At 55.0% G+C, this 233,749-nt stretch overlaps 6 protein-coding genes and 2 long non-coding RNA genes across 12 annotated transcripts; 4 read left to right on the top strand and 4 right to left on the bottom strand.

The window, feature by feature from the left end:
* Positions 1-6,513: 6,513 nt before the first annotated feature.
* On the top strand, positions 6,514-54,288 carry SBF1 (SET binding factor 1). The gene is made up of 43 exons (XM_051625404.1): positions 6,514-6,526; positions 13,541-13,626; positions 17,277-17,414; positions 17,580-17,717; positions 21,937-22,047; positions 24,914-24,937; positions 26,103-26,208; positions 27,123-27,255; positions 28,123-28,231; positions 28,789-28,902; positions 29,484-29,561; positions 30,656-30,769; positions 32,308-32,436; positions 32,550-32,648; positions 33,267-33,471; positions 33,822-33,934; positions 35,327-35,476; positions 35,580-35,648; positions 35,932-36,090; positions 36,293-36,552; positions 37,509-37,681; positions 38,132-38,205; positions 38,497-38,692; positions 39,114-39,241; positions 40,371-40,546; positions 43,314-43,453; positions 44,149-44,356; positions 44,798-44,994; positions 45,079-45,216; positions 46,297-46,389; positions 46,651-46,728; positions 47,815-47,996; positions 48,599-48,775; positions 49,351-49,452; positions 49,533-49,718; positions 50,241-50,367; positions 50,444-50,574; positions 51,512-51,745; positions 52,137-52,247; positions 52,545-52,756; positions 52,989-53,076; positions 53,204-53,335; positions 53,443-54,288. The coding sequence occupies exons 1-43, from the start codon at positions 6,514-6,516 to the stop codon at positions 53,539-53,541; spliced, it is 5,730 nt and encodes a 1,909-aa protein (XP_051481364.1). The 3' UTR covers positions 53,542-54,288.
* Positions 54,289-70,085: 15,797 nt separating this feature from the next.
* Positions 70,086-168,501, bottom strand: PPP6R2 (protein phosphatase 6 regulatory subunit 2). 3 transcript variants are annotated; one of them, XM_051612181.1, is made up of 24 exons: positions 168,314-168,501; positions 140,204-140,336; positions 123,539-123,784; positions 117,426-117,612; positions 116,548-116,685; positions 109,727-109,792; positions 108,333-108,445; positions 103,905-104,018; positions 102,133-102,259; positions 101,118-101,270; positions 100,226-100,429; positions 99,522-99,586; positions 97,168-97,283; positions 95,526-95,611; positions 95,095-95,175; positions 92,691-92,788; positions 89,594-89,651; positions 88,442-88,569; positions 87,356-87,531; positions 85,703-85,865; positions 85,015-85,103; positions 84,027-84,234; positions 72,055-72,201; positions 70,086-70,667 (listed from the first exon to the last, which is right to left on the bottom strand). In XM_051612181.1, exons 3-24 carry the CDS (start codon positions 123,763-123,765, stop codon positions 70,616-70,618), a joined length of 2,796 nt encoding a protein of 931 aa, XP_051468141.1. In that variant the 5' UTR covers positions 123,766-123,784; positions 140,204-140,336; positions 168,314-168,501; the 3' UTR covers positions 70,086-70,615. The 3 variants fall into 3 exon arrangements, with proteins under 3 accessions (XP_051468141.1, XP_051468149.1, XP_051468158.1); XM_051612189.1 differs by lacking the exon at positions 168,314-168,501 and adding an exon at positions 140,427-140,581; XM_051612198.1 differs by lacking the exons at positions 70,086-70,667; positions 72,055-72,201 and adding an exon at positions 80,885-80,999.
* Positions 168,502-176,201: 7,700 nt separating this feature from the next.
* On the bottom strand, positions 176,202-177,739 carry LOC127381901 (uncharacterized). Its single transcript, XR_007888820.1, has 2 exons — positions 176,435-177,739; positions 176,202-176,341 (listed from the first exon to the last, which is right to left on the bottom strand). It is a non-coding gene; the product is annotated as an uncharacterized LOC127381901 (long non-coding RNA).
* Positions 177,740-177,814: 75 nt separating this feature from the next.
* DENND6B (DENN domain containing 6B) lies at positions 177,815-207,045 on the top strand. Its single transcript, XM_051612340.1, has 20 exons — positions 177,815-177,982; positions 186,115-186,153; positions 186,248-186,290; positions 187,499-187,614; positions 188,584-188,664; positions 190,739-190,844; positions 191,704-191,783; positions 192,041-192,103; positions 192,849-192,904; positions 193,488-193,610; positions 194,775-194,870; positions 194,968-195,062; positions 196,374-196,439; positions 197,382-197,446; positions 197,853-197,942; positions 199,386-199,439; positions 199,993-200,102; positions 203,456-203,558; positions 204,618-204,692; positions 205,243-207,045. The coding sequence occupies exons 1-20, from the start codon at positions 177,836-177,838 to the stop codon at positions 205,363-205,365; spliced, it is 1,731 nt and encodes a 576-aa protein (XP_051468300.1). The 5' UTR covers positions 177,815-177,835; the 3' UTR covers positions 205,366-207,045.
* A 2,781-nt stretch (positions 207,046-209,826) lies between these two features.
* On the bottom strand, positions 209,827-214,418 carry LOC127387201 (uncharacterized). Its single transcript, XM_051625264.1, has 9 exons — positions 214,339-214,418; positions 213,459-213,522; positions 213,060-213,200; positions 212,308-212,406; positions 212,045-212,100; positions 211,813-211,953; positions 211,028-211,070; positions 210,821-210,901; positions 209,827-210,078 (listed from the first exon to the last, which is right to left on the bottom strand). The coding sequence occupies exons 3-9, from the start codon at positions 213,069-213,071 to the stop codon at positions 209,827-209,829; spliced, it is 684 nt and encodes a 227-aa protein (XP_051481224.1). The 5' UTR covers positions 213,072-213,200; positions 213,459-213,522; positions 214,339-214,418.
* A 5,066-nt stretch (positions 214,419-219,484) lies between these two features.
* On the bottom strand, positions 219,485-223,071 carry GCC1 (GRIP and coiled-coil domain containing 1). Its single transcript, XM_051612263.1, has 2 exons — positions 222,046-223,071; positions 219,485-221,057 (listed from the first exon to the last, which is right to left on the bottom strand). The coding sequence occupies exons 1-2, from the start codon at positions 223,069-223,071 to the stop codon at positions 219,753-219,755; spliced, it is 2,331 nt and encodes a 776-aa protein (XP_051468223.1). The 3' UTR covers positions 219,485-219,752.
* Positions 222,901-229,270, top strand: LOC127381867 (ADP-ribosylation factor 5). Of its 3 annotated transcripts, none has more exons than XM_051612783.1 (7): positions 222,901-222,978; positions 224,019-224,040; positions 224,135-224,215; positions 225,746-225,855; positions 226,176-226,247; positions 226,990-227,115; positions 228,753-229,270. In XM_051612783.1, exons 2-7 carry the CDS (start codon positions 224,025-224,027, stop codon positions 228,837-228,839), a joined length of 492 nt encoding a protein of 163 aa, XP_051468743.1. In that variant the 5' UTR covers positions 222,901-222,978; positions 224,019-224,024; the 3' UTR covers positions 228,840-229,270. The 3 variants fall into 3 exon arrangements, with proteins under 3 accessions (XP_051468743.1, XP_051468733.1, XP_051468724.1); XM_051612773.1 differs by lacking the exon at positions 222,901-222,978 and adding an exon at positions 223,024-223,108; XM_051612764.1 differs by lacking the exon at positions 222,901-222,978 and having other exon boundaries at positions 223,901-224,040.
* LOC127381904 (uncharacterized) lies at positions 227,917-228,257 on the top strand. Its single transcript, XR_007888821.1, has 3 exons — positions 227,917-227,970; positions 228,002-228,094; positions 228,188-228,257. It is a non-coding gene; the product is annotated as an uncharacterized LOC127381904 (long non-coding RNA).
* Positions 229,271-233,749: the final 4,479 nt, after the last annotated feature.

The raw sequence follows: 233,749 nt of genomic DNA, 5'->3' as shown, positions 1-233,749 counted from the left end.
TGGTGCTTGGTGCAGTTTGAGTTACTCTTCCACATCCCTGTTCTGATTCTTTTCTCCAAATCCTGGCCATGGAAGTTGCTTCAACATCACGTTCCTGTAGAGGATGGGAATGTTGGTTCCCTTCTTCTGACCTTATGTTTTCTTGACAACTCGTGTTTTGTGGAAGTACCTTTAAAAAATGTTGCTTCTCTTGGAAATTCCACCAAGGACGTCAGGGTTTTGTCCATCTTTTAAAGTGCTGGTGCAGGAGCTGGAGGTTTGGCATGTGTTTTGGGCTTGGGTCTCACCAGAACAGACTGCTGGAGGAGCAGCTCCAACAGGTGCTGGAGGTGCTGTGTTTGGAGAGCTTCATGGAATCAGGGAATGGTTTGGATTGGAAGGGACCTACTGGCAGTGGAGGGACCTGGCCCTTCCTGCTGTGCCCCGGGGCTGGGGACACGTTGGGCTGGGTGGCTGCTCCTCCTGGCCCTGCTCTGGTTCTGGGGAGGTCTGTCCCTGGGATGGTTCACAGTTGTCACTGAAATAAAACCCAAAAAGTCCCGTTTGTGGGTGGAAGGGGCAGAAGGGGAAGCTGGGCTGGCTGAGCCTGCCCTTATATAGACACAGGCTGGTGCTCACCTGGGCTGTGGGGAGGGGGGATGGGAGGGAGCAGGGCCAGGGTGGCTGTCCCCAGAGGAACAGTGACAGTGGCCCTGGCTGTCACCCCCCTGGGGGCAGGCACCCCAGCTCTGCCCTCTGCCTGGGGACACGTGTCTGCAGAGGTGTCCTCCAGCATCCCACATCTTGGGAGCTGAGCAGCTGGTCTGGGCACAGCTGGGCACTGGGGAGGGGACACCTGGAATCCTGGGGTCAGGGCTGGGCCCCTCAGGACAAGAAGGACATGGAGGGGCTGGAGCGTGTCCAGGGAAGGGCCCCGGAGCTGGGGAAGGGGCTGGAGCTGAAGGAGAAGGGGCTGGAGAACTTGTGAGGAGCAGCTGAGGGAGCTGGGGGTGTTGAGCCTGCAGCAAAGGAGGCTGAGGGGAGACCTGCTGGCTCTGCAGCTGCCTGAGAGGAGGTTGGAGCCAGGGGGGTCGGGCTCTGCTCCCCAGGAACAAGCGACAGGACCAGAGGGAACGGCCTCAAGTTGTGCCAGGGGAGGCTGAGGTTGGATCTGGGGAACAATTCCTTCCTGGCAAGGGTTGTCAGGGCCTGGCCCAGGCTGCCCAGGGCAGGGGGGAGTCCCCATCCCTAGAGGGGTTTCCAAGCCCTGGAGATGGTGCTGAGGGACATGGCTGTTGATGGGATCCACTTGTGATGTGCATCCCTCATTGCTGCCAACTCGCATGCCTGGGTCTCCTGGGCTGGCAGCTCAGTTGTCCCCTGAGCTCAGGGAGGCTCCAGGAGCTCTGCTGGCACATGGACACATGGAGACTGCTGGTGGCCTCATCCCTGGGGGAGCACAGTGTCCTCCTGCCCAGCCTGGCCAGGGAGCATGGCCTGTGACAGCTTTCCCTTTCCCTGGAATAATTTCCAGCAGGACTGTCTGGCTTGGCTGTGCTGCCTCAGCTCAGCCCATCAGGGATTTGGGGTTCATGGAATTCCCAGGCACTGGGGGGGCTGGGAAGGAGCTCCCTGACCCCACGGCAGCTGCAAACAGGGGATGAGCCCCCACCAGCCTGGCATGGGGAGTGTCACTGGACACCACCCTGAGAGCCAAGTCTGGTGTTACGGGCAAAGGATGAGGAGGGGGCTCTGGAGGGAGGGGCACAGAGGTTGCTGCTGGGGATTGGAACACCTCCCAGAAATGCTGGCTGCAAGACGTGCAGTCCACTTCCTGGACTCATCCCAGCTCCTGCTCTGGGCTGGGTGGGGATGGGGGACAGGACGTGGTGGGCTCATCCCAGGGCAGCTCCTGCCCTGTCATGTGGGGATGGGAATTGAGGGCAGGGGGGCTCCCCCCAGCTCCTGCTCCTGCCGTGCCTGGGTGGGCTGCACGTGGGGTCCAAGTGTCCTCGGGGTTGGGTTGGCCCAAGGGCTTTCCTGCTGGGACTAAAGACTGGTGGATTCAATCAGGTTCCCAGAGAAGTGGAGCTTTTCTCTTAAACCTCCCCTCTCCTTATCCCTGTCCTGCTGCTCCCAGGGGTGGGTGCTGGGGGATGTGGAGCTGCAGACCCAGGTTCTGGTGCAGGTGGCCTGGGGCTGTCACGGTCCCTTCACATCTCACATTGACAGGACATGGGGCTCTGGTTTGACAGGGGAGAGCAGGGAGCTTGGGTTGGACATGGAGATTTCTGCTTTGCTGGAGCAGTTTCATGGAATCATGGAATTACTTGGGTTGGAAGGGACCTCAAAGCCCACCCAGTCCCACCCCTGCCACGGGCAGGGACACCTCCCACCATTCCAGGCTGCTCCAAGCCCCATCCAACCTGCCCTTCAACACTGCCAGGGATGGGGCAGCCACAGCTTCCCTGGGCAACCTGGGCCAGGCTCTCCCCACCCTCACAGCCCAGAATTTCTCCCTCACATCTCAGCTCCAGCTCCCCTCTTCCAGCTGGAAACCCTTCCCCCTGCTCCCATCCCTCCCTGCCCTTGTCCCAAGCCCCTCCCCAGCTTTCCTGGAGCCCCTTCAGGCCCTGGAAGGTGCTCTCAGGTCTCCCTGGAGCCTTCTCTTCTCCAGGCTGAACACCCCAACTCTCCCAGCCTGGCTCCAGAGCAGAGCTGCTCCAGCCCTCCCAGCATCTCCGTGGCTCCTCTGGACTCTCTCCAGCAGCTCCGTGTCCTTCTGTGCTCTGCTCCTGCCAGGGCCTCTGTTGCAAACCCCTCTGCGTGGAAACTCCCCTTTGCCCAGGAGCCCCCAGCCCTGCCCAAGGGGCAGGCTCAGCCCTGCCTGCACCCCAGGGCTGTTTCTGTCCCTGCAGAATGAATCTTGAGGCCCCGCTGGGCAGGGGATGGAGGCAGTGACAGGGCAGAGGAGCTGGTTCTAGGAGCTGCTGTAGGAGGTTTTCCTCCCCTGGAAGTTCCTCTGCTTCATCTCTTGTTTTAGACAGGTTCAGCTTTGATCTTGGGCCTTTCCCCCCCTGGTGACTTCCCCAGTGGGTGCAGATTCCCTCTGTCCTGGGGCACTGGGCCCTGCAGGGTCAGAGTGTCCGTGTGAACAGCCAGGACGTTCCAGGGTTCTGGAACTTTGGTTCTGCCCTGAGCTAAACCCCTCTGGGGCCTCCCAGACCACAGGCATCTTGGGGACCGTTCTGTTTTCCTCAAATCCTTTGGGATCATTGTGACATGGAATTTAGGGGAGCAAATATGCTGAGTCATCAGGGCCGACTGGGAGTGGGGCAGTTCAGCTGGCAGCCTTGCCCCTTCCTGGGGTTTTTCACACCAACTTTCCTCCTGATTTGGAGTCACTCAGTGGGTGGGGAAGCCAGGGCTGGTGTCAGGGTGTGGGGCCGTGTGGTCTGGGCAGGCTCCTGCACTGGTGCCAGGGGGGGTGAGCAGCAGGGGTGGGCAGAGCATCCTTGGGCTCCTTGGAAGCTGCCAGCATGGATTAAGAAGGCTGGGGAGGGGCTTGGGACAAGGGCAGGGAGGGATGGGAGCAGGGGGAAGGGTTTCCAGCTGGCAGAGGGAGCTGGAGCTGAGATGTGAGGGAGAAATTCTGGGCTGTGAGGGTGAGGAGAGCCTGGCCCAGGTTGCCCAGGGAAGCTGTGGCTGCCCCATCCCTGGCAGTGTTGAAGGGCAGGTTGGATGGGGCTTGGAGCAGCCTGGGCTGCTGGGAGGTGTCCCTGCCCATGGCAGGGCTGGGATTGCATGGGCTTCGAGGTCCCTCCCAATCCAAACCCTTCCATGATTCCATGGTGATCCTGAGCACAGCTGGGTAGCCTGGATCAAGGAGCAAGTGCTGTCACTTGTCACTCTCACGTGTCCCTCCAGCCAGGGACCAGCAGTGCAGGGCTGGGTGCCCACAGCTCTCCAGGTCCCACTGGCTCTCAGGGTTTGTCACTGTGACCTAAAGCTACCCATGTCTCCCAAAACTGGTGTCCCAGTGCCTGAGGGAGGGGTCCTGCCCAGGAGCTGAGGCTATCCATGAAAATTCCTGGCAAAACTGCAGTGACTTCCCAGCTTGCCATGAACCGTTTCTGTCAATCCAGGCTGTGCTTGTGCAGCTCTGGGATCTGCTTTTTCCTTTGCTGAAAATCATTTCGGTTTGGGCAGAGCAGAACCTAAGAAGGGCTTCACAAACAGGTCAGAAAGTCCTTAACTAACAGCTGGTGACGTGCCTGGTGCTCCTGGAGGCAGGACAGGGACTCTGTCCTCAAGTGTCCGCAGCAGTTTCTGAAGCCTGGGTGAAAGGGGAGCTGGGAGGATGTTGGGGCTTTGTTCTGCCCGTGGTGACCCCTGGGGGAGCCATTGTCTTGAGGGGCGGGACAGGTTTAGGGAAGGGAAATGAAAGATTTGTGTGACATGGGGACATGCAGAGGGACGGGTGGGAGCAGAGGTGACAGGTTCTGCAGCTGCTGGGAAGGTCGGTGGCCTTGGCGTGAGGTGGGAGGTGTGGATCAGGGCCCAAGGTCTGGCCTGGCCAGGGTGGTCACAGCACCTTTGGGTGCTGAGGAACCCTGAGAGTCGAGGAGGCTGCTTGGTGTCCTGAGCCAGCTGTTCATAGCCCAGATGTGGGTCATGGTTCTGTCTCAGCTGTAGGACACACCAGGGGAAGCCCGTTGGGACCTCCATCCATCCCCTACACCCCTGCAGGGATCTCCTCCCTGGTGGCTGGAGGCACAGAGCAGGGGCCGTGGTGACCAGCACTTTGCTCTGGCTGTTTTCCTGCTCTGCTCCTGACAGGATGGGGGTCCTCTCTGCCAGAGCCCTCACCTCTCCAAGCAGGGTTTGGTTTCCCTGTTCCTCAGGGTTGATCTCTGCTGCAGGTAGAGAATGTGATGGGCCAAGGGGCAATGGGCAAGGGTTGCCAGCTGGGAGAGGGAGCTGGAGCTGAGATGTGAGGGAGAAATTCTGGGCTGTGAGGGTGGGGAGAGCCTGGCCCAGGTTGCCCAGGGAAGCTGTGGCTGCCCCATCCCTGGCAGTGTTGAAGGGCAGGTTGGATGGGGCTTGGAGCAGCCTGGGCTGGTGGGAGGTGTCCCTGCCCATGCAGGGGGTTGGATCTAGATGATCTTTAAGGTCCTTTCCAACCCAAACCATTCCATGATTCCGTGGTTCTGTGCAACAGAAGGTGGGTTTGGGAGGACCCAGGACGAGCCCTGGTGGAGTCCATAGGTGTCCAGTAGCAGAAGCTCCAGGGACAAGTTGATCCCAGTGATCCCCCTGGTGGGGCTCAGCACTGCCCACGTCACAGCCTCTACCCCTCCTCTTTTGTCTGCTAATTACTGACTGCCCCTCATTGTCTGCTAATTACTGGCTGCTCCCCCCCCATGTCTGCTCCTTACCGAGGGGTTAACAGCACGAGTTGTGCCCTCCCTAAGCTGGAGCTGCCCAGACCTGAGGTTCCTGCTCAGGGTGTGTGTCTGTCCCTGGGGGTCCTGACCCTGCATGGGGGTCTATGGGGTGGCAGGGCAGGTGGGAGGAGGGTTTCCCTCCCAGGTCAGCCTGGCTCAGGGGTCCAGAGGGGCTGCCCAGTGCCCCATGGGCCAGAGCTGCTGCCCCAGGAGGGCTCTGCTGGCCTCTGAAAGTGGTTCCCTGGGGAACTGAGGATGCAGAAGCTGAAGGCCAGGGGGTAGCATTGGTTCCCCATCTTGGAGCAGTCTGGAAGTGATGGAGTTCTCAATTCCCCATTCCATCATCTGCCCCTTCCTCCTCTGGGGGGTTTGAAGCGAGCAGTTCCCACAGGATCCACACTGCTTCCCTTCTCCTGAGCCCCTCCCACCCCAGTTCTGCTCCCTCCTTCCTGCTGCCCAGCCAGCTCTGGGCAGCCTCTGGGTGCTCCACTTCCCTGGGTTGGGTGCTCCAGCCCCCTGAGGTGTGTGTTTCCACCCTGGTGGACAGCAGGAGTCGTGTCCTTTTCCGTCGTGGTCCCTTGGCACGGCGTCCTGCCCTCCCAGCTCGTGCAGGTCTCCCTGTGGGAAGGGCAGGAAGGGATGGGGTGTGCTCCTCATTACCAGGACAGGGGGAGAACGGATCAATCCGATTCCAGTTCAGGGAACACCACAGTCTGTGGTTGCTCTGGGCTGGGCTGCCTGGAGGCAGGTGGGCTCCTTCCTGCTGCTCCTGCAGCAGGTGCCTTGGGACAGTGTTTCCCTTCCCTTCTCCAGCGAGGCAGGGGATCCCTGGCACCCCAGGCTGCTGTGAGCACTGTGCAGTTCCCTGCCTGCAACTCCTCCAACTCCAGACACGGCTCCTGCAGCCATCCCAGCTCGTGCTGGCTGGGATTGGGATGGTTCTCCACCTGCCCAGCCCTGCAGAGCTGCAGCCAAGCCCTTCCCACCCCAAAACAAGGTGCTGCTCCCGCCAGGCACCGAGACTTAGCTGGAAAGGAAAATTACCAGGAAGGAAATTGGTTCTGTCCTGGCTCAAACCAGGACACACATGGAGGACTCTGGTGAGAGGCTGGGTCTGACTCGTGGGGATTGTGGCTGCTTGAGAGCTCCCCTTGGAGGAGTTAGTTTCTTGCTTGGGTCCTTCTGGTTGGAGTTGGAGAGGCAGTGGAGCCATCTCTGCTCTGGTGCTGTGGGTTGGACTGAGCATGGTGGCCCCTGAAGAGCTTTTCCAGCTGCTCCGTGGAGCTGCCTGTGCCCAGAGGCTGTGGCTGCCCCATCCCTGGCAGTGCTGAAGGGCAGGTTGGATGGGGCTTGGAGCAACCTGGAATGGTGGGAGGTGTCCCTGCCCATGCAGGGGGTGGCACTGGATGGGCTCTAAGGTCTCTCCCACCCCAAACCATGATTCCATGACTTCTGGGAGGTGCATTCTTCCTTCCCTCCTTTCCCACACGGATGAGGCAGGAGCAGGGCTCGGGCTCGGGCAGTGCCAGCCCCTGAGCACACCAGTGTCCAGGGGTTACTGTGCACAACCCAACGCCATCCCTGCACATCCACAGCAACACGTCCACGTGTCCAGAGAAGCACGAGACTCCACAAGTATCCCCAGGTTTTCCTGAGGGACTGAGGTGGTGTTTGGAGTCACCCCAGGGCTTGGGCTGGGCCGGGCAGCAGCTCCAGCTGCCACCACATCCAGGGGCAGGGACAGAGCTGCATCCCAGCCCCGGGGTCACTGGCCTTGGTTGGGTTGGGAGGGACCATAAAGCCCCTCTGGATCCAACCCTAGTGTGGGACAGCCCAGCACACCCGGGGAGCTGCTCCAGGCCTCTCAGGGAGGAGCTGCTTCTATTTATACCAGATGCCAAATCCCAGCCTCCCAGGGGAGCCCTTAGCCAGCCCCGCCGGCACCTTGGCCTGATAATTACAGGGCCAGGCCACAAACCCAGGCCTAAAAACAGCATGTGCTGCACCACCAGCTCCTCCAGACCCACCACGGCCCCAGGGACCCACCGGTCCATCTGGACACCTGCTGTGGCCATGGGGATGGGACAGGGCAGCTGGGCAGAGCCTGGCCCCTGGAGCAGCCCTGGGGACATGAGGCACCTCCATGACCCACCATCGTCTTCAGCCTTAAGCTTTGGGACCTCAGGCAGTGTGGGATCTAGAGTGCTCCAGCCCAGAGGGAACAGGGGCCTGTGGGGACACAGAGCTGCTGGAGAGAGTCCAGAGGAGCCACGGAGATGACGGGAGGGCTGGAGCAGCTCTGCTCTGGAGACAGGCTGGGAGAGTTGGGGTGTTGAGCCTGGAGAAGAGAAGGCTCCAGGGAGACCTGAGAGCACCTTCCAGTGCCTGAAGGGGCTCCAGGAAAGCTGGGGAGGGGCTTGGGCCAAGGGCAGGGAGGGATGGGAGCAGGGGGAAGGGTTTCCAGCTGGCAGAGGGAGCTGGAGCTGAGATGTGAGGGAGAAATTCTGGGCTGTGAGGGTGGGGAGAGCCTGGCCCAGGTTGCCCAGGGAAGCTGTGGCTGCCCCATCCCTGGCAGTGTTGAAGGGCAGGTTGGATGGGGCTTGGAGCAGCCTGGGCTGCTGGGAGGTGTCCCTGCCCGTGGCAGGGGTGGGACTGGGTGGGCTTTGAGGTCCCTCCAACCCAAGCCGTTCTATGATTCCATGATTTTGCAACATGTTTGTGCCCTGGAGCAGCTCCTGAGCTGTGGTGCTGTGGGACCATCCTGATGAAGAGCTGGAGACACCGGGGCTGTGGCCAGCCTGGCAGGGGGGTCTCTGGTTAGGCTGTGGTGCTGGGGCTGGGGGCAGTTTGGGGGAGCCAGGGGCCCCACGTTTGCACTGGGGGCTCCTCCAGCAGGTCCCTCCTGCTGGGCTCTGGCAGGGAGCGTGTCCAGCAGCTGTGGGACCCTCATCTCTGTCTCCCTGCCAGGAGCCCTTGGGCCCCGTTGATGATTTCCTGGGACCAGCTCTTGGAAACAGGGATTTTTATTTTTATTTCATGACTTCCTCTGACGCCTTTAATGTTCCCAAGGATCATTCCAGCTCTCCCAGCCTGTGCCCTGGGAGCAGCGTGGCGTTACCCTGGAGCCCTGCTCCTCAGCAGCCCTGCCCCAACCATGGGCAGCTGTAGAACCATGGAAGGGTTTGGGTGGGAAGGGACCTTCAAGATCATCCAGTGCCACCCCCTGCCATGGGCAGGGACACCTCCCACCAGCCCAGGCTGCACAAGCTTCATTCAACCTGCCCTTGGACACCTCCAGGGAGGGGGCAGCCACAGCTTCTCTGGGCAACCTGTTCCAGCACCTTTCAGGTTCCTGCAGCAGATCTTTCTCTCCAGCTCCTTGCCCAGCACGATTTATTTCATGCTGGTCCCTCCTCCACCAGTCCCAGATCCTAGAATCTTTGCTCTCTGGTCCCTCCTGCACTGGTTCCAGATCCCGGGATCTTTGCCTAAGGTCTTTCCTGATCCTGTTCACTCCAGGGCACGTGTTGAGGCAGGTTAGTGTCATCCCAAGAGCACTGTGCTTGGGCAGGAGCAGCAGCACCCACCCTGTGGGAGATCCAAGGAGACCTTTCCACAGGGAGTCAGGCTGGGCAAGCCCTGGGACAGGCTGCTCAGGGAGGCTGTGAAGTCTCCTCTGGAGACATCCCAAACCCATCCAGACGTGTTCCTGGGGGATCTACTGTAGGTGACCCTGCTCTGGCAGCGGGGGTGGACTAGATAATCCTCAGAGGTCCCTTCCAGCCCCCCATCCAGTGAGTGACCCAGGAGAAGGGTGTTTTCCTGGGTTTTCCCTCCTTCCCGAGGGCCTTTCCCAGCAGCTGGAGGGTTGCTGGGGCTGGGTGGCCACTGTTTGCTTCACCACCTGGTTGTCCATTTGGTCCCATCCCCAACTGTCCTTCTTTGGGGTTGGACTAGATGATCTTTCGAGGTCCCTTCCAACCCCTAGGATTCTGTGATTCTATGATCCATATCATCTCGTGTTTACAGAGGGTCCAACATCTCAAGCATCACCAGGGAGAGCATGAAACACTGAGTGGGCTCATTTGTTCCTTTTTTGTTTTTTAGTATCATGAAATCATGAAATGGTTTGGGTTGGAAGGGACCTTAAAGATCACCTAGCTCCAACCCCCTGCCATGGGCAGGGACACCTCCCACCAGCCCAGGCTGCTCCAAGCCCCATCCAACCTGCCCTTCAGCACTGCCAGGGATGGGGCAGCCACAGCTTCCCTGGCCAACCTGGGCCAGGCTCTCCCCACCCTCACAGCCCAGAATTTCCTCCTCATGTCAAGTCTAGTCTAGTCTAGTCTAGTCTAATCTAATCTAATCTAATCTCAGGTATCCCCAGGACAGGAACTGGGTTCCAGGTGCAGCGTGGTCACTCTGTAGAACCTTTTGCCATGAATTCCACCAGAGCAGCCCAGTGACAGCCCAGGCTCTGGGGGCCACCCTGCTCGTGCCCTGCAGACCTGCTGCCAGGCTCCCCCCTGCTTGGCTTCAGCTCAGAGGAGGGGCCAGGGTGGCTGGGGCTGGGTGGGCTTCCCCCAGGGGGTGGTGGGGAGGAGGGGGCCATCCCCCAGCCCCCCACACAGCCCTTTTGTTCCCCCCACAGCAAAGCCATTCTTCCTGCTCCTGTGATAAATATGGGACAGGGGAACAGTGGTGGCATTGTCCTCCCTGCAGACACTGCCGTGTTGTTTGGGGGCTGTGGTGGCTTCAGTGGGATGGGGGGGACCTCCGTGTCTGGGACAAGGGTGGCTCTCCAGGCTGCCTTCTGCATCCCTGCCTGGGCCTGTGCTTTATGAATCCCCTGGAGCTTGTCCCTGTGGGAAGGAGGAGCTTCAAGGGCAGGTTGGACAGGGCTTGGAGCAGCCTGGAATGGTGGGAGGTGTCCCTGCCCATGCAGGGGGTTGGAACTGGATGGGCTTTAAGGTCCCTTTCCACCCAAACCAGTCTGTGATTCTCTCAACCTCTGGCACGGGGCAGCACCCTTCCCTCCCCACACAGTGCCTGGTCTGTCCCTGCCCAGCCCTGGCAGCTCGTGCTTGGTGCCAGGACCAGCAGCCCTGGGCAGTGCCCGGGAACTGGAGGTTCCTGCTGCCCTTGGTTGAGCTCCAGTGCTGGTTGATGCAACAGCTCCTGCCTCTTGCAGGGTGGCTACCCCAGCAGGGTGTGACACTAGCCACAGCCCTGCCGGGGTCACAGGAGTGCTCCTTGCTCCAGGAACACCCTGAGTGACCTGCTCCCTCTTCCAGGGCTGCCCCTGGCTTGGATCTGCTGGAGCACCCATGGTCTGGGGGTGCCTTCCCACAGATGTCAGCAGTGGGAGCTACCCGGGCCCCTCGCATGTTGTGTTTCATGGCTTCGTGTCTCGTGGGCTCATTCTGTCCTGCAGGAGCCACCTCTGTGGCTGTGGTCGGGGCTTGGTGGCATCAACTGGTCTGTGATGCTTTAAAACAGCTGAACTTGTAAAATAATTCCCACTTTGAGATCTGAGCAGCTCCTGGAAGCCTCTGCTGCCAGCCCTGCAAGGCCAGGCTGGAGCTGGGCTCTGTCTCCCTGCTCCAGGGATGAGCTCCAGAACCTTGCTGTGTTGGAAGTGACCCCCCTGCCAGGGGAGGGAACAAGCCCCGGGCTCTGAGCTGGAAGCCAGGGCTGAGGGGAGGCTGGAGCACCCCCAGCTCAGGGGCACCTGTGAGCTTGTGTTCCCCTGGGCTGTGTCACATGGAATTTTGGGAGTTTGGGGTTGTGGGAGGCGTGTCTGGGCCTGCAGGAGGGCTGAGTTCCAGAGCGTCCTCAGGTGATTCCTTGGTGAAACATCCTCCCCTCTTTCAGTCACCTGAGAGCAGAGGGCTTCAGGTGTGAGCTGGAAAAGGACGTGATCTAAACAGGATCCTTTGCCTGAAAAACGTGAACATTAGAATCATGGAATGCCAGACTGGTTTGGGTTGGAGGGACCTTAAATCCTATCCAGTCCCATCTGCCATGGGCAGGGACACCTCCCAGCAGCCCAGGCTGCTCCAAGCCCCATCCAACCTGCCCTTCAACACTGCCAGGGATGGGGCAGCCACAGCTTCCCTGGCCAACCTGGGCCAGGCTCTCCCCACCCTCACAGCCCAGAATTTCTCCCTCACATCTCAGCTCCAGCTCCCTCTGCCAGCTGGAAACCCTTCCCCCTCGTCCTGTTGCTACAAAAATCCATAACTCAGGTTGACAAGTTGCTACAGTCAGGATGTGCTGAGCCCAGGGGTCACTAAATCACTCGGCAGCTCTTGGCTTGGAGAAAGCCCAGGGGGTCAAGTTCCTGTGCTCTTAAAATCTCCTGGTGGGCCTTTCCCAGCTGTGCTGGGGCTGATGGGCACCTCCAGCTGTGGGAACAGATGTGCTCAGCCTGGAGGCTGTGTTGTCCCAGCCTGGTGCCCACCTTTCCTGGTCCTGGGGCTCTAAGTGGCACCACATCTGCTGCCTCATCCTGCTAAATCCAGCTGTGGCTGCCGTGGTGAGCAGGGTGGTAGGAGCAGGTCTGGGTGCCAAGAATAGCCCCGTGGTGCCTTCTGGGGAGGCTCCTCCTGGCCCCAGCTGGTGCTGGTGCTCCCAGTGGCAGCAGAGTGACAGGAAGGGACAGGAGGGGTGGCTGTCCCTGGGATGTGGCAGTGGATGTGGTGACCCCTCAGCAGCTCCCCATGGGACTGAGCGGGTGCTGCTTTGCTGGAGCTGCTTCCTGTGCCCAGCCTGGGGGAGGAGCAGAATCCTCCTCTGGATTTTGGATTCCCAGAGTCCAGCTTGACCCGCAGGATCAGGGTTTCACAGTGAGCAGCTTTGGTGCTGCAGCTTCAGGCTTGGGGCAGGGAGGCTCAAAAAAGAGCCTGGGGGAAAAGGACCTGGGGGGTTTGGTCACCAGGGGCTGGAGATGAGCCAGAGTGCCCAGGTGGCCAAGGAGGCCACCAGCATCCTGGCTTGTGTCAGCACTGGGGTGGCCAGCAGGAGCAGGGCAGGGATTGTCCCCCTGTGCTGGGCACTGGGGAGGGGACTCCTCAAATCCTGGGGCCAGGGCTGGGCCCCTCAGGACAAGAAGGACATGGAGGGGCTGGAGCGTGTCCAGGGAAGGGCCACGGAGCTGGGGAAGGGGCTGGAGCTCAAGGAGAAGGGGCTGGAGAACTTGTGAGGAGCAGCTGAGGGAGCTGGGGGTGTTGAGCCTGCAGCAAAGGAGGCTGAGGGGAGACCTGCTGGCTCTGCAGCTGCCTGAGAGGAGGTTGGAGCCAGGGGGGTCGGGCTCTGCTCCCCAGGAACAGGTGATGGGACCAGAGGGAACGGCCTCAAGTTGTGCCAGGGGAGGCTGAGGTTGGATCTGGGGAACAATTCCTTCCTGGCAAGGGTTGTCAGGCCCTGGCCCAGGCTGCCCAGGGCAGGGGGGGAGTCCCCATCCCTGGAGGGGTTTCCAAGCCCTGGAGATGGTGCTGAGGGACACGGGGCAGGGGTGGCCTCGGCAGGGCTGGAGGCACAGTTGGACTGGGGGATCTTAGAGGTCTCTTCAATCCAGGATGGTTCTGTGGTTCCATGACTCTGCAGGACGTGGCCAGGGCAGCAGCTCCTCCCATCTTGGCAGCTCTGGGAGCAGCAGGAGCTTTGCAGGCTCAGGGGCTGGTTCAGCCCTTCAGGGCAGCCCAGGGGCTGGTGCTGCCAGCAGAGCTGTCCCCTCCCTGCTGTCCCCTGTCCCTCTCCACTGTTCCCTGTCCCCTGCCCACCCTGGCCCAGCCCCAGCAGCCGGGTGGCACTGTCTGGGGACAGTGTTGGGTGCCCGTAGAGCAGGGCCCGTGTGTGTCCCTGAGCCAGCAGGACAGGGAGGGGAAGTGCCCGGGGCTGCAGACCCGCAGGTGTGCCCAGAGATCAGGGCTTTGGGAGCTGTTGGCTCGTGGTGGCTCCAGTGAAATCCCAGCTTTTCCCTCCGGCAGGGGCACTGCTGCCTCCAGCTGTTTGTGGAAGGGGTCACTGCCCGCGTCCCCACAGGCCTGGCACAGCCCTGGAGCGTCCTGGAGGTGCCACCAGCCCCCCTGACCCCCCTCTTGTCTCCGCAGGGAGCGGGGATGGGCAGGGGCAGATCCTGCAGCGCTTCCCGGAGAAGGACTGGGAGGACAACCCCTTCCCCCAGGGCATCGAGCTGGTGAGTGTGTGTCCCTGGGGCCGGTGGCGCTGCGGGGTGGGTGACACCAGGGCGCTGGGTGCAGGTCTCACTGGGTGCTGAGCCCTGCAGGCAGGGTTCCCCTCTCCCCCCTCCCTGGCACAGCTGCAGCTCTGGAAAACCACAGGAACCAGCCGGGCTGGGGCAGAGCTGCCCAGGGGTGGTGGCTGCTGTGGCTGTTCTGGGGCTGGCTCTTCTGGCCACTGCTCCTGCTCCTCCTCTGGGAACAAGGAATCATGGAATGGAGGGACCCCAAAGCCCACCCAGTCCCACCCCTGCCATGGGCAGGGACACCTCCCGGCATTCCAGGCTGCTCCAAGCCCCATCCAACCTGCCCTTCAACACTGCCAGGGATGGGGCAGCCACAGCTTCCCTGGGCAACCTGGGCCAGGCTCTCCCCACCCTCACAGCCCAGAATTTCTCCCTCACATCTCAGCTCCAGCTCCCTCTGCCAGCTGGAAACCCTTCCCCCTGCTCCCATCCCTCCCTGCCCTTGGCCCAAGCCCCTCCCCAGCTTTCCTGGAGCCCCTTCAGGCCCTGGAAGGTGCTCTCAGGTCTCCCTGGAGCCTTCTCTTCTCCAGGCTCAACACCCCAACTCTCCCAGCCTGGCTCCAGAGCGGAGCTGGAACGCTCCCCAGAGGCGCAGCCCGGCAGGAGGAGCAGCCCAGGGCCCGTCCCAGCCCCCTGGCCCATCCCACCGCCCCCAGCCCGGCCCTGCGGAGCCGCTCCCGCTCCTGGTCGCGTCCCGGTGCCCGGGGCAGCCCCGCGGCCGCGACCTCCTGCTGCTGCGGGGCTGCTGGGCCGGAGCCCTGGAGGGAGGGACACGCCCGGGCTGGGGGGCTCCCCACAAACCAGCTCGGAGCTGGTGCACGGAGATGGGATTGTGCTCCAGCGGCTTCACTGCAGTGGAGGTTCCCAAAGCCTGCCCTGCTGCGCAGGGGCTGTGAGGGAGGAGCTGCAGCTCTGCTGCTGGGTCGGGCTGCTGGTTCTCCAGACCCTTTTCACCCCGAAACTGAGGCTCCCTCTCCGCTGCTCCCCTCCTGCCCCTGCAGTTCTTCCCGGTTTCCAGCTGCAGTCCAGTGGGGAAAGAAGCCCAGAGACAGACGGGGCTTTAGAGGTTCCCTGATGGTGCTGGGACTGTCCTCACCCTGCTCCTCCTGCTAGGACCTTTGCTGTGCCAGGAGGTGTCATGGAACCACAGAACCTCTCTGGGTGGGAAAGACCTTTGAGATCACCCAGTCCAACCCTTCCCCAGCCCTGCCCAGGCCACCCCTGCCCCACGTCCCTCAGCACCATCTCCAGGGCTTGGAAACCCCTCCAGGGATGGGGACTCCCCCCTGCCCTGGGCAGCCTGGGCCAGGCCCTGACAACCCTTGCCAGGAAGGAATTGTTCCCCAGATCCAACCTCAGCCTCCCCTGGCACAACTTGAGGCCGTTCCCTCTGGTCCTGTCGCTTGTTCCTGGGGAGCAGAGCCCGACTCCCCTTCACTAGTGCTGGTGCCAGTCAGGCTGGTGTGTGGTGGTGGCTGCAGGGACACGGGCCACCCAAGAGGTCCCATCCCCCCTCCTGGAACAGCTGAACCCCTTGGTCCCTGTCGGCCTGTGCAGGGCAGGGGTTCGGGAAGGCCTGGCTGGAGACACCAGCCAGCAGGACCTGCCCAGGGGGTTGGGACATGCCTGAGGAGGGATGTTTTGGACAAGGGAGTCGGCTCCATGGGCATCCAGATCCCCTCCACGGGCACCCAGCTCTGCTCCATGGGCACCCAGATCCCCTCCATGGCACCCAGCTCTGCTCCATGGGCACCCAGTTCCCCTCCATGGCACCCAGATCCCCTCCGTGGCACCCAGCTCTGCTCCATGGCACTGAGGTTGGTTGGGACTGGATGAGCTTTGCAGACCCTCCCAACCCATTCCATGGTTCTGTGCTCCACGACACCCCTGTCCTGTGTCCCCCAGACTCTGGTGTCAGGCTCACCCACAGGGTGGGCTCTGCTGCCCCCCCCCGAGGCTGGTGGCTCCTCCCCCTGTGCTCACCGGGTTCCAGCACATTTCCAGACATTTCATCTCCTGACAGGCAGGGTCTGTGTTATTTGCTGTGTGTTTCCTGGTTGTCTGCAGGGGACTTGGGAACCATCCCAAGAAAGAGGGAAGCTGCTTTTTTTCCCAAGGGTCAAACTGTCCAGCCAAAAACATCCCTGGAATTTAAACAATTGGAGCCCTGTCCTGGTGGGAGCTGGGGGGGCTCTGGGGCTTCCCACAGGCTCTGGGGGTGTCTGGGGTGCTCAGGGCGTGGGGTGAAGCCACAGCAGCTCCCCAGATCCAGTGGAGCCCTGGGGGGTGGGCAGCACCTTCCCCTGCAGCCTCTGCTGGGTGGCTTTTTTGGGAGGTTTCCTGGTGTGTGGCGGGATCAGGGATTTGCAGCTTCTGCCCTTGGGGCATCTGGCAACATTTCCACACCAAACTGTCTGATCTTGATGGATGGAAGTTCCTCTGGAGAGGGACACAGGATGTGGACGTGTCTCCTCTGCTGCAGCATCCTGCAACATCCTCATCCCTGGAGGGGTTTCCAGGCCCTGGAGATGGTGCTGAGGGACATGGGGCAGTGGTGGCCTTGGCAGGGCTGGGGGAACAGTTGGACTGGGTGATCTTAGAGGGATTTTCCAACCAGAACAATCCCCCTTGGTTCTCTCCTCCTCTCCCAGGCTGGAGCTGTCTCCCCTGGCAGCCCTGGAGCCCATGGTGGGTCACACTAGTTGTCCTCACCAGCACGATGTGAGGAGAGCAGGGTTGGGGTCTCCAGGCCCTGGAGCAAGTGGGAGAAAGGGGATAATGCCATGGGTGAAACTGGGCATCTCACAAACCCACAGCAAGGGAGGAACCTGCCCTGTGAGCAGCAAGTGCCTGAGCATCCCCTGGAGACCCCTCGCCCAGCCCCATGGATCTGCCTCAGCAACCCCAGATGGGGCCAGGACACTGTTCTCCTGCAGGCACCTCTGCCCAAGGGAGCAGACCTGGTGCCAACCTGTGCCCACCTTCACCAAACATGGAGGCTGGAGCTCAGACATGCAGGCAACTCCCTGCTGGGTGGGAAACAAAAGGACCTCCCTGGTTTATCCCTTCAACTCCCTGCAGGGCTGGGGCCACCTCTGGGGTCCCCAGCACAGGAAGGACATGGAGCTGTTGGAGAGAGGCCAGAGGAGCCACAGAGATGCTGGGAGGGCTGGAGCAGCTCTGCTCTGGAGCCAGGCTGGGAGAGTTGGGGTGTTCAGCCTGGAGAAGAGAAGGCTCCAGGGAGACCTGAGAGCACCTTCCAGTGCCTGAAGGGGCTCCAGGAAAGCTGGGGAGGGGCTTGGGACAAGGGCAGGGAGGGATGGGAGCAGGGGGAAGGGTTTCCAGCTGGCAGAGGGAGCTGGAGATGAGGTCTGAGGCTCTGGGCAGTGCTGCCCCCCTGCCTGGACCATGGTGGCCACAGCCCCATTTCCCTGCCATGCTCTGCGGGCACTGGGGTTCCCCAGCAGGCTCCTGCTGCTGGGGGGCTGGTCCCTGCTGGTTTCCTTCACCACCATCCATCACCGGGGGGGAGCTGGGGCAGGTGTTCCTCCCCTGACCACTCTCCTTGCCCTGTCCCACAGTTCTGCCAGCCCAGTGGGTGGCAGCTCTTCCCAGAGAGGAACCCACCCACCTTCTTCGTGGCCGTGCTGACCGACATCAACTCGGAGCGTCACTACTGCGCCTGCTTCACCTTCTGGGAGCCTGTGGAGACCCCGCAGGTACCAGGGGCTGGGGGTGGGGGGGACAGGGGCAGCCAGGGACCACCCCCCTTCCCTTGGTGCTGGCCAGTGGTCCCTGCTGTCCTCTTCCGAGGCCAGAGCCTTGGGAGAGGGAAGAGGCTCCTGCCTCTCACCCCGGGGCTGGGCTGCTCCGTGTCTCCGTAGCCCCAGAGCCACCCCAGGAATGGTGAGGGGGAGGAGGAGGAGGAAGAGGAGCCATCGTCCCCTGTTCAACCCGCCCAGCTCTTCGCTCCCAAGAGTTTGGTGCTGGTGTCACGACTGGACCACCCCGAGGTGTTCAGGGTAAGGCTGGAACGTGGCTGGGGGAGCAGGGTCCTGCTTGGGGGCACAGGAGAGCAACGGTGGGAAAGATCCCCTGGCCCTGGGAGCAGCCAGGAGCTGTGGAGTCACTGCCAGGAGCTGTGGAGTCACTGCCAGGAGCAGGAGCTGCAGGAGGGCTCTGGCACCCTGTCCCGTGGGAGGGTGGGTCTGTGTCCCAGCCCCGGGAGCTGGGACAGCAGCTGAACCCCAAGAGCTGCTGTGGGAAGCTGGGGGGCATAGCCAGGCAGCTGGGGGCCCCCTCCCACCTTTGTTCATGGAAACTGAACCCGTGAGGAACAGCCTGTTCCCTGGGGAGCACTGGTCTTGGCCACCTGGGGTGCTGGAAGGTGCTGGGGAGGTGGGGCAGGACATTGACAGAGCTGGGCTGGGAGGGGTGCTGGGAGCTGGGAGCTGGGCTGGGAACTGATCTGGGAGCTGGGATTGGAGCTGAGAGCTGGGCTGGGAACTGGAAGCTGGGCTGGGAGTTGGGAGCTGGGATGGGAGCTGAGAGGGGGCTGAGAACTGGGAACTGGGCTGGGAGCTGGGCTGGGCATTGGGCTGGGCACTGGCCTCTGTGCCAAAGGCTGCCAGGTTCCTGTGTCTGCCAGGGCTGGATTGGGGGGGCAGAGGTGGGATGGGGGCAGGAACAAGGGGGTGGGCAGGGGGTGGGCAGCCCCTCCAGACTCAGCAGCCAGCGTCCTGCTGCTCCCTGGCTCCACAGGAGGAGCCCACCTGCTGTCACACTGGAGCAGGGGCTTGCAGGGACAGTCCTGCTTGACCAGGACAGGCTCTGTCCTTCCTTTTGTCCTCCTGCTGTGAGGGCTGGAGCAGCTCTGCTCTGGAGCCAGGCTGGGAGAGTTGGGGTGTTCAGCCTGGAGAAGAGAAGGCTCCAGGGAGACCTGAGAGCACCTTCCAGTGCCTGAAGGGGCTCCAGGAAAGCTGGGGAGGGGCTTGGGCCAAGGGCAGGGAGGGATGGGAGCAGGGGGAAGGGTTTCCAGCTGGCAGAGGGAGCTGGAGATGAGATCTTAGGAAAAAATGAGGTGTTGAGACCCTGAAAGAGGATTCCTGGGTAAGTTGTTAATGTTGGCAGTGTTGAAGGGCAGGTTGGATGGGGCTTGGAGCAGCCTGGGCTGGTGGGAGGTGTCCCTGCCCATGGAGGGGGTGGCACTGGATGAGCTTTAAGATCCCAACCCAAACCAGTCTGGGATTCCATGAACAAGGGCACTGGACTGATGATCTAGACTCCCTCCTGTGTGACAGACTAGCCCTGTTCTAGCCCCAGAAAGCTGTGTCTGAGTGTCACACAACTCTCCCAGTAAACCCACCCACATGGACCTTCTTCACTGCAAGGCTGGTCTGACACTGGCACAGGTGGCCCCGAGAACTTGTGGAGTCTCCATCCTCAGAGAGAATTCAAACCCCAGCTAGACATACCCTGGAGAATCTGCTCCAGCTGATCCTGCTCCAGCCAGGGTGGGACCAGAGACCTCCAGAGGTGCCACCAACCTTGGTTAGATGGGCTGGGGCTGTGAGTCTGCAAAGCCCAACATTTCTGCTGCTTGAAGCAGCTTCAAGAGGGACTGGAGAGATTTCCTCCTCCCCCATCAGCAGCTCATGAGCAGTGAGCACCCTGAGGGAACATCATGTGCTCCCAGTCACAGGGCTGTGAACACCAGGTTCCAGAACAGGGCACAGCCCAGAAATAGAATCCCAGACTGGTTTGGATTGGGAGGGACCTCAAAGCTCATTGCATCCCACCCCTGCATGGGCAGGGACACCTCCCACCATTCCAGGCTGCTCCAAGCCCCATCCAACCTGCCCTTCAACACTGCCAGGGATGGGGCAGCCACAGCTTCCCTGGGCAACCTGGGCCAGGCTCTCCCCACCCTCACAGCCCAGAATTTCTCCCTCACATCTCAGCTCCAGCTCCCTCTGCCAGCTGGAAACCCTTCCCCCTGCTCCCATCCCTCCCTGCCCTTGGCCCAAGCCCCTCCCCAGCTTTCCTGGAGACCCTGCAGGTCCTGGAATGCTGCAGTGACAGTTGCATGGGACAGTTGTGCTCCCACCTGGGCTGGAGTGTCCAGGACACCAGGACTGATGTTCCCTGGAGCTGGAATTGCTGCTCCTGGTCCCAGGCCTGGGGGAGCAGAGCCAGGCCAGCTGGGCCTCCTGCTTGGCCAGAGCTGGTCCTGCCTGGGGAGGACTCTGGAAGAACATGGGTCAGCTCAGGGCTCCAGAAGGTGTTTCCTGCCAGAGCTTCTCTCCTGGGGGCTGTGCTGAAGTGGTTCCCAGCCCCTCCAGGTCCCTGGGCACCTGCTGCTCGGCCCCCTGGCCAGGCTTCTCAGGAGGCCCCACAGTGTTTGCTCTGGGCCCTTGGCTGCCTGATTTCATGCCTCAGGCGCTTGAATTACCCACCTCGGTGGGTTCTGAGGAACAGAGGAGTGACAAGAGCACTGCAGTCCTGTTTTTTTGGCACACTCAGCTGTGACACAAACCCAGAAATGTCTCTGAGCATCCCCAGAAGGTCTCTTGGTTGCTCCCAAAAGGTCTGTAAGGATCCCCAGGTCCCTGAGGATCTCCAGAAGGTCTCTGACCATCTCTAGAAGGTCTGTGAGCATCCGCAGAAGGTCTCTGAGTGTCCCTAGAAGGTCTGTAGGCATTCCCAGAACAACTCTGAACAACCCCAGAAGGTCTCTGAGCGTCCCCATGTCTCTGAATGTCCCCAGAAGGTCCATGTGCATCCCCAGGAGTTGGCTCTTGCACTGGCTGAACATGAAGTGCAGCCTCTGACGTCCCCAGCCCAGGGGTCAGGTTGTTGTGGCTCCTTCTCTCATCAGGTCTCTCTGTAGGCCAAGACCTGGACCTGGTGGTCCTCTTGGTGGACACGGTGCTGGATCAAGGGCCTGCCACTAGCCTGGGACAAGGTCAGGCTGTCCCCATGTCACAGCAGGAACCTTTGCTGCTGGGTACAGCTGTGGGGCTGAGCTCCAACCCCCTGGAGCTGGGCTGGGCTCCATCCCTCAGCATCGAGGGGCAGGAGATCCTACCTCTCCCTCTGGCAGGAGGTGCCTGTTCCCACATCTCTGGCCGTGTCCTCCATGGAGCCTCCAGCAGAGCAGCCTGAGCTCAGGGACGTGTGTCCAGGGACGTGTGTTTGGGAACGTGTGTCCAGGGACGTGCAGGATCTCACTCCAGGCTGGGTTGTTCCTCTCTCTGGCCCCAGTGTTTGTGTTTTCTCTTCCCCTCCCTGACACGAGGAGATGGTTCGAGATTAAAAAAACCCACCCAGAGGGTGCCCTGGAGACAGATTCCTCGAATTCCTGATTCCTCCACACTTGGAGCTTGTGCTGAACCTGCCCAGTTCCCCCACCTGCTGTGCTGGAGCTGCTTTCACTCCCCAGTAGGACAGACTGGACCAGTTCAGCTGGAAGGGAACCACAACCATGACCTGGTCCAACTGTCTCACCACGGTGGGGCTGGCCAAGCCAAAGCACGTTGTTGAGGGCACTGGCCAGATGGTGGAGCAGGGCCTGGCTGGGCATCTCAGCCAGCCCTGGGTGGAGAACTGTGTCTCCTTCTCCTCTTGGTGAGACACTTGGTGGGGAGAGCCTGGCCCAGGTTGCCCAGGGAAGCTGTGGCTGCCCCATCCCTGGCAGTGCTGAAGGGCAGGTTGGATGGGGCTTGGAGCAGCCTGGAATGGGGGGAGGTGTCCCTGCCCATGCAGGGGGTTTTGGAAGTAGATGCTCTTCAAGGTCCTTCCCAACCCAGACCAGTCTGGGATTCCATGATTTTCTGATTGTTCTGGGTCTTGATGCAAGTTCTCAGGGACCGGGCATGTGTGGGGAGGTGGTGAAGTCCAGCTGGTTTCAGTCACCTCTGCCCTTGGAGCTTCTGGACCCACTCTGTGCTGCTCCCACTGGGCTCTAGCCCAGGCACACATCTGGGGATGGTGCTGGGTGGGGTTGGTGCTGGATGGGGAGGTGCTGCCAGCTGGAATCCAGCTGAGCACCTGCTGAACACCCTGTCCCTGCTGGTGAGGACTCACTGAGGGGTCTGAGGGGTCAGACCTGGAGCTCTGCACCCAAGAGCTGCCAGTCAGTCTGGTGACCATCCCTGGGAGCCCCTCCCCGTGAGGCAGCCTCAAGCTGGAGCCCCCCCAGCTGCTCCCCCGTGCTCAGCCAGGCTGTGCTTCCCTCTCCAGAACAGCCTGGGCCTCATCTACACCATCTACGTGGACGGGCTGAGCGTGTCCCTGGAGAACGTCATCGGGAACCTCCTGACCTGCACCATCCCCATCACCGGGGGAGCTCAGGTGGGTGTCCCAGCCCTTCCCTGCCTCTTCTCCCTTCCCTCTCCCTGCTCCTGTCCCAGCAACTCTGGCAGGAGCACCAGGGTGTTCCTCTCAGCTGTGTTGGGGTTTTGCTGAGCTGGGCGGGGCTGGTGGGACCCGTGGGCAGGGTCCACCTTGGTGTGCTGGCTGTTGAGGAGCTGCCACCAAGCCCAGCTGCTGGCAGGTGCTTGGCTGGGGCAGGTGGTGCCTTCCCTGGTGCTTCAGAGTAGAAAGAACCAAGCTCTGTGATCTGGGGCTGCTCAGCTCCTGGAGCAGCTTGGGAAGATGACAGTCACTGAAGGGTTTGGCTTGGAAGGGTCCCTTAAAGGCCATCTGGTCCAACCCCCTGCCATGATCAGGGACATCTTCAACCAGACCAGGTTGCTCCAAGCCCCATCCAACCTGACCTGGAATGTTTCCAAGGATGGGGCATCTCCCACCTCTCTGGGCAGCCTGTATCTCACCACCCTCGTGGTAAAACATTTCTCCCTAATATCTCCTCTTTCAGTTGAGAACCATCAGCCCTTGTCACACAGAATCCCAGAATTATTGAGGCTGGAAAAGACCTCTGAGCTCATCAAGTCCAGCCTCTCACCTAACACCACCACATCAGCTAGACCAGGGCACTAAGTGCCACATCCAGCCTTTCCTTGAACACCTTCCTTGAACACCTTCAGGGATGGTGCCTCCACCAGCCCCCTGGGCAGCCCATTGTCCTGCCACTGCAGGCCCTGCTGAACAGTTTGTCCCCATCCCAGTGCTCCACTCAGCTCCAGTTGCTGTGACCTGCTCCTGGCTCTCTCCAGGGGGGAGCTCTGGGTGGCCCCACCACCAGCTCACCCATGGGTCTGTGCAGGCAGTTGCCACAGTCTGTGGTCATTCCAGCTCCCGGGAGGTCTTGCTCCTCCATCCAGGCCAGATGAGCAGCTTGGAGCTCCCTCCTCCACCCTGTGCCCTGTGCCTGGAGGCCTCCCCTTCTCTCCCAGCCATGTGCTCCCTCCACTCCTCCTCCTCCTCCTCCTGGAGGAAGGCAGCTGGGCCCCATCTTAGCAGGTGGGGAAGGAAGGGCTGACCAAAGCTGACTTTGGAGGTGACAGAAGTGGAGAGAGCCCAGCTGGACCCTCTGGTTGGAGGCCTTGGGAGGCAGGAGAGTCATGGATTAGTTTGGGTTGGAAGGGACCTGAAAGCTCATCCAGTCCCACCCCTGCATGGGCAGGGACACCTCCCACCATACCAGGCTGCTCCAAGCCCCATCCAACCTGCCCTTCAGCACTGCCAGGGATGGGGCAGCCACATAGATCAAAAGAGATGATAGACCTGCCCCTGCCTCCTGCAGAGCCTTCACTTCAGGTGAGCTCTGCTTCCCCAGCACAAAGCACATCTCATCCCTTGCAGCCAGGGCAGGGAGCTCTGGGTGCTCCATCCAGGTCCTTGGTGCCGGGAGCCTTTGATGTTTTGGTCTCCAGGTCCCTGGTGCCTGGAGGAACCCTCCACCACTGCAGCCCTTGGCCCCAGGGAAGCTGCTGCCTTCATCCCTGGGTCTGTGCAGGCTCCTCGGGGGGGCAGTGTCTTCTGGGCACACCTAGGGCCCCTTGTGCCACTGTCATGACCTGCCACGGGTTTGGTGCTTCCTCTGGTAGCCCAGAGGGGTTCTGGGGAAGCCCAGCAGTGGTCCTGGTGTTGCCAGCAGAGGGAGGGATGCCAGAGATGTCACAGGATCATGGAATCAAGGTTGGAAAAGACCTGCAAGATCATCAAGTCCAACCATCAACCCACCACCCCCATGCCCGCTAACCCATGTCCCCGGCTGCCACTTCTGCATGTTTCTTGAAACCCCCCCAGGGATGGGGACTCCCCCCTGCCCTGGGCAGCCTGGGCCAGGCCCTGACAACCCTTGCCAGGAAGGAATTGTTCCCCAGATCCAACCTCAGCCTCCCCTGGCACAACTTGAGGCTGTTTCTACCGGCTCCTCCGGGAGAGGAAGGCGGTGCTGCCCCGGGGGGGCTGTGCCGGCCCCGCTCTGCCCGGGGAGCAGCGGGATCCCGCAGGATCTGCCCGGAGCTGCCCCGCTCCAGCCCCTGCTCCCCGGGCTGCCAGGACCGGCAGCTCCAGCCCGGCCCTTTCTGGCACCGCCCGCACCTGCCGGGGCTGCGGGAGGGAAGGTCCCTGCGGCTCCTGCCTCCCCTCCCGCCCGGGCCGCTCCGCGCTGCGCTCGCCCTTGCGTTGGCTTCGTATCCCTGTGTGTCCCAGTCCCCTGGGGGCTGCTCCCTGCTTGTCCCTGGTTCTGGCCATCTCCTGTCCCTGGTTCTGTCCATCTCCTGTCCCTTGTCCCTGGTTCTGTCCATCTCCTGTCCCTGGTTCTGTCCATCTCCTGTCCCTGGTTTTGTCCATCTCCTGTCCCTTGTCCCTGGTTCTGTCCATCTCCTGTCCCTTGTCCCTGGTTCTGTCCATCTCCTGTCCCTGGTTCTGTCCATCTCCTGTCCCTTGTCCCTGGTTCTGTCCATCTCCTGTCCCTGGTTCTGTCCATCTCCTGTCCCTGGTTTTGTCCATCTCCTGTCCCTTGTCCCTGGTTCTGTCCATCTCCTGTCCCTTGTCCCTGGTTCTGTCCATCTCCTGTCCCTGGTTCTGTCCATCTCCTGTCCCTTGTCTCTGGTTCTGTCCATCTTCTGGCCTTGGCTCTGCCTGTGCTCTGTCCCTGGCGCTGCTGGTGTCCTGTCCCTTGTCCCTGGTTCTGTCCATCTCCTGTCCCTGTCCCTGGCTGTGCTGGTGTCCTGTCCCTGCCCGTGTCCTGTCCCCACCTCAGCGTGTCTCTAACTGACCGTGCTGTCTCTGTCTGTCCCCACCTCAGCCGGACGCGGAGGACGAAGCCTCGGTACGCACACACCTTCTCTTCCCGCGGGTCTGTCCCCTCGTTAGTGGCCTCTCCCTGATTGCTGGGGGGGCACAGGCTGCAGGGGGCACGGGACACCCCGGAGGAACCACGGGTGGGGGGTGGCTGTGGGGGTTGTGCTGGTGGGTGGCAGGGAATGTTGTGCCAGGGCTTGGGATGGATTCCTGCCCCACACATCAGGTGGGAGCTGTTTGTGTCCTCCTGGGAGCTGTTAAGTTGGGTGAGTCCAGAGGAGCTCCAGAGATGCTGGGAGGGCTGGAGCAGCTCTGCTCTGGAGCCAGGCTGGGAGAGTTGGGGTGTTCAGCCTGGAGAAGAGAAGGCTCCAGGGAGACCTGAGAGCACCTTCCAGTGCCTGAAGGGGCTCCAGGAAAGCTGGGGAGGGGCTTGGGACAAGGGCAGGGAGGGATGGGAGCAGGGGGAAGGGTTTCCAGCTGGGAGAGGGGAGCTGGAGATGAGATGTGAGGGTGGTGAGACCCTGGCAGATGTTTCCTAGAGAAGTTGTGGATGCTGGCAGTGTTGAAGGGCAGGTTGGATGGGGCCTGGAGCAGCCTGGGCTGATAGGAGGTGTCCCTGCCCATGGCAGAGTGTTGGAACTGGGTGATCTTTAAGGTCCCTTCCAACCCAACCATTTGATTATAGAATGTGGTGTCCTGGTGTGGAAGGGCAGCCAAGGGGGTTGGTTCTGCTCTGCCAGGACAGCAGTGTCAGCAGCAGGTTCCTGGGCTGTTGTGTGAGCTCCTGCAGGGGCTGCGCGAGGAGGCAGGTTGTGGTGAAACCTCCTGCTGCAGAGGAGAGATTTCCCTGGAGAAGTGTAGAAAGAGGAGAAGAGGGTTGGTGACCTGGTCCTGCTCCAGCCCCTGCAGCCTGGAGAGGCTTCCCTGTGCCGTGGGGAATGAGGTCTGGGAAAGAGATGGTACTTGGAGAAGGAACCACGTGTCCGGGACAGTGTCCGGCGGGAGCGGCTGTGGCGCCGGGGCTGCTCCTGTGCCAGGGAACCTGCTCCCCCCTCGCCAGGTCCTGAGCACCCCTGATGTGGGGTCTGGGGGCTCCCTGCCCCCTCTGCCAGCCCCTCCCGAGCTGGGGCTGTGCTGTGGGGCCCTGGTGGCTCTGCCAGGGGGCCCTGGTGACCCGTCTGCTCTCCTTGCAGAGGACGATCTCGCTGGGCGCGGGGGACAGGCAGGTGATCCAGACGCCCCTCAACGACTCGCTCCCTGTCAGCAGCTGCAGCGTGGCCCTGCTCTTCAGGCAGCTGGGTGAGACCCCTCGTGCTGCTCCCACAGCCCCCCGGGCTGCTCCTCAGCCCCTCAGCCTGGCTCGTCCCCTCGGGCTCTGCTCCTGCTGCAGCCACCCCAGCCCCAGCCCTGCCAGCCCCGCGCGGCCTCGCCCAGAGCTGCAGCTCCTGGGTCTGATGAGAAACAGTCCGGGTGGCAGAGAAGGGAGCCCAGAGCTGGGCTGCCCTTGGCTGTGCCTCTGCTGAGAGCATCTCAGCTCACAGAGTGGGTTGGAAAAGACCCTGAAGATCATCCAGTCCAACCCTTCCCCAGCCCTGCTGAGGCCACCACTGCCCCATGTCCCTCAGCACCATCTCCAGGGCTTGGAAACCCCTCCAGGGATGGGGACTCCTCCCTGCCCTGGGCAGCCTGGGCCAGGCCCTGACAACCCTTGCCAGGAAGGAATTGTTCCCCAGATCCAACCTCAGCCTCCCCTGGCACAACTTGAGGCCGTTCCCTCTGGTCCTGTCGCTTGTTCCTGGGGAGCAGAGCCCGACCCCCCTGGCTCCAACCTCCTCTCAGGCAGCTGCAGAGCCAGCAGGTCTCCCCTCAGCCTCCTTTGCTGCAGGCTCAACACCCCCAGCTCCCTCAGCTGCTCCTCACAAGTTCTCCAGCCCCTTCTCCTTGAGCTCCAGCCCCTTCCCCAGCTCCGGGGCCCTTCCCTGGACATGCTCCAGCCCCCTGTGCAGGCACCTCAGCATCCCCAGGAGAGGAGCTTCCTTGGGCAGCCCTGAGCAGTGTGACCCATTCGTGGCCCTTTGGGAGGATGTTGAGCTCTGTTGTGCAGAATGTGGAGCTGGGCAGGAGAATCCATCTGGGTGGGGTTCTGTGGTCTCTGGGGGGGGGGGTGTGAGAGGGGACCCCCGGTTCCTGAGCACTTCTCCCTCTCTCCCCAGGCATCACCAACGTGCTCTATCTCTTCTGTGCTGCGCTCACCGAGCACAAGATCCTGTTCCTCTCCAGCAGTTACCAGCGGCTCACTGACGCCTGCCGTGCCCTCCTGGCCCTCATGTTCCCCCTCAAGTACAGGTGAGGGAGGTGAGGGCAGCTCTCTGCTCCCCCCAGCCCCACGGCCAGGGGGCACAGGGCCTGCCAACCCCCTGCCTCTCACTTCTGTAACCAGTATGACCAGTAACGAGCTGTTGTTTGGGCACTGCCAGCGAGGGGGCAGGGGAATGCCCATGGGATCTTGGCTGGGCTGGAAGCTCCTTTCCTGTAGCCTTTGGCACATGCAGCAATGAAATGCAGAGTGTGCCCAGAGCAGGGAAGGGGTGAGAACCTCCTATCCTGGCTCCCACTGCTCCAGAGCAACACCAGGGGAAGCAGGGAGTGAGGCATTCATGGAAACATGTACTGGTTTGGGTTGGGAGGGACCTTAAAACCCACCCAGTCCCACCTCCTGCCATGGGCAGGGACACCTCCCACCAGCCCAGGCTGCTCCCAGCCCCATCCAACCTGCCCTTCAACACTGCCAGGGATGGGGCAGCCACAGCTTCCCTGGGCAACCTGGGCCAGGCTCTCCCCACCCTCACAGCCCAGAATTTCTCCCTCCCATCTCAGCTCCAGCTCCCTCTGCCAGCTGGAAACCCTTCCCCCTGCTCCCATCCCTCCCTGCTCTTGTCCCAAGCCCCTCCCCAGCTTTCCTGGAGCCCCTTCAGGCACTGGAAGGTGCTCTCAGGTCTCCCTGGAGCCTTCTCTTCTCCAGACAGTATGATCATGGTCAGTGTCCAGGAGCCCTCAGAAGCCCTGGGCAGCTGATGGGCACACATTGCCTGAGAGTGCCAGGGGAAAACTGCCATCCTGGGGACTGGCACTCCCCACCACCAGAGGAGGGATCATCTCCTGGGAGGGGAGCAGGCTCCACTGGCTTCAGCCATGCTCTGCTTTTGATTGCAGCTTCACCTACGTGCCCATCTTGCCCGCGCAGCTCCTGGAGGTCCTGAGCACCCCCACACCCTTCATCATTGGTGTCCACTCCATCTTCCAGTCGGAGACACAGGAGCTGGTGAGATTCCATGTCCCCCTCCCTGGCACCAGGAGCAGACAGGCCCAGGGAGGAAGCTGGGGAGGAGGTGGTGGCCGCAGTCTCAGATGGCAGCAAACACTGTCCCCAGGGCAGCAGGCTGAGCCCCCGGGCTCGCCCAGGCTCAGCTCCTTCAGGAATTTGCCAGTGGAAGCTCCATGAGCCTGGGCTGGAAGGAGCCCCCTGAGCTGCAGCGCGTGGTGGGGCTGGGGTCAGTGTTTGTCCCCCCACCCACTGAGGGGCTGATGGCACCGAGTCACAGCAGGTCCCTGCTGAGCAAAGCCAGGTTGTCCTCCCCTGCTGCCTTGGTGGCACGATGGGATCCCATCTCAGCTTGTGCCTTGGCTTGTGTGCGCAGCTCGGGTTTGGTGGCAGCGCTGAGGAGGGAATGGCCACCAGGGCTGGGGGCCTGGCAGGAGGTGGAGGGGTCCAGCCTGGGGGCTCCCAGGCCCTTCTCCAGAGCTGGGCTCCCCCTTCGGGAGGTGGTGGAGGGTGCTGGGAAGCCCAGCCCTGCCTGACCCCTCTCCTGCTGCTTGCAGCTGGATGTTGTCATCGCAGACCTGGACGGCGGGACAGTGAATGTCCCCGAGTGTGTCCACATCTCCCTGCTCCCTGAGCCCCTGCTCCAGCAAACCCGGGAAGCCCTCTCCATGGTAAGTGCTGCGGCCCTTCCCCCATCCCAGGCTGTGAGCACCTGGGGAATGACACACCTTTCCCAGGGGAGCTGGGACCGGGGCAACAGGGACTTGTCCCAGAGCAGAGCTCCCTGTCTGGGGGTCCTGTTGTCCATGTCCCAGCAGACCTGTCCCCACCCTGATGGCCCCTGGTATGTGGCAGTGCTGGGAGGGGGTTTCTCTTTGCCAAAGGTTTCTGGGAATCAGGCAGCTGGATCCCAGCCCACGGGCAGGAAGCAGCTGCTGGAGTTTTCCTGGCTCCTGTTGTGTTCCTGGGGAGCATTTCCAGGGCAGCTCCTGCTCCCAGCCCCCCGTGGGGTCAGCCCCCCAAGCAGGCTGCCCCTCCCCACCCAGCTGTCCCCAGGGTCCTCACTTTGGACCAGGGGCTACACCAGGATTGAGGTTTCCCTGACCAAGTGTTTTCCAATTCCAGGTGGTTCCAGCCCTGTAGGATTCTTTCCAAGCCCCTCAGACTCCTTCCATTGGGTCCCTGGGGTGCTGCTTGGCTTTCCCAGCTGGGGAGCAGGATCCCCTCTGAGCTCTGTGCCTTTTCCCTGCAGGTCTTGGACCCGGAGCTGGAGGTGGCAGATCTCGCGTTCCCCCCTTCAACTGTTGCTGCCTCTTCTCTCAAAATGCAGGTGAGTGGAGCTGGGGCCAAGGGGGGACCCTCCAGTGGGGTGTCCATCCTAGAGTCATGGAATCACAGGTTGGGTTTGGTTGGAAAAGACGTTTGAGGGCACCCAGTCCAACCCTTCCCCCAGCCCTGCCAAGGCCACCCCTGCCCCATGTCCCTCAGCACCATCTCCAGGGCTTGGAAACCCCTCCAGGGATGGGGACTCCCCCCCTGCCCTGGGCAGCCTGTCCCTGCCCCCATGGAGAGGACAGGCACAGTGTCGGTGTTGCTGGGGTTGAGGCACAGCTCAGTGTGACCAGGACACTGTTGTCCACACCATGGTGCCTCCAGCCTGGTGGGACAACCCAGGGAGGGTCAGAGAGGACCCCTTGGCTCTCAGACCCTTCTCAGAGAGGAGCCCAGTGCAGGTGGAGCCAATCTCAGCCTCAGCCCTGGCCCTTCAGGAAGGGGGATCAGGATGTCCCAGTCCCTGGGAATGCTCAGCACTGGGATCCCCTGGGCCAGGCTGAGGTGGAACCAGAGCCAGGGGCTGCATTTGGTCATCAGTGCTAATTGAAACTAATGAAGGGAGACCTGGTGCTGCCAGTGCTGTGTGTGCCCGGGCTGCCCACGGGGACAGCAGGGAGGCACAGCACACGTGTGCTGGGGTCGTGGGTCGTGTGTGCTCAGGTCACAGCTCATGTGTGCTCAGGTCACAGCTCATGTGTGTTCAGGTCACAGCTCATGTGTGCTCAGGAGTGGGGACAGCACGGAGGATCCTACTGCTGGATCCTGGTGGTTGATCCTGCCTGATGGTGGATCCTGCCAATGGATCCTGCTGGTGGATCCTGCCAGCTTGTGGATGCTGCTGGTGGATCCTGCTGGTAGTTCCCACCTGCTGTGTCCCTTTTTCCCTGGGATCTCTGCTGGGTTCCCTGCCCTGCTGGGCAGAAGCTGCACCTGACGCGTGGTTTGATCCCCTCACCTGTGTGATGGCTGGAAACTGCCCCAGGCTGGCTCCTCTGCTCCCTGTTCCTGACCACGCCCTGGCCACGCCCTGGCCACGCCCTGGCCACGCCCTGACCACACCCTGGCCACGCTGTCCTTCCCTCTCCACAGGACAAGGAGATCCGGGCCGTTTTCCTGCGCCTGTTTGCGCAGCTGCTCCAGGGCTACCGCTGGTGTCTGCACATCATCCGCATCCACCCCGAGCCCGTCATCCGCTTCCACAAGGTGAGGGAGCTGCCCCACAGGGTGAGGGAGCTGCCCCACAGGGTGAGGGAGGTGCCCCACAGGGTGAGGGAGCTGCCCCACGAGGTGAGGGAGGTGTCCCCCCAGTACACACACGGGGGTGAAAGGCCCCGGGGCTGCAGCCCAGCTCCCCACTAGGGCTGGGGACAACTGGTCCCTGGACAGGTTTGCACAACTGCAGCTCTGTCTGGAAGACACGTCTGTGTTCCCAGCAAGTGACCTCTCCCACATCACCCCCGGGCCCACCTGCATCCCCTGTTTGTCCTTGGCCATGCCGAGGTCCTGCAGGTCAAGCCACACTTCCCTGTTTATCCCTCTGTGTGGTCAGACAGGCTGCAGCTGGTGGCCCCTGTGTCTGCTGTCAAGTGGCCTTGGAGCCTCACCAAGGGTGTCCCTCACATCCTGGCCTGGAGCTGGGAATTTTCTTAAGAGCTGGGGAGAGGGTGGAGGCAGGACCTGCCCTGAGATCATGGATTCACGGGATCCTTTTGGTTGGAAAAGACCTTTGAGGTTATGGAGTCCAGCTGTTCACCCAGCACTGCCAAGGTCACCACTGACCCGTGTCCCTCAGCACCACATCTACAGGGCTTGGAAATCCCACTGGGGCCGTGGGAGGGGTCCTGCCACCCCGGGGGGCACAGGCAGAGCTGGGCCCTGCAGGGGAGTGGGGGACATAGGGGTGCAGAGGGGAGATCCTGAGCTGGAGCTGCCAGGGCCTCCTGGGACAAGCTGGGAATGTTCCCTGGGCAGAGGCAGTGGCAGGTTGGGGTGTGTGGCCCTGGTGGGTCAGGGGGCTGCTCTGTGCCAACGTGGCCGAGCTGCTCTGAGCTCCCCCGTGGCCTGGGCTCCATCTGGGCCAACACTGGGAGCAGCTCTGCTGTTCCCAGCCCAGCCTTGTCTTTCCTGACCAGCCCCACGGCCTTCCAGCCTCTGCTGCCTCTCATGGAATCATGGAATGGTTTGGGTTGGAAGGGACCTTAAATCCCATCCAGTCCCACCCCTGCCATGGGCAGGGACACCTCCCAGCAGCCCAGGCTGCTCCAAGCCCCATCCAACCTGCCCTTCAACACTGCCAGGGATGGGGCAGCCACAGCTTCCCTGGGCAACCTGGGCCAGGCTCTCCCCACCCTCACAGCCCAGAATTTCTCCCTCCCATCTCAGCTCCAGCTCCCTCTGCCAGCTGGAAACCCTTCCCCCTGCTCCCATCCATCCCTCCCTGCCCTTGTCCCAAGCCCCTCCCCAGCTTTCCTGGAGCCCCTTCAGGCACTGGAAGGTGCTCTCAGGTCTCCCTGGAGCCTTCTCTTCTCCAGGCTGAACACCCCAACTCTCCCAGCCTGTCTCCAGAGCAGAGCTGCTCCAGCCCTCCCAGCATCTCTGTGGCTCCTCTGGCCTCTCTCCAACAGCTCCGTGTCCTTTTCATGTTGGGGACTCCAGAGCTGGCCACCCAGGTGTCACCCCAGCTGCCAGGTCAGCCCCCACTGGTGCCTGGCCCGTGCTGACCGTCTCTCTCCCCATTCCAGGCTGCCTTCCTGGGCCAGCGTGGGCTGACAGAAGATGACTTCCTCACCAAGGTTCTGGAGGGCATGGCCTTCGCTGGCTTCGTCACCGAGCGGGGCGCCCCGCACCGCCCCATCGACCTGTTTGATGAGGTGTGCCAGGAGAGCCCCCCTCCCCTGCCCTCCCACATCCCCTCGTGGGATCCCCTGGCTGATGGGGAGGGGTGGGATCCTGCCCCTCTCACCCCCCTCTCCTCCTGCCCCAGCTGGTGGCCTACGAGGTGAAGCGCATGCGGGCGGAGGAGGGGAACAAGCAGAAGATCCTGCGGCACATCAAGGAGCTGGCGGAGAAGCTTTACAAAAACGTGAGTCCTGGGCAGGGGAGAAGCTGCTGGGAGCAGGGAACGGGGCAGGGGGACCCAGTAGGGCCTGTCCTCCCTCCACAAGCCCTTTCTGGAGCATCACCCTGGCCCATCATGGCAGGGCTCCTGCTCGTGGGCTCTGAAGGGTCTGCCTTGCCAGGAGTTGGGTATCAGGTTGGATATCAGGAAGCACTTCCTCATGGAGAGGGTGACCAGACATTGGGATGGACTGCCCAGGCTTGGTGCCATGGTCTGGCTGATGTGGTGGTGTTGGTCATAGGCTGGACTCGATGAGCTCAGAGGTCTTTTCCAGCCTCAATAATTCTGGGATTCTATGAGTGGGATTCCTGGGGTTCAGGTGCTCTGGGCCCCAGGCACTCCGTGGCTTTGGAGCCGCCACTGTGCTCATTGTCTGGTCCTAGATGGGCCAGCAAAGGTCTTCTGAGAGCAGAGCAGAGTCTGTGGGACCCTCAGGGGATTGTGGGGCCCTGTGGGTTGTAGGAGGCTGGAGGTGCCATCTGGGAGAGCGTTTGTCCTCGGAGCAGAAGAAGCTGCTGCAGGTCTCCTCAGTGCCCTGGGGGAGGACACGGGCCTGAAGAGAAACTGTCTTTGCTGTGCCAGGAGAACCCCTACCCTGCAGTCACCATGCACAAGGTGCAGAAGCCCACGGAGGGCTGTCACCTGCGGCTGCACCAGAAGCCTTTTCCCCACCTGGATGAGGGGACAGTGCAGTGGATCATCGACCAGGCCACGGCCAAGCTGCAGACAGCCCCTCCAGCTGTGAGGGCAGAGAAGAAGTGCATGGTGCCCTCAGGACCCCCCATCGGTACGTGTGCCCCCCGGGCCCTGCCTGCCCTGGGAGACCCTGCCCAGGAGGAGCTTGGCCCTGCTGTTGCTGCTCCTTTTCACACTGTGGTGTGTCCGAGGGTCCCACCTGAGCAAAGTGGAGAAGCAGGAGCACTGTCCTCATCCGCGTCTGCCCCTCTGGGGGCCTTAGAGCTCCCTGGAGCCTGTCAGCCAGCATGAGGGGATGCTGGAGACCTGTAGTGTTCTTCCAGCATCAGCTCCTGGGGCCTGGACCCACCCAACGTGGGGCAGGGGAGGGAGCACCCCTCTTTCTCCAGCCAGGGGTGAAGGTCCTGCCCAGGTGGAACTAAGGGGCAGTTCTCTCCCCAGCTGCCATCATGGAGCGCAACGGCAACGCCCTGGCCAACAGCGCCCGGCGCCTGGAGGTGGTCAGGAACTGCATCTCCTACGTCTTCGAGAACAAGATGTTGGAAGCCAAAAAGGTGAGAGGGGATCCTGAGGAGCTGGTGGCTGAGGGAGGAGAGGGGGGGTCACTCTGCCTCTCCCCTCTGGCAGGCTGGAGAGGATGTTCCCTGCCTGTCTCCAGGGCTCTGCTGACCAGCTCTGGTCTCCTGTGTTCCCCTCTCTGCACCATTTCCACTCGTTGTGTCCCGGGGCTTTTGCCTGATCCTCCCTGCACCATTTCTGCATCTCCTGGTGTCCCCGGGGCCTGTCCTGTGGAGACCTCCCAATGCTGGGGAGCTCTTAGAGAAGGGGACCTCCTGAGGCTGGAGACCTCCCGGGGCTGGGCTCCAGACGTGGGTTCTGCCCTTTGCCTCCGTGTGGACACGCTGGTGTCTGCCAGCCCAGCCCCCTGTGCAGCCCTTGTGGGCTGCCCTTGGCCTGGTGCTGCCAGCAGAGCTCCTGGGCCCTGTGTCCCCAAGTGTGACCTGCCCTGTCCCCAAGTGTGACCTGCCCTGTCCCCAACCTGTGACCTGCCTAGTCCCCAAGTGTGACCTGTCCCCGAGTGTGACCTGACCTGTCCCCAAGTCTGACCTGTCCCCACGCCATGACCTGTCCTGTCCCCACGCTGTGACCTGCTCTGTCCTCAACCTGTGACCTGCCTTGTCCCCAAGCTGTGACCTGCCCTGTCCCCAAGTGTGACCTGCCCTCTCCCCACACCATGACCTGCCCTGTCCCCACACTGTGACCTGCTCTGTCCCCACACTGTGACCTGACCTGTCCCCAAGTGTGACCTGTTCCCACGCTGTGACCTGTCCTGTCCCCACGCTGTGACCTGCTCTGTCCTCAACCTGTGACCTGCCTTGTCCCCAAGCTGTGACATGCCCTGTCCCCAAGTGTGACCTGCCCCAAGCTGTGACCTACCCCCACGCCATGACCTGCCCTGTCCCCACACTGTGACCTGTTCCCACGCTGTGACCTGTCCTGTCCCCAGGCTGTGACCTGCCCTGTCCCCAAGTGTGCCCTGTCCCCAAGTGTGACCTGACCTGTCCCCAAGTGTGACCTGCCCTGTCCCCAAGCCATGACCTGCCCTGTCCCCAAGTGTGACCTGTCCCCAAGTGTGACCTGCCCTGTCCCCAAGTGTGACCTGTCCCCAGGCTGTGACCTGCCCTGTCCCCAAGCCATGACCTGCCCTGTCCCCAAGTGTGACCTGTTCCCACGCTGTGACCTGCCCTGTCCCCAAGTGTGACCTGTCCCCAAGTGTGACCTGCCCTGTCCCCACGCTGTGACCTGTCCCCAGGCTGTGACCTGCCCTGTCCCCAAGCCATGACCTGCCCTGTCCCCAAGTGTGACCTGTTCCCACGCTGTGACCTGTCCTGTCCCCAGGCTGTGACCTGCCCTGTCCCCATGCCATGACCTGCCTGTCCCCACAGCTGTTCCCCGCGGTGCTGCGGGCCATGAAGGGCCGCGCCGCCCGGCACTGCCTGACCCAGGAGCTGCACCTGCACGTGCAGCAGAACCGGGCGGTGCTGGATCACCAGCAGTTCGACTTCATCGTGCGCATGATGAACTGCTGCCTGCAGGTAGGGGCTGGGACAGCCCTGGGGAGGGGCTTGTCCCCCGGGTGGGACACGGCGGGGGCTGGGGGCTGCCAGGGATGCTCTGCTCACCCGGGCTCTCCCCCAGGACTGCACGGCCATGGACGAGCACGGGATCGCGGCCGCGCTCCTGCCGCTGGTCACTGCCTTCTGCCGGGTGAGTCCCACCCTGTCCCCACCTGGAACTGCCCCCTGGGCTTCAGGTGGGGTGGGAGGAGAAAGTCCTTTGCTGACAGAGAGGTCAGGGCCTGGCCCAGGCTGCCCAGGGCAGGGAGGAGTCCCCATCCCTGGAGGGGTTTCTAAGCCCTGGAGATGGTGCTGAGGGACACGGGGCAGGGGTGGCCTTGGCAGGGCTGGGGGGACAGTTGGACTGGAGGATCTTCAAGGCCTTTTCTGACCAAAACCATTCTGTGATTTTCTTCCACCTTCTGCTCCCTCAGAAACTGAGCCCAGGCATCACTCAGTTTGCCTATAGCTGCGTGCAGGAGCACGTGGTGTGGACCAACATCCAGTTCTGGGAGGCCATGTTCTACTGCGACGTGCAGAACCACATCCGGGCCTTGTACCTGGACAACAACGAGGAGAACCACACGGATGAGGTGAGGAGATGGTGAGGTTCCAGTGTTCCTGGAGGAGCAGCTCTCCCTGGAGGTCCACAGGCTGATAAAGATGCTGAACCATCCTGAGGGGCTGAGCCCTGGTGCTGGGAGATCCCTGTGGCAGCAGAGGGGTGAAGGCTGGCGGGTCTCCTGCCCGTGCAGATGCCCGACGAGATGTCCCATCTCCTTCCATCTCCTCCAGGAGAGCACGGAGGGGCCGCAGGAAGCCAAGTCTGCCCTGGAGATAGCCTCAGAGCAGCTGAGGCTGTGGCCCACCATGAGCCGGGAGAAGCAGCAGGAGCTGATCCAGAAGGAGGAGAGCACAGTGTTCAGCCAGGCCATCCACTACGCCAACCGCATGAGCTACCTGCTCCTCCCCCTGGACACCAGCAGGAGCCGCCTGCTGCGCGCCTCGGGGCTGGGCGACCTGGAGAGCATCAGCAACAGCTTCCTCACCAACAGGTGGGTCAGCCTGGGGCCTGGTGGGGCCGTGCTGGGGGGGCACCAGAGCCACCTGAGCTGGGGATGGGACCTGCTTGGGGGGGCACTGCGGGCGTCTGGGTCACTCAGCCACCCTCGGGATTGGTGCAGGGCGCAGTGCCCAGGGGTGTTCCAGAGCAAGAGTGAAGGTTCCCCTGGGGTTGTGTCAGGAGTGGAGGTTCTCCCGGGATTGTGTCAGGAGTGGAGGTTCTCCTGGGGTCATAGCAAGAGTGGAAGTTCCCCTGGGTTCATACCAAGAGTGGAGGTTCTCCTGGGTTCATACCACAAATGGAAGCTCTCTTGGGATCACACCAAGAGTGGAAGATCTCTTGGGTTCATACCAAGAGTGGAGGTTCTCCTGGGGTCACACCAAGAGTGGAAGCTCTCCTGCGTTCATACCAAGAGTGGAAGAACTCTTGGAGGCATAGCAAGAGTGGAGGTTCTCCTGAGGTCATAGCAGGAGTGGAGGTTCCCCTGGGGTCATAGCAAGAGTGGAGGTTCTTCTGGGGTCATACCAAGAGTGGAGGTTCTTCTGGGTTCATACCACAAGTGGAAGCTCTCCTGGGGTCACACCAAGAGTGGAAGATCTCTTGGGTTCATACCAAGAGTGGAGGTTCTCCTGGGGTCACACTAGGAGTGGAGGTTCCCCTGGGGTCACACCAAGAGTGGAGGTTCCCCTGGGGTCACACCAAGAGTGGAAGCTCTCCTGCGTTCATACCAAGAGTGGAAGAACTCTTGGAGGCATACCAAGAGTGGAGGTTCCCTTGGGTTTGTACCAAGAGCAGAGCTTCTCCTGAATTCATACCAAGAGTGGAAGCTCTCCTGGGGTCACACCAAGAATGGGGGCTCTCCTGGGGTCACAGCAGGAGGAGGATCTCCCCTGGGCTGTGCCTGCCATGGGCTGCAGCAGGGAGATGTTCTGGGTGACCTCCCCGCAGCATCGCCGGCAGTGTGGCCGAGAGCTACGACACAGAGAGCGGGTTTGAGGACGCCGAGAGCTCGGACGTGGCCAATTACGTGGTGAGGTTCATCAACCGCTTCGTGGACAAGGTCTGCACTGAGAGTGGGGTCACCAACGAGCACCTGAAGGGGCTGCACGTCATGATCCCTGGTGAGGGTCTGGGACCAGGGCAGGGAGGGATGGGAGCAGGGGGAAGGGTTTCCAGCTGGCAGAGGGAGCTGGAGCTGAGATGTGAGGGAGAAATTCTGGGCTGTGAGGGTGGGGAGAGCCTGGCCCAGGTTGCCCAGGGAAGCTGTGGCTGCCCCATCCCTGGCAGTGTTGAAGGGCAGGTTGGATGGGGCTTGGAGCAGCCTGGAATGGTGGGAGGTGTCCCTGCCCATGGCCGGGGTGGGACTGGGTGGGTTTAAGGTCCCTTCCCATCCAGACCATTCCATGATTCCATGATCCTTGCAGATCAGCTCGGGGGCTGCTCAGGAGCTGCTCTGCAGTGGGCAGGCCAGGAGAAGGCACATGTGGTGCTGTGGGCAGGCAGCCCTGGGGGGTTGGCAGGTCCTGGGACAGGACTTTCCTTGTGGTCACTGAAGTCATGTTTGTTCCCAGACATTGTCCAGATGCACATCGAGACGCTGGATGCTGTGCACAGGGAGAGCAAGAGGCTGCCCCCCATCCAGAAGGTGTGGGCTTGGCTGCTGCCCTGGGGGAGGTTCTGCTGCCCTGGGGGGAGGTTCTGCTGCCCTGGGGGAGGTTCTGCTGCAGTGGGGGAGGTTCTGCTGCAGTGAGGGAGCTTCTGCTGCCCTGGGGGAGGTTCTGCTGCCCTGGGGGACATTCTGCTGCTGGAGGAGGAGGTTCTGCTGCCCTGGAGGGAGGTTCTGCTGCCCTGGGGGATGTTCTGCTGCTGGCAGGTCCTGTCAGGTCCCCTTCCATGACCTGCATGGGCCTGAACTCCCCTCTCTCCATCCCTGCAGCCAAAGCTGCTGCGCCCCAACCTGCTGGTGGGAGAGGAGTGTGTGATGGAGGGGCTCCGTGTGTACCTCATGCCTGACGGCCGGGAAGCAGCTGCAGGAGGGACCATTGGGGGTCCCCCCCTCCTCCCCGCCGAGGGGGCCATCTTCCTCACCACCTACCGCATCATCTTCAAGGGCACTCCCACCGACCAGCTGGGTGAGGGCTCCCTGCACCTCCTTCTGTCCTCAGGGGTTGGGATTCCCTGGGGAGAGGGTGGCTGGGGGGCTCTCCTGGAGCAGCAGCTGCAGGAGGTGCTGGTGGGGGCCATGGGTGACTGACCAGTCAGCACTGGGCCTTGCTGGGGGCTGCTGCAACCACCACAAGCTTGATGGTTGCTCCCAGTGCTAGAAAGGAGGTGGGTGCTCTTGCTCTCCACCTTTGGTCGTTGTTCAGTTCCCCATGGTCACCCTGGGTATCATCTGCCAGCCACAGGCTGGCTGAAGGACAACTGGCCTGTTCCTGGTGGCTTTATCCCATGGGGCTCCCTGTGGTGGTGGCCAGCAAGGGTGGTGCAGCCTGGCCCCGTGCTGGGGAATGTGCCATGGGCTGTGGTGACCTGGTCCCATCCCTGTCCCAGTGGGGGAGCAGGTGGTGATCCGGTCCTTCCCCATCGCCTCGCTGACCAAAGAGAAGAAGATCATCATCCAGGGCCAGGTGGATCAGTTCATCCAGGAGGGCTTGCAGCTGCGCTCCTGCACATTCCAGGTGAGGCCCCCTGGGGCTCTGGGCTGCTCCTGGCTCAGCTGAGGAGCACGTTGCTGGTGAGACCCAGCAGGGACATGTCCATGGCTGGCACTATCCCTTGGGATGAGGCACTGCCCGGGCTGATGTGGTTTGGTGGTGGTTGTCCTGAGGGGACCAGAGATGACAACTGTAGCAGATGATGATACAGATGGACAGAGCTGGGGGCCCCAGGCAGAGGAGGGAGTAGGCTGTGGTCCAGAGAGTCATGGGATGGTTTGGCTTGGAAGGATCTCAAAGCCCACCCAGTCCCACCCCTGCCTGGGCAGGGACACCTCCCCCCATTCCAGGCTGCTCCAAGCCCCATCCAACCTGCCCTTCAACACTGCCAGGGATGGGGCAGCCACAGCTTCCCTGGGCAACCTGGGCCAGGCTCTCCCCACCCTCACAGCCCAGAATTTCTCCCTCACATCTCAGCTCCAGCTCCCTCTTCCAGCTGGAAACCCTTCCCTCTGCTCCCATCCCTCCCTGCCCTTGTCCCAAGCACCTCCCCAGCTTTCCTGGAGCCCCTTCAGGCCCTGGAAGGTGCTCTCAGGTCTCCCTGGAGCCTTCTCTTCTCCAGGCTGAACACCCCAACTCTCCCAGCCTGTCTCCAGAGCAGAGCTGCCTCAGCCCTGTTATACAAAGGAGCAGCTTCTTGCACCTTAGCTCAGGGCTCCTTTCCAGCTGCTCCAGTGGCTGCTGGAGTCCTGAGAAGGTGGGAGATGTCTCCACATGACACCCTGGGAGGTGGTTCTTCAAAACCTTGTGGCAAGTCTTGGGGGAGAGGAAGCAGAGCAGGGAGAGAAATGACAAGATGAGTAGTTAGTGTTGTGCATCTGAGAGACCTGAGGAGCTGGAGCAGTGCTGGGAGGAGAGGGCCTCAAGCACTGCCTGCTCCCTCCTGCCCACCTCACCTGCTCCAGGCCCTGGGACACCCAGGAGCAGGGGTGCTGGGTGTGGACCAGTCTCCAGCAGGAAGGGCTGTGGGGTAGCCAGGACAGCCCCCCAGCCTGGCCAGTCCCCATTGTGGTCCCTGCTCCCAGCTGGGATCTGAGCTGTGCCCTGTGCAGTGGGAAGAGCCCTCCCCAGCCCCCTCACCCCCTGTTCCCAGCTCCTGAAGATTGCCTTTGATGAGGAGGTGGCTTCTGACAGCGCCGAGATCTTCAGGAAGCACCTGCACAAGCTGCGCTACCCCCAGCACGTGCGGGGCACCTTCGCCTTCACCGTGGGACAGTCCCCCAAGCAGGCCATGCAGCCCAAGCCCAAGGAGAAGAACCCCTCACTCAGGTACCCCTGGGGGCGGGGGGGGCAGCCCCTGGGATGAGCTTCATCCCCCACCCTGGGCACTTGAGGGCTTCTCTCCCTCTTCTGGCCCACCCTGCAGGCTGTGGAGCAGGGCCTGGGGCACAGGCTGCTGAGCTGGGGTCCCTGCTGCTCCTCTGGCCTCTCACATCTCTGCTTGGGTTTGTTGGTTTTTTTTTTGGGGGGGAGGAGATGCTTCATGCCCTGCAGCTGCCCCCCCAGCCCCAGGCAGAGGTGCAGTCACTTGGGAAGCACCGTGTTTGCTTCCATGGCATTCCCACAGGATCACAGAATGGGTGGGAAGGGCTGTGAGACCACCCAGTCCAAGTGTTCCCCCAGCCCTGCCAAGGCCACCCCTGCCCCATGTCCCTCAGCACCATCTCCAGGGCTTGGAAACCCCTCCAGGGATGGGGACTCCCCCCCTGCCCTGGGCAGCCTGGGCCAGGCCCTGACAACCCTTGCCAGGAAGGAATTGTTCCCCAGATCCAACCTCAGCCTCCCCTGGCACAACTTGAGGCCGTTCCCTCTGGTCCTGTCGCTTGTTCCTGGGGAGCAGAGCCCGACCCCCCTGGCTCCAACCTCCTCTCAGGCAGCTGCAGAGCCAGCAGGTCTCCCCTCAGCCTCCTTTGCTGCAGGCTCAACACCCCCAGCTCCCTCAGCTGCTCCTCACAAGTTCTCCAGCCCCTTCTCCTTGAGCTCCAGCCCCTTCCCCAGCTCCGGGGCCCTTCTCCATGTCCCTTTTGTCCTGGTGTCCCCACAGCAGTGGTGGGGCTCCCTGCTTGGTGCTGCCCCCTCCCGAGCTGGGGCTGTCCCTGCTGTCCCCAGGGGTGGCCGCTGCTGCCGGCGGTGCTCGCTGTCCCCTCTGTCCCCTGTGCCCCTGCAGTCTAAGTGTCTCTCCGGTGTGTTTGTGACTCAGCTCCCAGCAGGTGACCGATATGTTCCAGGGCCTGACAGTGGGGGTCTTGTCCCTTGGGCACCTTGGCCACTCAACCACGTAAGATGCCTTCACCCTGGGCTTGCCAGGTGGCCTTGGCTGAGGCTTCTCCCGGGTTCTGCTCTCCTGCTCTGCATGTCCTGGGCTCTGGGCTGCTCTCCTGGGATCACCCTGTCCAGGCTGATGGGACAACCCTCAGGTTGGGGGTCGTGTTCTCCCCAAGGCAGCGCCGCACCCTCCGGAGCCGGGGGTCATTCCCTGCTCCATGGCTCCCTGCTGGGTCCCAGGAGGGAGCTGTGATTGTCCCACCAACCTCCAGGGACCTGCTGGGCCCAGCTCCAGGCCTGGGCTGCCCTCAGATGTGTGTGAACTTGGGACATCTGCTTTGTCACCCTCCAAAATCTGCTCCCAGTGCCCTGCAGGAGCTGTACATGCTGTCCCTCTGGTTAGAAAGCCCTCCTGTTCCTGGCCTCCATTCCTGAGGGTTTGTTCCTGTTCCTCAGTCCCAAGGCCTTCCCTCCCTTGGGAAGTGTCAGGAGCAGTTGGATTCCCTCCCCCTCTGCTGTGCAAAGCACAATGAGGCGTCTCTTGCTCCCACATGGGTCCCTACCCTGAAAAGGTGAATTTCTTGGAATGTCTGGATCAGCGTAGCGGTTCTCCTGGGTTGGACCTGGCTCCTTCCTGGGCTGCTGCCTGTCCCACATCTCCTGCATTTGTCCCCCTTGGAGCCCAGGGCCTCTCACAGATGGTGATGAGCTTGAGGTTCTGTGTGTGGGCAGACCATTCCTGCCTCCAGGAATTTCTGCCTTCTGGAGCTCCACCTGTTTGGACTCTGCAGCCCAAGGGTTTTAGTAGGTGTCACAGAATCATGGAGTGGTTTGGGTGGGAAGGGATCTCAAAGCCCATCCAGTCCCACCCCTGCCATGGGCAAGGACACCTCCCACCAGCCCAGGCTGCTCCCAGCCCCATCCAACCTGCCCTTCAACACTGCCATGGATGGGGCAGCCACAGCTTCCCTGGGCAACCTGGGCCAGGCTCTCCCCACCCTCACAGCCCAGAATTTCTCCCTCCCATCTCAGCTCCAGCTCCCTCTGCCAGCTGGAAACCCTTCCCCCTGCTCCCATCCCTCCCTGCCCTTGTCCCAAGCCCCTCCCCAGCTTTCCTGGAGCCCCTTCAGGCACTGGAAGGTGCTCTTAGGTCTCCCTGGATCCATCTCCAGGCTGAACACCACCAGCGCTCTCAGTGTCCCATCCCTGCATTTCCCAGGCTGCCCTCAGGACTGGCCCAGCTGCCCTGTCCCTGTCCCTGGCACTGAGTAGGTCACCCTCCAGAAGGTGCCTCCCCTCTTCCCTGTGTCCAGGACAATGTCCCTGCAGTAGATCCCTTGGCCCCTGCCATGAGCTGGAGCCCAACATTCTGGGGACCAGCCTGATCCCTGCCTGTGGAAGCTCTGGTGAGGAGGTGATGGTGTTAGAGCTGGGGACAAGGCTGGTGTCTGCTCAGGTTGAGAGGCTGGGGCACCTGCTCAGCCTGGCTGTCCCATCCAGTCACACCCGGGGAAGATGTAGGCTCTGCTCCAGCTTGGTGCCCTCCGAGGACCTAGCTCCTGGGGAGCTGGCAGGTGACATCTCCCCCCCCTCCTGTGGTGACAGTGACTCTGAGCCTGTGGCTGGCGGTGAGGGATGCTCCTGTCTCTGCTTTGCTCTGGGTGTGACTCAGTGTCGGTGTCTCTAACCCTCAGGGGCTGCTCTTCTGGGCTGGGGTCGTGCACCTGCAGGGGATGGTGGCACTTGGCTTCAACCTCTTCTCTTGTTCCAGGACACTCTCCAAAAACCTAGTGAAAAATGCCAAGAAAACCATCAACCGCCAGTATGTGACACGGAAGAAGTACACCCCCCCAGCCTGGGAGCAGCGGGGCAGCCAGCACCTCCCGGAGGACAACGAGGATGAGATCTCAGGTGGGCAGCACCTGGAGCAGGGAAGGGATCCATGGGGAGCAGGGTGTGTGCTGGAATGAGCAGGAGCTTCTTCCACCTGGGAGAGGAGGTCTCAGCCGTTGCTCTGCTGGGGAGCAGGCATGGGAGCTTCCCTGGTGCAGAAGGGTTGCCACCATGGTCACCTCTCCCAGTTCTGGATGGTGGGGGTGACAAGTCAGCACCTCAACATGCTGCCAGTACCTAGTGAGCCCCGTGGAGAGGAGAGTCCCACCCTGGCCATGGGCAGGGACACCTCCCACCAGCCCAGGCTGCTCTAAGCCCCATCCAACCTGCCCTTCAACACTGCCAGGGATGGGGCAGCCACAGCTTCCCAGGGCAACCTGGGCCAGGCTCTCCCCACCCTCACAGCCCAGAATTTCTCCCTCACATCTCAGCTCCAGCTCCCTCTGCCAGCTGGAAACCCTTCCCCCTGCTCCCATCCCTCCCTGCCCTTGTCCCAAGCCCCTCCCCAGCTTTCCTGGAGCCCCTTCAGGCACTGGAAGGTGCTCTCAGGTCTCCCTGGAGCCTTCTCTTCTCCAGGCTGAACACCCCAACTCTCCCAGCCTGTCTCCAGAGCAGAGCTGCTCCAGCCCTCCCATCATCTCCATGGCTCCTCTGGCCTCTCTCCAGCAGCTCCGTGTCCTTCTTACACTGGGGACTCCCCTTTGTCTCCGCAGTGTCTGAAGAGATGGACAGAAGCACTTTGACCCCCACCACCACCATCAGACCTTCAGACAAGATGACCATCAACCACCTGGTGGAGCGCGCCTGCTGCCGGGACTACCAGCGGCTGGGGCTGGGCACGCTGAGCAGCAGCCTGACCCGCTCCAAGAACGAGCCCTTCCGCATCTCCACTGTCAACCGCATGTACGCCATCTGCAGGAGGTGAGCCTGGGCTGGGGGCTTCAGGGAGTGGTTTGGGTTGGAGGGACCTCAGAGCCCACCCAGTCCCACCCCTGCCATGGGCAGGGACACCTCCCCCCATTCCAGGCTGCTCCAAGCCCCATCCAACCTGCCCTTCAACACTGCCAGGGATGGGGCAGCCACAGCTTCTCTGGGCAACCTGGGCCAGGCTCTCCCCACCCTCACAGCCCAGAATTTCTCCCTCACATCTCAGCTCCAGCTCCCTCTGCCAGCTGGAAACCCTTCCCCCTGCTCCCATCCCTCCCTGCCCTTGTCCCAAGCCCCTCCCCAGCTTTCCTGGAGCCCACAGCCTTTCCAGACAAGTTTATCGGGGGTTCTTCCCTGTTTTGTGGGAGCTCAGGGCTGGGGGCGTTTGGTGCTGTGCCCTGCTGGGCTCTGCAGCCCCTCCCCACTCTCCTGCAGCTACCCCGGGCTGCTGATCGTGCCCCAGAGCATCCAGGACAACACGATCCAGAGGATCTCCCGCTGCTACCGGCAGAACCGGTTCCCGGTGGTCTGCTGGAGGAGCTCCCGCACCAAGGCCGTGCTGCTGCGCTCGGGGGGGCTGCACAGCAAGGGCGTCGTCGGCCTCTTCAAGTCCCAGAACGCTCCCACCACAGGTGCCCCGTCCCCACCTCCCCCTCCCCGTCGGGCTGTGGGCTCCTCCCGGGGCCGGTGCTGATGCCCTGGGGTCCCCCTGCCAGGCCCCTCGCAGACCGACTCCACCAGCCTGGAGCAGGAGAAGTACCTGCAGGCCGTGGTCAACTCCATGCCGCACTTCGCCGACGCCGGCGGCCGCAACACGCTCAGCGGCTTCACCTCGGCCCACATGAGCAGCTCAGGTGAGAGCTCAGCCTGGGGCCATCCCAGGGCTGCCATCCCTGGGCTCCAGCACCGGAGGAATCACTGAGTCATGGAATGGTTTGGGTTGGAAGGGACCTTAAAGATCATCCAGCCCCATGGGCAGGGACACCTCCCACCATTCCAGGCTGCTCCAAGCCCCATCCAACCTGCCCTTCAACACTGCCAGGGATGGGGCAGCCACAGCTTCCCTGGGCAACCTGGGCCAGGCTCTCCCCACCCTCACAGCCCAGAATTTCTCCCTCACATCTCAGCTCCACCTTCCAGTTTCATGCCATTCCCCCTCATCCCATCGCTCCATGCCCCTCTAAAAAGCCCCTCCTCTGGTGGCAGCAGAGCCATCCCAGTGCTCTGCAGAGCTCTCAGTGCCAGCTGGGACTCTGTGGCTGGTGGTGGGGATGGCTTCAGGGAAACCCAGTGGTCCTGGACAAGTGTGCTTGATGCAGGTGCTCCCTGGGGAGGGGGCACAGACCCCCTGGCCAAGGTCCCAGCACTGCTCATGTCCCAGCGGGGCTCGGGGTGATCACGGCAAACCTGGGTGAGTCTGTGCCTCCCTGGCCCTGCTGGGCTGAGCTGCCCCAGCACCAGTCCTCCTCTGTCCCATCACAGAGGTGACAGGGACCAGAGGGACCGTGAGGGGACCAGCCCAGGGCTCCCTGCAGCCTGGGGAGGACTTGACAAGATCCCCCCCGAGGCCTTTCCCCAGCGCTGGGGGAGGTGCCTGGAGCTGCGGCTGGAAGAGGGAGGCTCAGCCCGGCAGTGGGGTGGCAGTGGGGTGCCCTGGCCTGGTGACAGGGCCTGGATGGTCCCCCCAGGGAGCTGCAGGAGGGTCCAGCCCCCCCTCAGGCCGCTGCCCCAAGGACCTTTTTGCTGTGGTGGCTTTGGGGAAGGGGCTTTGCTGCTGGGCTCCCTGGTGGCTTTGGTGCCGCTGCCCTCCCGGTCCCTTCCCCTCCCTCCTTCCTTCCCTCCCTCCCGAGCAGCTGAGGGGATCAGAGCAGGCAGGAGGACCCTCCGGGGCAGCCCGGGAGGCCGAGAGCTCTGACCTTCTGTTGGTGCTGCAGATTTCTCCGACAAGAGGCAGCCCAAGCTGGGATCGCTCATGAAGCAGGTGATGGGAGGGAAGGACGATGGGCCCGGGCCCGTCAGCCGCGGAGGTGAGGACCTGAGCGCTGCCTCGGGGGGCCTGGGCAAGGCCCCCAGCCTCGGGCAGCTCGTGTAGAGTAGATGCTTCCCCACAGCCCCCCCCCTGAGCCCCCCGCCCTGGGGCGGCTGCAGGGAGGGCAGGAGGGACCCCCGGCAGCTCCCCAGAGCTGGCTCCTTCCTCCTGCTGGTGGCTCCATCGATCCCTCCCGCTCCCCGGGCGCCTCCTGAGCCTGGAGCCACCTGCTGAGGTGGGTTTCATCCTGTGCTGCCAGGGCTGGGGCACAGAGCCAGGGTCATCACTCTGTCCACCCCCAAGTGCGCGTCGGTGAAGGGCCGCGAGTCGCCCCGAGGTACGAGCCAGCCTGGCCTGTGCTAACCAACCACCCACCAGGTGCTAACCAACCACCCACCGGGTGCTAACCACCACCCACTGGCTGCTAACCAACCACCACCCACCCACCGGGTGCTAACCAACCACCCACTGGCTGCTAACCACCCACCACCCACCAGGTGCTAACCAACCACCACCCACAGGGTGCTGACGTGCCCCCCTTGTTCCCCACATTCACTCCCACCCCTCACACCACTAATGTCCCCGTGTCACCTGCTCGTGTCCCCCCGAGTGTCTCCAGGCACAGGCCAGTCCTGGTGCCAGTGGTAAGTACGGAGCCTGTCCCAGCTGCTCCCCCTCACCTGCCTCCAGGGTTGCTTTGGTCTTGTGCAGCTGCTGGTGCTTGGAGGGTGGTGGCCAGGGCTGGGTGGTGGTGGCCAGGGGCAGATGGTGGTGGCCAGGACTGGGTGGTGATGGCCAGGGCTGGGTGGTGGTGGCCAGGGCTGGGTGATGGTGGCCAGGGCTGGGTGGTGGTGGCCAGGGCTGGGTGATGGTGGTCAGGGGCAGATGGTGGTGGTCAGGGGCAGATGGTGGTGGCCAGGGCTGGGTGGTGATGGCCAGGGCTGGGTGGTGGTGGCCAGGGCTGGGTGGCTGTGGCCAGGGCTGGGTGGTGGTGGCCAGGGCTGGGTGGTGGTGGCCAGGGCTGGATAGCTGTGGCCAGGGCTGAGTGGTGGTGTTCTGGGACAGGTGGTGATGAGATGGTGGTGGCCAGGACCGGGTGGTGGCGGCCAGGACTGGGTAGTGGTGGTGGCCCAAGCTGGGTGGTGGTGGCCAGGGCCAGGGTCTGGCTGGCAGGGAAGGGGTCCTCGGGGTCAGGGGAGGGGTCCTGGGGGCAGGTACAGGCCTGGGCCTGGGGCCGGGCCGTGGAGCCGCCGGGGCAGCTCCTGGAGTCCAGCAGGCAGGAATTCCTGCAGCGCCCAGCACGGAGCAGGAGCCAAAGCAGCCCTGGTTCCCAGCCCCTTCCCGGCACCGGCTGGGGGGGACACGGGAGTCACCCCAGCCCAGGGGACAGCAGGGACCCCCCTGAGTGCCGGGTCTCCTGCAGGGAAGTGGGGCAGCATCCGGGCCAGCGGGCGGGCGAGCAGCTACGGCCTGAACGTGGAGATCGGGTCCCGGCTGGCGGGGAAGGAGCTGCTGGGACCCCAGCACAACGGCAGCCCCGAGACCCCCTTCCTGCGCCCGCACCGCGCCGCGCTCTACATCCTGGGGGACAAGTCCCAGCTGAAGGTAACTGCTCTGTGCCCACCACGGGGTGGTGGCTCTCAGGGACACGGTGTGGTTTGGGCTGGGAGGGACCTCAGAGCCCACCCAGTCCCACCCCTGCATGGGCAGGGACACCTCCCACCATTCCAGGCTGCTCCAAGCCCCATCCAACCTGCCCTTCAACACTGCCAGGGATGGGGCAGCCACAGCTTCCCTGGCCAACCTGGGCCAGGCTCTCCCCACCCTCACAGCCCAGAATTTCTCCCTCACATCTCAGCTCCAGCTCCCTCTGCCAGCTGGAAACCCTTCCCCCTGCTCCCATCCCTCCCTGCCCTTGTCCCAAGCCCCTCCCCAGCTTTCCTGGAGCCCCTTCAGGCACTGGAAGGTGCTCTCAGGTCTCCCTGGAGCCTTCTCTTCTCCAGGCTGAACACCCCAACTCTCCCAGCCTGGCTCCAGAGCAGAGCTGCTCCAGCCCTCCCAGCATCTCCACTAGACCAGGCTGCCCCAAGCCCCATCCACCCTGGTCTTGAGCACTTCCAGGGAAGGGACAGCCACAGCTTCTCTGGGGCTGTTGGGGGGACACTCAGGGGGTCTCTGGGGGTGGTGCTGAGTGTCTCCTCCCTCAGGGGCTGAAGCCAGACCCGCTGCAGCACTGGGAGCTGGTGCCCATCGAGGTGTTCGACGTGCGGCAGGTCAAGGCCAGCTTCAAGAAGCTGATGAAGGCCTGTGTGCCCGGGTGCCCCTCCAGCGACCTCAGCCTCACCTACCTGCGGTCCCTGGAGGAGTCTGAGTGGCTGTCCCAGGTCAGTGTCACCCAAAGCCTGGGGGGTCCTGGTCTGTCCCTACAGGAAGACAGGAGGAGTCTTTGCTGGTGGCTGTCATCAGATCACAGACTGGGTTAGGTGGAAGTGAGCTAAAGCTCATCCAGTGCCACCCCTGCATGGGCAGGGACACCTCCCCCCATTCCAGGCTGCTCCAAGCCCCATCCAACCTGCCCTTCAACACTGCCAGGGATGGGGCAGCCACAGCTTCTCTGGGCAACCTGGGCCAGGGTCTCCCCTTTAGACCTTTAAGATCATCCAGTCCAACCATGAAACCAACTCTGCCGAGTTGGGTGCTACCCCATGTCCCTCAGCACCACACCTGCCAGGCTTTTAAACCCATTCAGGACTGGGGATTCATCCACCTCCTTGGGCAGCCTGGGCCAGGCCTAGACAACCCTCCCAGTGAAGGAGTTTCTTCCATGCTTCTGTCCTACTGTCATATAAACATTATATGATCAACTAGATGGTGAAATTCAGAGCTGAAAATGGAACCAGTAGTGAAAAAAGGGTCACACTTCCTGCTCCCTGGTAACTCTTGGTCTTTACGTTGGCAGATCCATAAGATCCTGCAGATTTCAGTGTTGGTGGTGGAGCTCCTGGACACGGGTTCCTCGGTGCTGGTCAGCCTGGAGGATGGCTGGGACATCACCACGCAGGTAGGACCCTGTGACCACCCAGTGCTGCCCCCTGCCCAGCTCTTTCTTGGCGTCCGAAGCCTCTCTGTCCCCCCACCCAGGTGGTCTCCCTGGTGCAGCTGCTGTCGGATCCCTACTACCGGACGCTGGAGGGTTTCCGCCTGCTGGTGGAGAAGGAGTGGTTGTCCTTTGGACACCGCTTCAGCCACCGGGGGGCGCAGACCCTGGCCGGCCAGAGCAGCGGCTTCGCCCCCATCTTCCTGCAGTTCCTGGACTGTGTCCACCAGGTGAGCGCTGGGAAGGGCCACGGGGCTGGGGAAGGGGCTGGAGCTCAAGGAGAAGGGGCTGGAGAACTTGTGAGGAGCAGCTGAGGGAGCTGGGGGTGTTGAGCCTGCAGCAAAGGAGGCTGAGGGGAGACCTGCTGGCTCTGCAGCTGCCTGAGAGGAGGTTGGAGCCAGGGGGGTCGGGCTCTGCTCCCCAGGAACAAGCGACAGGACCAGAGGGAACGGCCTCAAGTTGTGCCAGGGGAGGCTGAGGTTGGATCTGGGGAACAATTCCTTCCTGGCAAGGGTTGTCAGGGCCTGGCTCAGGCTGCCCAGGGCAGGGGGGAGTCCCCATCCCTGGGGGGGTTTCCAAGGCCTGGAGATGGTGCTGAGGGACATGGGGCAGGGGTGGCCTTGGCAGGGCTGGGGAAGGGATGGACTTGACCTTCAAGGTCCTTTCCAATCCAAACAATTCCATGATTCTGCGAGTGAGTCCAGAGCCCTTGGTGGGTCCTGGGAGGTCTCACCCGAGCTGCTCCTTTGCAGATCCACCTGCAGTTCCCCATGGAGTTCGAGTTCAGCCAGTACTACCTGAAGTTCCTCAGCTACCACTACATTTCCAACCGCTTCCGGACCTTCCTGCTGGACTCCGACTACGAGCGCATCGAGCTGGGTGAGGGGAGCGCGGGGAGCGTGGGGGGCAGAGCCCAGAGCCCTGCCCCAGGTAATGACCCCTCCCTGCCCCTCAGGTGTCCTGTACGAGGAGAAGGGGGAGAGGAAGAGCCAGCAGGTCTACAAATCCATCTGGGATTACATCGACCGGCTCAACAAGAAGGCTCCAGTTTTCTTCAACTACATGTACGCGCCCGAGGATGGGGAGGTGAGAGCAGAGCTGGGCCCTGGCCAGGCCCCTGTGCCCCCCGGGAGCCAGGGGGAGCTGGGATGGGGCTTTCCAGGGGTACCCCCAGGGCTCCTCGCCCACCTGGAGCAGAGTGAGCAGCCCCTGCTGGGCTGGACCACAGGGTGTGCCCTGGGGCCATGGGAGGGGTCCTGCCACCCCGGGGGGCACAGGCAGAGCTGGGCCCTGCAGGGGAGTGGGGGACATGGGGGTGCAGAGGGGAGATCCTGAGCTGGAGCTGCCAGGGCCTCCTGGGACAAGCTGGGAATGTTGTTCCCTGGGCAGAGGCAGTGGCAGGTTGGGGTGTGTGGCCCCGGTGGGTCAGGGGGCTGCTCTGTGCCAACGAGGCTGAGCTGCTCTGAGCTCCCCCGTGGCCTGGGCTCCATCTGGGCCAACACTGGGAGCAGCTCTGCTGTTCCCAGCCCAGCCTTGTCTTTCCTGACCAGCCCCACAGCCTTCCAGCCTCTGCTGCCTCTCATGGAATCATGGAATGGTTTGGGTTGGAGGGACCTTAAGTCCCACCCCTGCCATGGGCAGGGACACCTCCCAGCAGCCCAGGCTGCTCCAAGCCCCATCCAACCTGCCCTTCAACACTGCCAGGGATGGGGCAGCCACAGCTTCTCTGGGCAACCTGGGCCAGGCTCTCCCCACCCTCACAGCACAGAATTTCTCCCTCACATCTCATGTTCATCTCCCCTCTTCCAGCTGGAAACCCTTCCCCCTGCTCCCATCCCTCCCTGCCCTTGTCCCAAGTTCCTCCCCAGCTTTCCTGCAGCCCCTTCCTTCCTGCTTGGGAATCCTCACCCTTGGGGAAACGCTCCCAGGTCCCGTCTGGACAGGTTGTCGTGCAGTGTGGCCGGGGACCTGTCCTGCCTGGACCCCTCTGCCCTTCTTGAGTGTCTCCCCGCTGGTCCCACAGGTGCTCAGGCCCTACAGCAACATTTCCAACCTGAAGGTCTGGGAATACTACACGGAGGAGACGCTCTCCGAGGGCCCGTCCTACGACTGGGAGCTGGCGCAGGGGCAGCCCGAGGCGGTGGAGGAGGCGGAGCGCCAGGACACCGGCGCCCCCCAGACCAAGCGCAAGATCATCTGGCCCTGCTACGACAACCGCAGCCGCCTGGAGCCCGACGCCATCTCCAGGCTGCTGGAGGTGAGAGCCCGGGCCTGCCGGCTGGGCTGGGAACCACGGATCCGTGGGATGGGTTGGCTTGGAAGGGACCTCAGAGCTCATCCAGTCACTTCTGCCGTGGGCAGGGACACCTCCCACCATTCCAGGCTGCTCCAAGCCCCATCCAACCTGCCCTTCAACACCTCCAGGGATGGGGCAGCCACAGCTTCCCTGGGCAACCTGGGCCAGGCTCTCCCCACCCTCATTTGGTCCCAGCCTGGACTCCCTGTGGTGTCCCCAGGGGTGGGACACTGCCCTGGCACACAGAGGGGCAGGGTTGGCGTCAGTTGAGGCCCCCCCAGGACAGAGACAGTGGTTCCAGGGGGTCTTGTCGCCACCTGGGCTGATACCTGAATCCCCACCACCACCCCAGGAGCTGCACAACCTGGAGATGGAGCTGGGGCAGGTCCCGGAGCGCTGGAAGGAGACGTGGGACAAGGTCAAAGCTTCTCAGCGCCCCGAGGCCAGGCAGGAGGGCAGCCGGGTAGGTGGGGGGCTGCCAGGGGCCTGGGGGGCTGCCAGGGGGTGGGGGGCTGCCAGGGGGTGGGGGGCTGCCAGGAGGTGGGGGGCTGCCAGGGGGTGGGGGCTGTGGGACACGGGTGTGATGGGAGGGGCTGGGGGGTGGTGTGATGGGGGGGGCAGAGGGAGGGGGGTGTGTGTGGGGGTGTTTCTGCCCAGGAATGCCCCAGCACAGAGGGTGTTTGTGCCCAGGGGTGGGTGGGGGGCGTTGCTGGTGCTTTCACCCCCTCCTCCCTCACGCCGTACCCTCTGCTCCCCGCAGACCCCCAGCTCCCTCCTGATGTCCTCCGGCCTGTCCCACCACCGCCGCTCGCTCGGTGTTTACCTGCAGGAGAGCGGGGTGGGCTCCACGCTCAACCTCAGCCTGGACAGCGACACCAGCAGCACCTCCACGCCCTCCAGCGGGCGGCCGGGCGGGCGCCGCAGCACCAGCACCCTCTACAGCCAGTTCCAGATGTCGGAGAGCGAGAACAGGCAGGCGGGGGGCTCGGGGTGCGGGGGGGGCTCTGCGGTGGGGACCCCTCTCCAGGGAGGGGGGAGGGCCTGGGGGTTCTGCAGAGCACGGACCCCCGTCCTGTCTCACCCGCCGTCCTGTCTCACCCCCCATCCTCTCTCGTCCCCGCTGACCCTGGGCTGTCACAGCCCACCCTGCCCCTCATCCCCCCCCACTTCCTCCCCCCCCTGACATGCTGCCTGGCCCCGGCAGGTCCTACGAGGGGTCCCTGTACAAGAAAGGAGCCTTCATGAAGCCCTGGAAGCCTCGCTGGTTTGTGCTGGATAAAACCAAACATCAGGTACTGAGGGGCAGGGGAGCCCCAGGGGGTCTGTGCTTCTGTCCCTCCCGGGAGCTCTGGGGTCTGTCCCTCCCTCCCTCCCTCCCTCCCTCCCTCCGGGGAGCTCTGACCCTGCTGCCCCCCCCAGCTCCGTTACTACGACAGCCGGATGGACACGGAGTGCAAAGGGGTGATCGACCTGGCCGAGGTGGAGTCCATCACCCCGGGAACCCCCACCATGGGGGCCCCCAAGACGGTGGATGAGAAGGCCTTCTTTGATGTGAGCGCAGCCCCAAGGGGGTCCCGGGGAGGGGTCCCGAGGTGGGGGGGGGTTGCCGTGTCCCCTCTCACCTCCCCTCCCCTTCTCCTCCTCCCCCCCCCCCGCAGCTGAAGACGACAAAACGAGTTTACAATTTCTGCGCCCAGGACGTGCAGTTGGCCCAGCAGTGGATCGACCGCATCCAGAGCTGCTTGTCGGACGCCTGAGCAGCCGCGGAGCCGCGTGTCCCGGCGCTGCCCGCGGGGCCCCGCACGGGGAGCAGGGGCCGGGGGCTGCGGGGCCGGGGGCTGCGGGGCCGGGCGGGGGGCGCTGCCCCTGCTCCCAGCGCCCGGGACCCCCCCCGGCCGCGCCCCCGGGCGGGACCAGCCCGGGACATGAGGTCGGACTGTGGAGGATTCTTCGCGTTGCAGCAGGTCGGGGGGTGCGGGCTGGGGGGGCCCGGCCTGCTCTGACCCCCCCCCAAGGCCTGTCTGAGCCCTGTAATTACTGTGTCCCCTGTGCCCCCCCAGCCCCGCTCCAGCTCAGCCGGCTGGAGGGGCAACTGTGCTTCCCCCCCCCGGGTTTAGAGAAAGCAGGAGCTGCCCCCCCACCCTCCCCACCGCCTGCATGGCCACCCAGCCTTCCCGGGGGGACCCCAGCCCTTTTCCCCCCCCCCCCTTTCCAGACCCCCCTGCCCCGCAGTGCAGCCGCTGCCTGAGACACCCCCCCCCACCGCGGCTTTGCCCCATCCCGCTGGAACCCGAGACCTGCAGCTCAGGGGGCCGGTACCTCCCCCAACCCCCCCCCCCGGGACTCAGCACCGCGCTGGGACCATCCTGCCCCCCCCCTCCGGCAGCCCCCGGTGGTCCCAGCCCCGCGATCTGCCCGGGGCTGGAGCTGCAGGCGCCGGGATCCGTGTCCCGGGATGCGGCCGCGGGGAGGGGGCTGCGAGGGCCGGGCCGGGCCGGGGGGCGGGGGCTCCGTCCTGGTGGGGGCTCCGGCTCAACCTCCGCGGCCGGTTCCCTGGCGGGGGCGGGGGGGGAAGCGGGGACGGACACACGTTCCGCACCGGAGGTGCCAAAGGCTGCGGCCTCGGCAGCGCCCTGGGGTGACCCCTTAGTGTGTTGTGGGGGGGTTGGAGGGTTACACCACCCCGACCCTCCCAGAACCTCTGGGCAAGGGACATGGGTGGGCAGAGCGGAGCCCCCCGGTGTGTTTGCACAGGTCACACCCCCCGGGAAGGAGGGGGCAGCTCCGGGGGGCACCGCACGGGGCTGACCCCCCCCCGCAACCTCGGGGCGCCCCCTCCCCGAGAGCCCCCTCCCCACGCTTCTGCCCTGCCCTGCCAGCAGAGGGGCCTGGGGGGACCCTGGGGGGCTGCACCTCCCTCCCCCCCCCACTGCCACTTCCCTGCTTCTTGTGTCCGTGCAAAGGGGGAACATTCGGTACAGACCCAGCTCCTGCAGCAGCACCTCATCCCCCTGCACTGGTGTGAGCACGGGGCGGGGGGGGTTGGCCCCCCCCTTACCCACCCCCCCCAGGGTCGCTTGTTGGGGAGCCCGACGTGGTGCTGGGGGTGGCTCAGGACCCTCTGGGGGGCAGGGTCCGGCCTCCCCAGCCCTCCCTGCTCCCCTGCCCATCTGGTTTTTAAAGGAGAACAAGGTTTTATTTCAGTGCAGAGATCTTTGTACAGTCTTACCCCCCCACGCCCTCCCCCGGGCACTGCCCCACGCCGGCTGGGCAGCCGGTGGCACATGGAGGCTGTTGGTTGTTTTTTTTGTTTTGTTTTGTTTTTGTTTTTTGTTTTTTGTAACTTACCTGAGCAGTTGTAGATTATTGAAGTTTCTGTACATTGTGTCAAACATACAGAGTCCTTGTATTGTATTGTGCCTAGAGGAAAAAGGTTATTATATAAAGAGAAAAACTAACTGAATTTAATAAAAAAATTAATATGACACGTGTCCTTTTGCCTCTGGCACAGGCTGCCCAGGGAGGTGGTGGAGTCACCATCCCTGGGAGTGTTTGGAAGAAAAGACAGATGTGGTGCTTGGGAACAGGATTTAAGCACCAAACGGGTGGATTAGGTTCTGGTTGGTGGGTTTAGGTTCTGGTTGGACTTGAATGATCTTCAAGGCCCTTTCCAGCCAGGATGATTCTGTGGTTCTGTGATTCTGGGACCCTGGGCCAGTGCTGGGGGACCCACAGGACCAGCTCCTGTCCCAGGGGGCTGGAGGGGGGACAGAGCCCCATGGGAGATGCTGTCACAGCCCCAGGAATTTGTCCCAGTGGCACCTGCACTGGTCCCTGTGGTCCCCTCAGCCAACGAGGACCCTTCTGTGCTGCCCTCCTGCTCCTCCTGGTGGGAAAGCCCATCAGCTTGGACTCTTCCCCGAGGGGTGATGAGCCCAGTGTCACTGTCACCAAGACTCTGCTGGCTTCTCTGGGCTGTCAGTCCCTGCCTGGGCTCTGGGCTTGCAGCAGGACCTCTGTCCTGGGAAAAAGGGGGATGTGGGGGCTGCACCTGGAGGTGGCCCCTTTGCCCCAGGCCCACCACGCGTGTCCCTGCCCCGAGCCCAGCAGGATGAGATGGGGATGGGATCAGAGGGCAGCAGCTCCATGGAGCTGCTGCTCCAACATAGGAACCTGCCTTGCTCTGCAGCAGGGAAAGCTAGAGAGACCCAAACCCAACGGTGACAGCTCCCAATGCTCCCCCTCTCTGGCCAGGACCCTGGGACCAAAGAGGGACCAGGACAGGAGGCACCTGGTACCAAACCTGCCACTGGTTCCCCTTGACCAGCCAACCTAAACACTTCACTAAATGCAGGAACAGCAGCTGCAGCTCAAACCTGCTCTGGCTGCAGCCACCAAGACAGTTCCCCTTGAGAACCCTCAGGGCACCAGAGGAGGCTCCACCACAAAGTCCTGAACCGTGGTCACCACGGACCAAGCCTGAGCAGATACCATCAGGGTGATGCCTTCAAGCCTGCCCACAGCTGGAGGCCAGCCCTGCTCCACCTGGGTGCTGTGGCAGCCTCACCTGCCCCACCAGCAGCTTTCTCCAAGGGTGAAGACTGCAGGATTTGGGCACAAGAAACCCTGGGGCAGGTTCCCTTTCAATGCAGCTGACAGGGCTCAGCAGGAGGGGACGAGTCACAAGGAGGGAACATCTGGCCAAGTCGCTCATGGCCACCACATTGTCCTGCAGGATGGAGGAACCCACCACTGGCACGTGAATTTTGAGCTTTTATTGATAGTTGGAATTTACAGCCTAAAACTGACAACACAGAGAGATGCAGACTTTTTTTTCCTTTTTTTTTTCTTTTTTTTTTTTTCCTTCTTTTTTACAAAAAAAACCCAAAACCAAAAATAACCAAAAGCCACCAGCATCAGATTTACAATATAAAAGTTTTGACAGTAGAGAGACTAAAGTACATCTGGAATTACTCAGAAAAATAAACAGGGAAAAAAAAGGCAGTAATTTAAAATTTGTCCCCCATATATACACATAGATACACAGACATTGCTTACAAAGACCCGGGTTCCACACTTAAGGGCAGGAGGCATCACAAGATAAAAAGGCTCCCCTGTCATTGCACTCAATTAATTAATTACCCCCCGTTGGGCGCCCCCTTCGCCACCCCTTCCTGGCTTAGAGGAAAGGCCACGTGAAGCTCCAATGGGATTTCTGCACTCCCGGGGGTCCCAGGGACCCTCCCCCCACCCCAGGTGGGGTCTCCCCCGCCCACTGTCACCATTGTCACCGTTGTCACCACCCCCGGACACGGGCGGTGCAGGCCAAGTGCTGCTTATTGCTATCCAGGGGGCACCTCGCCCACCAGCCAACCCCTGGCAGGGGCTTCATGGAAAGGCATCGATCCCCCCCCTCACCCTCTGCTGCTCCAGCCCCACCCTGAGCCCCCCCGCAGGGCTCCCAGGGCCACCGGCAGCTCCCCAGGGAAACTGGGCTCTGGGGACACTGGGACAGACCCCCTGGACTTCCAGCAGAGCAAAAGGGTGATGCCAAAACCTGGGCTGAAGTTTGGGCCCCAGAGCTGCCACATCCAGCTCCCCAGGGCGTTCCAGCCCCATCCCAGGGCTGCCTGAGCCTCCCCCCAGCCTGGAGGGGGGATCTGAAGGATCCTCCCACTCCCGGGGGCCCCGGGAGGTTTCACCTCACACCCCAAGACCTGGGCTTCGGCCTCCCTTGGCTGTGCCTCAGGGACTGCAGGGGGGTCTCTCCACGGCTCCTCCTGCAAGGAGCCAACCCCTGGAGCAGGACCCAGCCTTGGGCACCCCGGGATGTGCCCACACCCCCCTGCCTGGAGCTCTACTCCCCTGGGAGACACTGGGATGAAGCCAGCAGCCCCAGGCTCTGACCAGCATCACTGCAGCCTCCCAGCTCTCCTGGGGAGAAGTCATTATTCTTTTTCTTTTTTTCTTTTTTTTTTTTTTTTAAAAAAAAAAGAAAACCCAAGTTGGTTTGGTTTTCTTTTTAGTTTAAATAATAAGGATTTTTTTGGGTCCTTCCACCCTAAGGTGGCAACTGGTGGGTTTTCTGGGTGGCCAGGCCAAGAAGAAATGGTTTGTGCTAACAGTCAAACAGCCAAACCCCTCCCACCACCCGCCTGCACCGCCTGATGCCAGGGACAGGGGGAACCCAGGAGGTTCTGGAACAGCTCTGGAGAAGCAGCTCCAGAGGCTCCAGCTCAACAGACTGTGGGCCAAGATACAAGGTGGCAAAGAATATTTAATATTCTGATTGCTTTAAATATGTTAAGTGCAAATTAACTGGTGAAAGGGGGGTGTCCTGTCAGGCAGGAAAATCTGAGCCTGAAGAGGAAGTTTGTGAGTCTGAGCAGACAGACCCTCTGGTAAAAAGCATCATGAGACCCTGGGGTGTTTCCACGTGCAATGAGAGACACTGACCCTCTCCAGGTGTGCCCAGCTCCGTGTGCAGGGACACAGGGACACCCCCAGCTGAGTGGAGCACCCAGCACTGCCAGGCTGACCCCGCGCTTGGGCTGTGCTAAAGAAAAGGGTCACAAAAGAGCAGATCAGCAAAAAGGGCCCTATAAAACTTGGTATTTCCCCTGAGGCTGCTCCTCTAAACCAGGAACACCATCAGGTACCAGGGCTGGGTACCAAGGGCAGGGACAGAAGAAGCAGGACCAGAAGCCACAAACCAAGAACCTTCTTTCCCATGAGAAAAATGCCAAAATGACACACACCCCCTCCCCCCTCCCTGAGCACTTTTCCTTTTTCTCAGTCTGAAACTGCAGCTTCACCTGCCCAGGAACGTGACAAGTGGAAAACACTGTTTTATCTTAAACTGAAGGAACCCAAACAAGTCACCTCAGTGCCAGCCCAGAGGAGCCCCAGAGGGTCCAGCCCCTCTCCCTGTGCCAGGACCCCGGGATTTTGTGACCTGTCCCAAGGGTGATGCTGTGCAGAAAGTGCAAACCTACTGAGCCACAAGTTCAATGCAACCCCAAGTGCTCCGAGAAGAACAGGATTAAGGTGAGTTTAGCAATAGATATATATGTATAAATAGTCCCTATATACATGAAGAACTGAGGATGGAGAGTGGAGGAAGGGAAGAAGAGCCCAGGACACACTAATCCAGCAGCTCCTGCCACCAAGTCCTGGTCCTGCCCAGACCTGCTCCTGCCTGTCCTGCCAGCACAGCCCCCAGCCCAGCAACCTGCACCTCACAAACAAACCCCTTTTCTTCTGTTTGGCACAACCTTCTGCAAGCAAAGAGCTGATGCTTCGAGGAGAATCTAGAAAAATCCACACCAGAAAGGACTCCAGGCCCAGCCAGGAAACGGAATTCTGCTCCTCACTCCTAAAGCTGCTCTTCAAACGACCAACCAGGCTGGTAAAAGAAATGGTTTATCTCTTGAAATCCAAATCATTTTTTTAATCCCAAGGTCTCTTCTGTTCTCTTCTCACGGACTCGTTTTGGTTGGAAAAGACCTTTGAGATCACCAAGTCCAACCACTAAACCCATCCTGACCAACTCAGCCGTGTCCCCCAAATTCTGTCTCATGGGCCAGGCCCCCAAACTCTGGGTTAGGGACCGACAGGGAACACAGGGATGTCTCCCAGCTGCTCCCACATCCCTGCAGCATTCCCAACGTGGTGGTGCCTTTCCCGTGCATCTCCTTGGACCACCCCCAGCCCAGGAGCCCCTGCACCCCCCACAGAGCCCGACCCCCCCCTGCCCTGTTTCCCCATTTCACGGGTGGCTCCCAGACCAGTTTTAACCTGCAATTCCGTCCCTGCTGCTTCTCCCCACAGGCACCAGCAGCCCCAGGGCCCAGAGCTGCTCCAGTGCCCAGCAGGGCTGGAAACACCTCAGGAAAGGGAACTTCTCCTCTCTGCCAGGGCTGCCCTCAGCCACCACGTTACTAAACCATCAGAAACTGCAACTCATGGCACTGCAGCTCAGGACTGACCCGTCTCCATCCACACGGAGCTGCAGGATCCCACCCAAGGACCAGGACCCACCCCAGCCCCAAATCACCCCCTGCCCAAACCCCACGGCCAGAGCAAGGTCCAGGCTCCTGGCACATCAGTTGGACACAGAATGTGCTCATGTTTCCTCCCCTTCACCCCCCGAGCTGCTCCTCAGGGCAGGGATGTTACCAGAGGGAAAAGCTGAGCAGCAGCTTGTCAGGGCTTGCTCAGTGACTCTGGGACAGAAAATCTGCCCTTTCATTAAAAATTTAAAAAAAAATAATAAAAAAATCAGATGAGGAATAGTTTCTATTTGATAAGAGGGGACTATTTACAGGCCCATAATGACAAGTGAGGTTTTCATTTAAATTACACATTAAATAATAAAATATCTAGTATTAAATATTAGTTCTACTTAAACACTAAATGATGGAGCCTCAAACTCTGAGGCACTTTTGAGCAGTTTCTCCAACACCTGGAGGACAAACCCCATGTCCATGTTCTAGATGGATCTCAGTAAAACATTCTGCCCCAGCCACAATCACCCTCTAGGAATGATCCACCTGGTTCCTGCACAGCCCCATCCTGAAAGGTCCCATGGACCTTTTGCATGGAGAGAACAATCCCACCCAACAACCTTCTCTTCTGGGAAACCGAGGAATGTCCCCTGGCTCCCCAGGCACCACACATGCTCTGCTGCTCCTCAAATCCTCTTCCCAGCACGATTCCCTGGAAACGTTTTTGGGAGGAAAGGAGGGGCCCTTATGGCAGACCCCGGGGGAGGTGACATCCCTGGAGTCACCAAGAAGCAGGTGCACACCAGGAGTGGATCTGTGGGCTTAGGGAGGGGTTGGAAGAGCAGCACGAGGACCAGGAAAAGGTTTTGTCAGGATGGGATGGACAATAAGGCACTTGGAATGGGGGGGGATGGAGAATCATCAGCATGGGAACCTGCTGGTTCCCATTCCACTGCCCCCCTTCCTGGCTACCTGGAGGTGAAACATGGACTTGGTTCCAAAGCTGGAATGAGAAGATATGACTCCTCCTGAACTCAACCAAGGGCACTGGGGTCTCTGTAGCTGGAATGCTTCCATCTGGGAGGGGATGGTCCCCTCTGCTCTGCTGAGACCCCCCTGAAGGGCTGGGGCCACCTCTGGGGTCCCCAACACAAGAAGGACACGGAGCTGTTGGAGAGAGGCCAGAGGAGCCACAGAGATGGTGGGAGGGCTGGAGCAGCTCTGCTCTGGAGACAGGCTGGGAGAGTTGGGGTGTTGAGCCTGGAGAAGAGAAGGCTCCAGGGAGACCTGAGAGCACCTTCCAGTACTGAAGGGGCTCCAGGAAAGCTGGGGAGGGGCTTGGGCCAAGGGCAGGGAGGGATGGGAGCAGGGGGAAGGGTTTCCAGCTGGCAGAGGGAGCTGGAGCTGAGATGTGAGGGAGAAATTCTGGGCTGTGAGGGTGGGGAGAGCCTGGCCCAGGTTGCCCAGGGAAGCTGTGGCTGCCCCATCCCTGGCAGTGTTGAAGGGCAGGTTGGATGGGGCTTGGAGCAGCCTGGCATGGTGGGAGGTGTCCCTACCCATGGCAGGGGTGGGACTGGGTGGGCTTTAAGGTCCCTTCCCACCCAAACCCTCCTGTGATTCCATGATCTTCACTGCTGGCCCTGGCTTTTCCCTGCAGACACTTCACTCCATGGCCATCAGCTGGAGCCAGGATGGGATCCAGGGCGGGAATGGGGGAGACAAAGCTGAGCTGGTCATGGTGACCCTGACCCCCAGGCCCCAGGAGGGTCAGTCAGGGCAGCCCCTCTGGGGGCCACGGACACATCCCGGGGCAAGAGAGACAACACAGGGACTGGAGAGATGAGGCAATTCCAGCCCGGATCCCCAGGATAGGGAGTTTCAGGGGTGGCCAGAGAAAGATCCTGTGGATTTGCCCCATATTGGGTGAAGTTTCCAAGCGTGGGAAAGGAGAGAGGCTGAAGTCAGGGAATGGCCCAAGCCAGGCCCTGTCCCAGCTGGGAGCACTGGGCCAGCAGGAATGTCTTGGGGAAGGGTCAGCAGCTCCAGGGGCAGAGGGGCTGGGCAGGGAGCTCCTGGGGTGATGGGGTGTCATCATGGGAGTTAACCACAAATGGACAGGACAGCTCAGGTCAGAGGAGAAGTTTCTGAAAGGAGACAGAGGAGCCCCCAGTGCCCTGACCCCAACCCCAAAGCTCTGACTGGTTTAACTTAACAGCCCAAGTCTGTTGATGCCCCTGGGCCACAGGAGGGTGCACAAAGGGCTGAGGATGTTCTTCACAAAGACAACGTTCAAACCAAGTCCAGGAGCCAAACACTGAACCAACTCAGGTTCTTGTCTCAGCTGCTAATGAAGCTACTTCATTTTTTTTTTTACTTCTAACATTTCCCCATGACTTGTGTGTGTCCTCCTGTGACCTGTGTCCTCCTGTGACCTGTGTCCTCCTGTGACCTGTGTGTGTCCTCCTGTGACCCGTGTGTGCCCTCCCATGACCTCTGTGTCACAGCCCACAGCTGCACCAATTTATGGTCCAAGGCAACTCATGGGTTGGTTATTTGGTTGTGGAAGAGTAAGGAAGCAGAACTTTCAGTTCCACCTGAAGGCAAGGGGAGAGCTCCTGTGACCCCAACCAGCACTGGTGTGTCCCAGGGCACCAGCACATCCCCCAGGAAGGGTCTGTCGTGCTCCCTAGGGTGCCATGGAGAGCAACCAGGGTTGTGTGTGCCCCTGCAATGGTTGGAGCAGACACTTCAGGGACGTGGGGACACGCAGAGAGAGCCTGGCCAGGGGACACACACTGTGGAGCAGATGGACATGGCCTGGCCTTGGGGAGAGAAGGGGTGATTTGCTTCATGAAGCCACTTTTCCAGATTGTCCTGGCAAGTTGGTCACCAGTTGGTGCTGGAACCTTAGTCTGAAGATGAGATGGGCAGGGAAAGTGTCCGTGCAAAGTCACTGCCAGGTGGTGAGGACCACCCAGCACAAGGACCACTGAAGGTGAAGACCACCAAAAGTGAGGAACACTAAAGGTGTCAAGGACTATCAGAGGCAAGGACCATCGCGTGCAAGGACCACTGGAAGTGAGGACCACCAAATGCAAGGACTACAGAAGATGAGGACCACTGGATTCAAGGACCACTGAAGGTGAGAAACACTGGATGCAAGGACCACTGGACACAAGGCCCACCAAACATGTCCCTATGGTGCCAGCTCAGGGCAGCAGAGAAGCCCAGCCCTCCTCCCACCCAGCACCCAGTGCAGGCAGGTACCACAGGTGGTCTCTCAACACCCATTCTGCAGCTCAGAGCCCACAGGGACACAGCACCCATGGCCACCAGACCCCTCAGAGGGCACCTGAACGGGGACAGAGCAGAGCAGGACCTCACTGCTGGTGACCCAACACCCAGCATTTTGGCAAAGGGTTTCCATGGGGTCACCAAGGAGTGAGGAACACGCTGCCCACCATGAGGGGTTTCAATTAACATCTGCTGTGCCTGTAGTTAATGACAGTCCAAGTTTAGCCCCATTAACCATCTAGCTGAGGTGACACTTCCGTGGTGCCCGCGCGGGCCGAGGACGAGCTGACTCAAAACCCACCAACACTGGGGGAGTCTCCACAGCATTTTCTAGGAAGTTCTGAGAAAAGAAAACCAACTAGCTCTGAGCATCAAAAATTACACACGAGAAGGTTTTTTTAATAGTTTACATCTCTCCAAACCCCTGAGGGGAATAAAAAATAGATGGGGAAGGATCTGTCCTTTAGAAAAGCCCCCCAACTTCTGGCAGAGAAGAAGGCTTCTTCTCTCCTGGTCAGCATCAAATATAAAAATACATTTTTACATAGAGGCAAATTCCACTAACATGTTTATACTTCTGCTGTGAACAGGGAACTGTCCCCAGAAATACAGGTAATTCTTGTACAACAAGGAAGAGGGAGGTGGGACTGGTCACCTTGATGCCCCACAGGGCCCTTCCAGCCACGAGGTAAGTGGGTGTTAGATGAGAGAAGCAAACACAGGAGCCAAACTGCCCACTGGCTGCACCCAGTTCTGCCAGAAAGTCCACCTGGAAATGCCTGCTCAGGTTCACTGGAGAATTCCCCCCAGCTGGCACCTGGCAGCAGCCACCACGGGGAGAAACCCTCCTCAAAACCCCCTTTCTCACCCCAAAGACAACAGCCCTAAGAAGGTGGAAACTTCAGCAGCAGGAACTGCAGCAACCCCAAGAAGCTGAACCTTTCACTGAACTGAGTCTTAGCACTGGGCTGAAACACCAAGGTGTCCATTTCTGCTGGCCAGGAGCTACAGGACCAAGCTAAGGCACATCCCTCAACTCCAGCCCCACGTTCCCCTGACCAGAAGGATCATTTTTTGCACATTGTCACACCAAGAGAAATTGTTACTTCCCACTTCACCCCGAGTTATTTTACAATTGAGTAATGATGGAAACCACGTGCCCAGGGCTCCCAACACCCACTGGGAGACCCAGCCCTTGGTCCCATCCTGGGAACACACTCCTGCTACCTCACCAAGAAATGGTATTTCTAAGACTGAATGAGCTACAAGAGGGTTGGGGCTGTTCTCAAGTTTGGGACTCTTTTTTTTTTTTTTTTTTGCTTAAAAGATGTTTCTGGTTTTGATGGAGAAATGAAATTTAGGTGTTTTCTATCCACAAAACAACTGCCAAGATGACCCATCCGTTGATGGGGAAACCCCAAGCCAGTCTCAGCCCGTGTCACAGAGGTTGTCCCAACCCTTCCTGGAGCACAGACTCTGTCCCCTCCTGTGCCACGTGCCCCCAGCAAGGTCTCCTGCTCCACTGGAGCTCCCTGTGCTCCACTGGAGCTCCAGCTGCTGCACACACAGGCTGCAGGGGGCTGCTCTGAAGGGAAGAGGTGCCTGTCACAAGTGCAAAGTGCCACCCGCTCAGATCTCATCTCAGCAAAGCAATCCCGGTGCCACCCGCTTGGTTTGCTGCTGAACCAGAGGGAGACCAGTTCCCCCCAAACACCTAAACCCTAGAATTTTTAAGACACGTTCAATGTCAACACACCAGAGCCTCCAAAGCCAAGGTTCTAGCTTAATTAACCTTCACGAAGCCTTCAGCTCCTCCCTGTCCATGCTGCTCTTGAAAACAGAACCAGCTCCTCCCAAGCCCAGAGCAGCCACGTCACACCAGCCCTGCCCCGAGTTCCCTGGCTTGAGCAGCAAGGCTGGAACAAACCCTGGAATCACACCCTGACCCGGGAGCCACGCGGGGCAGGAGGAGACGAGAAAGACAGACCCAGCAGCACAAGATGTGTGAGGAGCCAGAAGCTGGCAGGGCTGGGAAATGCCCCCTGCGATGGCAGGAGAGCTTTGCCAACCCCCTGGAGCTGCAGCAGCAGCGGGGACAGTTACAAGGCTACTGGGAATGTTCTGTCCACAGGACTCAAGGCCTCTTTAAGCCAATTCATCATGGTTTGGTTTGTTGGTTTGTTGTTTTTCACGTGAAAGCCCCCACGCTGTGCAGTGGAGCAGGAAGCTGCCAGGTTTCCTCACAACAAGGGGGAAGCTGTCACCTGGCTGCTGCTTGGGTGGGTTTTAATGGCCCGTGATGCCCAAACCAGAGAAAAACTTCCCCAGCCCACAGGGCAGCAGCCACTCTCCTGAGCCAGGACCCTGTATCCTCCCAGTGTTCTCCCCCACAAGTGCTCTCCCCCAACACCAAGGGGCTGGGCATTCACAAACTGAATTTACTTCAGGAGAAGCACCTGAAATGTTCTATTTTAACGCTGGGGGTGGCAAAAGAGCACCTGAGTGCACTGGGAGAGCTGGAGACCAGGGACACGGACGCCCTGGGAGCAGCAGAGGAGGCAGAGTGGGGGTTTCAGGGAGAACTGATGCCAGGTGAAAAAAAACAAGCAACAAACCAACCAAAGAAAACAAGCATGTCATGTAACCAGCAGGTTTCCCTTTGCCCCTACTCATGCCAGCAAAGCCTCTTGGAACAACAAAATCACTTGTTGCTCATTCCCGACCTTGATGCCGGGTGTCATCACTGCTCTGGGGAGAGAAAAGTCTGCTCATCTCCTGCCAGTGGCAAGATGAGCTGCTGTGTGCCAACAAAACCATCAAATATTCCATTGAAAAACATCAAATGATCTTACTTATCAGGTGTAATTAATCTGGCAGGCAGGGCACAGGGCTCTCCTCTCTCACGAAGGCTCAGGGGACTCCAAACCGCACGGTCACTGTCAGGCAGCAGGAATTTGTTGCACCACCACTGGAAAACCACTCTGGTCTTTAACATCTGCAGGAACTTGGGACTTTGCCACGAGAGGCTGCTCCACCTGCTCCACAGACTGATCAGCTGCAGAGAATGAGGCTCCTCCAGCTTTGCTGTCACTTGCTGCAGTCAGATGGTGCTGAGTGCGACGGAAGCTGGAGACCAAAACCCACCGGGAGCTGCTCCAAGGTATGCCACTGATAAATGATGGTTTATCTGTCACAGCTCACTGGCTAGTTTTTGGAAAACTGATTTTAGGGTGCCAGTGAACAACAATCAAGCCATTTAAAATGTTTCCCTTTTGATACAGGATGTAGGAACATCCCTGAACTCCCACCCACCCTGCGCACACACGCTCCGTGCCCCAAACCCTTCCCTGGCCAGCTGGGAGGCCTGAGCCTTCCTGCAGAGCTGCTGAGGGGGCACCTCGGGGCTTTTCTGCTTGAATGGTTTTCCTTTTTTTTTTTTTAATTTGTGCACCCAGTTGTCCACCCTCCCTGCCAGCTGCAGCTCTCCAAAAAGCACCCAAGGCAGCAACGGCTTGGGACACTCACCCAGTTGTTATCAGGCTTTGCTAAGGACACATTATCCAGATGAGCAGCTGGGATTTTGTTTGCCATGACTGCTGTGGCTCAAGAGAAGCAGAAATACATTCTCTTTGTGTGGGGGAAAGTTCTGCCAGGGCTGGTGAAGCTGCTGAACAAGCTACAACCTTGCTCCTCCATCACTTGCCTTCAAAGGACTCACCTAAACTTTCGTCTGAAGCTGGTGGGTGTGATTTCAGAGAGGACCTCACCTCTGTGGGGCAGCAAGAGAATTCCAACCCATGACCCCAACTCCAGGTCTGCCCCGGTTGGAAGAGGGTATGAGATCACCCACCTGCTCCTAGGGCTGTTGTCCCTGCACCCAGCATGGAAACTGTGCAGTGAGCAACAACTGACCCAAATCCCCTGAGCTTCTGCCTGCAAGTCCCAAGCTGAGCCCACCCTGCTCTGCTCCACCAGGTTTCTCACAACTTCCAACTGTGTGTGTAGAAACAGACATGGAATAACACACATTACAAAGACTGATCTATGGACACACCATATTCAAGCCTAAAATCAGAGAAACCCCACTGATATGGACACGTACAGAATACTGCACAGAGGTGAGGTAGGAGAGCTGCTGAATGGAACTCCTGCTCAGTCTTCACTGCTTCCTGACCAAGTGTCTCACCAAGCTGAGGGGGTTTCTCATGGGTACAGCTGGGTACCTGTTTCAGCAGGGAACACATCCTGCCTCAGCCCCAGGGCCAGGAGCTCTCACCACGTGCCTGTACAACCGTTTAAAGCAGGCAAAGAAACCAGCACCTGCCCCTGGAGCTGCTGAAGTGCCACCTCCAACACACCCTTGGAGCAGGAGGGACTTCCCAGGACTTCTCCTGGGCTGCTGTGGAGAACAACCCCAGGAGGTGCAGTTCAGAGCTGAGGGACATTCCCTGGCACAAAAGCCAGAGGAGCTTGTGCACATCTACAGACCCAGTTAACACCAGTGAAATGTCTTAGCACAAAAGTAACTGGACACGAGCAATAAAACTATGATACCTAGTCCCCCCAGGAACACAGCTGTGTGTTTCCATCTGCTCACTGGGTATGTCCCAACAAATTACTGAAGCTTTTACTGAAACCAACAAACTCAAAGACAAACCCAACAAACAACAGGTCAGAATCTGCCACGGACAGACCCCACCTTGCATCTCTCCAACGTTTCAGGATGTTCCTGCTGCTCCCACCACTGCTCAGGTGGAGGTTGCTGCTCCCCAGCCCAAGGCACCAGCAGCAGATCAGGCAGGTGCAGCTCATCAGATTCCTGCAGCACCAGCTGGAGGTGATGGATGGTGACACCTGTGATGAAGCAACCTCACACAAAGGTCATTTATCTGCTTAGCAAGGTGGCTGAAAATCCATCAAGCCAGAAGGATGATCAAACTGTGCCTGCTCCTATGGACATTTCCCCTTAATCTCCTGATCCTAAATGGACTTGGTCATGGTGGAACCTTCAAGCACCACAGCCAAGAACTACAGAGGAGAAGAGACTGGAAAAAAACTATTCCCATCACCTGGTACTGCATGGGCCTGAAGCCCAGCCATGGTCTTCATGGTATTAGATGAATGATTTTTCAGTTTTTCATAGTATTGGTTCTGGGTGTTTAAAGAATGCCCCAAGAGAACCTGATTTTCAGAAAAACTCTAGCACCAAACCTTTCAAAATTAAGACTTTAACGTGTCTCCAATTAGAACTCAAACCCACTCATCACTCCTGATAATCCTGGCTGAGAGCAGGATTGCTCTCCACACAGCAAGAAGGGTCTCCAAAGCAGAAAGTGAGATTTTTGGGGTTTTGTTTTTTTTTTTAAATCCCAGCACAATGTAAATTTTAATTACTTGTTTTAAGTTACAAGGAGCGAATGAGAAGCCTTGGGGAGCAACAGCTCCGTGCCAGGAAAGCACTGAGAGACACCCCAGCCCTGGCAGCAGCATCTAGTGGCCCCCAGCCCCAGCACAGCCCCACCAGGGTGTCCCCAGCAACCTCATCCTGCCTTCTCCTCTGCACCCTCCACCTCTGCTGCTCCAGCAAAGCAAATCCTCCCTTTCCCTACAAGCAAAACCCACCCTGTGCCACCTCTGGGCACACAAAGTGACCCTGTGCTGCAGGTACGTCGCTGTCGGGTCCTGATTCTAACAGTGAAAATGTTTTGTTCCTCTCACTCCCCTCCCCAGGTCCCCCCCCACCTCTCAATGCAGTTCAGAACGTTCCAGGTGCACCACAGACACGTCACAGGTAAAGACAGAGGGGTTTAAGAAAGACTCAAGTGGGGCTGGGAGGCCTTAGCTCAGGGCAACAGATGTGTGTGAGGTACTTTGCCATACTCACAGGGTAAGTCCCTCGATATGCACAAGTGGGAATGTATCTGCAGAGAAGCTGTTTGGCTACCCGGGTGTCAAGCTTCCTGCTTTTACTCCCAAGGGAACGATTTCCAGCTTAGGTCTCAGGCTACTGAAGGAAGCGGCACTGACCACGGGGCAGGTGGACTTGGGCACCCAGCTCACACACAAAGCAGCAGCCCCAGCTCTGGATCTAGACTATGGGAGTAGAGAAGAAGCAGGGGAGCACTGGTGGTGGTCACCTGCTACTACCAGCCCCAGCCTCTGCAGGTGGCCCAGCACCCACCCCCGAGGGTGCAGCTCCAGGCTGGGACACACGCAGTGCCGGGGCCGCGGGGCAAAGACCTCAGGGATGGGCTCTACAGAAGGTCCTTCAGCCTGGGCAGGAGAGCCTGTGCTCCAGAGCCAAGGACACACCTTCACCTGCTCTTGCCCCCAGGCAGCGTGAGGCAGAGTCCATGTCTCTGTGCTGTTTTCATGCAGGCAGCAGGATGTGTCCCCCCAGCGTGTCCCAGCACCTGGGCAGTGACAGCAGGACTCCTGTGCTAGGGCCACGTCACTCTCCCGTGTTGTCACTAGGTACAAAGTGCAAAAGTGTTGCTGTTCCTGCATCCATTAAAAACTTTAAAAACAGAACAAAACAAACAGAAAAGGATTTCCATGATCTCTGGGAAGCCCCTCAGTCCCCAGGGAGCCAGCAAAGGCCTGAGGAGCCATTGGTGCCCACCTGCCCTCGCTCCCGCCGGGAACTGGCTCCCTGGCTCCTTCTCCTCCCAGCTGGCAACCACCAGGCTGCCTTCTTTGCATACTCCAGGGAGGAGGACAGGGGGAAGGGGAGTTTTGATGGCTCGGACAGCAGAGACCAGTTGCCAACTGCCCCACACTCCTGCAGGGAACTGCCACGTCTCCAGAGGAGAGAGCACTGGGCAGTTCCCTGGCATGCAGGGACCTCCCGCTCCTCAGGGCAGCTCAGCTCTGCAGCCAGTCAGCTCCTTGGCCTCTGGCTTGGGGCAGCATCAACGACTTCCCTCCCCCCCACAAAAAGGTAGAATCAAATCCCTCCCTGCTCCATCCCATGTAAAGTGTTTGCATCTTTTCCTCCTATGAAATGTTTCTGATAAGGCTTTTATTGCTCTACAAAAGCGGTGCAAACGCTGCCCCGGGGCAGCTCCATCGGGAACTTTGGTCACACACTGTGGGACTCTTGTGCACTGTCCAAGTCCCAGCGTTAGACCTGCTACCTTTCTGAAGAGAAGCTGAAATACTGTGTGCAAGAACACTAAGAAAAACAGGACTGAACCCCAAATACAAAACAAAACCGAGGGAGTAGAGGGAAGGGGACAGGGAACTCAAATGAGGCAGAAGGCTTGTTGGGAAGAACCCACCATTCCTGTGATGACTAACTGAGCAATGCTACATTTAGACAATGCAAGTGTCTTTCAGAACAGATTGTTGGTGTTGAAACTGCGTGTCTGGTCCTGGATGCCAGCTCTCTCATCAATGCAGCATTTATTAAAAAATAAAATTAAAATGAAAAAAAAAAAAAATTAAAAAAAAAAATAATAAGAAATTGACAAATTGCATCACCAGGTAGCAGCCTGGCCTGGGTCACACACATCCCACTGCAGCTGGTGCATCAAGCAGGGCCGTTTAACGTGGCTTCAGCACAGGGCAAGACTTCTTCTTTCCTAAGGAGAAACCCAAAGAGTAACATTAGAGACACATGAGACACTTATGAGACCCTGGCCCAGGTTGCCCAGGGAAGCTGTGGCTGCCCCATCCCTGGAGGTATTGAAGGGCAGGTTGGATGGGGCTTGGAGCAGCCTGGAATGGTGGGAGGTGTCCCTGCCCATGCAGGGGGGTTGGAACTAAATAATCTCTCAGTTCCCTTCCAGCCCAAACAATTCCATGATTCTGCAACTACTGGAACATACTCCTAAGTCTTACTTCCATCTTGGTTGGAAACTCTCCTCATCAATAGTACCTGACCCATCCTCTGTTTCTTCTACCTGCTAAAACACTCTCAGCTTCCCAGTGAGAACCTCCTGCAAATCCCCAAATACTCCATTTGGAAATCAAGACAGAAATGGAAAAGTCAACTTTGACCACCAACTGAGCAGCATTCAGGAATTCACTTGAACCAGAAGTTTGGAAGGTGGCCACTGGGGCCCTGAGGCCACCAGAAGGCTCCAACCTGCCCCCAGGCCCCCTCCACCATCAGCCTGGGAACTGCACATGGGTCTTGGCTGCAGCCACACTTGGCTCAGCACCTCCTGCCACAAACCTGCTGGCTGGGCCCCACAGCTTGTCCCAGGATGAGGATGTGAATCATGGAATGGAATGGTTTGGGTGGGAAGGGACCTCAAAGCCCACCCAGTTCCAACCCCCTGCATGGGCAGGGACACCTCCCACCATTCCAGGCTGCTCCAAGCCCCATCCAACCTGCCCTTCAACACTGCCAGGGATGGGGCAGCCACAGCTTCCCTGGGCAACCTGGGCCAGGCTCTCCCCACCCTCACAGCCCAGAATTTCCACCTCACATCTCAGCTCCAGCTCCCTCTGCCAGCTGGAAACCCTTCCCCCTGCTCCCATCCCTCCCTGCCCTTGTCCCAAGCCCCTCCCCAGCTTTCCTGGAGCCCCTTCAGGCACTGGAAGCTGCTCTCAGGTCTCCCTGGAGCCTTCTCTTCTCCAGGCTGAACACCCCAGCTCTCCCAGCCTGTCTCCAGAGCAGAGCTGCTCCAGCCCTCCCATCATCTCCGTGGCTCCTCTGGCCTCTCTCCAACAGCTCCATGTCCTTTTGTTCAGATCCCAGAACTGGCCACAGTTCTATGTATTCTTTATTACTCTTATTACTTTAGCAATTTAATGAACAGATGATGCAACAGCATTTCTGGCAACTGACAGGTCTGGGCACTACATGGCAGGAACAGCCCCCCAGGACCTGCAGTGTGATGCACCCCGAGACACTCCAGTACTCCTGGTGTAACTCTGACCGTGGACTAATGGTAGAATAACCAGATTCAGGGGAAGACCCAGTTCCCAGTCTCAGGCAAAGGAGGGTTCTGCCCAGCTCACCTGTCCCTCGTGGCCGTGCCCGTGACGGCCGTGCTGGGGTTCTGCTGCTCCTCCGAGTGCTGGGCCACGTTGTTCAGGGGCTTGGAGGCTTTTGTGGTGCCCATGTCAGTGATGGCCAACTTATCAATCACCATGCAGTCTGCATCACTGTGTGGGGAGAGTTCAAGTTCATGTTAAAGGGTCAATCAAGGGGGCTTGAATTCCAATGGAGTTAAAAAAAAAACAACTCCTCCTCTCCTAGGACAGGCCACGAAAATCCCATGAAGAAACGTGAACTGGAAAGAAACTGGAATGAAAAGGCAGTGTGTGCATCAAGGGGTTGTTTCCTAAAAAGGAACAAGACACCAAAGAGGCACAGATGACTCCTGGAGGAAGGCACTTCCATGCCCTGCAGCCAAACCCAGCGGAAGAGCTGCCCATGCATCTTCACCACCCCCACACCAGGCAGTTCTCCTCCCTCTGCAGCCACCTCCGCTGGTCACTGTCCTGTGGATGAGCAGACACCAAAGAGCAGCAAGATGCAAACGTGAAGTACACTTGGCCAAGACTTTGCAGGTTTAGAGGGTCCAGAAGGTCGAGGTTATCACCAGGACCAATAAACCAGAATCCCTGGGGGTACCTGGAGACCCTCAGCACACAACACCACAGAAAAGCCTGTGCTGGAGGGGACCTCAGAAGATCTTCTAGTCCAGCCTTCCATGGACAGCCCAGATGGGTTCACCTCTCCTGGACTCACCCTCTGTTACCCAGCACAGCCAAGTAGATCCCAAGCCCACTGCTCCTCAAACTGCCACTTCTGGCTCAGTGTCTCTGATCCAAGAACGGCACCTACACTGCTCCACTCTACTGCTTCCTCCCCAGGGCACCTCTGTGCACCTAGAAACCACCTAAGTACAGAACCTAAAACTCTGAAGAAGGAAAAAGGTCGACTGGATGCTCATGAGTGGTATCTTCAGAAGCCAGACACAGTTACATTAACTTGCTTTCAGTAACAAACAGAATTGTTTTGGTTGGAAAAGACTTTTGAGATCATTAAGTCCAACCAAGCCTTCCAGGGACATCTCCCTGCAATCCAACAGAAGCTCCAAGCTCAGAGAAGGTAAAAAACCCACCAGCATAAAACCTTCAATTCTGCTGCTTTTGTGTGTTGGCAGCTGGAGGGGTGTTGGGAACACCCCAAGACATGGAGCCCTTGGCCACGGCTGAGCAGTGTCCAGGGCCTCAGGGCTGGCTCTCCAACATCTCTCCTGGCCAGGAGGCTGGGGGTGGGTGAGACCTTGGGAGGGGACACAGCCAGGACTGCTGACCCAAGGGTCCTTCCACACCATGATGACTGCTCAGCAATAAAAGCAAAGAGAAAGGAGGTGCAGGTGTTCATGCCTATGATGTCCAGGCTGGACATCACCTGCTGGTGGGAGGTAAGAAATCTTTTCTTTGCCTTTGCTGGTTGGACTTGATGATCTTAAAGGTCTTTTCCAACCTAAATGATTCTGGGATTTGCTTCTGCACATGGTCTTTGCTTTCGCTTTAATAAACTGCCTTTGTTTATCAGAAAAAAGGAAGGGAAGGAGATGCTCCAGGATCCAACAGAAATTCCTTTGCAGCCTGGGGTGAAGACCATGGTGAAGCAGGCTCTGTCCTTACTGCCCATGGAGGTCCATGGTGGAGCAGGTATCTACTCACAGCCCATGGAGGATCCCATGCCAGAGCAGGCGGATGCCTGAAGGAGACTGTGACCCCATGGGAACCTGTGCTGGAGCAGGCTCCTGGCAGCACCTGTGGCCATGTAGAGAGGACCTCACACTGGAGCAGTTTGGGAAGAACTGCAGCACATGGGAAGGACTCAGGTTGGGAAGTTCAGGGAGGACCTGTCTCCTGTGGGAGGGACCCCAAGTGGAGCAGGGAAGGGTGTGAAGTCCTCCCCCTGAGGAGGAAGGAGCAGCAGGCACAAGGTGTGATGAACTGACCCCAAACCTCATTCCCTGTCCCTGCACTGCTGGGGAGGAGGTGGAGGAATCAGGAGTGAAGTTGAGCTCTGGAAGAAGAGGGGGGTGGGGGAAGGGGTTTAAGATTTAGTTTTATTTCCCATTACCCTACTCTGATTTGACTGGCAATAAATTGAGCTGATTTCCCCAAGTCACGTCTGCTTTGCCCATGACTGCACCTGCTGAGGGATCTCCCTGTCCTCACCTCCACCCACCAGCCTTCCATCTGTTTTCTCTCCCCTGTCCAGCTGAGGATGGAGGGTGATGGAGCAGCTCTGGTGGGCACCAGCCTCCAGCCAGGACCAACCACCACAGGTAGGAGGCCCCACATTTCTAACTGGGGAGGTGATTTCTCTGAACACCTTTATTTTTTTGCCTTCTAAGGCAGAGGACGAGCTTGTTTGTGAATGACCTTCCTCACAGTGCAACCCAGCCTGATTCCTCCTCCTTTCAGACAGCAAGCCAACCAAACTGGAAGGAAAGCTCAGCAGATGACTGAGCTGGCACCCTGGCAGCAGCTGCCTATGTATGCAGATTATATGCAGAACAGAATCACTGTCTGGTAATTAAGACATGTGGCAGATTCTGAGACGAAGGTGCTATTTCTGTAGCTACTTGTGCTCTTGAAAAAAAAAAAAAGAGATTAAAAAATGAGGAATAATGAGATCAAAACATTTATCTTCCTAAAGGGCCCATGTGCTCTTCAAAAGAAATACCACAAGTATAAAAATATACTTTGGAGAAACTGCAGGGAACAGATGAGACAGCAGAGAATTCAACTGAGCTGCCAGAAATGTCATTAGAAAATGACTTCCCACACAAGAAACTGGAGCTCATGGGACTTCAATTGCTTAGAGAAATTTCTTCTATTCAATCACTACAGTTTCCATGACACAAGCATCCTGATGTTAGATAAGGTTGCTGCCCATGCATGGAAATGTCTCTCTCTTCAACAGGCTCCTGGAAAAGCAACTCTGGCCACAAGAACCTCTGCAGAAGGACACGGACAGGCCAGACTAATGGGGTAAACCAGCCCCAGGAGGTTGTGTGGAACAAAGAACACCAGGACCTGGGCAGGAGAGTTAACACCACCACCTATTTCTGGCCTAGAATAACCTCTGGTGTCTGTAAATATTTTGTCAGTGCTCCTCTGGTCAGGTTCTTTTTAGCAGGGAGGAGCATCCCCACAGTGCCAGGCTGGCACAACCCTGCTGTCCATCCAGTGCTCACCTCCACAGGACCATGCAGCCTGGTTACCTGCTCCAGACACCCCAGGCTGAGGGCAGGGACAGGGAACATGTCACCTGCAAAGGACAGACCTGTCCCCCCTCCAGGCTGGCAGAGGCAGCCTAAGCAAGAGAGGCTACCAGCAACATCTGGATCTTCCCCAGCCCCTGCTTCGCTGGCTCTGCAGACACAGCTGATGCCTCCCACTCCAGGAGGAACTGGGAACTGTTGAACTCTCATTCCAAGCCACTTGTACAAATTTTCCAGCAGCCAGTGTCTGTCCAGAGCTGTGGCTTCTTTCCCAAAGGACAAGCACCCAGCACAAACAACTGGGGAATGCCACCTACAGCCATGCCCACGGGGCTGCCCAACACGAGAGCCAGGACAATTCTCCTTTATGTTCAGTGAGTCCAACAGCACAGCCAAATGCTGCAGCTTAACCACCAAGTTTGTAAATACTCCCCTGGAGGTCACTTGTCACAGAGTCCTCTCTGTCTGCAACAAGGCTCCTACAGGAGAACTTTGAGATCCCCTTGGGGTCTAGAGATAGAAGCAGCTTTGTGGTGGCAGGGGGCTGTTACTGCCTGGGGCCCAGCAAGGAGAGCACAGGCAACAAACCAGCTGGGCATCTCAGGGAGGGGAAAACACCCCTGTGCTACTGCAGACACCAGCAGGAACCCTCCTGCTGGAGCCACCTTCAGAATGGAACGTGGTGAATTCTGGCCATGGTCACTGGAGGGTGGGAAGCTGAGGAACACCCTCAGGGACACGTTTCTCAGCCTGCTTCCAAGCACACCAGGGGACCAAAAAGGTGGTGAAAGGGAAACAGGTCATTCTCCTTTACTCCTCCTGTTGGATTTAAAATCTTAATTATCACCTAGGGTTTGTCCTTTAAGTCAGCAGCTTCTCAAGGCAGGTACAATCCCATCTCCTCTGACTGATCTGAACTGCCCAGCACTCAGGAGTCCACTTTGCATAATTACATTATTATTGTTGTTATTAACAACAACAACAACAACTAATAGTAAATAATAAATAATATTTTTTAGCTAAGAACTATTTAAAATCCTACTTCTTCCCAAGCTGTTACTTTATGTTAGCTGATGTGTAGGTGGGTTAGACAAGGAAGGCTACTGAAACACCTCTGGTCAAAGCTGCATCTGCTTTCAAGAAGGCTTTCCATGCCCTTCCCAGATGGACACAGGTTGCTTTAGACAAGGGACTCCAGAAAAGTCTCCCAGCTGCTCTGAGGAAGGTCCCACCTTCTGTGGGAAGCCAGCAGGGATTTGTTTTCCCAGGCTGCTGGAAACGTGCAGCTCTGCCAGGTCATGAGCTCAACTTCAGCAACTGCTTAGAAAAAAACCTGTCATAAAGGTACCAGAGAGTTCTCAGCTTTTATTATGGGTCATATAAAGAAATATCCTCCATCCTCGTTCCAGACCTCAGCTGGGACACAATGGCTGTTCATTCTTGTTTGCTCTAATGCCCAAATCCTGCAAACCCCAAGCCTCCCCAAGCTATTAGTATAATTAGTTTTGCTGAAGTGCAATTTCTTCTTAGAAAAAGAGGGTTTAACAAAGTTCACATTTTGTAATGACTAAAGTTGTCATAAAACCCCTCTACATCAAAACTGGTACCCAGGGAAAAGAGGGATTTCCTGTTCTGTTTATAAAGATGAAAACCTCAGGAGCCTGCTTACATTTTGCTAACAATTCAGTTCTTCTTCTAGATTTCCATCAGCTTTAGGGAGAAAATACTTCAGCAATGCAATGTTTTTGAACACCTCTCTTGCCCAGGTTCATCACACCCATCTTGATGCCCCTCTCTTGCCACAGATCTGCTCACCGAGAGCCTCTGGCACTGAGCAAGACAAATTAAGCTTTGTTGGTGGCTCAAATGTGCCCAAGTGACCTGGAACTGTAGGATCAGATGGAAATGCATGTGCTACAGCACCTAGTACAGCTCCTCCTGATGCCAAGTGCAATATTGACCTACCAAGAATCCATTAAAAATTCAGGCTGCAGAACCAAATGATGGCAGATCTTTAGATATATCAGGAAAGAAGGATTTGACACGGAAGGAAACAGCCTTGGAGAGGTTCTACCCACCTCCAAAGCTCACTACTGTGGCTCCTGGGATACACTTTACATATCCTCTAGTCTCTTTTGGTAAACACTTAGTATCACAGACAACAAAACATGGTGAGGACACACTAGGAAAATCAGTGGTAGTATAAAGAGAGAAGCAAGAGCTGTATAAAGAGCAGAACCCAACCACAAGTCTCATGCTGAGCCCACAAGCCAGTCCTTAAAAACCAGGCACCAGCCAACCAAGAGACAAAGCAAGAGCTGCTCAGGCAGCCATGCCACGCTCCTTCTTCCTGGAGCACTTGGAAATTAGTGGTTGGCTGTTAATTAGACAAAGTCACACCAGACGGGAGGTCTGGCTTCCAAACCGACATGCAATCTGCCACTAACGAGGCCAACGTTCATGCTGTGGTAGAAGGTCCCATCCACGCCAATTACTGCACCAAGTGTTCATCTCTGATTGGAAAAGTGCTCCAGTGAAATGGGGCCTCGAATTAGCCACTATTATTTTTTCTTTCTGAATAAACACACAGTGACATGCAGCCAAGTCCCACAGGTTGCAGCAGCCATGCTCCATGCCCCCTTTCCCACAGCACACCCCTTCCCCCCAGGCATCTGCTCCAAGCATTCCAGCAGCTCCGTGCAGAGCTGGCAGCCAAACCAGGCACAAGCAGGACAAAGGCTCCTCATGCCCATCTCCATGCTGGCCATGTGTGAGGGCAAAGCCCAACATCATGCAGGACAAGCAGGCACAGGAACGGAAAACATGTCCCAAAATGGGAGAGCTCAAAACATCCACAGTGACAACGTCGCTCCACTCAGCCCGGGAAACTGGAGGATTCTTGTCTCTGCTGCATTTAAGTGGACGCTGCAACCAAACCCCTTGCTCAGAGATGGCCAAAGGCTTCCCTGGCCCCACACCTGGCTGGACCCTGGGAGCCCCCACACCCCACAGACCCCCTGGTCTGTGCCCAGAGCCACAGGGGGAACTGCTGCCAGCTGCTGCCCCTGAGATGCTTCAGCAATTTAGGGTTGTCAGGGTGGTTAGAGTGAACATTGAGTGCCTTGACCCCAGACTGTGTGTGGCCAGAAACAAGAGACTTTTACAGTGGTTTTACAGCAACTGTTATGTGAAAATGGCAGAACTGTGTTCAGGTCTGGGCCCCTCAGGACAAGAAGGACATGGAGGGGCTGGAGCATGTCCAGGGAAGGGCCACGGAGCTGGGGAAGGGGCTGGAGCTGAAGGAGAAGGGGCTGGAGAACTTGTGAGGAGCAGCTGAGGGAGCTGGGGGTGTTGAGCCTGCAGCAAAGGAGGCTGAGGGGAGACCTGCTGGCTCTGCAGCTGCCTGAGAGGAGGTTGGAGCCAGGGGGGTCGGGCTCTGCTCCCCAGGAACAAGCGACAGGACCAGAGGGAACGGCCTCAAGTTGTGCCAGGGGAGGCTGAGGTTGGATCTGGGGAACAATTCCTTCCTGGCAAGGGTTGTCAGGGCCTGGCCCAGGCTGCCCAGGGCAGGGGGGAGTCCCCATCCCTGGAGGGGTTTCCAAGCCCTGGAGATGGTGCTGAGGGACATGGGGCAGTGGTGACCTTGGCAGGGCTGGGGGAACGGTTGGACTGGGTGATCTTAAAGGTTCTTTCCAACCAAAAAACATTCTGTGATTCAATGACATCTCTGCAAAATGCACAAGCTGCTCTTTGTCTCACCTTCAGCTCAGCTGTAAGGGAAGAGCTGCAGCACCTGCAGTGTCTGCCTGCAAAGCTGAGGGAGGCACTGAGTGAGAGCTGGGACCAAAGCCAGAGGAGCTCAGATGGACTCCAGCCCCTCCTCTAAACTTCCTTTTTCTGCTGCTTATCCCTGCCAGCTGGGTGAGGAAGCACTGGGGGCAATGGGACAGTAAATGTGTTCAACCACTTCAAGAAAAAAAATAAAGATTAAAGGGGAAAAAAGCATTTCAGGTAAACTTAATAAACCGAAAGAGAAACTCAAAGTTACCAACACCCCAAGCCCAGCAGAACCACACACAGCAAAAGCTGGAATATTTTAACCAGTTTGTTTTTTTTTTAAGTGCAGCTCATATTTTAAGGAGCTGCTCAGAAGCCTTATTAGACCAACTCAGCAGCCAGATCCTTCAGACAGATTTTGGAAGTCATGGAGAAGAAATGCAAAGGCTCGGGCTGGTATCACAGTGTTAAAAAGAAAGCACAGAGACAGAGCAATGAGAGTCACCTCCCACCCAAGTGCTGCTCACGCTGCCTATGCTTTTTGCATCCACTATTCTGCCTTCCCATGGGATCCAAGTCTCAGGACTGTCCATCCTGCTGCCCAGGAGGCGTGTGGAGCTGCCTGGGCCAACACCACTGCACAGCCCTTTTCGCCCCTCGCTGGCTTCTACAACTTCAGCAAAGCCCCGCAGAAATGTCCCAGCCCTCCACACTTTGCACTGGCCCTGAACAGCTTCTAGAAGGCCCAACCAGTCTAAAACCGGCATGAACTTCATCTCTCCAATCACTCCTTAACAGCTGGAATCTTACTACATTTCTGGGGCCAGACCCACAGCCTGCTGGCACGGCCTGCGCGCTGAGAGCAGCACCGACCCACCTGCTGAGGACACAGGCAGAGAACTTTCAAAAGCTTGTTAAAATGGCATAGTTCATTATTAAATAGTAAGGCAAATAAAGGCAAGTTGTAATTAAAACTGTTTTAAAATACCACCCAGCCTATAATTCTGAAAGCCTTCAGTCTCTGGGGAGTGCAGGCATGTGCTGGGCTGCGTTTCCTGGACCTCCTGCTCGGAGGGGTCATTCTCTCTTCACTGTCCTTTCTAGATCTGAAAGCTTCACATAGTCCTCTTCAAACGAAACAGTTATGAGACATGCTTATCACAGGGAATTTCTCTTTTTGCCTCTGATTTCACCCAGAAATTACAGCAAAGCCTTGCCAGCCTGCACATGCCTGGGAAAGGCATTGACATGGATCAGCTCTGGAAAACGATGCGTCAAACCCCGGGGTGTAAACCAGAGCAAACTCTGGGAGGAAGAAACAACTGTTTTGTTAAAAAAAAATAAAAAGCATCTGGAAAACACACCAACCATTACTCTATGTATTACAGGATCCCAGTCAAACATTTGTTAGTGCTGTTGTAAGAAAGTCCCAGGAGACTTGAGCACCACCCACCCAACACGGGCAGCAACCCCAGGAGCGGCTGCGTGGGAAGTGCAGGCAGAGAGGCCCTCCTGTTGCCATCCTGGCCACAGGATGAACTTCCCTTTTAAAACAGTAATAAAATAATCTTAAAAAAATCCTCTTTGCAGAAAGAGCTGATGAACAGGTGGAATGGCAGAAGCTCAAGGACACAATGCATGAAACTGCTGAGCCCCCATGTTTGTTTTCTGGTGGTTTGGAGCATTGACTGTGAGCAGGACTGGACACAACCTCAACAACCAGCTTTGGGAGATACAATTTCTAGGACCTGTTGTAACTGACTGTGAAGAGATGAGCTTCCCCAGCCCAACAGCTCTTTTTTATTTTATTTTTTTTTCCCAGCTCAGTATGAAGGAACTAATGGGAGAAACTACTCGTCAGGTGGATGTTTGGAGCCCTGAGAAGGTGACGGTCATACATACCCTCTGACTGCAGGTCTAAATACTCTGAGCAATACCCACAGCAAGAGAGAAGGGCAGCAAGAGAGGCAGGGATGGGAAGGAAGCAAAAAAAAGACAGGAAGAAAAAGAAAACAGTAAAGATTGCTGAAAAAACAGACACCAGAGTTAACTTTGCAACTGTATCCTCAAGCCTGCTCCTGCCAGCAGAACCTGCAGGAGCATTTGAAAAGCTGTTTTCAAAGAGCACAATCACTGAACATGGCATTTCCCACATAAAATTCAGATCAATATACAAAAAAAAAGCAGAATATTTGACACATTGTAAAAAGCATAATTCTCAAGGCTAACAGACACATTCTCAAGTTACCAAAAAGCAAGATGTGGCAACACTGGAAGCTCTTCAGCCAGGGAAGTGCTGCAAAACCTCTCAGCTTTTCACAAGGAAATCTGATACAGAATTAGATACAAGAAAGGGAGGTAGCTACTTAAATCTGAAGCACCTTCCTTGTGTATGATGTCTGAACTACTGCTAAGAACAGTGGCCACCTGCAGCAGAACTGCCACGAGGGACATTGTGCTGAGCCATGGCAGGACAGACCACTAACTTGGCAGAGTTTAAATTTTGGGGCAGGCAGAGAAGCACCAGCAGTTCAGGTGATGATCACGGAGGATGTCAGAGGCAGCTACTGCAACATCTGGAGCTTTCATGACCCCAGTGATTGAAGCATCTAGTCCTTGCACAGCTCCAAGGAGTATTCAAGCTCTCCACTAGAGACTGCTGTTTATCTGTATTCCTGGAGTCAAAAGGTATTAGTGTAGAAAAAGAAAACTATTTTCTACAAAACTAGGAATGTGGTTTGGTGACAGTTTAGGACTTCTGGCAAGTGCTTGTAGAAAGTCACCAAGAACCACTGATTCCATCTGAAAAGTTCTTAAGCTTTTAGTATAGTTCATTTCCTTGAAATCATTAAGGAACATGGTAAGAAATTGTTATGTTCACTACTGGCTGTTTAACAGAGACAGGTTGGCTGGGAAGAGAAAACACCAGGATAGCTGCAGGTTTCCATTATGGTCACTGGTCATTATGGGAATTCATACAGACCTGGAGCAGCAGAAATGCCTCCTATGCAACAGGTTTCTGTCTTCTCACAGCCTCTGTTTTGATTTTTGGCTACAGTTCTAGCTGTGGAAAGCTACAGACACCTCTCAGACACAGACTGTGGTGACTCAAGTGTTTACTTTCTCTGCCAAAGTGGAATTAGTTCTGTGGAGCTGCAGTCATGCAAAACTGAGCAGCTTCTGGGAGCCTCATCCTCACTGCAAGTGCTCAAGATACATGCACTGATTCAGAGAGAAAAACACGTTCAAAATGACACTGCCTGACACAGAAGCACAGCCCACAACATCCAACCAGCCAAATGAGAAAAAACCCAATAAATTCCCCACCTGCTCTGAAATGAAGACATAAGAACATGGCAGCTAAGGGTGACATTGCTACTGTGAATCAAGGCAGAGCTACACCTGGAACAGCTCCACTCACAGACACCATGTGTTCAGAGAGGAGAAACATCTGGAGCAGAGTTTGTTTTAGCTCCACATGCCAAGGATTTAATGAGATGCAACCCAAGTGCAATGAAGGCTGGAAAAGGAGATGCTGCTTCCAGCACAGCAGGTGGTATAATTGTCCATCCTTTCACTCTTGGTGGAGCCAGGCCACTTGGCCAGGCCACCTCTGTGCTCACCAATCAACTCCATTTGTCACAAGAGCCCCTCAGAGCTGCACTGCAGGCAGGGGCACCTCAGGCACCTCAGCTATCAAGAGTGAAGGCCACATGAGGTGGACATCAAAAAATAAAACCCAGTCTTGTTACTAAAAACCCAATTCCAAGCTGCTCAACTAAATGTACCTCAGGTTAACTGCCCCCATCACTGTACCTAGCTCTGTAATCCTACTTGTTGCCTAAACTACTGCTTTTTAACTCCTGGTAACTAGTTGCTGGAGTGCACACACCTGCCCAGCAGCTCACACTGCTAGCCAAGAGTCACAGAACAACCTTATCACAGGTAAATAAATACCTGTTCCTGAGCCAGATGCCTAAAAAAGAGGGACTCCAACTAGTTTAATTACACCCTACATACTTGTAAGGAATATGAGGAAAAAACCCAAATATCTTAAAAGTGGGTAATATTTCTGGATGCACCAAAGTGAACCAGGTGCTGTTGTGAAAAGCACCTTCCCCTCTCCAATAATGGGAGCAGGCTCCAGCACATGCCATTCCAACCAAACCACTGCCCAAAAGCTAATACATCTCAGGATCTGCCACAGCTTTTCCTGGCATTTGGCCTTTTTTTTAGCCTTGTCTGGAACGCACTACTTTGACACTGAGGGGAAAAGAATAGCTTGAATGCTTTCCATCTTCCCCCTGCAAGACCAGAGGCTGAGCCCATGTCAGACCTTGTCCCACCCTCACGTGAGGCCTCTCTCCACTCACCTGCTCTTGGCTTTTAGTAAGGGCAGGGAGGGATGGGACCAGGGGGGGTAGCTTCAAACTGGGAGAGGGGAGATTCAGATTCGATATTGGGGAGAAATTCTGGGCTGTGAGGGTGGGGAGAGCCTGGCCCAGGTTGCCCAGGGAAGCTGTGGCTGCCCCATCCCTGGCAGTGTTGAAGGGCAGGTTGGATGGGGCGTGGAGCAGCCTGGAATGGTGGGAGGTGTCCCTGCCCATGGTGGGGGGTGGGATGGGCTGGACTTTTTAAGATCTCTTCCCACACAAACCTGCCTGTGATTCTGTATGATCTGACCTGACATGGCAGCCACAAGCCCAGGCCCAGATCTCTCTGCAGACAGACGGGTGATGCTTCTGTGACAGGGCTAAAATGAGCCACAAACAACTCTTTCAATAAACTTGCTATAAATGTTCTCTTCAAACAAGAGCCCTGTGACAAGAAAGCTGTGAGACACCCTCACACAGGACACTCGGGAACTACAAGGTTCCAAAGGGAACATTAACCCCCAGCGACACAGAAGCTCAGGGCAGAGCAGGGACCCAGCCCAGGGAGATCCCTCCTCACCTGGTGAAAACAGCCTTCTCGTTCTTGGCGTCCATGGTCAGCTTGATGGTCTCCTGCCCAGAGCCTGTGCTGATGGTTTCTGTGACAGTGTCAGCCTTCTCCTCCTCCTCCTCGCTGTCGGAGCCCCCGGAGGAGCTGCTGTCCGAGGCCACCAGCGGCGCTTTCCTGGTGACACAGACGTTCCAAACGCAGGGGGAGGCAGCACTGACTGGGGAAAGGAAATCACCCACGGGGCAAAATTAACTCAACCACGGGAACGACTCCCCAAGCAGGACCCTGAGCAAGCAGGGGGGTGTAAAACCGAGTGTTCACCACTATCACAGACAGTGAGATGGTTTCTGTGCAGATCCCACAACACGTGGTATTCCTTCTGCAAGCCAGGAAAAGAAAACCCAGCCCCACAAATCAATGTTCTCCACCTGCCCCCCCGTGTCTGTGTTCAATGCAAACAGCAGAGGAGACTCTTTCTTCACTTGTTGAAGAGTGGTAGCTCTGAATGGCAAGGACTCAGAGAGGCCCCAGGGTCCCTGCTGACTGACCCAGCTCAGAGAAATGTCAGGGTGTAATTAAACCAGTTCCACTTTGCTGCACAGAAAGGGGGAGGGGACAAGATCACACCAAGGGCAACCAACTGGCTGGGCACAACCACCACCAGTCTAACCTACCCCAGCCTTTGAATTTTTGGCAAGTGACTTTGCAACCAAGCATACGGTTAAAATAGGACTTTTGAACAGCTTCTAAATGAATTGTCTCTGGGACATCAGCTCCTACTAACTTGAATTTCATCCTTTTCTTGCTGAATAATGTTATCCCAACAAACATTCAGGATTTTGGAGTTACTATTTTAATAGACTGATCACTGTCCACAAAGCAAGATAAGGCAGATGGCACCAGGAGGAAGTTTCTCTCTAGAAGACTTGGTAGGCTGTGCAGAAGCTCACAAAGCTTAAATAACAGGTCTGGTTTGTCTTGTAACATTTTCACTTACAGTTCTTGTCTTGACTCTGCTTCGAGTTCCCGTCTGAGACGTTGCTTTCTGTGTCAGCAGGAGAACTGCACCGTGGGCCTGATTCTGAGCTGAAGTAGAGGGGGAAAAGGCCTTGAGAATGAAGTACAGACACCCTGGCGGTGCTTCTGATTGCCCCCAGCTGAAGAAATGACTGGGCAGTACTTTTTCTGGGCATATTGTAACTTCTAAGAGTGGCTGGACAGTGGAACAGGCTGCCCAGGGAGGTGGTGGAGTCACCATCCCTGGAAGTGTTTAAAAGAAACATAGAGATAGTGCTTAGGGACATGATTTAAGCACTGAACAGGTAAGTCAGGTTATGGAAGGGGGATTTATGTTATGGTTGGACTTGATGATCTTCAAGGCCCCTTCCAACCAGGATGATTCTATGATTCTAAAAACCTTATGAATTTACTCATTTTTTACTCCGTGTAGCAGCCGTGAGGACACATGAACTATTCCTGTGCCACAGACATGAATGTTAACACCAGTCAGGGGCACTGGGAGGCAAAGGGAAGGATGAACCCTGGATCCAGGACACTCAGCATTAAAACATAAAAGGGGCAGGAGGGAAAGGCAGAACAGACTGAGCCGACGGCCTCCAGCAAACCGTGCTTCAAACGCTCTTTCATTCAAACATAAAGCAGCAAAGATCCTGTGCCTCCCTTACCAACAGAAAGGCTGGAAGTCTGTAAACTTGGCCCATCCTTTCTCCTCCGGCGTGGGGTTCTCCGGGGCTGCTGAATCCCAGACACTGGAGCCAACATCCATGGCAACGCAGGGCGTGGGGGGCTTGGAGCTGACGGGCTCGAACACGGCTGTCCAGCCAGAGCCTGGGGACACACAACCAGGGGCTGGAATTCCTCTCAGGCTTCAGACTCTTTGGCCTTCCCAAAAATACTCCAAGGGGATCCCAGAGACGACAGAAGACTGACCCTCCAGTGGCACTCCCCAGTCTACAGGAAGCTGTTTGTCTCACTGGTTATGGACAATCAGCCTGAAAATCCCTCTTCTGACAGGTATGAAAGTGACCCACTGGAGAGAAGCACCAGTTAAGAACAATGACATTATGAAGGTCTTCATTCTTGGAGCCAGGGACCTTCAGCTGAGCTCCACAGGCTTCAGGTTCCTGTCAGTGCCAGGGCTGTCAACCTTTTCAAGTCACCAAGTGCTTAATTCTGGCAATTGCAGGTAAGGATTTAATGTGCTGATTAAAGATGTTTAAGATCACACAAGTGATCTAGAGAAAAACTAAGAACCTAATTTGAGACCCTGGCCCAGGTTACCCAGGGAAGCTGTGGCTGCCCCATCCCTGGCAGTGCTGAAGGGCAGGTTGGATGGGGCTTGGAGCAGCCTGGAATGCTGGGAGGTGTCCCTGCCCATGCAGGGGGTGGGACTGGATGAGCTTTATGGTCCCTCCAACCCAAACCATTCCATGACTTCATAATTTCTTTTTTATAGTCCCAGCCTACTCCTTATTCAGTAGAACAATCTTCAATTTGTACAAATCACTAATTTTTTTAAATGCATTTTCCATTACAATTACAGCAAAGGTCTGTCCTGCAAACTGATCTGCATGCAACAAAACTGAGAGAAGGAGAGATCCACCAAGTCTGCGCTGGCTCAAAAACTGAACCAAGATCTGAACCAAACCCTCCAGAAGGGCAACTGAAGCAGTGCACATTGTCCAGAGGCTGCCAGTCCCTTTACACTGGTTCTTCCTAATCAGCATTGAAAATGTAGAATGATTTGGATTGGAGGGACCTCAAAGCCCACCCAGTCCCACCCCTGCCATGCCCAGGGACACTTCCCACCATGCCAGGCTGCTCCAAGCCCCATCCAACCTGCCCTTCAACACTGTCAGGGATGGGGCAGCCACAGCTTCCCTGGGCAACCTGGGCCAGGCTCTCCCCACCCTCACAGCCCAGAATTTCTCCCTCACATCTCAGCTCCAGCTCCCCTCTTCCAGCTGGAAACCCTTCCCCCTGCTCCCATCCCTCCCCAGCTTTCCTGGAGCCCCTTCAGGCACTGGAAGGCCTCTGCAGAGACCTCATATTTGTACTATAAGAGAAAGTGTTATTAGTATGTTGGTTCCTGTGTGGTTGTCTAAGCTGCACTGAAGCAGCACAGACAGTTCTGAGGACCTGGGCAGGGCTCAACCTCACTAAGATTTCAGAGGCACAACATGAGGACTGAAATTCCCACTTCACATCTGCAGAGGTGGAACTCCGGCCCAGTCCCAGAAACTCAGTACTCTGCCCAGTCCTGCAGAGATGTCACAGAGCTCCTTCCAAACAGGCTGCTGCTGGTTTAAGCTCTTTACCTTCAGAGGAGTCCGAGTCTTTCTGCTCAGAAATATTACTCTTGCTGTTGTTTGCTGAGGAAGGAGGTGGCTGCTGCTCTGCTTCCTCCTCCTCTTCCGAGTCCACACTACCGTCATGATCTCCGTTCTCAAGATCACTTTTTGATGAACTCTCTGAGGTCTGAGATGCTCCAAATCTAAACCACAAAGCTCAGAATTAGTAAAACCCTTTGAGCAGCCAGTTCATCCCTCAGCCCCTGCCTTGGGGGGGAACCACAAATGGAGAGGTGACCAGGAGCTGCCCAGTGCCTCTCCCAGGGATCACCTCCCCAGGAGGTCCAGGGCTCGTGCAGGGAACAGCAGGGGCTCCTCCAGACACAGCCCAAGTGCCTTCCTTGTCAAAATGCATCTGCAGAGTTTTCATGTGGAGTCCCCTGCAGTGACACATTCAGGGCTGGAGATGGACATGAGCAGGCAAAGCAGCAGAAAGGAGGGGAGGAGCAGGCTGGTGGCAGCGCTCTGCACCAACCAGACAATCCACTGATTGATGCTCAGAAACACTAAAGTCTTGGCCCTTTTTCCTGTCCCATTCGATTATTTTTTCAGGCTTAGAATTACAGGGGTAACTTGATTTAATAACTGACTATGTCAAAGGCATGAGAAACAGGGAATGATTTGCAATGGCAGAAAAGCATCACAGGGGGTCACTCCTCAGGCAAAAAATAACTTCTCTTTTCTTGACATTTTGAAGAATATTCTGTCTCCTGCCCTCAACCTTCCGTGCTTCACTCTCCTCCTCTCAAAACGTGAGGAAAGGAGGAAGTTCTAAGGAATTCAAACTAAGTGAGAGTTAAAAACATTTCTTTAATGATAGCCCCAGTAATTGAGGGTCTCCATCACTGCTGCACTCCCTCCAACTGGATCTTTGTTTCACATTCAAGACGACCCACCACCTCTTTCTGCAGCAGCATGACGCAGAAAGCACCCGGGTTTATGTCAGAAAAAGCCCTCCCAGCACATAAACAAAAAGTTAAACATGCACTGAACTCCAGTTTCACAGCGTTTAGGGGGAAAAAATAAATCCTCAATCTCTTGTTTTCACCCTACCGTGTTCTTGATTTGACTTGGGTTGCATAGGTGATCTCCTTCTCTTCCCAGATATCTTCTTCCTCCTCATTGTCATCAAACTGCTGGATCCTCTCGTTGCAGCAGGCCTCGAACAGGGAAGCGTTGGGCTGAAACAATATGAAAAGGAAATCAAACCCCATTCATCCTTTGGAGACAGAAACAAGAACCTGAATGATGAGGAAGTTCACAGAACATCTGTGCACAACTGGGACCAGAAAGGTTCTGCATTTATTCCACTCTCCATCCCAAGCTGAGCAACAAGCAACGCTCAGTTGTGGAAGAGCAACAACAGCACAGTGTGGAGGGAGTAGGTCCAGGAGAGCAGGATCTGTCCAGGGGGCCAAGGAGGCCACCAGCATCCTGGCTTGTGTCAGCACTGGGGTGGCCAGCAGGAGCAGGGCAGGGATGGTCCCCCTGTGCTGGGCACTGGGGAGGGGACACCTGGAATCCTGGGGTCAGGGCTGGGCCCCTCAGGACAAGAAGGACATGGAGGGGCTGGAGCGTGTCCAGGGAAGGGCCCCGGAGCTGGGGAAGGGGCTGGAGCTCAAGGAGAAGGGGCTGGAGAACTTGTGAGGAGCAGCTGAGGGAGCTGGGGGTGTTGAGCCTGCAGCAAAGGAGGCTGAGGGGAGACCTGCTGGCTCTGCAGCTGCCTGAGAGGAGGTTGGAGCCAGGGGGGTCGGGCTCTGCTCCCCAGGAACAAGTGATGGGACAAGAGGAAAGGGCCAGCACAAGCTGACCAGGGAGGTGGTTGACTCTCCAAGCCCTGGAGGGGTGGTGCTGAAGGACACGGGTTAGCTCTGGACTTGGCAGGGTTGAATTAATGGTTAGACTTGATTATTTTAAATGTATTTTCCAACCAGGATAAGTCTGTGATCAAGACAGAACACACCATCCAGTGTCAGGAGTTACAGCTTCTGAAGATGCTCAACACAAAAAGCACAAGGAGGTTCCCTGGGGGTTCATGTGATGCCCCGAGTCCCTGAACAGGGCTCAGCTCTGAGCCCAGTCACCAGTTTGCATTTACCAAAAATAACACATCATGGCTTTTGTTCCTTCCAAGACGCCCACAGCCAAAGCAAACGAGCTCCCTGGAATCTGTCCTGCTCAATCAGTGTCCCCAGCCCCACTCACACTGTCATCGTCAGCGTCGATGTTGAAGTTGATCTCGGCGATCCTGTCAAAGGGAGCACTGCAGGAAGAGGGGAAAGAGCTGTCAGTGATGGCACGGAGAGAGAAAGGACTTCTGCAGCCCCAGGACTGGACCAGAGGACAGCTAACCATGGAGAGACACTGCCTGTGACCACCAAGTGCCTCCTGAATTTGCTCTCCTGTCTTTGAGATGGAAGATTATTTTTTAATATTTAAAAATATCTGTGGGATGTTCAGGTCTGGGTCTGATCCACCCGCTGGATTGGACAACTTTTCTCATGACCTTGTTGATATTTTGAGGCTTCATGGCCCCCACAGCAATGTCTGGCTGTTACTTTGCAACTCTCGTGGCACCTATGGAGCATAATGGCTTAATTCAGTTTTTTCACCAGCTGAACTACATCTTAGAATCATTGACTCACAGAATGTGTGGGGCTGGAAGGGACCTTTTCAAGGTCAACTAGTCCAGCCTCCCCTGCAGTGCACAGGGACCTTTTTAACTAAATCAGCTCACTCAGAGCTTCATCAAGCCTGACCTTGAATGTTTCCAAGGATGGGGCCTCCACCACCTCTCTGGGCAACCTGTTCCAGTGCTTCACCACCCTCAGAGTAAAGAAGTGTCTGATCTAAATTTCTCCTGCTCTAGTTTAAGACCATTGCCCCTTGTCCTCTCACTCCCTGCCCTTGCCCCAGGTCCCTTCCCATCTTTCCTGGAGCCCCTTCAAGCACTGGAAGGTGCTCTAAGGTCTCCCCAGAGCCCTTCTCCTCTCCAGGCTTAAATCTTAGTGGAAAAAAAACCCAACTCATAATTAATATAGAAGGGAAGGAGCTGCACCCAACTGCTCTGGGATTCCAGTCCTACATTCACCAAGAATTAGGAGGAAATTCTGGGCTGTGAGGGTGGGGAGAGCCTGGCCCAGGTTGCCCAGGGAAGCTGTGGCTGCCCCATCCCTGGCAGTGTTGAAGGGCAGGTTGGATGGGGCTTGGAGCAGCCTGGAATGGTGGGAGGTGTCCCTGCCCATGGCAGGGGGTTTGATCTAGATGATCTTTAAGGTCCCTTCCAACCCAAACCATTCCATGTTTCTATGAATTCCATTTGGGTTCCTCAGTATGAGAGGATGCAGAGGGGACTGAACCCCACAGGGTGGGTTATCTCTAGGGATACCCAGATGGGATTGCCCCTGCCCACTGTAATAATCCCTGTAACCTCAGGGAATCTTGGGTTACCAGGGGCTCAACAATCCCCTGCATTACAAAGACATGAAAGCTGCAAAAATCATTAAATGACCTAATTTCTAGTTTGGACCTAAGAGAGTTTGATGTCAGAACAGCAGAGGGTGCTACAGACCAGGAAACTCCAACCTCCCAGCACCTTTCAAGTCTTACAGGAGATTTTTCACCGCATCTTTAAAAGAAAATAACACTTTTGAAATGTAAAGACAACTGTTCTGTCATGCAAATCACCAGGACGTTGAATCATTATTAATACTTCTTGAAGTGTTAAAATTCATGTCTGCAAGAGTTCCCAGCACCTGGAAAGCAGATGACAGGGAGCAGCATTCTCAGAAGATTCAAGACCAGAACAATGTTATAGTAAAAAAAAAAATACTATTATGGTAAATTCTTCTTTTGCAATGACCAATCCAGAGGAGGGTAGCACACCTCTCAGGTTTTGTTCAGTTTCATGTTCATTTTCAAGCTGCTGCCTTCAGCAGCTCCTCACACAAGCTGCCTCTTCCCCTCCACCTGAACACCCACACGTTCAGTGTTTGCTGCTAACCAGTAACAAGTTAAAATTGCATTTTGATTTTCAAACGTGTGCAGAACTAAGCAACCCATGTTCAATTAAACTTTCATTCTAGTCTGGAATTTTTTTGCCTTATTAAAGTTCTGGACACCTAAAATGCTCAAGGGAAAAATATATGGGAAAGCTGGGCTCCAGAATCTTTCTCCATGTTAGAACAGCTCCCAGCTGTTTGGCTGCAGAGTTCCTAAGACCCCGAGGATCTCATGTCCTTATTACTCTGCTCTCATCCATGCTTGAAAGCAACTCTGAAGCAGCCAAACTATTTCCACCTTGTGATTTCACTGAAGGTATTTCATGGAGCTCAGCAGTTGCTAAGCACAGGGTGTGAGCAGGCCTAGCAAAAGCATCCTCCACTCCTGAGATGTGGAGCAGCCAGTGGGAGCCACGGGCCATGGGCTCAGAGCTTCCAGTTTATGTCAGGATTCCAGGACCTTGCAGCTCTTTGCAGAACAAACCCAACATTTCCTGGCCCGTGAGCACCAGCCCCAGCAAGTCCTGCCACCTTGGATGACAAGTTATTACACTGTGATTGAGACCAACGTTGCCACAAGGTGAAAGTGAACAGGCAAAATGGATGAGCAGGAAATACTCTGGGTGCCCTCCTGGAAAACTCTCCTGTCAGTGAATAAATACTAAATTGTTACCATTTCTGCACCATTATGGACAAGTGGGATAATTACAGTCCCAGTAAATCCCTTAGCTACAGTTTAAGGTGAGATAAGCTGCAGCAGCTCCTCTATGAAAGCAGCTCCACCTCTGAACACTGAACTCAAAGTCATAGAGCATTAAATCCACCTCTAGCTGCTCCTTTGAACTATTATTTGCTCCTGCTTTATCTGTTTCCTTATTCCCATGAGAGGAAATGGCAGCATTTTCTGTGGACTTCATCAGAACACTATTCTTTCTACTCCTAATTTCAATAAGGACTTAATGCCACTGGAGAACATCTGTGTAATTGCCTGCACTTGGCTCCAGTGCTTTGCTTCGTGCCATTGATTCCAGAACATGGCTGGATAGTCACTGTGTGCTTTAGTAAAAACTGTTTTTCTTCAAAATGAAGCAGCACTTTGCCTTGGCTCTACAACTGCCTTTGGAGATCAGGGGTGGGCTCCTAGGAAAAGAAAGTCATCTGTTTTCCAAGCCCTGATCAGCTTTCTGTTTCAAACCAAAGGAGGAAGCTTCGTTTTAAAACCTGGACCAGAAAGAAGAAAGATTAGATGCCAAGAGGCTGAAATGCTGCACATAAAGCCTCTTGAAGTCTTATAAACTTACTTGATATTATCATCCTGGTCTGCAAACTCCTCGTCGTTGAAGCCAAACTGATCCACAAAGTTGGCTGTCATCTGCTGGATCTGGTACTCGGAGAAGGCCTGAGCAATGGAAGCAGAACAGGCTGTTACCAAGGTGCCCACAGGTGTCCATGAAACTGGGCTCCCTGGAAACACAGGCTAAAAAGCACTGAAATCAGAGAAAACTGATGAACTTTGAGAAATCGTCTCCGCCCAAGTGTCCCTGCTCATGGCAGGGAGTTTGGAACCTGATGACCTTTAAGGTCCCTTTCAACCTTCACCATTCTGTGATTCCATGATCTCAAAGCAGGATCAGACTTCTCCAAGTCCTGGAGAGATGCTTCTCTGAGCTGCTCTTCACTTCTTCCAAGGAAAATGATCAGATTTTTCCTAGGAAACCATTTGTTGGCTTCACTGTTCTGTCACAAGGCTGCCGTGTTGGGATTTTTCCCTTCTTTGGCTTCCCCTGAAGCAGTGTGAGATGCATCCTGCTGCAGCTTATACCCACTATGGACATCAAGAGGGTGCGTCTCACTTCCTTTAAATCCCTCTTCCTTGTAGGATGAGGCTCATGCCTTGTCTTGTCTCCACCAAGTGGACCAAAATCTCTCAATTCTCTTCCTGTGACATGTTCCACACCTCTGACCACTCCCACCACCATCTCACCTTCTCTAACACAAATCACTTTACAAGTTCACTGCCTCCCCTGGATGCTCCCCAGGAAGAATGAAGAACAACTCCATGTGTCTTTGAGCAACACCCTCACCTGCCACACCTCTGGTTTCCTCAAGTCTTTCAGCCATGCTTCTGCTCACATCCTTGCCCACTCATCCATGCCCCTTTCCCTGTTTATGAAAACAACTGCTTCTGCCTCCAGACAGAATCTCACACCTGCTCTTTTTTTTGAGAACTTTACTTTTTTTGATAATTTCTCCCATTTGGAAGATAGTTCTGGACACTGGTGAGCAGCCCACTCCTGCTACAGGGAAGCCTTCAAACCTGCATCCCTGCAGCTGCACCTTGTTGTGACTCCCCTGGAGGTGACAGGAGGCACCTGTGTCCCCACCTGAGGAGCTCTGAGGGCTCCTGATGATATTTCTGTTGATACTTGTCACTGTCAAAGACAAAACAACTTTTTTTTCCCCCCAAGGAAATGCACTTCCCTTTCTTTATGTGCTTTCTAGGTATCAGCTGAGGAAAACCTGAAGGGGCTCCAGGAAAGTCCCCCCAGGAAGGACTTGGGACAAGGGTTGGTAGTGAGAGGACAAGGGGTAATGGATCAAAACTGGAAGAGGGAGCTGGAGCTGAGATGTGAGGGAGAAATTCTGGGCTGTGAGGGTCGGGAGACCCTGGCCCAGGTTGCCCAGAGAAGCTGTGGCTGCCCCATCCCTGGCAGTGTTGAAGGGCAGGTTGGATGGGGCTTGGAGCAGCCTGGGCTGCTGGGAGGTGTCCCTGCCCACGGAGGGGGATTGGAACTAGATGATCTTTAAGGTCCCTTCCAACCAACCATTCCATATGTTCCACATGAAATCCATATGTTCTGTTAATGCTCTGTGTGTTCTTGGCTTCAAAACAGGTTGGAAGAACTTAATTAAATACTTCACCCTGAGAAGCAGCTTCCATAGATTTGCTGGAGCTGTAGCAGAGTCCCTCAGATTTTGAGGATCCCAAGATCTTTGCTAAACGTAAATGAACACTTAATTACCTTCATTTCTCCCCAAGCCAAGGCTTTTTGCTGCTCCCACTGCCCCTGTTAACTGCTACATGTCAGCATGGTTTCTAATAGACATCTGCACAGTCCAAGGGGAAGCAGAAGCCCTCCAGCAATTCTGGGCCTGCTGAAGGTAGGGGATGCACAGCACCTCTTTGGCTGGGAACTCCAGCAGCTGGTATGCACCACCAGGACCACCCACCAGCCAAGTGTGGAAAGAACCAGGGACAGAGCAAGAAATCTGCAGTGCCTCAGGAACGTGGCACATCACGGAATCACAGAATCATGGAATGGTTCGGGTTGGAAGGGACCTCAAAGCCCACCCAGTCCCACCCCTGCATGAGCAGGGACACCTCCCACCATTCCAGGCTGCTCCAAGCCCCATCCAACCTGCCCTTCAACACTGCCAGGGATGGGGCAGCCACAGCTTCTCTGGGCAACCTGGGCCAGGCTCTCCCCACCCTCATCATGTTGCTGTGACTGGCACTGCAGTCTGAGCCAAATATATTCCCAATTGGAGTCTGGGCCACGCAAGTAACTTACTGGAGAAACACCAAAGAGCTGAACACACTGAGGAAGAGTGAAATTTAGGAAGCTGCTCTACACTAGGATGGATCAAGGGTGGACCAGAGAAGCAAGCCTCCCAGGAACAGTAAAGAGCACGTAGGCAACTCACCTGCTGGAGAGAAAGTTCATTGGGAAAAGCACTCTCAATGTCTTCATCCTCACTGGAAGAGTGCAGATGGTGAGTGCTCACCTGAAAGAAGGACAAGAAGATAAGCACAAGTGACAGCTAAGAAAGCTCAGATACTTTTATCCCACACATACAGAGAGAAAACTCTCCAGAAGGCAAAAACTGTCCCAATGAGTAACCCAGGAACAGGATCAGAGTTCAACATGGATCAGAGTTTGCCAACACGGATCAGAGGTGCTGCTGCTTGAAGGACTGGCAGGGAGAAGGTTTCCTACAAACACTCTGCCTCTGTAAGCTCACTTCACAAAAACAACCAAAAGAAGCACAAAACCCCAGCAACATCTCTTCCCTTTCAGGCAAACGAAGCCCAGAAGACAACCTATCCAAAGCAGGCAAAGGTTCACTCTTCTCACCAAATCCACCGTATTCCTCCTGTTTGTTTCCGTCAGCGTCTCCTCCACGAAGCTCTCCCACCTCCCTCTGCAGTCTTCAGGTAGCTCTGGAATGAGAAGGTCACCATCAACCACAACTCATGAGAAGTCACTCAGCCCCACAGGTGACCTGGAGGGTTTGGAGCAGACGCGGCCCCCTGCCCATGAGCTAAGTGCCTCATGGAAGTGCTCTGCAAAGTCCAACACGTTGTCTTCATCATTTTCTAAAACTGGCAAATTCTGCGGAGAAAGGAACATCTTTCTCAAGACACAGAACTTCTACAGCTTGGCTGCCCCATACCCAGAAGTGTTCCAGATGGGATTTTGAGCAACCTGGTCTAGTGGGAAGTGTCCCTGCCCTTGCAGGGGTGTTGGGATGATCTTTAAGGTCCCTCCCAACCCAAGCCCTTCCATGACTCTTATGAGCTTTCTGAAAACCACACATGCCTTAAGCTCTACTTTTTTCTTATAACCACAGAATTATTTTGGTTGGAAAAGACCTTTGAGATCATCAAGTTCAACTGTTATCCCAGCCCTGCCAAGGCCATCACTAATCCATATCAGTACCATCTACATGGCTTTGAAACCCCTCCAGGGATGGTGATTCAGCCACCTCCTTATTTCTTCCTTTTATTTCACGTTGACTGTGTTGGGTTGACCCCATCCAGCCACTGAGCACCCACCCAGCTGCTCAATCCCTCCACCCCACGGCAGGATGGAGGGAGAATTAGAAGACCAAGAGTGAGAAAAACTCATGGGTTGAGATAAAGGAAGCCTAGTAAGTGGGGCAAAGAGGGGAAAAAAACCTCAAAAGGAGCGATGTGAAGACACTCACTCACCACCTCCCACCAGCAGACTGATGCTTGGCCAGTCTCTGAGCAGGAGCTACCTTGGAAAGACCATCCCCCCCAAGTCCCTGGTTGCTGTGAATGAAGTTCTTATCCCAGCCAGCCCCACGACAGTAAAACAACAGAGAGAAATAACCCTGAGTGGTGGAACTTTCAGTCTTTACTGCAATATTTGAGACTTCTCCATTCTCATGTAGATCTGACAACACCCCATGTTCCTGTGTCAACATTTCATCTGTTTGTCAGAGCCCAAAAATGGAAACTCAACCCATCTCTGTGCCCACGGGTAGAAAATCTCATTCCTCTCACACACACGTCAGGTAGAACCAGCTCTCAAAGCCTGATGAAGACTTGATGGACAGAGCCTGGCAGTGGGGTTATCTCCAGCAAAGGGGACATGTTGAGACTGTGCCATTGTCTACTCTGGTATCGCCTCCTCTGGGACAGGTACAAGAGTTAGGAGGCACAGAAACACCATTTATAAACACCCCCCAAGGCCCTGTAAATATAAATCCAGGTGAAAAGAAGCACAAGGTTCCTCCAGCCTCCAGCTGCAAAAATCAAGTTCCAACAATTTCAGTAGAATTGTGTGAAAATGAAGAGCAACCAAGTTTGGTCCAGACGTGTTTTTTACATTATGGGAAGTTGTGATAACTAATTGGAAATTCTTTTCATTATAAAAGGGACCCTCTCCAAATAGATGCAAGAAAAGCTTTTCTGAAAGGCCTGCAAGGTTGATTCATCAAGAAAAAAGGAAGGGAGAAGGCAGCACGTACCTTTAATGAACTCACTAATTTGGGTCTGCATGGGGCCCTTCTCCATGTTCTGCACCACAGCGTTGGCGATGCGGGTCAGGTGGCCCATGTTGCCTCGCCTCATGCCACCTTCTGCCCTGGAGAAGAGAAACAGCCAGTAGTAACATGACCAGGAACCCCAGGGTGATGGTCACCACCAGGCATGGGAACCCCAGGGTGATGGTCACCCCCAGGGTAACGGTCATAACCACTGTCATGGCCCAGCCATGCTCAGAGCTAAGACTGATGAGATTTAGGAAGAAATATGTAAGCCCTGGTGGCAGCTGAGGGGTAAGAAATGCCACAGAGGCACATTTAGAAGCAGCATTTCTGCCTTTAAGGTGCTGAGAAGCCCAGACAAACGCTCGCACGCTCTGCCAGCACCGTCCTGGGGCTCTCCAGGACATGTATGGTTTCCAGCAAACCTGCCAAGCTCAGCTTGCTCAGCAAGCCAAGGTGAGGGGTGACACAAGCAGTCCCCAGCACTGCTGGAGCTGTCTGCTCCAACTCTGTCCCTCCAGCTCTGGGAGGGACTACACAAGGTTTTGTCTGAGCTGAGCAGTCCTGAACCCACTGCTGGATGCTGACAGCAGACCTGCAGGCATGGAAACACAGACTGGTCTAGGTGGGAAGGGACCTCAAAGCCCAGCCCATCCCACCCCCCACCATGGGCAGGGACATCTCCCACCATTCCAGGCTGCTCCAAGCCCCAGCCAACCTGCCCTTCAACACTGCCAGGGATGGGGCAGCCACAGCTTCCCTGGGCAACCTGGGCCAGGCTCTCCCCACCCTCACAGCCCAGAATTTCTCCCTCACATCTCAGCTCCAGCTCCCTCTCCCAGCTGGAAACCCTTCCCCCTGCTCCCATCACTGCCCTCTCTGGTGAAAAGTCCCTCCCCAGCTTTCCTGTAGGAAATATTTACTTTTATTTTGAACAATATTCATTTTTATTTCAATGCTTTCAAATACTTTCTATCAACCCTGTCCCAACTGGTTATTACATTTACATGAATAAGAAGGGGCAAAAAAGCACCAGATTAAGCTGTGGTTTCCCACCAGCTCACACTGACCAGGCTTGTTCTCAGTTCTCATTACCCAGGGAGATCAAATCGACTGCAGAGAAAGAACTACATGGGTTACCTGGAAGCTGAATTCCAGCAGTTAAGAGAGTCCTTCACCAAGAACATACCCAGTAACTAAAACTACACAGAATTCCACCAAAAACAAGGAGAAATGTCGCAGGAATATAACAGGAAAATACATTCCCAACACTCTTGCTGATGATTTTTAAGAACTAATTCCCAAGCTCTGAGCTTGGAATCTCTGCCCTGGGGCTCCCAGTGCTTGACAACAACTTTCGTATAAACTCAAGCTGCTTCAAGCCCCCCAGCTCAGACACCTCCCTGTCAACTCAGTATTTTTTCTTCTTGCCATTAAAATTCTTTCCAACGTGGTGACTGGAACTGTTTGGCATGAAATATGTATGAGCTCCAGTTCCTATCTAATTTAATTAAGAAAACTGTTAAGCTGCAACCACAGATCTTTCTCACCTACAAAACTGTGCCCCATGATAGTTGTGCAATAAAACTGTCAGCAAAACTTGTCAGCAACAGCCCAAGGGATTGCAGGAAGGGGAAAAAAAAAAACCAGACCCCAAACCAAAACTAAACCAAACCAAACAACAAAACAATCCAACCAAACCTCAACCCACCAATTATGGTCTGACAGCCTGAAATAATTGCAGTGGGGCTACAAAGCATTTTGAAGCCATGAAGAGCTCAAAATAGTGAGGGAGGACCAAAACATTTTGATGGACACTGAAACAGAAGCCTGGATAGTATCTTCACTTTAACTCTTCCAGGTTTTTTCCTTTATTATTTAGTTCTTATCTTTGCAATCAGCATGAAACCCAAGTGGTTTGTAAAGTGAAGAGTATTAAACGTGGGGCAAATCTGGAGCTAAATTCTTGCCCACCTCAGTTTCCCCACAGCTGCTCACTCTAGGGAAATATAAACATGCTTTTCAAAGTGAATACTCTGTGTAACTCATGTGCCATGTGATTTCCTGAGGATGCAGCAAAGATCTCTATTGTGTATCTGGGCTAGTTTGCTCTGATTCTTTAAATGAAAATCCTGCTTTCAAATTATATGCCAAATGATACTGGGTGAATCTGCTTTTTAACATGCAAATGATCCTAATTTCAAAACACAATTGAAACCTAAATAATTTCGCACACGCTTAAAATTAATGATCCAAATAATGTGAAGAATATTTCAAGGCCACACTATAAACCTGCAGCCCTACAAGAAGAGCCTCCTGAGCCCCAGCTCCCTTACTGTATTTTGTCATTGGCTTCCCAGGCGTCCAGTATCCTTTGCACGAGGCAGCATTTCTGGAACAGCTGGAGGGGAAAGAAAAGAGATGGGAAGAACATTTCAGAAGTTTGCCAAAGACAGACTCATGCCTCAGGAAGTCTGCACTGAGCTGGAGTTACTTTTGTTTGTTCCCTCCCTCCTGCTGAACAAGAACTTGAAGTTCAGCACTTCTCTCTCCCAAGAGATCCAAGTTTCTTCATTCTCATTTTGCCTTCTCAGAGGATGCAGGGAAAGGAGCAATCCCTAAAACCACCTCCAGCTGCTTCTGGGCTGCACCTGAGCAGCCACAAGGAACATCTTACAAACACAATAAAAAATGTTCACCACTGGGGCCACGATGCAGAAGTCCCAACGTAGTTAGTGACTTGCAGTTATCTTTATTTTTGTGTGCAAACTGATATGCATCTTTACTAAACAAATGAAATAGCAGTGGCTTCCAGGCCCACTGAGTGAGAGGGGTGGGATCTTGATTTTGTAACTGAGGCCTAAAACCAAAGGTATAAAAGCAAATGCATTTCCACCCAGAAATGACAGACCCAAGTTGTACGCAGACACTTTAAATAAACTCCCTGCTCTTGAACAGCTCATCATACAATGCTCTTGCTCGTGCCTCTGGAGGCAGCACCAACCAGCCTGCAGTGCTCAGGTGACACAGCCAGACTTACATGAGTAACCATGAGGTTCTCGGTGGCGTTTCCTGCAGTCCCTGTGTTCTCTGTGGCCACGTTTCCATTCAGCACCTCTTCTTTGCTCTCTAAGTCATTAGCAGTTGTTTTTCCCTCTTGCACAGAGTGTGAGAGAATAGCTGCTATGGACAATTCCACTTGGAAATGCAAAAAGTTATTCCACGTGTATTTAAAAAATAAATCCTGGAACATAATGGGAAACAAAAAAATTCACTCTGGATCAATCCTCCCATTCTTAACAACCAAATGATATGAGAACACTTCCCAACTAGCTGTTTCATCAGCAATTTCACTAAAACAAATTTCCCTAAATGCCACAGACTCCACTTAGAGCTGACTGTGCTCTGCTGCAATTCCCAATAAAATGAGCACAGTGGCACCATGTGCACACCCAGACCTCAGCACACACACTGAGAAACTGTTCCCTCTTCTGTGGCTGGATTTCTCATGAGACAAATATTAACTAAATGATTTCTAAGTATAAAAACAATTCTCTGACAGACTGCCCAGGTCAGACGGGCAGTTTTCCCAACAGGTCCCTGTTCACAGCTAGATCAGCTCTCAGTGTGACAAGAGCAGCTCCAACCCACCCAGGCTCTCCCCATGACCAGACAGGTTTGGTGCACACGACTGAACTGCTGTAAACAGAAATGTGGAGCATGAGGTTCAGCTCCAAATAGTTACTGTGTTTGTATAACAAAAGCTCTTCTGAGATCTGTGTTCAGCAGATGAGAAAAATAATTAGACATCAACACACAAGGAACAAACTACCCTGCACTGAAACAGAGGAAAGGGGGAGAAACTCTTCCCTGTTCCCAGGGAAGAGCTGCTCCCCTGTCCCCACTCAGTGTCCCACTGTGTTATTACTCACAAGTAATAAGTTCATGGTACTGAGTCTGCATAGTTCCTGATTAATACTGGGAGTGTTTGTGTGAAGCAGAGCAGCAATCAGGCGAGACCCATGAAGACGAGCGTTCCCCAGAGGCTCCTCCAAGACACCAATTGTAGTCAGGATTGATGTTTTCTGTCAGGGAAACAGATAATGAACACCTCAGCAAAGGTCAGCACTTTCCTGGGTGTATGTGCACCATGATCTGACTAAACTAACTAGTTCATTTCAGAAATATTATCTGAGATAAACCTAAACCACCTTCTTACACAGAGGACACTGTCCTGTGATGACTGTGAGATTTTACTTCCAGAATGAGGATTAAAATCAAAATATCCACTAAGTAACCAGCTGCTTTCTCCTCACTCCCTCACCAACTTTACACAAGCCACCAGTCCCAACACATCCCTACTTCTTCATTTTACTCAAACACCTTGTACTGGCTTTAAATTCCTGCTTCCCAGTCCTGAAACACCTGATTCTACACCTTAAACCTGAGAGTTGGGGTGTTCAGCCTGGAGAAGAGAAGGCTCCAGGGAGACCTGAGAGCACCTTCCAGTGCCTGAAGGGGCTCCAGGAAAGCTGGGGAGGGACTCAGGACAAGGGCAGGGAGGGATGGGAGCAGGGGGAAGGGTTTCCAGCTGGCAGAGGGAGCTGGAGCTGAGATGTGAGGGAGAAGTTCTGGGCTGTGAGGGTGGGGAGAGCCTGGCCCAGGTTGCCCAGGGAAGCTGTGGCTGCCCCATCCCTGGCAGTTGGATGGGGCTTGGAGCAGCCTGGAATGGCGGGAGGGGTGGCACTGGGTGATCTTTAAGGTTCCTTCCCACTCAAACCAACCCCATGATTCTGTGATTAAGTGTGACTTTTTCTTCAAGAGACAATTGCCTGCCCCAGCAGCAGGGGAATTCAGACAATCCCCAGGAAGCTGTGCATCAGGAGAGGGAAACCCAGAAAACAGATGAGGAGCCATGTGCTCCTGAGAAAGGCTGAGCTGCTTTACCTTGGGAGGGCTGAGCAGCAGCTGGTGGAAATCCTTTAGCCTTGGTTCAATACCATGCAAGATGCTGCTATTGACAGTGTAAGACCTTTCAAATCCCTGAGTGTACGAGTCCATCAGTCCTTCCACCCTGCAGAGAAAAGCACAACAGAGAAGATTTGACAACATCTTCAAACAATCTCCAGTCACACTGTCCACGTTGGTAATTTTCTCTGGAAAAATAACTATGAAAATGAAAAACAGTAATTTCCAGCTACTGAAGATCTTTACATAATTACACTGTATCAATACATGATTTATGAGATGATACGCAGATAATCAAAGCTGTGCAGGAGGTGGGTGGGAAGGCAGACAATAACCTGCCTGCAGAGCTGACAAACAACTCGAGGGTTTCCTGGTGTTTCAAACTTCCCAAACATTTGACAAGCAAACGATACTATAAACATTTGTGAAAAACTGTAAACCTTCCCCAAGTGCTCAGAAAGATGCACAGAAATACAGCAACTGATGCAACAACCCCTGAGCAGGCCCGTGGCTGTGCTCAGAATCCCACCCCTCGCCTGGCAAGCAGCACGTTACACCAACCACCACCAGCCCTCTCCAACAGCCATGTCTGACATGGGAGTAAAAGAAACACTTCAGTAATGAGATGTCATTCCAGGAAGGTAGAAATGGGCTTGGTGGGAACCCCCAAGGCTCCAGCTCATCACCTGCAGAGATCCTGGGCACAAGACATGGCAGAATTCAGATCTCAGGTTTTTGTTTTCAACTCTACATATGACTTTCTACCTGACAACTTTGCCCAGTGCCTGCCCTGTCCTGCTCTCCAGCACCTCTTCCTGATTGCCCGTTATCTCCTTCACCCTTCCTTAGTTCCTCCTTTTTTAGAAAATGAGAATTTCAGTGTCTTCCTTTGTCCTCAGGGACAGGGCAGGTTTCTTTTGAGTTTTGGGCATTAAGTGTGACCAGCCGGGTCAGGGAGTGGATAGTCCTTCTCTCGTGAGACCCCCCTGCAGGGCTGGGGACACCTCTGGGGTCCCCAACACCAGTAGGACATGGAGCTGTTGGAGAGAGTCCAGAGGAGGCCATGGAGATGATGGGAGGGCTGGAGCAGCTCTGCTCTGGAGACAGGCTGGGAGAGGGGGTGTTCAGCCTGGAGAAGAGAAGGCTCCAGGGAGACCTGAGAGCACCTTCCAGTGCCTGAAGGGGCTCCAGGAAAGCTGGGGAGGGGCTTGGGCCAAGGGCAGGGAGGGATGGGAGCAGGGGGAAGGGTTTCCAGCTGGCAGAGGGAGCTGGAGCTGAGATGTGAGGGAGAAATTCTGGGCTGTGAGGGTGGGGAGAGCCTGGCCCAGGTTGCCCAGGGAAGCTGTGGCTGCCCCATCCCTGGCAGTGTTGAAGGGCAGGTTGGATGGGGCCTGGAGCAGCCTGGGCTGGTGGGAGGTGTCCCTGCCCATGGCCAGCGTGGGACTGGGTGGGCTTTAAGGTCCCTTCCCACCCAAACCCTCCTGTGATTCCATGATTCTATGGTTACCAACAAGATCTCCCTGCACATGTGCAGGAGAACTAGAAGCCGTCACAGCAGGGCCCAGTTTCCAACTGGTACAACCTGCCATGAGGTGGTCCAGCCACTGCACTGAAAAACCCAAGCAGCTTTTCTTGTCCTCATTTCTGGACAGCACTTCAGACCAGGTCAAAACATTCCCTCTTTCAGCCTCAGCAGAACTGGGCTGGAGTTGCTGAAACTGCTCCTGCCCGAGCAGCGAGCGGAGACTCACCCAGAGCGCCGTGTTTCCAGCAGTGTTAGAAGAACCTGTGTGCCATTCACTATGCAGTTTTCAGTCTGTTCTCCATCAAACATGTTCTTCAGGAGTTGCTCCACACATTCCTGCCTGTTGACCAACACACATCAGCAGTGTAAGAATTACAAGTATTTGGCAATTGCTTTAATCACAAAATATCCACTTCTGGGTCTCCTGAGGAAAACGGCTGTAATTTATCTTTTTATTTGAGGAAGAATAAAGCCATTCCTCTCAGTCTCACATCAGAAGAATGGTTCTAGACCAGGTTTCTGAGCTTGTTTCTTTACCAGTAAGGCAAGACCTTATTATAGACACCTGGACTCCCACCTGAGTTTCGTTCTCCTTTATCACCAGGATATACCTCCTAATTACACACTGGAACTCAACTCAAACGTAAACTCAGTCAATTCCATTTGTTCAAGCTAACATGAAGCTATGAGCTGACAGGCTCAAATTATCCACCAGAACTGCAGATGAAGGAGAACAAACAGGGGGAGCCACCCCTTATCACTTGCCACTGGCAGATGAGCCAGGACCTGGGAATAGAAGGCAACAAATGCAAACTGTAAATAATAGGTACCTTTTTAGTAGTCTTAGCTATTATCCCCTTGAAATATGCTAATCTCTTTAAGCCCTTAAACTAGGATGAGAAGCCTTCCAAACACTAACAGATTTGGGGCCAGGTGGAGGGATCACCACGTGAGGTGCTGAGACTGTTGGAGCTGGAACACACGACAATGCTGCTCCTTTCCAGCACAGAAAATCATCCTGACACGGCCTTGGAATTGAAGAATAATTAGCACAAAAATAAAAAGCACCCACAAAGTGGGTAGTAGACAGGAGGGAAGGAGGTTTAGGCTGGGACTGCTGCTCATCCTCAGTTACTGGAGTGCAGCAGGGCCCATTTCCACCCCTGCACTCAGACTCTTTGCCACAGTGACTCTGTGGTTTCACTGCCAGGTCTCCAAAGCCCTGCATTCAGCAGGTGCCTTTTCAGGACTGGCTGAGTCAAACATCCAGCTAAAACTGTGTTACTCAAGTTCACAGTCTCATTTTTTACTATTTTCTAACATTTGAAAAAAAAAAAAGTAATAATCTCATTTATATTTACATAAATAAAACATGAGATAAAACTATAATGCACATGAATAATTCATGAGAGACAATTATTTTAATAAGTGGCATCGAAATCCACTCCATCAGCACCAGCACAAGAGGCAGAGTCAGGAAAAACGATTAAGTAGCCAACTCTTACTGAAAATCTGGTATTTGTTCCATAACCCTGATCATGACTCCTTGCTGCACTAGCTGATCATTAATTCATGACCCACAGATTTTGAAAAAGTCATCCAAAGATCAAAGGTTCCCAGTAATGCTTGGGAAATTGGCCAAGGAAAGTAATGAGCTGGGACCTTCAGCAGAGGGGCAGGTTGTGCAAAAATCACCTTCTATTCCAAAATATTTTTCTTCCTAAGCAGTGAAGTGGCACAATGACTTTTAGAAAAGTGCTCTGAGAAAGAGCAAAAATATTTGTATTTATCTCATTGAAGTTACAGGTTGTGCTTGAGCCCAGCAGGGCAGAGAGGGTGATGGGGAGGGAGGAAGGAGATAGGGGGAAGAGGCTAAAGCCCATCTGAGCAAGGCACGAGCCAAGCTTCAAACTGCAGCTTTGGCTGATTCCCTGGAGAAACCTGCTTAAATTCTACCCCTGGTATCACAGAGGCTCTCAGGAAAGACCTTCTACCTCAGGCAGCACAGGGCTCCAGAGCTACTGAGAAAGTCTAGAAGTCCCACATCCTCCATGGCCCACCACAAGTCCCACCACATGAATCATGAGTCTAGTTAAAGGTCCTGGGCTTCCAAGGTGAAACAACCCAGCTGGACACTCATCCCCAAACTTTACAGGGCTCCAAACTGACACAGGCTGGATGAGATGCTGGAGGCTCCACAGTGGGGAATGAAATCTGCACTGAATCCAACCCAGTCTGCACTAAAAATCCAACATGGTGCTGTCTGGTAAGAAAACCTTATGGTAGGACATGGGCCAAAGGTCAGACCTCCTTATTTCTGCAGGAACAACATTTCAGAAGAAGCAGTTTCTTTCAGGGGAGGAGTTACATGTCGAGCTTGTGGAAGTTCCAGTGCCTGGAAGGGCTCCAGGAAAGCTGGGGAGGGGCTTGGGACAAGGGCAGGGAGGGATGGGAGCAGGGGGAAGGGTTTCCAGCTGGCAGAGGGAGCTGGAGCTGAGATGGGAGGGAGAAATTCTGGGCTGTGAGGGTGGGGAGAGCCTGGCCCAGGTTGCCCAGGGAAGCTGTGGCTGCCCCATCCCTGGCAGTGTTGAAGGGCAGGTTGGATGGGGCTTGGAGCAGCCTGGAATGGTGGGAGGTGTCCCTGCCCATGGCAGGTGTGGGATGGGATGGGCTGGGCTTTGAGGTCCTTTCCAACGCAGACCATCCTGGGATCTGATGACTCTAAGCTGCTGAGAACAGAGACCAGGGCTCTCCAGGGCCTCTGCACAACACGTGTCACATCCTGCTGTCACCCACACACACCAGCTCCTGCCCCAACAGGTGCCCCCAATGCTCAGGGCCAGGAGGAGACCAGCAATGTCATTACAAAAGCTCTGGGTCAACAAACACATGTAAAAGAGGAAATTTAAGCTGTAATTATAGATTCTGCATAATTCACTGCAAGCCTCTTGTTTCATCCCTGTCACAACAGCTTCTTTGGGCCTCAAAGAGCCTTTTTTGGTCTTAATCTCATGTTGAATATGTAGGAAATGTTTTTAGGTTTGCAGCAAATATAGAAGTGTTCAACATGCTAACACTAGTCATTTAAAACTGCATTATGAGGAGCAAGAAACTGTGTCTGGGGGAGAGACTGACCTTGAAAACCCAACATTTTCTGGTACACAATTCAACATTGTTTGGGAAATAACTCCTAATCAAGTGCTTTTTGAATGTGCAAGTTTCTCATCAGTGATATGACATAAATTATCTCTGGATTTTAAAAACCACAAAACTTTAATTTAAAATTTAAATTCTTAAATGAAATTTTAAAAAATTCTTCCAAGTTTCCCTCAAATTGCCTGGACACACAAGGGGCAGGTTCTGGCAGGAGGTGCTGAGCACCACCAGCTGGGACCACAAGCATCCTTACACCCTTTTGCCCAGAGAACACCTTCTAGCCAAAGCCAAACCCCTGCACGACAAAGGCTCCTTCTGCCAACTGTGCCTAGTACCATTTTAGGAGTAGGTGACATCTTTACAACAACCCCCACCCCAACAGTTCCCAAGTGGTGGCATTCACTAGATGCCCCACCACCACTGTAGTGACAGGTCACCTTCAAGCCAGTCACGCCAGACCATGTGCAAACAGGACAAAACAGTCATGAACCAAAAGACCTTTTCACCTTTTACCAGCCAAACTCCCAGGCCTCATCACAGACAATAACATTTCTATTTACAAATCTTCTCTGCGAAGTTGATCAATGGGAAGGTAGAAAGTGACTACACAATGAGGTGTGTGCACTGGGACGTGTCTCCAACTGAAGCTCTGCACAAGGTTTGGGTTTTGTGCAGCCTGGTCTAGGGGAGGTGTCCCTGCTCATAGCAGGGGGGGTGGGATCTGATGATCTTCTAAGGTCCCTTCCAACCTCCACCATTCTGTGATTCTATGTTTCTGGGACACAAAGAGCTCAGGGTGGTCACAGGTGACAGAGCCCTGAGGAACAGGGATGAGCTGACACCAACTCTGAAGTATTAAAGGATCCACAGGGATGGCACCCAGAGAGGAGATCTGAACTGTCACCATCTAGCCACACATACACCTTGTGAGGAATCAGGGAGGGCTACGGAGGCATTTCCAGTGTGCAGGGGAGACTTCAGGGCTCAGCCACTTGAAGATCTGAAATGTGCTCATATGGGGCAACACATTCACCAGGGAGGAACAACAGTCACTGCTTGGCCAAGTGTGGCTGAACCTTTGCATCCGAGTCACACCTGGCACCAAGGAACAGGCTCAAGCCAGGGATATGAAGATTTGCCTTTATGGGATTTCCCTCAACCACTGCCATGGCACTTGACTAGTAGTGTTCTGACACACTCACTACAAGTGTTCTGACACACTCACCAGTACTGCCTTGTCCTGAATGAGGTTGTGAGTTTTGGGGATCACCAACCCCAACCTCCTGCCTTCAGACAGAGCTCCAAACCCCAAGAACCTCAAGACAGGCGACTCAGCGAAGCTGCAGTTTGAAAATGACATTAAATGGTTGGGACAAATGCCAAGAGTTAAGCAGAGGCTTAAGACTACTCACTGCTGGTCTGTGTCTCTTTAGGGCAATCAGTCAGGGACAATACTAGTAGCAATTAGTTTGGCAACAGTTCTCTGACAAGTACTTACGATTCCAGTGCTGTGAGAAGTGGATCAGGCTCAGGTATATCCTGGAGTTGATTGCTCTGGTCTCTGCTCAATCTGATGATATCACATAGGGTCTGGGAAGCATTTGATTGCCTCTGCAAACAAGAACACAGAGCACATCTCAGTGCCAGTGCCTCCGTTTGGCTCATTCTGCTGCCAGGGACCATGTAAGGCAGGTGGGACCACAAGGAACAGAATAAAGCAGGAGCTCCCAGAACAGGCACTGCTGTGCTCTAGATCATTCATCTGTTAAATACAACCCTGGTGCAAATTATTAGAAGCATTAACAGGTTTTAAAACCAAAGAGGAGGCCTTCCTGAACCTGGCAATGAAATGCAGGTAAAGGTTTCAGAAAGTGAGGATTCTATTTTTTTCTCTCCCCAACCAACTGTGTTAACCTGTAAATTTCAAAGACAAGCTCCTCATTCTTTGGTCTCAGTACTCAGGGGGTTTTCTGCATGAAGAAACATAAATCACTTGATACAATTTAATTACTATGTATTAAAAGGCTTTAAAGTAGTATTTTGATAAGTTAATCCTCTCATTCTGCCCCTCAATCAAAGACCCTCTGCAGCTCCTGGATGTGCACCTTGAGCTGTGGGTGAGTCTTTCCCCCTTGGGCAGCTCAGCAGAGGGTGCCCAAATCTCCACCTTGCTTCCCACGTTTTTCCTCTCAAGAGAGGCAATTTTTGCTGTGACAAGGAGGGAATCACTCTAACACTATACCAGAAGAATCCTGTGCCACCCAGTTCTTTGCTGCTGGCACCCACAGGGATCTGGTATCCAGTGCCCCCTTCCCAGCCAGCGCGGCTTCCTTGGGGTTGTCCTGCTCAGCAGCAGGGCTGGCACTCAGCACCCAAACGTGAAATATTAGTGTAGGAAACTGAAATCTAGAGCTTGTGGTTTGTAAAGATTATTGGGGGAAAAAAAAAGGGAAAAAGAGCACTTAACTCTCAGCAGGTCCTTCTCACAGGCTCAGAGAACTGTATCTTCCACATTTTATATCAAAATACCTACTTACTTGTGGTCTAAAAAGAACTGAAAGTTACAGCAAACTGATAATTAAAATGTGTTTCAACAGCCTGTTTCAAATAGCTGCTCCCTTCTGAAACCAAGGGAGTTCCAGCAACTGCTGAGAGGAACTGATGCAGCAGCAGATGAACTAAGAGACTGGCAGTAAAAGGAGTCAAAACCAGACTAAAAATACAGCAACACATGTTGGTGTTGAGCTTGGCAACCAGAGGACAGGATGGTCATCCAGACAGATCAGCTCCTTCCAGAAGTCACCTGGGCATTACTGAAGAGACACAGAGAGATTCTTCTGGACCCTACAGGACCCACCACCCAAAGTCAAACCCCAGTCTTGTCATACTCACGTCCTCATCTTGGCTTGAATGGATCAGCTCCACAAGTCTTTGAATAATCTTTGCTTCATTAAGCCACTGCAGGGAAAGGAAGGGGAAAAGATAATCCTGGGTTGGTATCAATTCAAATCAAGAGACTCCTGGGGAAGCTCTGCACAACATGGGCTTGTCAAGAAGGGAAAGTTGGAAAGTCTTTCCCTTCTGCTCCATAACCAAAGCCACAGGCAGGAACAGCCCCCCCCCGGCAGGAACAGCCCCCCCCGGCAGGAACAGCCCCCCCCCGGCAGGAACAGCCCCCCCCCGGCAGGAACAGCCCCCCCCCCGGCAGGAACAGCCCCCCTAGGCACTGAGAGATGCATTTTCATTTGTGTCAACATCTACGGCCTGCCCAGGGACCTGGAACCCTCAATTCCTCCAGAAAACATGGAACTGGCCAGTCAAACATTGTCTCCTCTGAAGCAGCATTAGCATAATTATCAACATGTTCTTCTCCTGCCATCTCCTCTTCGTAGCCTTGCCACTGTTCACACTAAAGTCCTCAACCTTTGAGATGACCCCACGGTGGTGGTTACACCTCATCTCATGCTCTGTGCCAACTGCAGAGGACTTCCCTTCCTCCCCGCAGGCTGTCCCCTCATCTCCCTTTCCTGACCACATGCAATCCAAGTACATCATCAGCAAACAGTCCCTTCCAGTTTCCCCCTTCCCACCTGCAAACTCAACATTTTATTCCCACCCAACCATTTTCACTCCAATTTCTATGGTCTCCACCCCAGGCCAATGGCTGGATGTCTGACATCAATCAAACTGATCAGTCAAATCAGACAAAGAGATTCATTCTCTGTTGCTTTGGAAATGACTGACCAAACATGAAAAGAACAAGACTTTGGAAGCTTCTGCACTGACATGATATCTTCCATCACTCTTGAGATGCGTCATGGAGAAAATGAACAGTCTCCTGCCTTCTACTTCTTTACCAGAAGGCTCTGTGCAGATCTTCTCTCTTGAATGCTCATTTGTGTGTTATCTATTCCCACGACTAACTATAATCCTTCTTCATTCCAACCACCTTCTCTATCAACCTTCCTACAGATCTCACCTCTGTTCCACAATGCCACGTTGATGATGATGGACATACCTAACTTAAAACAAAAATCCCAGAGCACCATCTTAGTGCCTTTAGCCATGACCAACACTGCTGTTTTCCTACCAAACCTGGAATGCCTGCGTTTGTCTCCTTCCTGGTGTCCCTTATTACTGGGGAAATACTAACATTGTGCAAAACTCCTCCCAGCATCCAGCTGGGAAACCAAGCACTTCATTCAAGACTGTATTTTCAGATCTGGTTTCTGCAACTTCTTCATGATACCCAGTTTACCCAAAAATTCAAAAAAACAGCTTCCTAAGGTATTTTTCTCACCAGTCTCTCTCCCAACTCACCTCATCAGGTTCTTCCACTGGTTTCTAGTTTCTCAGCAGCAAAATAAAACTCCCGAACCACCTTCTTAAGACCTTCACAGTAGAGTTGATCCCTGCTGTCTTAATGCTCCAGTGTTGCCACCTTCACTGCACCAGCAAAGCTACTGTCCACCCCCTCTTGGCTCCCTTGGTCTCCATGCAGCTCTTCCCATCTCCCTGTGCTTGGATCTGACTGAAGCCCCTCTTGCCAATCCTCCTGGGGACAGCTCAGGTCGCTGCCAACTGGCAATTCACCCCAACAGCTTCATCAAGATTCATGCAGTTCTCCTCATTTCTACCTTCCAAAAAACAGCTGCTCAGACCCACCCACGGTGCCTCCTGCCAGGCTTTAACAACCAAACTACCCCTTCTCCTCTCCCTGGGCTAGCCTGGCATGTGTCATTTTGCATCCCCACGTGCTCACCCCACGTCTGCACAGCACCACGACCACCAGCCCTCGCTGTGCCTGCAGCCTCTGGGTGTTCCCACAGTGGTACCAAACTGCACAGCTCAATAAAAACCAGAACACTGACACCCAGTTCACCTGCAAGTTTCCTTGCTTCCAACAGTGAGCTCCATGGCCATGGTACAGCAAGAATTTCAGCCTGCTTGTTACCTCATGTAGAACCCACCTGCCAGCTGAGGAGATTGTACCTATCCATGTTCACAGAATGATGGAATGGTTTGGGTGGGAAGGGACCTTAGAGCTCATGCAGTCCCATGGCAGGGACACCTCCCACCATTCCAGGCTGCTCCAAGCCCCATCCAACCTGCCCTTCAACACTGCCAGGGATGGGGCAGCCACAGCTTCTCTGGGCAACCTGGGCCAGGGTCTCCCCACCCTCATAGCCCAGAATTTCTCCCTCACATCTCAGCTCAATCCCCCCTCCTCCAGTTTTAATCCATTCCCCTTTGTCCTCTCACTACAAGGGGTCAGGTTTCTGCACTAGCCCAGTCCAGCTCTGGGGGCAGTTTCTGTAGGGTGAAGAAGGCAGGAAGAACATGGTCTTTTTATTCCTGCAGTTTGTTACTCACGAAAGCAGAACAAACAGCAGGTCAAGGTGCAGGAGGGTTTTTTCTGCGCTCTGGTCACTATCCATGTTGGACTGACTAAAAGGGTACAGGATACTTGGGCTGAAAGTGGTGAAAACTGGAAGATCAGCTCAACCAGAAGTGCTGAGCTTGGGAGGGGCTTCTGCAAAAGCCACGGTCCATACCTGGTGCTCTGCACCACACCTGGGAGAGGAGACAGACCCAGCCAGGACAAGCAGGTTATCTATGCAGAAGAACAGGGATCACCAAGAAGTGTTTCAGGAATGTTGAATGTGTAGCCTCAGGGTGGGATCTGAGCTGAGCCCCCAGTGACCCACTGTGCTCCAGCTGAGCTAGAGCAGGTTCTCTCCTCCAGACCTGAACCAGGAGGCCAGACTCCCCTCTCTTCCACGGGGATCACACAAACGTTGTGCTTCTGTCACCAGGGCAAGCACAAGGAGATGAAATGCAGAAGAGAAATCCACAACATCTGGATCTGCTTTACACAAACTCCCAGTTCTTGCCAGCACATGCAGATGTGGAGTCTTCCCACAGCAACTGTGCCTCTTTGCACTTTTCTAGGTACCCCTAACAGCAGGCAGAGGACAGGTTGTTTGACACTGTGCATCTTTCTTCAAGAAGGGACCTGAATCTGAGCCTTCTGGCTGCTCAAGGAGCAAATTATCTAAAGCCAATATTGCTTCTTTCACAAATCCAGAGAGACATTTCAGGATGAATGACACTGATCAAAGAGAACACACCACCATCCCCCTGTACGGGTCAGTTTTGTTCAAGTACATAAAGATGAGGTGCCTGAAAGACAAGCCTGCTGGAAGGCTCTCCTTAAAGATGTCTGATGAAGACTCTTCCAGTATTGTCAATTGTGAGCATCCAAAGGAGGAGGAGACAGGGCTGCCAAGATGCAGTGTAGACAACAGGTCACAGAGTCATTAAAGTTGGAAGGGACCTTAAAGATCACCAAGTTCCAACCCCCCTGCCATAAGCAGGGAACCCTGCCACTAGACCAGGTTGCACAAAACCTCATCCAACCTGGCCTTAAAAACCTCCAAGTCATTTCACTTAGACTGCACCTGCCCATGGGCTGCTGGATCTGAAGCCTCTGTGTACCGTGGTGCCTCTGTCCAGCTCAGGACAGAGCATGGAGGAACAGCAGGTGCTGGCCAGGCTTGTTCCTGCTGGCCACAAAGATGATGGGAGGGAGTGGAACATCTCCCTGATGAGGAAAGGCTGAGGGAGCTGGGTCTCTTGAGCTTGGAGGAGACTGAGGGGCGACCTCATCAGTGTTCACAAATACGTTAAGGGCAGTGTCAGGAGGACAGAGCCAGGCTTTGTTCAGTCATGTCCAGTGACAGGACAAGGGGCAGTGGGTGCAAACTGGAACATAGGAGGTTCCATGTAAACATCAGAAAAAACTTCATTCCTGTGAGAGTGAGAGAGCCCTGGGACAGGCTGCCCAGAGAGGCTGTGGAGTCTCCTTGGCTGCAGACATTCCAAACCCACCTGGATCCTGAGTGATGTGCTCTCGGGGATCCTGCTCTGGCAGGTGGGTTGGACTGGATGATCTCTAGAGGTCCCTTCCAGCCCCTAAGATCCTGTGATTCTGTGAATGTCAGCTCTCCTTAGACACCATTGAGGAGCAGGGTACACCAATACCAAGAAGGCCACCAGCATCCTGGCTTGTGTCAGCACTGGGGTGGCCAGCAGGAGCAGGGCAGGGATGGTCCCCCTGTGCTGGGCACTGGGGAGGGGACACCTGGAATCCTGGGGTCAGGGCTGGGCCCCTCAGGACAAGAAGGACATGGAGGGGCTGGAGCGTGTCCAGGGAAGGGCCACGGAGCTGGGGAAGGGGCTGGAGCTCAAGGAGAAGGGGCTGGAGAACTTGTGAGGAGCAGCTGAGGGAGCTGGGGGTGTTGAGCCTGCAGCAAAGGAGGCTGAGGGGAGACCTGCTGGCTCTGCAGCTGCCTGAGAGGAGGTTGGAGCCAGGGGGGTCGGGCTCTGCTCCCCAGGAACAAGCAACAGGACCAGAGGGAACGGCCTCAAGTTGTGCCAGGGGAGGCTGAGGTTGGAGATTAGAAGAAACTTCATCATTTGAAGGGTGATTAAACACTGGCCCAGGCTGCTCAGGGAGGTGGTTGAATCACCATCCCTGAAGGAGTTTCAAAGCCATGTAGATATGGTGCTGAGGGACATGGGTCAGCTCTGGACATGGTAGAGTTGGATTAATGGTTGGATGTGATGATTATTTGGTTGGACTTGACAATCTGGTCTTTTCCAACCAGAATGATTCTGTGAATGAGTTCCAAAAAATTAGTAATAATAATTTTTTCTCATGCAAAAACTCAGAAGAGCCTGACTCCTCTCTGAGGTGTCCCAGCATCCCAAAGAAATACGAAGACTGCTTTGAGACAACCAACTATCAGCAACCACCCCAGCCCCTACCTGGCAGGCAGTGTTTTTCTCCTGATGTGATGAAAAGCTAAAGCAGTTCATGACTTATAACTTCTAACAGCTACCAAAGATCAAGACTGAAAATTAACTTTTCTGGAGACTTAAGTTTCTGACCATATTGCTGATAAGCAGCTTCTCTAAACACTCAACTCCAATTTTCAACCTTTCTAGCACTTTGTTTTTTTCTGAGGAGAAATCTTTAAGCCAACAGATTTTTAAAAGCTGGGGATAATACTTAGATCAAGAATATTTGTAAAAAAACCAACCTGAGTAGCACCTCCAGCACCTCTTGGGAGCTTCACTTTGTTTTCATTTCCTTTGACTGTGTGACATCTTTAACAGGTAGAAGTAACTTGACAGGATGGGGTTAAAATATAACCCATCCAGATCTGCCTGTTGTTTATGGATGGCAGATATTTGGAAACCTGGATATTTGCAAGTTTCCTGGACAGAAGCCATCCATGCAGGAAAACACTTTGCAGTCCAAATGCCATTTTAACATCAGAAGAAAAAATAGCTGCATTTAATCATAGAATTGTTTGGGTTGCAAAGGACCTTAAAGATCATCCAGTTCCAACCCCCCTGCATGGACAGGGACACCTCCCACTAGACCAGGTTGCTCAGGGCCTGATCCAACCTGGTCCTGATCACTTCCAGGGATGGGGCTTCCATAACTTCCCTGGACAACCAGCCTCTCACCACCCTCACACTGAAGATCTATGAAGCCACACTCCTGCAATGTCTGTCCTGCACTGGTGGGTCCCAGCCTGGCCCCAGGATCTTGCTGGGTCTCAGGAGCACTGAGCAGAGGGGAGCAAACACCCCTCCAGCCACCCTTGGGACATCAAGGTAGGACCTTTCCTGCAAAGCTGCTTTCTCTGCCAGTGAATCCTCCATCACCATCATACTCTATCAGTCCACCTCCTGAAGGCTTTTGCCTCCCATCTCCTTTCTGAGTCCAACTATTTGATGCCTGACCAAGTGAATTGCTGACTTTGCTGTCAAAAAAGACTTCCCTTCATGGGTGAGTGCCCATACAAGCCCTGAAGGATCAATCTGTGCCTGCATTTTTTTCCTGCTCTGTGGCAGCACGTTGCAGTGAGGCATCATAAGGATGAGCGAAGGAACTGAGACCTGATAATCATCCATACTGAGTCTCTGCAGAGAACATTTACCTGCTCAGCCTTGGTGTGGAAAATGCTCCAAACATGGAAGACTTAAAAATCCTGGTGTGGGCTCCAGTGACTGGGGCAGTTTTCCACACAGCCCCTGCTCTTCTGGCTTACTGAGGAGGAGCTAAAGGAGGTTTTTTTCCTCCAGTCCTACACATCTACCCACTAAAGGGGGGGGATGAGGCAGCCTCACCTACACTGGGTTATGAAGGGAGAAAAACCTGTCCTACCTGTGAAGCAAACTAAGTGTCTCCATGAGATATTTTCTAAGGCTGCCCAGTAAAGACGAAGGAAAAGAGGAGGCAGGTGGTGTCATCTCCAGAAATCACACACCCAGTGAGGAATTAAACAAATCCCTGTCCCAAATCATCAGTCTCAAATTCTGAATACTGGGAAAGATTACACATTTCCTTTGTCAAAGCTCTACAGCAAAACCAGCTGGAGTAAACAGTGGTTGCTAGCTGGAAAAATCAGTTACAAGTCCCTCACTGCCAGTGACTGACCCAGGCTCGCTCCACCACGCGAGCCACAAACAGGCTGAAGTACCCAGAGAAACCAACATGCAGGCTCTAACCCCAAGAGAAGTCCTTTTCAGAAGAGCACTCTCATAATAAATGACAAAAAGAATTCTATTTCTTTAAGACACGGAGCAACAATCCCCCCAGTTCCCAATCTTGAAAGGGAAAGGCAGCGGATTCTCACGTTCAGCACTTCCTGCCGCAGAGTGGCGGGCTCCACGCAGCTGATGAGCCGGAGCAGGAGGTCCATCATGGCTGATGTGTCTATATGCTTTAGCACCAGGCTAATAAATTTGTCTTTTTTCCTTAAAAACGCAATCACCTAAAAATAGAAGTGTCAGCATCAGTTCCTGGTACAAGATCCAGACCTGGCACACACAGCTCCCTACATTTCACCTTCTTGTCTTAACTGACCGACCCTGATACAAAACAGCTACGAGGTTGAGAAATGCCCCAGAGAACAAGAGGGGAGAACCATGTTCCCCTTTCAAGGCAATACTAAATCAAATCTTTTTAGCTATCTTTTCTTTCCTTTCTGCCACAAAGAACCCCAAACCCACCCAAAAAAGAGCATCAAGAAGCTGGTGAGGCTGGAGAAGCTTTTATTCCACGACAGCTCTCAACAGCCTTCGTTTTAAAATGAATTTGGAACTGGAAGGCACGTGTTACTGACACATGGTTCAGCTCCTGTTTCCAGCACCCCTTTTATAGGCATGAGGGAGAGGCCTTGTTTATTTAAAGAGATGATTCTGGGCAGTGATCAAAGGATGAAGCCTTAGTATGAAAAACAAAGCTTCAGCTGGGACACAGGAGTATCCCAGCTCCTGCAGATCCAAAACAAAACTGCACAGACGTGTTTAAAGGAGCCAGCAGCTCCCTCAGCTGAGCAACTGGAAGGACTTTTCACAGCTCACATTTCAGCTCCAACCCTGAAGACCACAGTGAGCTGTTTGTCAACTCTCAGAACACAAGATCTTCAAGGCAGCAGCGACACCACCCCCAAACGCAACAGCATCAGTGGGTTCAGTAGTGCTTGGGTAGCAGGACAAATCTCATCTCTACCTGTTCTGTTTTCCTTGCAATGAGGTTCCCAATAGTCTTACTGAAGAAACTGGCAAGCAAAGGGTTCAAAGGGGGCTCGTGATCCAAGAAGTCATAGAGGATGTTCAGCAGAGTTTCATCCCCTCCCAGCTTGTCGTTGATCTGTGGCACATCCGAGGTCAGCAGTTCACAGGCCGTGTTGGGGTATCTGCAGGGACAGAACCACAGCAACTGAAAGTGAAACGGAAACTCTCATGAAAATCCTCCCTTAGCGAAGTGATAAACTAAAGAGGAGGAGGAGGATCATCCCTCCTGGAGACAGGGGAACAGACCAAACCACACCAGAACCAAGGATCATCAACATCACTGGCACATCTCAGGGAAGCACTATGGCCCGTAGCACTCATGGGGGTTTAACCACTGAGTTTTGTCTTTTGCTGCCTCCAGACTGCAGCTGGTCCTGATTTTTTGAATGTGATGGTTCATCAGCTTCAGCACACTGAACATCTCTTTACATCTCTTAACGTGAATCCATCTGCACAACTAAAATGAACCCCAAAGCTTCAGGCTGAGTTAAAGGACCGTATTTCAGCAGGTTTCTGTCACGTTGCTGAATTACTCTTCCCATTACTGGAGCTGAATTAAAAATAAGCATTTTATTTTTATTTTTTTTTTTAATAATGGGAACTTGAATTTAGAGACAGAATATTAGATTTCACACAAACCTGCTAACAAATGAGCACACACTGTGTACAAGCAACCAACTTAGACAACTTTCTGAGCTTCCATTCTTCAGCAATGTCCATTATCTTCTGCACAATCAACTCGTTTTTCAGAAAACATTACTGTGCCTGGTTTAGGTAACTTTGCACACTTAAATCAGGATATGAAATCACATTTGACAGGTAATGAAATCCCTTTTTTTTCTCCCTGACCTTGTTACTTTCTCTTCCAGGTGCTGCTTTTAGAAACAGGTCATATTGATCACAAAAAGGTAATAACATCTTTATAATTAATAGGACATTTGTAATTAGACAAAGTCTTCAGCATCGAAGTGCATACATACATAGTCTAAAGTTAACACACACAAAAAAAGCTTTTTGGACTAAAGCTAAAAGACTGAAGTTTCTTTGGGTTGAAACCCTCCACCAGAAGCCTAACGTTGTACAAACATTTCACTGCCTCCCTCTCTCCCTCTCTCCTCACTCACATGATGAAGGAATCCAGCAGGGATGGGAGGCTCTCCTGCACACAGGCTACAACACCAAAATTAATCCAGCAATTTGTTATTTTTAAAAAAACTCCTTTCAGCATTGGTGTCCCAATTCCATATTCCAGCACCTGTCCCTCTCTAAGAAAGGCTCCAGAGGACTCCTCAGAACAAGCCCCACTCACCCTCACGCTGAGGCTACTGCAGCCAAGAGAGCAGGTCCTTGGTGCTGTGAAACTCACCCCTGCCCTCAACTCCAACAGGATTCTCACAGTTACAATGATCTATATAATGATCCCTGAGTCAGCAGGCAGCTGGACTTTATTTTTTAACCATAATTCACTCTTCCTCCTCTAACTGTCTGCAGCCTCTGCCAGGGCTTGCTGGAGGGGTTCAAGGCCCTAAGCAGTGATTCTGAACCCCAAAGCCCTGCTCGGTGCCAGCTCCCCCCCCACTTGCTGCAGTAGTTTTCATCTGTTATCAAGTGATACAGACTAAACATAAAACCTGTCCTGTACCATTTCAGCACCTTCTCTTTGTGAGCAGAGCTGGTTATCTTTTTGCTTTTGGGAAAAACTCCTTCTGTGTATTTTAATAAGGGCCAAAAACTCCAGAAGATCATCAGAAAACCTCCAGAACACTCACTGTTTGGTTTTTCAACAGTGCACTCACTTTTCAAACAAAACCTGTGCCATTCCATCAGATACAAACCCACCAGGTTTCCACTTTCAGAAACTATGGAAGATCTCCCACTTCTTGTAACTTTAGAGACGAGCTAACTCCAAGATCAACAGAAACACTCCTGCAGCAACAGGAGTTTCTCCAGCACGAAGGCAGCACCTCGACTGCTGCAGAGCAGTTACACCGACCCCGTGTTTCAACATGTGGCAGGATTTTTTTCTAGCTTTAATCCCAAAGGAAAAAGCCAGGCAGAAAAGAGGGGTGGAGATGGGCAGGTACTTCTCACATCTCCACCACCTTTGCAGTGAGACCTGTGAGAGTGGAACAGGACCTGGGGTTGAGCATTTATCTGCTGTGCTTTTCTCTCTTAGCATAAATTAGGCAGGTTTCTGCTCAGAACATAAAAAAGAAATCTTAACAGCACCTCCCAAACTTGAAATGGGACCCTCTGTGCTCTGATCTCCCACCTCCCCAGACACTTCCTACATCTGGCAACACTTCCTAAGCCAATGACCATCTATGAGGGAATAGCGGAATTACTGTAGGTCTTTGGAAATGTCAGCTCAGTTCTTGGAGTGACAAGATGGACCCAGGGACTGCTGGAAATCTTCAAAGTCTCCAGAGTAGGAGACTCCACAGCTTCAGTTTAGTTAGATTTTTTTCCCATGGTCCTATCCTCCTTTTCAGCCCTGGGTCACCCTCCAGCTCTGCACATTCATCAAGGCTTCCTCATTTTGGTGGGTTTAAGCGAACTGCTCCTCCAGATCCCCCCGTTCACTCTCACTGATAAACCAGCCACATCTGGACACAACTGCCCTTTTGTGAGGATGCACTTTTACCTGTAATGATTTGTTTTTAACCAAGTCAGTTTTCCACATTAGGATTAAATATATCTATCTATATACCTTTGTGATACAAGCTCTGCATTTACCACTCCAGTGTTTCCAGACCAGCTGTCAGCTTTTTACCCTTTCACAGCACCTGCCTCCTCATATTTATGTAGTTCCACTCCTACAAGTTAGAAAAACAAACCCCAGACCCTTGAAAATGCTGTTTATGTCTTTTCTGCTCCTAGGAGGCTGTTAAATCTGTGTACACGATGGTTGTTACTACAAGTGACTTTACAACAGTTCAGTTTCCCAGAGCCCCCAAAGGGATGTGAAGTTATTTCTCCTTTTCCTGGCTCCCTGCTCCATGCAAAGGGCACTCGGGATTCCCCAAACCTGCCCGGTGCCTGCCGAGCTACACACCCTGTCAGCAGGGTAATCAATGAGCACGTCCTGCTCTCACAGCTCCAGCTTTCCCAGAGTCTGACCTGATCCCTCACCCCCTGTGCCAGGCTCAGCACCCAGCAGCCGGTCCCGCAGCTCTCACCTCCCCTGACCCTCAGCTCACCCTCACACTGTCTCCTCTGCCTGTCCTGTAAGTCCCAACAGGCTTAGGAGGCACCCTATTGTGTCAACGAGTTCATTCTAATCCCACACCACAGCTCAAACAGTTTATGCACTCCTTGGATTCCCTCAGGTCTCCATCTGGTTGCTCAGCTCCACATGCTGTGTTAGGCAGTGATTTACTGCCCAGTTTTCCCCTCTGCAGTTTCCCTTGGAACTTCAGAACTTCCACCCTACTGATGTCCCAAGAATAAAGCATTCTGATGGTTCCATCCCCACAGCATGCACGGCCTTCCAAACCCATCAAGTTTCTCCCCTGTTCCAGTTTAAAAACTTCCATAACCTTTTCTTAAGAGCCAAAAATTGGATTCCATCTGGATTTACAGAGTCCATTCTTCCAGCTTAGCCTTTATTTATTCCAAAAGCTTTCCCATTTTCTAATAAGCTTAAATCCTCTTTCTCTTCTTCAGTGCTTCATCATGCTTTAAAAGCTCCTCTCCAGTGGGTCTACAGGTGGTACTGGGGGCATTTCCAAAAAAACACATTCTAAAGATCAGCTCTCTTTGTCCTGGCAAGCAGGTCACTGAACAGTTCTTGTTGCCAGACTCATTCACCTTTGTCTGTGACCACACTTCCCACCAACACACCAGCTCTTCCAGCAGGCACCTCACAGAGTGATCTTGGAAGAGGAAGCAGATCCAATGTCCTCATCTGACCATTTCATCATGACCATCTAAAGAACACGAAGGTGCATAAGTCTATGGGACCTGATGGGATTCACCCGTGGGTCCTGAGGGAGCTGGCAGATGCAGCTGCTAAGCCTCTGCCCATCATATTTGAGAGGTCATGGCAGTCTGGTGAGGCTCCCACTGATTGGAAAAAAGGGAACATAGACCTTATTTTTAAAAAGGGGAAAAAGGAAGACCCAAGGAATTCCAGGCTGGTCAGGCTCACCTCTGTGCCTGGCAAGGTCATGGAGCAGATCCTCCTGGAAAGTCTGCTAAGGCACATGGAAAATACAGAGGTGACTGGTGACAGCCAACATGGCTTCACTAGGGGCAAGTCATGCCTGACCAATCTGGTGGCTTTCTAGAACAAGGCTACAGAGATGGTGGGTAGTGGCAGAGCAGTTGACGTCATCTACCTGGATTGGTGCAAGGCATCTGACACTGTCCCACATGACATCCTGGTCTCCAAACTGACAAGGCATGGATTTGACAGATGGACCACTGGGTGGGCAAGAGATTGGCTGGATAGTCCCGCCCAGAGAGCTGTCGTCAATGCTTCAGTGTCCAAATGGAGGCAGGTGACAAGTGGCGTCACTCAGGGGTCAGTACTGGGACCAGTGCTGTTTAACATCTTTGTTGGAGACATGGACAGTGGGACTGAGTGTATGTATCCTCAGCAAGCTTGCCAATGATACCAAGCTGTGTGGTGTGGTGTCTTTTCCAACCAAAACAGTTCCACGAATCTGTCATCTGTCTGGTTACAACAGGAGGTTTTCTCTCCCACCCTCTAGCACAAGGATCAGAAATATCACCGATCTCCCCACAGCAGCCCCACAAATCCCAAAAGGAAAAGAACCTAAAAATGTGAGAACTGAAGTAGCAAGAGTCCTCTGCAGTAACATAGACAATGTCTGAACCAGTACTGGCTTGGTGCTGGAATCCCTCATCCCCTCCCTCCAGCAAAACACACCCAGATTCCAGCAAAGGACCGCAAGTCTCGTGCTGTTCAGCACCTCCTCTGGTCATGAACTCTTGGCACTAAGGAAAGTGCCCTTCTTCTTTCATCAGACATTCTGGGGTTGAATTTGTCCAGGTTAGCATGGAAACCAGCAGGATGAAGGGCTGCAACAGGCCCAGAGACTCTCACCCCCTGCAGAGCCAGCTGCTCTGCTGGAATCCCTGATGGAACACAGGGCCTGCAAAACATCTAACGACTGTTTGTGTGGCACATCCTGCTTTAAAGCTGCACTAAATGTGCGTTTGTAGGACAACACTGTAAAACTAACACTCCTGGCTCCTGCTGGCAATTCAGCTCTTACAGCAGAAGCCCTGCAACAGCAGCCATAGAAAATTCCAAGTTACTACCTGATGTACCCCCTGGCCTTCACTTACCCTGAGTCACCTAAAGCTGGTTGACCAACTCTCAGCTAGCAATGAACCTAAACAATACTGCCATTTCTCCAGGGGATTTCAAGCAACAGCAGCAAAAACCAAAGCTGATCCATTCCCATAGTGACAAACTTGCCCCTTTTAACTTCTCTATCTATACACGGAGCAACCCTTTGTTTTTACATTAGACCGTATAAACACAACTTGCTATGAGAACCAAACCCATCTGAGGAGTTCACCATCATAACAAAGAGGCTCTTGTTGGGCCCTTTCCCCAACTACAGGCTCAATTGAATCAGCAGCTTTTTCACACTGAGAATATTACACCATTTACTCACTGTCCAGCTCACTTTCTTTTGTAGGCTTGACAGCTGAAAACCAATCCAGTGAAGAGATTTACAGCTCAGAGCACAAAGCTCCCTGCTTACAATTTTGATCAAAACATACTAAAGGCACTTCTGAGATACTGACTATTTTGCCTGCAAAGTTTTGAACGAACAACAAGACACAGTTGTTTTTTTTTTTTTTAGACAAACTCTATGTTAAACAATTAAAAATAAAGAAACAAGCTTCTGAAAACTCCCTACAAATAACCAAAGCCATGAAATCTCTCCCACTATCACAAAGCCTTTCTCCCAATACTGACAAGGTTACCACCACCTCACAGCAGAGCCTTTCCACCACCACCATCTCTCCTGAGGTTTTCTTTGTGTAGGACAGAAACCAAATACCTACTTGAAGCGGACCTTCTCGTCCATATCCACGGGGGGCTCATGGGTGATGAGGTTGACCAGCTCCTCCATGCAGTGCTGCTGGCAAAGGAAGTCCAGCAGCTTGCGGTTCTGAGCCTTGCACTCCTGTAAGATGTCATCTTCATCCATCAGCTCGTGAAGTGTCACATCTTCTTTATCCAGCAGCTTGTCCACATGCGATGTCGTGTTCAGATCAAACTTCCAGAACATGTTGATGGGACACAACTAGCTGTAACGGAAAAGAGGATCAGTTAGCCTTCTTCCTCCCTCACAATTCCAAGCAGGACACCTTAATGTCCCTGCTTCACACACCTGCCAGCCTGCCTGTAAAATCAGCTCAATTCTAGAAACAAAATGACCAGCTTTTCCCACCAACTAACACTGCTCTGATTAGAGCTGCGTAGCATCAACAACAGGCACGATACATGCATGAACTAACTTGAAATGCAAGTAGCCTGAACTACAGAATCATAAACATAGACTCACAGACTGGCTTGGGTGGAAGAGACCTTAAATCCCATCCAGTCCCACCCCTGCCATGGGCAGGGACACCTCCTACCAGATCAGGTTGCCTCAAGCCCCATCCAACCTGGCCTGGAACACTTTCCAGGGATGGAGCAGCCACAACTAAATCAAAGACTAGGTCTATACACTGAAATACTTTTCTGGATCAGAGCTCAGGCTGGGCACAGAGAGGGAAACCACCCTGCTGCACCAGAAACAATTTGCATTAACGGCTTTGGGGTTTTTTTGGTATTATTTGTATTTCAGAGTCATGCTCATCAGCCGTAGCTGCAACAATCAATGCTTTATGTAAGAGAAGGGTCTCCAATGTATGTATTGCAGCAACCAATAAATACAGATAGGCCATAATTGGAAACTATTTTAAAAACCTACTGGAAACTGGGAGTAACAAGAAATCAAGAGCTGACCTGCTAATAAAATAGAAGTTATGGAACACCAGAATATGCTATTATACTCAGAGACATCAGAGAGGTGTAAAACTGTGAGCAGTCTTTTGTGAGGCAGCAGAGTGTATTTTGGTTTTATATACATAAAACTGTGTGTGTGACCTGCAACTCCAGAGCTGGGCACCAGTGGGACCACTGACCTCTCCAGGAGAAGCCAAGATCGTCAAGAATAAACAGAGGGGAAAAAAGTACAGCTTAGACACTGATGGTTTATATTACCCAAAGGCTGCACAGCTGGGCAGCTAAAATTTGGTCTGTAAAATAATGTCCAAATTCTATTCCTGGCCATTCTAAAGCAGATGATACTTAACACCACCTCGGCACACGCCTCTCAGCCAGGGCCCACACACTGTGCTACAGCCTGGGCTAGGACTTGCAGGGGTTCACCAGTGAGAGAGATGGCAAAAGGATACTGGGAATCCAAGCTAGAAATAGAAACTGAAGGAAGGGCCTCCTCTTCCTACACGTTCTGGATCTCAAGTCCTCACAAATACTTGCTGAAAGGAAACCCCCCTCACCATCCCCTTCCCTCACACAAGCTTTGCTTATACATTTTATATCATCCCAACTAAGTTAAGAAAAAATTATTGACACAGTTCTCTGCCAAAGTGGTAAACGAGACACTGCACGTGACAAAGAATGACAAACTATTATGGTCCAACTTGAGCTGGAGCCTCATCCCACAAAACCACATTAAGTTTCCTCCTGCGGACAGAGACTGGACCCCAGCCCAGCTCTTTCTGCCCCCTCTGCCTGAGCAGGGACCCCCCCACTCTTCACCCCTGCTCCCAATGGCTCAGATTGTCCCCTCAGATGTCCCTTCAGTGTGTATTTCAGATGAGGTCTAACTCTTGCCATGTAGATCAGGAAGAATATTTCCCTTCCAACAGGAGCACTGCACTTTGTATCACTTATTTTTATCCCACTATCACTTTCTTTCCATTTGCCTCCCTGATTTTTCTCTATGTGAACTCCATTAATGATCTTTTTCTAGCCAGCTTCCCCAATGCACTGCAACTTCTGGAGCAATCATTAATGATATCAAAACAAGATGATGTCCAAACTGATTCCTAAGAACTCGTTCCAGTGGCCTTCCTCCTGCTTTGGATGTTCACTCCTTGTTCTGCTCTTTGCCATCTCACCTCAGGATGAGCTCATCACACTTCCTCAACAAGCCATAACCATTTGCAATTCTGCTCTATCCTACTCAATATCCTAACAATATCCACAAAAAAACCCCAAGATTTACTGGATTTCTTTTAGTTAAAGATGCCAAAGACAGAGCTCGGGTCGCTTTGGAGCAATGTAAATTACTGATTTTCATTTCATTTTTTATTGTTCTATCTTTTCCTGTTCTCTACAGGGAGGAAATAAGGAGTGATCTTAATTCTTCCCCAGTCACACTTCCACTATCTTCAGAGAGCACAAGATAACTTCAGTTCTCATCAGTAGACATTTGTTTTTCAAAAAGCAGCTCAGTCATTGAGCTATCTGAGGATCTGAGCACAGCCTTTCAATCCTGGCTCTTGCTGAGAGCTCCAGACTAAATTCTTCCCCAGACACTGTCTCCTTCCCACCCAACTGGCTCTCTGACACGTACAGAAGCCTCATGAAAGGCAAAGAGCAGCTTCTGAAAGAAATCTGGTCAACTCCCAGGTCTGAGGGACCACAAAGAGGTGGCATCACATTGTAGGGTATGGGGATCAGAGGTGGTTTCAGGAAATAACTACTAATGCTACAGAAAATGAAAGGAACTGTTATTCCCACTGACAAAGGTGGTGAGCACCACACCAACAAGACATTGTGTCACAACACCATTAGGCTAAAACATGTTTTATAAAATGTAGTAAATGGGATGAGGGACGTGAGTGTGTGACATTCCCAGATTATTCTGCATCAGCATGTGATTTTATCCAAGAGCACCACGAGGCTTTTTTTAGCCAGACCCACAGCACTATTCCTGCAGGAACACTTGCTCCAGCCACTCCTTTTCCTCTCTCCAGCTCCCAAACCCATGGCCACCTCTGATCTTTCACCAGTTCCACCACTTGCACAGCTGTGTCTAGGACAGAATTTTGAAATTATCCTTTTTAAAAAACAACCAGAAACCAAAGCTGTTTCCCTCGGGGAAGGTCTGCTGCAGAAGGGGGTCACAGCTCCCCAGTAACCACAACAGGGCCATTTGAAAGGCTGTGTAAAGACCCACATTGTTTAATTCCACTTTCCAGCCGCTGGGTCCCTCGCCACATAACATTCACACTGAACCTCCCTGAAGGGCTCTCAGGAACTACCAGATGAAACACATTAAAAGAAACACTATTGATTTGTTTATTTTTACCAATTCAGTTATTAACATGCATATTCTGCCCCACCTCAGTTCAAGGATTTTTCACTGGTGCATGTATGTGTCCAAGGATCTCTTTAGGGCCTCATGAAACCAAGGCTCTTCTCCTTGGAACAGCTCCGTTCTCCAGAGTATTTGGTAACAAACCTACTGGTTTGTGGAGCTCCACTCAGTCATTCACAATTTGCCACAAGTTTTTTTGTTTCAGAGGGGTTTTTTCCAAGGCAAGTTAACTCTTTCTTCTCATGTTCTTATCTCAGAGATTCAGAAGAAATCAAGAAAATCCCTACAATTTTCTTGTTTCTATCAAACCCAGAGCACCGTGCTGAGGGGGATGGGCAGTGCTGGACCTGGCAGTGCTGAGTTCATGGCTGGACTTGATTTTCATAGAATTACAGAATCCCAGGATGGTTTGGGGGGAAGGGACCTTAAAGATCACGTAGTCCCAACACCCTTGCCATGGGCAGAGACACCTCCCACCATTCCAGGCTGCTCCAAGCCCCATCCAACCTGCCCTTCAACACTGCCAGGGATGGGGCAGCCACAGCTTCCCTGGGCAACCTGGGCCAGGGTCTCACCACCCTCACAGCCCAGAATTTCTCCCCAACATCTCAGCTCCAGCTCCCTCTGCCAGCTGGAAACCCTTCCCCCTGCTCCCATCCCTCCCTGCCCTTGGCCCAAGCCCCTCCCCAGCTTTCCTGGAGCCTCTTCAGGCCCTGGAAGGTGCTCTCAGGTCTCCCTGGAGCCTTCTCTTCTCCAGGCTCAACACCCCAACTCTCCCAGCCTGTTTCCAGAGCAGAGCTGCTCCAGCCCTCCCAGCATCTCCATGGCCTCCTCTGGACTCTCTCCAACAGCTCCGTGCCCTTCTTGTGCTAGAAGCTTCAGAGCTGGTCCCAGCCCTGCAGGGGAGTCTCACAAGAGAGTTTAGGGGTCTTTAAAAGGTCTTTTGCAACCAGAATAACTCCATGACTCTGTTTCTGGTAAAGCTCCCTATGAGTATCAAGGCTATATGCTCTATAGGTTTTATTTGTGATGGGCCCAAGCTCAGAGTTACTGGGAGGACCCTGGGGAAAAGGTGTCCAGAACCAAAGCTCCCCCAGCCTTCCCCCACAGCCCATGCAGCTCCACTTCCCATCAATCTGCCAAACTGCCAGGTTAGTTAGTTTAGATTGATCCTAGTCTTTTGGGAACTAGCTCCCCCACCCCCCTCCCTCCAAACTATAGCACAAAATGTGTGAGAGAGAAGCAGTTTCTAATTGGAGCTGTTTAAATCAACTGTATATCGAGATGAACAATTAAAACCCCTCAGGTTTCAGCAGTGCAGCCCCAGGCAGGAGCTGCTGCATTGTCCATTCACTTGAAGGATCTGAACTTCTGAGTCAGGAGCAGACATTTCCATTTTCAGCCCGGGTGACACTGCTGCGTGGCTCTGCTGTGTGCTCCTTACAGACTGTTCCTCAGATATTTTTAACTAACTATGCTTAGTTACACAGTCACCAAGGGAGGAAAAAAAAGGCATAAAAGGCCTTAAATTAGGAACATCTGGGTGCAGTTCACCCAAACACACACCTCTTCTGAACACACACCTGGAACACACACACAGATCTCCCTTTTCAGACGTAACCCCGTTACACAGCTGTCAACACTACAGGTTTTCAAGGGCTCTAATGCACCTCCAGGAGGAGCTGCCCTGCCCACAGACAGGCTGACAGGATGTCCCTTGGGAAGAACAGCAGCTCTGCCCTCAGCACAGAGCAGGGAGATCCCCTTCGCAGCCTCCTTCTTAACACAAAGGTTGAGGAGTTTAGCTTCTCCTGCGCTCCTCGCTGGTGGAGCTGGGTCTCTGGAAGACACTGATGCAATTGCCAGTGCCCTGGGACTGGGTGCAGGTCCTTCCCACTAGGGAGGGAGGCTGCCCTCCAGCAGTGACTCTCCCACCACGTTGCCCAAGGCACATGTAACAACACAAGGCTCTTCTCCTCTGCCCTCCCTCCAGCCAAAACAAGCTCTTCTAGCTACAATGATCTTCCAGGCTCAATGACATTCACCAGGGGGATCTGGAAAGGACTGCCCATGGCACATGGAAACCAAGAGTCAGGCTTAAGCAGGTGTCCAGGCAATCAAGTCAAGTTTTGTAATCCACACATCATCTCTGCAAGCTTGGAAGTGGAAGGGCAGCACACACAAAAAACCCAATGAGACCTACAGAACAAATAAGGACCAGCAGCACAAGAGAGGACCTGCAGGAGCCAGATGAGATGTCCTGAAGGCCACACGGCAGGCACAAGAGACAACACACTGCCCTAACACCGGCCATAAGGTCTCAGCCACAGTGCCTCTGGTAGCAGGGAGGTACAGCCCAGGCTGAGCAAGCAGCTCCCAGTACCAGCAAATTCACAGTCCGAATGGTTTGGGTTGGAATGGACCTTTAAAGGTCATCCAGACACACCTTCCCAGCTACAAACAGGGACACATTCCACCAGGTAAGGCTACTCCAAGCTCCATAGAACCTGCCACTGGACACTTCCAGCTGTCAACCACAGCTTCTCCGGGCACTCTGGGTCTCACCACCCGCACTATCAAACTTTTCTTCCTCTGTCCAATCTAAACCTGCCCTTTTCCATCTTAAAATCACCAACACTTGTCCAGTCTCTACAGGCCTGGGTACAAAGCCTCTCTCCTTCTTACAGGCCCATTCACATATTGAAAGGCCACAGGCAGGTCTCCCTGGAGCCTTCTCTTCTCCAGGCTGAACACCCCAACTCTCCCAGCCTGGCTCCAGAGCAGAGCTGCTCCAGCCCTCCCAGCATCTCCATGCCCTCTGGCCTCTCTCCAACAGCTCCATGTCCTTCTGGTGTTGGGGACCCCAGAGGTGGCCCCAGCCCTGCAGAGGGGTCTCAGCAGAGCAGAGCAGAGGGGGCAATCCCCTCCCTGGCCCTGCTGGTCATGCTGGTGCCAGCCCAGGACACAGGTGGCTTTGCTGGCTCCTGTTGATCTTCTCCTCACCCAACACCCCCAAGTTCTTCTGTTCAGGGCTGCTCTCCATCCTTTCTCTCTCCAGCCTGGATTTGTGCTGGGAATTGCTGCCACCATGGACAGGACCTTGCCTTGCTGAACTTCACATGGTTTGCATGGGCCTGCTTCTAAACCTGTCAAGGCCCCTCTCAGTGTCATCCCTTCCCTCTGGTGAATCAACTGCACCACTCAGCTTAGTGTGCAACCATGGTGAAGATGCACCTTCTCCCATGAAGAACCTGAGCTACTGTGAAAAACCTCAGCAGCATTAATCACCCAAGTGCAGCTCATCTAACAGGACCTACCCCTGGAAACAAACCTGAGCAATCCACCCACAGCAACGACGGTGTCACCTTGGAGAGCCAGGAGCCCAGCTGGAACAAGCCCTTTCTTCTGGCATTAGGACATAGGTCCACCTTCTTTCTCTAACTCAAAAAAATGCATCTTCACCTCCTTCCAACATGTTGGTAAGAAAAAACACCTACTGAATAACAGGAAATGGGCTCTGAGAAACTGAGAACAGCCAGAGAACTGCTGAGTGTGACAAGCCCGACAAATGGCAAATGCAGTTTCTTCTCGTGATACACGAGTCACACGGATCCAACACCATTTCCTGTTTACACTGTCTTGAAGACACCTACTTAAACTTGAGGAACTTCTGAATGCTGAAATATTAAACGCTAGAAATCACCAGTAAAGTTAAGGAACGCAAGGTAACCACACAGCACAAGAGGTAGAAGGAAAAACAGGAGTATGAATGAGTATCCTACTTTCCCTAGCAATTCGTGGCACTGCACACCCCAGTAAAGAACTTCCCCCAGGAAGTTCCGCCTCAACATGAGGAAGAACTTCTTTCCTGTGAGGGTGACAGAGCCCTGGGACAGGCTGCCCAGAGAGGCTGTGGAGTCTCCTTCTCTGGAGACTTTCAAACCCATCTGGATGTGTTCCTGTGTGACCTGCCCTGGGTGAGCCTGCTCTGCCAGGGGGGTTGGGCTGGATGATCTCCAGAGGGCCCTTCCAACCCTGAACACCGTGGTTCTATGAAAGGGTAGCATTAAACAGGGCCCTGTGGGGAAGTCAGTAATAAGAGGATAGGAAATGAAGTGCACTCTGCTCACCACAAGCAAGTTGATCACTATCAAACCTGGCAGAGCCACAGCTGCAACAGAGCGAGGGCAAAGGCAGAAGAGGCCCCCCCACAGCCTCTGCCTCCTCCCCAATGGCTAAAGCACCTCTCGCTGGTCAGAGCAGGAGAAGGAACATCTACACTGAGTAGCTTTGTGGTCTGCACTGTTTCCTCTTACAGAATTTCTCCAACTTCTTACAGACTTCAGCTTGGTCATTAAGTCCTTTAAGTGTGAACTGCCTTCTGCATTCAGCCCTTGGTTCTTGTTGAGGTATCCCCCAAAACCTGCCAACCAGAATGGTATCTGGGGACTTTTTACAAGGGCTTGTAGTGAGAGGATGAGGGGCAATGGATTAAAACTGAAAGAGGGGGAATTGAGATGAGACTGAGGGAGAAATTCTGGGCTGTGAGGGTGGGGAGAGCCTGGCCCAGGTTGCCCAGGGAAGCTGTGGCTGCCCCATCCCTGGCAGTGTTGAAGGGCAGGTTGGCTGGGGCTTGGAGCAGCCTAGAATGGGGGGAGGTGTCCCTGCCCATGCAGGGGGGTTGGAACTTGATGAGCTTTAAGGGCCCTTCCAACTCAAACCATTCTATGATATAATTCTATGATATAATGTATCATGACCACGTTCAACATCCAACCAGACACATCCCAACCACCCACACCTGTACAGTGACAAAGAAGAGGCAACCCTGTCAAGAAGGCCAGAACAACCAGCTGTTCTCTCACCTGCATCAACTGCAGCATTTCCTCCCATGCCTCTGCAGGATCCCTGAGTGCACTGTGGTGCTCAGAGATGGAAAGCCCAGGGTAACCATGTACACTTGGCTTAGCATGCACACTGGCAGGCTGGGAGAAAGGCTGATGAATGTCCTGACCCTCTAAAGAAAACACACTTTTACACAGCTTTGACTCTTGGCCCTGAGCCTCACTGAGTTGGTAGCAGCACATGGACAGCTTCAATTATCCAGGTACAAAACTACTAAGGAGCATGAAGGTCTCCACTTGAGGGACAGCTTGGTGTACAGCTCCAACAGATTCTAGCAAGAACTGTTACTGACATTTCTGGTCACAAACACAACACAGCATCTCTACACACAGGAGCAAAGAATCATCTAGGCTGGAAAATACATGTAAGATCATCCAGTCCAACCACTACCCCAGCCCTGCCAAAGCTACCACTGCCCCATGTCCCTCAGCACCATCTCCAGGGCTTGGAAACCCCTCCAGGGATGGGGACTCCCCCCCTGCCCTGGGCAGCCTGGGCCAGGCCCTGACAACCCTTGCCAGGAAGGAATTGTTCCCCAGATCCAACCTCAGCCTCCCCTGGCACAACTTGAGGCCGTTCCCTCTGGTCCTGTCGCTTGTTCCTGGGGAGCAGAGCCCGACCCCCCTGGCTCCAACCTCCTCTCAGCAGCTGCAGAGCCAGCAGGTCTCCCCTCAGCCTCCTTTGCTGCAGGCTCAACACCCCCAGCTCCCTCAGCTGCTCCTCACAAGTTCTCCAGCCCCTTCTCCTTGAGCTCCAGCCCCTTCCCCAGCTCCGGGGCCCTTCCCTGGACACGCTCCAGCCCCTCCATGTCCTTCTTGTCCTGAGGGGCCCAGCCCTGACCCCAGGATTCCAGGTGTCCCCTCCTCAGGAGTCAGCACAGGGGGAACAGTCTGTGAGCTGTAAACAGGCTGTGGTGTTTCTTGCTGCCTTTTCCACTGCTGAAGAAAACCTGCAGACTGGACAAGGGACATTATAATGAGTACGTTTGTGTTTTTCAATGTAAGACCTAGAAAGAGTTTCAAAAGAAAAATAGCAGGAGTTATCTTGGGCAGCAAGAATGTGAACTTCAACCCTAAGATGTTTATCCTCATGTTCTCATATTCTTATTTAGCCCTTTCTTACTTGCTGTTTAAGGAAGGAAAGTGAAATGTGAGAAGCTGTGCAGCAGGGATTGGTTTGAATGTCTGTGTGGCCATGGGCAGCCTGCTGGTGTCTCAGCCCCGCTTTGTCTGGGCTACAAATAAAGGCAGGTCCATGGTTGGTCAGGGGGGGTCAGGCTCTGCACCCCAGGTACATCTTCCCTCCAAGTGCACAAGCAGCACTTTCCCTGTCCTCTGCACCTGTAACACCACAGAGTACTAGAAAACTCCTACTTTTCCTGCAGCTGTGGAGCCAGGGAGGGTCTGGCAGCCTAGGCAGCACCAAGGAACAGGCTGCAAAACAACAGTAGGGAGAGATGGGCTTAGAGATTATGTGCTCTGCTGTCCTGTGACAATCATCTTTGGTGTCCAAATGAAATAAAATTCACCGTTTAGCCCCCTGATTTGTTAGCCTTCTTCTCTTCTTGCTTGGAAGTGCAAAAATAAGACTTTCAGAAAGGCAGGTGTGCTGGATCACGTGGAAGGAAGGAGCCACTTCACCCAAGGCTGCCACCAGCAGGCAGCTCTGACAGCCCGTGCCGTTAAACCAAATAAAAGGACAAATTTCATACTCCAATTCCCAGCAAAAAACGTGTCAGGTTCAAAACACTTATTGCAGAAGATAGATTTGATCCATTCGTGATCATGAACAGCTCTGAAGGAAGGCAGGAGCTCTGCAGACACAGGGAGGAGGGACCATCCCTGCTCCAGGTAGGATGGGGAAAAAAATTAAAAGTAGGCTACTAAGTGTAGATGGCAAAATGTGCTCCCTGTTTAATATTGTTAAACAGTAGGTGGGGATTAATTGTTGCAACCTACTGTGAACACATCTTTAAAGCCAGTCTGTCCCAGCCCAGGAAGGGCAGTTTGGGACAGCCAGGGCAGCACTGCCCCCTCCTCCTGCCTGGGGGCCAGAAACGTCATGTACAGCACCCAGAGCAGGCAGGGCTTGTCTGCCTTGTAATTCTGTGTAGGAACTGGGAAACAAAGTATTTCCTACCTTTTTCTGCACAAGTTAAATATTACCACGTTTCAATTTGATGATTAACTGTAAGTATCTGAAACTTGTCCTGCCTAAAGCACTGGGGTGTTCAGGTCCTAACCCAGATGAGGCCCAAAGAGCCAGCTACAAAAAGCACCTTTCTGCCCCAGCTCAGGCCTCAATACCTTAGTGCAGGTCATCTCTGTCAACAGTAATCTAGAAATATCCTTTGTTTTTTCAGGCAGACACCTCAAAGCTGCTCCTATTACTTCTGGAGTATGTAATTCAAGGAAAAAAAAACCAACAATTATTTAAATAAACAGGTTTCTATAACTATACGCTGCCATTCTTGAGGATTAACTGCTTTGTGGAGAGCATTTCTGAATTTGATATGTGTAGAATTAAACTGTCACTCAAACACCAGCTATTTGCCAACAATTCACTGCAGGAACCTGTTCACATCTAGAAGTTATGCCGAGGCTTCCATCGAGAGGCAGAATAACACACAGAACAATCCCTGCTGCACACAGGTTCTGGGTTAGAGCTTTAAAAACATAAAATGCAAAGAAAAATAAAGTATTTCTTCTTACTATGAATGTTTCAAAGTAATCGCTGCTTTTCATTTTGCTCCTTATACAAGTAGAATGTCACCACTCCCCTCTCCTCTGTGAGGCCTGTAAGGACTGAACCCCTTTGTCTCACATCATCTCATCCTTCCACTTAGCAGGGATTCCCACTTGGTGACCTGGATTTTATCTTGTTAACTAAGCGTGTGTGGGTGGGTGGGAGATCTGTTTAAAGCCTTCACCCCAGGACCATTCAGTTTGGCAGAAGGGCTCTCTGCCTGTTCTACAAGATGTCAAAAGGAGTCTGCAAAAATCACAGGTGATCAAAACTCCCTGACTGACAGACTCACCCACTGGTACTTAACACAAAACACTGCTGCTCTGGCTGCCATAAAAGAATACACTGCATCTCCTGCCCCCCAGAAAAACTCAGGGTGATACTTTTTTCTTACTTTTTATTATGAGAATTCTGTGTTTGAGCTATTTTGCACAGGACTGTTACTGTAGTCAGGTCTGGAACTACCAAAGTTGCCCTGAGACTGACTGACTATGGGCAGATACACAAAAACCCCAACAGCATTTTCCAACCTTTTAGTACACACTAAAAGACCAGTAAAACTGAAGATGCAGGGCCAGCAATCACCACAGGTTCTCCTTCTGGAAACTGGGAGGAAATTACCAAGATTTACTGGTTTTTTGCTTAAGCCTATTTAAGCCCATTCCTGATAAAATAAAACATTTAACATTTTCCACTTAGTTACTAAGTGGAAACACATGGAACTGCTGAGACAAGTACATTATTCTACTTGTTTCCAAAAAGAAAGTATTTTTTAATACTTCTGACTTTCCTGTAACATGCTCTCTGTTACAAAAATACAAAGGACAAACATAACTTCTGCAGTTATGTCAGAGCTGGACAGTGTTCCTAGGCCCCATTTAGTTCAGTCTGTCTCTTTAGTCTTGACAGGCATGGATTCCTGAGGTGAATTTTAAGGATATTTTAGGGTTTGGTGGTTGTTTTTTAAACAAGTTTTTAATACAAAGCCTCCTTTATTTCCTCTCTAAGCATAAAGAGTTTTAAGCTTTGCTACACAGAGAAAAAAACCCCACAAACAAAACAACAGAAAATCTAGATAATTCTCTCAAATTGCAGTATCTGAGTAAGTTTTAGACACACCTGCAAGTCAGATGGTAAAGATCACCAAGACTAGATGGCATTCACCCCAGAGCTCTACACCCTTAGATCCAGCTATGGAGCAAAGTATCACTCTATTTAACTTGGTGAACTTCAAGCCTAAAACCAGCTTATTAAGCAAACTGTTACACAACTTAAAAAATCCCCACTGAAAACAGGCAGGTGGACAGAAGTGCTTGGGCTTCTCCTAACACCTTTAAAGGAAAATAATTTTTTTTTGTGCATCAGCAGCTGGTTAAGACACAGGAAATATATCAAATCCAATTTAATAAGAAACTGAAAAAGGCAGCAAGTAGAGTCCCAAAAGAACCAGTGCTGCTCAATGAGTTCGTAAGTCATCTCAAAAGAAAGATGAATAGCAGGGCAGCAACACCTACTAGTGATAGGAAAACTAGTTAGCTGAAACCTACCCAAGCTGTCAGAAACAGCTGCAGAATGGTTAGATGTTACTAAGCAGCCAGACAATGAAGCTGCAGCTGTAACTCAGTGCTGACAAAGCACAGTACTATTTCTGGGAGAAAACCCACCACAGAACAAGGCCCACTCAGGTGGTTTAACCTTGCTGAGATCAGCACTCTCAGACAGAAGTGCTCAAACCTTTATCAGGGGCACACAAGGAAAATCAACACTTGCAGAGTTTATAAACTGCACCAACAGGTACCTGAGCAGCAACTGCATCACTTCAGGTGAATTTCTCTTTTTGGAAAGAGGACACGCAGGGGATAAGCAATTTGCCCCCATCTGCTGTGTCCTGACTGGCAAATCCTTGCCTCTGGGCTTGGTTCAGCTGGTCCCAGGAGCTTCCTGGGACCAGTCAACATCCACAGTGTCCTCTGGATCCTCAAGAGGTCTCTCACTCTCCACAAGTTCTGAAGCCAGGCTGTCCATCTGCCCCTTGTTCATCTGAGAGGTACCCCATGCTCTCCTGCACCACAAGTTTCTTTCCTGCTGAACTTTCACACACTCACACTCTTCTTCCTGCCCCATCCCACGTTCTGGGAACTTCTTCCCTCAGGTATGCTCAGATGATTCCAGGAAGGAGCCATCTCCCCTCCTTCTGGAGGGCTTTGCCTGAGCTGAGTGCCCCAGCCAGGACACAGCCAACAAGCAGCCCTCCTCTGTGATGCACAGCAACGGACAGTGTAACACCCAAACACAGCAGATCCTGTTTGTTACAGCCACTTGGAAATGATCTTGGAGCCACTCTTCAAGGACCTCAATACAGAGCAGCAGTCAAAGAGGTAGAAGTAATGACAAAAGTTATTGCAAGACAGAATAAGCAAGCAACCAGAAGACATGACACCATTTGACTCTGGTGTGTCTGCACCTCAGGTGCTGGTCTGCCCAGCTTTGCCCAGGAGACAGCAGAGCTCAAACAAGTGCAGCTGGTCTGCTCAGCTGCTCCACAGAGAAACAGCACAGCTTCTAAGGATGAAACTTGACTTGATACATGGCTACAGCTCAGAAAAACAACAAATAAAGGCAGGAATAGTATGAAGGTGAACAGACATTTACAGCTTCCCATAAACCCAGGAACAGGGACATCTCACAGTTACCAAAACCTGAATGAAACACTAATTAAGTTCTGCATGGAAAGAAGAAAACCTGTCAAGCTTAACCATCACAGATGGCTATGGAGTCCAGAAGCTCAGCTGAGCTCAACCACTCAGCTGGTGTTGACCCCGAGATGTTTTACAGCCACTGGTGTTCCAGGACAGTCACCAGCCTGGGCGACTGTCAGCAGTGGGAGTGCCCATCCCACATCTACACTGCTCTAACTTGCCCCAGGTATCTCCTTAGCAGAAGCAGGTATTGGAGGGTCCTGAGCAGCTGGATGTCAAGGATGACTTGAGGTCATTTGCCAGACTGGGTGACATTGTTATTTGTGACTATTTTTTTTGTTTGTTTCTATCTCACTGGCATAAATGACTATGAACGTCTGGGTATCATCCACACATTCTAGTTCCCAGTGGCTTCCAGAACCATTTTCACAGCATCACAAAATCACAGAATCTTAGGGGTTGGAAGGGACCTCTAGGGATCATCCAGTCCAACCCCCCTGCCAGAGCAGGATCACCCAGAGGACATCACACAGGAACGTGTCCAGGTGGGGTTTGAATGTCTCCAGAGAAGGAGACTCCACAGCCTCTCTGGGCAGCCTGTTCCAGGGCTCTGTCACCCTCACAGGGAAAAAGTTTTTTCTGATGTTTACATGGAACCTCCTATGTTCCAGTTTGCACCCATTGCCCCTTGTCCTGTCACTGGACATGACTGAACAAAGCCTGGCTCTGTCCTCCTGACACTGCCCTTAACATATTTGTAAACACTGATGAGGTCGCCCCTCAGTCTCCTCTTCTCCAAGCTCAAGAGACCCAGCTCCCTCAGCCTTTCCTCATCAGGGAGATGTTCCACTCCATCATCTTTGTGGCTCTGCACTGGACTCTTTCAAGCAGTTCCCTGTCCTTCCTGAACTGAGGGGCCCAAAACTGGAGACAATATTCCAGATGTGGCCTCACCAAGGCAGAACAGAGGGGGGAGAGAACCTCCCTTGCCCTACTAACCACCCCCTTTCTAACACACCCCAGGATGCCACAAGGGCCACAAGGGCACATTGCTGGTCATCCTCCTGTCCACCAGGACCCCCAGGTCCCTTTCTCCTACCCTGCTCTCCAGCAGGTCAGTCTCCAACCTGTGCTGGTACATGAGGTTGCTCTTCCCCAGATGCAAGACTCTGCACTTGCCCTTGTTGAATTTCATCAAGTTTCTCCCCACCCAACTCTCCAGCCTGTCCAGGTCTCACTGAATGGCAGCACAGCCTTCTGGTGTGTCAGCCACTCCTCCCAGTTTAGTGTCATCAGCAAACTTGCTGAGGGCACACTCTGTTCCATCATACAGGTCGTTGATGAAAATATTGACCAGTACCGGTCCCAGTACCAACCTCTGAGGGACTCCATGAGCCACAGAATCACTTTCATAGAATCACAGGATGGTTTGGGTTGGAAGGGACCTTTAAAGGCCATCTAGCCCAACCCCCCTGCCGTGAGGAGGGACAACTTCAATTAGATCAGATTAGATCAGATTGCTCAGAGCCATGTCCAACCTGACCTGGAATGTTTCCAGGGATGGGGTATCTCCCACCTCTCTGGGCAACCTAGGCCAGTGTCTCAGCACCTTCAGCATGAAGCATTTCTCTCTTATCTCTACTCTGAATCTACTCTCCATTTGCACCAGTTTCCAGCCATCAGGTCTGACGAGCAACATAAATGTAACCAGCTCCATAAGCAGCAGCAGCTTTACTTACAGCTCAGCTAAATCCTGCACTTGCCTGCAACGAAACTCAGGGTGTCCTCCTTTGAGGAGTTTTAAGAATGTCCTTAATTCCATAACCTGTTCCCCCTGGGAAATCTTGCTTCATGTAAAAATCTTATACCTTTCTAGCATTAACAAAGCTTTTCTTAACTGAGTTACCAACAGGAAAGTGACCGAGGCAGCCAGTTCCACTGCTGCCACTGGGCAGGGTCACTGCTCCCACAGGCAGTCCTTCCATCTCCAAATATTCCCACAGCAGTGAATCCCCAGGGTAGATACATCCTTCATGAAGGTGAAGCTCCTCTTGTTTGATTTAAACTGCCTGTTGGTAACTCTGTGGGATGCTTTCAATTTTTCACATTACAAAAATCATAAGAGGGGTTTAGGTGGGAAGGGAACTTCAGCTCATCCAGTCCCAATCCGTGCCCTGGGCAGGGACACCGCCCACCATTCCAGGCTGCTCCAAGCCCCATCCAACCTGCCCTTCAACACTGCCAGGGATGGGGCAGCCACAGCTTCCCTGGGCAACCTGGGCCAGGCTCTCCCCACCCTCACAGCCCAGAATTTCTCCCTCACATCTCAGCTCCAGCTCCCTCTGCCAGCTGGAAACCCTTCCCCCTGCTCCCATCCCTCCCTGCCCTTGGCCCAAGCCCCTCCCCAGCTTTCCTGGAGCCCCTTCAGGCACTGGAAGGTGCTCTCAGGTCTCCCTGGAGCCTTCTCTCCTCCAGGCTGAACACCCCAACTCTCCCAGCCTGTCTTCATGGCCTATTCACTTTCATGACCCCAAGGAGAAACTGCACTGGGTGTCATTTCCCTGTTGTTACTCCTCAGAACAGCCACAAGCAGCTCCCAGAGCACAGTAACCAGAAATAATTGGGGGAAAAAAAAAAAACAAACCCTTCCATCTTCTTCCGCTCAATTATGTGCATTAAATTAGAGGTCAAGTTTTAAGAAGCACTTACCAGTTAAACCCGGTTTTAGGGAGTAACCTGACCAGCATATCATGACTGGGCTGCAGGCTCACCAGCTGCAGAGGAACTGGGCTTCTCAGCTGGACGTAACCAGCTCTGAATCTCATCAGCAGGACCAGCCTGGTGCCACTACAGTTCCCCCTCAAATGCCTCCAGGTACTAAACATGAAAACAACCTCACTAGCCACCACCAGAACATGCAACACAGCATGAGAAAGCACATTGTCATGGCCCAGCTTACAAGGAAAGGTAGATGTGCTTACCTTCGGTAGAAGTTATTTCAAATGTGAAATCCCCTCCACGGACAGAGAAACATTTGGGTTACAGTTCCTGGAATATACCCAGCTTCAGAAAATTATTTTCATCCAGTGTGAATTCTTTCTCTAGCTTCTTATCCTGGAAAATATTTTTAAAAGTTACTATTAATCAAGGTAACTGAGGGCCAAAGATTTTTTTTTTTTCCCCCTAAACAAACATCCACATAACCTTTCAGCCCAAGGCAAAATTTGAGCAAGACCAACAGTCTTTGCAAAGCCATCAGCACCACAGCAGATGTTCTCCTTGCAGCCATCCCCTCTTCTGGAGCACTGGGCAAACCTGAACCTTCCCACCCAGCTGGGACACGGTAGGAGTTCAGCCTCTTTTCCCTTCACAGCCTCAGATTCAGCTGTGAGACCTGTACCTCAGTAAAGAACACATCTGTTTTCCTGACATCACTTCAAAAGAAAGTTAGAGGTTGTCCAGGAAACCTAAGGGTCATTTTCACTGGTTCCAAGAATAATTGCAGCAACAATCCACATATTTCACGTGGGGTCTGGGGCCCTATCACCTCATGGAGCCAGAGGAACACTCGCCTCTCGACCAAAGTTCGCAGCAGTTTCAAAGGTGACTCACAGAGGGGGAGCAGGACCATAGAACCACGGTGTTCAGGGTTGGAAGGGACCTCTGGAGATCATCCAGCCCAACCACCCTGCCAGAGCAGGCTCACATGGGCAGGTCACACAGGAACACATCCAGATGGTTTGAAAGTCTCCAGAGAAGGAGACTCCACAGCCTCTCTGGGCAGCCTGTCCCAGAGCTCTGTCACTCTCACAGAAAAGCTTTTCCTCATGTAATTACTTCATTGAAGTACAATATTTACCCAAGACTGCTTTGTTTAGGAAGAAATTATTTAGTGTGAGGGTGGTGAGACCCTGGCCCAGGTTGCCCAGAGAAGCTGTGGCTGCCCCATCCCTGGCAGTGTTGAAGGGCAGGTTGGATGGGGCTTGGAGCAGCCTGGAATGGTGGGCGGTGTCCCTGCCCATGGCCAGGGTGGGACTGGGGGGACTTTGAGGTCCCTCCAACCCAAACCATTCCATGATTCCATAAGACTGAAGCCATCCATCCAAATGACACTGTACACAACTTTTTTGTATCTGAGGTCTGTAAATCCCTTTTCCTCAGCATTTATCCTACAAACTCTTTAAACCATCACAAGTGATGAACATAAAACAGTGCAGCACAGATTTCAAATCCCAGCCTGAGGTCCAACAATTAGAGTGCTGCTCTGAACACAGGCTGAACTGCTTCCAGTGAAACCACCACACACCTCAGATGGACTCAGAATACAGCAAGAATACTTGGAGCCAGAGCTTGAGAAAAAGCTACACTCCTGATTCTACATATCTCCCCTAAAAAGTCAAACTCTGTTTTGGAATTTTATTTGTATTTGTGAGTATTTGCTACTTTAAAGGGCGAAAGGAAAAGCTCTGAATAATGACAAAGTTTGGCAGAGTGTAACTACTATCAGAAGCTACTTTCTTTCATTCAAAACATCTGCACCACCCTGACACGCATGCGTGTTGTGCTGTGGTCAAGATAAACCATGCTCCACTCCCGGGCTCCACAAGGCATGCAGCAAAACTTCAGCCCCAGCTGTTCTGTCTGGGCTTAAACCCTGCCCAAGGAGCAGTCCTGAGGGATTCACTCCAGCCCGAGTAAGCCCAGGAGATCTAAACACAGAGAGTATGGGGAAATGTCATCTATCTGATGAATTTTCAGATCTGCCGCAACCAGAGTAAGCCAGGATTCCCACCACACAGGCACAGCAGCAGGGTGAATGGACAGTTAGCAGCAGAGGCTTTTTAAAAGGCTTCTGTGTGGAGACAGCAGCATCCTGAGATCCCTCCATATCATCAAGCATGAGTAACTTCAGAAAAGTAGAACCAGCCCAAGGCTTACTCGTGTCACCTTTGGAAGAACCACATCACTTCACAGAAACACCTAAATCAGGGTCAGTGCCACTGTCACCCAACAGCACGACACAGCTTCTCCACGTGGGGAATTAGGTTAAATTTAAGCTGACGACCTTCCTTACTCTGACACTACCTCTGTGGTTCTTCGAAAATCAGATGTTTGTAGATGTGCCAGACCTGCTGCTCTTCTTCAGACCTCCAGCACCCCAGACAGTTCAGTGTGAAACCACTGCTGTGTCATGAAAGCTAAGAATTCTGTACAATCAGGATCACACATTCATAGAATTGTTTTGGTTGGAAAAGACCTTTCAGATCAAGTCCAGCTGTGAACCCAGCACTGCCAAGGCCACCACTAACACACGTCCCTCAGCACCAGAGATCTGCAGTTCTACAGATCTGTAATTCTACAGATCTCTGATTTAAACACCTAACAGAGCTTGGACAGCTCAGAGATACAGATGGGAACACTGGGAAAGAACAGCCACAAACCCCCATGATGGACAGAACAAGCCAATGGCTCAGGTGCTGTCCTTGAGTAGCTGCTATGGGGAAGAGGCCTTTATGGTGGGGGCTGAGAGAAGTTGTCTTGTTATGTTAGCTTTGTGTTTCATAGAACCATGGAACAGTTTGGGTTGGAAGGGACCTTTTTAAAGATAATCCAGTCCCTACGTGTCATTACCCGAGACAGGACAGAAACAGATCCAGGCTGACAAATCCCTGTGCTGCTCTGCAGCCTCATCTGCAGCCACTGCACCGAGCAGGAAAGCCCCAGCAGGGCTTGGAGCAGCCTCCAAAGGCCCAGCCCCACCAACACCCACCTGCACCTTACCCCATCCCTGACCAACTCAGCACTTCATGCCACCATGTGGTGCCATCATGTGTCACCATGACCTGTCTGTCACCACACATCCTTGAAACAACCAGCATCCTCTTTGTTATGCAACAGGTGAGGCTGTTACACCAAGGAGAGGCTGATAATCCCTGCTCAGCTACTTGATGACTCCCAGCTTCAGAGCAGTCCCACACCAGCCAAACCTTCCCAACAGCCATTAGAACCAACAAGGCAGAAAAAAATAAAAAAAACACTTTCACTTTATGAAAGAACACTGCCAAAAACCCCAAGTCACTTGCCCGGAGTTTAGTGTGAGCAAAATCAAAAGGAATTCAAGAGACTGCTGATTTACAGCTCCTCTCATCAGACAGGGTTTGGTGCCAAACACCCAACAGAACCACCCCAGCCAAGGCAGTGACATGGTGCCAAACGCAGGAACTCAGAAAGGAAAACTAAAATATCAGGAGGGAAAGTCCAGTTTGCGTGTAGATTCTAAGTCACTATGAAACCAAAAAGTAAAGCAGCTTTTCCATGTGTTTTCCTTCACAGGTCTTCCTGGTAGAGCCTTGTCTCCCTCCCACCACTGCTCCTGGCAGCCCTTGGGCCTGCAGAGTGTGGAGATACATTCCACAGCCTTTTTATGGAATCCTCTCAGATAACTATGAAAAGCTCATTAACAAGCAGTTTCAAATCCACTATAGAAACTCCTACAATGCCTTTGAAACAGTATTTTCACAGAATGAAAATTATTCATTTTAGGCTTTAGCAAATAATTTAAAAAAAAAAAAAGTTAAATATATCCCAGCTTCTCAACTACCTCTCAGCTCATGCAGTCCCACCCCTGCCATGGGCAGGGACACCTCCCACCATTCCAGGCTGCTCCAAGCCCCATCCAACCTGCCCTTCAACACTGCCAGGGATGGGGCAGCCACAGCTTCCCTGGGCAACCGGGGCCAGGCTCTCCCCACCCTCACAGCCCAGAATTTCTCCCTCACATCTCAGCTCCAGCTCCCTCTGCCAGCTGGAAACCCTTCCCCCTGCTCCCATCCCTCCCTGCCCTTGTCCTAAGCCCCTCCCCAGCTTTCCTGGAGCCCCTTCAGGCACTGGAAGGTGCTCTCAGGTCTCCCTGGAGCCTTCTCTTCTCCAGGCTGAACACCCCAACTCTCCCAGCCTGTCTCCAGAGCAGAGCTGCTCCAGCCCTCCCATCATCTCTGGGGCCTCCTCTGGACTCACTCCAACAGCTCCATGTCCTCCTTGTGCTGGGAGCACCAAAGCTGGATCCAGCCCTGCAGGGGGGTCTCAGCAGAGCAGAGGGGACAATCCCCTCCCTGGCCCTGCTCGTCACACTTCTTTTGGTGCAGCCCAGGACATGGGTGGTTTCTGGGCTCCAGTGCACAGTGCTGGTCCATGCTGAGCTTCTCATCCACCATCAGACAACACCTCCTGCAGTCAATCCACATGCACAATTGCTATTAACCAACTACTAGTATAGGAGGATTGTCTGGAAAATATATTTGAAACAGAAAATACTGTGTAGAATGAGAATTCCTAGACTGAAATCCTCAAAAGGTGTATTTACCACACAAAAAGACAATGTGAAAGCAGAGGAGCATCTCTGGTGGCTCAGGGCAGGGGGACTCTTGCTTCCCCAGATGTCCCGGCAGCACCTCACAGGAGGCAGCAGTGGGATGTCAGAGTATGAAAGGACCTGCACGCTTTATAATACTATATAAAAATAAGCTATTTTGGAGGAAATGTAAAGTCTTCCCACTGCCTTAGTTACCTTCCTATGGTTGATCAGAAATATCAAGCAAAATCAACTAAATTCAACCTTTTACATAAGCTCTAACGCCCCTCAGGACTGTGCTATGAAACTGCCAGAATTGCAGTTTCCCAAACTAAGGAAAAAAGCATTTCTACAGGGTCCCTTCCCAGCCATTCAAGGGCTAACCCAAGGCACAGGTAGTTCACCCAGGAGCAGTAAGAGCCACAGACAGTCTCTGCAGTGGCACTGCTGCCTGGAGCCCAGTCCCAGCTACTTTACCACAGCCCTTCGCTCACACAAGGGGCACGGTTTCAGGAGCCAGCAACTAGTTCAATCTCAGATTAGCATTTTAATATTAGTGTAGGTATAGACCCTCTTATCTCAGGAGACTATAAAACAGTTGCCTTTCTCCACTCCCCTAGGATTCCCCTTGTGTCCCAGCTGCAGGAGCAGGCAGCCTGCCCCTCCACACCCACCTGCTGCTCCCGGGCTCTGCAATTCATTTCTCAGACTTCACACAGACTTAACAGCAAATACCAGTTTAAAACACAGCCTTTACAAAATCAGGTTCAGAGCAACTCCAAAGTTTATTTTCCTCCCCATCTGGACCTTAGCAAAATGATATGCAAATAATGAGATACATGAAATGATACTGGTAATCACAGCAGTAATTGAGACCAGTTACTCTTTTAAGGTTTTTGGCCAAGCACTGGGAATTCTCTGACAGGAGCTGCCCCATCCACTGAACCAGCATCTTCTGGGGACAGAGCCTGCAGGAAACCTTTTCAAAGCTGTGAAGTACAAGACAGGATGCATGTGACATTGTGGTGGGGCTCTGAGTCAGTCCATCAGGTTGAAGATGATCCCGTGCAGTTATTGATGGCAATAAACTGCCAAGTGGCACCAGGGCTGTGGCTGAGAAAATCAAGGGGAGTGTTTTATTGCCAAATGTGCTGGCTGGGAAAGGGCTGGGGTCTATGACAAATCACCTGCAGCAAGTCAGGAAGGCCCAAAAAACCATCCTGCTGCTTCTTATCCATCATCAATAACAACAGAAGTGATACCCTGAGGCCCAGTGACTCACAAGGCAGGGGACAATGTAATTTCCACCAATTTTCCTCCTACTGCCAATGCAGGGTACTGCTCCTCCACGCTCCCAAGCTGATACTTTAAGTCAGCTATAATCCATTTTAAGAATCTGTCAAGCCACTCAGTAACTAAACAAGCTCAGGAAAGTTGCCAGTTTAATACATAACACCATGCTGTTACCTCACCAGAATTTACATTTTCAGTATTTTTATCACCAAGATCTTCCCAAGGAATTTGATCATTTGGGTTATCAAGATTTTTTGACTGCACAACTTAAGTTTCCTACAATGGGCCCACCTTTCCCGAAGAGTCAACGGAACAATCCCCAAATTCCAGAGCACACTATAATGTCTCAAGTCACCCCTGACAAGGTCTGCAGATACATCTGAACGTTTTCCTCCTGTCAAGACTGGGGAAAGGAGACTGAAAGCCACCATCACAGACCTAGTTCACCTCAAAAACAGCACAAGACACTCCTGAGAATCATCCTTGTTTATCCAAGTTCTCGTTCTAGAAAACCCTAAGTCTGTACACTATTCTGTTCTGAACAAAAACTGATTTAAACTCAACCAGGACATACAACGATGAATGCACACTGCATTTCAGCACCACACCTGCACTTCAGCAACACAGTGGAAACCCCTCACACTCATGTCACTGCTTCTCAGAAAGACCAATGAAAGTTCAGGTAAAAATCACAACAAACCTCCAACCATGGTGAAGGAGTCACTAGAGCTGTGCCAGGAATGCAGACAGCATCCCAGCTGGTAAAGAAAAGCCAGCACATTAAAACTGTTCTACTTAAAAAGAATTTAAACTTGAGTTTTAATATACAAAATCCACACATTATTAAAAACTGACACTCGTTCATGCTCTGCAGTGCTAAAAACCTGGTAACCCATTCAGGTGACATGCACACCTGTGCACAGGTGTGGGGACAGAAGGAAACTGTCAGCACATCACAAAGAATTCCTTGCTGGAAAAACCAATAAAAAATCACACAGAGCTCAAGTGTGACAACATCTGCTTCTAGAAGACACAAAAATGAATAAAAATACAACCTAAAACTTACCATGCTCCTGACTCAAGGCACAAGAAGGACTGATGCCAATGAAAGATGCCTCAGACACAAGGACCAGAGTCATGGCATTCTTCTCCACTCATCCACAGACAAAGCAATCCCAGCAAATTGAGCAGAACATTCACAGATACAGAAACTGCTCAACTCCACTTCCCTAGTCGTGGGGGGAACCACAAAACCACACGGCCTCTGCCTCCTTCAGGCAGACCTTACATCAAGGATGTAGGAATGGATGGGGAACAGCCCTGAGGAGAAGGACTTGGGGTGCTGGATGAGGAGAAACTCAACATGAGCTGGCACCCTGTGCTGGAGCCCAGAACCCACCCATGTCCTGGGCTGGCACCAGCACTGGGACCAGCAGGGCCAGGGAGGGGATTGTCCCCTCTGCTCTGTTCTGCTGAGACCCCCCTGCAGGGCTGGGGCCACCTCTGGGGTCCCCAACACCAGAAGGACACGGAGCTGCTGGAGAGAGGCCAGAGGAGGCCCCAGAGATGATGGGAGGGCTGGAGCAGCTCTGCTCTGGAGACAGGCTGGGAGAGTTGGGGTGTTCAGCCTGGAGAAGAGAAGGCTCCAGGGAGACCTGAGAGCACCTTCCAGTGCCTGAAGGGGCTCCAGGAAAGCTGGGGAGGGGCTTGGGACAAGGGCAGGGAGGGATGGCAGCAGGGGGAAGGGTTTCCAGCTGGCAGAGGGAGCTGGAGCTGAGATGTGAGGGAGAAATTCTGGGCTGTGAGGGTGGGGAGAGCCTGGCCCAGGTTGCCCAGGGAAGCTGTGGCTGCCCCATCCCTGGCAGTGTTGAAGGGCAGGTTGGATGAGGCTTGGAGCAGCCTGGAATGGTGGGAGGTGTCCCTGTCCAGGGCACAGGATGGGACTTGATGATCCTTAAGGTCCCTTCCAATCCAAACCATTTTATGATTCCATGACTGTATGATCAGCTCAGTACACTCCCACCCCAGCTATGCCCAGAAGTCAGAGCACACTGCCCATGTTCACTCCTCCCCAGCAGCACCTTCACAGCTCACACACACTCATCCAGTGATCAGATCTGCACCAAAATGAACCAGCCCCACTGGAACCACCACGAACTGACAAGTGGTGCCTGGAATGGTGCTCCCAGCTACTATTACAGTGAACTGCTGGGGATGGCATTCCTTCAAGAGAAAGTCCAAAACTTCTAACAGTAAAAAAACATGCCAGACTGTTTAAACCTCTAGACTATTATCTCCATTCTTGCTTGGTTTTACCTCTAAGAACTGAACAAAGAGATGCAAGAATGTCTTATTTACCACTATATAAGCACTTCAGGGTGTCATCTGAACTGACAGTCCCACGTAAGATCCATGCAGAGTGCCAAAATTACAAGAATCCCACACAGAATTCACCCAGAAATCATGGTGCAAATGTGGGGGAAAACAAAAAGAACAACAGGAAAAAGAAACACTCTTTCCAGCAGCCTGGCTTGGAAGGCACGTCTGCTGACCAAGCTCTTCCTGAATCAGGGCTCCTGGTGTGCCCTACCCCTGCACAGCAACCTCCTGATGGTTTTAGAAAGGAACTTCCCAACCCAGCTGATGACTGTCTGCCCTTTTCACTGCAGTTCAACCTGCATAACAGCAGCTCTGAGAACACTGCTTTTGGTACCACCAGAGAAACAACTGCCGAGTAAATGGCAGAAGTGACTGGTCTCAAACCCTCCAAGAGCTCTGGCAGCTCACTGCTGACAAGCAGCACACTGCTAGGCCTGGGACCCATGGGAAGCTGGGAGGAAAAAGAAAAGGGAAAAAAGAAGAAAAAAGCACTGCAAAGTTGTTTGGTATCTGTTAGGAGAGTTACTCACTCGGCAGCCAGAAGAAGGTGTCTGGTGAGCACCCACAGAAACACGTTTTGCACCAACAAAAAGGCTACAGATCTCCTGGGCAGTCTCCCACATGAGCCCAACTTGCCAGCAGGAATTAGCAGTAAGTAAACTTACCAACTAAAAAGATGCTTGGTCTCGTTTTTTTATTAATCCCATTCTTTTATTAGAATTTATTTTAAAAGCCTTTCCCAAGTTATTGCACAAGTATCACCCACACAACAAGGAACAGCTCTGAGGAGGAAAAATTGTCCTGTGACCAGCAAGTCTCCCAGTTTTCGAACTGCCCAAATGGGTATTTTGGGTTAAGGGAAAGAGCACAGGGAGGACAGGGACTATCCCTGCCCATTTTGTTTGGACTCCCTGTCCATGGGAGTTCCCATTTTGTTTGCAACTGAAATGGAGCCAGTACCACAGCTGGCAAGTGGAAGGTGCAGGTTCACTGTGCTCCCCAGGGTGTCCTGAACACACCGAGTTCCTACAGAAATTGGACATTTTCCCTTGCGTGCCCCCAGCCTTCTTTAAAGCTCTTTTCCACTTGCTTCCAGCATTATTTTAAACCATGTTCACCAGCTGAAAGCAAGTTCTATTTAGAGATTTTTGGAACATCTCAGAGATTAATTTCAAAGCATCTAGGCCAGCCTGCAGCAGCCAGAGAGCACGATGCCACAGGGGCAGCCTCGAGAGCCAGAGCTGCCCCACGTGTGCAGCCGTGAGGGCTGAGCAAGGTGCTGAGCCCAGACCTCACCCAGGGCTGCAGAACATCCTCCCCCACCCCACAGGCCTGACACAGAGCCCAACCACCACTGCTGCTGCTTGTAGATGTTCACCAGCAACCTAGACAAAGAGCACGTTGGTTAGAAGATGCTCCTGGGAGACAGGTCCATCCTGCTTCTTCCCATCCTCAATAGCCTCATTTTCTTCCCCTTCCCTCTGACAACCAGGTCAGAGGATGTTCAGATAGAAAAATCCATTTCCCCATTTCTGGGCAGAGTATTTCCCACCTGAGGTAGCTTTAAAGAAAATCAGCAAGCCTATGGACAACCACAGAACCAGTCCATTATGTGTGGTCCAAAACTGAAACAGACATAAAATTAACTGGCTGTGGGTAGCAGAGCTGAGGCTACACCTGCAAAAGCCAAGAAACACAACACAGAAATCCCATCACCCACATCGTGCTGTCCTGCTCGAGACCTCTGGACTGGCACCTACCCACAGGGACACACCACAAGAATGACTCAGGCCACTTTGAACAAGCAGATATAAACAAATCATAGAATGGTTTGGGTTGGAAGGGACCTTAAAAGTCCCTCACCCAGTCCCACCCCTGCAGAAAGAACACCTCCCAGCAGCCCAGGCTGCTCCAAGCCCCATCCAACCTGCCCTTCAACACTGCCAGGGATGGGGCAGCCACAGCTTCCCTGGGCAACCTGGGCCAGGCTCTCCCCACCCTAATGGTGAAGAATTGCTTCCTAACATCTAACCTAAATATCTCCCCTCTGGAAAAATCTGCCAGGATCCCACTCCATGGAATTGACATTCCAGGCCCATCTGGACATGTTCCTGTGTGATCTGCTCTAGCAGATCCTGTTCTAGCCAGGGGGTTGGACTAGATGATCCCCAGAGGTCACTTCTAACCCTGACCACTCTGTGATTCAGTGAGTGATCCTGAAGTGTCAGCTGCCTGGTATGGATTGAGGTGCTCCTCAGGACAAGGGGAAGACATGGCAGCTTCACACAGACCAGAGCTGTGCACAGCACAGTTCTCAGTTGAGCAGCTGCCCTACTGAGGATGTGAGCCAGCAGGTTCCTGTAACAGCAACAGCCACAGCACGCAGGAGAGAGAAAAGCATCTCTGGACATCATCCAGTCCAACCTGCTGCTTTACACAGCAGTGTCAGCTGGAGCTGACTGGCCAGGACTGTGGCCAGGCAGGTTTCGAGTATCTCTAAGGATGGAGACTCCCAACACCTCTGCCCATGTCCAGCCACTCCCACAATAAAAACGTTTGCTTTCATCCAGTTTACCACATTCCCACCGCTTCTTGTCCCACCACTGGGCACAGCAGAGGAGAGCCTGCTGCCATCATCTTCACTCCCATGAAGGATTTATACAGATTGATGTGATCCCCCCGAGCCATCTTGTCTCCCCAGGATGAACAGACCCAGCTCTCCTCTGATGCCAAATGCTCCAATTAATTAATTAATCAACTTTGTGGCTCTTTGCTGGACTCTCTCCACTACGTCCATGTCTCTCTGGTCCTGCAGACCCCAGCAGCAGACTGAGAACTCCAGAAGTAGCCCCACCAGTGCTGGGCAGATGGGAAAGATCATCTCCCTTGACCCGCTGGCAACACACAGCAGGTTGCAGCCCAGGAGCCTGCTGGTCACCTGTGCAGCAAGGGAAAGGTGCTGGCTCCTGACCAGCCCTACAGCCCCTGAGCCCCCAAGGTTGTTCTCTGCAGAGCTGCTCTCCAGCTGCTCAGCCCCAGCCTGTACTGCTGCCCGGGGTTATCCCACCCCAGGGGCAGGGGTTGGCATTTCCCTTGGCTAAACTTCTGTGACTGCTCCTGGTCCAACCCTCCAGGCTGCTGAGGACCCTCTGCAGGGCAGCACTGGACTCCTAAGCACTCCTCCCAGTTTGGTATCACGTAGAGCAGCCCAGATGTGCTTCATTCATCCTTTCAGAAGAGATGCTGTTATCTGTGTAGGGACAGGCAAGTGCACTTCATTCCAAAAGGGAAGAATCAAGCTTTTGAAGTTGGAAGCACTTCACAACTGGAGTTCTGCATTGGAGGTGACCAGAACAGCATTATGTGTTTATGATCAGAAACAAGGAGAGTTGTTAGTGAACCTGTTCAGAACAGCACACTCCAGACACAGTAACAATCTCTCTGAAATAATTCTTTCTCCAGCTCGTACCAACCACCAGCTGTTGTGCTCACAGGGATTTCAGCCTGCTCAGACTGATGAAAATCCTGATGTTCTACCCACCCAACACAGCACCCATTGGCCACCAGCATCTCCCACATGCAGTTCAGTGTCCTGGGCTCTCTCCTGCTGCTGAGGTCTGAGCATGAGCAGCACTCCGCTATTTCTTCCCTTCTGCTGTTGCACAACACGCTTTGGTTTCTTGAGGATTTCACTGCTGTGACCTGTCAAAAGGCAACTGCTGCAACACACAGATTTATCTGTGTGACAATTCTATTCTACACTGCTTTCAAACCTCCAGGAGTGAAGCAACACGCTGGGCTGCTTCTCTGCACGCACTCACCCCAGGCTGCCAGCACTCCAGCCCCCCAGGACGAGGTGACTGCCTGTCACCTGTTGCCTCTTACTGCCTCTGCAGTTCATAGACTCATGTGTTGGCTTGGAAGGGACCTTCCAAGGTCATCTAGCCCAACCCCCCTGCAGTGCACAGGGACCTTTTTAACTAGATCAGCTCACTCAGCCCCATCAAGCCTGACCTTGAACGTCTCCAGGGGTGGGGCCTCCAACACCTCCCTGGGCAACCTGTTCCAGTGCTTCACCACTCTCAGAGTAAAGAACTCTTTCCTAATGTCTGATCACGACCCATACTTCCAAGTCCCATCAAGGTCCTGCCTTCATGTTCCAGCTCCACGACCTCACCACTGTCCACTGAACTTCTCCCACCACTAAGCACATCCAGCAGCCTGCTGCAGGTGGAGATGGCACAAGCCTTGTCCTGGCAGAGCCTGGACCCAGCACCATGCCTTGCTGTTGAAGTAACACAGGTAACAGATGATTTACAGCAATCCACTCTGTCTGCTTTGGGCTCAAAATCTACATTTCAGTCTGTCAGGGAAGGAAATCCCAAATTACTCATTTTTTTTCTAGAGCTCACTCTCAGCCTCTTTAGGATTCTACTTCAGACCCTTTTGGAATGCACTCTCAGTGCTTGTTTCCAAGACAAAATAATGCTTATAAATTTCCTCTTATTTCATCTTACAACACAGCCAAGATTAAGTCAAAGATCTGTACGATTCCTCTTATGTTCACCTAGGGCATGAAGAATGGTGAAAAATCCCAACGGAGGAAACTAAAAACTTGCTACATCAAGAAACACTGTAGCTCCAGAGATTTCTTCCATATTATTATGAATTATACTTGAGAGGTCTGTGGTTCTCCAGACAAACTGAAGCAGTTCTGGGGACTTCCTGCCATACCTAGTAAGCACTGGAGCTGTTGAAATCCACCACTAGACATGACTGCTTCCAAGGCAGTTCTCCAAATCTCCTTCCTACCAGCTACACTTCTACTGGGAAGTAGCTGTCCACAGAGCCACAAGAAGGCAAAATAAAAACCAGAAAGCTAAAGGCAGGAAATGCAGAACACCTCCTCACCAACCTTCTGTTTATTCCTAGCCCACCTACTCTGTAATTGGGAAGGCCCTGGACTTGATTAAAACACCCTGCTCCAAATCCCAGTTGGGATCACATCCATCCTTGCTAATCACAATATCTTTGCTGGCAACAGAAAATTCAACCTTATTACAGAGAAGCCTCTCTCACCTGAAAGGATGTTTCTTTTCTTCTTGCAGACGCCCTCTGAAGGCCGAGCCTTGGCAGGCCTTACATCAGTCCCTCCCCGAGCACAGGAGTGTCACACCAGCCCCAAACAACACAGCCAGACACTGTGGAGCATTATCTGCCAAGCTCCACAGGCTTCAGGAGCAATGCTGCCACGGGCAGGAGTTAGTTTAAGTCTGGTCTGTCACTAGCAATAAAGCCCAAAGCATAAAAGTAAAACAGCAAGATACAAATCTGTCTTCTCCAGGTATATGAGCCTTTATCAGCCAAGATCAAACATTTAGGCAGATCTGTTCCAACCTCAGAGCTACACTGGAACCGTAGCTTAATACTACAATGAAAGATGAAGCACAGAGCCACCAGAGAAACAGAAATCAGGGATTTGGTTACAGCCCGTAAAACAAACCACAGCTCACCCAGCAAAGCAAAGTGGGCCTTAGGTGTAAGAACACAGTTTTACCAGGAATAGCTGCAGAAGTTAGAAAACTGAGATGAGCAGCGTCCTGAGTCCAAACCAACCTTCTCTACTTCCAAAGGAAGATCTCACAGTGAGCCCAGCCTCGCTCACAACAGCCAGCTGCAGGTTTAGTGAAAGAGCCAAGGGACATCATCTGTGAAGGGTTCTCTACAAAACCCTGCAAGGGGCACTCCTGCAATTTCAGGACACCTTTAGAAGTTGCAGGGCATGAATAAACCAACTGTTTTAACACCAGAATTTTACATAAATATGTTCTCACTCATCACTCTTCTCTTTGTTCCTGTCCCTCATTCATTTGCCTGATTCTTTTTTATAAACTCTGAATAAAAGGCAAAGCAGGACAGACTCCAGTCCTCAGAGACAAGGATGACTCCAGCAGCTGCCTACACCCCCCAGGGAGCACATGGGTCCCACTGGACATCAAACTCTTGTGATCTCAGCAATTCCTGCCAAGCTCTGACTGCACATGTACATATCAAAGCCTCAAGAACATAAAACACAGAAATTAATTACAGCCTTTATTCCCACCTACAACTGAGCATACAAAATTATAAACTGTCTCTATTGTACTCAGCTAGCTTTGTAGTTAGCTATTATAGTATTGGGATAACTTCAGCACTTACGTCTTATACCATGTTTCATCTTAGTAAAAAGAATAATCGACTTAGTTTATCATAATTTTATTACTTCATCTTCTTTCCTCCCCCTCAGTGTCTCATAACCTTCAGAGATGAAAAGTCAAACAGTCAGAAGCTTCTGTTTTGTACAATGGAAAAAAAAAATTAAAAAGGAAAAAATAATCCAAGAGGCTTTTTCCTGTAGGGCACCCTGAGAGCAGAGGGCTGGCAAAGCCCTGGCTGAACACAGAACACCTTCTCCAGGTCTTCTGGAGAGGAAGCAGCTTCCCCTAGTGAGTGCACCCCTGAAATCCAAGCAGGCATCTGCTGCTGCCTCCCAAGCTCCAGCTACTTCAGAATGAAAAGGACAGATTCCCACCATCCTGCCCAACACAGGCAAACACCTCCGGAACAACAAGAGTCACATTTCCCAACCAAAATTTTTTATAGTCCATCAACCTGGTATCCCAACCAGGGATCCCAATCACAAATCAGCAGAGTCTGCAAGACACTTTACTAATGGCATTTGCAGGAAGGATTCAACTCTGGAATGTAATGTTTCAGAACTACTGGACCCAGCCCTGTACACGCAGCCAGATCACACCTCCCACCAGAGCCTTGTGGCAGGGGCAGCACAGCTGCATCCCACCTGCACCAGCTCTTCACTCACCCTCCTCTCTCGTGGGACCAGCTCTGCAGATCCCTCTCCCCAGCCTGTTCTCTCCAGCATTCCAGCACAGCATCCTCCTGCCACGCTGTCCAGGGTTCTGCTACTCTCCTGCCCAGCATCAGCAAACCCCAGTCCCAAGCTCACCCTTCAGAAATGGTGAGGAACCTCCAAGGGCACCTGCAGGACACAAGCACCCGCATCGCTCCCCAGCCTCAGCGAACACCTCAGGGAGAAGCTGGAAAAGCCCAACAGAGGATTCTGTCCATCATCATTGTTCCACATACCTACAGATCTTTCAGCTTCCTGAGAGACTGCTCAGCCTGAGCTGCTGACTGAAAACACTGAGATATACTTACAGGGGGGCTGGATCTAGATGATCTTTAAGGTCCCTTCCAGTCCAAACCCTTCTATGATTCTATTATATGATTCTATAATTCTCAGATAAAAATTATTCTTAACCAGAACAGTGTTTCACCAGTTAGCCCAGAGCCCGCTTTTGTTTTTCTGAGCTAGAGACATGAATTTCTCCATTTTTTTCTTGCCATCTAACTGACAACTGAAAGATACAGCCAAGTTCCCATCCCTTGGACACAAGCAGTAAATCCCAAGCACTGCAGGAGGGGACCTGGTGCAGCAGTCCAGGAAGAAGTCATGTTGGGGGTTGTTGTCCTTAACAAAAAACTGCTGCAGGCAAAAACTGATGAAGGCCCGTCTGTTGTACAAATATGCACACAAAATTCTAATTATTCTATGCTTCTGAAGTTCTCTAATAAAGAGATGATATCAAGAAGTACTTTGTTTTGATGATCAACTTTATCCTCATCTGGTATCTAGTTACACAGCCTGCTAATTGACGCCCTACCTCATGCTAAGGACAAAATTTGCACAGCTTCTTTACTTAAGTGTTACATTTTTAATTAAATTCAACACACTCAGACACTGAAGAAACTGCAGTGCTTCCAAAAATTGCAGGGAAAAAAGCTAGCCAGAAAAATATACCATCTATCAAATGCACTGGGAAGAGAATTGCACGAAAAAGGTTCTTTTTTTCCCTAGGTCAGTCAAAAGCCTTTGGAGGTAAACACACACCAAGGAATTCACTCCCACAGCCTACCAGCTTGAGTTATCTATATGGGCATAGTTATCTCAAAAATGTTAACCTGTACTTAGCTCTATCACTAATAATTTCAGAAGATTAATAGTCAAACCTTTCCAGTTCCTCCTCCCTCTGTTGCTGCAGCTCTGGAGCCACCTCCTCCTGGACTTGGGCAGAAGCAGCAGCAGCTCTGGGAGGAGCCCCAGGGAATAGCTCTGCTTCACTTGAAAGATCAACCTTTAAGTGTAAGATTTGCAACTTGGTTTGAATATTAAACAGCTAGCACATAGTCATTATTAAAACAAGCAAAACAAAACCACGGGGTTCTTTAAAGTGCCGATTTGCATCTCTTGCAGAGCTCCTCAGACACTTGCATTACTCACATTCACAAACAAGACTTTGATGCCACTCAGGCCGGTTTACTACGTGCTCTTTAAACAACAAATTCCATGTGTTTTTTCTCCTGGATCACCACAGTTAAACCCTTCAGAAATAAATATTATTAATTAGAATGTTATCACAGAAGTGAGATGCTGGTGTTTACTGGGGCACAAGCAGTGTCATTCAGAAAACCCAGTTTGTCAGAGTCATTTACCATGTTGATTTCTGGACCCCGGATATTTTATTTTTGCTGCACATGCAGAAAAAACAACTATTACAAAAGAGACATTATTCTGCTCAGACTATTAGATAGTGAAGCAGCACATCTGCAAACTAAGATTTCCTGTTGTGCTTTACCAGCGGATCAAGAGCTGCACGCTCCAGATACACCTATTTTATCAGTACCACCATGGCCTCAAATGAGCAAGAAACACAACTGCTTGCACCCCTTTAATGGGCCTTTACAGGACTTTAAAGCTTCAAACCTGCATTTGTGCCTCTATCTACATCCTTGCACGCTGCAGTTTTTACCAGAATGTTCTGACAGATGCTGTCCTACCAGCCAGAAGAGGCACAATCCTGCTCACCCAAACTGTGACAAAGTCGTGTCTTAAACTAGAATATTAAATAACATCTCACAGAATCATCATAGAATGGTTTGGGTGGGAAGGGACCTTAAAGATCATCCAGTGCCACCCCTGCCATGGGCAGGGACACCTCCCACCAGCCCAGGCTGCTCCAAGCTCCATCCAACCTGCCCTTCAACACTGCCAGGGATGGGGCAGCCACAGCTTCCCTGGGCAACCTGGGCCAGGCTCTCCCCACCCTCACAGCCCAGAATTTCTCCCTCACATCTCAGCTCCAGCTCCCTCTGCCAGCTGGAAACCCTTCCCCCTGCTCCCATCCCTCCCTGCCCTTGGCCCAAGCCCCTCCCCAGCTTTCCTGGAGCCCCTTCAGGCCCTGGAAGGTGCTCTAAGGTCTCCCTGGAGCCTTCTCTTCTCCAGGCTGAACACCCCAACTCTCCCAGCCTGTCTCCAGAGCAGAGCTGCTCCAGCCCTCCCAGCATCTCCAGGGTCTCCTCTGGACTCTCTCCAACAGCTCCATGTTCTTCCTGTGTTGGGGACCCCAGAGGGGGCCCCAGCCCTGCCGGGGAGTCTCGGCAGAGCAGAGGGGACAATCCCCTCCCTGGCCCTGCTCGTCACACTTCTTTTGGTGCAGCCCAGGACATGGGTGGTTTCTGGGCTCCAGTGCACAATGCTGGTCCAAGCTGAGCTTCTCATCTACCAACACCCCCAGGTCCTTCTTCTCAGGGCCGTTTTTGATCCCTTCTCCACCAAACCCAGATCTGTTCTGGGCACTGCCCCAACCCAGGTGCAGAACCTTGCCCTTGGCCTTGCTGAACTTCATGCAGTTTGCACCAGCCCAGCTCTCCTGCCTGTCCAGGTCTCTTTAGATGCCACACCTCCCTTCCAGCACCTAACGCATTTCAAGTCTTTAATCTGTCCTGACATCATGCAGACACAGTCCACACAACATTTACACTGATCATGAGACACTTCAGAAGAAAAATCTTACATATGACAGTGGAGCACCAGCCCGTGCTCCCTGCACAGCACCACTTCAGCTGTGCTTCTGGGCTAAGCTCTGCTCACCAAAACACAAGGGGCTTCACCTGGACAAATACACTTTAAAGCTCAGGTTGCTCTTGAAATCACAAACCAGAACTATACACCGGTGATGCTGGGACACATTTACCATGAATTCAAAGCTGCACTGCTGAAATAGAACAAATAAATTGTTTTCCTTTTCCATGCAGTATTAGCAGAAAAAAAATTCAGCTGAATCAGTCCCCCAAACTGGTTCCCAATGCAGCTCCACAAACACTCACACCAGCAGGGAGGGGGGCAGAGAAGTGACAAAACATGGGTACAAGCAGCAAGAAGGGGACAGCTTTTGGGCACCAGTGCCAGTTCAGATGCAGGTCAAGCTTTGGCTTTCAGCACAAAGTCCAAGAAGTGGTTCACATTGTAACTGAAACAGCCTGAATCAGAACCAAAGCCACCAATAAAAAGCACCGATTCTGTAACAGAAAAGGTGAAGATTTCAAATGACAGAAAATAATGACACTTATTTTTCCAAGTTTAGTAAAGAATTCAAGGGATTGTATAAACTTTGGGAAAAGAAATAAACAGCCCTCTTGCAGAAAAGGCCATTAGTGAACACTCTGGGTCTCTATCAACACCTCAGAGGATGTAAACTACAGCAGCTGCAGGAACAGAGGATCAGCTTAGGGACCACCTCTGGCTATCAAAAACCATCATGTTCAAGCCTCCTTGGTGTCACAACAAAACATTCAGCTCCAAGGTGTCATCCTAATTTGCATCCAGCACTCCAAGTCTATTTGAGCAACAACTCCCAAGTCAGAAATTCGATCCCAAACGAAGGACACTGCAAGCAACTCCCCCTCAGTGGCAGGGTTCCCTCCAGTGCCCAGAGCTCTCGGCACCGTAACTTTTATAAGAGCATCCAGCACCTCCAAGGGCCTCAGAAGCAACTCAGCCTGAGTGAAATCTCCAGTTAATTTAAAACTTGACTTCTTAAACTATCAAGATGACTCCCTCTAAAGAGGCACCCCCCCCTCCACAGTCCTGTGTCCAGTTCTGGGGTCCCCAACACAAGGAGGGTACAGAGCTGTTGGAGAGGGCTCGAGTTTCAAAACCAGACAAGACACATCACCCTGCACCAAGCTCAGGGTGACCTAAGGGGACTCCTTCCAGCTCCAGAGCTCAGCCACCAGTCCCTCTGCATCACATCCAGCCACACGGTACAGGCACAACCTCAGGAGCCAAAACTCAAATTCCCTCCACTGCTGCATGTAACAGTCCAAATAAGAACAAAGAATTGGTGAGGAAAAGGGAAGCATCCTGGGTTTCGAGCAAGAAATACCCTTCTAGAGAAAGAGCCTGTGGCCCTGACACCATCCACCACCTCAGCGTCAGACACAGAAATATCAGGAGGTTTTTCTGGAGAGGACACTGAGAAAACTGGGTTTGTTCAGCCTGGAGAAGACTCAGGGGAGACCTTACCACCATGCTCCAGTACTTCAAGGGGGGCTGCCAAGAAGATGGAGACTCCCTATTGACAAGGAGTCACATGGAAAAGCTAAGGGGTGATGGGCACAAGTTGCTCCTGGGGAGATTCCCATTGGACACCAGAGATTAATTTTTCCCCGTGAGGACAGTCCAACATCAGCATAGTCTCCCAAGGGAAGTGGTGAATTCCTCCACAATGGACAGTTTCAAGTCTCAGCCTGACAGGGTGCTGAGCCACCTCATATCAACTAGAGCAGTACCTAGGGAGACTGGACCAGATGATCCTTGAGGTCCCTTCCAGCCTGGCATTGTAAGAGTCTATGCTTCAACATGGGACTACAGGAGTGTAAGGAGGATCTGCTCTCAGTCCCACCAGTATAACTCCCAGTATATCACACTGGTGTTCAGCATTACATGTAAATTCCCCTCTTATTTACCAGGTAAAACACCCACTCCAGCTCTTGGCCTGATCCATATACCTGGCATCAAGCAAGACAACTCACACACATGCCCCAAATCACAAACAAGAAACACATTTACTATTCCACGACTATCACTGGGCTTCCCCCTTGGTTTTTTGAAACACAGCAGATTACCCTGTATGGTTTGATCTTCTCTACCCTATTTTATTTAGTCACATACCTCAACTTTGCCTCTAACATCAAGACACGTGACCTTTTGCCCCTTTCAGGCACAGCACCCACCCTAACAGTTATACCTGCAATGCTATTTGGCCTTCTTACTTGACACAGAGATGAATTTTCACAGCCCTTCCCCCAGCACTGCCTGGCCTCCCCCACCTCTGCCCCGGTGGGCAGCCAGACTGTAACCCAGCCAACACACAAATTCTAGTGACTTCCTTCCAGCAAGAATTGCCTTTCATGTATTAAACTCAAACACAGAGGTCAGCAGAAGACACTTCCTTTCCATCGAGGCCCTTTGAGATCCTCCTGTTTCTCCAAACACTAGGTCTGCTGTTTAGTTCTAAATGATTTGGTCAAGTTTCTGCTTTTCCCAAAATAATATATCCCTGACCGGGGCACAGTCCATCAGCTCTAAAAACAAACCATGATTATGCAACAATATTTTCCTCACATGGCAAGTATCTACTGTGACTAGCAGGTGATTCAGTTTCACTTCAGGGTTCCTTGTCAAAACTCCAGCATATATCCAAACCCCAAGTATATACACGAAATATTTTTACTTGCTCTTCTCTTCTAAGCCTAAAAGTAACTAAATAGTTTTATTCTTGGGAACTGCACCACTTCATTCCAACATTTTCTTCCAGGTATTTTAAAAAGCAGCACTTAAAAGCTCACTTCAGCTGAGTGAAAAGTTTCACTCATGAAAAATGAAGCCAAAGCACTGAGGGTTCTTCCTGCAAGACACTACATTTTTCAGCAGCACTGCTAACTTAAAATGGAAGGGAAAAACAGGACCAGAGGGGCCATGGACACACTGGGTAAAAGCTGCCACGCTGAAAGCACCACAGACACCAACACTATGTGCTTGTAACAGTTGGGTTATAGGAACTACAGTTAGCTAAGAACAAGTATGACAGAAGCAACAGGAAAAACAGAACTAATGAAATTAGCTGCCTGTTTTGTAAGAGGAAACACTGGGTACAGTGTAACATCAGTGAAATGGAATATGCATTTATTCCTGGCACTGCATCCCTAAAACATTACACGTCTTTCTGCAAAATTTGGCATCCTCAAGCCCCTTCATAGTTTTGTAAACTACTCTGCTACTTCATCCTTAAGCCTTCACCAAACTGAAACACATGAAGCAGTCTCTAGCACTGGTCGTAATTAATTACTCTAGAAAAAAGTACAAGGAAAAAACTCAGTCTTTACATCTACTAAAACAGGGACAGACTTCTTTTCAGCTTAGGCCCTCTTCATCCTAACATGGGGCAATCCTGTCTTCCCCACCATGGAGCTCACTGCTTATTTATGACCCAAATTTAGCAGATGATCACAATGTATGGCCACTCCTCTGCCTACTGTCCATTCATCTCCAACAGGATCTGGACAAGCAACTGTGCTGGTCATGGATATGACAAAAACTAACATGTGTTTTATTCTTTTGGTCTTAAACAGGTAACTGTATGATTCTGGATCATTCTAGACACTGCTTTCAACCTCAAACTCCTCAGCTATGGAAGAGGAAAAAGACTCAACAAGCAGAACTAAGGACATAGGACACTGACAAACACACCTGGTGTTTCATTCACCTGACATCCCATCAGAGAAGACAACTTCCCTGAGGTCAGGAGGTCCCCATCACAGCTTCTCCCTGGCGAGTTGCCTCTTCTACAATAGGGTCTGTCTCACCTAACATGTAGATATTTATACTATGGATGACTAATCTGAATTAGTCACTCAGGCCCCATTTGCAGTAGAAGAGAAAGGAGCACTTCTACAGCAAAACTCAGCTCTATTTTAGACTTCTGCATCAAAAGAATCTGTTTCTCTCCATGGACTAAAATAGGAATTCTAAGTGGTTATCTCAGAAGGAAGCATTTACATCACAGAATCATCATATCTTAGAATCATGGAAAGGTTTGGGTTGCAGGGACCTTAAAGCCCATCCAGTCCCATCCCTGCCATGGGCAAGGATACCTCCCACCATTCCAGGCTGCTCCGAGCCCCATCCAACCTGCCCTTCAGCACTGCCAGGGATGGGGCAGCCACAGCTTCTCTGGGCAACCTGGGCCAGGCTCTCCCCACCCTCACACTAAATGTGTGAACTTCAGTGAGAGGTCTCCAGGCCCCAGAAGTGAAGGCAGAGTCTGAAACATAACATTAGGGAGGAAAAAAAAACCTTAAAGGCTTAGAAAGTCATGAAAGAAATTTAAAAATACAAAAGAAAATTTAACCTGGGACAATGTAATGTTAGAAAGTAATATAGTAAAGGGTTGAGAGAATGCAGAAGTAGTAAAAAGAACAACTGAGCACTATGAAAATCAATCTTCCAAATAATAATTAAAAAAAAAAACATAAAATGCCATAGAACTAAGTTGAAATCCATCATTTAGTACATTCTGATTTGTTAAATAGAGTGCTGATGGAGCATCTGTTGACCATTAATCAGGTACTCTGGCTCAGGAGCTGAGGTCCTGGGAGTGGGGATGACCTGGATATTCTGTTCACCAGGCTTGGTTTGCTTTAATCTATCACAGCCCTTTTGCTCACACTGCTGCAGCCCCACGACTCCCAACCCTTCCCATATAAACTGACCAGCAAATGTACCCACAGCATTGCTCCTCTGCCCCTACCTCACCTGGTAAGTGACATAAACCAGCAGAACATGCACAGGGGAAGGGGGGTCGGTGGTTTTCTGACAGACCAGCTCCCTGCATGCACGAGACCAGCCCGAAGGCAGAGGGACAGCCCAGGAACACCTTGAGCTGCAAGCTCAGATGAGTGAAATTGCACCACACCCCACTGAAATCCTGAGGGGAGAGACCTGCTCTGCTCTGCTCCTTCCTGGGTCACACGTTCCTGCTCCTGAAGTTTGTGCAACCACGGAGCTGGCTGAGGGAGCTGACCCAGCTGAAAACTGCTCCCTCCGAGCAGGGACAGTGTCCAGCCCACTCAGCCTTCCATGGGGTTACACAAATATTAGTGCCAACCCAGAACAACCTGGGCCTGGGCTCGAGGATGTCGCTGTGAAACTGCATCCTCAGTCCTCTGGCTCAGGTAGAGCAGACAGAGTCATCAACCTGTTAGTTTATAGACTCAATTAGCCACGTGAAAAAAAAAAAAAAAAAGGACAAAAAAAAGACAACATTCACCTTAGCAGAAAAGAGCTCTATGAAATGGCACACCAGAGGACCTTCTGAAGCAGCAAATAAAAAGCAAACAGAAAGAAACACAACCTTTCTCACCCCACCCCGCTGCACTTGGAAGCGAGAGGCTGAAACAATCCACAGGTTTTGCAAGACCACAAGGAATGAAGAGAGAGGAAGAAGCTGCCATGCAGAGAGAACCCAAGTCACCTGTCACCAAGTGTCAAGGCACACCCTGCATGCATCTTCACTGCTAACATAAAGTCTGCCAGAGAAAAATCAAAGACAAAACTGAAACTGAAATATCTTGCGTTCTATTTCCTTCTTCCTTCCTGTAGGTTGCAGCAAGAAAGCCCATCTCCTCCCCTCTAGTCACTGCGGGTTTTGTCCTTCTCCCAGTAAGCAGTGCCAGCCTCTGCCTTGCTGCTATTGCTCCTAATTCTGCCAAACGAAATCAGAATCAAAGTGACTTAATAGTTATCCGTGTCACTGCAGGCCACAATGCCCTCAATAGCAGCAAACTGCAGAACTGAAATAAAAATTTAAAAAAAAACCCCACATCACTCAACACAAGCATAGGGGAAAGAGCAGCAGACACATTTGCCAGCTGAGCACCAACCTTGAATTCAAGTCATCAATATGTTTGGAAAGTTTTCTTTGCAAACCACGTGGCCTGTCTGCCATGCCACCCCCCAAAACAACAGCTGGGGAAAGGTTCTTGTTTTGCCAAGGTAAGGGAACAGTTCTGAGCTCTGCCTCTTTGGCTCAGGTACCTCCTTGCACTTTGCCATCTAACCATAATGTTAATTTCTCATGTCTGCCAGGTTCCCCTCCTGTGCAGATAAACCCTTAAGCACAAGACACTGACCCAACAGTAAGAAATAGGGTTTTTGCAAGGCAGTGACACCAAAAGGCAGCAGCACAGGGACACCTGCCCCATCCCAGGCATCACAGAGCTCAGTCTGTGTGCAGGATGAGACAAGGCTGACACAAAGACAGAAACTGAGAGAGAAAACCAGTAGCAGTGACAGCCACAGCTCCACAGCTGCAGTTTCCATGCTCAGGCTAATGACTTTAACTTCCTCCTTTTGACACCACCTTCTCCTAAACTGGCTCATCCCAATTTTGCTGACCAGCCCCTGTGCAGAGCTCAGTGCCACAGGGTGTTCAGCTGGACCCAGCCCCTGCCAAAGATGACAATTTTCCTGAGGCTGCAGCCCTTGCTCCTGCCACTGCTTGCACTGCCCCAGCCTCATCCAGGACTAAATGCCATTAACAAGCAAAAAGAGAGAACGTCACAGTTAATGCTGCCAGTGATGTCAAACTTCCCATTTGCAGCCCTGATCCGAACCCCATGTACACGATGTGTGTGGCATTCCAATTCCACCCAAATCCGAGCTTTTCCAGTCAGAGATTTTAACCCTGGCTGGGAAAGCTCCATTTCCCAAGAGAATGAACACGAATTTGCCTGAGCTTTCCCCCATGCCAGGGTTAACACACCGGTAAAAATAGCCAAGACACGCAATAATAATGTCAATATTGGTTGTTGCACTGCTGACTGGTTTAGCAGATCAAAACAAGGAGCAGAGAAGTCCAGGGCAGGGGGAAGGGAGGATGGTGGGAGGAACAGACAGGCAGAGGGAATTAAAGAAACAAGCGCCCTAGAAACAGCGGCAGCCAGCAAGGACAGCAAACTTTTCCTTCCAATAATATTGAATCAAAGAAGACTCTTAAGTTCCTTTGTTACTACTACTGGTCACACAGAGGCCACATTCTTTCCCTGATCCTTATATAAACCCACCGACATCTGTAGATTTCCCGTGAAAAGGAGGTACCAAACAGTCAAACCGACTCCCCAGGCCATAAAACGTAATTAAGAACAGAACTCTACTACTCCTATAAACAGGGCCAAAAGCCTGCTGCTCTGAGCTGTGGCTCCGAACCTGGCTGCTCAGATGGAGAGCTGACATCATTCATTAAGACAGTCTATTAACTCTGCCCTTCGCAATTAGGTTTTCAATAATTTTACATCTAGCAAAACACAAAGACCTCCCACAAATACTCCTCCCTGTGAGGTTCTCAGAAGTTCTGTCAACTCCTCAGCTCCTGCTTTGCTCTCAACTCACTGACCTCATCCATTACACCCAAGTTTCCCAGTTATTCTTGTCATTCTACTATTGTTCCAGAAACATTTACTATAACAAGATACTCTCCTATTTCTTGGCATTCCAGTTCACTCATTTTTATGGCTGAGCTTATTACACTGTTCTAGCTATTGCCCTTCGGGCACAAACACTTCAGGCTCCAAGTCACTGTGTTAAGAAAACATACTACTTGATGATGTCTGTGAAGTCATTCTCCCTAATATATAATCTACAGCTTTTACACTTACACTTCTACCCACCTTACAATCAGAAACACAGAGTAAGAAAGCTCATCTCCCCCGCCCCGAGCTCTCCACAAACACAACACCTTTCCCTGCTGAAATTCTGCTCTCCCACTGCATCTCGGGGAAGAAGTTTTAGTTTCCCTTTGCCACCTTAGCCTGCAGCCCATAAAGCTGAGGGGGGAACACAAATGAAGTTTCTCCTTCCACAGAGCACAGAAAAACAACAGCAGCCTGGGAGATCTCCCTACCAAAGAGGAGGGGAAGCTCAACTAAATGGTTCCTCCTCCTAGCTCAGGATCACACTATCGGGGGAGGCTGAGGGTTTAATTCATTCCAGCTGACTCCCAGTTCACCAGCACACTGTGCCAGGGGCGAGGGGAGCCCTGCTGGCCCATGAGAGCTCCCCTCTGCAGAAGGGGGCAGTCAGGGCTTCAGCCTTTCCCATAGGGAAGCTCTGCAAAAACAGGCTGTGCTGGTGACAGCAGCCTGGAGTTTCCTAAAAATAGCTGAAGCTGACCGAGTGGGGATGCTTGCTTACTAGGAAAAAAACACCAAAACAGACGCTCTCTGAGAGAGTTTTCCTTCTGTTATTAATTTTCACAGCCTCCAGTTTCTGAACGATAAACTCAAAAACCCCACCTGTCCCTCCTATGACACAACCAGGCTTTGATCAAATCTCAGGGTCAGGAAGAGGAGGCTGCAGTGCTCCCTGTCATCCCCACAGCAAACGCTGGGGATCAGTGCCTCTCTCCCAGCCCCAGGTCTGCAGGGAGCTCCCAAACCCCGAGGCCCGCACCACCTGCCTGGTACCACACTGCTCCAGAGCAGCTCTTCCCAGAAAGCTGCTGCAGTGTCACAGATTTTCCACGATTTCCAGGCAGGATGCTGTCCTAGGTCTCTGGATTTGCAGCTACCACGAACGAAGTACAAAAGTCACCAGAAATGTCAGCATATCAAACACAGGAGAACACAGCAAGCTTTCCATTTCCAATTATTTTCTCCTTACCCAACCCCGGGTCATCTTCTCCAGAGCAAATGTTTACAGGTACCACTCAGACCAGTACAGATCATTACGTGTTCCTATTGGATATTCCAAAATTTTCCTGTGCTTATCATGATAGCAGCACTGGTTGCTATGGGAATTGCTATACTACCATCCACCACATTTCTTTATCACTCAAGTATTTTAGCAGACTGGTTGCCTTTAAGTGTCACAGTAAGAAGAGTAATCATAAATGTTGGGTTTTTTTTTCCTCCCATCATTCTTAAAATGGTACTTTATAACAAAAACCTGCTAGTGAGTTATTACATGGCTTGGCTTCAAGCGTGTAGCTCCGGACAGGGCTGGAATCACAACTTTTGTCTTCTTTTTTGAGAGAGAGAGAATAAAATACATTATGAAAACAAGATTCACTTTTAAAAATATCGTTCAGAGGGAAATCGAGGTACAAAAAACACCTCAGGCCCCTCCAAGTTCTCTCAGTTTCTCTTTTTCACTTCCTAGTTTGTTGTTTGTTTTAACTAGTGCAAAACAAGGCCTCCAGATCAGCCAGGGAGCCCTGGTCAGACTTGCCGAGCAGTCTCCTCTCTGCAGGATGACATGCTGTAGCGATTCCATCTGTGGCTCCAACTCCCACCCCAGATCCAGGAGGTTAATCACGCCAGCACACTGACATCTCTTTTCACGCACACCCCACAGGAAGCCAGTGGGTCCCTTGCCCTGGGCCCTGCACCCCCAAAGCCCGGGGGTCCCCGGGAGGCTGCCCCCACCTCTGACCTTGCCACCGGCACCCACAGCTCGCACGGCTTCGGCAGCAAACAGCCGGGACTCACGAGCACCCGGAGCCCACCTTCCGCCCCCCATCCCCACCAGCTCCAAACCCTCCTCACTCCCCCCCCCCCAAAAAAAAACAAAACAACAAAACAAAACAAGAGAGAAAGCTCTGACGCCTGCAAAAGGCCCGATTTAGCCCAGCTCTGGCACGAAACCACCCGCCGGGATCCCGGCACGGGTGGGCGCTGGGGCGGCGCGGCCCGCCCCGCGGGGGCCTCGGGCGGCTTCAACCCCAAAAAAAAGCGCTGAAAAACAAGGCGGGGGCAGGCGGGGGCAGGCGGGGGCAGGCGGGGGCAGGCGGGGGCAGGCGGCCGCGGGCCAGGCAGCGCCACGGAACGGCTGCCGGGTCGGCCGGCGGGCCGGGGGCGAGGAGCGGGCGCCGCTGCCGGCCCGGGGGCCGGAGCGGGGCCGGAGCGGGGCCGGGGCCGGCGGGGCCACAGGCCGCGCAGCCGCCTCGGCGGGGCCCAGCGCCCGGCGCAGAAGGCGGAAGCGGCCCCGCGCTGGGGCGCAGCCCCGGCCCGGCCAGCCCCGCTCCCGGCCCCGGCGCGGCGGGCAGCGGGAGGGCGGGCGGCGCTGACAGCTCGGCGGGCGCGGGGCGGCGGGCCCGGCCGCGGGTCTCACCTGCTGGGGGTCCGGGCCTGCCCTCCGCCCCGCGGCGGGGCCGCTGTCGCGCTTGCCTGGCTGCGGGGGCCGGCGGCCCGGCGGGCATGGGCCGCGTCCGAGGCGGGGCGCGGCGGCCGGGGCTGCGCTGACAGCGGCGAGCGGCGGCGAGAGCGGCGGGCTCCGGCTGCCTCCAAAATGGCGGCGGCCCCGCTGGTGCCCAGCGCCGCGAGGGGGCGGGGCGGGAGGGACCGCCCGGGGGCGGGGGGAGGGGGGGGGGGGGAGGGGGGGAGGGAGGGGATGGGAGCGGGAGAGGGAGGGATGGGAGCGGGAGGGATGGGATGGGATGGGATGGGAGCGGGAGCGGGAGCGGGAGCGGGAGGGATGGGATGGGATGGGAGCGGGAGAGGGGAGCGGGAGCGGGAGGGATGGGATGGGATGGGATGGGAGCGGGAGCGGGAGCGGGAGCGGGAGGGATGGGATGGGATGGGAGCGGGAGAGGGGAGCGGGAGCGGGAGGGATGGGATGGGAGCGGGAGAGGGGAACGGGAGGGATGGGATGGGAGAGGGAGAGGGGAACGGGAGCGAGATACGGGGAACGGGAGAGGGGAACGGAAGCGGGGAGCGAGAGGGATGGGAACGGGGGAGGGGAACGGGAGAGGGGAGAAGGGAACGGGAGCGGGGGAACGGGGGAGGGAGAGGAAGAGGGGAACGGGGACACGGGAGCGGGAGGGAGAGGGGAACGGGAGAGGGAGCGGGAGAGGGGAGAAGGAAACGGGAGCGGGGAACGGGGGAGGGAGAGGGAGAGGGGAGAGGGAGGGATGGGAGCGGGGAACGGGAGAGGGGAACGGGAACGGGAGGGATAGGAGCGGGAGAGGGGAACGGGGAGCGGGAGAGGGAGAGGGGGGCGATAGGAGCAGGGAACGGGAGAGGGGAACGGGAACGAGACCGGGAGGCGATAGGAACGGGCGGGCGACAGGCCCCGCGCCCCCCGGGCTGGGCGGGCTGCGGCCCCCCCGGGGGGGCTTTGAGACACGGGGGGTGCGGGTGGGGACCGGGGACACCGGGCGGGGAGGGGGCTGCAGGGATCGGGGATGGAGGCTCCGTGCTCCCCAGCCAGCGAGGGCGGGGGGCGCCGGGAATGACCCCCCGGAGGATGGGGGGGGTGAGGGGGTCGGGCTGTGCCCTGGGAGGTGGGAGTGAGGGTGGAGGAGCAGAGAGGGGGAAAGAGGAGAAGGGGGGAAAGGGGGGGGGGGGGGAAAGGAGAAGGAAAAAGAGGAGAAAGGAAGACGGGGGAAAAGGAGAAAGGGAGAAAAAAAGAAGGAGGAGAAATAGGATGAAGCGGGAAAGAGGAGGAGAAGTGGGAAAAAGGGAAGGGGAAAAGGGGGGGGGGAAGAAAAAGGAAACAGGATAAGAGGGGGAAAGGGGAGGAAAAAGAGATGAGGGAAAAAGAGGAGAAGGGGGAAAAAGAGAAGAAGGAAAAAGGAGAGGGGGAAAGAGGAGAAGGAAAAAGAAGACGGGGGGAAATGCAGAAGAGGGAAAAAGAGGAGAAAAGGAAAAAAGAGGGAAAAAGGGATGACCCGAAAGACAGAAGAAAACAGTCTCACGGAGAAAGATACCCTTAGTCATGCTTGCTGGGCTGAGTGGATTTCATTGTTGCCTTGCCCAGATTTGTCTTCATCTCTGAATAAACTGCTTTCTAAGTGCCAACATCATCCAGGAACCCAATGGGAACGGATCCAATTCTTCTCTTGATTCCAAAGTGAATTGTGCCATTAGGTTTACCACTGCACCTTGCCTTCTTTCCTAGTCTTATTCAGGCCTTGATCCTGCAAATGTCAATGCACGAGGTGAAATGGTAACACACGTGGCTGCTTCAGAATCTATGGATGCTGGAACAGCCATGGTGGCAAACATGCCCGAGGGATGGAAAGGACAGCAAGGGAAAAGGGGGGGGGTTGCCATGTGAAAAAACACTGAGTTTTCTACTGCCCTGTTTACGTTATTGGGTGTGGGGGTTTTCATACAATCATGGAATGTTTTAGCTCGGAAGAGACCTTAAAGCTCACCCAGTCCCACTCCTGCCATGGGCAGGGACACCTCCCACCATTCCAGGCTGCTCCCAGCCCCATCCAACCTGCCCTTCAACACTGCCAGGGATGGGGCAGCCACAGCTTCCCTGGGCAACCTGGGCCAGGGTCTCACCACCCTCACAGCACAGAATTTCTTCCTATTGTCTAACCTAAATCTCCCCTCTGCCAGCTGGAAACCCCTCCCCCTGCTCCCATCCCTCCCTGCCCTTGTCCCAAGCCCCTCTCCAGCTTTCCTGGAGCCCCTTCAGGCACTGGAAGGTGCTCTCAGGTCTCCCTGGAGCCTTCTCTTCTCCAGGCTGAACACCCCAACTCTCCCAGCCTGTCTCCAGAGCAGAGCTGCTCCAGCCCTCCCATCATCTCTGTGGCCTTCTCTGGATTTGCCAGCAAAAATTACACTCATAACTAAATGGGCAAATTTTCTAGTTTGTGCCTGTTTTGTCACCATAAGAACCTAAAGGCAGGTGCCCCAAGACTTGTCATGGTACCCAGGACAGTAATTGACACTTCATTGGCCATTAACAAGGAAAAAAAACGAGTACAACCCCAGAAGTATCATTTCTCTGTTTTGTCTATTGGAGGGTAATGAGCTCATAAAGCATTTTTTGTGGCTTATTGTGACTTCTGGGGACACGACTGCTATCCAAGCAAATTCCCAAGTCTTCCAGCCATCCCCAGCACGTATCCATTTCCCCCAGGTAGCACAGGAGGGTGTGGGCTGCAGGTCCTGCCTTCTCCAGCTGATTTCTGGAGTGCCAGCCTTGGAACAGCGTCCTTCTTGTCTCCTCAGGCTCTACAAAACACACTAAAATATGGATTATCTAGCTGGGCTTGGCAGTGAGCTGGGCTGGGGCTGCCAGCTCACCCCTCCCCAGCCAGGACACAGGCAGGTACAAGAACCAGGAAAGCTCCTTAAGCCTGGAAATCCCCCGGGGGCTGCGACCCTGGGTGTTTTACAAGGGCAGCTACAAACTGTTGGTCTCTTCTGTGGCTGCTCTGCCTGTTCAAACAGATCCAAAATTCAGTATTTGCCTACTTGTGCTCATAGGAAAAAATCCCTACCTTTAGGTTCCACATCCTTCGCTGCTGTTAAAATCCTCACTGGGATGTAAGAAATGAAACCTATTCTGGTGTTACTGCCCCCTCAGCAGAGTTTCAGCTTTCCTCAGCAGGAAGCAGTGGATGGCTTGGTGTCCTTCCCCCAGCAGTTTTAGCATTTTCAGGGAAATTGATGACTGAAAGTCATGCTGTCCATGTTCAGTGTGCTTACAAACATGCATCTTGGATGATCTGATGAGTCTTTTGTTTCCAATTCAGCCAAAATGCACTCAGGAAGGACTGCCTCTCCCACGGTTCTACTGAAATTCCTTGTTCCCATTTTGCGCTCAACTAGCCCGGCGATCTCGCCAGGCTACAAAACCATGGATTTACCTTGAAATCCTAATGCCTGGATGTAAGAAACAGCTTTGCTGCTGACGTGGTGTTTTCTACCAGCCTGGTTTCCCCACTGATTTCTTCAGAAGCTCCAGGGCATGAGCAGGAAGAAGGAGCCAGGTAGAGGGGGGTCCTCTCTGCTGACATCAGCGCTGTCTCAGGCACTGGGACGGAGCTGCTGTTCCAGCCTGTGACCTCAGTTCTCCCTGTCCTGGAAAGAGGGAGCAGCCAAGCCTGCCTGCCATGGAGCTGTGTCCAAACCTCTTGTGGAACAGCAGCAGCTCAGCCCCAAAGCTCTCCGAGATAGCAGAGCTGTCGCCGTGCCAAGATGCATCTCATTGAGCAGATTGTTGACGCTAACAGGAATGGACACGGGCAATTTAGAAACAATCCAAGTTGTGTGAGCAGGCAACGGATCAAACTCATTCTCCTGGTAGCCAAACAGGGAAGGCACAGCAAAAAATTCACCCCGTTGCTCCCCAGGAGAAGAGCCTGACATGGTGATTTCATACCTGCGTGGTTGCAGGATTCCGCCAAGAGGGCAAATGGAATCCTGGGGTGCATGAGGAAGAGTGTGGCCAGGAGGTGGAGAGAGGTCATTGTCCCCCTCTGCTCTGCCCTGGTGAGGCCCCTTCTGGAGAACTGGGACCAGTTCTGGGCTCCCCAGGTCAAGAAAGACAAGAAACTCCTGGAGAGAGTCCAGGGAAGGACATCATAGATGCCTGGGGGGTTGGAGCATCTCCCTGATGAGGAAAGGCTGAGAGAGCTGGGGCTGTTCAGCCTGGAGAGGAGAAGGCTGAGGGGAGACCTTCTTGATGCCTCCCAGTATCTCAGGGTGGGTGCAGGAGGATGGAGCCAGACCCTGCTCAGCAGTGCCCAGGGACAGGACGAGGGGCAACGGGCACAGGCTGGAACATGGGAAGTGACATGGAAATAGGAGGGAAAAAAGAGCCCTGGGACAGGCTGCCCAGGGAGGCTGTGGAGTCTCCTTCTCTGGAGATACTCCAGACCCCCCTGGATGCAGCCCTGGGTGATGTGCTCCAGGGGATCCTGCTTTATGGGGGGTTGGACTGGATGATCTCCAGAGGTCCCTTCCAGCCCTGACAATTCCGTGGCTTCAGGTCCAGGGCTGGCACCCCAGGTATCAGCATGGCTACTTGTATCTTCATCCTGGGGGTAGTCTTGGGACTACAAGGCTGGTGTACCCTGTCTTCAGGTTTTTTTCCTCACAGGGAGCATGTATTTCACAGCCAAGACAATGTCATTAACACACACCTGGAAGAGCTGCCACTCTTTAACTGAAATAACTGATTTGCACATCAAGCAGTCAGGAGATACTAAATTGTTTCATTGAGCGACTCGTTGTACTTCTACCTGGCAAAGGTTCCCTCAGTCCTTTGAAGCACAGAGCCCTGTTCCAAAACAAGTTAGATGTTAAAAGCTGTGATTCTGAATTTGAAGTCCAGTTAAAAAAAAAAAAAAAAAAAAAAAAAAGGCAAAGCCCCAGAATTTTTGCAAGACACCCAAAGATCACCCAAAGGTCACTGCAGGGAAGATCTGGGCAGAGCACGGGTCCCCCTGTCTGTGGTGCCACTGTGGCTTCAGCCCCCGAGCACAGCTCCCCGGCCCCCAGGGATGAGCCTGAGCCTCCCTGAAGATTCCCACCTGGAGCAGGATTAGGCACACATTTTGCCAGGAGGCTGCACGACCAGAAATAGGATGTTGACGATCAAGAATGCTGGGCTCTATTCCTGGCTGAGAAATGAAGTGTGATCCAGTGCCTAGAACAGACATGATCTCAGGATCGCCGAGCGGCAGCTCTGACATTCGTTCTGAGGAGCACTGAAGGGAGGAGGGGAAGAGTCTTGATTCCTTCTGCTGGAGTCACAGGCTCTTTTCCTAAATATAATTTGTGTACCGGGCTTTCCAAACACCGAGGATTATATTTGGCTGCCTTTTGGGGCAAGTTACAAGGCCTTGTCCAAATAACAAAGCTCTGAAGTGCACGGAATATAAACAGCCATCAGGAGGGAGGCTGGCGAGCAAACACTTCTTGGCTCACAGCGTATTGCACGTTCCTCTGGTCTGCAGGGTATTTATGTTTCTCCTCTTGTCTGGGGAATATTATCCTGACTGGCAATCGCAAGAGAAAAGGCAAGACGAGCAGAAGCTGGATGCAAAACCTCCCGCACGCTCTGGTAGGCCGGTTGCTCCCGAGAGCTCTGATGCAAAAGATAATTATAGATGAAAAGTGTAGCAACCGCTGTGGCTGGGGTTGCGAAATGTTCTATTTACTCGGGTTGTCGAGGAGCCCAGCAGAAAGCCCAGCAGAAAGCCCAGCAGAAGGCTCTGCTGGCCCTGGGCAGGGCAGCCCCTCCAGGAGGGCCGGGGAGGACCAGACCCGCAGCCTCCTCCAGTCCTGCACAACCTCCCTGCCCAAACATGGCCCGGGAGCATCCAGGCGCTTTAAAAGGCTCCGAACTGTGGGTTTGGGACGAGCTGTTTCAGAGAGACCCAGAGCCCAGCAGGACCAGCCTTCCACGCTGAGCAGACGGGGGCAGCGCCCGTCCCCGCGGGGCTGCAGCGCCGGGCGCCCGTCGGGGCTCCCAGTCTTCCCTGGGTTTGTTTCAAGACAAGCTGAGGAAATGAACTGCAAGAGCCCTTGTGTTTAGAAAACACGAAGCCCAAAACACTCGGGGGGGCATGTCCTCAGCTTGTCTAAATTGTCAGGAGATCCCCAAGTCAGGAGCAGCTGCCAGGCCTGCCCTCAGGCCTCCTGGCAGGACACCTCTGGCCAGCAGCTCCTCCCAGCCATCACATCGTGCTCCCAGCATCACTCCCTGCCTTTTCTTGTTTGTGTGCTTCTTTGTTTGTTTCACTTTACCTTGTCATGCTGCTTCTTCATGCTTAAGCCAGACAGTCTCCTCACCTGGACATCCTTGATGATGTAGCTGTGGCCCATTGTCACAGAATCCCAGACTGGTTTGGGATGGAAGGAACCTTAAACCCACCCAGTCCCACCCCTGCCATGGGCAGGGACACCTCCCACCATTCCAGGCTGCTCCAAGCCCCATCCAACCTGCCCTTCAACACTGCCAGGGATGGGGCAGCCACAGCTTCCCTGGGCAACCTGGGCCAGGCTCTCCCCACCCTCACAGCCCAGAATTTCTCCCTCACATCTCATCTCCAGCTCCCTCTGCCAGCTGGAAACCCTTCCCCCTGCTCCCATCCCTCCCTGCCCTTGTCCCAAGCCCCTCCCCAGCTTTCCTGGAGCCCCTTCAGGCCCTGGAAGGTGCTCTCAGGTCTCCCTGGAGCCTTCTCTTCTCCAGGCTGAACACCCCAACTCTCCCAGCCTGGCTCCAGAGCAGAGCTGCTCCAGCCCTCCCAGCATCTCCGTGCCCTCCTCTAGAATCTCTCCAGGAGCTCCATGTCAATTGTATTAGATTAATTTGCCTATGAAAGCACGTGAGACAAACAGCAGAGCAAGAGACTCTTGCTCATGTTCCTGCAGTTGTAGAGAAGAGTAAAAGTGAATCTCTCACGTTGGGAGACCTGATGGTTCATAGTCCTGAGGAACTTTGTGTCCTGCTCCAGCCCTCCCATCATCTCTGTGTCTTCTCTGAACTCTCTCCAACAGCTCCATGTCCTTCCTGTGCTGGGGACCCCAGAGGTGGCCCCAGCCCTGCAGGGGGGTCTCAGCAGAGGGGACAATCCCCTCCCTGTCCCTGCTGGTCATGCTGCTTTTGATGTAGCCCAGGAAATTATTAGGAGGCAAATTATTAGGGGCCAGAGGTGCTACACAACACAAATACTGAACTGCAATATTAAAACGTTCATTAATCACAGAATCTTAGGGGTTGGAAGGGACCTGGAAAGATCACCCAGTCCAACCCCCCTGCCAGAGCAGGCTCACCCAGGGCAGGTCACACAGGAACATGTCCAGGTGGGTCTTGAAAGTCTCCAGAGAAGGAGACTCCACAACCTCTCTGTGCAGCCTGTCCCAGGGCTTTGGTTGGTATTTATTACAGGCTCTGGGCACACTGTATCTAAAGAATTTGTGTTATGTTAAACTACATTGGTTGTTTTAACCCAGTATGTGCACATAAGATTAAGCCTTTTTACTCTTCCTATTGTTGAGGACTTTCTCATCAGCCAATTTCACCACCAGGATCAATATGAAATGTTGGTGAGGTCTCACCAGGTGTGACTCACCAGCTTTGGTCCTGCTGACAATCTCTGAAAATCCATTTTTCTTTCTTACTAAATGTGGAGGACAAGTTAGCAGGGAAAACAGGTGGAAACCCCACCCCCTGACCAAGCTTGCAGCTTGTTCTCACCAGAAAAGGAGCATGATGAAAATATATGAAAAATGACCTGAATACAAAGTACCAGACATTTCTTCTTTTTTTTCCATAATGCTTTGTACTCTAAGAAAAATCACCCTTAATCTTGTTCCAAGAGGGTCTCACACAGCTGATTTCACTGCAGCCACACAGATGTTACTGGCTGGCCAAGCAGATGATTTACTGTGAGTAAAAAAGGGTAATGGAAATACTTATAACATCTGAGAAGTATCAAAACAGTAGATGAAAGACTTAAATGAGCATTGAGACACACACCTTTACACTGAACAGGAATCTATCAAAGGCACAAAGCCAGCACAGATCCCAGATCTCTGGTTCTCTCTTCCCAGAGATGATTTCCAAGAGTCCTGCTGCAGGACAGGCAAGTATTGGAATCCTAAAACCAGTTTTAAATTTATCAGTATGTTGGACATGCAGCCAAAGGAAGGGACACAAATTCACCTGCAGTTCATGGTGGAAGGATCTCTCTTACAGTTAAAGCTAATAAAGCAGATTCTGCTCTAAAATCACACGTAACTGAAACTGGGTTTTGGCAGAACTACCTCAGTTTGGGTCATGGTGCAGTTCATCAAGGCAGCACACAGAAGTGGGCACATCTCTTCCCGTAAGATCAGGCATCAACACTTTGTTTCAGCCCAATAAAGAGGCTTTATGGCCAAGCTCTCACGGCCCATCAGGACTGCAGTTCCTGCTCCTGTGAAAACCAGCTTGTCCACCATGGAACTCGGAAGAAAAGCTTCTCTAGGAGACACTGCAGGAGGTGGAACACTCAGAGGCAGCACAAGCTGGTGCTGCTGCAGACTCCTCCTCCTCCTCGGGCTGTCTCTTTGCAGGGACTCAGTGCTGATCTGCTCCGTGCCTGCAACCAGCTGAGCTGTAATCCAGCAATAAAGAAGGAAAAGTGGACGGGTTCTGGCCAGCTCCTCAGGAAATCAGCCATGGAACTGTTCTTTATCACCTGATTGGTTTAGCATAGATGTCACCGTCCTTCCCACCCCGAGCCCTGAACAAACACCAGCAGCTCGTGCCACCGAGTTCACGTGCCTCAAACCTAACCAAACCGAGCACGCCAAGGCCTGGATTTACCCTTTGCCGTTTACTTTGGACAACGTCCACCCTGCGCCAAGCCCGGCTCTGCCGGACGCCTCTCCAGCCTCCCGGGCAGGGCAGGCTCAGCCTGTCCCGGCCACCTTCCCGGCCACCGGCACCGCTCCCAGCGCCGGGAGCCCACAGGTCGGGCCTGGCCTGACCCGGGCCCAGCCCCGGGCCCAGCCCCAGCCCCGGGCCCAGCCCCCGCCCCGGGCCGCCGTGCGGTGCAGGCCGGGGCAGCCCAGACCAGCCGCGCCAGGGCCCGGCGCTGTGTCCCGGGGCGCAGGGGCGAAGCTCCGGGGAGCGGCAGGAGCGGGGCAGGGCTCAGGAGCGGGGCAGGGCTCAGCGGCGGGTCTGGCCGCGGCCTTCCCGAGGGCCCGGCCGCCATGACGGCGGGACCCCTCTGTCCCGCGGGGCCGCTCTGTCCCGCCGGGCCGTCTCGATGGTGCGGCGGGCGCTGGGCCGCTCTGTCCCGCCGGGCCGTCTCGATGGTGCGGCGGGCGCGGGGCCTCCGTGCCGCCGGGGGGCGCCGGGGGGCGCGGCGGGGCGGGCGGGGCGGGCGCTGCCATGGACGCGCTGTGCCGGGCCCGGCCCCGGCCCCGCCGGCCCGCCGCCGCCGCCGCCGCCTCCCCGCTGCCCTGGGCCCGCTTCTCCGCCTGGCTCGACTGTGTCTGCGTGGTCACCTTCGACCTGGAGCTGGGCCAGGCCATGGAGGTGCGCGCCGGGCCGGGGGGCGCGGGGCGGGGCTGGGCCCGGGCAGGGCCGGGGGCGTGAGGGGGGATCTGGGCCCGGGCTCGAGTAGGGCCGGGGGCGTGAGGGGGGATCTGGGCCCGGGCTCGAGTAGGGCCGGGGGTGTGAGGGGGGATCTGGGCCCGGGCAGGGCCGGGGGTGTGAGGGGGGGTCTGGGCCCGGGCAGGGCCGGGGGCGTGAGGGGGGGTCTGGGCTCGAGTAGGGCCGGGGGTGTGAGGGGGGGTCTGGGCCCGGGCAGGGCCGGGGGTGTGAGGGGGGGTCTGGGCCCGGGCTCAGTAGGGCCGGGGATGTGGAGAAGGTTGTGGGGAGAAGGGGAGGGCGGGGGGGGCAGCCCGCGGGCAGGGGAAGGACGGGGGCGTGAGGGGGGCCGGGGCAGAGCTGGGTGAGGGGAGCAGGGCAGGGGGGAGCAGGGCAGGCAGAGCGAGGGGCGCTGAGGGCTGGAGAAGGGCCCCGAGCCGGGCAGGCAGGGCAGGGTTAGCGGCGGGGACAGGCAGGGGTGGGTGAGCAGGGCGGGGGGCAGTCGGGGGTGGGAGGCTGGGATGGGCAGGACCTGGCGTGCGTGGCCCCCAGGGGCTGGGGGTGATGGGGGGGGTGGCTGGAGCGGGCGGTGGGCTGGGGAGCTGCCGAGGAGGGCGGTGGGGAGGAGACACCGTGGAAGAAGTTGTGGAAGACAGCCCGTGGAGGCAGGAGGGACTGGGGTCAGGGAGCAGGGGTAGGGGGGAGTCTCGCTGGGAAGTGCAGAACTGGGGTGTGGGGTCAGCAGGTGCTGAGGAGGGGTGAGGTGGGGGTCAGGGAAGGAGATCATGGGGTGCAGGGGAGCAGGGGGGGGGCTGAGGCAGCTCTGTCAGTCTGGGATCTGTGGTGCCAGAGGCTTCCCAGGAGGTCTGATGTGCCTGTGGGGATCCCTGGGAGGCCAGGGAGCATGAACTGGGAGTGCTGGACTGCTTTTCCCTGGAAGATTGCCCTGTTTGCCTCTGAAAGAGGATTGGAAGGGAGCTGGGTGCCTAAGGCTTGGAACGTGGCTGCAGGCAAGACCTGGCTGGTGTTCCAAGAAAATTCAACAAAAGGGACCCAGATATCTCTGGATTATGCTGAGCCTGCAGTTATCTCAAATGCCTTGCTATTTGTTGTGCAACTGTGCCAGTGCCCCTCACTTTGCCTTGGTGTGAGGGAGTTAACACTGTTTGTCAGAGGATTGAGACTTCCCATGTGTGAAGTCCTGCCGAAGCTTCTGAAGGGAATGGGAAGTGGTAGAGATCAAGTCAGCCTCTTGCTGCTCTCTTCTTCACTAGGTTTCTTTCCATGAAGCCTGAAAATAAATAAAACTATCAGCCATAGACTTAAATTTCACAGGTACTGTGGTCTTTTCTGCATAAACCAGACTGGATATACTCTGGAAAGGATATGAAAAATATAATAATAATAATTTGTATTTACAAATTAATACCTGGGTTTCAATGTGTGGCTGCCTTGGTGCTTTCTTACTGCTTTTATTACCCATCTAGAGGACTTTGTGATTGGGGTTTGCAGTGATAGGGTTTGGAAATCCCTGGACAAGTATTTTTTCTTCTTTCCCCCCCCTTCTTTCCTCTATTCCACCTCTTCTTCTTTCTTCTTTTCTCCCTCCTTTCCCCCCCTCTCTACATAAGTATTGATGGGAAAGATGTTTCCCCTGTGGCACAGCTGACCAAGGGGAGGCTGGGCTGAGAGGTGGCACAAGCCCACTGCCACTTTGGCTTCTCCAATCTGGATTTTTGCCTCAGAAGGGTTTGGGCAGGGGACAGGGGTCTTGTGGTGGGTCAGACACCCAAAAAGAGGAGAAGCTGGGTGGTAAAGATCCCCTCTTCCATTCTTGATGGGGCTGGGAAAATAAACCAGCTCAAGCTGTTCTTGTCTTACAGGGGAATTCCAAGTAAAATTATTTCAACATTTTGAAAAAGTGTGAGTGCCACCATTGCCAGTAGGAAAACGGGGCCATTATCTTCTTGCTTATTCCCTCTTCCCATCTGTTGCCTGGGTGGTTTCAGAGTGGGTCCAGATCCTGTGGCTTGTCTCCAAGCAGGCTGGTTCCTGCAGCCCAGGAGAGGGAGGTTTGTGATTTGGGCTCTAGGCTGAAGGTTTCTGGGCTAAAAAAGCAGCTCTATGGCACCCAGCCCTGTGGGCTTCCAGTCCTGGTGGGGTCTGCAGGGACAGTTTGCTGCAGACACAGCCAGAGCAGCTGCCTGAGCTGAGATCTTGACGGAGCTCTCTGGTTTTCTGGATGGATGTTCCTCCCTCAGAGAGTCATTTATGCAGAGGCTGCTCACGCACCCCGGGGTTACCTGGTGACAGGGACCTGAGGAGCTCCTGCTGCCCCACGTGCTCCCAGCAGTGAGTCAGGAGGGGGGAACCTCCCACCTGGGGGTTGCCCCACACTTGGGCATCACCTCTGCAGATCAGGCTGTGGAGAGGCAGCTACCCTGAGTCCTCCTGGGGTTCTGCTGCAGGCCTGTCTCAGGCAGGGCTTCTGTTTGGAAACCTTGTCACCCTTTCCTGATCTCTTTTTTTCCTGGTGGTGGGATTCTTTCCAGATAGAACATCTCTTTCCTTCCCCTGCTGCCCAAACCTACACAAAAGCCACGGTGTTGAAGCCTGCTTAGTGTGTGCTGGTTGTCATATCATGGAATCATGGAAGGGTTTAGCTGGGAAGGGACCTCAAATCCCATCCAGTCCCACCCCTGCCATGGACAGGGACACCTCCCACCAGCCCAGGCTGCTCCAAGCCCCATCCAACCTGCCCTTCAACACTGCCAGGGATGGGGCAGCCACAGCTTCCCTGGGCAACCTGGGCCAGGCTCTCCCCACCCTCACAGCCCAGAATTTCTCCCTCCCATCTCAGCTCCAGCTCCCTCTGCCAGCTGGAAACCCTTCCCCCTGCTCCCATCCCTCCCTGCCCTTGTCCCAGGCCCCTCCCCAGCTTTCCTGGAGCCCCTTCAGGCACTGTCCTTCAGTGACACTGAGTAGAAAGGCAGAATCCCCCATGGAATGGAGCTGGCTCTGTGGATGCACCTTTGCAGCCAGAAGCTTGTGCAGGGTCTGCTCAGGTTTCTGAAGGTCGTGGCTGGTGTTCTGTGCAGTTGTCTCACAGGGTGGATGTATCACAGGCCTCAAGTCCAGTGAGTCCCCCTCTGCTGCCATGGAAATGTGCACTGGAGAAGGTGTTACAAAGGAGAACAGGTTAATGCAGAGATCAGGTGGAGTTCTGGTTTCTGACTCATCCACCAATTTACATTTTTTTCAAATAGTCATTGTCATCATCACAGGATGGTTTGGGTGTGAAGGGACCTTAAAGATCATCCAGTCCCAACCCCCTGCATGGGCAGGGACACCTCCCACCATTCCAGGCTGCTCCAAGCCCCATCCAACCTGCCCTTCAGCACTGCCAGGGATGGGGCAGCCACAGCTTCCCTGGCCAACCTGGGCCAGGCTCTCCCCACCCTCACAGCCCAGAATTTTCTCCTGATGTCTTATCTAAATCTCCCCTTTGCAAGTTTTAATCGGGGAGAGGGAGAGGAGATGTTCCTGAGCAGCTCTTTCCTGGGAGCAGCCCTCCCTGCCCCCCCAGGGTCCCCCTGCTCTGCTGCCACTGTCAGAGAAACACTGAGAATCCCCCTCCGTGGGTCTCAAATATCCCTTTTCACAGCAGCCCCTGCTCCTCTCTGCCCAAGCTTTTCCAAACACTCTGTGAAGCCAGTTACTTCCCAGTCAGCAGCAGTCTCAGCCTTTCCTCATCAGGGAGGTGCTCCAACCCCCCAGGCACCTTTGTTGCCCTCCCCTGGACTCTCTCCAGGAGTTCCTTGTCTCTCTTGAACTGGGGAGCCCAGAACTGGTCCCAGCTCTCCAGAAGGGGCCTCACCAGGGCAGAGCAGAGGGGGACAATGACCTCTCTCCACCTCCTGGCCACACTCTTCCTCATGCACCCCGGGATTCCATTGGCCTCCTTGGCCACCAGGGCACATTCCTGCTCTCCAGCAGGTCCACCCCTAACCTGTATTGGTGCCTGGGGTTCTTCCTCCCCAGGTGCAGGACTCCACACTTGCCCTTGTTGAACCTCATGAGGTTCCTCTCTGCCCAGCTCTCCAGCCTGTCCAGGTCACCCTGGATGGCAGCACAGCCCTCTGGAGTGTCACCACCCCTCCCAGTTTGGTATCATCAAGGAGCTTGCTGAGGTCACACTCTGTCCCCTCAGCCAGGTGGTTGATGAACATGTTGAACGAGACTGGACCAAGTATTGACCCCTGGGGGACACCCCTGCTTACAGGCCCCAACTGGACCCTGCTCCCTTGATCACAACCCTCTGAGCTGAAAGCCCTGCTGAAGTCAAGGGTGTTCCACTACAAAGATGCAGAAGATAAGGCCTATTTTTCAAGAACATGATAACCTGCTTTTTGGGTCCATCAAGGTTTCTGTGCTCAGACAAAAGCACACGGGCCTGGTCCATTGGTTGTTTTTTCTCTCCCCAAAATGCTGAGCACATGTCTCCAGGGGAAACACGTGTGAGCAAATCTCAACGTGGACCCACAGAGCAGCAGGAGCTGTGGATGTCTGCTGCTGCTCTGCTCTGCTTGCAGACAGACCCCCCCGAGGAGGCAGCAGGGCCATGAGAAGCCTGAACTTGAGTTCAGACCATCTGCAAGCCCTGCAGAAGGCACCATGCTGTGAGATCCCTCAGCTTCCTGATGATTCAGCCTCAGATGTCCAGGTGCCTGTTCCCAGCCCATCCTCTAAGGCACAGGCATTAACAACATAAACCTTGGTGTGCTCGTTAAGTTAGTCCCAGCCACAAGAGTTTATCCAGCTGCCTGATGCAAAGCTGCAGCAGAGCAGGGCAGTGTCTTCTCCCATGGGTGGCCAGGGTGTCTCCCTCCACGCTCCAGTCTCTGCAGATCCTTCCTTCTCCACTCCCACCCTCATGTGCTGCCTCATGGCTCCGTGTGATCATTTTGCCTCTGTTTTTTTCTTTTTTTTTTTTTGGTAGCTTTTCATCTTCCAGGGCAGCTTTAACCCAGGGCTAATCAGTGTGAATTTTTTAACTGTTAATCTGGCTGCCTCTCTCCGAGGCTGATGAGGTGCCCTTGCCAAGGAGTCAGTGGGGAGCTGTTGGAGCAAGCACCATCACCTCCCAGCACCCTGGAGTGGGGCCAGCCTGGCTAATTATAGCCCTGAGAGAGGAGTCAGGGCAGGGAGCAGAGCTCCTGAGCTGGGCTCCGGGTGACTCGCACGCTGACCCCAGGCAGAGCTGCTGCCCAGGAGCTGCAGAAGCCTGAGGAGCAGATCTCTGTTTCCCAAGTCATGCCATTCTAGTTTCTTTCTCACTTGCTTTTATTTAAATCTTCCTGCAGTTCCTGCATGGTCCCTTCAGAGAGGGCTAGAAAGACTGTGCAGGGGACTGCTAGAGGGGGGGACAGTCCCCTCCCTGGCCCTGGGTGACAGCCCAGGACACGGGTGGTTTCTGGGCTCCAACAGCTCTGTGTTGGGCTCCTCATCTACCAACACCCCCATGTCCTTCTCCTCAGGGCTGTTTTTGATCCATTCTCTGCCCAGCCTGGATCTGTGCTGGGGATTGCCCTGACCCACATGCAGGACCTTCCACTTGGCTTCAATGAACTTCATGCAGTTTACATGAGCCCAGCTCTCCAGGTGCCTCTGGATGGCATCCCTGCCCTCCAGTGTGTCACCTCACCACACTGTGTCCAGGTCTGGAGACCCCAAAACTAGAAGGACATGGATCTGTTGGAACAAGTCCAGAGGAGCCATGGAGATGATGGGAGGGCTGGAGCAGCTCTGCTCTGGAGCCAGGCTGGGAGAGCTGGGGTGTTCAGCCTGGAGAAGAGAAGGCTCCAGGGAGACCTGAGAGCACCTTCCAGGGCCTGAAGGGGCTCCAGGAAAGCTGGGGAGGGGCTTGGGACAAGGGCAGGGAGAGATGGGAGCAGGGGGAAGGGTTTCCAGCTGGCAGAGGGAGCTGGAGCTGAGATGTGAGGGAGAAATTCTGGGCTGTGAGGGTGGGGAGAGCCTGGCCCAGGTTGCCCAGGGAAGCTGTGGCTGCCCCATCCCTGGCAGTGCTGAAGGGCAGGTTGGATGGGGCTTGGAGCAGCTTGGAATGGTGGGAGGTGTCCCTGCCCATGGCAGGGGGTGAGATTGGAGGAGCTTTGAGGTCCCTTCCAACCTAAACCATCCCGGGATTCTCTGGTTTGTAAGCACTTTGGTTCCTGCTCTCTGCCCAGGGACATGTGGAGCTCCTGATTGCTGTAGCTGTGTCGTTCCTCACTCCTCAGTGTGATTGTTCCTCTGGTGGATCTTGCCTGCAGTCCTGCCCCCAGCCCTGACCTGAGGAGCCCGGCAGGGATTCTCCTTTGCTGGGTTACAGTGAGTGCAGAAATGTGGTGTCAGCATTTACCCAGCCCAGCGGCACAGCTAGAGACTGGAACTGGATGCTTTCAAATCCTTGACAGCCTCTTATCTGAAAGGCCTGGTGATCAGTTGGGTGTAACACAATGCAGCTGTCACTGCTGTGCTGACAAAGCATGAATCCTCCAGCCTGTGCCAGACCCACCTTTTTCCCTACAAAATAAGCCTTGGCTTGTCTTTCTGACAGTAGATCTCCACTCCGGGAGGTGAACACCCGGCTCTGGAACCTCAGCCTCTTGCTGCCCCTTGCTGCTCCATGGTTGCTGTGAGCAGCTTCTCTTGCTGGCAGGACTGATAAACAAGGGCTTTTACCCCAGAGATTAGAATATGTTCCCCAGCCTGTGTCCAACACCAGGCTTTATGTTATTTGGTGTACTTAGGATATGTTGTTTTCTTATCTCTCCACACAGCTAGAGCCTAGACTGTCACTGCCCTGTGCCTGCAGCTGCTTCCCTTCCCCTGCCTGTATCTTTGCAGATGCTGCTGCAAAGGCAGTTCCCAGCCCCAGCTGTAAATGTCATCCCCCGTGCTTCTTCCTGCCATACCTCATCTCACCTGTGCAAGGCTTCATGTTTACACCCATCCTGAGTCTGTCCCTGCTGTCTTCTCCTTTCATTGCTGTGGAACCTGTTCTTACCTCTCAGCAGTTCTTGTTGCTATTGGCTATTGGGTGGGTTTTAGTGAATTGGAAGTGACTGGAGAGCTCTGCTCTGGAGCCAGGCTGGGAGAGCTGGGGTGTCCTGCCTGGAGAAGAGAAGGCTCCAGGGAGACCTGAGAGCACCTTCCAGTGCCTGAAGGGGCTCCAGGAAAGCTGGGGAGGGGCTTGGGACAAGGGCAGGGAGGGATGGGAGCAGGGGGAAGGGTTTCCAGCTGGCAGAGGGAGCTGGAGCTGAGATGTGAGGGAGAAATTCTGGGCTGTGAGGGTGGGGAGAGCCTGGCCCAGGTTGCCCAGGGAAGCTGTGGCTGCCCCATCCCTGGCAGTGCTGAAGGGCAGGTTGGATGGGGCTTGGAGCAGCCTGGAATGGTGGGAGGTGTCCCTGCCCATGGCAGGGGGGTTGGAACTAGGTGATCTTTAAGGTCCCTTCCCACCCAACCATTCTAGGATTTTTGCAAGTTTTAAAAAATCCAAATGAAAAGTGACCCTGCTCCAAACAACAATTAGCAGCACAGGAAGTCCCAAACTTTCTGTATAGGACATTATTTTGGGCAATTTTTAAACTTGTATTTAGGTGTAAAATTGAATATTAAAGCTTTCCAGGCTTGGAGCTTAAGAAGTAAAGGTTAGCACAATTTCAAGCAGCACTGGAAGAGTCCTCTCCTGCCTGCTTGAGAGGAGACAGATGTTTGCCCACCAGGAGTCTGTGCAGAGCTGTTTCCAGCTGGGTGGTGGGGCTGGTTGTTTGCCCACTCTCAAGTTAAAATCTAAGGAAAATACAAGGTCTGTCTCCAAACCTAGAATAAATACAGATTTTGCAGCAGGTTCAGGGCAGTGGGCCCCTGGCAGCCAGAGTCTGAGTGAGTAGATGGCCCTATTTGTAGGATGTGTTATTTTGGGAAAAATCAGGCAATTTCTGCATGAAGCAAGGGTTTTAGGTCTAGAGACCATGGAGGATCAGTGACTGACTCACTGGCTCTTGTCCCCCTTGCAGCTGGTGTATCCTTATGACTTCAGGCTAACAGAGAAAGAGGTAATGTCTAATTTTTTTCCCCTTTTTCCTGGTTTTACAGACACTGGGCAGTGGTGAGGGAGATTTTCTCACTCTGCCTTTTTGTTTCTTGCAGAAAACTAGTATCTGCTACTTGTCCTTCCCAGACTCCTACTCAGGTAAGTAACACCTGCTGGCCCTGCCTGCAGCCTGTGGGAAAGAAGTGGGTTCAGGGTGGGAAGAGTGAATCATCCCCCCTGGTGCAGCAGAGCCTGGTGGGCTGCAGCTTCCAGACCTGGGACATCAGGGAGCAGCCAGCCCTTAGCTCTGAACAAAGAGGCTTCCTGTCACTTGCTTTGCTTTCTGGAGATAGAATCTGCCAGCCAGTGGGTGACAGGACCATTTCTGGAGCAGCTTGCACACACTCCTGCTGGCACACTCCTGCTGGCACACTCCTGCTTCACCCCTGCCAACAGAAGACCCAGGAAGGACAGGTTCCCTGGGGGTGGCAGCTGTGGACTGCCAGCATTGCTGGGTGAGTGCAGTGCTCAGTCAAGAGAAGTAGATGGGGAGAGGCTTTTGCAGCAGCAGTCGTCCCAGAGCTTGTATTTATAGACCAGGGAGGTGGCAGTGAGGAATAAGCACATTAATTCATCCCAGGACCTGTTTCCTTCAGGCTGGTTCCAGGCTGTTAATTTTCCACAGCTTTGCCCAGTTTAGTTTGAAATGTCTTTAAGGAGGTAATTCCACTGGTTTCTCAGAGCTCAGTGAACACTCAGCCTAAATGGCCCATTTATTAAAGTAAATTATTTACTAATAGCAATACCTTCCCAGCACACACAGCAGTCTGGGGCACAGCATCTCCCAGCAGTGGGAGAGGGGTCTGTCCTCTCAGCTCTTGTAGCTCCTCAATCTGTCCAGCCATGGCTTTTGTTCAGAGAGCTGAGTGTGCTTCACTCTTCCCTCACAACTGACCCCTTGGTACCTGCTCAGCCCAGCTCCTTTTGCCCCTCCAACTGGGATTGTTGTTCAACTCAGTGTTTCTTTGTGTTGGCTTAAGGACTCTGTAGGTTTTTCAGTGTGGTGGAGAGGAGGTGGTGGCTGCAGCTGCCCAAGGTAGATACTGGCTGACATCTCTGGGGTTTCTCAGCAGTGGCCTGGCAGGAATCACAGAATTCAAAGTTCAGCTTCATGATACAATTCTTGGGTTCTCCCTGTCTTGCCCTGGGCTTTTTGGATTTCTTTGTGCTTTTCCTCTTCATTCTCAGTTCTGCAGTTCCTTGTAAATCCCCATCTCTCTCAACACCAGCATTTCCGATTTAACCAATTCCCAGCTTTTCTTTCCTGAAATGTCTCCCTGAGCCCGTTGTGATCTTCTCTGCCTCAGGTGGCCTGGGGGACACTCAGTTCAGCTTCCGCCTCCGTCAGTCCGGGGGGCAGAGGACAACAGCTCCTTTTGAGGACCATGGGGAGTACAACAGAGAAGCACCCCTCACCCTGCAGGTCCGTGGCATTTCAGGGCACTGCTCACACCCTCTGAGCTGTGGTGCTGGAAGGGAGTTCACTGGGGAAAAATAAACCAGTAAAAAGAAAATGGGCTTTATGCTGGCTCACACCAGGATGGGTTTAAAAGGCAAATCTACTTTTGGTTGGTTTTCTCTGCCTAAAATATCAAGGGCAGGTTGGATGGGGCTTGGAGCAACCTGGTCTGGTGGGAGGTGTCCCTGCCCATGGCAGTGGGGTTGGAACTGGATGATCTTGAAGGTCCCACTGGAGAGGAATGCAGCAGGTGTGGTAGAGGACATCTGCTCTCAGAAGATGATGTGTTCCTTCCTCAACCATACATTGACTTCCAGCTGGCAAAGAGAACTGACAGTCAGAGCCCATCAGTGGGAGCCTGGGGTGCCAGGATGAGCTCAGGGTGTTGGCTCTGCAGGTTGTGTTGGTAGAAACCTCAATGAACCCTTTAGATCATAGAATCTTATCATAGAATCCCAGACTGGTTTGGGATGGAAGGAACCTCAAAGCCCACCCAGTGCCACCCCTGCCATGGGCAGGGACACCTCCCACCATTCCAGGCTGCTCCAAGCCCCATCCAACCTGCCCTTCAGCACTGCCAGGGATGGGGCAGCCACAGCTTCCCTGGGCAACCTGGGCCAGGGTCTCACCACCCTCACAGCCCAGAATTTCCTCCTCATGTCTAAGATGGTGGCCCTGAAGGTGCAGCAGAAAGGGGCTGGTGGATGATGCTCCAGGGGTGCTGTAACCATTGCTGAATTTCGCCGTTTGTGTCTCCTCCCCACCTTCCCACGTGGTCAGCATTCCCAGATAGCTGAGCATGGGTAACTTTGGTAAACAGGAGGGAGGGCTGTAAGTGCAGCAGGAGCAAGGCAGGTGGTCAGGCCCTGGCTGGAGGGAGGGTGTCCAGAGCAGAGCTGGCTCTTGGTGACAGCTCCTGTTGGTCTCTTGCAGCGGGAGGCAGCTCATTACTTCGGGTACGTCTACTTCAGGCAAGTCAAGGACAGCTCCATGAAGAGAGGTTATTTCCAGAAGGTGAGTGCTGAAACCAGATAGCTTGCTGCTCCCAACTGGTCCTGAGCTGTAGAGGCTCCTCTCCAGAGCTGTAAAACTGCACCACCTCCTACGTGACACCCACAGGGTTTCTGCAGGAAACGGCAAAGGTCACAGAGAAGGGGATTGTGTGGAAAGTGTCATTCCAAACAAACCTGGATGTGGTTGCCATGGTGTGGCCATCACATGAGCAGGGACCTGCTCATGTGCATGAGATCCTGAAGTGCTTCAGCATTTGCCTCACAATGTGCTCTGGTGTCACAGACAGTGAGAGGATGTTCTTGGATCTTCCAGGCTTTGCTACTTACACCTTTTATAGCCTTTTTATTGTGTTCATCCTTTTCCTTCTTAGTAGCCACCTGGGAATGGAGTTCCTGCTGGGCTGATTGCTTCTAACTAGCAGCTGGTACCTCACCAACTTTGTGTTTTATCATCAACTCCTTTGACACAGAAAAAATAATACAAAGTGCATGTTTATGTCAGCACAGCTATGCAAAGTGCTTTGTGTTATTCAGACACGCAGTTAAGGTCACTGCCCAGAAGAGAGTGGGATTTCAGACTTCTAGAGAAGATCCTATGATCCATTTTTCTCCGTGGGTCACAGAATTACTCTTTCAAAGGGTTTTCTCACATCCAAAGGTACAATGCCATCCTGTCAGACAAATGAGCTTTGGGCACCTGCTGTCCAAAGAGCCATCCTGCCTTGTAGGTCCCTCTGGGAAGCTGCTGGAAGATGGGGACACCATCCTGTCCCAGCAGCTGCTTGACCTGCTGTGCCCTCTCTCCTCCACCTCTGGGCAGTGACATGGAGTTTCTTTCACACAGACATGCTAATCCAGAAGTGAGTTTCTTCATCTCCACTACAGCAGTGGATGGATCACTCCAAAAGTTGGAGGATCAGAGAAAATGGCATCACAGGAACCTGCTGAGCAGATGTTTATACCAGGCTAAGGTGCTTGCCCTTTGAGAGGCTTCCAACAGTACTGAATTCCTCATGGGAATATGTTGTCATGCCTGGATGTTGTTTTTTTTTTATTTTGAATGGCAGAGCTTTGGCTTGGAAATGAGGTGTTCAAATGGCTCCTGCAGAATTTTTCACTGGATCCTAATTCATGTAATCATTAATGATTAGAAGAAGAAAACAATCCGCATAGAAGGAAAACCTCCCATGGGCTGAGCTGGGAAAGTTGTATAAAACAGTGATATATTTTACAGAGAAGCATGAGAAACCAGAACAACAACAAGAACAAAGGCATTGCTGGAAGAAAATCTGCATTATTTACTTTGTTTTTTTCCTTTATTTTGTTTATCTCCCTAATTTCAGCTTCAACCATCTACTCCTTTGCACTTCTCACCTGGTAGGGCTCTTCTGGTGCCTTTCAACCTGTCATCAATCTCATTTTATTTTTCATAGAATCACAGAATCACAGAATGGTGAAGGTTGGAGGGACCTTAAAGACCATCAGGTTCCAACCCCCCTGCCATGGGCAGGGACACCTCCCACCAGACCAGGCTGCACAAGCCTCATCCAACCTGGCCTTGAACACCTCCTGGGATGGGGCAGCCACAGCTTCCCTGGACAACCTGTTCCAGTGCCTTCCTACCCTCATGGTGAAGAATTTCTTCCTGATGTCCAACCTAAATCTCCCCTCTTCCAGTTTAAAACCACTACCTCTTGTCCTATCACTGCCCTCTCTGGTGAAAAGCCCCTCCCCAGCTTTCCTGGAGCCCCTTCAGGTTCTCCTTCAGTTGGTCTTTTGCACAAACTTATCCCTCTGAGATGTGGTGCTCCAGGTAGAAGCTGCCAACTCTGCTTCTCCATTAAACCAAACAACTCCTTGTCTGTGTGGACACCCAGGACTCCCAAAGCCTGAAGCCTCAACGACTGGGCAGCCAGCAAGAATTCCACCAGTTCAAGTGCTGCTTTTGAGCTCTTTTATGTTCCTGCTGTTTGTTTTTAAGTGTAGCCCTGTAATAAGCAGTGTAAATACCATTTCTAGCACTGCTTATCGAGTCAGGGGGTCTCTGACTCCTAAAAATGTACCTTGTTTTTCAGTCCCTGGTGCTGGTGTCACGCCTGCCATATGTGAACTTGTTCCAGGCCTTGCTGCAGCTGATTGCTCCTGAGTACTTTGAGAAGCTGGAGCCATGCATGGAGGCAGGTGAGCACTCAGGGCTGGGAAGGGGGGTGGGGTTTGCACAGTGAAATCCTTCCCAGGAGGTTCCTGAGGGACAGCTGAAATGCTCCAAATCAGTTCATTCTGGAACAAATCCCAACAGGGAAAAACATTGATCCAGGTGGTGGGCTTGTCAGAATTGTAAGCAGCTGTAAGGGATGCATTGAAGGGAGGTGTCTGACAACCCCAATAGTGTTACTGTCAGTTTTGCATACAGTGTGTTCCCAGAGAGAGAGAAAAACTGCCAACACTGCCTCTCTGTCTGGGTCTTGATGGCACGATCCAGCTCAGTCATGATTGCTCAGCAGTGCTGCTGCTGGGCCTGCCCTGGGAGCAGGGCTGCAGAGCTGAGTCTGGTGTCTGACCTCCCAGTGCCTCCAGGGGCTCCAGGAAAGCTGGGGAGGGACTTTGGGCACAGGCTTGTAGTGAGAGGACAAGGGGGGATGGATTAAAACTGGACGAGGGGAGATTTAGGTTAGATATGAGAAGGAAATTCTGGGCTGTGAGGGTGGGGAGAGCCTGGCCCAGGTTGCCCAGGGAAGCTGTGGCTGCCCCATCCCTGGCAGTGTTGAAGGGCAGGTTGGATGGGGCTTGGAGCAGCCTGGAATGGTGGGAGGTGTCCCTGCCCATGCAGGGGTGGGACTGGATGAGCTTTGAGGTCCCTTCCTCCCCAAACCATTCCATGCTTTTGTGAATTATTTGGCACAGCATTTGCTTGCAACTAACCAGGGGGACACGTGAAGTAGGAATGAGCAGTAATTAAATGGCCAGAAGTCATAGGACCAGCTGAATGAGCTGTGTGGACCTTCAGGTTAAACTTCTTTCTCTCCCTGTGTCCCTGCAGTGTGCAATGAGATTGACCAGTGGCCACCTCCTGTGCCAGGACAGACTCTGAACCTGCCCGTGATGGGAGTTGTCATCCAGGTACTGGTTGCTGATGGTCTGTGCTCAGCAGCAGAGTCAGGCAACCCAGGGAGTCAAACACAGATTCCCTTTTCTTCTGTCTTTTAAAATCCCTGTTTACTCTAGATTCTTCCCCTTTGTTCCTGACCTCTGCACAATCCACGTTGGTAACTGAGGAAGCCTTCTCACCTGGATGGTTGTTAGGGAAGAAAACACAGTGTGTGTGCATGCAAACTGATCCCATCTCCATGGATAATCTGTTCTTATTTGTCATCTAGGTGAGAATCCCATCAAGGGTGGATAAGCCAGGATCAAGCCCAGTGAAGCAGTTCAATCAAGAGGTGAGATGAGTGTCAGGACATAGGGCAGTGGGGAGCAGGGTCTGGGCTGCTAAGGAAGGAGGTTAGAGAAGAACTGCTGCTCTTTCAGCCTTATCCTGTTTGAAGCCCTTTGGCCTGGGATTAATGTGGTTTCAGCTCCCCCTCTGGTTCACACTCTCTTGCCTCTTTCAAAACAAGGACTCTGCAGAGAATCTGTGTGCTTCATGTTCTGGGTGTGAGTTGTTCTCCCAGTTTTTGTCCACCTTGCCTTTCATGGGAGTTCATAGACAGGTGGGTCTCAACGAGACCCTGTCTCAGTCTTTGTGTTGTTTTGCAGCATTTGCTGCCTGAGCATTTTCACTGCTTGGGGGTTGATTCCTCTTCATCTTCTCCCTGGTTCTCTTCTCTGAATGATGTTGTCATCTCTCACAGCTTTTGGTGCCCATATTATTGACCATAATTGTCTCTGTCTGGATCTAGAGGAAACTCTAGGGGGAAAAAAAGGAGGAAACACTTTCACATCTGGAAAAGAAGGGATTCTTGGCAGTCTTTTAGTAAAGGAAATTCATTTGGACCTGGAATGCTCAATCCAGATGTGTTCCTAGCTGGTACCTCTAAGCATTGACCTTGTTCTCTTCTTTTTAAGCACAGTGTAGAGGGAGCTGCTTTGGGCTGATGTGGTCAGTTTAGATGGCATTTCACTCAGGATGCTTCCAGTTACTAACAGCTTTGGGTTGGTTTGTTTGTTGTTTCCTTCCTCATTTAGAATCTGTTACCAGCCCCACTGGTTCTCCCCACTCTTCATGAACTGGATCTTTTCAGGTGAGAGCCACCATCCTCACAGCCCTCTCCTCTCCATCTGCCTTCCCCTCTCCCTGCTCAGGGGATCCCATAAATCACAGGGATAATGAAGAATCCCAAGTTACTGCTTTGCAGGGGGCAGTTGAGAAGGCTGGGCCTGCAGTGCCTGTGCAGTGTGTGCCCTGCCCTGAACACAGCCCCCTGTTTCCTGCCTAGAGAAGGGTTTCTCTTCTTGACCTGGGTTGCTGGTGACTTCAGCTCTGAAGCAAACACAGAGTGTGTCTGAACCCAAATTTCAGCATTCTAGGTGCTGTTCTGGTAGAGGCACATCTGCTGAAACCCAGATGCCTTTCCCTTTCCTCAGGTGAAAGGGCACACTGAGCAGTGTGAGCAGCTTCACGTTCCTCAAAGCTTGTCCTTCAAACACACAGAAAATGGTTAAGCAACAGCATAAAGACACATGGCTTTCTGCTGGGGGACACTAGGAATCCATCCTAGATTTCTAAGCCCTGGGTAGCAGCAGAGCTGGGTGGTCTTACAGGTCATCACTGTGTCTGGTCTTTCCTGAAGAGCATTTCTAACCTTGTGCTTCCTTTTCTGGCAGGTGTTTCCAGCCTGTGCTAATCCACATCCAGATGCTGTGGGAGCTGATGTTACTGGGAGAGCCCCTTGTTGTCATGGCACCATCCCCTACAGTTTCCTCAGAAATGGTGCTGGCACTCACCAGGTAATGCCTCCAGTTCTGGGGCACAGACAACTGATAAATTCTAGCAGTTTGTCCCTTGCAGATCCACTCCTCTGCTGAGTCATAGAATTATGAAAGGATTTGAGTGGGAAGGGACCTTGCTCTGCTCTCCTTTGTCTGCTACAAATCCTCTCTCTCAGGAGCTCTTGACACTTAATCCTTCACTTCATGTTGAAGTGAACAGGTTCATTTTTTAATCTGAGCAAACCATGTTTACAGTTGGACTCCAGGATTGTAAAGCTCTTTTCCAACCTAAATTATTCTGTGATTCTGTGGAGTGGTCACTAGTGCCAGAGCTCCTGCTTTTTGTGCTGACTCAGCCCGTGTGTGCTGCAGTGGCTTTTGGGTGGGAATCTGATCAAGCATGGAATCATGGAATGGTTTGGGTTGCAGGGACCTTACAGCCCATCCAGTCCCACCCCTGCATGGGCAGGGACACCTCCCACCATTCCAGGCTGCTCCAAGCCCCATCCAACCTGCCCTTCAACACTGCCAGGGATGGGGCAGCCACAGCTTCCCTGGCCAACCTGGGCCAGGCTCTACCCACCCTCACAGCCCAGAATTTCTCCCTCCCATCTCAGCTCCAGCTCCCTCTGCCAGCTGGAAACCCTTCCCCCTGCTCCCATCCCTCCTGCCCTTGTCCCAAGCCCCTCCCCAGCTTTCCTGGAGCCCCTTCAGGCCCTGGAAGGTGCTCTCAGGTCTCCCTGGAGCCTTCTCTTCTCCAGGCTGAACACCCCAACTCTCCCAGCCTGGCTCCAGAGCAGAGCTGCTCCAGCCCTCCCATCATCTCCGTGCCCTCCTCTAGAATCTCTCCAGGAGCTCCATGTCAATTGTATTAGATTAATTTGCCTATGAAAGCACGTGAGACAAACAGCAGAGCAAGAGACTCTTGCTCATGTTCCCGCAGTGGTAGAGAAAAGTGAATCTCTCACGTTGGGAGACCTGATGGTTCATAGCCCTGAGGAACTTTGTGTCCCAGCTTCAAACTCTGCTTTAGATTAAAAAATAATAAATAAAAAGCCTGGGACTCCTCCCAAGTGGTACCTGTAGGAGAACAAGACACTGCTTGAGGACAGAACCCTGCTGTGAACGCACTTCCCTCCTGTGTGAAGGTTTATGTGGCACCTCTTGTGTGTGTTGTCCCAGCTGCCTGGCTCCCCTGAGGTTCTGCTGTGACTACAGGCCCTATTTCACCATCCACGACAGTGAGTTTAAGGAGTACACCACCAGGACCCAGGCTCCGTGAGTACCTTCTGCCCCCTGCCACCCCCTGGCCACTCTCTCTGGGAAGGAACCCCCCAGCTTAGCTCTGTTCTGCTTTTCCCCCCCTTCTTTCTAGGCCAAACATTGTTGTGGGAGTCACAAACCCTTTCTTCATCAAAACTCTCCAGCACTGGCCACACATCCTGCGGGTTGGGGAGCTCAGAATGTCAGGTAAGGAGGAACCCAAGTCCTGCTGTGCTGGCAGAGCTTGTCAGAGGCTGTCAGGAGCTGACAGCTGCAGTGGTGGCCATCCATGTACACCTCATCTCCTGGGAGAGCTGAGAAACCCAAGGCAAGTCTGGGCTCTCCCTCAGAATGGTATCATGGAATCACAGACCTTGGAAGAGACCTCAGAGCTCTTCCACCCCTTGCCATGGGCAGAGACACCTCCCACCATTCCAGGCTGCTCCAAGCCCCATCCAACCTGCCCTTCAACACTGCCAGGGATGGGGCAGCCACAGCTTCCCTGGGCAACCTGGGCCAGGCTCTCCCCACCCTCACAGCCCAGAATTTCTCCCTCACATCTCATCTCCAGCTCCCTCTGCCAGCTAGAAACCCTTCCCCCTGCTCCCATCCCTCCCTGCCCTTGGCCCAAGCCCCTCCCCAGCTTTCCTGGAGCCCCTTCAGGCACTGGAAGGTGCTCTCAGGTCTCCCTGGAGCCTTCTCTTCTCCAGGCTGAACACCCCAACTCTCCCAGCCTGGCTCCAGAGCAGAGCTGCTCTAGCCCTCCCAGCATCTCCAGGGCCTCCTCTGGACTCTACACCAGCTCCGTGTTCTTCCTGTGTTGGGGACCCCAGAGGTGGCCCCAGCCCTGCAGGGGGTCTCAGCAGAGCAGAGGGGACAATCCCCTTCCTGGCCCTGCTGGTCCCAGTGCTGGTGCCAGCCCAGGACACGGGTGGCTTTGCTGGCTCCTGTTAATCTTCTCCTCACCCAAGACCCCCAAGTTCTTCTCCTCAGGGTGCTCCCCACCCATTCTGCCCCCAGCCTGGATCTGTGCTGGGAATTGCCTTCACCCTGGTGCAGAACCTTGCTCTTGGCCTTGATGAGCTTCATGAGGTTGGCACAGTCCCCACTCATGCAGGATGAGGGCAAACAGGGATGAAGGTGAATTGTTGACAGGAAAACTTGTTGTGGGTTGTTTTCTGAAGCATTAGGAAAAGGAGAAGTCATTCCTGGGCTGGAAAGAGAAAATTCCTTAGAGAAGCTCATGGAGGTGGAGAGAGAGACTGATCATGATCTGTGAAGCCACGAGAAGCTCTAGGTTGAGGAGTGGGGGTTTGCAATGGCTCCACAACACGTTCCTGTTCCAAAGCTGCAGCAGCTCAGCCAGTGTATCAGTGGGCTTGTGTGAGGGTGGAGCTGAGGGCAGGTGGGGCTGAAGTGCAGGACTGGATGTTCTCAGCTGCCAGGTGCCTCACCTGTGAGCTGTGGCTGGGAGGGTCCATTCTGAGCCTCAGCTGGTCCTTTGCTGTCTTGTCACAGGAGACCTGCCCAAGCAAGTCAAGGTGAAGAAGCCAGCTAAACTAAAAACTCTAGACACAAAACCAGGTGAGTCCTTTTTTCAGACTGCGTTTCATGTTATTTACCCTCCACCTGGGGGATTTTGCAGTGAACATAATGTAGGTTGTTCTTTGGACCTCAACAAAGGGCAGTTCAGTGTCATGAGCTTCTCACCTTCCCATCCAAAGTTCTATTCTGGTACCCCCTGTTTAATACAGAAAACATGCATAGAGTCATGGAGTGGTTTGGGATGGAGGGACCTTAAAGATCATCTAGATTAAACCCCTGCCATGGGCAGGGACACCTCCCACCATTCCAGGCTGCTCCAAGCCCCATCCAACCTGCCCTTCAACACTGCCAGGGATGGGGCAGCCACAGCTTCCCTGGGCAACCCGGGCCAGGCTCTCCCCACCCTCACAGCCCAGAATTTGTCCCTGATGTCTCTCACCTCCCCTCTTCCACTTTAAAGCCATTACGTTTCTGTTCTGAGATTGAAAAAGCCAATTGAACAAATTATTTTAGTGTTGGGACAATTTCTAATTTCCTTAACTTGGTTTTATATTTTATTTTGGATAAAATACAAATTTTAAATTTTATTTTTTGCATTTTTATTCTGGATATCATACCAGCTTTTGGGATGTGGTGGAAGCCAAAGGAACATGCTTGCTGAGATGCAGCTGCCACTTCACTAACTGCTCAGCTCAGGCCTGGCCATAGGCTGGCTCACTGAGTTATCTCACCATAAGGAGGTTCTGGAGATAGTTTAGTGTCCTTCAATGACTTCTGACTGCATTAGCAATTTAATCAGTTTTGTAATTGTTCTTTATTTTTATTATTTCCTGCCAGGGTTTGTGCTGGGAATTCCAGTTCTCTTCTCCCTGCACTACATTGTGGTACATTCTCCAGAGCCTTCTCTAGATATATGGGCAAAGTTTTGTTTCTAACTTCTGGTTTGGTTTTGTTTTGGTTTGTCTTTTTTTTCCAATCTAGGAATCTATACTTCTTACAAAACCTTCCTTCACAAAGACAAAACCCTGATAAAAAGATTGCTGAAGGTAAGTGAGCCCCTCCCGTGTTACCCACACCCTGGGTCTCCGTGGGAAAACCATCCTGAGGGGTGGTTTGAACAGGCACAGCTCTCCAAAAGGAACAGCCTTTTTACAGTGTGTGATGGTTCTTATCCCTGGGCATGTTTGTCATGTCAGTTTTTAAATTTTTCAGTTGATTCTAGATTAATGGCACTGATGAAACCTAAGTGAGAACAGTCCTAGTTCAAAGCAGTGTGTGGAGATTGTACGTGGTGAAATGTGAGCGGTGCCTTTAACCAGGGAGGGGAATATATATACATATATTTGGGGCAGTGGAGTTTTCCAGAGTGCCCTGGGCTGGTGGCTTCTAACTGAAGTGTTTGGGAGTTCTGTGTCTGGAGGACAGGGGGGGGTGACTGTGCTGCTCTTGCAGGGCATCCAGCGGAAGCGCCCGTCCGAAGTCCAGAGTGCCCTGCTGAGGAGGCACCTCCTGGAGCTCACCCAGAGCTTCATCATTCCCCTGGTGAGTGGGATTCCCCTCGACAGTGTGTCTCACTACAAGAAGGGCATTGAGGTGTTGGAGAGTGTCCAGAGAAGAACAGCCAAGCTGGGGAAGGGTTTGGAGGACAAGTCCTGTGAGGAGAGGCTGAGGGAGCTGGGGTTGTTTGGTTGGGAGAAGGGGAGGCTGAGGGGAGGAGACCTCATGGCCCTCTACCCTGAAAGGAGGTTGCAGGGAGGTGGGGGTTGGCCTCTTCTCCCAAGTAAATGTCAACAGGACAAGAGGAAATGGCCTCAAGTTGCCCAGAGGAGGTTTAGAAGAAGAATTTCCATACTGAAAGAAGGATCAGACCCTGGCCCAGGCTGCCCGGGGAGGTTGGGGTCCCCATCCCTGGAGGGCTCCAAAAAACATGCAGATGTGGCACTTCAGGGTACCCTCCCGTGGGGGTTGTGTGGGTTGTGTGTTGGGTTTGTGGGGTGTGTGGCTGTGGGGGTTGTTGTTGTTGTTCAGGTGGGTTGTGTTGTTCCCTTCCCCCCTCCCCCTGGGTGATCTTAGAGGGCTTTTCCAGCCGTGAGGGTTCTGGGGTTCTGTGTGAAGGGCAGGGCAGCAGGAGCTGCTTGAGTGACAAGTTTGCACTTGCCTCTTTCATTCGCCTGCAGTTCAGCATCTGTAACAGAGTCAGGATGTGGCATGTGATGAAGGTATTTTATTTCATGGAAGGGAACGAAATGTCTCTTGATCACAAATCCCAGTAATTGGCATAAAAGTGCAGCTGGATATTCAGCTCACAGGGTGTAAAGACAGGACATTGCTCCTGCAGTGCAGGAACAGTTGTTCCCTGGAGTTTGATTCTACTGCCAATTCTTTGCTCTCTGGAGCAGGTGAGTCAAGGCAGATCCATAGGGAAGGGATGGGAGCCCAGAAAATTCCTCTTCCCCTTGAACTCTGCAATCAAACCCTTTTACAGTGGGAAACCCTCCCTCTGGGCTTTGGGGAGCCTTGCTGTAGAGCTGAAGAGACCTGTCCATGTGGTGATCACCCCTCTAAGGCAGAGCTGAGCTGATGCTTTCCTTCAGGGCCTCCCCTGTCTAGCCCCACTAGGAAGGTGCTGGTGCTTTTTGGGTGACTGTCCAGTTGGCCAAGTTTGGCTCCTCCACTTGTTTTTCTACAACATCTCAGGAGAACAGAGCATCTTCTCACATTCCAGTCCCTCCTGCCATCTTCTTCCCACCTGACCTTCTCCCACATGGCACACTTAGGAGTCCTGCAATGTCACTTTGTGACCCAGCCCCTGGTGGGAAACAAGCTGGAACATTTCATTTCATCTAAAATGCAATGATGAAGGAAAAAACCAGCAGAGAGGAGGAGGCTGTTGGCTGAGCCTGTGATGCACTGGAGAAGTGACCATGCTAGAGGCTCCTTGACTGCTGGAACTTTTCTTAATTGCATTTTTTCATTTCTTCCTAGGAGCATTATATTGCAAGTCTGATGCCTCTGCAGAGAGCCATTACTCCATGGAAGGTTTGTGCCAGAAGAAATTCTTCACCATGAGGGTAGGAAGGCACTGGAACAGGTTGCCCAGGGAGGTTGTGGCTGCCCTATCCCTGGAGGTGTTCAAGGGCAGGTGGGATGAGGCTTGTGCAGCCTGGGCTGGTGGGAGGTGTCCCTGGAACCTGATGATCTTTAAGGTCCCTTCCAACCTTCACCATTCTGTGATTCCATTTTCCAGTCCCTTCTGCTTTCCTTTGCCTGTGGGGACTGGCAGTAGTTGTGCCACATGCTGATCACCCTCTGATGCACTGTGTGAGCCTCCCTCACTCCAGGAAGAGGGTTATTACTCCTTTAAGAAAAAAACATAAAGCAACTGAAAATGGAAGCACACCCTGGGGCAGGTGCTTCCTGTCTTGCAGGCAGCTCAGCTGCTGGGGGTCCAGTTTGAATCTTACTAGCAAGGCTGGTTAAGATGCTCGTGCAGCAGTTGTTGAGGCTGCCTCATCAGCCCCTTCCCTTGTGGAGACAGATTCCAGCTCCTGCCTCCCTGTGCCTGCTGTGACCTGGGCTTTCTGTTCTGCAGAATCCTCCCCAGATCCGGCCCTTCCGTCAGGAGGATTTCATGAAGAGCCTGGAGCACGCGGGTCCCCAGCTCACCTGTGTGCTGAGGGGGGACTGGCTGGGCCTCTACAGGTGAGCTGGGGGTCATTCCTTCTCTTGTCCCCATGTCAGCTGCTGCAAGTGGCAACGAGCAGCAAATCCTGAAGTGGAACCGGGAGTTAAAAAAGGGGGTTTCAGGACAGAAACTGGTCACCTGGAAAACTCATGCCTGCCAGGAATCAATTCATCAACAATGGTTGGGAAGAGCAAAAACAGGGCAGAGTGAATCCTGTGAAGGAGTCAAGCTGAACATCAGGAGAAACTTTACTGTGAGGGTGGCAGAACCCTGGGACAGGCTGCCCAGGGAGGTGGTGGAGTCTCCCAACCCCCCTGCATGTGTTCCTGTGGGATCTGCTGGAGGTGAACCTGCTCCAGCAGGGGGTTGGGCTGGATGATCTCCAGAGGTCCCAGCCCCACCACTCTGTGACACTGTGGTTTAGGAAGTCTCTTCACTGGGCAGATACAGTGGGGTTTGGAAGCTGCCAATTCTCCACCTTCAGGAGCTTCAGCTGAGTCCTTGATGCTGGAGAAGGTGGGGACTTGTCTCTGACATCAGTGTCAAGGTTTAAGGCTGGGCTGGCAATTAAACACCTGACAGATGCTCTGTGCTCTGTGTTAACCCTTCATTTATTGTCCTCCTGGGAGTCTTTCAAGTGTCTGGGCAAGGGCAGAAGGGGAGTAAAGACTTGTCATCCAGTCATAGATTGGTTTGGTTTGGGAAGGGACCTTCAAGCTCACCCAGTCCCACCCCCTGCATGGGCAGGGACACCTCCTACCAGCCCAGGCTGTTCCAAGCCCCATCCAGCCTGGCCTGGAACACTTCCAGGGGTATGGTTGTGTGTGTTTGTGCAGCATTCAGGGAGCAGCCATTTCACCTGTAGGGCTTGATGGCAGCACTGCTGGAACTCAGGAGGATGCTTCAGGGAAGAGTTTCAGAGAGCATGCAGGAGAGTGTGGCCATCGTTTTTGTAAAGGAGAATGAGTTATAAACAGGATGGAGAAGACACTTGTGGCAATATGAGTAGGAAAAATCCAGAAGTGGGGTACCCAGTGGGAAGGAACATGGGAGATGGATGGATGTGAAGAACAAATTCCTTAAAGTGAGCAGAGACAATAGTCATGGGTCAGTGTGTTTTGTTGCTGTGATGGAGTTTGGATCCTTGTGTGCTTTAATGTATTGAACAGAAAACAAGCAGCTCCAACCCCTGTCTGGGTGTGGTACCATTTAATTTGGGGCAGCCAATATTTTGAAAAGCAGCAACAAACAACAAGGTCTTTAAACTGCTTGAGCTTTGCAGGCAACTGATGCTCCTGCAGCAGGTCACACTTCCCGGGGTTGGTTAACTCTGAGATTTTGTGCATGAACTAATTCCTGTGTTCACAAGTCAAACCCTTAACTGAAAAATGTCTGTGTCACGGTGGCATCTGGAGACCTTGGCTGGGCTGGAGACTCCACTGAGCTGGGCAAAGTGCAGGAGCAAGAGGCCTTGAGGTTGGACAGAAAGAAACTGCCCAGAGCTCAGCTGAGCTGTGTGTGATGTGCTGCTGAGGGAGCAGCGGGAGGAGACACCGAGTGACTCGCCCTTCCCAGGGGAAAGTGCTGGATTAGTGAGGAGGTTGCAAAGGTTGTGCTGCTAACGTGGCTGGTGCTCAGCTTCAGATGGCACCTGAAGCCTCATCATTTGCTGTGTCCACCCATGGGGTCCCCAACACAAGAAGGACACGGAGCTGTTGGAGAGAGTCCAGAGGAGGCCCCGGAGATGCTGGGAGGGCTGGAGCAGCTCTGCTCTGGAGCCAGGCTGGGAGAGTTGGGGTGTTCAGCCTGGAGAAGAGAAGGCTCCAGGGAGACCTGAGAGCACCTTCCAGGGCCTGAAGGGGCTCCAGGAAAGCTGGGGAGGGGCTTGGGCCAAGGGCAGGGAGGGATGGGAGCAGGGGGAAGGGTTTCCAGCTGGCAGAGGGAGCTGGAGCTGAGATGTGAGGGAGAAATTCTGGGCTGTGAGGGTGGGGAGAGCCTGGCCCAGGTTGCCCAGGGAAGCTGTGGCTGCCCCATCCCTGGCAGTGTTGAAGGGCAGGTTGGATGGGGCTTGGAGCAGCCTGGAATGGTGGGAGGTGTCCCTGCCCATGGCAGGGGTGGGACTGAATGGGCTTTGAGGTCACTTCCAACCCAAACCATTCTACTATCCTGTGATTTTCTGCCTCTGCTGCCACATCCCTTGTCTTTTAGTCAGGGGCTTTTCAATCCCACTTTGAGTTTGATCTGCAGTTCTGTAGCACTCAGAGATAAACCCCTGCTCATTTTCCCTGTGTAGCTCAGTAAAAACAGACTTAATTTTGTGCTGCACTGGTGAGGTATAAATTGCCCATCCTGTGACACAGCCCAGGTGACACCTGGTTTACGTAGGAGAGCTGTAAATCCCCAGTTATGCGGGAGTTAAATCCTTTCTGGCAAATGGTTGAAAACTTTAAATATAAGGGAAGGAGAGAAATGAAGTCAGACACTGCGGAGGAGTGTGGGTTTCTCCCCTGTTGAACCACCCCAGTTATCTGGAGTCCAAAGGGCCAGGACCAGGCTGCAGCTGGGCAAAGGGCACTGCTGGTGGCCTTGGCTGAGGGAGGCAAGAGTCCAGCAGCTTGTCCCTCACCTTGGTGACAAGCTGCTAAAGCTGCTCGGCTGGATCGTGTTAATGCCCCCAGAGAAGCCTCTGGAGCAGAGAAGATATGAAAAGAGCTCATTAGCTCATAATCCCTAACGGTGCTGTGGAGCAGTGTCCTGTCCTCCCACATCTGGGCCTGCTGCAGTAGGGAGGGGACTCCGGGCACTGGAGGCAGCGTGTCTGGGTCCCCCTCTGTCCCCTTCTCAGTGACACGGAGTGGTCAGGGTTGGAAGGGGCCTCTGGGGATCATCCAGTCCAAGCCCCTGCCAGAGCAGGGTCACCTACAGCAGAACCCACAGGAACAGATCCAGATGGCTTTGGGATGTCTCCGGAGAAGGAGACTCCACAGCCTCCCTGGGCAGCCTGTCCTTGTAACTTCAATGAAGTTACAAGTGATGGGACCAGAGGAAATGGCCTCAAGGTGCTCCAGGGAAGGTTTACTTTGGATGTTGGGAAGAATACCTTCAGTGAAAGGGTTGTCAGGCCCTGGACCAGGCTGCCCAGGGCAGGGGTGGAGTTCCCATCCCTGGGGGGTTTGAGTAGTGTAGTCATAGTACTGAGGGAGACGGGTTAGTTAAGGGCTGGTCAGTGTTAGGTTGATGGTTGGACTTGGAGATCTTAAGGTCTTTTCCAACCAAGGTCTTTCTGTGATTCCGTGTGATTCTGTCCCAGGGCTCTGTTACCCTCACAGTAAAGAAGTTTTTCCTCCTAACTCTGGTGTCACCTCTGCAGGAGGTTCTTCAAGTCTCCCAACTTCGATGGCTGGTACCGCCAGAGGCACAAGGAGATGACCCAGAAGCTGGAAGCCCTTCACTTGGAGGCCATCTGTGAGGCAGTAGGTTCCAGCTGCAGGTGTTCCAGCCAGGGCCAGGCTCCTCAGGCTTGGGAAAGGGAGTTGGGGACACCACCAGCTTGGTGTCTTAGCTCTGCACTGATGGGGACACGGGGCTTTTTGCCCTGGGGACTCACAGCTCTGCCCTGTGTCAGTGCCCAGGAGCAGCAGCACAGCTGAGGGACAGGAACCCCAGCAGCTCAGTCCCCCAACTTTGTCAGCCAGTGCAGGTCCTGCTCTGCTGCTTCTGTCAACTATTTTTCACTCATCAGGCCCTTCCCAAACCAACAGAGTGCCAGGCTGGAAGTGTCATCTGGTGCTGGCTTCCTTCATCATATCATAGAATCATGGAATGGGTGGGTTGGAAGGGACCTCAAAGCTCATCCAGTGCCACCCCTGCCATGGGCAGGGACACCTCCCACCATTCCAGGCTGCTCCAAGCCCCATCCAACCTGCCCTTCAACACTGCCAGGGATGGGGCAGCCACAGCTTCCCTGGGCAACCTGGGCCAGGCTCTCCCCACCCTTGTAGTGGAATTTCCTCTAAATGCCTAAAGAGAAGAGGTATGAATTTCACTATTAACTGCTGGTGCAGTTTCTTCAACCGAGCAGCTGCTGGGGTGGTCCTGGGAGCTCTGGTGTCCTCCCCAGGTGCATCTGCAGCTGCAGTGCCTGCCTCTGTGGAGCAGAGCAGGTCCTCAACATGGTGTGGGCAAGGCCAAAGCTGCCTCCTTTGTCAACAGGCCTGACTGACAAAGAGATGTAAACTCTGAGCACAGCACGAGGTTCATGCTGCTGGCAGGAGGAGGGGAGCTCAGCACTGCCTCTGCTACTGCAGCTTCCCTTGGCTCTCCTCTTGCAGGCAAGAGCTTGATGTTCTCATGGGCAGAAAAGGGGGGAGGGCTGGGCAGAGCTGGCTTGCCCATTTAGGCTGTGAGCAGAGCTGGGGAAGAGGGTGAGAAACCTCCTTCCTTTTATTTCAGGCTTTGCTTAGAGGTGTCTTTTTGAGAAAAGCTTCTGTAAATACGCAGTGTCGCTGAAGAAAGCTGTTCTCTCTCTTCAGGACATTGTGGCCTGGATGAAGGACAAGTCTGAGGTGGAGATTGTAGATCTGGTGCTAAAACTGCGTGAGAAGCTGGTAAGTTTTCCACCCTTCTTCCTGCACTCATCCCTGTGTGTCCATGTGTCAGGGAGAGACCAGGGACAGGGATTGCACTTGTTGCTTAGAAAAACTGTTCTTGCCTCCTGATTTGGAGAACTGGGAGGTGGGTCAGTCATGACACTTGAGTGCTTGGTCTCTTCTCCCCAGGAACAAGTAACAGGACCAGAGGGAACGGCCTCAAGTTGTGCCAGGGGAGGTTGAGGTTGGATCTGGGGAACAATTCCTTCCTGGCAAGGGTTGTCAGGGCCTGGCCCAGGCTGCCCAGGGCAGGGGGGAGTCCCCATCCCTGGGGGCATTTCCAAGCCCTGGAGATGTGGTGCTGGTGGCCTTGACTTTTGGTCTTTTCCAACCAAAAAGTTTCTGTGATTCTGTGAAAAGGATTCAAAGTTCTGAGTCTTCTCAGCTCCCTGGGGCTCAGGTGACAAGTTTCCTGTCACCCCAGAAGTTTGCTCAGTCAGCAGTGAAGCAGAAAGAGCAACTTCGGAGCTATTCTAAGTCTCTGCTTTTCTCCTCTCTCCCCCTGCAGGTCAGAGCCAGGTGCCAGCACCTCCCGGTGCAGGAGGAAACTCTGCAGAGGGTGGGTCTGTACATCGAGACCATCATTGGCTCCTTGCCCGAGGATCTCCAGGCTGTGCTGCACCACCACTGAGCAGGGGCACAGGGCTTTGCTGGAGAAGGAAGGTTCCTCCCACCCTGCTCTGAGCTGTGGGCAGTTGTGTTTGGAAAGGAAAGTTCTCCCCTGATCCAGCCAGCACGACCTGACCTGGGCCTTGCTCACAGCTCGGGGTGGTTTTGAGCACGTGAGGGTCAGAACTGTGGCAGGAGCAGGGACCTGCCTGCACTGCTCTGGCTGGTCCTGCTGTGGGGAGCTGGGTCAGGGGACTGCAGAGGAGAACCTGTTCCCCCTGTGGCTGTTAGTGAGTCAGGAAGTGTCAGCCAGGCTTCCAGCTGCATGTGCCAGGCTGTGCCAAGCCTGTGGTGCCCATATGTACACACCCCCATCTTCATCTAGTGCTTGGGCTCCCAACATTCCAGTGCCATCATCCTGCCTGGGAGCAGCAGGACCAGCCCTGAGGGGGGGAGTTGTTTTCAGGACAGCTCCTGGTGGTAACGAGAGAGATTCTGCTGCCCCACATACAAATGATGTGGAAAAAAATGGTCACTGCCCATTCACAGCCTGATTCAGGCCAACAAGAGCTTCAGCTGTGGTGGCAGTGGGAGGAGGAGCTGCTGGGCATGGAATGCTGTTGGCTTTTTCCCCAAGGTGGTGACAGAGAAGGGGCTGGTGCCTCCAGAGGGAGCAGAGCTCTCCGGAGGCTGCTGTGGGAATGGCAGGAGCTGCTGGAGCTCTGCAAGGAGGAGCTGGCCTCCAAATGTCATTTATTCTGCTTCCAAACCCAAGTTTGTGTGCTCTGATAAAGCCCAGGAGAGCTGGAGCTCTGCCTGGGGCAGGGAGATGGCTAAAGCAGCCAGCCCTCTTGCTGACAACACGTGTTGGAGGAGCTGATCTGTGCAGCCTGTGTGGGCCCTGCCCAGTGGGAGCTCTCAGAGCAGCCCTCAGTGTCCCCAACCTCCCCAGCTCTCACCATGCCTTGTTCTCCCCACAGCCCAGCTTCCAGCTTGGCCATTCTGCTCCCACTCACCTCTTGGGAAAGAGAGAGACATGTGGGGTGCTGGGCTGCAGGTGAGGGGGCCTCGGGGCTCTGAGGCCACCTCTGGAGGCAGTTGAGCTGTGCCTGAGCCAGGAGGCTCTGCCCAGGGCCTTGGAAAGGGCTTTAGAGTGAAGTGCTGCTGCTGTAGCTGTTTCACCACCTGCCAGCCTGGATGTTTGCCTTAAGAATGGGTTTGAGGATGGCTCTGGCAGCCTGATGCTCCAGAGGAAGCCCTGGAATGTTCCTTGGCAGGTGGCAAAGTTCAGCATCCCAGCCCAGACTTGCAGGGAGCTGGGGGCAGTGCTGGGGAGGGTGGGAGCTGTGCTGCTCCCCTGGCATCCCCAGGGCTGGGGGGATGTCCCTGGGTCTCAGAGGTGAAGCCTTCCTGCCTGTTCCCCTCCTGAGCCAGGCGTGGGCAGAGCAGGAGCAGCAGGAACCTGATGGGTTTCCCACCAGCTCCAGCCTGGGGGTGGCCGAGTGAGGAGGCACAACTGCACCTCCTGCTCCTGGGCATCCTGGGCAGCTCTTGGTGCAGCCCTGGCTGTGTGTGCTCTGTAAATAGGGGGGGCAGGTGTCTGTGCAGGAGCTCTGCAGAGGCTGGTGGAACCAAGCACTGATGTAGAAAATATTAGTTAAAAAAAAAAAACAACCAACAATTAAGCCACATTGTGTCCTGGTTTGGGGTCCTAGTAGATTTATTTGGTTAGAAATGGAGTTTCTCTGCAGAAGTGCTGTTGGGCTGGGTCCCTCATGGCCCTCAGTCCCCATTAGATGTCTGTCCAGGGTTGTCACTCAGCACAGCATCCCAAACTGGTTTGGGTGGGATGGGACCTCAAAGTCCATCCAGTCTCACCCCCTTCCATAGGCAGGGACACCTCCCAGCAGCCCAGGTTGCTCCAAGCCCCATCCAACCTGCCCTTCAACACTGCCAGGGATGGGGCAGCCACAGCTGGTGGCACAGGAGCCCTGGTGGTCACCACAGAGGATGCTGCTGGGTTGGCAGGTGGGACACTGCTGGAAGGAGCCACCAACAAGGCAGGGGTGGTCAGGCCACACTCCCACATCCCCTGTCACCCCTGCAGCCCTCAGGGCTGTCACACCCCATCTCAGCACCTTCCCCACCCACCCCCAGCCTCAGCAGCTTTGGATGGCACTCCTGGGGCTCTCCCTGAGCTCTTTTTCCCTGAGCTGGAGGTCTCCAGCTGCTCTTCCCCTGTCTGTGCTGGCTGGTGACACGAGGGGGTGACCATGGCCCTGCCACCACCCCCAAGGCTGTCTCTGTGCACGGGGGATGGTCCTTGAGCTCTGTCAGCCCCAGAAGTAGAGATGAGCAACCACTGGGACTGACTTGAACTGCTGGCAAAGCTGTGGGGGCAGAACCATCCCCAGTGATGGCTCCTTCATCTCCATTGCTATGGCCTGGCCCAGGAGCCTTCTCCAAGGCAGGAAGGAGGCATCACCCACCTGCTCCCTGCCTGATACTGCCCCTTCCAGCAGCAAGGCCAGGAGCACCTCAACCAGAACACCTTTATTTGTAAGCACCTTCTCCTGAGCCCTGCGGGGGAGTGGGGATCACTTGGGCAGAGAAGGGCAACACTGAAACAAACCCAGACAGACCCAAGAACTTCCACCATCCCTGGGGCAGTCACAGTGGGTGTGCAGAAGCTCCAAGGGTTGCCCAATTGGGTGCCACCAGCCCCCTCCCACAGCAGCTGGATGCTCGTGGGCCTGCAGAGCTACATCATTCCATGGTGCAGAACAGGAGCTTCCTTCTTCAGGGAGCTCCTGTCCCATCTCCCGTGGTCCATCTCTCCTGCAGCCCCTGCGGGTGGTTTTGCTGTCAGACCCTGCTCTGCTGGGAGGTGTCCCTGCCCATGTAAAGGCTTGGATCTAGATGATCTTTAAGGTCCCTTCCAACCCAAACCATGCCATGATTCTAGGGTGCTATGGTGGGAAGCTGAGCTGCCTCCAGCAGCGAGGAGCCACGGGTGGGCTTCCCACCAGGGCACCCACCACCACTGCCAGGAACCCGCCCAGCGCTGCCTGCACCTCCTCAAACCTTCCCAGGCACGAGGGGCCAAGTCCAGAGAGATCCTGCCCAGCTACGAGGGGAAGCAGCAGGGATGGACAGATCCTGCCAAGGCTTCGGGCAGCAGGAGCAGCCTCAGGGAATGGCCCCCAGGGACTCGTAGAAAGCCTGGAGGCCGCGGTGCTGGGGCAGGGAGGGTCTCGTGCCCACCAGCTCCTGACGGAAGTTCTGCCTCGTCCAGCCATAGACCAGGCTGTGCAGGAAGCCCTGGAGAGGGGTGGTCAGAGCCTGTGGGAGAGACAGCACTGCAGACTCGAGGGCCACCCCACAGGGACACCTGGGGTCACACGGGCAGGGGGACACAGGAGGTGGCTTTTCCTCCTGGGGTGGTCAATGAAAACAAGGCAAACACCTGGGCAGAGCTGAGGGGCAAAACACCCACCACCAAACCAGGGGGAGGAGCCCAGCAGAGCCCAGCTGGGACCAGGGCTGCCACAAGCCACCCAGGGGACTGGTGTGGTCAGAGAATCATTGACTCATAGACTGGTTTGGGTGGGAAGTGACCTCAAAGCCCACCCAGTCCCCCCCCTGCCATGGGCAGGGACACCTCCCACCAGCCCAGGCTGCTCCAAGCCCCATCCAACCTGCCCTTCAACACTGCCAGGGATGGGGCAGCCACAGCTTCCCTGGGCAACCTGGGCCAGGCTCTCCCCACCCTCACAGCCCAGAATTTCTCCCTCATGCCCAACCTAAATCTCCCCTCTCCCAGTTCAAAGCCATTCCCCTCGTCCTGTGGCTCCCACAGCAGCAGCACAGCTCCCCCATCCCCCAGGCCCAGCCAGGCCCCCCCCTCCATCACCACTCACACGTCTGATGGGGACAAATGTCCCAGTTCCTGAGCCCAGGAAGCAGGTTTTTACTTACTGTGGCAACGTAGAGGACAAAGACAGAGGCAGGTTTGATGCTGGTGAAGGAGAGGAGGGTGAGGAGGAAGGCTGTGGGTGGGAGACAACAGGACACTCCTTGGTCTCCCCCTCTTTGTTAATACTTCACCTGGAGCTTCCCTCTCCCAAGTGGGAAATGTCTTTCCCACGGGGGCATTCCCAATGGCCCAGGGCACGAGGGGCTGTGCAGGACACGTGTGTGCACAACGAGGTCCTTCCCAGGCTGCTGCCCAAGGGCCTCGGGGGCCTCATGGCAGGTTTCTCTGGGGCTCAGAGCAGAAATGGGCCCCCAAAGGGATGAGATCTGGAGCAAGGGCAGGTCCCCCAAACACCTCCTGCTCTCCAGCTCGGGGAAAGCTGCTGGAAAACCCCGTCACGGTGGGAGCAGGGGGGCTGGCTGGACTGGATGGTGCTGATGGGGGTGACTGGTGTCTCCTCCGGGTCTGCCCAGCCCCGGGGTCCTGCAGACACCCCGGGCTTCGCAATCATTCACCTGACAGCTCTTCCTGGGACCTGGGGGCTGCAGCAGGAGCTGCGCTGGCTCCTTTCTGCCCGCCGGGCCCAGGGACATCCCGCCCCGACTTGCCTGGTGCCCAGCAGAGCAGGAAAACCAGCTGGAAGTGGTGAGAGACCCTGCGGATCCCGCGGATGCTCCTGCCCCCGAACCCGTCCTGCCCCAGGCTCAGCAGCGGCGCCGCGTCCCCGCGTCCCCAGCGCCTCACCCGCTGGTACAGGAGCTGGGGGGCACGGGGGTCAGGGGGGGCAGGGACCCCGAACCACCCCCCGACACCAGAGCTTCACCCGCTGGTGCAGGAGCTGGGGGGCACGGGGGTCAGGGGGGGCAGGGACCCCGAACCACCCCCCGACACCAGAGCTTCACCCGCTGGTGCAGGAGCTGGGGGGGCAAGGGTGGTCAGGAGGGTGAGGGGGGTCGGGGGGGGCTGGGGAGCGATGGGGGGACCCCACATCCTCCCCAGCACCAGAGCTTCACCCGTTGGTACAGGAGCTGGGGGGGCCGGGGGGGCACAGGGGTTAGGGGGGACCCTGCATCCCCCCTCAGCACCAGCGCTTCACCTGCTGGTGCAGGAATTGGGGGGGGTCAGGAGGGTGAGGGGGGTCAGGGGAGGCTGTGGAGTCAGGGGGGGCTGGGAACCCTGAACCAGCCCCCAATGCCAGAGCTTCACCCATTGGTACAGGAACTGGGGAGGTCAGGTGGGTGAGGGGGGCCGGGGGGGGGCTGGGGAGCGATGGGGGGACCCCACATCCTCCCCAGCACCAGAGCTTCACCCGTTGGTACAGGAGCTGGGGAGGTCTGGGGGGGTCAGGAGGGTGAGGGGGGGCTGGGGACCCTGAACCAGCCCCCGACACCAGAGCTTCCCCCGCGGGTGCAGGAGCTGGGGAGGGCAGGGGGCTCCGGGGTGGCTGGGGGGGGGGGTCAGGGGGGGCTGGGGACCCTGCAGCCCCCGGGGCCGCTCTCACCGTGCAGCCGCTGAGCACCAGCAGCAGGTAGAGCAGGAAGATGATTTTCCCTTCCAGACCCACGTCCTTCCTACCGACGTACTGAGGCAGCGGGACTCAGGGGGCGGGAGCGGCCCCGGCCCCCCCGGTGGCCCCGAGTCCTTCCGAGCCTGCAGCGGCTGCTGGGCCGGGACAGGGAGGCAGGGACGGGCACCCGGCACAGCTCACCTGGTAGCAGATATCCTGGGCAGGGTGGATGAGGAGCAGGCAGCTGGAGGGACAGAGGGTGTTCCTGGCAGTCCCTTCATGCCACAGCATTGTCCCTGGGGCAGGCTTGGTTTTTTAATTCCTTCCTCCATCCCAAAGAATTCAGGGACACCTCCCACCATTCCAGGCTGCTCCAAGCCCCATCCAACCTGCCCTTCAACACTGCCAGGGATGGGGCAGCCACAGCTTCCCTGGGCAACCTGGGCCAGGCTCTCCCCACCCTCACAGCCCAGAATTTCTCCCTCCCATCTCAGCTCCAGCTCCCTCTGCCAGCTGGAAACCCTTCCCCCTGCTCCCATCCCTCCCTGCCCTTGTCCCAAGCCCCTCCCCAGCTTTCCTGGAGCCCCTTCAGGCCCTGGAAGGTGCTCTCAGGTCTCCCTGGAGCCTTCTCTTCTCCAGGCTCAACACCCCAACTCTCCCAGCCTGGCTCCAGAGCAGAGCTGCTCCAGCCCTCCCAGCATCTCCGGGACCTCCTCTGGACTCTCTCCAACAGCTCCATGTCCTTCCTGTGCTGGGGACCCCAGAGGTGGCCCCAGCCCTGCAGGGGGGTCTTAGCAGAGGGGACAATCCCCTCCCTGGCCCTGCTGGTCCCAGTGCTGGTGCCAGCCCAGGACATGGGTGGGTTCTGGGCTCCAACCCATGGTGGCAGTACCCCAGGATGCAGCACACCCAAGGTCCCTGGGAAGGGGGCAGGGTGCCCACCCCCAGCTGCCCCCTCAGGGCTGGGGTGGCAGGTGGGGCTGTACCTGGAGCAGTAGAGGCTGTAGGTCTCGTTGGAGCTGTTGCCTTTCCAGGGCAGGGGGGGCTCGAGGGGTCGGGGTGCAATGTCACTGAGGGAGGTGCCTCGGGCCACCAGCTGCCCCAGGAAGGTCAGAGCTGGCACCAGCCTGGCAGGGAGAGGTGGAGGTGAGGACACCCCCCCCAGCCCGGGCAGAGCAGGGTGGGCAGACCCCCGGGGAGGGGGCAGCTGGGACCTACCAGGCCAGGATGTAGGGCAGCCCCTGCCACAAGCTCTCCAGGCACCTGCTCCTCTCCTGCAGGGAAGACACCTCTGGTGACCCAGGGCTGCAGGTCCCAGAGCAGCTGGAGGCTCCAGCTCCACCAGGACGCAGGTGCAGGGCAGGCAGGAGCGCCCCAAGGAAAGGGGCTGCCCTTGGTTCCCCCCGACCCTGCTGCTCCCCAGGGTCTCACAGGGTGTGGGAAGGGCCGTGGTCAAACGCAGCAGGGCTGGGGCCACCGACCTGCAGAGCTGCCACGTGCCAGGCTCTCCAGCCACGGAGGGTGCGGCAGGACTCGTAGGCGTAGACAACGACCATCAGGAAGGAGACGGCGTAGAAGGTCTGGGAGAGGAGAGGGAATCACAGAGCAACACACCCTTTGGGCTGGGAAAGACCCTGAAGATCAAGTCCAACCATTCCCCCACGGAGGGAGGGAAATAGTTCATAGCATCATAGAACAGAATCATGGAATGGTTTGGGTTGGAGGGACCTCAAAGCCCACCCAGTCCACCCCTGCCATGGGCAGGGACACCTCCCACCATTCCAGGCTGCTCCAAGCCCCATCCAACCTGCCCTTCAACACTGCCAGGGATGGGGCAGCCACAGCTTCCCTGGGCAACCTGGGCCAGGCTCTCCCCACCCTCACAGCCCAGAATTTCTCCCTCACATCTCAGCTCCAGCTCCCTCTTCCAGCTGGAAACCCTTCCCCCTGCTCCCATCCCTCCCTGCCCTTGGCCCAAGCCCCTCCCCAGCTTTCCTGGAGCCCCTTCAGGCCCTGGAAGGTGCTCTCAGGTCTCCCTGGAGCCTTCTCTTCTCCAGGCTGAACACCCCAACTCTCCCAGCCTGTCTCCAGAGCAGAGCTGCTCCAGCCCTCCCAGCATCTCCGGGGCCTCCTCTGGCCTCTCTCCAACAGCTCTGTGTCCCTCCTACCCTGGGACTTCCCTGGGGACACTGCAGCCCCCAGCCAGGTCTCAGCTCTGCTGTCACCCCCTCACCATGGCCAGCATCCGTCCGTAGGGACAAGCAGCGTAGGCAGGGATGAAGAGCTGGGCTGGCAGCAGCTGGATGGTGGCCGTGCCCAGCACCACGGTGGCAGCCAGGAGATCTGCCAGGGCCAGGAGGAAAAGGGGGCGAAGCTGGGGAGGGGACACAGGGTTAGCTCTGGCTGGCAGTGACACCCCCAGCTTGGCAGAGCTGCCACAGCCACGTCCCTCCCTGAGCAGAGCCGGGACCTGCTGCTCCCAGCAAAGCTGGTGCCAGGGTCCTGCATCTCCTGCCCCTTCCGCCCCACCCTCTGCATCCAGCCCTGCTGCTGTGCTGCTGGTCCAGCTCTGCCTTGGGTGCTGCTGGGGTCAAATCCTGCCCCTGCAGCCCTGGGGGCTGGTGGAACTCACCTGGATGTGGCAGCATCGTCCCTGCCAGGAGGTGCCAGCAAGGATTGATCCACTGCCCAGGAGGCTGGAAGAAATGGGGCTGGTGGTTGATGTCCTGGTGGAGCAGAGCCCCAGCGGGGTGGCTTCCCACCCAACCCATCCCAGCAGAGACCCACACAAGAAGGACATGGAGGGGCTGGAGCGTGTCCAGGGAAGGGCCCCGGAGCTGGGGAAGGGGCTGGAGCTCAAGGAGAAGGGGCTGGAGAACTTGTGAGGAGCAGCTGAGGGAGCTGGGGGTGTTGAGCCTGCAGCAAAGGAGGCTGAGGGGAGACCTGCTGGCTCTGCAGCTGCCTGAGAGGAGGTAGGAGCCAGGGGGGTCGGGCTCTGCTCCCCAGGAACAAGCGACAGGACCAGAGGGAACGGCCTCAAGTTGTGCCAGGGGAGGCTGAGGTTGGATCTGGGGAACAATTCCTTCCTGGCAAGGGTTGTCAGGGCCTGGCCCAGGCTGCCCAGGGCAGGGGGGAGTCCCCATCCCTGGAGGGGTTTCCAAGCCCTGGAGATGGTGCTGAGGGACATGGGGCAACTCTGGACTTTGGTAAAGTTGGGTTAATGGTTGGTAGAGGTAGGTTATGGTTGGACTCAATGATCTTAAAGGTCTTTTCCAACCAGGATTCTGTGGTTCTGTGACCCTGCCCTCAGCTACACCCAGGACAGGCTGGCTTGGGCCATGGGGTGAGTGTGGGGGTTCCCTCCCTGCAGGGGTGGTGGGATGGGGCAGGGAGATGGGGTGGTTTGAGGCCTGATCCCCCTGCCCCAGGGCCAAGCAGGGTGTGGGTGGGACAAGAGGCCACGTCTGCTGCCTCCCCCAGCACCCAGCCATGGGCAGGGGGGCAGGACCCACCTCAGCAGTGAGGCCGGCAGGTAGATACATGTCAGTATGAAGACCTGAGGAGAAATTGAGAAGGTTAGAGAAGGGAATGCTCCAGGAAGACCTGAGAGCAGCTTCCAGTGCCTAAAGGGGCTCCAGGAAAGCTGGGGAGGGGCTTGGGACAAGGGCAGGGAGGGATGGGAGCAGGGGGAAGGGTTTCCAGCTGGCAGAGGGAGCTGGAGCTGAGATGTGAGGGAGAAATTCTGGGCTGTGAGGGTGGGGAGAGCCTGGCCCAGGTTGCCCAGGGAAGCTGTGGCTGCCCCATCCCTGGCAGTGTTGAAGGGCAGGTTGGATGGGGCTTGGAGCAGCCTGGAATGGTGGGAGGTGTCCCTGCCCATGGCAGGGGTGGGACTGGATGAGCTTTAAGGTCCCTCCAACCCATTCCATGGTTCTATGATTGAGAAGAGCATGGACTCATCCTGCAGTGGGTCATGGTGGGAGCCTTGGCTGCCCCACGGGAGGACATGGAGGTCCAGGCAGGGCTGGACTCGCTCCCTCGGGCACCCCTGGCTGATGCAGCCACAGGTGGCCAGTGCCCGTGTCACAGGGAGCAGGCACAGCTGGGGCAAAAAAAGTCAGAACTGAGGCAAAAAATAAAAAAAACAAGGTGTGTTCCCCAGGAGGCCGTTCTGGGGCTGGAGCCCTTTGGTGCTGATGGACAAAGCAGGGGGGTCAGTGGCCCCTTCCCTGCCAGCCCCACGGTGCTGCCCCACGGAACAGACCCCTCGGTGGTGGCTGCAGGGGGGGTTTGGCAGCTGCAGCCCCCCCGAGCTCCCTCCCCCGTGGGGCTGGGGGTGCCGAGGAGCCGGGTCCTGCTCCAGGCTCTGCTGCCCCGAGCAGCTCCCGGGGCCCAACGTGGGGCTGGGGGCAGGAACTGGTGACACTGCCCAACCCGCGGCTCCAGGACCGTGTGTGTGCGACACGGGGACAGCGGAGCAGGAGCAGCCACCGCGGGCAGCACCGGAGCCCTGAGCTGCTGAGCCCCCCGGGCTGGCAGGCAGCCACCCCCCCAAACCCGCCGGCACTCAGCAGCACCCCCATAGCACCGCACCCCCCATCTGTGGCAGGGGGGACACCCCTCGGCCAGGGGAAGCCCAGGCAGGGTCCGTGCTGTTCGGCAGCAGCTGCCCCAGCCCCCCAGGACCCCTCCGGACCCCCCCGCCCTTACCTGCCGATCCGAGAGCGCTGCCCGGGGCTGCTCCTCCCCTGCCATGGCCGGGCAGCCCCACCAGGAACCTTCCGGGTCCCCCCAGGACTGGGCAGTGCTGGGGGGGCTGGTCCCACGCCCGCCTGTGGGGAAGGGCCACGGAAAGAGCAGCCGGAGGAACCTGCCCGGCCGGGGCAGCGGGAGCTTCTCCAGGGATGTGCAGGTTGGTACGTGCAGTGCCCGGGGAGCAGGGAGGGGATCCCGGGATGGTTTGGGTTGGAAGGGACCTTAGAGCTCATCCAGCCCCACGGGCAGGGACACCTCCCACCATTCCAGGCTGCTCCAAGCCCCATCCAACCTGCCCTTCAACACTGCCAGGGATGGGGCAGCCACAGCTTCCCTGGGCAACCTGGGCCAGGCTCTCCCCACCCTCACAGCCCAGAATTTCTCCCTCACATCTCAGCTCCAGCTCCCTCTGCCAGCTGGAAACCCTTCCCCCTGCTCCCATCCCTCCCTGCCCTTGTCCCAAGCCCCTCCCCAGCTTTCCTGGAGCCCCTTCAGGCCCTGGAAGGTGCTCTCAGGTCTCCCTGGAGCCTCCTCTTCTCCAGGGCTGAATAAGAGGAAAAAGGGAGGGATGTGGGGGAAGGTCTGAGATGTGGAGCAGCAGGGACAGGGGCTGCAGGGGAAGGTCTGAGCAGGATGGCACTGGAAGAGGTGCAGGTTGACAGGGACAGAGAGGAGCTTTAGCAGCTCCCAGAGATGTTCCCCCACAGCTCCTGGCAATGTTCCCCAGCAGCTCCCTAGGTTGCTGCCCCAGCAGCTCCCAGCTGCCTCCTTCAGAGCTGCTCCTTTTTTCCTCCATCAGGTGAGGAAACACCCCTCAAACCCTGCTGGTCTCCAAGCAGGGGCTCTGCATGCTCCCAGTTGGACCCTGTTTTGTTCCCCTCCTCACCCTTGCTGCAGCCTCATCTCCAGCCAGTCCCTCTCCAGTCTGGCTGGGAATTTTTCCAGCCCAGGACCACAGGAGGAACTCACATGTCTGAGTGGGGAAGAACCACCTCACCGTGCCCCTAGGAGAGCAGAGCCAGTCCTGCTCCACCTAACAACCATCACAAGACCCACCACCACTTGGGATCCCTGCTGGGGTACTTCCTTCTCCAGGCAGCAGCTCTTCCAGAACAGCAGGAGGCAAAGGGAGGGCAGGGATCCCCCCCAGCCAGGCAGGAGGGAACATCCCCCCCCTTGGCTGCTGTGGGAACGGCTCCTTCAGGGGGAGATCTGGAGCAACCCCTCTGGTTTCAGAAGCACCACCTGATCCAGGCTTTCCTGACCAGAGATGGAGCCCTGCTCAGCAGAGCTCTTGGCTGGCCCAGCACTTGTGCTGTTGAGAAGAGTTTCAGAGCTGAGGACCCAAACCCTCCCTGCAACAAACTCCAATTTCCATCCAGTTGCCTCCACCAGAGCAGCACATGGACACTTTCAGCCTGGAGAGGCAACGCCAGGGCTAAGGAACTGCTGCCTGCTTGGCTCTGCCACCCCCTCTCAACACCTCCCCCAGGCACAGGATCTACCTGGGGCATGTTTTCCCTGAGGATTTTTTCGAGGAGAAACCGGCACCGTGGCTTGCATGAGCCAGAGCCCTGCCCTGGCCTTCAGCCAGGTGGGATCTGTGGAGGAGGCTCCAGGGAACTTGGCTGCTGGTGGTACAAGGCCCAACAGCACAGCACTGAGAGGGGACAGGGCTCCATGCTGCTCAGCTGCTGAAGCCCTCAGAGCTTCCTGAGCCCTTGAATTGCAGAGGAACCTGCAGAAGAACCTGCAGAGCCCATTTCCTCTGTGAGAAAACCAGCGTGGGCCGTGCTGGGCTCCAGGACTTGGGAGAAGCCTGGGGATCATTAACACAGGCCTTAATGAAGGTGTTTACAAACACTTTCCCTGCAGTCTGGGGCTGGGAAGTTGTGTTTCAGTCATCAGGCTGGGATTAAAAACAAAGCAGGTGCCTGAAAACAAAACCTGAGCGAGGTTCTGCCGACGCAGATGGGAAAGCTCTGGAAGCTTCAGAGAAAGCCCAGCTGGGAGGAGCTGGTTCCCAGGCCTGCAGGCAACCACCCAACATCCCTGGAAGCAAAACATCCCTCCCTGCTTTTAAGAGAGCAGTGAGCATTCAAACATCAGCACAAACACTTCCTGATGGGCTCCCATCCAGCAGCTCCAGTTCTTCCAGTCCCACCGAGCTGCTCCTTCCCATTGGGATCACAACAGGCAGACACAGACATGCTGGAGGTTCAATCTGCTTTCCTGACCTTGTCTGACCTTCCTTACAGGAAACACCCTCCCCTGCCCCAGGGCTCAGGAGCAGTGGCTGCAGCAGACACCCCTGGGGACACAGGAACCTGCCTGGCTGCCCCCCAGACCCTCTCCCACCTGCAGGACACAGCACTGTCCCCTGGCCACACCGAGCAGCCAGGCTGGGCCACTGAGCCCTCTCCTGCCACTTGCTGCTCTCCTCGGGTGTCACTTCCCAAAGCCAGGTCCCATCCCAGGGGAGCTGGTCCTGGCAGTGCCAGGGGTGGCTGCAGCAAGAGGGACGTGGTGCCCTGGGGACTGGGCAACTGGTGGGTGCCCTCTAGTGGCCCCAGCAGCCAAGGGACCAGCTTGGGGACATCCCCAGGGACACGCAGCATCCCTCCAGAGAGGTGGCTGCTCCTCTTGTGTCTCAACCATCAACCCCTGGTAGGGGGGGAGGCAAACAAGGTCAGGGAAGGGGAAGCAGCACGTTCACCCCTGCAGGCTCTGCTGGTTCTCAAGCCCGGGGCTCAAACAGCAGAAGGGAAATCCAGTCCCAGTTGCAGGGGGAGGAGTTTCCCTGTGCCAGCCTTGCTCCCAGCCTGCCAGCTGCAGGGGCAGCCAGCCCCCCAGCAGGCTCACAGCCCCCCCCAACAGGCTCACAGGCTCCCCAACGCCCTGGCTTCCCACTCAGCCCTCTAACATTCCAAAAACAAGCTCTGGTTTTAGTCTTGCAACCATCCAACCTCTCCTAGCCACCTTCCCACCCAGCCAGGGCTCCCAGCTCAGTTGTCCTGGGTCTCTGCAAGTGGCAAAACCCAGGAATTGCCAGCAGGGACCCGGCAGCCAGAGCTGGTTCAAAACCTCTTGGCCTCCTCCCTGCCACGCCCGCCCATTTGCAAGGAAGTTGCACCCAAACTTCCAGGTCTATCAAGCAGCTGGTCTGGGCTTCATCCTCCCCACTCCTCACTGCAAGCCCAGGGCTCAGGCTGCCCCCAGAGCTGTGATCCTCCACCCCTCCCCTCTTCTATCCCATCAGGAGCAATGCCTTGCTTCCCAAACCAACATTTCACAGCATCAAAACTTCCCTGAAACTCCCAGCTGCTCAGAAAACGAGCTGGGGGGGCTGGTGTGGCTGCTCCAGCCTTCCCACCACCCCCCTGCTCCCCCCTCCAACAGGCTCAGCAAACCCAGACACCTGCTCCAGCAGAACCTCTGGCACTGCTGGGGAATCCCTGACCTCTTTCCTCCTTCCTGGGAAACCAGAGGTACCTGCAGGGAGAATCCCTGGGCAGGGAGGGCAGGACAGTCCCCCCGGTGCCCTCGGATGGTCCCTGGGGCTGTGAGGAGCTGCCACATCCACGGGCAGGAACTTGGGCTTCAGTTTGTGGTTTCTATGAATTCTATGATTAAAAAGACCCCCAAGCTGCTGAGAAATGGCTCCAGGTTCTCTGCCTCTGGGTGATGCTGGAGGTTCAGACTCCCCCTCTTGCAGGTTTTCAGCTCTTTGTGCTGTTATTTTACTTCCCTCTGCCCTCTAAACCCCCTGAGCCACACGCCTGTGTCTGAAGACACCAGCAAGGTCCCCCCCAGCAAGGTCCCCCCCAGGAGGGCTCCTCCTCACCCCAGGCCTGACAAGTAGGGATTTTTTTTTTTTTTTAACTGTGTTAAAAAAGCACCAGGACCTTCAAGTACTGTTTTTTTAAACCAAGCCCCAGCTCAAGAGCAAATCCTGACACCAGAGAGCAAGAAAACACCATGATCCTCGTGGAAAAGTTGGCACAATCCTACTTTAAATGAGTGCTAGGAGCACTGTTCTCAGCCCAGTTCCTTGCTGGAAGGTCCCTGCTCCACAGCATGGTTGGCAGGAGGTGACACCACCAGGGAAGTGCCCTCAGTTCACCACCAGACACCTGTAAATGTGCAGCAGCAGCCAGGGATAAAAGCTGCCACCTCATCTCTTCCCAGAAAGCCACCAGCTGCCCTGGGCTGACTGCTTGGTGATGGTCTGTTTCTCCTCAGGGCTGAAGTGCAGGATGGTCAGGATGGCCCCCAGGGTCTGCTGGCGGCCCAGGGACTCGGGCAGGGTCAGGAACCTATAGACAATGTTCTTGAGGTATTCCAGGTTGGCTCCTTCCCTGCTCCTGTCTCTGCAGCTCTTCTCGATCTGGCTCCGAAGGGCTGACACCTCTTCCCGGTGCTTCTCCTCCTCCACCAGGATTTTCTCCTGGAGCTGGTGAACCTGCATCTCCAGCTTGTGTTTCTGCTTCCTCAGAGCAACAATGTCCACCTCCTTCCGAGCCAGCTGCTCAGCATAGAGGATGAAGGTGGGTTCACTGGTGCTGGAGAGATGAAGAGCCTGGGGCAGAACCTCTGAGGAATCGTGTCCTGCTGAGTCCTCGCCAGGAACCTCAGGCCCTGACGTCAGGTGGTTTTTGGAGCCTTGAAGCCCACAAGGCAACGTGAGGGACCTCAGCTGCTCCAGCTCTTGGTCCTTCTCTGCCAGCACGGCCAGAGCTCGGTCCCTCTGCTTGTGCATCTCCTCCTCCAGCTTCAGAGCCCGTTCCCTGTACTCCAGCTGGCACCTCTCCAGCTCCTGCCGATGGAGCTGCTGCAGCTGGGACAGCTCCTGCTTCTTGGCCTCCATGTCCTGCTGGTGCTGCTTCTCCAGTTCATCAGAGGCCAGCTGCAGAGCAATGTATTTCTCCTTCAGGTCAGCCAGCTGCTCCTGAGCTTCCTCCAGTTCCTTAGCCAGGTTGCCATCCTTGGCCGACTTGTTCTTGAGAACCACTTGTGCCCTCATCTTATACCTCTCAAACTCTTCCTTCAGCTGCTTCAGCTCCTGCTGGTAGTACAGAGCTGTGGCCTTCTCCCCATCCGCAGCCTCGGTGCCCTTTGGACACTCCAGCTCACACAGCTTCTCAATGCCCAGGGTGGGTTGGCTCTTCTGAGCTGCTACATGCAGCAGCTTCTTCAGCTTCTCCATTTTGTCCTTCAGAACGTTCACATCCAGGTTGGCTTCTTCTCCATGGACATCCAGGGGGGCCCTGCTGGAGGCAGCCATGGCCAGGGTCTTGTTCTCCAGGTCCAGCTGCACGATACGGTCCTTCAGCTTCTGAATGACCACCTGGTCCTTCTGCTTGGCCTTCTCATACGTGCCCAGCAGCTCGGAGACCTCGGAGACCCGTCCCTCCAGGTCGGCCACGCGTCGCTCCTCCAGCTGCGCGCGCTGCCGGAGCTGCTCCTCAGCCTGGGCAGCCTGGGGACACAGGGACACGGGCTCAGCACGGGGGCAGAAGCTCTGGGGGACACAGGAGGGGCTTCATTCTGCCCCACTGAACTCCAAACAGGGGCAGGACCATCACACTTCCCCCCCCCAGATCCCACACAAGCCACCACACCAGTTCGCCCAAAGCGCTCCATGATTTCCCTAAACTGTTCTAACTGCCTCAAACCACCCCCAAACCCTCCCATGATTCCCCCAAACCACCCCATGATTCCCCCAAACCCCTCCATGATTCCCCCAAACCACCCCAAGATTCCCCCAAACCACCCCAAGATTCCCCCAAACCACCCCAAGATTCCCCCAAACCCTCCCATGATTCCCCCAAACCACCCCATGATTCCCCCAAACCACCCCATGATTCCTTCTGCTATTGGGATTCTGGAAAGCTGTGAACCTTTCAGAACTGTAACTGCAGTTTCACAGAATCGTGGGATGGTTTGGGGTGAAGGGACCTCAAAGCTCATCCAGTCCCACCCCTGCCATGGGCAGGGACACCTCCCAGCAGCCCAGGCTGCTCCAAGCCCCATCCAACCTGCCCTTCAACACTGCCAGGGATGGGGCAGCCACAGCTTCCCTGGGCAACCTGGGCCAGGCTCTCCCCACCCTCACAGCCCAGAATTTCTCCCTCATGTCCAACCTCAATCTCTCCTCTCCCAGTTTTAAGCCATTAACCTGTTCAGAACCCAGTGTCACTGTGGAGGACACTCACTGTGTGATCACCTCAGAGGTTGCCCCCAAACCTGGTGGTCACCACCCCCTGACTGATGTGACTTGTACCCTGTATCCCAACCAGCAGGACTAGGATCCCATCCCTCCCTTCATGCTCTTATTTATTTCAAACCCCTTGGACTTTGGGTGACTGGGAGGGGGAATCTGTGCTCCTCTGCCCTCAGAACCTGCCCCAGACCCCACCAACAGACCCCACAGCATGAGCTACTCCCGGACCCAGGCAGGGAATCACCTTCTTCATCTCCTGCAGCAGCTGCACTTGGAAGTGGTTCCTCAGGCTGGCCATCTCCTCCTGCAGGTCCTGTACCCGGGGGTCTGGCCTGTTGTTCTCCTCCTGCACAGCCTGCAGCTCCTTCTTCAGCTCTTCCACCTCCTGGCTCAGCTGCCTGATCTGCAGCTCGTAGCCCTCGGCTCGCTCAGCCACGGTGGCCCTCCCGGCCAGCACCTCCCTGGTCTCCTCCAGCTTCAGCTCCGCCTCCTGCCTCGAGTTCCTCTCTCCCTGCAGCAGCTTCTGCAGCTCCCTCAGCATCACGGCGTGGTCCCCCTGCTCCTGGGCCCTGTCGTGCTGCTGGGTGATCAGCCGGGCCTTGGTCTCTGCCAGCTGCTCCTGGCTGGATCTCAGCTCCCTTCCCAGCCTCTCCGTCTCCTCCTCCGCCTTCCTCACCGCCTCATCCAGCTCCTGCTTCATCTTCTTCCTGTCTGCTTGGTAGGAGGCCTCCATGCGGGACTTCTCCTGCGTGACAGTGGACAGGGCACTGGTCAGGGTAGCCAGCTGGGTCTTCAGCTGCAGGACCCTCCTCTCGGCCTCGGGGGCCCCCTCCCCGCCGCCGCTCTCCGACCCGCCGGGCTCCTCCGACCTCGGAGAGGAGGTGGTGGCCACGGGCTTGTCCTCCTCAGGCCCTGCTTCACCCTTGGCACTGGCCAGGCTGGCAGCAGTGTCTGCACTGGCAGCTGTCCCCACGCTGTCCTCGCTGTGGACAGAGTTCCTGTCATCAGCAGAGTCAGCACAGGAGGAGCTGGAGCCAGGCCCGGGGGCAGGCTGAGCGCCCCCCAGGCCAACATCTGCCTCGTGGGACACGGAGAGCACTTTCAGGCTGGCTTCCAAGGCCTCCTTCTCCTTCAGCAGGCTCTTGTAGGCCCTGACAACATCCTTCAGCCGGAGCTGGTACTGGAGAAGCTGCTTCTTCTGGGATTCTATGGTCTCTAGAAGGTCTTTTTTGCTCGGGCCACCTCCAAAGTTCATGCTGAACTTCTCCATGGTCCGCGTAACCTGAGAGGAGGAAAACAGCCCAAAGGTTGAAGGAGCAGCTCCAGCTCTTGGGAGGCTGCAGGGAAGGAAGCACCCCAGCCCTGCCAGCTCTGGGTGGGGGGGCTGCGGGGCAGAGGAGGCTCCTGAGGCACGAGGACCCGTGGGGCGGGGAAGGCCCGCGAGGGCCTGTGGGGCAGGGAGGTCGCGTGGGGCAAGGGGGAAGCTGGGGGGGAAGCTGGGGGGGTGGGGGGGCCTGGGCGGGCCCGTGGGGCAGCGGAACCGTGGGGCGGGGGGGGGGCCCCGGGGGTCCCGCTGGGGCCTGGGAGGCAGGGGCGGCTCCTGAAGGCCTCTGGGGCAGAGGGAGGCCTGGGGGGCAGGCGCTGCACAGAGGAGGGTTTGGGGCAGCGTTGGAGAGGCCGGTGGGGGAGGGAGGGGGCGGCAGAGGGACCCGAGGGTCCCGGGGGGGGCGGCGGGGCCGCCACAGGCCTTACCTGCGGGCCGGAACCGGCTGCGCATGCGCCGGAAGAGGCTTCCGCCGCCGCGCGCTGCGCATGCGCGTGCCCTGGCACGGGAGGCTGGGGGCGGGGCCCGAAGGGGGGCGGGGCAGCAGCGCGGGAGGCGTGGCTTGTGCCGGAGGGGCGGGGCCTGACAGCGCCCTGAGCAGTGGCGCTGGCTCTGGGGGCGGGGCTTAGGGTGAGGGGCGTGGCTTGACAGCGCGGGGCTCCTTGCGCGGGGGCGTGGTTTTTGCAGCGGGGGCGGGGCCATGTGTGCGGGGGGCGGGGCTATGTGCGCGGGGGCGGGGCCTGCGGGGCGCGGGGGCAGCGCGGCCGTCCCGGTCCCTCCCGGTCCGTCCCGGTCCGTCCCGGTCCCTCCCGGTCCCTCCCGTCCCTCCCGTCCCTCCCGCCGCCGCCATGGGTCTCACGGTCTCCGCCATCTTCTCCCGCATCTTCGGCAAGAAGCAGATGCGAATCCTGATGGGTGAGAGCGGGGGAGGCGGAGCAGGGCCGGGCGGGGGATGGGGATGGGGGCACGTACCGGTACCGGCGCCGGTGACACCACCTCCTCGTTGCAGTGGGGCTGGACGCTGCCGGCAAGACCACCATCCTCTACAAGCTGAAGCTGGGTGAGATCGTCACCACCATCCCCACCATCGGTGAGTTCCCCGGTACCGGGCTGGGCTCCCCCTCGAGCCCTCGGTACCGGGTAGAGCCCCCCTGCCACATCCCCACCCGGGGACCGCTTTCCCGTGGGAGCCCTGTCCCGAGCCCTGGTGCATCCTGGGCAGCCGGTGTCCCCCGGTGTCCATCTGCCCGGCTGTCACCCTCCCGGTTTCCCGGTGCCTGGCTCCGGTCCCGGGCGTGCGGGGGGGTTTTGCGGGCAGGAGGAGGCTGAGCCCGCCGGGCCGGGCCGGGCAGGACGGGCAGCTCTGGGTGAAGGCTCCGCTGGGACGCTCAGCACCGCCTCCTGCGGGGTCTCCCTGGTGAGGGGGGATTGGGAATGGGCTGAGCCCCCGCACCAGGGGCCGGTCACCCCGGGTGTGCCCCAGCAGCCCGTGCTCCTTAGTGGGCTGGGGGATGGGAGAGAGCACCCTCAGCAAGCCTGCGGGTGGTCCTGAGTGGTTCTACACCCTAGGATTGTCCCCCCATCCAGAGGGATCCCGGCAGGCTGGAGGAATGGCCAGAGGAACCTGCTGGGGTTCCAGCAGGGGAATGCCATGGCTGCCCTGGGAGGAGCAACCCCCAGCTCCAGCTCCTGGGGGGAAGGTCCTGGCAGTGCTGGTGGGAAGGAACCCCAGCAAGCTCCAGGCATGTAGCCTTCTGAGCTGGGGCCACCAGGCCATGAGCTGCTCTGGGCAGGGCAGTGGGAGTGGGTCCTGAGACACCTCAGGGTGCTGGGTTGGGTGGTGGGCTCCCCAGTGCAGGAGAGATGGGGACATGCTGGAGTGAGTCCAGTGTGATGGTGAAGGGGCTGGAGCAGCTCTTGGATGAGGAGAGGCTGGGAGAGCTGCTCATCCTGGAGAGGAGGTGGCTTGTGGGGGGATCTGGTGGCACCAGTGAGGCCATACCTCAAATCCTGGGGTCAGGGCTGGGCCCCTCAGCACAAGAAGGACATGGAGGGGCTGGAGCGTGTCCAGGGAAGGGCCCCGGAGCTGGGGAAGGGGCTGGAGCTCAAGGAGAAGGGGCTGGAGAACTTGTGAGGAGCAGCTGAGGGAGCTGGGGGTGTTGAGCCTGCAGCAAAGGAGGCTGAGGGGAGACCTGCTGGCTCTGCAGCTGCCTGAGAGGAGGTTGGAGCCAGGGGGTCGGGCTCTGCTCCCCAGGAACAAGCGACAGGACCAGAGGGAACGGCCTCAAGTTGTGCCAGGGGAGGCTGAGGTTGGATCTGGGGAACAATTCCTTCCTGGCAAGGGTTGTCAGGGCCTGGCCCAGGCTGCCCAGGGCAGGGGGGGAGTCCCCATCCCTGGGGGGGTTTCCAAGCCCTGGAGATGGTGCTGAGGGACATGGGGCAGTGGTGGCCTTGGCAGGGCTGGGGAAGGGTTGGGCTGGGGGATCTTAAAGGTCTTTTCCAACCAGAACCAGTCTGGGATTCCATGATCCCAGCCATGTGTGTCAGTCCCTCTTGGGGGGCAGTCAAAGAGGGGGAGCTGGGCTCACCCTCCCCCCTTGCCCCTCCTGCCCCCCCACAGGGTTCAACGTGGAGACCGTGGAGTACAAGAACATCTGCTTCACCGTGTGGGACGTGGGTGGCCAGGACAAGATCCGGCCCCTCTGGAGACACTACTTCCAGAACACACAGGTACCTGGGGCCTGGACCAGGGGCAGGGACGAGCTTCATCAGCAGTGGTGGGGCTGGCCCGGGGTCCCCTGGGGCTTGTGGCCTGATCCTGCCTGAACTGAGAGGCAGCAGGGCATGTGTCCTGGTCCCTGGTGTGGTGGTGGCCCTGCTGGGACTCCTGGGACCTCGCATGGGTGTTTGTCCCATCGGTGGGGAGGTGGAGGGGGTGGCACCATCCCCAGGCTTCTCTGGCTCTCTGAGGGGTGCAGAGGGGGGCTCGGGTGTGGTGCCCCTCTCTTCTCCAGGCAAGCTGCTCCGCTCCAGCTTGGCTTCTCCTGCAGGGTCTCATCTTCGTGGTGGACAGCAACGACCGGGAGCGAGTGCAGGAATCAGCTGAGGAGCTGCAGAAGATGGTGAGTGATGGGGGGGGGTCAGTCTGGCAGGGAGGTGGGTGTTCCCCAAACCTCCTCCCGATCTCCTGGCTCTGCAGCATTGCTCTGCCCTCCACGTGGTGCCAGGAGCATCCATCCAGAGATGGACCTGGGGCCCCCCCAGGGACTCCTCTGCCAGGCACAGGACCTACAGGATCAGGAGCAGTTGGAAGAGGGAAGGATGGCCAAGGAAACACAGTTCTGGGTTGTACCTTGTCAGGGCTTTGGTGGCCAAGGACCGTGGGCAGGTGGTGTCCCAACATGACATCCAAAAGTCAGGACAGAGCACCCTTGGGAGGGAGCAGAGTGTGTCACAGCCTGGCAGGGTGGTCGCTGGGCCCCCCTCCAATGTGGGCATAGAATCAGGAAGGTTGAAAAGACCTCTAAGGCCATCAAGTCCAACCATCAGCCCAACGCCAGCAGAGTCATAGAATAATTAAGACTGGTAAAGACCATCCTATGGTTCTATGGAGACCTCCAAGATGCATCCCCTTGGTGAAGGACATGGGTGCTCCTGGGAGAGCATCCTGGTGCTGCTGAGCCCTCTGGGCAGCGATGGAAGCAGCTGAGATGCTGGAGATGAGCGGAGGAGCTGGAGACCATCTAGCTCTTCGGGTCTGTCTCAGCCGGGTCTCGTTGCCGGGGTGCTGATGCCTCTGAGGGTCCCCGAGGGTCCCCAGCAGCCCCCAGCAGTGCCTGGCTGACTGCCCCCGTCCCTGGGCAGCTGCAGGAGGACGAGCTGCGTGACGCTGTCCTGCTGGTGTTCGCCAACAAGCAGGACATGCCCAACGCCATGGCCGTCAGCGAGCTGACCGACCGGCTGGGGCTGCAGGCGCTGCGCAGCAGGACCGTGAGTGCCCGGGGACACCTGCCCCCGCTGCCTTCCTGTGCCCCCTCTGCCCCCTCTGCCCTCCTGTGCCCCCCTCTGCCCCCTCTGCCCCCTCTGCCCTCCTGTGCCCCCCTCTGCCCTCCCTGCCCCTCACTGTGCCCCCCTCTGCCCTCCTGTGTCCCCCTCTGCCCCCGCTTCCCTCCTGTGCCCCCCTCTGCTCTCCTGTGCCCTCCTGTGCCCCCCTCTGCCCTCCCCTGCCCTCCTGTGTCCTCCTGTGTCCTCCTGCCCTCCTCTGCCCTCCTGTGCCCTCCTGTGCCCCCCTCTGCCCTCCTGTGCCCTCCTGTGCCTTCCCTGCCCCTCCCTGTGCCCCCCTCTGCCTTCCTGTGCCCCCCTCTGCCCTCCTGTGCCCTCCCTGCCCCTCCCTGTGCCCCCCTCTGCCCTCCTGTGCCCCCTCCGCCCTTCTGTGCCCTCCTGCCCCTTCCTGTGCCCTCCTGTGCCCTCCCTTTCCCCTTCCCTGTCCCCATCCCCATCCCTGTCCCCCCTGTCCCCATCCCCGTCCCTGTCCCCTTCCTTGTCCCCATCCCCATGAAACTGTTCCTGAGGAAGCCCCAGGCCAATGAATCTGCAGAGCCCCAAGCCTGGAGTGTTGGGGGGGGTTGGTGTGACCCAAGGGCAGGACCCAACACTGGGCTGGTTGAACCTCATGCAATTGGTCTCACCCCATGGATCCAGCCTGGCCAGATCCCTCTACAGAGCCTCAGCCTATGGATCCAGCCTGTCCAGGTTCCTCAGCCCATGGATCCAGCCTGGCCAGGTCCCTCACCCCATGGATCCAGCCTGGCCAGGTCCCTCAGCCCATGGATCCAGCCTGGCCAGGTCCCTCCCCCCATGGATCCAGCCTGGCCAGGTCCCTCAGCCCATGGATCCAGCCTGGCCAGGTCCCTCACCCCATGGATCCAGCCTGGCCAGGTCCCTCAGCCCATGGATCCAGCCTGGCCAGGTCCCTCCCCCCATGGATCCAGCCTGGCCAGGTCCCTCCCCTCATGGATCCAGCCTGGCCAAGTCCCTCACTCCATGGATCCAGCCTGGCCAGGTCCCTCAGCCCATGGATCCAGCCTGGCCAGGTCCCTCAGCCCATGGATCCAGCCTGGCCAGATCCCTCACTCCATGGATCCAGCCTGGCCAGGTCCCTCAGCCCATGGATCCAGCCTGGCCAGGTCCCTTCCCCCATGGATCCAGCCTGGCCAGGTCCCTCCCCCCATGGATCCAGCCTGGCCAGGTCCCTCCCCCCATGGATCCAGCCTGGCCAGGTCCCTCCCCCCATGGATCCAGCCTGGCCAGGTCCCTCACTCCATGGATCCAGCCTGGCCAGGTCCCTCAGCCCATGGATCCAGCCTGGCCAAGTCCCTCACTCCATGGATCCAGCCTGGCCAGGTCCCTCCCCCCATGGATCCAGCCTGTCCAGGTCCCTCCCCCCATGGATCCAGCCTGGCCAGGTCCCTCCCCCCATGGATCCAGCCTGGCCAGGTCCCTCACTCCATGGATCCAGCCTGGCCAGGTCCCTCAGCCCATGGATGGGCAGGTCACCTCTCCCTCCCCACTCCCTGCCACCTCCCCGCTGACCCGGGTGTCCCTCTCCCTGTCTCTCTGCTTCGCAGTGGTACGTGCAGGCAACGTGTGCCACCCAGGGCACGGGGCTCTACGATGGGCTGGACTGGTTGTCCCACGAGCTCTCCAAGCGTTAGCGGGGCCGGACGAGCCGGGAACGTCTCCTCCCAGTTGGGTTCTCCCGGTTTTCCCGCGGGGGGAGGCGTCCGTGCCTCCCTGCCCCGAGCGGCCTCCTCTCCAGGTGTTCATCTGGCAGGACTTGAACCTCAAGGACTCTTTGGGCAGCTCCGTCCCCTGGTCTCCTGCCTCGGCCCCCAGCGCTGCGTGCTGGCCGCCCTTCCCCACCTGCATGTGTCGTGGATGTCCCCAAGTGTCCCCCACTCCTGGCCTGGAGCTGGTGCTGGGGGCTGAGGGGGGCTGGGAAGGGACAGGAAGGATCCTCCTTTTTCTCCTTCCCTAAACTTGCTGGTTTCCCCCCCCCCCCCCCCTCTCTCTCCGGGAGGGCCCGTGTGGCTGCGTAACCTGCTGTTGTACCTCTGGTCATTAAATGCCACCACTTTGTACCCTCTGCCTGGTGGCAGGTGCCACCTGAGAGCCCCGCTCCCCAGTCTGCATCTGCCCTGGGAATCCTTGGGTTGGGGGCTTGGTTACACTGCCTGTCCCCAGGGTGTCCCCACGGGGTTACACTGCCTGTCCCCAGGGTGTCCCCATGGGGTTGCACTGGCTGTCCCCCCCAGATTGTCCCCATAGGGTTACACTGGCTGTCCCCCCCAGATTGTCCCCATGGGGTTACATTGGCTGTCCCCCCCAGATTGTCCCCATAGGGTTACACTGCCTGTCCCCAGGGTGTCCCCATGGGGTTGCACTGGCTGTCCCCAGGGTGTCTCCATAGGGTTACACTGGCTGTCCCCCCCAAGGTGTCCCCATGGGGTTACACTGGCTGTCCCCCCCAGATTGTCCCCATGGGGTTACACTGGCTGTGCCCCCCCAGATTGTCCCCATGGGGTTACACTGGCTGTCCCCCCCAGATTGTCCCCATGGGGTTACACTGGCTGTGCCCCCCCAGATTGTCCCCATAGGGTTACATTGGCTGTCCCCCCCAGATTGTCCCCACAGGGTTGCACTGGCTGTCCCCCCCAGATTGTCCCCATAGGGTTACACTGGCTGTCCCCCCCAGATTGTCCCCATGGGGTTACATTGGCTGTCCCCCCCAGATTGTCCCCATAGGGTTACACTGGCTGTCCCCAGGGTGTCCCCATGGGGTTGCACTGGCTGTCCCCCCCAGATTGTCCCCATAGGGTTACACTGGCTGTCCCCCCCAGATTGTCCCCATGGGGTTACATTGGCTGTCCCCCCCAGATTGTCCCCATAGGGTTACACTGGCTGTCCCCAGGGTGTCCCCATGGGGTTACACTGGCTGTGCCCCCCCAAGGTGTCCCCATAAGGTTACACTGGCTGTCCCCCCCAGGGTGTCCCCATGGGGTTACACTGGCTGTCCCCAAAGCTGTCCCTGCAGGGGGTGCACTCAGAGCAGCCTCCCCACACCAGTGGCAGCCTCCAGCCTCAAAAGCCACTTTGCAGCAGGGGACAAGGTGGTGCTGGTGCCTCCCCTCACTGCCCCAGCCCCCCGGGGACACTTCATCCCTGCAAGGTGGGTGATGTTTCACAGGGATGTCATATCCCCGTGTCCAGCAGCTCTCAGAGCCAGGCCCCCTCCCCTGGGTCAGGGACAGTCCTGCTGGAACTGGGGACAACTTTGTGTCCCCACCTCCCTGGAGACAGCCCAGAACATCAGCCTAGGGGGGGATTCAGTTCCATGTCCCACAAGTGCCACCCCCATGTCCCTGGCAGCCTGGTGCAGGGGGCACACAGCCCTGCAGAGGGGAGAACAAAAGGACAGCAAAGAATTTCATGCCCCATTTAGCACCAGTTCCTCCAGTCTGGCCTGGCCATTGCCCTCAGCCTGAGGTGACCCGTGCCCTGAAGGTGCAAGCTGGAAAGTGACAGTGTCCCTTGGTCACCCCACTGCTGCCACCTCCCGTGCCTGGGGTGTGTTTTGCAGCCCTGCCGGTTTGCTGCCCAGCCTGCCCTGCTGGTCCGTGGACTCATGAGATGGTTTGGGTTGGAGGGACCTTAAAGCCCACCCAGTGCCACCCCTGCCATGGGCAGGGACACCTCCCACCATTCCAGGCTGCTCCAAGCCCCATCCAACCTGCCCTTCAACACTGCCAGGGATGGGGCAGCCACAGCTTCTCTGGGCAACCTGGGCCAGGCTCTCCCCACCCTCACAGCCCAGAATTTCTCCCTCCCATCTCAGCTCCAGCTCCCTCTGCCAGCTGGAAACCCTTCCCCCTGCTCCCATCCCTCCCTGCCCTTGTCCCAAGCCCCTCCCCAGCTTTCCTGGAGCCCCTTCAGGCCCTGGAAGGTGCTCTCAGGTCTCCCTGGAGCCTTCTCTTCTCCAGGCTCAACACCCCAACTCTCCCAGCCTGTCTCCAGAGCAGAGCTGCTCCAGCCCTCCCAGCATCTCCGTGGCTCCTCTGGCCTCTCTCCAACAGCTCCGTGTCCTTCCTGTGTTGGGGACCCCAGAGATGGCCCCAGCCCTGCAGGGAGGTCTCAGCAGAGGGGACAGTCCCTTCCCTGGTCTTGACAGGATGCTGCTGGTGACAGCCCAAGATACAGGTGGTTTCTGGGCTCCATCTCACCCTCCAAACCAACTCGTTTCCTCAGCCTGGGGCGCCACCCCAGGACAGGGATGAACACGTGTACCTGCCCCTGCCATTAAACCCAGCTTCTAAACAAACAGAAACCCACAACTTTTTATTTAGAGCAAGGACCAGCTGCCCCAGGACCTGTGAGGTCCCAGTGGAGGTGCCAAACGTGGGGTCTGGGATGGTTGCAGCAGGTCCTGGTTGTGCAACAGGATCCTGCCACCAGTGTCCCACCCATGTCCCAGGGCCAGCTCAAGCCACGCCAGGGCTGGGGGGCTCTCCAGCAGCTCCCCCGGGGGGGGGACACAACAGCCCCTGGGAATTTTTACCCTCTTCCCCATCCCTGTTCCCAGCTCCAGGGACTCCAGGTGTCGGGGCAGGGATGGCAGAAGCAGCTGCCCTGGTCCCTGCTGTGCCAGTGTCACTTGGGACAGGGGGGGTGGGCACTGGCCGTGTGTGTGTGTGTCCCCCTCACCCACTGTTAATTAACTTTTCCCAGGTCGTTGGGGGGTGTTGGACGTGGGGGGCAGGGGAAGCTCGGGGTGGAAGGAGGGTGCTGCCAGTGACACTGCCCACCCTTCCTCAGTGCACCCAGGGGAGGGCTGAGAAACACTCCAGGGGGGCAAAAGGCTCCTCGAGGTGCTCGGCTCCCACTGCCTGACCCCAACCACAGCCCCAGGGACATCCCTCAGGTCCTGGTCCCACCCACGAGCCACCCGAGGCAGCTGAGGAAGGGGTTGGTGGCCGAGTGAAGCCTGCCATGAAGTTCTCCTGCCTCGGGGTGGCAAAATTCCCACTGGGATGGGTGCAGGTGGGCATCACCCCGCTGCGTGTGTGGGGGACAGTCTGGGGGCTGCCCTGGTCGTCCTGTGTCCTGGTTGGAGCCAGGCTGGAAATGTCAACTGGGATCAGGGCAGGGGAGAGGGGGGTGTTGTGGGGGGAGGGCTGTGGGATGGGTCTCCCAAAATCCTGGGAGGTTTATGGGGAATCCTGGTCTGGAGGGGACAGGCAGGGAGGTGACAGTGGCCCTGCTGCCACCAGTGCTGGCCCATGCAAGGAGGTCCTTGAGTTGCTGTGCTGGGGGGGGGGGTGTTACAGCCCAAACCCACCCCTCCCTGGATCTCCCTGGAGACCCTCAGAGCCAGGGGCACCCCGGTGTGAGGGGCTGTGCTGGGGGGGCCGGGCAGCAGGCTGGCACTGGGCTGCAGGTGAGGCTGGGGGGGCAGCAGGGCCAAGATGGGGGGCCCCTCCAGGGGCTGCCAGGGTGCAGGAGGGGGGCTGCCTCCGGGGGCCAGGCCTGCGGGATGGAAAGGGGGCTCAGGCAGTGATTGGGAGCATCCGCCCAACTCCCCCCCAGCCATGGGGGGTGGCTGCTGGGGGGTGTGGGGGGGGTGTCCCCATATCTATGCTCTCCCCAATGGGGGGCACCCACCCCCCAGCAGCAACCCCCCCCCACCACGGCTGGGGTGCTGGGGGAGAGTTGGGGGGCTGGAGATGGGCCCCCCATGCCCTCCAGTCCCACGTGGAGCCCCCAACCCTGCCACCACCTCCCACCCTGCCCGTGCCCGGGGGTCCCAGCCCCCCCCCCCCAAGTCCTTTTACCACAGCAAGTGTCATCCCAAGTGCAGGGGCTGGAGGTGCAGAGATGCAGAGGGGCCAGGGGGCTGGGGTAGGTGCTGAGCCCATGACCATGGCCAAGACCAAGACCATGACCATGGCCAAGACCAAGACCAAGACCAAGACCAAGACCATGACTGTGGAGGGGCTGTGCTGAGCTGGAGGGGGTGGCCAGGAGATGCTGCACAGGGAGCAGAGAGCAGGATGTCACGAGGCATCCATGGGGATGCTCTGGGACCGGGTCACCCTGGAGGAGACCTGCAAAGTGTCACCCTCCGAGGTGGTAGAAATGGCTCCCTGGGGAGGGCAGCGCCCGGAAGGCTCAGGGCAGCTGGGCAATAGGAGCGTGGGCTCCAGAGGGTGCCCAGAGCCTGTTGGGGTGATGGTGAGGTCCCCCCATCACCCCCCAACCATCTCCTACCTGTGAGGCGGGGATGGAGCTGGGGAGGAAGGCAGCCAGGGCCACCCCACGGGGCAGCATCCAGTCACACCAGGAGCCTGGGTGGGGAGAGGTGGGAAGGGCAACCATGGTTCAGCACCACGCTGGTCCCCAGCCTTGGCTTTGGGGAACTGATCCGAGGTTGGCCCTGCTCAGCACCAAAGTTCAGCCCTGTTCCCTCCCAGGGGGGGCCTGGGCCCCATCCTGTCCCCTCCACCCCTGGGCTGTCACCTGCAGCACCAGCCTCCAGCTTCTGCTTGGCCTCACGTCTCCATTTCGCCCT

Source organism: Apus apus, chromosome 1 (assembly GCF_020740795.1).
Source record: "Apus apus isolate bApuApu2 chromosome 1, bApuApu2.pri.cur, whole genome shotgun sequence".
Taxonomy (NCBI): Eukaryota; Metazoa; Chordata; class Aves; order Apodiformes; family Apodidae; genus Apus; species Apus apus.
Note: the sequence above shows the minus strand (reverse complement) of the source record. Positions and strands in the feature narration are given on the sequence as shown.

What these genes read in the sequence shown, in the direction of transcription:
- SBF1 (XM_051625404.1), top strand. An exon ending in AGTCTGAGTGGCTGTCCCAG is followed by an intron (nt 48,776 to 49,350) that starts GTCAGTGTCACC and finishes TTACGTTGGCAG; the next exon opens with ATCCATAAGATCCTGCAGAT. An exon ending in GCTGGGACATCACCACGCAG is followed by an intron (nt 49,453 to 49,532) that starts GTAGGACCCTGT and finishes CCCCCCACCCAG; the next exon opens with GTGGTCTCCCTGGTGCAGCT.
- PPP6R2 (XM_051612181.1), bottom strand. Translation starts at nt 123,765, where the DNA reads ATGTTCTGGAAGTTTGATCTGAACACGACATCGCATGTGGACAAGCTG. An exon ending in CTGGAAACACGGCGCTCTGG is followed by an intron (nt 102,260 to 103,904) that starts GTGAGTCTCCGC and finishes TTTTCTCTGCAG; the next exon opens with GGTGGAAGGACTGATGGACT. An exon ending in GTACCATGAACTTATTACTT is followed by an intron (nt 100,430 to 101,117) that starts GTGAGTAATAAC and finishes ATTATGTTCCAG; the next exon opens with GATTTATTTTTTAAATACAC.
- DENND6B (XM_051612340.1), top strand. Translation starts at nt 177,836, where the DNA reads ATGGACGCGCTGTGCCGGGCCCGGCCCCGGCCCCGCCGGCCCGCCGCC. An exon ending in AGAGAGGTTATTTCCAGAAG is followed by an intron (nt 188,665 to 190,738) that starts GTGAGTGCTGAA and finishes CTTGTTTTTCAG; the next exon opens with TCCCTGGTGCTGGTGTCACG. An exon ending in TGATGGGAGTTGTCATCCAG is followed by an intron (nt 191,784 to 192,040) that starts GTACTGGTTGCT and finishes TTTGTCATCTAG; the next exon opens with GTGAGAATCCCATCAAGGGT.
- LOC127387201 (XM_051625264.1), bottom strand. An exon ending in GGCACGTGGCAGCTCTGCAG is followed by an intron (nt 212,101 to 212,307) that starts GTCGGTGGCCCC and finishes TCTTCCCTGCAG; the next exon opens with GAGAGGAGCAGGTGCCTGGA. An exon ending in TACAGCCTCTACTGCTCCAG is followed by an intron (nt 211,071 to 211,812) that starts GTACAGCCCCAC and finishes CTGTCCCTCCAG; the next exon opens with CTGCCTGCTCCTCATCCACC.
- GCC1 (XM_051612263.1), bottom strand. Translation starts at nt 223,071, where the DNA reads ATGGAGAAGTTCAGCATGAACTTTGGAGGTGGCCCGAGCAAAAAAGAC. An exon ending in TGCTGCAGGAGATGAAGAAG is followed by an intron (nt 221,058 to 222,045) that starts GTGATTCCCTGC and finishes CTGTGTCCCCAG; the next exon opens with GCTGCCCAGGCTGAGGAGCA.
- LOC127381867 (XM_051612764.1), top strand. Translation starts at nt 223,974, where the DNA reads ATGGGTCTCACGGTCTCCGCCATCTTCTCCCGCATCTTCGGCAAGAAG. An exon ending in CTGAGGAGCTGCAGAAGATG is followed by an intron (nt 226,248 to 226,989) that starts GTGAGTGATGGG and finishes GTCCCTGGGCAG; the next exon opens with CTGCAGGAGGACGAGCTGCG. An exon ending in AGGCGCTGCGCAGCAGGACC is followed by an intron (nt 227,116 to 228,752) that starts GTGAGTGCCCGG and finishes TCTGCTTCGCAG; the next exon opens with TGGTACGTGCAGGCAACGTG.